This window comes from Megalops cyprinoides, chromosome 11 (assembly GCF_013368585.1).
Source record: "Megalops cyprinoides isolate fMegCyp1 chromosome 11, fMegCyp1.pri, whole genome shotgun sequence".
Classification (NCBI taxonomy): domain Eukaryota; kingdom Metazoa; phylum Chordata; class Actinopteri; order Elopiformes; family Megalopidae; genus Megalops; species Megalops cyprinoides.
The window spans coordinates 24,878,208-25,142,418 of NC_050593.1; the positions used below are offsets into that span (position 1 = coordinate 24,878,208).

Below are 264,211 nucleotides of genomic sequence, written 5' to 3' on the forward strand. Positions count from 1 at the left end.
AGGGGTCCCTTGTGTTATGCTGGCAGCATTCACTGAATGTTTTTAGCCACTTGTGTTAGGCAGGGTCTACCACACAGACTCACTGTCTTGTTTCTAGGTAATAAAGTTATTTACTCAGCATACTAACAAGGCTCACTGCGCTTCAGCTCAATACAGTTGCCAAGTACAATTCAGCCGAGAAATACAATTCCTATGAAAGGTAAAGCTGCCACTGTGCCTCTCTTCTTCAATAGTGGAAGATTACAGGCCCATGAAAAAGCTATGAAACTAAGTAATAAGTTAATGTTATAGTAATTACGGTGTCCATTTTTAGAAAAGGGCGGTGATAGGGAATCCTGGCCCTGTCGAGGCCTGCATGGAGAGGAGGCCTGCATGGAGAAGTCACTGTGGCAGAGAGGTCAGCCTAGATGTCAGGATGACACAGACTCTCAGGGAGCTTGTCCACACTCTCCTACCTCATGTAAATGTATCATTTGCTTATCCTGTAGGCCTGATAAGGTACAGATGCAATTGGATGCAGAAGGTTGTTTAGCAGTCGTTCTTGAGTCCACCTTGCTTTCCCCATCTTTGAGAGCTGCAGTCGAAGCGGTGTATGTTTGCTACATTAGTGGAGTCCTCTCTGAACACACGGCTGATGTAGTTCACGTCCTCCTCTTTATCACACTCGCGGTGCCATTCTGCTCGGCCCTGATTTCACATTCGTGCTAATGATGCATATCTTGGTGTTTAATGAGACCTGAGAGTAGAGCAATATTGGGTGCAGAGTCCTGAAAGCATGCAGGGCCTTGCAGATGTGCAGATCCACATGTTTGTTTCCCCCTCTGTCTGTGCTGATAAAAATGCCTCGGTTGCTGCATTCCTTTACTTTGATAATTACTCCTCCACCTCACAGGAGTGGTTCGATGGATCATTACTTCACTACCCAGTTGTCCAGAATTAGTCGTAGTCTTTCTTTTCTCTATTCCTGCCTGTGCTCATCTTTCTGGGACTAGAGCTAGGTCATTGACAAACTGCAGATATTTTAGGAGAGAAGTAGTTTCCACTGAATGATAGTTCTCTTCATTTTCCAGTCTACAGCCCTCGGAAAGAGCAGCGAAGTGTAGAAAGCTCTGGTGTACTCCTGCTAAAATGTGGAAGTCTTACCAATGTTTGTCATTGGTAATGTGGAACTCCCCCCCCCCCCCCCCCCCCCCCCCCCCCCAAAAAAAAAAAAAAAAATCTTGCAAGTTCTTTATCAGGTTAATAATCCATACAGTAAGACCATGATGCTTCAGAAGTTTAGGTGTCCCCACCTAAACTTTCAGATGTTTATCTGTTTTAACTGCACAAAGTTAATCTATTGGGAACTCTGCCATCATACTCACCGTTCAATAATTATCCTGCGGGTAGCAATATGATCTCTAGAGGACATTTTCTTACCGCACCCAGCCAGTATCTTTCACAGTGTCTCCTTTAATCCTCACAGCATCTTACCTTGTCCTGTCCTCCAATCTCTGGTTGGTCTGGTTGGTTATTGAATTGGGAATTGACAGGAGCTTAATTCCTCCCTTTTTCTAACGCAGCATAGAGCACACAGTTTTTACAGTCTGTCTTTCACTTAGCTGGGGCTTTATTTGTCCTCCATCCTGGCTTTTTTTAGTCGGCAGGTTGTTCGAGGACATAAGCAGAAGCATTAACTCATTGCTTCCAAAATCAGGTAGTAGTTCATCTGCTCCTCCTCAGGTAGCTGTTTATCTGTTTTACCAGGCTTCCTTATAATAATTCCCTCTTTGCATGTTCTACTACATGATGTAATAAAAATTTGGCACCATCAGTATAGCTGTGAATTTGGACAGAAAAATCTGCTTCCTGGAAGTTCTCTCTCAGGCACTCTATTTGCTGAGATTCTTGTAGTGGGGTGGGACCCTGTTTGTCTATATCTGGCCAGTTAGAGCTCTTGTTCCATCCCTGTCCTGTGATTTCGTACAGGCTCGCTAGGGTAGCCTTTACTGAACTATTTTTTGACTACCTGGTTCATCAGCTGGTATTCCCACCAGTGTCTCTCTTTCTTTGAGCTGTCTGTTTCCCTGTTAAACCTGTGTTTAATATCGTGTTTCAGTCTCCTTCCATGTATTATTTTTTCAAAAGGGTTTTCCTTCCTCGCTTCCCTGTGCATTTATGTGCGTGCAATCTTACATACTTCCCTCCTTGCATTCCTCACTTCGCAGTGTTTGTAATCTACTGCTGTGCGGACCAAAGTATCCTGTTCTCAGACCTCCTCTGTGGCCTGCCACCTGCCCTGTTCACAGTTACCGACTTCATCCAGAATTCCCCCCAATAAATGGTTTTGACTGGAATCGATACCAGCACCTCTTTTTTTGCTGTGACATCCAAAAGCACTCCTCTCCATTTCTTGGTGACAGCTATTTGATCAATTTGTTTCTCCACTCCAGGATCTTGAGTCTTCTAAGTAGCTTTGTGCGTGTGCTTCGGTTACCTTTCTGTTAGAATAGCTCCGGGGGATTCCGAGACATGCAATCCTGCTTGCCATGACAGGGTACCAGTACATAGGGAGGCATTGTACTAGGTAAGGAGCTGCAGATCAGGAACATACAGTAGTCCCTTGTCAAAATATGGGAATTACATTCCTGAGTGTAATTCAGCCTGTGGTTGACATATCCGCACTTTTCTCAGTCTCGAGTCGATGGGAAATTGGAGGTTAGGGGGAACGTTGCTTGTGAGTCAAGTCTGCAATTCTGTAGTGTATACACTAGTGTTTAAAATATCCAACTTATACCTCAAAACAACACATTTACTTGCATTATACATTGGTTAAAAGACTTGGTGTCAACAAGAACAACCCAGTATCAAACAGTACAGAGGACAATAACAGTGTTGGCATCAACACAGCTGTGTTGGCTGGCATAGATAATAACAAGCCTCAGATGCTAATGAAACTACATTTATATTTACATTTACATTTATTCATTTGGCAGATCATTTAATCCAAAGTGACTTACAAGTGAGGCAGAGTACAACACAAGCAAGAAGCCATATAAGGAGTCAACAATATTAGAAGTGCTACAAGACCAAGTTTCAATACTTAGTCAGACAAGGTTCAAGCTAGTTGTTAGAGACACACATGCATGAGCTGTGTCTTCAGTTAGCTGACAACAACAGACCCAATGAAACAGACCAGCATAGTTTAACCTGATGAATACAAAGACAAATATTTAACAACAGGGGAAGTATCCCTCCAAAGGCTAATCAGACTGATGATACATTCTTACGGTCTCCCCTTAACAGCACATCTCCCTGTGTCCAAAATCGCTGACCACACTGTACAGACTGAATACATTGTGATTAAAAACAGAACTTTTTTTATACATTTCAAGGATAAATTCACAGTCATTTTCTTGAACTCTTTCTCATGACAGTTCTGCTTCCACACACAGTAATAGCAACAGACAGTAGACATGAAATAGATAATAATGCCAGTGATGGAAAAAATTGCATACTGTCAGATGTGGACCAGTGGAAGACTGCTGTTGGTGAAACTGTATACTATTAATAAATTCTGTGAAATCATAACTGCAACGGAGTAAACTGTGATTAGTGAGGGACTGGCATATTCTTCTGGTATATGTGAGAACCTAACTAAACTACAACAAATCAAAGCAATACATGTCAAACAACTCTTAAAGCACAGATCTACAGCTGAGCAGGGGTCAAAGCACAGATCTGTGAGCAATCAGTGCTACACTTATGTGTCTGAATGTTGCAGCTATGTAACTATGACATCTTGACTAGTCATTTTTCTGTTGTTGATGGGTGACCAAGTGTAATTTAATCGTACATTTCATTTATCCGTTTACTCTATTTATCTGGTCACCTAATTCATCAAATATCAGTCAGTGTTTAGAATTCAGTGGTTACATACTGGTTCAGAAATAGCTAGTTTGGAGACAGGAACATGAAAAAATTATGTAAGCCATATATTACTTGAACACATGAGGCTGACCAAAGAAATTTGTTGTGGTATTCGTTGAACTCCTGAACATGCACAATATCTATCTTTTTCTATTTAAAAATCTGCCTCAGTCCACTGTACATTTAAGACACGCACGTCTGATCTCAAAATGTCTCTTATAAAACTCACCGTTGAAATGTCAGCTAGGAGTGACTGGACGTGAGTGGAGACATGGTATTATTTAATAAGTGCATTTGGTGAAAAGCACCCTGCTGTAGAGTAGGCATTTGAGTTAAAATTATTCATTAAAGTGGCGGAAACTACAATGGAAAATGGCTGATTATACAGTGCGGCAAATTCAACTTTTTTTGTTTGTCTTATGCCCTTGGGTTGTTGTGATCTAATTTCAGAAGAATTTATGCATTGCTATTTTTGTTCAGTAACAGAAGCGTGTCCACATTCTTTTAGACAAGACCTTGCTTCGCTGACAAACTGCCCCTGCCTTGCTGAGCACCCTTTTGCTTTGGGATTGATGTCGCCAGAATGCTTAAAACAGTCATGCCAAACGAGCAAGCTTCAGGAACCCTTTGCATTGCCATTCCACCACATGAGCAGATCCTCTTGCATGCTGAGAGGTACTGTAGCTCTGTGTAATAAATGTTAGTTTCACATCCAGTGCCATCAGCCTGGGAACCGGCTGGTTTCTCCAGCACGGGAGTGGGGATTTGCCAAATGCACGATAATTCAAAAGTTTCCTCTGTTTTCATATTTCTCCACTTGGCCCCAGTGTCCCATTCAGCAGAAGCAGCTACATTTCTTGGAAGCTGACAAGCTCTCACACTGACACTAGGAAGTATTTTTTTTCAAGCAGGGAATAATTAATGCATGGAATAGCTTGTAGAGGAAGCAGAGATCCTTAGAGCTTTCAGATCCAGTCATGACACAGTGCTGGGCTATAGGAAAAATGAGGAGCCGAAGTGGGCTGAGTGTCGTTTTCTCATCAACGTACTTCTTGAGTTACGTTCGTTACGGTCTGGAATGTCAGAAATACAAGGTTGTAGAACTGCAGATCAATGATAATATGAGAGGGCTACCACTATTAGCAGTTAAAAATGTGCTATGTCCATTATGCAGTAGACACAGAATTTTCAAGATACTGTTTTTGCATTTGCATGGAAAAAGAGTTACTCTCTTATATATGTGTCATATAGCAGTTGTTCAAATGGATAATGTATATAGTATCAAACCATTTAGATGGACTGATCAATTGTTTTAGCTTTTAGGGCAAAGGCTAAACTCTTTGTGTTGCATAGGTACAGTATGAGGTGTGTAACTGTAAGTACGTGGATGGCGTGCTTGTCCTAGGTTTTACTGCCTGCATAGTATAGCTGAATCCAAATCAACATGCCCAGTTTTATCTTGCTAAAGCAACTGTGCAGTGTTCACTGTTTAATTCGTTTTATGCTAGTAGCCATGCAATAAATTAACTGGCTGTGGATACTTATCAGTTTCATTTTTTAAATGCTCAAATTCATTAATTTATTCATTCATCTCCAAAAGATCAATGCTGCCATTTTTATCACTGAGTTAATGATAATGGAAAAATTTTGGCCTTTCTGAAAGAATAAAGTTATATGTCATTCTTTGTGGGTTTACTACAGAACTGTGCACAATAATTACAATTAAATAGCTGTCATCCTGGAAAACAACTACTACACTAATAATAATAATAATAATGATAATAATAATAATAATAATAATATAGAAATGAAGTTTTGCTTCGGTAGGCCAAAATGGCTGATTTTAAAAGGGGGCCATTTGTTCAGTTTAGAAACAATCTGTGGACAACTTTTAAACAGGAGTCTCCAAAGAACAAATTAGTGAAAGTGGCATTTCAATATGTTAAACAGTCAAAGAGATGTTGTCATTTAAGCGCTGTGGGTATCATTGATAATAATCAGCAAAATTGCTTAAAAATTCAAAGGCTTAATTGTAACAAGGCGATGTTCCTTAATGCATCAATATGTTCTCCGGAAACGTGTTAGTGTATGTATAATAGACTTCATACTTATAGGTACAATGGTTATCACTTTAGACCCCATTCACATTTACACTGTAAATTGATTGGGATTCTGTGGTTGTTTTCTTCCAGACAGAGACTATCTGGGAATAACTTTTGAGAGACAGAACGAAAGAAGAAATTAGTGGTAGTCCCATGTTGATATATCAGATAGTCAAGGTGTTTTAGTGTTTTTGACACACTAAAATGGTGGCAAATACAAAACAAATACAAAAACAAGACCAAAACATATTTTGAGGCATATTTGAAACCTGCATACACAGAGAATTAAACACATTATGGCAGTCGTACTTTGTGACCTATAGGTACAATTTGTTCATCCCATAGCTCACTATAATCCTGCCAGGTCTAATGAATTTTCAGTGAACTGTGTGGATTTCATAATCCTTTTTCAAAAGCGTTCCTGTACCTTCTGTGCTTGGCCCCACAAAAATATGGTCAGGATAAAAACAGTACGATTCCAGAACCTTCAGTGCTTGGCCCCCTGATAAAGACTTTAGCTGTTAGTTTAGTTTAGAACAAATATCACAAGGAATTAACATAACAGGTGGGGATCATCATTATCATGGTGCGGCTTATTGAATCGCACAGTATGTGAAATGCAGCTAGTCACTGACAGGCATGTTTGTATCTTTTTGTGAATGGTGACTAATTGGCTTTGACAACCCCCTTTGTTACTTCCAGACAAGGTCAGTCTTTTTATCACTTATACATCTATGCAAATTGAAAACAAAAGATGTGGATTATTATTTCATCTTTGCCTGAAGTGCCTCTTTGGTATTAAAATAAAGATAAATTTAAAATAAACATTTTTGATTTCATTTAAATGTAAAATTAGCTTAGAGTTGTTTTTTTTTTCTTCTACAGGGAAGATGAAAGTAATTGAGGGACAGTGGGGTGAAATCATGAACCAATGTTAGGACAGGACTGCTTAAGGATAGATTTTTAAACACACAACTCACTGAAGCTAAAAAAAACAGCTCCATCAGATCTAATTAATTGAGAGCTCAGCCGGAACAGAATTCAGAATGCACGCTAGCTCCCGAGGCCCACGGCTGAAAAGCCCTGCCTTAAAATGTCAGAATAGTAAACAAAACGGTGAGACTACAGCCAAGCGGCACACGAAAGTTTCATGTATTGTAGAAAACTTTCCCAACCGGCCCTCTCCCTGTATCAGTGCAAAACGGTTTGGCTTCCAGACTCCGTGCGACAGTTTGACAAACTGTGGGGAAGTGTGCCAGGAAGGGGGGATTTTGGCTCACAAACGGTGAGGTTTTGTTTTGCGCGTTTGGCAAGCCTGTTGAAGCCTGCGTTGTACAGAAAAGTTTGGTAGTTGCTTTCTGTAACTGAGAAATGGAGGTACAGCTGACATGCTTTCGTTATTCAACTAGCTGGCTTGGCCTACAGCTTTAAGCTACAGTACGCATTGACATGGTACTGTAGAAGTTTGCATCACTAGTTCCACCATGTTGATATATGTTATGTATAATATAATATGTTGTATTATAATTATGTTACACATTGATTTATGCTATATCCTGGTTTGAGTCAGACTTTCATAATTCACAACATTTGTTTAGGTCATTGGAAGGAAAAAACGCAGTGGGGTGGATACATTGATGACACTCATGTGCGTTTAAGTTTGTAATATTGTACAAATAAGTACAAAATAAACACATCAATTGTAGCATGTTTTTAAGAATAATGTAGTACTTTTGTCTATTGATTCGGAAATGTAGTGACTTACGTGGCTGTCATTTCTAGTGGTACTAAACAACAAGCAATGGTCGATTAGTTATGAAGAAATATAGTTATAATAATATAAGTTCTCTCTCTGTCTGTCTGGCTTTTTCCCATGAGCATATTTTCTTACGAAAAGGTCATCATTGTCTCCGTTAGCAGAGTTTTCCTGTGAGAACGTGTATGCTTCCTTTCAGGATAAGTATGTGTGCTTTCGCCCTTGTTTCTCGACATTCGCTCTTAATGTGATTGCGTCTGGCTTGACTAGGTCAGAGTGACTGTATTGGGCAGCAGTGGGTCAGTGTGTCTTACCTCAGTGGGTCAGTGTGATTGTATTGAACTGCAGCGAGCGACCATACAACCACATTCTCCTCAGCGAGTGTGCTTCCCCCTTTAGTCACCATGCTCTGTCCCCAGCGACTATTCCCTCTCCCCAAGTGACCATTCCCTCTCTTCCAGCGACTGTTACCTCTCCCCTTGTGACCGTCCCTCTCCCCCAGTGACCGTTCCCTCTCCCTTAGCGACCGTCCTCTCTCCCCCAGTGACTGTGCCATGCTTTCTCGCTCTATGACTGTGCCTTCTTCCCCTACAACTGTGCTTTCTTTCTCCGTGACGGTGCTCTTGTCCCCAGAGACTGTTGTTTCCCTGCTAGCGACTGTGCTTTTTTCCCCCATGACTATGCTGTCTTCCTCTTTGACCGTGCTCTCACCCTCACCGATTGCACTCCTGTCTCCAACGACTGTTCTCCTGTCTCCTGCGACTGTTCTGTCTTCCAGTATGACCACGCTTTCTTCCCTTGTGACTTGGCTGTCTTCTGTCTTCCCCTGTGACCGTGCTGTCTTCCCCTGGGACCGTGCTGTCTTCCCCTGGGACCGTGCTGTCTTCCCTTGTGACTTGGCTGTCTTCCCCTGTGACCGTGCTGTCTTCCCCTGGGACCGTGCTTGTCTTCCTCTATGACCGTGCTCTTTTCCTCAGCGACTGTGCTCCTGTCTCCAGCAACTGTTCTTTCTTCCTCAGCGACCGTGCTCTCTCCCCCAGTGACCATGCCCTCCCACTCAGCGACTGTGAGGAGGTGGAGAGAGTGCTGCTGAAACAGATGAAATATGAATGAGACTCGGTGAAAACACTCTGAAGAGCAGAGCTGTACAGTCTGTCTTCACATCATATTAGAGTCAACAGCACACAGAGAGGGGAAATTAGACCAGAGAATAGACTAGTCTCTAACCCCTGCATGAGTCCAAACATCCTCTCTAATCACTAATCCCCCCCGTGATCCGTAACCCATCCGCGGTTCACCAGCCCCCCTCCCCCTCCTCTAACCCCCAACCTGTCCACAAAATCCCTCCCCTTCCCAGTCCAGCTGATTGGGAGTCAGCTCTATGGCTTTATTCATGACTAATTACTCTTATTAGAACAGCTGTGCCCTTGAAAGATCACAGTCAAGCTGTCCCTGTGTGAGTTTCAGGGTCTCTACTCCGTAGGTGAGGGGGTGCTCTAAAGCTGAGTGTTCCACAGCTGATTATTCTCAAAGGCCGAGTCGTTTGATTAGCCCTTGGCTTCTGAAAGATAGAATGCCCTTGAGGTGCCAATCAGACAGCTGTCACAGTAGCGGAGGCTCAGCCGAGGATGGGCGCCACGCAGGGGATGAAAGCTGTTGTGAAAAGCACCTGAAGCAGTGGGCAATTCGTCTGCTCGAGAGCCGCGTATCTCAGTCCGCCACGTCCCTCTGTGGGAAGTGTGTACGTGACTGCGCATGGCTGGGTCTCGGAGGAGGCAGAGTGAGAATTCACGCCGTCAGGAATCTGGAGACTGTGGCAGAACGGTGCGAGGAAGACTCACTGTCCTGCCTACCACTGGCTCAGTCCCAGATGGAGAGGAGCATCAGCCAATCAATAATAGCCTCATGGGCAGCAGAGAGTATGGGGAAGGTTCTGCGCTATGTCTTGTCTTGCTGTGTCAGAAGACATGGACATTACGCCGTGTTTGCCTTGGCAAAACATGTTCTTATTTCAGGAGAATGGTAAATATTAAAAAATACGTAATAATGCTGTGAAACGTCTAGTCTTGGGAGCAACTGCTGTCTCAATGGCTAGGCATTCTATTACTTTCTTGTCATTCGCTGTGGTCAGGTGGATTGCTGTACTGTGGTGTATTTACAGAGCCAAATAGCACTCAATTGCATGTACCTAAGTGTTCCCCTACCCCCTTCCTCTCTCTCTCTCTCCCTCTCTCTCCTCTCTCTCTCTCTCTCTCTCTCTCTGCAGACTGGCAGATTGCCACGCTGGCCTTGTTGCTGGGCGGAGCCACCCTCATTCTCATCTCCTTCCTAGTGGGCCTGGTGTCTGTGTGCGTTGGGTCCAGGAGACGCTTCTACAGACCTGTCGCTGTGATGCTGTTTGCTGCTGGTAACATACATACACACACTTCCACGTCCACACGCACACACACAGTTACAGGAAAGAGGTCAGGGATCTGTACCCCCCAAAGTGAAGTTATTTATACATTTTTACCTGCAGCAGTCTCTGTCTCTTTCCCTCTCTCTCAAAGTCTCTCAAGATCTCTTTTGGAGTGGAATTCAGAATTAGCTTTACTGACATGACAATAAGCAGCGTTTGGTTGCCAAAACACTTCACAACAAAATAGTCTAAAAGAATTACTTTCATCCACTGTACAACCCTCTCTTAGAGGATTGACTATAGAGACCACCTCTTAATTTTGGAGCCATCCCCTTGATTATATCTGCTGAGCAGATGGTGTGGGCCATAGTCTGAAGCCTGCAGGAGGCGGCTGTTTCAACAGAAGAATCAAAACAACACAATACTCATATTGTTAATTACATAAATCTGTTATTGAGAGGAAAGGTATACCGTTAATATAATAATATATATATATACAGTATATATATATATATATATATATATGAATATGAAGAAAATACAACACACGTTGGGAGTTACTGAAATTAAGAATAGATGTGTTTTCCACAGCTAGTGACAGACAGGCTGGGCTGTTCTGGCGTTGTGATTATCACATTCAGTCTTTTTTGTGCAATGGGGAATGATTCCTGAAAATGTCTAGAAATATTTTGCCTTAGATTTGGTACATTTCTCAGTGTAAGAGAAGACGCATCTCTGTCTCTCATGTCACGATGTTCCCACTGCGTACTGTGATGTCTGATGTCCTCTTCATTGACAGGGTCACTGCATATGTACTGTTATACACTGGGGCCTGTCTCACCAGACTGTCTTTCTCATTGTGGCAATGACAGTTATTTCTCTCTCTCATTGTCTCGCCCTCTCTTTCTGTCTCCTCCTTCTCTCTCACTCTCGCACTCTTTCACTCTTTTAGTGGTGCTCCAGGTGTGCAGTCTGGTTCTCTACCCCATCAAGTTCATTGAGACCATCAGTCTGAGAATTTACCATGAGTTTAACTGGGGTTATGGCCTGGCCTGGGGAGCCACCATCTTCTCCTTTGGGGCGGCCCTCCTGTACTGCCTGAATCCCAAGAACTACGAAGACTACTACTGACCCCGTGAGAGGGCCCAGACGAGCAGTGTACCCACAACGCACCCCCATTTCCTTTACACGCAGCTGTCTGTGATAGCAGCCCACACCCTGAGCTTTTCTCTGCAGAACTGACCATCCTAACAAAGACACGGCACCTGCAGAATGGGAGCACCCTTAAGAACGTCAGAGTCCCTTCAGAAATGACCATCCTAGTTTCTAAAGAACTGACCAGCTGAACAACAACATGGTTTCTGCAGAACTGACTATCCTAATAAAGACACTGTCTCTGCATCACTCCCCCTGCTAAGACACATATGTTGTCTGCTGAGCTCATCAACCTAACACATACAAATGCACGCGCATGCACACATGCATGCACACAAGCACACACATATGATCATTTGGGCTCTGTTTCACTGACCATCCTAACACACAGTGAGTGCAGAACTGACCATCCCAACACACAAAAGCACACTGGCTCTCCAAAACCGACCATCAGAACAATAACAGCACTGTCCCCGGTAGAACTGACCATCCTAACACACAATCTCTGCAGAACTGACCATTTTAAAAATACATGGTCTTTGCAGAACAGACCATCCTAACAACAACATGGTCTCTGCTGAACTGATAAACTGACCAGCACACGCTCACTCACAGACTGTGCTGGACTGACCATCCCGGTAAAGACAGAGCCTCTGCAGTACTCCCCATCCTTACAGAGACATGACACACATACACACCTGACCACCAGACACTCACACACACAGTGTCTGCAGAACTGACCATGGTTTTAAAAGCACGGAGGAAGGGAAGGGAATAAAATAGACCTTGTCAAACATGTTTCCCTTACCGATTTCACAGTTTTTCTACAGCTCAACCAGTTGTCATTACTGAAAGGACTGACACTATACTATAGTATGTAAAAACAGGAGCTCAGAGTGGGGCCTTGATATGCTCTTTGTAGATTCTTGGACTAGACTAGAGAGACTGTTTTCCTCTCACACTGTAGATCATTCTAAAAAAAAACCATAAGAGATGTTTGTGGCAAAGGCTCGTGGGATACTACTACTGTTTGTGTGAGTATGCTGTGACCATGGAAACCTCTTGTGATGAGATTGTCATGCAGCAGGGCAGCAGGCTGAATGAAGATCCTGTAACCAATCAAAGAAGACTGTGGAGCTCTGTAACCAATCAGACATGACTGCAGAGCCTGGGAACCAATGAATCATGTATATGGAGCTCTGGAATGTGACAGTGGCAGTGGCACTGGATTATTATGAAGGCTGTGTAAGATGGACATTTGAAGTTGTCATTGAATAGGAGGAATTATGAGGGTGTATTCTTTCAAGTGCAGCGCTGTGCACTGTTAAAGTTTATTACAAATGTTTTGATTATATCACCGTAAAAAATAGTGTTTTTAGTGGTTTGCATCGAAGAAGTAAAGAATCTTGCTGAATCCTTACAAGGGCACAATCTGGTTTTTATCCTGAAGAGAATTTAACAGGCACACAAAACCATCTGAGTGGAATGTTTTGCTTAGACTTGGACAGTCTGACAGATACTGTAGATGGACAGATGGACACAGGCCGTAGCTGCTGGGCCTTTTGGCCCGATCAGATGCTGTCACATGCTGTCTGGAATGTTAAAGAGAATGTGACAGCGCTGAAATCATTTAAAAGCTTGTTTAAAATATTTAGAAGTTTCTTTCAGTTACTAGACATGACGAATAACTGATGAGTTTCCTTCCCATATGTATGTGTGTGTGTGGGTATGTGTGTATGTGTGCGTATATGTGGGGGGAAGGGGGGTGTTGGCACCAACACATAGAGTAGGAGTTTCAGTGTGCATTGATTTATTTAGAGCACCCTCCCCCCCCCCTGTGAGACGTCCACAGTACCTTTCAGTAAGCCACGGCTTGCTTTACCAGGGACTGTGACATGTAAGTATTAAGCACATTAATTAGTATGCCATATGTCAGTATCAACCCGACGTTATAGATTCTCACGTCTCATGTCTTTTTTAAGTGTTAACTGACCAATGAGCAGATCTGGTGGGTGAGGTCTAATGTATAGAGAGCGATGTATTCTACTCTCACTTCATCTTTTATCTCTGCACAAAAAAACGGGCCGCTCTTACTTGTGCCCATTTCTTTCGTGATGTCTCCTGTGTGTGGCTCATGCTGTGCTCACACTGAGCGTGTCTCTGAGGAGACCGCTGTGTCTGTATGTCCGTCTGCTGGCCTGTTTCAGTGTCCTTCAGTTCTGTGCGCTTTTTAAGACGTCAGCTTTTTCGGAATATTTTTAACTGTAGGACATGTGTCTCGGTTTTGTTGTTCCGATCTAGGGCAAACCCTTTCTGTTCATTAACAAAAGAGAGATTATAATACATTTTTTTTTATTTTTTCTTTAATGTCAGTACTAATGTGTGAGAATGGGGAATGAAAATTATGTGTGTGTGTGTGAGAGAGAGAGAGACTGAGAGAGAGTATGTGAGAGTGTGTGTGTAAGAGAGACATTGCTGTGATGTTGAGTGTGAGAGAGCTTTAGGAAAGTTTGTGTGTGTGTGTGTGTGTGTGTGTGTGTGTGTCTTGATCTGTTTGTGTGTGGTGGAGCGGGGGGTGGCTATAGAACTGACATAAATGTAGAGGCAGAGAACTCTGTTTCTAGTCTGATCACATAGCCATTCCTAAGGGAGAGATGGAGGTACAGGAGGCTCGGGGGGGGAGTAAGAAGGCAGTGTGAATTGTAATATTGTAATATGATCTGTCATGGGCTGTGTGTCTCTGATACTCATATGTTTGTATACTAACATAATAAACTGCAAAGAAGAACAAGTGTTTTTGCTGCTCCTTTTAAAATGTGCGCAGAGCGTCAGCAGATCAATAAGAAGTCAGATATCCCCCCGCTGTGATAAACAGAGCAATGCACAAAGACAACATGGAGCACTTTCTCTGAGGTGATCGACGGTTTGCCTACAGAAAGGCCTGAGAAGGCAGGAGAATTCAGAAATGTGAGTCTGCGGTGTTTATGACAGGTTTGTTGTGAACTCCATGTGTGAGCTGAAAGTGATCCCCTGGCATTTTTGATTTCACCTGCAGAACCCTGAACAGGGGCAAAGTATTGGTGCTATGAATAGAAAAATCTCAGTGAGCCACATGAGAAAAAATATGAAAGGAAATGTTGTTTCCTCAACATACACAGGATAATAACAAGGAGAGCAGTCAATTTAGACCATCTTAGCTTGCATTAAAGCTGGAATAAGTATTGTTGAATTTGGTCTTGAAGGATCATTGAATCTCTGAATCCATTACAAGCCCTATCCACATCCCCATCCCACAGGTACTCAGTGTATTCATACATTTCAGTGTGAAGAAGTACTGCCTGTTGTCTCAGGTGGGCTTTTGCTGGTGTCCACCTGAGTCCTCTGAGGTCATTCACAGAACCTTAGGTAAGTAACGCACCGTGTGCACTTCATATATTAGATTAGGCAGAGGAAGTAACTAAAACTTAGTAACAATGTGTATCACCTTCATAACATACACCTACAGAGAAACCATGTCCCTCCCTGGCAAACATATCAACTATACCTCCCATTGTCTATGGTTGGGCAGCTCCAGTGTTGAGATGTCACAGTGTACTTGATTGAATAGAAACTGTAAATTCTACATTCTCATTCAGATTTGAAGATGGATTAATTACCAGTTGCTCTATATAAAAATACAGAGGAAATTAATTTATATTCCATTGCTTAATATCCCAGCCTCTTCAATGTCACTCATTTAAATGATAAATTTAAAAAAGATAAGATGTTATAGTGACCTTTTTTCATTTCACTTTGGAACTCACACAATATCACTTTGATAACTGTCTATGTTGGTGAAAAGGAACTGTTTGAAATTCAGGATCTAACCAAGAGCAGTGATTGTAAAGTAATTAGCATTGTGAATGAATATACTGATGATGTGACCATGTGGAAATATATCATCTAAGCACTAGGTCGATGTGGCACTCCAAATGAAGAGTGCATGCTTCACAGAGCACAAAGCAAGCTTCTCTTCCAGCAACTGGTTTCATGCCTCAGTAATCAGCTATGGTTCCTCCCCTATTTCAATGAATTCTGAAGTAACTGTCAGGCTAAAATTCTTGACCCTCTCGAGTTAGCAGCTGGATTCAGCAGATGAAGTATTGCTTTGCAGAGATTTTCCCGGACTTGGAATCATAATGCATTCATGCAGCGGAAATCCTGCATTTCCATTTCAGTCATCTAGCTTCTTAACCAGCCAATTGACATAAAGCTTAATGTACGTATCACTTAACGTACAATATGTGAAGTTATTAAAGTAATATGTTGTGCCAATATTCATGCATATTATACATATAGTCTTTCATTTCAATATGTTAGAAATAAGCTATAGTGTAATAACATAACTTAATAAAGAGCACGTGCAAATGTTAATGCAAGAGAGTAAACACTGAATTACTGTTATTCTGTCCTGAGAAGAGAAGACAGATCAGGAACGAAATTAAACTAATCATTTGCAATAACTGCTTCCAGCGCACTAATGTTTTGGTTTTGCCTCAATAACTTAAAATTAAAAAAAAAAAAAAAAATTCAAGGAACAATTTCTCTGGCTCTACAAGTAGGCTCCTGCATCTAATAGCTGGAGTTATGTTTCATTTTTGCGCAGAAGTGGGTAGCTAAAAATCCAACAACGTACTTGTATCATTCACAGATTCCTTCTACATATCCGCATCTTTGTTTACTTTCTGCAGCTCTGCGGGGACAGTGGGAGGGGAAGAGCAGCTAGTTTCCTCCACGGGGTTTTCCTCTTGATGTCATTACCCTGAAATGTGGGATGGAAATGCAGTGAGTGAATCTCCCGGATCAGCTGCAAGTCACACAGTCATGGGGCTAAGCGTTCAGCAATCAGCCCGGCCATGTGACCGACACAGGAGAGTTTTGAAAAAGCAGGAGGAGCCTTTGGATTGTACACATCAGTAGCAACCGACGGACCGACGAAATGAGAACTTGAGAGAAATGAGGAGCTAGAGCAGTAGTGCATGTATTACCCTAGCTGCAGACAGCTGTTCACCCACAGGGGGGCAGCAGAGATCAGCGACTGCTTTGGAATCTGTGTTTCCACAGGATGACATCACATTTCCCACAGGACACTCACTCTCTGCATCATGCAGAACTCTCCCAGAAAAAGAATAAACCATGTTTCTACTCGCGTGAGACTGAAGCTTGGCTAGGAAGAGAGAAATAAAAAGACAAAGGGGGGAAAAAAGGAAAGTGTGGGACAGGGTGGGGGGAGAGAGAGGGAGTGAGAGAGAGAAAGGGAGAGAGAGGGCAGGGAGAGCAAGAGAGAGAGGGGGAGAGAGGGAGAGAGAGAGGGGGGGGGGAGCAAGAGAATGAGCTGTTAAAACAGGTTAGGGTCTCCAGCTGCTGCTCTCTGCTCTGGAGGGACAAAGCTGACCCAGATTCAGCATGACATTCTGTGTGTGGAGAGGATGGTTTAATGATGCCCATTTTACACACCTTCTCCAACTACAGACTGAACCATGGAGCTCCATATAGAACCATAGCCAGAACAGAACCAGGTCCTATGTCACACAGGTGGTGCGGAGGGATTCTATGGGCTTGGAATCACCGAACAACCCTACCCCCACCCCCACCGTGTCCACACTCAACCTAACCACTTTCCCGCACACATACACACCTCCCACCCATGACCCTTTCTTCTCCTGACACCATCACCAGCCCCCAACCCAATGCCCACCTCTCCCCCTCCCTTGCCACACTCCTCCCAGCCCCACTACTCCTTGAGAGCTTCTGGTAGTTTGTGCCATTTTTCTGATCACAGAGGATACCGGCACTGTTTCTCTGATCGCAGTAGATGCTACAACTGCACTGTTTCTCTGCCCACAGTAGATAACTCTGCATCCCTTCTGATGCCGAAATAAAACTGCTCCGTCTCTCTGATCACAGTAGACAACTGCCCTGCCTCTCAGATCACAGTTAGATAACGGCACCATCTCTTACATCACAGCAGATAACTGCACTGTTTGTTGACATGTGATTGGCACAGGCAGCTGTTCACCAGGAGCAGAGAGAATCTCGTATGAGGTAAATTATCGCTCAGGTCAATGGGATGCAAAAGCAGAAGTAAGTAGGCCATATATTTATTTTAGGCAATATTTGCTATGAGTGTGAGGAGGAAAATTTAGCCAGTTTATATATTGCGCTGAGAAAAGAAAATGTTGAACTGACTTGTTGCTCCTTTGCTAAACAGTAAGCAAGATTGATAATGTTTCTGATGTTTCTCTTCTACTGGCAGCAATACACATGGTTATGTTTTCTTGTCTAGAATACACTGGTTTGCAGTACTTATTATGCTCATTGAAAGTTACACTCCCCACAACCTCCTCACAATTGTATATATACCGTAAGTAAACTAACTTAATGGCCAACAAAAAGCAAACTACCTTGAAAGTGATATGAATTTCAATAGCTGTGAAATTAAACCTCAAGGAGGTTTCATTTCTTTGGGCAACTTGAAATTCAGTGTGATTGGATGATGCAAATGTAGATGGAACACTGACAATTTGATTAGCAAGGATATATCTGTTGCTATGGGGACGGGGAGGTTAGAGGGGGCACGGGCTGTCAGGACTTTCTATTTTTTTCAGATCATTGTATTTCATGCACCAGTAAAATACAAGCTGTGAGTCAGGGGAGACAATGATAAGCTGCAGGTGACAAAAGCACCTGGTGGGATCTAAGATAAGGCAAGGATAATGCAGACACAAGTCACTCCTTGTCTGAATGTGGGGTGAGTATCGTCCTGGAAAGACAGATATCCACGTCAACCCTGCAATAAGGGCAAGAGGCTAGTACTTTTTTCTTTTCACTTGTAGAGGATGCACATCTGATGTCTGGGATCACCTGGATGTATTGGTCTTGCGTCATCATTCATCATTCTTTTGCTCAGCTGAGAGCTTCACGGCCTCTCTGGTGAAAAAAAAAAATGTTGAAAAGTAAAGCCCACTGCCATATTGCTGTGATGACATGTCATGTGACGTGAGATAAACCTGTAACAGTACTGTAGATAGCTATGGAGGGTATAAGTGGTAAATACTACAGACATCCAATACTGTGCAGCAACAAGGCTGCACGTGCCTTGAACTGAAAGTAGTTTCTGTGGTTCCTCCCCCCACTTGACCAGGTACTTTTACTCCCTACTTATGTACCTCAGGACTCCAGAGGGGTGATGTGTTTGGCTGCTGACCTCCTGAATGCCACACATTGAAGTGCTACACTCAAAGGACTACAGGTTCTGAAGGAACCCCCCCCGGACTGAATGAGTGATTGACAGATATACAGCATGAATGAGTCAAAGTGATAAATGGCATGAATGAGTGAAGGTGAGGGAATGAACCACATGAATAGGTGAGTGAAGGAGTGGGAATGAATGAATGAGTGAAAGTGAAGTATAAACGGATATTACTCATCATTCTCCTGATGTCATCATGAGAAAATAAACCATTATATTGCCAGGGCTGTGAATTAGTGGGTACCTTGTACCAATAGTTAACAGGCCAACCCTGAAAGAAAAACAATTCTTGCACCCCAAACAGAAGCAGGAGAATCAAAACAAAACCAATACATTAGTATGCACAATACATTAGTATAATAACATATTATTGATTTCTACCAGTAACAGTAGTCTTATTCTGCACAAATGATATCAAGGCAAGTGGCTATGATTCCCTGTTTTTTCTAAGCAGCTTATTGGCCAGTTTGGTTTTATGTCTATCTCTGTGTGAAAATATGGTGAGTGACCACATAATTACATGGATGTTCCCATTGTGGAGGGATGCAGTTTATTTTTTATTTTTTTCCACTGAGGAACTGAATGCATTTTCCAATACTCAGTGCCATCAAAGATTAGCAACACATGCATGCACATCATAGAACTTTGCAACAACATGACAGTCTCTGACAGTTCCAGCAGCCACTTTTAATTTCATTCCATAAACAACCTGAACTACCTGATGGCCAGATGAAGTTGATAAAATTCCTCACACTGACCATAGCAAATAAAAAAAACATAGCACTATCAACATTAACTACTCACATTCCCTGTATTTCCCCATACCAATACAAAGCCATGGAGGCACTGGTTACATTTTCTAAATGATGAAAATGGCTCTACTTTACAAAAGCTAATAACTCTGAGATGCCTCGGAACATGACACGCCAGTATTAAAAAGGAAAGAAAAAATAATATACTTTTTTTTTTACTCTATTTACTTTGCGAATGATACTCATTATGTGGGAGGAATAGAGAGCCATTTTCTTGTGTCAAAAACCTATGTCTCTGTCCCAGAAAGAATAACAAACAAACTAAAGAAGTCCCTAGCATGTGGCCTACTTTGCTGCAGACACTACAGACAGCCAAAGGCTCCACCTGGCTGGGAGCGCAACCTCCCAAAAACCCCTGAACAACATGGGCAGTTCCCTTGGTGAATGCAGGAGCAGCATGTGTTTCAGTGTTTCAGGGCTGCTTTCAGCTTGAAGAGGCTGTAACAGATGGAAGTAAATGAATTGAATTGAATCTGAAACAAGTACAAAGAATGTTGAGGTAAATCAAATGCTCATAGTTACAAAAATCACTGTGGTACAGCTAGCCTCATCTGTCAAAGCATAGGTTTTCCAGAGGGATGCAGAAACGTAGGCAATTCTGGCAAAAACTGGTGCATTTAAATATGGACAAATGTCTTCACATTTTGTTTCCCTTCCACTCCTGCGCTGAATATAAAACTTGTAAATTTAAAATGACATTAGCATCAAATTTATACCAAGTGTTTTGCCAGTTTAGCTACAGATGCACTGTGCTGGTACAACATCAGGTGCTCCACGGCAGCAGCAATTGGGCAGCAGTGTGGGGTAGTGGTAAGGAGCAGGGCTCATAACCACAAGGTTGCCAGCTTGCTTCCCTGCTAGGGTACTGCTGCTGTATCCTTGGGCAAGGTACTTAACCCACAATTGCCTCATATTGCTGTGTAAATGGATAGAATTGTAAGTTGCTCTGGATGAAAGCGTCTGCTAAATGACATGAATGACAGAAGGGTGCACTGTGAGAGAACCATGTGAGGCCAGAAGGCAGTCAGACTATGAGCTTAAGGGAGTGAGGGGCTGGAGGAGTGAGGGAATTATATTACAGCATCACTTTCCAAGAACCTTCTTGGGTCATAACTCTTGCAATTTACAAACAGTTTCTCAAAGAGTAAAATACAAGTTCAATAAAAATTGAATGTTAACGAAAACTGATGTTAATATCTGAAATCCTACATAAAGTACAATACTCACTGATAGACATAGGTAGCTAACAACAGTAATTTTGCATGAACTACTCACAGAAGTAGCAGAAATCTGGCATACAGAAACCGGAACTTGATCATTTATCCCAGGTGATTACATGTATTTGAATGCGTTATGTTTGAAAATGAAAAAGTAAGAAAAGTAAGAGTGAATACATCACGTTTAGAAGTTACATAAATGGTGAATGTGGTTTTTAAAGGGAAATGCCATTAGGAGTGAATATATCATTTCTAATGGGTAAATTAAAGGTGACTATGTAATGACAAATTGGAGTTGCAATTAGAGCTGAATACCTGATTCTTGATGGTTGTTGCTCCGGCAATTTAGAGTAAGGGGTAAAAATGAATACAGGTGTTTAATGAGAACTGCCTTGGTAAATTAGGAGAGAATAGGTTACGTTCAATGAGCACTACCGTCAGTATGTATTTACCTCTCATTTACCCATGCCCTTATCATCGTATAAAGGATTTACTGAAACAAATACCTTGTTGTGAGAAGAAATTTTGACTGATTCCACGTTATGACGTTATGGGCTATGCACTCTCTGTTTGACGTTGTCTGAAAAGCCATCTGTCCAATAAAAACTGATTTCCTTCATTGTTTAATTTATCCTCTCCTTTATTGCATTATAGTTTACACGGTGTACCGTTATTGTGTTTCACCTTGTTATATTTGTCTTTCCTATTGAAACTATAATTTGTCATGCGAAATGACGCTAACCGCTATTTAAAGGAAGGGTATTTACATAAACGCATTATGGGCTTCTTACCTCTCCTGCACTGTCCTTTCTGAGTATTTATGCAGTACTTTTAATAATTTCTGGTATAAATAATCACAATCAAAATCAACTTAAAATGAATTGACGTAGAAGCGCTAAAGTACGTAACATCGCACCAAACATAGATCTGAGATGGATTCATTCGGTAAAACATTGCGTAATTGCTAGATCTCCGCTTTATGAACGTCCCATTGTGACCTTCGCAAATCACTGCTCAACGTTTGCCTATTGGTCTCGGTTCAGTGCGCGCTCAACAAAAGAAATACATCATTCCCAATTTGTACTTCATTTGCTCCGAGTGCTATTTCATTAGTTTTGCAACACGTGGTATTTACCCACGCCTTGATTTGCACAGGCTGATGTATTAGCGGTCAACGTCGAGATTTCGTTTTAGCCTAATAAAGAGCTTTTCTACGACTTTAACAGCTTGAGGAAATTGACCGCTTGCGGAGAAACAATTTGCAACAGGTGATGCTGCAGCGTGGGGTCGTGACACAGACAGGTGGAACATTGCAGACGTCATTCAGAGCAAAAGTAAAAGTTTTATAGCGGGTTGATTTTCTGCTTGGTCTGTATGATATGCGTAGGGCTTACGTGTTTTTATATATAAAAAACAAAAACAACAGATAATGCTCTGAATATATGTATTGATAATAATTGTGCAATATCGACAGGGCATAAACACACAGACAACTACAAATTAATGAGTTGCCAGGCAGTTTTTCTAATATACAGTTCCCGTTCCAATATTTGCCCATGCTTTCACCGGAGCCTCGGAACCAGCTGCAAGAGATGACCCAGGGGATGACAGTGAGCCGCCGTCTCCCCGACTCGTCACCGCTTCATCGCCTGGAATTGGAGCCCGGCAGAATGCGACAAGAGATGTGAGTGGAAGCATTGCTTCCGAGGCTGGAATTCGACTTGTATTTGCAGGGTCGACCACAAGATGCCTTTTTAAGGACGACGCGCGTTAATTCGTCTCAAACTAGTTCATCCTGTACCTTCACAGAAACCGACACTTCATCAGCTGCAGTATTTCAACTGACAACACGCTTGCTCTTCGTTCAGGAAACAAATAGCGCAGGGAGCCTTGTTCACTATAATATTTTTAGTAGTCAGAGTACGGAAATGGCTGTTGTGCCGGGTGTCGGGTTTTACGAAGGCGTCCACTGCTGCTGCGTTCTTCCCGAGACTAGAGCTCTATTTTGAGGCGAGTATGGCTCGCCACCTGTTGCTACTCTTCTGGACGCTCTGACAGTGTATTTCCCCGTCAGACCCCGGCCTCTGGCAGTCCTTTCTGGGCGCCTGTCACTCACGCATTGAGCCGAGCTCAAGAGTCTTTCAATCTACTATCTCTGCACTTCTTTTCCCTGGTAACTGCCCGGATATTGTGACTTTTTCCCCCCTCTTAGGATACGTTTTCCATTAACTTAAGTGAGAAGTTATGGCTGAGGCCGGACACACAGAAGATCAGCGAGATGAGGCTGTGGAGGACGAATTTGGGGAAATCATCAAGACCCGATCTGGTAAGCTGACTCCTTCTTCTCTTGCATTACTGGGTTTGAAGGGGGATGCGTCGCGATACACGCATACGCACGCATTGGATCCGGTTTGTGTACGCTTCCTGTTTCAACGTGCAATGTCTGTTGATCCAAGTTTTTACCCAAGACTGAAGCAGTTAAAGGTCTTAATTATATTTAGTACATATTATGTCAAGGGACCCATACGGTATGATCTGTCATTTTGTAAATGGGAAAAGTTGAAGAGACTTTGTTGACGTTGACAAAATTCGTTGGATCATTTTTAAAGGGGCGTCTGCGCTGATGACATGATTTATTTCCGACAATCTGGTCGAATGCTCCACCGATTGGGGACCGTCGGTCAATAAAGCGTGCCACCGCCGCCCGTGGCTGTGCCGCTCGGCGTTCCATCTCGCGACTGGTCAATAATTAATGGACTACATTAAAAGTGGAAGTTGAGTCTATTTGCGCTCGGTTTGAAATAGGACGGGTCATCCACAGCTGTAAATAGCGACAGCTCGAGCTGCCGTGCGGTGTGAGATTTCAAAGGTCCAAGTTTGGGATGTGGCCATGCAATAACTTGTAGCCTTCAGTAATACTTAAACTGTCTGGAACTCTTTAAATTGTGACACACATGTACTGTACTTCAGAATTCTGTATTCCACTATTATACTTAGACGGCATTCAACGATGTTATGCAGAGCTAAGTGTTTTTAACGAGACGTGTGTGCTGTCTTTGGTTTGACGTCTGTGAAACTTTATGTAAAATAAAAATAAAAAAACTGGGTAGAAGCTTATTGCAGTAAACATCAACGTGTCGCTGAGATTGTCGGAGTAGATACACGTCATTACCCTATTTCTTTTTTTTTTTTTTTTTGTTTTTCATTTTTGCACTGATCTTTTTCAGTTTTAATTTGTTTACACCCAGAAAGTGAATTAACACCCAGTCACGAAATTGGCATTATACTCAGCCTCTCAACTGTACTGTGCCTTCAGTCAACCCATCGGCATCCAGTCAGCCTCACACTGTACATTCAGACAGCCAATCGGGGTTCAGTCAGCATCACTTTGTGCCTCCGGTGAGCCTATCTGCATCCAGTTATCCTCACACTGTACATCAGATAGACCAATCCCTTTTGGTCGGTCACGGACTGGAAACTGAGAGGAGGGGTGGGTGGGGGGGTGGCTGACAGGCAACAGTGAGTCATCTGGGCACCAGAGTGCAAAGAGGAAACATGGATAATGAGCATAATGGGGAGCAGGGCAGGCGGGGGTGGAAGTGGGGTGGGGTTTTTTTTGGGGGGCAGGGGGGTGTCTCTGATCTGCAATGAGTTTGGGAAAAACAGAGGCTGCAGTAAGTATAGTAGATTGTGTTAAAGACTGCATTCCTGCTCAGTGTGTCAGGGTGATGGGCTGAACTCCATATACTGTAATAGTATTATAAGTTCTGATTTTTTTTTTAACATTTTAAACAACTTAACATTTTAAGTCCCCCTGTGAGTAATCTGACTATAAGGTTATTGAGAGTAATCAGACTGTAGCCGATATGCCGGAGATCATCCACTTATTCTCTCAGACCAAAGCAGAAATGCTGGTACATGTAGTGAGGGAGCTGAGTCCAGCTATAATATGTTTAAACATGGAGAAGAAGACATCCATTTTGTTCAGAAAAGGCAGCAAATCCCTCCCATTGTCAGCTTGGTGGTTGAGCTGGATGTGCTCAAGTTTAAACCCATTCAGACTTTATTAGCTGTACAAATGTCTGTGTGAGGGTGCAGCTTTGAATGAGCATGCTGCACCACTCAGCAGTAATTACAGAGCTCTGAATGTGAGTGGCTCTTCACTGTTAGTTTTTTTTGGCTGACAGTGGATAATAACAAATTCAAATACCATCGGGATGATTCTCCTACCAGTGATATTTGCTTTAATATTCATGTGCATTAAAGTTTGTTTCATTAACTTAAGTCTTTGGGGTTTTTTTCATGTTTATGCTGTGCTCACACTTCTATACTGCATATGGAATGTACTGTGCACTGTATATTTCATATGCTGTATACTGTGTCTTTCATACATTCAGTATTGCGTTTCTTATCCACTTCTTTCGTTCTTTGTTTCTCTTCCACAATAAGAAAACAACATTAACTTTCTACTAGTGTCTGTTTGACCATCTCTTTACAGTAGAAGGGTTATGTGTAATTGTTGGTTCGCAGTTGTGTGTACAGGTAATGATTGGGTTCATGTGTAGTGATTAGTCCTCTCAGTGATTTGTGTAGCAGGCAGTCTTATCCAGAATGACTTGCATAGCAACATATCATTTTGTGCAGCTGGGTATTTTACTGAAGAAATCTGGATTAAGTAACTTTGCTACACCAAGTCTACACCAGCAGTGCGTAACTGGCAACCTTTGGGTTACCAACCTTGCTCCTTACCATTTCAGCACAATGCTGATTATAGATTGGTTCACAGAGTTGGGTGAGTGATTTTTTTTCCCTCAGAGGTGGGTTTGTGTTTTGTGATTGGTTCACAGCTGTGAGTTGTGTGTGTGGTCAGGGCCTTTAATAACTTGTAGAGGCTGCGATACTGGCTGCAGCACCCTTGACCCGAATCCCTTGACCACAAATGCGTGCGCACACACACACACACACACACACACACACACACACACACACACACACACACACACACACACACAAAGACTGCAACAAGCTTGGCAAATAAGAGCAAAGTCACAGCAGCAGCTGTTTTTATCTCACAATTTAAATGCACACAGTTAACCTAAAATCGTAATTCAATTATTATTAACTCAATGAATCATAGAAACACAGACATGCAAATTATTTTAAGTGGGCTTTATGGCTTGCACAGCGTTCAATACAAAATATGAGCCTAAACTCGTCTAGGTTGATTTTTTTTTTTTTTATTATTCTGAATGTATCTATCACATGTGGAAATAAAATACAGATTTTCTCATCTGGATTAGGGGCCAAAGCCCAAAGGTGCATTACAGCTGGAAAACAGTTCAATGATGATAGCTGGCTATGTGACATAGCCTGCCAATGGGGACAGTTAACCACTTGGCTTGCTAGTTCAATACTAATGTGTTTCATAGTCATGGCTCTTTGTTTACAGATAGTGATTGTAAGCAATGCCAAAATGGAGCAATGTGTTCCACTCTGTTTAATCATTTAAGTCAACCCCTTTTAAAATGTAAAATCTGTGTGTTATTACCAAGTTTGGAAACCAGGTCAGCATGATCAAAAATAAATACTCTCACCATTAGGCTATAATTCCAACTGATATTTGGTAATGCAGTTGAAATTTATTTGACTCTCTTTATGGGATGACTGCGATAATCTTATAGTATTTAATTAAAACATCTGAATTCCCCAGATGTAAATGTGACTGGAATGTTTTAATGCAAATACAGTCAACATGTTCGGGGCCAACACCCTAGTACAGCAACCATTCAAAACCCCTCAATCCCCCAACACACAACCCTGGGCCTAGTAGTAATTGTTTCACTAATGTAGGTATGTGTAGTTTTATTGGTTTAGGGCAGTTGGTTAATGTGTTGTGATTGGTTCATAGAAGCAGTGTTCTGTGATTCTGTCACAGCTGTGGGGTCATGTTTTTCACTGTACTGAGATGTGAGGGCTGCGTGCAATGTGGCCATGGGTGGTGGTTGGCTCAGTGCAGCTGGGCTGTGTGTTTACAGTAGGTTCAGTGTAGCTGGCCAGCATGTAGTCAGGGATCTTTATTTGCTTGCACCTGCTACAGGGAATAATCATTTCATCACTCAGCTCTTCATGTAGTTCGGCCTATTATTCTGGATGGACTGGGTGGAGTTTAGCAAGGGGGATATGTGTGTGTGTGTGTATGTGTGTGTGTATACGTACTTGCCTGCCTGCCTGCTTGCCATGCATGTGCGTGTGATTGGTGTATCTGATTGTGCAGCGTGTGTGTGTTTGTGTTTGGGTATGTGCGTGTCTGTGGGTGTGCGGGTGTGTGTGTGTGTCTGATTGGTCTGATTGCTTGTGCAGCGAGTAAAGCACATGTGTATGCATGTGTCAGGGTGTCTGCAGTGAGAGAGTGCTCATGGCGTTGCAGTGACAATGTGTAGGGAGTGTTCGTGTCTTCCGCTGAACGTGCGGACTGTGACTGCTGCGTCGGCTCAAAGTCACTCTGTGACAGGGCCATTACCGCATTCGATCACCCAGCATGTTTTGTATGCAGGGGCTATTTGGACCCTCGTGGTAACCCAGTCACAATTCACTGGGACAGATTTAAACTAGAGAAAACTCGCAACGTTGATGGCCACCAGCTGTTGTCAGTGCCACCATTTTCAACCCTCAGTTGTCACTTGGTAGGAAATTGGAGATGCCTGCCATTGAACATGTACAGCTTTTTTTCTGAAGACATTACATTATTCCCAGGTTTCTGACTTATGAGGTCACTCAATTTACATGAATTACATTGTGATTTCTTAAAAGTGGAATTACAAATGAGAGAATAAATTTAACTTTTATTTTTGAAATAAATGGCAGTGAATTTTAAATACATGGTTCACTCTCCTGGTAACTTACAACACACTCTGAGTGGCAGTATGTTTGTTTCGACTTAATAAACAGGGACTTTTAAAGGTCAGTTCTATTTCTCTCTCTTTCTTTCTCTCTGTCTCTCTCTCTCTCACTCACACACACACACACACACACACGCATGCATGCATGCTCACTAACTCTCTCTCTCTGTTAAAACATAAACATGCCTGAATAACAATTTAGGAGTTTTTACATTTTAGCAATGTGTGACAATGAGGAAGGCCTCTGGTGTGACACTAGTGTTAAATTTGGTTATGTTTTTTGTTGTTTCAGCTTTTCAGTTGTTCTTTAGTTTTTTTTTCTCTTGTTTTGATTTGTCCTTATCTCTCCTTTTTCAGTTGTATTTATGCACGTTTTTGACAGCTATTAAATGAGGAGCTTTTAAAAGTCAGAAACCCATCTCTCTCTCTCTCTGCTTTGTTTACCTTTGGCTTCCTGGACAGGCCCTGGGGATGCCAGCGGAAACATTTCCTCAGAGGTCGGGCATCTGAAGGCCCTGCAGAATAATCTCCCTTTCTATCTGTCCAGCAACAGCCACACTTCTCTCTGTCTGCCTGTACAACCATGTCCACACTTTCCTCAGCTCAGTATGTCTGCCCAACCACATCCACACAACACACACACACACGCACTTTTCTCTTCCCAGGCTCCACCAAATCCATCCAGAATAATGGGATGAAATGAAATTACGGCATGAAGAGCAGAGTGATGAAATGATTAGCCTATTCCCCGCAGCAGCTGCAAATGAACCAAGATCCTGACAACGTGTTTCTCCTCCGCTTTGCTGAACCACTCCCAGCACACAACCCCAACACACCGGGCCAATCGTAGTGCTTAACCCCACTGCACTGAGCCAATGAAAACCCACAGCCCCACTGCACTGAACCAATTCCATCACACTGCCCCACTGCACTTAAACAACACATGGCTCCATTTCGCTGAGCCAATTACAAGACACATCCCCACTGGATTCCACTTTATTTTTAGGGCTTATGTAGGCTATTAGAGACCGGTGTATACATGCACTGTTTATTAAGTGTGACTTATTTCTCATAGTTAGCAAGTAGTTCATATGCAGGTATCAAATGGATAATACAGTTTCTATTTTGCAATATTTCAGATCATGAAAAGATAGGAAAAATATGTATTTGAAAAGAAACTTCTTGTGTATTCACTTTTTTGCTTTTGAATTAATGGCATGTTGTTTTATTGATATTTATGACTAAATGAAATCTAGTCACTTCCTGACAAAAGAGGTACACCAGCAACCAAAGTATCAAATTACCTGTTTACCACCTGCTGACTATTTGTCTGATTTGCAAGTCATTAATAGGTTGTAAACTATTTATATAATGTTTTCCAACAGTATAAACAGGCCCTTTAAAAAATATGACACCCCATCCCTGCACTGAACCAGTCACCCCAAACAAACCTGCGGGGCTGATCGAATCACAGGAGAGAGGATATGGGCTTATTTAAAGCAGAGAGGATACGTTCTCGTTAGCAGAGAAGGGCATGTGGACTCATTTGGTGCGTTAAACACTCTGGCCCGGATTCAACTGCACCTCACCCTGGCTGGGCTTTCTTGGTGTTTACATTACCTTGAGGTTTGGGTTTATATTACGTTGATGTATACGCTGGGACAGCCTGGGCCAGAACCTGTCCCTTTCTGTTCACTTTCCAGCACGGTACTGTGTGGTCAAAGGCTGGCTGTGCAGGAGCTGGGTTATCTTATGCAATATTGTGGAAAGCGGGATTGGCACGTTCTGTTTGTTCATCCAATCAGTGACACGTGCTTCTCACAAAGGAACTGTGTGCCAGAGAAATATCTTTCCACTTTTTATATTGCATTGCTATGGTAAACACTACAAATGGGTGGAAAGATATGGAAATTCCATTTGATCATTTCTATTTTTATCACTGCGAAGTATTGTAATGAGTCATGTTTCTCCAAATATATGACACAGAGCTCTTTAATAACTGTAGCTGCATGGTGTTGGCGGAGGTGCTGATTAAATTCCGATGAGTGTGCAGCTCTGGGGTCTGCAGACCTACAGTTATAGGTACGTGGTGCAGTGTTGAACACCGAGCCAGGGCAGTGTGCATTTTTGTGTGGTTGGAGAAACTTTATTAAAATATCGATGTAGTTAATTGTCTGGCATGAAACCCTTAATTCCATTTAACGTGAAGAAGGAGTCACACGTCAGATGGACTTATTATTGTCAAACTAGACTTGAATGCTAATTATATGTAATTTCATTTCTCGCAACTTAAATAGAGTGAACTAGGACTTGAGTATGACAAGTCCTAATCAGTAAGGATGAGACCTGTCAGGAGTGAATGAGGCGTATGAGCAGTAGCGGTTAGCTCAGTTCGTTTTCAAGCTAGTTTCTTGCGCACAGAAACTAAAAGTAAATCTGTGGATTACATACGCTCACGCACAAAAAAAAAAAGTGACAGTTCTCCATAGATAGGATATGATATGTCTCATTCATAGGAAGAGAAAGATGTGGGGGTGTTTCTTTCAGGATTGAGAACATAGGAAAATAAAAACAGAATTATGATAAGAGCAGGCCATTAAATCCGTCAGAGCTGGCTATAATCTGTCATTGTGCTGAGTTTAGTTTTGAAGAATAATAAAGTCTCAGGGTCTGGTACAAACCCTGGCAAGTTATTCTGTGTTTTTATAATTATATGCGGAAGAAGCACTTTGTGCTCAGTGACTTTGCTTTTAACTCTTTTTAACTCCATTGCCACAGTGTTCTACTGCTTACTTGTTCTCTTCACAGAAATTAAGAAGTAACCTCCACTGTCCATCTTATTAATTACCTTAAAATTTAAAATGCCCCCAAAAACCTCCTTTTATATCCTTTTTTGACCAAAGAAAATAAGCTACATAATGTCCCCCATAAAATATGTGTATCCTGCAGTCTTGTTTTGTATGTAATGTGCCACTTGTCTGCCCAGTGTGTTCACTGAAAACATTTCAGAGAGGTGTTGGTTTCACAGGGTCTGATGCTGACCATTGTAATAAAATGGAAGTTGTTGAGTATGACAGTACATTACTGTCATTTGGCAGACACTCTTATCCATAGAAACTTACACAGGTTGCAATTTTTACATGTTATCCATTTATATAGCTAGATATTTTAATGGGACAACTATGGGTTAAATACCTTTCCCAAGGGTACAGTAGCAGTGCCCCAGTGGGGAATCAAACCGGCAACCTCACAGTTACGAGCCCTGCTCCTTACCATTATACTACACTGCCACCCTTAACATTTTCCCAGGCATGTGTGCTTCAAAGCAGGGGAACTTCCAAAAAATGAATACTAAATACTGCCAGCAGGGGCACCAAGTAGTGATGATACAATGACAATAGTGATGATGATACATTATCACCAATAAGGCCAAAAACAATTGGTGGCAAAACACTACCAGCAGGTGGCAGCAAATAATAATATTTGAAACTTTCATGTACACGTGACCCTTTTTATTTATCTTTTACTCAAGGAAGTAGCCCTGCTAAGATCTCTTCCTTTAAATAGACTAGAAATGTGTGGATGTACAGCAGAGAATAGCCAAGTTGGGTGAAGAGTTTACAGGGGCATTGTGGGTCAAGGAGGGTATATTCAGGTGGATGATTTTTTTTTATTTCGGAGGGGGTATAGTGGGGTAGGAGGGAACAGTGAGTTGGACAGTTTTGAAGGGACACAGTGTGGTGGAGGGGTTGGGAGTGGAGTTGGGAGTATAGCCAGTATAGTGAGTAGAGTGGCAGTGGAGGGAGAGTGGAACAGGGAACATTGGAAGGAACATGTACTGTATTACATACAGTCTGTCAGTACTCAGTTACTCTCTGATGAGGTTCTGTGGACTGACCCACATGAATCTTAACTGGGTCAGTTCAGACCTACTGAGAGAGGGGAATAGAGAGAAGATATCTGTATGCGAGTGTGTGTGTGTGTGTGTGTGTGTGTGTGTGTGTGTGGGTATGTGTGTGAGAGGGAAAGAGAAGGCTTTAAAATTAACAAAAACAATAGCCTGGTGCCTATTTAGACCACCAGCAGATGTCTCAGCAGTCAAGGGAGATGCCCTCCTGTTGACCCTGCTTTATTCTCATCCAGATGTGACTGTGGAAGGACCTGACCTTAAGGTAAATGTGATTCTGGCCACCTTGCGGCCATGATGTACTGATTTGCTAATGTATATAATTAGAATTTCAGAAAACTATTAGTATAAAAGGGGATAAAAAGGGCATGTTTAATAAAGAGGATCAAGAATGGAAAGTTAATTGAAGCCCAGAGTCATGGCAGTGATACCTTTCTTTTGACCTTGCTCTTCAGTTGCTTCCCATAGCCGGAGAAATGCTCTGGTGTGTCTGTGTTACCCTGCAATAAAGTCCATTTTCCTTGTGATCTGAAATTTTGGTCACTGGGCTGAAAGATTCAACCTAATCCATAAACCACCATGAAGGAATGCTTTTCTGCCCCTCTAATCAGAAACCACAATGAAGCATTCATGCATTTTCAAATGATAGTTTTTACACTTGAACACATCCGGAATGAGAAGTGCAGAATATACAGATGGATTGGATTGCTTTAGCACAGTGCAGTGGCTGAGGAATTGGACATTCAAGAAAAGTGATAAGTGGGGCGTTGCTGTTGTACCCATGAGCAACAAACCTAAGCTGAATCGTTTCAGTAAAATATCTTACAATGTTTATATAAGTCACCCTGGATAAGGGCATCTGCTAAGCAAATAATTAGTTTGTGTGTGGACTGAATTTTACAGTAATGAGATTATGGCGTTGTGAATGAGAAATGGGTGTTAGGCAGCCTACTTCAGCAGATAGTGTAGATATTTTCCAGACACAGCACTCAGGACTCCCTGTATCAGCTAACACATGCACGCATGCATGCGCACACACACACACACAGAGCACAGCACTCTGTTTTATATGGATCAGGGCAAGTGAGGTTTGTGGTTTCACGTTTCATATCACAATATAATATGCTGAGAATGCACATTACTGGACTGAAACAATTTTATGTCAGGGATTTTTTGGCCTGCTTTTGTCAAGTGTTTTCCTTAATTGCTTTATGTCAGAAAAAATGAGACTAGAAGTGCTCTAGTCATAACCATTGAATACTCTTTAGCTTCAGTGTGTATGTGACAGTGTCCACCATGCCATCATCAGGTAAAGTAAGTTAATAGCTATTTAAAATGAAGTTGTTTTCTCAAGTTATATGTGTGCTCGTCCTACATCATTGATCCTGATGTGCAAGAAGTATGGGAGAACCTTGATTTGGTGTTCAGAAGAGGGGCAATACCACTGTATTCTTTCAGTGGTCTAAATGAGACAGTACCAGTGTTTGCACTTAACGCTGGATATTAGACAGTAGTGGTGTTTACTGTCAGTGCTGGGTATGTGACTACTAGCATTGTCTCTCATTGTTGGGTGTAGGACAGTACTATATATATATTAGTTTTATTATGTACAGTATATGTAAATAGACAAGTATCTCTAACAAGTGTGCATTACATATCAATAATCATGTAACAGACCAGATTATGACACATACTGCTCAAAACATAGACTGGTCAATACCACAGATCAATTGATTACACAGATTAGCCAAGAATACACATAAAAGTCAAAAATGGATAAGAGAGAAGAGCAGAGGGTGGGGAGTGGAAAGAAGAAGAGGAGAAATAAAAAGAAATTTGAGGGAGGAAAATTAAAAGCAGAGAATAACGGAGAGATGATGAAAGAGGGAGGAGAAGACCAAAGAAAAGAAGGGGAGAGCATAGCTGGATGGGAAAAGAGAGGGAGTAGAGAGGAGAGCAGAAGTGAGCCATGCAGTTAGACAGTTACGCTGTCCTTTAGAGGAACCCGTAATGTGGGTGACTGAGGGGAGTTACTGTAATGTAAGCTGAGCGTAGCAGGGTACAGACACTAATACAGCTCCGAGCTGTGAGAGACACTGAACACGGCCCATTACAGAGCACTACCAAGAAGGACTAATCACTGCCCGTCTCAGAGTTACGTTGGGAGAGACACTAATCACAGTTAATTGCAGATGCATGTTCGGAGATACACAATCTCAGCTCATTACAGCACAGTGCTTGGAGGGACACTGATCATATCACCTCCAAGAGGTGCTGTGATCACTGCTAAGGAAGACTAATCACAGGTCATTACAGAACACTGCTGTGAAAGATTAATCACAGCTCATTACAGGACACTGCTAAGAGAGACTGATCACAGCTCATTACAGAGCCAGAGACATGCTGGGAAAGACACTGATCAGAATGCATTACAGGGCACTGCTCGGAGAGATACTGATCACACTTTATCACAGAGTTATACTGGGACAGACACTGTTCACGGGTCATTGCAGAGTCATGCTAGGAGAGACGCTGCTCGGAATGCATTACAGAGTCATTCTGAGAGAGACACTGATCGCAGCTCATTACAGTTATACTGGGAGAGGCACTGATCGCAGCTCATTACAGACCACTGGTTAGAGAGACACTGATCATACTTCATTACAGTTACAATGGGAGAGACACTGATCACAGCCCATTACAGAGCACTGATTAGAGACACTGATCATACTTCATTACAGTTATACTAAGAGAGACACTGATCACTGCTCATTACAGAGCACTGATTAAACAGACACTGATCACACTTCATTACAGAGTCATGCTTGGAGAGCCACTGATTAGAGCTCATTACACTGTAGGGACAGCTGGATCTAGGGCTCTGATGGTGTGTGTGTGTGTGTGTGTGTGTGTGTGTGTGTGTTTGTGTGTGTGGGCTGGTGGGGTTCTGCAAGTGCTTTCTAGAGCTCCTATTGATTTGGCATTACCACTGAAAAGCTGCTGAACTTACAATTAGCCCTCCATCTTAGCATTATCTTATCTTCTACTGAACAATGATTACATTTCTGAGCAGCTCTTCAATGTCAAAATGTTACTCTAAATATTATAATATGTGTAACATTTTTTAAAACTCTCCACTCTCCTGTGTGTTTGAATGGGCTTGGACCATTATCGTCTCCAGGGATCTAATACTTAGTAACAGAAGTATGAAATAGCGTTGAAATATTAAATAATTTATTTTTTGATAGATCCTTTATTCTGGGTAATACAGACCCCATTTATAAAGCTTTTGCAGTAGGTGAAAACCACTGCTGAGTGCATTTTTTATCCAATAGTATTAACCACATGTTAGACGGTTTAGATGAGAACTGCACTACCCTCTCTGCTTGAGTGCGGACTGCATGTGGGACTTCATGCATATGCAATCATAGGATAATAACTTCATATTTTTTCAGCTTCGTTGCGTTGTCACAAAAAATGGGAGGAGTTAATGCATCGTAAAGCGTAATCATATTCATGAGAGGAGGCTATTGCTGAATGTGGATCTTTCTCTCACGCTTTTCAGAACCAGGTGTAAATGTGTCCCAGCATCAGAAATGCTCTTTGGTAGTGATGCTAGCTTTGGTAAATGGAATTACCATTTTTTGTTCAGGAACAGAGGAGTGGCCATGCTTTTACTTTTAAATGTGCCCTTTGTTTATTCAAGACTGATTGCCAGAATTCTGAAACACATTCATATTAAGTAAGTGAACTCTGCAAAATAGACAATTTCATGTCCACTCTCATCAGTGTGCATGGGGGCTAACAGGTTTCTCCTCTTCTGTGCTGGGACTTTCAGACAAAACAATAATTACAAAAATATTTTTTTGTATCTGTCCAATTACAGCTATATTCTCAGGATGTTCAAATGTTGCCTTGGCTACTGCTGAATTTGTTTGTCCTGGCCTGGTCTCTGAGAAAGTCATGTTTTGGAATTGCAGATCATTTCAATTCTTCATGTTGTGACAAGAAGAAGGATAGCAAGTTGTTACTTTAAAAAGGAGTTATGAGATGGAAAAATTGATTTATCACAGAAGACAATAAATAACTTGATATGTTGTCCTAGTCTTACCTATTAAAAGCATTTTTTAAACCCCAGCCTAAATATTCACTTTGAAAATGGGAAAAAAGCGTATAAATATAATTCCCCCTGGCTATGAATTTCACTGAAATGAACAGCTCAACAATCCATATTAACTACTGACAAAACATACAAGCAATTTAGCAACATATACAGAGAAATAGAAAAGCTATTTTTTTCCATCTTTGTTACTGTTCTGTTTTGCTTGTCACGTTGACTTTATAGCAGTTGTTTGACATATGTTTAGCAGGAGATTTCACCACTGTAACAATACTAAAACATGTCTGTTTGGTTCCTCTATTACTTTTTACAGCTCATTGAGTGGGAATTTACCCCTCCTTTCTCTTGTGTTTCCTCATCATTAGCCATATTTGTTGGAAATTCAAAGACTTCATGTGTATGTGGTATGTGTCAAACTGAAGTGTAGTGAGAGGTGTTGTTTGTGCGTACTGTAGCTGCTTTGACGTTGTCACCCGCAAATGTGAAATCATTAGCACCTGCACAGACTCGGGCACAATTAACAGTTCCTAAATGACCCCCATAAAGTTCTTAGCTGGTATTTTAAATATTATCTATTCATATGGGATAAGTCTTCATAGGAAAAATTGAGATGAAGTGTCTTGCTCAAGGGTAGAAGAGGGGGACCCTGCCTTACCTTCCAGTAACAAGTCCATTTCCCCAGCCACATTTGCCCAATAATTGCCACATATTACCTAGGCTGCCCATTACTGCTGTATCATTAAGAGCAGAAATCATAAATACGTCACAGAGGACAATCACAGATTGTAGTTCACCTGTTTCACAGCAGAAATGTTATCTGCATCTGAAACATGTTGTAGAGCACAATATTTCTCTGGCTAGTGACAAGCCCATTGTTGCCATGATTCCACAGACGTGATAGTAGAAATGCAGCGGGACTGCAAGTAATTACTTGCTACAACAACTTGAACCAAAGTGTGAAATCCCGCCTCATTCATTTTCCCTGGCAAAATAGTATCCAATATGCACCAGACTGTAATGAAGTACATTACACAAGATAATTCATTAACGAATCAACAGCATTAGCAGTTACGTCTGACATATGGCCATTCAAGTTTACAGCAATGTTGTACAGTCGTGCATCTGTGCAACTTAACATTGGATTGATAAAGATTACAACTGCAAAAGCATTTTACAATCTCTGTTGATAGACACACAGCAGTACACATTGCAGATTCATCATTGGGAATAATGAATACTATTCAGGTAAAAATAAAAATGATCAATGGTAAAGTCTACACTTCATGTTTGCATGTATAAAATGTGAAGGATTTACTACTCAGTTAGGTATTCACAGCTGGAGTTGGCGTTTGTTGTATAATAAAAATATGGTAGCCAGGTAGCATGCGCAAACACACACACACACGTAGTGTGAGATATAGGGCAAGCGCATGTAACAGACACATTTCAGACTGTATACTGCCAAACATTCTCTGTCCCAGGGAGACGCTCAGGCAGCTAGAATGGCAAAATAGCTCACATCAGTATGCAACAGTATTTTAATTTGACCCACATGTTTTTTTCATAGAGCTTGCTAGCTGGGCCAGAGATCTATCCAAAAGGCACAAAAAGGGTCCACATATCAAGCATATTCTGTTTACTATTTATTTTCATGAATGTACAATTATGTCAGCTATTGGAAGTGTTGCTTCCAGACATGAGAAAATGAAGTTGCTTTTGTGATAAGTCAAAGCTACTGCCACAGTTAATCTGTCACAGTTTGGCAAAGTGTTGGTTTCAACTAAACAGTGCACAGTGTATACAAGCTGAAGACAAATCTGTGCTTATCATGCAGACAGGTTATATGCAATGGTTGGGCATGCAGGTGAGATGTCTGAAAGGGACACAGGTTAAAGGGGTGGTGGGAACATAGCTGTTCCACTCTCACAGTGCATCATCTCACTCTTTAACTGAGAGCTCCATTTTTATGATACTTACGTATAGCCTCAAGTACAGTCGAATACAGTCCTCATGTAAAACCAAATACAGTCTCCATGTAAATCCATACATATAGACATCCCTCATGTAGAGTCAGTCTGTGTATACTTTGTCCTAAGTAATCCTCAGGTGAATTGAAATGACTATTTATATTATTCCACAAGTTTGTGTTTGTAATGTTCTATTTAACACTGTATTTTGGACAGCTATTTGTATTAGCTCAAGAAAAATGGCAATATATGTCAATGTGTACAGTCTTCTGTAATGCATGAACGTCCATCCCTTATCCACAACTGTATAAGTGAAGATATAGCTTTACATATGTACAGCTATAGAAGGGTTTTTGAAAATGACATCATATTATCCTATGTGTTGGGCAGGAGTGTGGTGTAGGGGCAAGGAGCAGGGCTTGTAACCCAAAGGCTGCCGGTTCAGTTCCCTGCAGGAGCACTGCTGTTGTACCCTTGAGAAAGGCACTTAACCCAGAATTGCTTCAGTACATATCCAGCAGTATGACTGGTTAACATATAAAACTGTAACCCATGCAAGTCGCTCTGGATGAGGGCGTCTGCAAAGCAACTCAATATAAATGCACAGCTGCAATTGTACAACAGCCTTCCAATTTTAGTAACAATTGGAATTTGAAATCATACTTTCTGTCCGTTGCGAGTGTTTGAAATGTATTTTGGTTCACGCTCTTTCAAAACACATTTGGCAGAGGCTATATGCGGGATTGCAGTAGCTTAACGTGGTGGGTGCGTAGGATAGAGAGGGGGAGCCACTGTAGACCCGCGTTCTCTCACTGCACAACACACCGAGGCGAGGATCACCGCGACGTGCTCAGCTCACCCGCTCGCTGTCGGAGACACTCTGGACTCTCAGCACTCGGCGGGAATAGAATGCTCCCTGGAAGATGACAGATGCAAAGGAGCGACGCTGTCTCCCACTGCACGAATCTTTTTCAACCGCCAATTTACTGGCGTGACGGAGCGCAGGGGAAAGCGCCGGGGATGGAAGGTACGGCTCCAAGCGTTTTGGAATAAATGTGATACGAAACAGACTGATACGCGGGATGCCAGAGATGGCTGAAATGTGCCTCAGTGCACCGAGAGGATGTGTAGGCTTGGCCAAAGCACTGAGAGTATCTTTCATATGTTTCTTCCCTATTCATTTTGTTGCCAGTTGATCGGATTAGCCTTTTGTAACTATGTAGTATCATCTTAATCCCCACTGCTTCTTTTAAGTCTTGTTTCAGTGTTTCGTGCATCAAAACAAATCGTTGTTTGAAAGTCTGCTTAGAAAGAATACTCGTAGATAAGGAAAGTGACAAATTGGGTGTTTTCAGGGAAGAATAAAATGGAAGGAAGGAAACAGAAGGGAGCGCGGTCTCTTTGAAAAGTATCTACCCCAGCTCCGGTAACAAACCACTTGAAGTGTTAAGTGTGACGTTATATATCTTTAGCTCGCCGACAGGCCAGTGTCACGTCTGCTCGCGGCCATTCTATCTGAATCTTGGAGCTGGTGTAAGCACGTAACGTTAGTGGCTTCACGGATTTCCGAGAGAGCTCGGAGACAACGCAGAAATGTGTGACAGCCAGCCTACTGATTGTTTCTGATCCGAATTGCTCTTCACTACTGCCCACCTGCTCCCTCCACAGCCTGTCGCGCGATTAGTTCATTTTTCCCCCACAAAAAAAAGGTTAGGGGCATGAAGCTGTGAAGTTTGATGATAACTGGACATGACGACTCATGTGACACTGTTTAAAATAACTAAAAAATGCATGCAGTAAAGAAAATTGGCAAGATGGTATCAGAGCACGAGACAATGGGTACACCAAAAGCATCTTTTATGGCACGTGCGGAGCTGTGATGTTGCCGTGGGCACGCGGCAACGCCGCACAGCTGTTGCACCTCTCACCCGCACTGACAATTTCGAACAGAATACGGGCAAAAACGAAGTTCCTTTTTATAGTCGGATAAAGGTAATTGTGTGAAGCAGAACTGTGTCGGCTTACGCTAAATCCCAGCTATGTGGTTTAAGTGTGAGCGCCCAGTGTCGTTTTCTGCGTGCGGGTTATTGCTATGTGTAATACACGGCCATCATTAGTGGCGCCTGAGGGATAAATCAGAGTGGAAATCTGACTGCCGAACGGCGGGAGCAGATGCATCTGAGTTGGGGGGTCCAGCCCGTTTTCGTGCCTTGAGCCGTGCAAGTGACATTTTGGAAATTTGCCAAAGTGGGAAACCAAACATCAAACTTTTTGAATGCATTTAGGTGTTTTATAAGTAACTGATAACAGCATCTGCCAATGTAAGCGTTGTAACACATGCTTGTTTGATTTCGTGGAACGAGGCCTCCGTTCCTGTCATTTTCCAAGGAATGATTAGCCAGCTTTCCGTGCGCAGCGTCTCACGAACGCATGCACGACGCCGCCTTGCTGCATGTTTCTCAGACGCAGTCTTTTGGATTTTGTTCTCCGGGGTCGGCTCAGCCTCCTCACCTCGTTATCCGCTTTGCACAAGGGCGGACGTAATCCTGGAGAGAAGCACAGATAAGGGCACGAGCTGCCACCTGTCACCGGCCTCCGGACCCACCTCCGCGAGCCTTTTTTCTTTTAACCCTTTATGTCAGGATTTCGGTTACCTTTCCCCTATCGAATATGGATCTGTTACAAGGCAGGCACTGTTGCTGGTTAGTTTTGTTTTATTATTATTACTTTTATTTAACCTAGTGGCTGTGCGAGGTTTAAAGTCTTTCTGTTGAGGCACAGAAGAGAAACAACTGAGGGTGTTGCAAAATACCTGGGAATTTACTGTTTGTGCCATTTAAAAAGAAGAATGCTTTTGTACTTATGTTTATAAATTGCTGAGAAATCACAGAGGCATTACAGGAGTATAAAAGTTGACTGTGATGGAGTGGGGGTGTTTTTTTTTTTTTCCGAGGGCCCTGTTATAGGGCCGCTGTGTAATGTGAGTGATAAAGAAGCGCTGTGGTTTTGTTGGACTCGTCTCGTAGACTGTCCAACACCATGGAGATGTGCGTGGAGTGAGAGCTGCAGGTGTCTGGTGGGAGGCTGTATGGTCAGTTATGGTTTATCAGGGCTGTCTCGTCCTTGAGACGGATTGAGCCATGAATTCTACCCCGATGAGGTGCAGTGTCTGGAAGGCGCTGATTGTATTGACAGTGTGCTCATTGTTCATCTACTTCAGCATCCGATAAACCTCGCTTCACTGGTTTTAAATCTCTGCAGGCTGTTTATAATTTGACACCGGGTCTGTGTTCTTCCCAGCCTGTCTCACAGTGTGTACACACAGGAGTGGTGTAATGAGAAGGAGGGACCCCCCCCCCCCCCGCCCCCCGCACTCACCTCACATTGTTGGGGTCTTTGAAGCAATAAGAAACCCATTGTGTCTGTCAGTCTGCTGCCACTGAGGGCTTCATTAGTGACATGAAAAGGTGCTAGTCAGTGAGCTTCCTTGTCCTTTATTTCGTATTGGTATGCAGTGTACAGGTAGTAAGTAGCTTATGTTTGTTGTTGTGGTTGGCGTAGTTGCTGTGGGTAATTTCTGTGTAATGTCAGCACATGTCCTCTGTGTGATGGCTGTGGTCATGGTTAGTATAGTTGCTGTGTGTCTAGTGGTGTGGTCCTGGTTCTTCCTTGTTTGTCAGTGTTTGTCAGTGGGGGAGCCAATATTGATTAAATAAGGATTAGAGCCCTACACAGCCAGCCTGCTTGTAGGCACTGTGGGTGTGTCCCTTCCTGAGGCAGTGAACTTGGGTTTGGGTTGTCTGCTTCTGGAGCAGTAGTAGGCTGTTGGGGTTTTTAACTGGAGGGAGCTGTGGCAGAACTTTGTGTTCTATAATGCATGTGATTATGAGTGTTTGTATTTATGTGCATGTATATACAAGGGATTAGCATTTTAAATAATTTCAGTTTACCCAATTTCATTCTTTTTACAGTAATCAAGTAATTTTATATATATATATAAAATATAATGTATATTTGGAGCTTGCAAAAACTCACTGAAGGTACAGTTCACCATTCAGAAGTCGTAAACATGACTAGCTACTTAGGCCTGATGTAAAACAACAAAAATATAGTCATGCTGCCTCTGTGTCTAGCTAACTTTTAACTGCCTAGCTATCAAGTTGTCCAGGTTAACCTGTCAGTTTTGTCTGGCAACCTCGCAGATGTGAATTCAGAAAAGCAGACAGTTGTTTCTCCTGGAGAGCACAAGCCATCCTGAGTCTAATGAGGTGCTACACAGTATACTAGACTTAAAAATTAACACAGTTTGATTTTTCTAACAAGGGCTAGTATTTAACTGTTTGTTTTTTACCAGGTTACAACTGAAAGGAAAAATTAGAAAGACCATGTCTTTACACCTCAGCAAGTATAGGAAATTGTAACAGTGTTAGTTTTTACAATAATCATAATTATGCACAATATATTATTTGCTTAATATTATTACTTTGGTTGCATCCATCTTGATTGGCTGGTGCATTATGACAGAAAACATAAATTTTTTTCTAAAAAATTAAACGCTGCCAGTAAGCCCTGAAATGCAGAAACCTCAGAAAAATGCACTCTTTCCCCTTAAACCGTGACTCCCTCTGATCCCCCGATGAAAGTAGTGATTAGGATACAGAGCAGGATGCGAAATTCACTGGAGACTGATGTTAATTCCCTTCTTGTCTGATGTTTCTCGGTTTGAATATCTGATTCTCAAGCATGCTTTCCACAGGCTTTCCCCTGCTGGGTTAGGTGGGCTGCAGTACTCTGCGGCTACAAACGAGAGAAGTACAGTACCCACCTGTTTGTCCTCTTCATCTCTTCAGCTGGAAAACTATTACACACTCCATACAGGCCATCACGCTATCGGGGTGATTGGGAGTAGAAACTTGCCGGCCGCTTGCTGTTGATGAGTCACGCTTAACTCACGGGAAGAATCCTCACCTGGCCTAAATCCCCTCTGACTGTGTCCTTCAGGCCACGAAGCTCCTCCTGCTCTGGCCTTAAGATCACGGGGCTCTCCGAGGTGGTGTGCCCAGTTCCCCCGGCAAACATTCTGTCGCTTTAATGTGGCAGACTGACTGTCTGAGAACGTAAGAGCTTGACAGATGAGTAAATCTTTCCTTCCACTCAAATCCCCCCTTGCAAAAAAAATCTCCCTGTCTTTCACATTTCCCATTCACTTGAGTTTACCTTTATATAAAACTCTCTTTTACCTACTCCTCCCTTTCAGCTAAATCTCTCTTTCCCTGAAATATCTCACTTGAATGTTAATTTCATTTAAATTTCCCCGCACTCAAATTTCTCCCCTCAATGGCTGCTATTTAATGCTCCTTTTTACCTTCACATATGGCTGCAATGTTCTCAGAGTGTGTATTTTATTTGAAGTGGTGTGTGTTAGTGTGAGGAGTGGTATGTGTATGTGTGGGCAACATTTATGTGTTTGTAGGCAGTATTAGTTATTAATGGAGGAAAAGTACAGCACCTCTGTGCGCAGATCAGAATAGAGCTAGGCTTAGGTCTCATTGTTTCAAAGTCTTCCGTATTCTGTTTGAAGAGGGCAGTGTGTCCAGGCCAGCGGGACACTTGTGAAGCAAGCAAGCGCATGTTTGGAGCTGTTTGGAGCTCTTTTCTGCTCTGGCTGAGTGTTCTGTGCACTTTTGGCTCTGAGGTCCAGCCGTGTAGAGGTTGATGTTTCATGGTTGCGGTGTAACTCCATAGATTGGCTAACGGTTATGGAAGTGAAGGAGGCTGAACTCCAAAAGATTACGGTTCCTACTGGCTACTGTTTCTCTAAGCCGTGAATGTGAGCTGTGTAGGAGCTATGCTCATCAGGGGTTGGCCAGTAAGTCTCAACCCTCTGCAGCATTTTTGTAAAGACAAGACGCCTGCAAGAGGAGAGGACTTTTAAGTGCACAGGCAATCCTCAGATGGCTTTTGTGTGAAATGTTTAACAGAGACCTGAGCGTGACTGTGCCACTCTCATGGAGACTGGACATGTTGTTGCCCTGTGGATGGAATGCTGTGTAGAGCTGTTATGCTCTCTCTGCTTGCTCCATAGAGACCCTGTTTAGCTGATAGACATCAGTACTTCCTGATCTCTTAGCCTGGAACCGTTTCCTGCCATGCCTCCCATTTCCCCTGAGTCTCCCACCACTGAAGCCCCCTACTCTCCCTGCGCATTTCCCTTATTCTGCTCTGTGTGTGTGTGTGTGTGTGTGTGTGTGTGTGTGTGTGCGTCTTTGCAGTATTTGCCTCATTAATACTATGAGTAGTGACAGTTTATCACCATTGTAAACATGTTAATGGGACATTTTTCTCTTTTGAGGTGAATAAACAAAATTAACAGCAGGAATAAAGTGGTAAAATGTATCATTTTTACAATTCAGGAAAAAAATCTTCCACACTTCCATGTGTGAAATTGAATTTTTTACCTGCATGGGAAAAAAAGAGTGACACCTTTTTAAAACACAACACAAAATGCTTCTAAACTTAAACTGTAACATTTTTATGTAGAAATTGCTTAACAGTATCCACACAACTATTATTTTTTTATTGGAAAACAGATTATTCAATGCAAACAATGAACATATTAGCTTTCAGGGACCAGGACCAAAATATCTGGTTGCCCAACTGACAACCTTTAGTTTGGTTGCTCATTACCAATTCAGGTTATACAAAAGAATGGAGAAAATCTGAAAATCAGAGTTCTGAAAAATCATTTCAGAACTGCTTTTTCTTGGTTGTCTACCTTTCGTGATTTGCTTTTTGTTTTTTGAATAGCCATTATTTCTTGCCCCACAGCCAGCCTAATCCAGAACCTCAAAGAATACACTGTCTACAGTTTATTAAGGAATATTGTCCATGACATAATAATACATTGCACGAGAGAACAAGATGTGAATTATTCATGCCTATATTTCTGGAAGACAAAGCTGTCAAAATTAAATGAATAAAAGTGGTGTTAACTGTTGAATCCAGTAATTACATAGTGAAATGAGTAAGTATAGAAATAATGTAATCATGAAAAATAAATGCAAAGGTAATATTAAATGGATTTCAGCATTTATTTATTTTATAGATATAGATTTAATTATTTAGTGTTTACAACAGTACTCTGCCAATCAAAGCTGGTTGGCAGTCAAACTGTGGCTTGTTTCCTCTCAAAACATGCTTTTCAATACAGCGTTTCACTTACCTATCTAGCCAGGCTCAGTGATTATGAATTATTTCTGGCTAGGTACATGGCAATGTAACCAATTTGAGCACTGGTTCCTTGTTTTGTTATGCTTTTAGGTAATCTTGTAGCACTTCTCAAAATTTAAGAATGTTCCAGTGTTATGCAGTTCAGTCTGTTCTAACTAGAAGTTATAGGGACATTCAAAGTTACTTTTTGTCCTCCTGCAAGAAATTTGTGTCCTTTGTGGGCCTTAGGTACATTAAATATTAAGAGGAATGCTTTTTGTACAAAGTGAGATCCTTGCTAGCAGCAGCAGCAGCTACTGATGCGACTGGCTACTGTAGATAGTTGTCCATAGTCTGAGAGGTGAAACCAGTAGCTAAACAGAAAGCTGGCTACTAGGGTATTCCCGCTTTGTCCTAATAGACTGCACTAATAGAAGCTATGGATAAGGCTGATGTCATCTTATCATTATATTTATGATTTTAACCACGCTCACAAGCCCACCCCAGGAGTGTGGTTGACAGATGTATCCTCATTTAAAAGCAGTGCACTCAGAGAAAAGCATTACGCTGACAGAGTAAAGCTAATCACCTAGAAAAAGAAAAAAAATGACCAACAGTGAAAAGCCAATAATTTTTCCATTGTTTCTCTGCATGTGCACATTGTATTTCATATTTGTTTATTGTATTTGACTTGCTAGGAATAACTTGCTTTGGTGCTCATGTTGGTGTTGTATTTAATTATGGTACAGATAAAAATCCATAGTATCAGTGGGGTTCAGAATTGTACAATACAGGGGCAAAGACTAATTTTAGGGGAGAGGGTTTAGTCCATTGTGTGAATTATCTTGTTATTAAGACATGGTACTGATCACACTCAGAACCAGTGTTCTTCAAATTACTTTGTAGTTATCACTTGGTTTACCATATGCTTTTCTTCCCTGTTAAACATTTCAGTACTCTCACTTGATGAATGGAAAAGGGAGCTAAGATAGTTAATGTATTTAGTTGTCTAGTGTGTGGTGAGTTTCATGCTGAGAGACATGGCAGATCTGTACGCTGTTTGTCAAAATCTTAACTTTCAGCATATTCCTTGGTTATTCTTTGATCAGTGGACTGTTGCTAACATACACAGTATTGCTAGGAAAATTGTAACATGTCAGATATTATATGATGTTGGGATATTTCTATTTATCTCAGCTATAATGTTCAACTTTGCTGAGACACAGAATGAACCTTAACTGGACTTTTATTTTAGCTGTATGAGCAGGCATTTCCTTAACGAGCAAACCATCACTAAGCCGGTTATACAAGTTGCAAAATGTTGTATTACGGCTTGGATAGACAGAAAAGGAAGGGAGAGCTCTGTTTATTGATAGGGTATATGACCAATGTGTTTGAGAGGCAAATCAGTGGAGTGCCAGAAACTCAGAGTTCTCTCCTTGGTGGGAGATTTTTTTCAGGTAAAGGAGTAAATTAAATTGAAAATGCTCCATGCAGTTCAATTTCTATGTAATGTCTCCAGATTTGGTTCCCTTTTCTGAGACTAAAAATATTAATGGCAAGACTTTGTGTCAGAGGGGCAGCTACCCCAGTAGCCATACACCTGAATAGTCCTTATGCCTATAATTTGATGTATAATAGTGAAAGCTTCAAAATGTCTCCCACTTATGATAAGGACAGGTTTGGTGGTGTTATCTCACATACAGCAGGTACTGCAGGGCCTTTCGGAGAATAAATAGTGTAATTCAACAGCTGTGTAGAACAGCATCATTCAGTTCTAACTTTGATTAATGATTTAATTTGTTTTTGGACACAACTTACTGGCCGTACTGTTAAGACCATACTGGGCTGTCCTCACCTTAGGTGATTAATGTGTGTTCCTTTCAACCATAGTCAAAAATGAGGCCTGTTGTTGAGGACCGTATTCTGACAGAAGTCTTTTGTTTGAGTGGCTTGCTTAATCATCCATTTGCTCCTCATTATTAACAACATCACTGTCCACCTGACCAGTTTCTCTGGTGCTCAGCCACCGGGCTTGGTTATGCTTTGCCTCTGCATCACGGCAGGATATTTGAAGCCGCTTTCTTTGTAGTTCGCAGCCGGCAGTTTCCAAACTTGGAACTTTGCTCTGTTAGGCGCCAGGAAATGGTCTGCTGGACTGGAGCACACCGTTCCAGCTATATATGGACTGTACTGAGTCATCTTTCCTCATCAGAACTGAAGACAAGCAGCATGTTTAGTTTGGGCAGATTTCACCTCATCACTGCTGTGTTTTATGTTTTAGGGGAGTTGTGACATAACAGCAGCTGTGACATAACAGCTGGGAGAAAGTGCATGTCTGCATGACTGCATGTCAGTAGTGTGCATGTGTGTGTATGTGTTTGCGTGTGTGTGTGTGTGTGTGTGTGTGTAGGGGGAAGGGTGGGACAATTTGGGTTTGTGTGTGTGTGTGTGTGTGTGTGTGTGTCTGTAGGGTGAGTGTAGGGGGAGGGTGGGGACAATTTGGGTTTGTGTGTGTATGTGTGTGTAAATGTTTGTAAATGATGCAGAAATATCATGAAGTGCTCATGGCACAGTGAAAAGACAAACACACAGAGATCAGGAAAGCCGAGTCACTGTTTGAGCCATAGAGGACGGTGCACTGAGTGCGCTAGAATGAGTGAGAAGGCAGACAGAATGGAGTATTAAAGAGACCGCGCGGTGGCTCGTTTGTTCTGGCTGCTCTCGCGATGCCTGCAGCGCGCGGGGCTGAAAAAGAGTCACAATTCGTACTGTTCTTCAGCTCATATTCACCCAAATCACATTTTGGCATAAATTGTTGCTGAAATTGGAATCTATTTTTAGAGCTAACCTCGTACTGCTCTCGTGTGGCAGAGTGACAGGCCTGCAGATGTGCTCTCTGGGTCACGTGACCAGGGCTGGGGGGGTGGGGGGGGGGGGAAGCACAACATTCCGCCTTCTCTCTGACACTGCATATAAATCTTACTGTCAAATCACAACTCTCTGTGAGTTTTAATTCCAGTCAGAACACTTGGAACATTTATGAGGAGACATAACAAAACTTTCAGATTTTATATTTGAACGTTTTAGGTAGCCAGTTAGCTCAGTGGTTGACTCTGCAGGATAATGATTGCTTGTAGCACCTGCTTTCTTGTTATCAGATATGCACTTTGTTCTGATGTGTGTAGATCCCTATTCCTGCTTGGTCCCTTGCTGAAAACGTCATACTACTATTTGTCCTGTGCCCTAGATACATCATTATAACCACGGTATACCTCTGCTCCCCTTAATCTATTGTGATCCAGAGCCCCTTACGTTTCCCTGTTTATGTCCCCAAAATGGATGTATCGGGTATCGGGGGGGCAAAGTTGGTAAATACTAGATATTTTTGTTAAGTATGCTTGGTGCATTAAGGTTATTACATGATCAGTAAAAACCACCACATTTTCTGTATATTACTCAGTCTCGAACCTCTGTGGTGATACGAGCAGATAGTAATACAGCAGGAAGAGCAGCAATAGCTACTTATTTGACAAAAAGACATTCGCTCAACAGTAATCACACCTCTCCATACACACTATTATGAAGCATTTCTGTTTTACTTTTTGTTTTGACATAAAATTGGCTACCTAACTTGGTTTTAAAACAGCTAAGATTGGTGTGATTGCGGTCAGTTTGGGTGCTAAGTCGTATGTACACTGCACATTTGGGAATTGAAATGTCTAAGAAAAGTCAGATAGAGCAGCAGGCTGGTTGTGCTCTGTCTCTTAGCAACGTCCCAGGGCAACCCGAATGGCATGGTTTCCCATATCTGAGAAAAATGTGTTCAGCCTGGTTAAAAAGTGTGTAAAAGCCTGGCAAAAATAGTGTTTCCATATTTAAAAACTCCTGTTTTGTTTCTTATTAAGTATACCCGCTGTATTATTGTCACCAGTTATAGCTCAGCACTGTTTTATGTGATAATTGTGCTAATTTCTCTTGGGTTTTGATTAATGAAATATATTAATGATTTGCTGTATTGCTGAGAATATTTGAGAAGGAGTGGACGCTTTATTAAATAATTTTTCAATTTTCATGTTTACCTTACCTAATGGTTTGACGTATTCTCTGTAACACTGCTAATACAAATGCACTCTCTTGACTGTGCTGATTTAGCTGCAATAGACAGAGGTCTGCTGCTTTCTGCCAGTGAGAGATACAATCAGTTAATTGAGCTAAAGACCCAGGACCTCAGCTAAGGGAACAAATTGTACCTGCTCTGACTCTACAGAGTGATGTCACCTTCTGTAGTGGACTCTCGTGCGTTCTTTCATGTTACTCAGCTTCGTTACACACATGCGGATGCACACACACACACACACACACACGCTCCATCTGTACTAAAACATGCTGTCCAGGTTCGCGATTCAGGAGTATTCATTTTAATGCTTTTTACCCTTTATGCAACCCTATTTTTGGAATCGGCAGTTGTATACTGTAGTGGGCTCATCTCACCGTGAGAACCTCTGCAGTGGTGCAGGAGCACTGAGGCGAGACGAATAGGATCCCCTGATGTCTTTGTCACACTTGCATACAGAGAGTGCATCAGAAGTCTGCGAGTTACACAGTGCACTGCAGGAGAGTGGGTGCTCATTGGAGGATAGGCACCACTTTGCTGATGGCATCTAAGCAACTGGCAGGTGCCAGCTGAATCACAGGGTGCCTGGAGCAATGAGCAGGTAAACCCCTGCCAACATACGCACGCCTATGACCAGCAGAATGAAGCCAGTCATTTTGAGTTGATGAAATGGCTAGGGTTGAACCAGAGCCACAGAGTGCAGCTCAGAGTTACACTCAAGGTGAGCACCTTAACCACTGGTCTACTCCGGAGTCCCACAGTATTATATTTTTAAAATATTTTACCATGAGATCACAGATTTACTTGGGTCAGTATTCATATTCGTTGCTAACAAAAAATAAAGAAAAACAGTTTTATTCTGTGTCATCAATTTTCATGGACTAGAGCCAAAGAACTGATATGAAATATATAATTCATATTCATTGACCACTGCAGAAATATGAATGAGCTTCTTTGGTTGATCAGTGAACTCAGGATTTTCAGGGCTAATGGAGGGTAGCTGTGGATATAATGCAGAATGGAAAACACAGATAATCTGCAAAATGTTACTTTAATTGTTTATTTACATTTTTAATGAGCAAATAACATTCAACATCAAGACGCCTGTCTGGAGAGAAAACAACCCGTTTAAATGCTGCATAAAAACCCAGTTTGTTCCCAGGGAAGGTGCATGTAGCAGGGTATGGTGCAAGGTAAGATAAGTAGAAGCATCTAACTAAAGTTACCATGGCTGATTCCTTGATTACTGATAGGTAGCGATTTAGCTGTGATGAACATTGCTGAAATGTTTGGCAACAATATCTGGCTGTATTTTAGCCTGCTATCTTAATGGTAGTACAATTTCCTCTGAGGATAATGGGGAGATGACTATTTGAATAAAATTTCTGTTTTGGCAGCCGCAGAAAATTTGAATATCAAATTAATCAAAATTCACGCATCTAGCACTGATAGGAAACATTTTGTCTGTGCTGATGCGTGCATGCTCTCTCTCTCTCATGCCTATCAGCACAGTCTACCAATAGGCACCTATACTGTGCTGTATTGATGCACACCAGGGTTTCCATTAATTGATAGCTATCAGTCTCTGACTGATTTGGACTAGCAGTCACTGATGGAAACAAACGCTGACAGACATTGACTTAAAGAATATGCTGCTTGCTTCCCTACATATTTTATGCTTCAAAGGCTTCACTAACTACTCTGCAAAGCAGCCTTAATAGCTTATCTGCTCCATTATAAGTGCTGCTGTAGCTTTTTGTCTGTAGACACACAATGTAGGAGCGTGTGCAACAAGCACAGCGTATCTATGGCAGCCAGTTTGCATTCCATTAAAGGGTGGATTCAAATTGCAGCTCACAAGAGTATTGTGTGCAGAATTAGTCAGCATGCATGGTCTTTGAATATGACTTCAGATCCACATTATTCAAGACTCATAAAATCTTCCAGTTTCATTCCAGAATGGCGTTCTTGACACAGTGATGTGAATCTAGAATGACTGCTCGCCATAGGGTGGCGACACCTAGCTCTTTGTAGGTGGGGGAGAGGAGGTATCAAGCAGGAGAAAATTTGGCAAAGATACCACAGCAAGGGCTTTTATTTTGACAGCCCAAATGGACATTAAGGCAGAAGAAAATATGCTCCAAGAGAACAAACAAATGCAAACCTAAAATAATGAGCCACAGAAAAAAACACTAAACACTAATCAAAACATGGAAAAGGCCAGGCCATCGTCAGCCAGGCCAGCCATTGGAACGTTTGCCACGTTGCGCTCTTCCCCGCTGAAAGAAGGGGAAGCTGAGCCTTTAAACAGCCCCGCTGATGAGCCAGCGAGCGGCAGCTGCGGTGATCGGTGACGAGCCGCAGCTTCCGCTGTGCCTGTGAGTAGGGCTGGCGCTGACGGTGGCTCAGCTGATCCACCTGGGGTGCTGAACGGACAGCGGCTGGGGTGTCCCAGGCACAGGAACAGCCCTCTCAAAACCCGCACTGACACACGCGGTTTACATCTGCACTGACGCAAACATACACGCATATACACACACAAATATGCACACGCTCACACAATGCTGACACACATTGACTTTCGGGGTCTGCCCAGAAAAATGTGTAGTGGTACTCTTACACAAACTCACACTGATGCAAACACGCACAAGCTCTGCCTGTACTGATACACAAATACAGTGTTGGTATCCTGGACTAATTCATATACATTTATAATGACTTCAGAAAGCACAAAAAATGATGAGTTTTGAGTGCTTGTCAAACATGTAACAGTGAATTTTCGTTTTACCAACTAAATCTAGAATAATTCAGTAACCAGCAGATGGAAATAAGGTGTTTGAGGCTTGAGTGCAGTGATTTGTTGAGCAATGCATTAAGACGTCGATGTGGTGATGGAAGGGAGTAGCAGGCAAAGTACTCTCCAGCAAAACTTAAGTGGTTTCATCAGAGAGAAGCTACTGCAGGCGAATGGAGGATCCTACCATTACCTGAGAGGACATCTGTACCGTGAATGCAAGACAGTCCTCTTTACACACACACACACACTCACTCACACACACACACACACACACACACACACACACACACACACTCACACACACACACACACACACACACACACACACACACACACACACACACACACACACAGAGTCAGGTCACCCAGCATCCATTACTGTGTTTTCATGCATGTGTTTGTTTCAGTGGTAGGTCTAATGGGTAATTCTCCATACAGCAGGCAGCTGTAGTGTGTGATTTAGATCTGATGAGTAATCTTGCCCATGCGATCGGATGCCCTCCCTCCTTATAATCTGGTTTTACATGTGTGACAGAACTGAGACAGGTGCAGACTTGTCTCCTCTGTGTATAAGCAGAGGTTTCTCCTCCTCCGCTGTGTGTAAACTGAGAACTCTCCACCCACACTGTGTGTAAACTGAGGACTCTCCTCCTTCACTGAGTGCTAGGTGAGAGCTCTGCTAGGATTGGGTTGATACTATCAGGAAGCCTGATATTTGAATCTAGTTGCTGGTTTGATTATCATATATACAAGGCCTCCCATATCTATTCATAACTGTCATTAGATAGGGATAAAAACATGATATAGAAGCAAAAAAAGCTGTTTTTGTTTTTCTGTTTTTATGTCCTACTGCACTCTTATGTTTTTGTGGTATGCTGAAATCTTAACAGCTTTGTGCATTAAAATTCCATATTGTTTGCAGAGAATGTATTTTATTCCAGAAAACACAAGGGTCGTGTTTGTGTAGTCAATATTTTGTAAATCCTGCTCTGGCACAGATCACACTGACAAGATGTTTCCTGGAGTGTTTTCTGAGATGCTGGCACTGCTAAGAGATTTTTTTTCCTCCATTCCTACCAGCAGAATCCTGCTAGGTTCTTCACATAATTTGGGTTTGATTTGTGAGCTGCTTTCTGTGTTGAGTCTGAACCACAATTGTTCAATTTGATTGAAGTCTGGAGATTGAGATGGCCAGTTGAGAGGAGTCATTTTGTGTGCAGTCACCTATATCTTTGTTGGTTTGGATGAGTGCTTTTGATCATTGTAATGCTCGTGAGTTCATGACTCCCTCTATCTTGACAAGGGTTCCAGGACATGTAGATTCAGCACGTCCCCAGAATAATAATCAACCCTGTTACACAGTGAGAATTGTTTCAATATAAGCGTATGCAAGGTGCCTCTTTTTTGTAATATGCTTTCAGAAGATGCTTCTTCCTTCCAACAAACCAATGAATGTCACTTTCATGGAAATGACATTGAATGGTGCTTTTCGACACTTTGTACTCAGAAGGATCTATCTTTTTTTGGAGATCTCCAGCTGTTGCCTTTGGATTTTTAGTTGACTTCCTAACCAATTGTCTCACAGTATGTAGTGGCAAGGCAGACTTGCATCATCTTCCTGGCAGGGTTGCCACTTTACCAGTAACCTTACTTTTCTTAAAACAGATACTGTAGCAGACAATGGTAGATTCAGATTTTTGTGAATTTTTTTTTAGATTCTACTTTAAAAGATTATTTAGATTCTGAATAAATGTGACACTTTATAGAACAAAACCAGTTATTTGAAAACAAAATGAATTTGCTCTACAGTGCAATTAAGATATGTAATGTGATATGTAATATTTAAAACTTCCGCATAAATATTCTGCGTTGTCATGCATACTGCATAACGATACGGGAATGGCAGGACACGGGGAACAGCAAGATGCAAATCATTGTTTTGGACAAGTGCACAGTATATAACAAGCCAAGTGAGACAGGAAACATGCTCGGTGAATAAAATGCATAAATCTTTCAGCTCACGAGTTACTTGAATGAAAAGGAATTGAAGTAAGAAAGACAACCCAACAAACTAAGACAAAGAGCGCAATGGGGGAAAAAAAAAAATTCTTCATCGGCTTTTCAGACTTTTTTTTAAAACTCTGCCATTCTTGCTGGCTGTCATTCTCACTTTCCTTCCCCCCTCTAATCATTAATTAGAATTTTCTGTCATAAAACAATTAGTGGCAGCATTTTATAGATATTGTAATTGGGGATCTTGGGGAGCTGGATCATTGTGAAGCCTGGACTGTCTGTACACTGTTATAGAGAAGTGTACTGCTGAAAACTATAGAGGCATATACTGTTTTAGAGAAACAGAAGAGATATATATTCGGTTTTAGAGATATGTGTTGTATTAAATGGCAGAGATGTATATCGGCCTTGAAGAAAGAAGCCCAGTTCAGGTCTGAAATAGACAGCGTTTGAAGTTATTTTTGGCGAGGGTTTAATATTACTTGGCTGAAATAAATCCCAGAGACCCTCTTTCAGAGTTTTCTTCTGGGTTGAAAGATAAAATTCTGTGCATGCTGTTGCGGATATGCAGTGTGATCTGATACGACAAGATCACCCAATTGCTGTCGGACTGGCACACACCTAATCACTGTCACCTGTACAAACTTGATTACTTTCTCACCTGTACACGCACCTAATCACTGTCTCACCCGAGGAAAGCTGTACACAGCTCACACCTACACGCACCTGATCACAGAGACCCAGCTTCTGGTGGCAAATCCATACTCTGAAGCAGTAGACCTGAGTTTGATAGTAGAGATTCAGGTTTTGAAAGTGGTGAAGATACATATTGACCACATACTGCTGATATTCAGCCTGATTAGAGTTCGTATAATTCTGTCCCAATCTTCAAGCTATTGTTAGCATAGATGCAGTCCAGCACCAGTCTCCTCTGTGGCAATGCACAAAGTGAATTTCCTGAAACAAATAATTTATGATTGTTTCCAGGAATATTTTCTTTGTCACAATGTTTTGTCAGTAGTCAGTAGTGTACTGTGTGTGTGTCTGTGTGTGCAAGGCACTCCCTCTCAAGGTTGGAGCTGAAGGTCCAGTTCAGAGAGACTTATGTGTATATTTATTGGCAGAGTGTGACAGAGAGGAGAGGATGGAGGTGGGCGGAGGAGGCCAGAAAGGAGAGGGTGTTGTTGGGTGGAGATGGAAAAAGAGGATAGAACTGGATGAAGGAGGACAGAGAGGAGAGGAGAGGATGGAGCTGGATGGAGGAGGACAGAGAGGAGAGGGTGGAGCTGGATGGAGGAGGACAGAGAGGAGAGGATGGAGCTGGATGGAGGAGAACAGAGAGGAGAGGGTGGAGCTGGATGGAGGAGGACAGAGAGGAGAGGGTGGAGCTGGATGGATCAGACAGAGAGGAGAGGATGGAGCTGGATGGAGGAGAACAGAGAGGAGAGGGTGGAGCTGGGTGGAGGAGGACAGAGAGGAGAGGAGAGGGTGGAGCTGGATGGAGGAGGGCAGAGAGGAGAGGAGAGGGTGGAGCTGGATGGAGGAGGACGGAGAGGAGAGGGTGGAGCTGGGTGGAGGAGGACGGAGAGGAGAGGAGAGGGTGGAGCTGGGTGGAGGAGGACAGAGAGGAGAGGAGAGGATGGAGCTGGATGGAGGAGGACGGAGAGGAGAGGAGAGGGTGGAGCTGGATGGAGGAGGACGGAGAGGAGAGGAGAGGGTGGAGCTGGATGGAGGAGGACAGAGAGGAGAGGGTGGAGCTGGATGGAGGAGGACAGAGAGGAGAGGAGAGGGTGGAGCTGGATGGAGGAGGACAGAGAGGAGAGGGTGGAGCTGGATGGAGGAGGACGGAGAGGAGAGGAGAGGGTGGAGCTGGATGGAGGAGGACAGAGAGGAGAGGAGAGGGTGGAGCTGGGTGGAGGAGGACGGAGAGGAGAGGAGAGGGTGGAGCTGGGTGGAGGAGGACAGAGAGGAGAGGAGAGGGTGGAGCTGGATGGAGGAGGACAGAGAGGAGAGGAGAGGGTGGAGCTGGATGGAGGAGGACAGAGAGGAGAGGAGAGGGTGGAGCTGGGTGGAGGAGGACAGAGAGGAGAGGGTGGAGCTGGATGGAGGAGGACAGAGAGGAGAGGGTGGAGCTGGATGGAGGAGGACGGAGAGGAGAGGAGAGGGTGGAGCTGGATGGAGGAGGACGGAGAGGAGAGGAGAGGGTGGAGCTGGATGGAGGAGGACAGAGAGGAGAGGGTGGAGCTGGATGGAGGAGGACAGAGAGGAGAGGGTGGAGCTGGATGGAGGAGGACGGAGAGGAGAGGAGAGGGTGGAGCTGGATTGAGGAGGACAGAGAGGAGAGGAGAGGGTGGAGCTGGGTGGAGGAGGACGGAGAGGAGAGGAGAGGGTGGAGCTGGGTGGAGGAGGACGGAGAGGAGAGGAGAGGGTGGAGCTGGGTGGAGGAGGACAGAGAGGAGAGGAGAGGGTGGAGCTGGATGGAGGAGGACAGAGAGGAGAGGAGAGGGTGGAGCTGGATGGAGGAGGACAGAGAGGAGAGGAGAGGGTGGAGCTGGGTGGAGGAGGACAGAGAGGAGAGGGTGGAGCTGGATGGAGGAGGACAGAGAGGAGAGGGTGGAGCTGGATGGAGGAGGACGGAGAGGAGAGGAGAGGGTGGAGCTGGATGGAGGAGGACGGAGAGGAGAGGAGAGGGTGGAGCTGGATGGAGGAGGACAGAGAGGAGAGGAGAGGGTGGAGCTGGGTGGAGGAGGACAGAGAGGAGAGGGTGGAGCTGGATGGAGGAGGACAGAGAGGAGAGGGTGGAGCTGGATGGAGGAGAACAGAGTGGATGGAGCTGGGTAGAGTTAGACAGGCTAAGCTGAATGGATGGGGTGGGGAGGAGGATGTAGACTGACGGATCTGTTGTGCTGCTGATTAGAATCAACATTAATTAGTTTGCTATAAATAATTATTCCTGGACAGCTGCAGTTACCGTGACAGTGTTCTGATATATTTCTGCCCAGACGGAGGGAAGGAGACAGAAAGAAGTGGACCTGCAAATCTTTACAACACAATCCCAGAGAGAAAGAGAAAGAGCGAGAGAGAGAGAGGGGGGACGATAGAGGGAGGGGGGAATCTCTACCACACAATAACAGAGAGTCTGAATGTGGAGATGGTTATTTTGAGCATACCTCCAGACAGGGATTAATGGAGGGTTGTCTGTAGGGAGCTCTTTCCAGTCAGAGCCTCCTTACAGTACTCAGATAAGAGAGCCTCCCCTAGAAATGTACACAGGCTGATGAATATTTCAGGCTCCTCTGAACAGTATTGCTGCGAAGGAACGAGTCACAGCAAACCGCAAAAATATACAGCATTTAGAAAAAAAACTGTTCCAGGATAAGGCTCTCGACAGTGAATTGACAAATGCTAAATTAAGCCACCCTGTCAGTCAGTGGAGTGGTGGTCTGTGTTATACAGTAGACATATCTCTCCAGCATGGTCTGTGTAATAGAAGGATCTCTGTTGTAATGGTCTGCATCATATATGGTCCTCTGTAGTGACGGTCTGTAAGGATCTCTCTTGTGACAGTGCTGTTATCAGTGGGATACAGTGTTTCTCTCTGTCTGCTGTCTGATAGCAGCCATGCTCTAGTGCTGGGACACAGATTGGCTGATGGACACAGAGAATCCTCCCCATTCTTATACCTTATACCTCTACGGTCTCCACTTAGCTGCTGTTTTTGACTACCTGAGATAGTCATCAGGCTATCTGTGATAGGCTGTGTCTTTGCAATCAGCACTTTATGGTCAGCTCTCAACAGCCAGATCCCTTGAGCCTGTTGCAGCGGGGATGCTGGTATCGCTCATCTTAATGGATGAATATAAATACTCCCGAGTAATAGCTGGGCATTAGTGATTATTCTGGTGTAATGGGTAAATATTGCTGTAATGGGTGCGTGTGGCTGTTTGTGTGACAGGATAATATGACTTTGTGAACACCGATATTCTTTAGTAATAGGTGGATGTGAACTACTGTTATACCCTGTTTAATGGGTGAATAGGACAATCCCTGTGTAATAGACAAATCTGACAGCCCCCGTGCCTTGGGTAAATATGACTGTCCTGACTCTGCTCATTAATTTTTCTCTTTTTGGTGTGTCAGATGTATCTCCAATTAAACAGGATTTATTACAGGATACTCTACAGGAGTCACAATGCTATCTCCCAGCGACCCATACAGGCGAGACGTTCTGCCTCAGGGCTGTACAACAGATGAAATGTGTCAGTCAGATGCCGGAGAGATATGGTGGCAGAGAGAAATGTTCACATTCCATGCTCTATTCACCAGTTTCCAGGCCCCTAAAAAAACTGCAGCCTTACAGCTGTTATCAGATGAATGCACAAGCATACACACACAGGAATAGTGTATTCGCAGTTAAAGTAGGAATTCATTAGTTTGCAGCCTAAAGTACAGTGAGATAGACAGTTCCTGGTATCATGCAAAGTGTATATATGTATCACAGAATTTTCCTTGAGAAAGAATTTGAGTGATTTTCCACCACCTTAATTAGAGGAAATTTAAAATAAAACATGACAAAAAACCAGTAAACAAATTCAAAGAGGATAAATGAAAATCCTCTGTTCATCAACTGTTGTGGGATAAAAAGCACTTTTACTCTGCAGAATAAATATGACTACACTAAATGTAACCTCCTTTAAAACAGCCCTCAGGTTGTCTTATCTTTTCCCGTGTTTTTAGCTTCTCATTCCGTTTGGAAAAGATTAGTGTCGGAGGAGATTTAATGACCACAAGCACAACATCTTTTTACATCTGGAGCCTGCCTGGCTTCAGCAGCTTGCAGTGAAAAAGACTTTTAAATGGAGTATTGATTGCCTGAGTTCCCCCCTCTGCTGTATTCCCGTCAGAGCAGTAAGCCTTGCTCCTCTCTGTGGGATCAGCGTTCCTTTCAGCGGCCCCCTCTCTGCCGGCACTGCTGCCTCTTCTCCCACAATGCATGCTGGGACGGTGGCGTGGGCTCTGTAGTCACATGTGAATGGTGACTTGGTCTTTATATTTAGATTTGAATGGTAGTGTGGTCTCCGTAGTTACATATGATTGATGGCATAGATTCTGCAGTTACATCTGAATGGCGGTGTAGTTTCTGTGGTTATATGTTAATGGTAGTGTGGTCTCTGTAGTTACATGTGAATGGTGACTTTGTATCTATATTAAGAATTGAATGGTAGTTTGGTCTCTGTAGCTACATATGATTGATGGCATAGTTTCTGCAGTTATATTTGAATGGCAGTGTAGTTTCTGTGGTTACATGTTAATGGTAGTGTGGTCTCTGGAGTTAGTGTAAATGGTGGTGTAGTTTCTGTAGTTAAAAGTAAATGATGGTGGAGTTTTTGTAGTTACATGCGAATCGTGTAATATTTTCTGTAGTTATACATGAATGGTGGCGTGGTTTCTGTGGTTACATGTAAATCGTGGCATAGTCTCTGCAGTTACACATGAATGGTGGCATGGTTTCTGTAGTTACTAATGAATGGTGGCATAGTGTAAATGGTGGTGTAGTCTCTGTAGGTGGTTGTGCAATTTAATATGTGATGTTGGATGTAAAATTAAAAGCAGATCACAAATGGTTTTATCTTCAACAGGCTTAATTAGAGTGTGATCTACCCAGCACTACAAACACAAGATTTGTATTCATGTCTTTTTTCTGTGAGCGAGTTAGAATTAGGTAAAGGCATGTGAAAATGTTTTAGTACAGAGTAACTGAAGGAAAGAAAGAGACCATCATTAGTAGCCTGCAGCAATGAGCATTCATTTGAAATAATTACCAAATGAGATACTGTTGTTAAATTGCCTGAGACACATAGAAATCCTCCCAATCAATTGGCAAATTAGAAGCAGTAAGTTGTTATACATAGTCAACTTCGTTCATATTCATGCAAACCACACATCAACCAGTCATATTATCTTACTGGTTGCAGAATAAGCAAAGACATCAGAGGCAATTTATGTATTAGATGAAATATTCCTCCCATTAAATGCATTTATTTCACATACTGCAGTCTGTACATTGAGATCCCTCCTTAATTAACTATGCACCTCAGTTAATTAGTTGCAGATCATTTGAAAATCCTTGAAGTTCTTGAAATGTTGTGCTAAAATAATGCATCGTTGATGAACGTATAATTGTAATGGAACAAATAGTTTTTATTTTGAAATTTAAAAAATATATATGTTTTTTAATTTCAAAATAAAAACTGTGTATTTGTTTTATTTCACTCATATGACATATATGTTGATGGGATTAGCACAATTCCCTCACTTACATTAGAAATACACTGCCTTCTTTCCAGTCTTTGGGATGTCTTCCAGTTTTAATGGACTGAAAAAGATTCTAGGTAATGGTTTGTAAATTACCTCACTAACTCCTTTAAAATCCTTTGGATGTGTTCCACGAGGGCCCCCTGACCCCACTGTGGTGTGTGCTGGTAACTCCCTACAAATACATTAGGTGGCCATAAAGAATTGTTACCCTTTTACAACACACCAGCGTGTCTGTAAAGTATATAACCTTGATAAAATATATCAGGCTTCTGTAAAGTTTCCTCAACTCTAAAAAAGCATTCAAATGCAGCAGTGGTGCTACAACTAAAAGCCAATCTTTACCACTGCTCCTAGTCTATATAATGTATTGTCACAATTTTAAAACAGCAGGTCTCTATACGTTATTTTCACAGTTTGACTAACATTGGTGTCTCTACAAAGTGTTATTCCCATTTAAAAACAGCAGGTCTCTATAAAGTATACTGAACCCTTTAAAAACACAACCTTTCTATAACGCATTCTCACTAATTAATTTTGTCTTCTCTCTGCAGATGAAAGAGAAGATGTCCAAAAGAAAACATTCTCTAAATGGATAAATTGTCAGCTGGCGAAGGTAAGGCCAGTTTCTGCGCAACCATTTTTGTGGAAGTTTTTGTCCCTGGTTTCTTAGGAATGATTTCCAATCTGTTGTTCCAGAGATATTTCATAGATGTTGTTCTCATGGTTATGGCATTATATGACTGTGGTTGTGAAGGACATACCTCCTCACTGTCACAGCAACTCAGAAGACCAGGAAATGGATGGCTGTTTTAGGAGTAGAAGGGGAAGAGAGAATGAGAGGAAGGCAGAAAAAAGGAAGAGAGGGGACTGAGGCAGGGAAGATAGAGGAGGCAGGGATTGAGGAGTGGAGCTCCCCTGTTCAGCTTTTTTAACTCAATTCAGGCCTTAATGAGAAGAAAGGAGAGCAGCACATTTTAAAAGCAGCAAAAGACCTCCGGTGTGGCTGCAGAATTTATTTAACAAGGACTGCCATTACAGTAGAAGGGTTTCACACAAACATGGTGCTGTGAATATTAATGAGCAGTTTGGCCTCTCTCATCAAATTACTGAGCTCTCAAACACCCATTTTAAACCGGAGGGCCATTTTGCTAATCACAGCATGGTCTGATAGCCAGCGACTGGCAACTCTGCTTGAAGATCCTACAGAGTGAGTGCTGTCTGTAGAGCCAGCTTTCAGTGGGAACAGACTGAGTGCTGTCTTCAATGTGGTGTTTCAGTGCTGACAGTCTGAGTGCTGTCTGTAGAGCGGAGTTTCAGTGCTGACAGTCTGAGTGCTGTCTGTAGAGCGGAGTTTCAGTGCTGACAGTCTGAGTGCTGTCTGTAGAGCGGTGTTTCAGTGCTGACAGTCTGAGTGCTGTCTGTAGAGCGGAGTGTCAGTGCTGACAGTCTGAGTGCTGTCTGTAGAGCGGAGTTTCAGTGCTGACAGACTGAGAGCTGTCTTCAGTGTGGAGTTTCAGTGCTGACAGACTGAGAGCTGTCTTCATTGTGGAGTTTCAGTGCTGACAGACTGAGTGCTATCTGTAGAGCAGAGTTTCAGTGCTGACAGACTGAGAGCTGTCTTCAGTGTGGAGTTTCAGTGCTGACAGACTGAGGAAGATAAGATGCTATTCTAGGAAAGGTCTCGCAACTGGAAATTATTGAAAAATTGAAGTTAACTTTGCTTTCCATTGTCACTCACTCTGAATTCAATTCTGGACTAAGCAGTGAGCTGATGGATATCTTCATTTTCTAGCCTTCATGGGTATCCCTACTATTTGTTTCCTTTTCCACTGTTTTACACAAATCTCTGAACCACTTTTTCCTGGGATCAGGAAATGATTTCCCAGCTTTTCCCAACTCCCCCTCAATGGCTTTACTGTTTTTATTTAGTTGTAAAAGTTCTACATAATGAATAATTTTGATTGATTTGATTATGGATATGGAAAGTGGTTCCTTTACCATCTGTGCACTCAGTGGTGATGGTGAGTCCATGTATTAGTGTACTCTATGTTTCAATCCAGTGATGACAGTGAACTCTGCACTGGATTTGATTGCGGTAGTGCATTCAGTGGTGAGTTTGACTCTAATGCCGTCTGTGATCTTTATGTTGAGTTGCACTGAGGTGGTGTAAACCCATGTTCGTAAGTGGTTTCAGTAGTGTTGCAAGTACTTCTTGCTCCTAATGCAGTTCATGTATTCACCATAAATTTGTTATAAAGTGCATGAACAACTACATGAATTAATCTTGCTTGCCTCAAGTATCAATTGTGGTTATTAATTTAGTTGTGTTTGTTAATGCATTATGAGTGTGCGTGTTGCAACTGCACTGAAACAGTTTCATTAGATGCTCAGTGCATTTAGGCACAAGCAATGATACTAACAAACTTCTGTCATGGGTACAGACTGCAGGCATACTTGGATTGAGGAAGAACTTACAACTTAAGCAAATATTTAGTCCGAAGCGATTCAGGATAAATAGGATGCCATTAAATGAAATCACGTTGTATTTGACACTTTTATCAGATGTCTTGGTGCAAACCTCAAATAAAGCTGGATAGTTACAGCCTAGTTTAGACATCAGACAAGCTGTGATTGATAATACAAGCTATCATTAAAGACCAACAAAACTTAAAATATTTCAAGAAGCTTGATTCTGTCTTTGGATGTGTGCATTACCAGAAATGCTGTTTGAATCGTGTGTTGTCATGACTGCAGCACACTCTGGTAATAACGAAGTGTGTGAGCACAACAGACAATAATGAGTGATGCTTGTAGATACAGTTGTCAAGCTGACTGCAGTGCATGTGAACAGAGCCATAGTGAATGTCTTTCTCTCATTCTCTCTCTCAACTCTCATTGCTAACTTGTGATGTATTCCTTTTTATTTTTTGCTCACTATTAGTGGATAATCTGTTTGGAGGACACACAGCTGGTCTCAATTAGAGCTATAAATAAGGGGTGATAGTGAGACAGGGAGTGTCAGTGACTCAACAGACATGCGCGCACACACACACCCACACACACACCCACACACACACCCACACACACGCGTACACACACACGCGCACACACACACACACACACACACACACACACACGTACACAGACACACCATAGTGTAAGCAGAGTGTGAGGTAGAAATCTGCCAGACAGCAGGGCCAATGCAACTGCCAGATGAACAGAATACCCTCCCCTTTATTCTTACAAAGGATTACTGGAGGTTCAAGGTGTGCCGTTGTCATGGTTACCGTGGCTCAGGTCATTGTATTGAGGATTCTATTGAATCTGTTTCATCGCCCAGTGAGTCGAGACAAAAGCAAACTAATGACAACAGCGGACACCACTGCTGTGTTCCCTCTTTGACAGGGAGAGCGAAACAGACACAAGTTTCAATTAGCGTACCGGTGAGAATGGACTGAAAGCAGTGATATCTGATTGGTTTGCTCTCATGTGGATTGTCTCTTATTGGTTAGATGCCTGTGGAATGTATCTGATGGGTTAGATTGGCTGAGGGGGGAGAGTGATGACTGTAATCTGTTAGGAAACAGGAGTTGTACTTCAGGGACTTCACCAGCACTATTGAAAAATAATTCTTTTTTTTTTTTAATCATATAGTGTTCTAAAGAGTCACCAACTGTTTTATAACTCTGCTTGTGTGTACTCGTGTTAAACATAGAAACCATCCTCAGTTAGCTGTGCATAGCTATGTATGCTTTTAATAGCCGGGGAGATAAATGAGACCCTAGAAGTTGAGTGAGTGAAGGGTACCTAAGGAGTTAGGTATGCAAGTTATGGGACTGAATCAGGTGCTGTTGAGTCATATGCAAGTGTGAGTGGTTTAGCTGTGAGGTGTAAAAAAGGTGTGACTGTATAATTGGATCTGTACATGGATACTGGATTGATCAGTAGTTTTGTTAAAAAATGTTACACACAGAAGAGAGAAATTCAGTTCAAAAGAAGTTTGTCCTGCTACATAAAAAAATCCCCAAAATACATTTTCCTCCTGGGGAGTATTGAGAAAAAAAAACAAAAAATCAAAAGAGAGTTCTTTTTACTAGATTTTTTTTTCTCAACAGTATTGAACTGAACAAACAAATTAAATAAACATGGCAAAAAAGAGACAGCGATTTCAGGGGATTCAGGAGATTTCAGGGCTTTCAGGGTGACTAAGTCAGTATAGAGTTAAGAACTGAACTCTTTAGCCTCATCTGTTCCAGGTCAGAAACTAAAACCTTCACTTGTCCCCAGGGACTTTCCAAACAACTACACATCCCCCACCGTTCCGAGGCACCGTGCACCAAACAAAGAATGTGTCCTTTTAAGTGCAGCCCGAGACACTAAGTCAGTGTGGCAATAACCTGTCTGCTAACTGCTGATGAGATTCACCTGGCTGCTTCAGACAAGCAGCTAAGACTGGGCCCGTTCCAAGGTTCTCCTTTAAGCCCCTCCAACTCTCAGTGAGCCATCACTTCGTGTGACGTGGTGCGGTGTCACCGAATAGTCACGAGCACTGTATAAGCCCCTGGAGAGCCTGGGCCGAAGGATCCAGAAAAAAGCACTCAGTCTAGAACACATCTTGAATTTCTGAAATCATCATCAGTTGGTACTGTTACCGTCAGCTGTACCAAAGGTGAAGCACTCTGTCCTCGTTAATCCTGTAGTGCTTGCCCTTCGGCCTAGGAAAGTTCTAACAGCTGTCCTTATCTGCCAGTGACTGGCAGTCGACTGGCGTCCTCAGGTTTTACGCATTACATTTCTTGTGATATATTCAGATACTGTTATTTTGACTGTGGTGGTAGTATTTTAGTTATTATTAAATTCTTGTGATTTAAAAACAGTAATTGAAGATTATTCAAGTAGCTCGATGTGATGCCTGGTCATCATTGTATGAACTACTCGCTAATAGGTGTTTTCAGCTGCTGTGTGTGTGGTTGTGCATTTTAAGTCATTAATCTCAAGACTATTGTTTAATTCTGTTTGTGTGGCAGATTTACATGAAACATAGGTACATGGTTGCCACTTCCCGTGGTGGAGGTCAATTTGAAACAAGTCCACAGTGGCTTGTGAGATGTGGTTTCAGTGATCCCTTTAACCTTCATTTTCCCTTTGTTTTGGGGTTATTTGAGGGTTATATCTGAACCCCCTCACCTTGCTAGCTAATGACTGGAACATTCCGTATTGTGGAGCTGTGTCAGTACAGACTCCCAAATGAGAGCTTGGGAGCCTAAGGCAGGAATTCTTAAACCAGAGCCTGGGGTCCCACCATGTATGCTGGTTTTGTTCTAGTAATTAATAAGGCCTAATTGGGCTGTTAATTAAATGCTGATCTATATTTGACTTCAATAAACAAGTAGCAACTCTTAGTACTTTAGTCACAGAGAGGGGTTCCAGGTGTTTCTTCTAACAGGAGGATATACATTAAGGTGTCTGTAATTATTTCTTCTCAGTTAAAATAAATAGACAAGTATTTGACTTTGCTGATTTAGAGTAATTATTTGTTCAATAGGGCCAAGAACAATGAACAGATTAATTAATTAGCAATTAAGATCAGTATTCAGTTAGCAGCTCACTCAAATCTAATCCAGCCTAACATGTGCATGGAAGACGGTCAGGGCCGTGTCTCAGGAATACTGTCCCAGGGAATAACACCGCTCCAAGGAAGTGCTCCTCTGTTGTCCTGTCTGATATCTTACCCCAAACTGGAGTTCCTGTTGTAAAAAGGCTGCCATCTTTGAAAGGGGCACATCTCCTCTCAGGTGTAGCACCCCAGAGTGTCGCTGCATATCAAACTGATGCCTACCCAGTGCCAGTTAGCAATGTGTGGTGAGTTTAGGCCACTGAAGTCATTCCTTTACAGGACAGTGCCACTGTGACAGACTATGGAAAATCTGAGAAAGAATAAATATTCTCTCAGAGGTATACTAAAAGAGTCTTTTGTTTCTGGTTCTGCTAATAGCAGTGAGAAAAGTAAAATAAAATACAGAAAGTAAAGGTAAGGCAAAATACTTTCAGCTATGTAAATCCGTTCCTTCTTTGACTTCATTAAAGTGCTGGTCACTCTCAGAAACGGGAGAGGAACGGTTTGATGTGAGAAGTAATCGATTACACGAAGAGCGTAACTGAAATTTTAGAGGATTGTTGTGTTGCTGACCTCCATCCTTGGCACCAGGGGTATAATCAGGGAAATTGTGCTGTCAATCACTACATCACAGTGTGACAATGACATGTCACTGTGCCTCCAGCACTCAGTGCCTTTAATGACTCTTATTCCACAATTAGCAACAGCCTGATGGATTTTTCATCTCCTACCACACTTGACTGCAAAGCATTTGCTGCAAATTTTCTAACATCATTAAATATTTTTCAGTCATTTTTGTTTGTGGTTCTGGGCTGGGTATCAATAATAATCGTGCCAAAATATGTTTGCAATTAATTTTCTGATGCTGTTTTTAGCCAATGGTGCAGCTGGGCACTCCTCATATTTGTCAACCATTGTTGACACCAAGAGCGCATATATTTCTAAAGGAGGTGTTGTTATATACACGGGATAAAACCTGACTGGCTTGTGTGTGTATTCTGTTATTATTAAAATATATGCACATAAGGATAATGTGTATATATATATATCTGTCAACATACATCCTCAGATTACATGAGAAATGTAGATTACTGCTGAAATGCAATGTAAAGGTTTTGCCAAATGGTCAGACAGCACAGGGATGTTATTTATTCATGTGACTATCAAAAAGCAATGGGCTTATGCATTTGCCCATCAGAATCATTATTATAACCACAATGAAATATTGGAATGCATGTTCTACAATATGCATAAATTTACATGTTTCAACACAACTTTCTGTGTTGATAAATCACACACTTTGAAATAAAATTTGCTAATGGAATAATCAGAAATTATTGAAATTTATGCATACACTTGGTCGATAAATGAGGTCCCAGCTGTCATTGTTTTTGAAGTGTAAAAAGTAGGAAACTTACAAAATGTCTAAGTGGGCCCCCACACTTTCACCACCCCCACAAGATGAACCCATCAGTCTACTGCTAATCCCCCCCCCCCCCCAAACACACACACACACACGCTTGCCCCTACACTGTCACTCACTCACCATAAAACTGAAGGTGATGGAATTCCTGTCAGTGTCAGTTACAAGAGTCAGAGTCACTGTCATTGATAGGGTCAGAGTCAGGATCAGTTATCAGCTCTTAGTCAGAGTTCTGTAGGGTTACAGTTAGGGTGACATACAGGACTCTTATTTCTTAATGACAGGGAGAAAAGCAGACAGGAAGTGACTGAAATATTCTGTCATTGTCGTCTTCAACCCTGCATGTGGAATCCTCTATAAACATATTTTATCTCATGTCGCAAGATAAGCTTACGAGAGCGATCACACAGGCAGAGAGGAACGCAGGATTACAGAGGATGGAGGAGAGAAATGCAGATCTATAGAGGGATGACACTGGAGACAGATGGATTCCTGCTCGAATGATAGATATAGAGAAGTCATTTTCAAGCTCCCTGCTTTTTTTTCTCCCAGACTGAGTTTGATTTTCTATTTTCATCAAAGGCAGAAAAGCGAGCGGGTGAAAAGAAAAGGTTTCCTTACTGTATTGAGCTCCAGATCTTCTCACCTAGGTGTCAGAAAGTAATAATAACCACAAAAAAGGAGATATGAGATTTCTCTTGCGGTCTATGTGTGTGTATGTGTGCATGTGTATGCACAGAGGTATGTGTGCAAGTGCATATTCATGTTTGCATGTGTATGCCCATGTGGTCTTGGGGAAAAAGGATGGAGCAGTTTAAATAGAAAACACCTCTTTATCAGGGGCAGTTATAGCGGCTTTAGCTGGGTTTTATTCAGATGCAATGGCATTATGAGCTGTTGGGAAGACAGAGACTGAACTGTTTAAGTGGGCTCATTGTCATGGGGAAATAAAAAATGGTCATTCTGGGGGAAGAGTCAACCCTGTGGACCTAGGCAAGAGCCAGTCCTTTGGACTGGAGGAACAGTCAATTCTGTGGACATGGGAGAAGACCTAGTCCTTTTTACAGGGGGAATAGTTAGTCCTATGGACCTGGGGAAGAGCTAACCCTTTGGGTTGGGGAGAGACAATCAATTCTGTTGACCTGGGGAAGACACAGCTGTGTGGATTGGAAGACAAAGTCAATATGAAACCTTTATTATCTAAATAAATGAAGGTAGAATTCCCCTGAGTGCTTTAAGATGCTGTGCAAGCGGCAAAGCCAGGAGGAAATATACTTTGAAGTTTCTGTAAACAGCTTCAATCAGATTTATCAAGAACAGGGCCTTCTTCTCTCAATGCCTATCTCCGTCAAACAGAAGAGGAGAGAGGACAGATAATCAACGCCTCTCCTTTTCAGTTGTGTATGAGTTTGTTTGTTTCCAGGCTTAGTGAGGGTTGAGAAGACATTAGGGACAAGTCGAGGAAAGGTTGTGCACGGTTTGTTGTGAGTGTTGGTCCTCTCTATTCCCTCTCTGTCTTTTTTATTTCTGTTATTTTTCTGCCGATGTTGGTTCATATCTTGTAGGATATGTGATTCCTGTGTTACTGCACAATATATGAGCTCTGTGTAGGTAGCGGAAAAGCAGCTGTCAGGTGCAGAAATAGTCAGCTAGCACTGATCCAAAGAGGTGTGTCCCGGTCGATTCAGCTATCTGAATTGTGCTAGCATACACAGGGGTAATAGTAAGTGGGCCCGCCTGGGAATAAGTGTTCAATGAGTCAAAGGTGTTACGCAGATGTGGCTGTGCACCGGCTAATCGGGACACTTGCCACTAAGACACTTCATCGTGTCTTCACTGGTGCCGGCGAAACTATGACTGTACATATTTTCTTATTTATGAATGAGTCATGTTTGACTGTAACCACCACAATTCTGCTGTCAGCTTCTTCAAAAGGCTTCCCTCAGGCTGTAAAAGGCATTCTGATCTTTATCATTGCTTTCTTGGATGAGAATGGCAATAACCCCCCCCATTTTATAGATCCTCCCTTATGACAACCTATCCGTTGTGCAAACTCATTGTTTTACTTTCCCCTGTCATGTCGGTGAGTACATCTTTACATCAAAGAATGGAGTCCACTTGCAAGAAAATTGCATCCAAATGTCACGGTGGTTAGACAAGTAATTTGTCTCATTTTTCAAAAAGTTCTCACTCGATGTTCATAACTCTGTCCATTTCTGTCCAGGTTTGTTGTATGCATCCTTCTTGCGAGGTATCCTCATTACAAAACATCTTTCTGTGCTAACAGTGTGATTTGGGTGTTATTGGTCATGGCAAACAAATTTCAGTGTTTTTTTTTCAGTGTTTTCTTCCTGAGAAAATGGGTTTTTAGGTCATCCAATCCTCCCTTTGGCTAAACCCTGTTAGTTTTGTTTTCTAGGCAGTGATAACATTGTTTTGTATGCAATAAGTGGGATTCTAAGGTTTAAAACAAGCCCTCACTGGTTAAAATACAACATGACCTTCATGCATTCTGGGTAGTGTATTGTAGCTGGCAAGCCTGACACAGAAGCCATACATTGCTGACTGTGTCAGAATGTCACTGTAGTCTGCTTCACAGAAAGATACAAACCATGTCTTTAAAGTGTGTTCTTTTGGTGCTAATAGACTTTATTTAAAGCTCGTAAAATGGCACGTTGCTAATTAAACAGATTGATTTACACATTCAGAGCCAGAATATTAAGTTTGGACCTGAGTCAGTCCATGGTGATAGCTGAAATCACATCTGTAAGGGTGCTGTACAGATGTTAACCTGCTCCCTGTCACAAGGGGGAGCTAGAGAAGCTGCCCTGAGAAGATCCCCTAGCACAAATTTTATACAAATAACCACCAACCATTATAATACTGGGAAAGTCGTTCATTTTTGGCTGGATTAAATCAATTTTGATTGGTAACGAAACATGAACAATATTCTAATATGCCAACTTGTTTGAACACTGAAAAAGCACTGTATTTTGGTAGTGTTCTAGTTAAACTGTCTACTTGCAAGCTTGTATTTTAAATGTGCCTTGGAGACTGATTAAAATTTAGACAAGTGGAAAGCCTGGGAAAAATATTGTATTTTTTTCTTGAAATGCTGTCTCAATCAGAAAACAGCCGTCTCCATAGACTGTCTCTATATGAAACAGCGCCGTCTCATCACACTGTCTCTGTCTAAGCCATTTCATCATGCTGTCTCAGCCCGAAACAGAGCTGTTTCCTCATACTGTCTATCTGAAGCAGAGGTGTTTCCTCACACTGTCTCTATCTGAGAGAGAGAGCTGTTTCTTCATACTTTCTATCTAAAACAGCCATTTCCTTAAACTGTCTAAATCAGAAATTGAGCTGTTTGCTTGTATGGAGCTGTCTTCTCATGCTGTCTCCAGTGGAAACAAAGCCATCTCAAGTTGTTTTCCAATCTCATGTTTACACACTGTGGCCATCTTTGTGTCCGTTTAATTTGTTTTAGGCTGAGATGTCTCAGTGTGACTGCAACCCCTTTTTGGATTGAAAGATTCCCATTTCAATCCCGGACACATACATACATTTAAAGTCTGAGTATTTCATAATGTGTCCGTAACTAGAATCTAATCGCAATGACAGTGTGACCAAGATGAAAACGTGACCATGATAAGAATGTGACCATGAGCATTCTGCTGAAAAAAAGTACACAGTGAGAAGCACCCCTGCAGTCGCTAGGCGACAGGAAATTCTGACATTCTGAGTTTTAGAAAGCAGGAGGTAAGTGAAGGTCATTCACCACATAAACACTAAGAGTTCCGCGCATACCTGCCGATGAAAGGAGGCTTGTAACGCTGAGTCCCCCTGTTCCCAGCATGAAAATGAATAAAAGAAAGATCAGGATGATAGAGACATTTACATCAAAGCTTCATTACAGCTTCATTGCTGGAGCTACATCTCAGCTTGCCTTTTTTTTTTTTTTTTTTTTTACCTGTTTTTCAAAATGACTTTCTATTTCTCAGCAGTTCTGCCTCTGGCTACCTGTGTGAGGTGTCTGTGTGGGGGTGATATAGGGTAAATTTATTGTCTGACCGTCTCTGGCTGTATGGAGGTAATTTAAGGTGAAGATAGGTATCCGACCCTTTCTGTCTCTGTGGGGGTAATTTAGGCTGAAGTTTACTGTCTGATCCTCTCTGTCTCTAGGTGATAATATAGAGTTAAGTACAGTGCCACTCCTCTCTGTCTCTGCGGGGGTGATATAGGGTGAAGTGTAGTGGCTGAACTTCTATGTCTGCAGGGGGTGAATTGTGATGCCTTACACTTTTTGTGTCCCTGCAGGCTGGGAAGCCCCCGATTGAGGACCTCTTCACTGACCTGTGTGATGGGCGGCGTCTGCTGGAGTTGCTTGAGGGCTTGACAGGGCAAGAACTAGTGAGTGACATCACCCATGTAATTTGAACCTCAGTCCCAGACTCCTCCTCCTCCTCCTCTCTCATTCCTCTCCTTCTGTCCCTCCTCTGGTCCCCCCCCCCCCCCCCCCCCCCCCCCCCCTTCCCCGATGTCTCTCGGCAAAGCAATTCTCCAATCTGTACACTAAACTCCCCCACTGAAGTCTTCCTTTGAACTGTGTTGTTTTTCTGCAGGCAAAAGAAAAGGGCTTTACGCGCGTTCATTCACTCAACAATGTGAACAGAGCACTGCAGTTCCTTCAGAAAAGCAATGTGAGTGAGCGGGCTCCTGTGGAAAACACTGGCTGCTGTTGGCCGAATGTTTTGTGCATTTTACTACTGTTGGCTTTCTGCTGATTGCCATCTGGTTGGCGTGGACAAGACTTTGTTTTTGTATAAAGCAGTCGTTTCTGGGCAGAGAAAAACTTTGATTTTATAGACATACGCACAATGTAAATGTAAATGTATGTACATTACAATAACATTGGAATTGTGAACATGCTGCTGTGGTTAAGTTGCCTGGTTCAGTTATGTTTTGCTGTGAAGCATACACTGGCACACAAAGTGGAGAGGGTTTCTCAAATGTTTAACACAATGATAAGTCTGACACACAACTCACAAGCACATGGTAACACCTAACACACGTACACATCAATAAAAATAACAGCACGTAGTATAAGAGTTCTGATAATTTACCCAGTTCTTGCAGATTCAGGCACAACTTGCAGTTTTGGGTCACGCTAAAATGATTACTAAGCAGGCTGGCTTGCTACGTACAGTGAAATGCTTCAATGCATTTATACCAAAGGGGCAAATGAGTAGAATGTTGCTAGAAACACCTCCTTCTGCGTTTCTATTAAAGCTTAAACGAACGCGGGGGCAAGTGTCATTGCTTGCTAACAAAATGATGGCTGACGAAATCACACTGAAATTTGTGAAAAGCCAGAAAAGCACTTTCAACAATTTTTCTAAAGAGCCTTAAGAGAAGTGGGACGCCACTGCTGCTTCCCCCGAAATTTTTCACAGCAACTGACAATCCTTGATTTTGCGATGGCGCTGTATGATCTTCATTTTACAGAGACACTTGTTTCTCACTGCTGTCAGTGTATTACAGGTCATTCGGTGCCAACAAAACAATTGTTCCCTCTCTCCCCTGCCTCTCTCTCTCTCTCACTTGCTCTTTCTCTCTCTCTCTCTCTCTCTCTCTCACTTTTTCTTCCTTTCTCCTCCTCTCCTTTTTCTATCTCCCTTTCTAGGTTGAACTGGTTAATATAGGTGGGCTCGACATTGTTGATGGAAATCACAAGCTTATCTTGGGCCTCATCTGGAGCATCATCCTGCACTGGCAGGTGAGTGACCTCACCCACCATTACATTACATTACATGTTATCCATTTATACAGCTGGATGTTTACTGAGGCAATTCTGGGTTAAGTGTCTTGCAACCAGCAGAATCCAACCAGCAACCTTTCGGTTATGAGCCCTGCTTCTTGTGACTGTGCTACACTGCCTCCCAGTGTATCCAGTGTAAGGGAGATTGTGCCTGTGTGTAACAGATGTGTGAGTGCCTGAAGCGTGCAACTGACGTGGGAGCGACTATCCTTTTAAGTTAGAGGTGTGCAGTTAATATGTTACTGTGCGTGTGCATTAGAGGTGTGCGAAAGACGTGTGAATGCTTGTGTCTGTGTATTACAGGTTTATGACTGACAAAAGCTTTTTCATTAAACTGAATACAGCTTTTCATTCTCCGTTACTCCATAACGCAAGTGTTGTACTTAAGCTTCTTCTGCTCAGAGGAAGGATTGAATGTGGCTGTTAGTGTGGCTTAGTTTTTTAACCCATCTTAGCTGTGAGGGTTTACGGGTGCACGGATAGCCAGCACAGCTTAAGATGAACATAGGAGAGCTGTGGGAGAATGTGATGAGCATGATGAATGACACATGAATGAAAAAATGATGATGAAGCGAACGCTGAACCATGAATGAGTGCGGTTTTAGTGACCACCAGAGTGGTTACTGAAATACTGACATTGGTATGAGGTTAGCAACTGTAGTTAACTAGCGGGAGCTTTGTAGCAGGATGTTTCAGCTTCTGAAAAAGGCCTGGCCTTGGGGCTCCTGAGTGACTCATTGAGCAGGATGCTTATCCTGAATGCAGGCTGAGCGCTATGGCTTGGATTCAAAAGTGGCAGAGCCCACAGCAGCCTTAGCAGCTCTGATTCACCAGGTATTGGGATGGATAGATCGGCCAGGGTCCCTTCATCGCTATCCTGCATTTAGTGCCCACTTCATTGTAGGTGACTGTAGTGCAGTGTGGCTGGTGTGCAGTGTTGGGGAATAGTGAACTACATGTAATTAAACTAGTAGTTTAACTACATTTTGCAGTAGCTTGCTGGTAGTTCAACTACATTCATATTAGCATAGTGATTCAAGTAGTTAAATTTTTTTTCCATTTTTTTTGTAGTTAACTACTGAAACTACAAACAATTTTCAGACAATTGCGGTCACCTTACCCTGTGCTCCTGTTTGAGTGGTGAGACAAACCTGTAGTAAAATTGGCTATCTGGAGACTACGGGTGGGAAGGAAGGAGAACCACCACACTGACCACCAGCAGAAAACTGTTTCTCTCAACATATTGCTATCAAATAGCTAGCACTCTATAATATATATACTGCAGATCATCTACACAATAACATCATACATACATACAAGTGAACACACACACACATACACATGGTCACATGCACACAGAGCTGAAGCCAGATGAAGTTAGTGAGAGTGTGTGTGTGTGTGTGTGTGTGTGTGTGTGTGTGCGCACACAATTAGCCTTTGTACAACTACATGTGGGCAGATCCATTACGGTTTGAATACTGTTGAATGGTCAAAAATTGTTGAGGCCACATGGCAAACAACAGAAATGTGCTAATGTTATGTAATTATATTTGTGTGGATGTGTTTTGTGTGTGTGCGTGCGTGCCTGCCTGCGTGTGTGTGTGTATGATTCCAGAACCTTGTATTGTTATTGGACCCATTTAAAGTTTTCAGATGTTCACAGATGTCCACAATAATAACACAAAACCTGCCAAAAGCTTTTAAAATCCTGTTTTAGAAGTCCTACACTCTATTCAATATTCTTTCTTCAACTAAAGTAGAGTCTACATCTGGCCAACAAAAGCAGACATCTGAATCATTTGATTGCTATTCACGGCTGCTCAAGACATCTTTTGAAACCCACAAAAATGAGTTCATAAAATTTTAACATCATATCTCAATTCCTATTCAACATGTGTATATATTTTGATTAGACTTAAAAAAAAGGTTTATAAGCTAAACTTTCTGCATCAATCAAGAAGAAAGCCAATAAGGTTCATGCTGCCGATTGCCAAAAAGCATTCAATGCATGTGTCCAAACCTCATTAAACTATGATTATTGTTATTTCACGCATTGTTCAGGTCACATAGCAAACAAGGCAGACTATTCATGTTTCAGCTATTCAGTTATTTGTTGCTGTCAACACCCCTTGCTGTAAAGGGGGGCAGAGTGGCATTATCCTGCACAGTTTCACTGCGCGCTGCAGCAGTGCAGCACTGTAATTAAGCGTCTCTGAAGAGGAACCGCGTCGTCAATGTTTGGTCCTGCTGCACAAAGATGACAGGATAGCGGGGAGGATGGAGACTGGGGATACCGTATTGGCTATCATCGGGCACGTGGGTGAATGGGTGATTTTATTGGCTGGTAACGCTGAGGGGGAAAGACACCTGCAGGCTTGGTATCCAGGAGTAGATAAGTCTGAAGAAGAGTGGAGCATTATGGGAAGTGTGAGGGATGTGTGATGGATGTTGAAGGTAAAGGCCTGTTTAAATACCGGAGACATTTTTGCTTCCTGCCAGCGATGTCAATCAAACTTTTCTGATGCTTCCTTTTTTCCCCAGAGCTGGTCTCCAGGCTGCTCTAGAACTGTCACATGCTGACACTGAGCCTAGGGATGTGTGTGTGTGTGTGTGTGTGTGTGTGTGCGTGTGTGTGCGTGCGTGTACATGTGCATGTGTATGTGTGTGTGGGTGTCTGCCTCTCTCCTTTCTCTCACTGTCTCTCGCTCTGTCACCCTCACTCTCCTCATTCCCACTGTCTCAAATATGTTAGTTTCATTCCTGCTGTGTCTCCATATGCTACATCTTAAAAGATGAGCTTTAATAGTGTAGGCGTAAGTGTACGTTTCTGTTCCTGCAGTATTTGTGTATAACTACTTTTAGGCTATCACTCTTTTTGTCTGGTAAAGGATGTGTTTGAGAAAGTGTGTGTGTGTGTGTGTGTGTGTGTGTGTGTGTGTTTGTATGAAAATGGTACACACTCTCACAGGTGCCAATGAGATGTTGGTTCAGGCTTCAATCCCAGATGGTAGGGTAATATCCTTGTGTGAGGCCTGAATTGCTCAGAGATAAAAATACCCATGGTAATATGATCTAAAGTCAGCATATAAATAATGAAATTAAATAATGTAATCTCTCTCTCTCTCTCAGGTGAAGGATGTGATGAAAGATTTGATGGAGGGGCTACAGCAGACCAGCAGCGAGAAGATTCTGCTGAGCTGGGTGCGGCAGTCCACCCGAGATTACAAGCAGGTCAATGTGGTCAACTTCTCCAGCAGCTGGTCTGATGGGCTAGCCTTCAACGCCCTCATCCATAGCCACAGGTCAGAGGTCACAGGTCATTGACACAGACCTCTTGCACTAATACTGTCTCCTCTTTTAATAGACAGCTTAAGTGCTTTTCTCTTCTGTTTCATTTACTCCTCTCCTAGTGTACTACAACATAACTTAATGTACCACTGTGCTTCTTAGAATTAGATAGCAGGAGACAAAACACTCCAGTATTCTCAATCATGATCTAATGCGTGTAAATTACTGTAACCGGGTACTTATTTTCAAAAGCTGGAGAAAACAATTACTTACTGAACATCCTGGAAATACATATTATCTTACTCCATACATAGGAAAGAAGGAAAAAATGAAGGAAAATTACCCTTGAATTTACACATATTTAATTCATATGTGGAATGTGAACAATATTTGCGTGTAACTCTAACTTTAAGAGGCTGCTGTTCCACATGTCAGTTGGCCACGGGTAAATAGATATTGCAGGTAGTGTGTTAAATGAAGTGTTTATTCCTTTGTGTCATGCCTACTGTTTCAAACTGCTTAATGCATGTGACGGCAGCTCCAAAATTCAGAGTAGAGTGACAGATGAAAAGGCATTGAGGGGTTTTAACAGTGCATGAAATCGTGGTATGATATTAAGTTGTGATGGTAGCAAATATCATGGGAAATCCCTCAAACTCACATTTCATCAATTTGGATGAGAAACCATGCATGTCTTTGCCTATATATTGTCCCTAGTCATTCAAATGCTTGCCATGAATGTGGGAGATGGAAAAGGCCCTATCGTACAGTGCCCATGTTAGATAGTCATTACTATTCCACCGGTGTAATCTTTTAATATCCCTATACCTGCCGGGTCTTTGCATGAAAATCTAACAAAATATATAGATTTGCTAAGCACATCCATAGACATCTCCTTAACCTCCTTGCACCTAACAAACTGGGTCAGTGTTCCTAAAAGCCTCCTCCACACCTGTGCATCTGTAAGTACAGAAAAAATGTCATACAGCAAAGGAGGAGAGCCCTTAACCTTGTGATGGATGCAGGTATAATGTTCCTCCTCTGCACTGGCTTTGATGCACTGTAGCTAGGGGGACAAAAAAATCTCACAGGAGCTACACTGAAAAGCAACCTACATCTAATGAATTTGACTGCAAGTTAGGCAGCAGGCCTACAGATGTTACAGCCTTACATGGATCTTAAAACTATGTCACCCGATTGACAACACACATTGTGTACACACTTTGTGTATGTATGCTTATATGTAATATTGAGATCCAAGTCCCTTTGAAGTAAATTTCTTTCTTCTAAATGGAAGCATCTAAGACCATGTGTCTATTGATGTCTTTGTGGAGGCTTACAATTATAGTCAAGGGGGCTGTTGGTGTTCTTCTGGCCAGAGAGCAAGAGTGTAATGGCCTGAGTTTTTTGTTAAGGGCCCAAAGTATCTAGGATTATGTTTGTTTTACTGTTGGTGCTTCTCAAAACATCCTCTGTTTTCATGGTCATCCAGGCAATCTATCATGGTGGCTCATTGTTTTTCCATATTGGCTTAACATGCGACTGCTGTATGAGAAACATTTTTCAGTCGCTGTACTGTAATTCTCTCTCCGGTTCAGTTAGTTGCACTCAGTAATCCCTTTCAAAGTGTGATCAATCTGAGTGTGAAATGCCCTATATATTCTGCGTGGAATCAACTCCAGCTTGGAGTCAAGTACACTCATAATGGTTGCAGCTGTAATGTCGATATATTTAGACATCGCAGGGCCAGGTTTCTCAGGCGGTGCTGTTGCCACCTTCAGATTCCATTTCATCTTTGTTTCGGGGCCAGCGTGTCGTCATGCCTTTCACCTTCTGGTGGCATTCTATTGAGTGACAGTGGGGAAAATTGTTCTGCAGACGTGAAACGGGGTTGGTGTTCCATTTTATTCGAAAGAGAGGTTGTTTTTGTGGGATGCGAGCTGTATTTTTAGATAACGGCATCGGAGCTATCACAGAAGATTGCTGCTCGGTTGCCTGTGTCACGTGACCTCGAGATTAGAACATGTTTTATTGGGCAGTGTTGTGAAATTAATGTCCCTTTTGTCCCTGGGCTGTTTGAGTTGAGTAGCATGGTTAGATTAGAGTTATAGGTCAGGACTGTTTCTCACTGGAGAGGTGTGGTGAGATTGTAGTGTGTTTGTAGGATAATTTAGTGAAGTTAATGATCCCTTTACCCACTCAGCCCAGAGCTGTTCGAGTGGACAATGGTGGAGCAGCAGACAGATATCGAGAGACTGGACCACGCCTTCAGCATTGCCAAGCGGCACCTGGGGATCGAAAGACTGCTGGACCCTGAGGGTGAGTGCTGAGACTTGGGGCTGGAGGGGAGGCCCAGAGGGCGTTAAGCTATTTGTGTAGGGGGATTTTCTGTGCTGACATGACTCTATTTGTAGGTGGTATGGGAGTCAGCCAGCACTGGCTCTGTGTGTGAGCACTGCTGGGATGAGTCTGTGTGTGTGAGCAGTGCTGGGATGAGTCTGTGTGTGTGAGCAGCAATGAGTTGAGTCTGTGTGTGTGAGCAGTGCTGGGATGAGTCTGTGTGTGTGAGGAGTGATGGGATGAGTCTGTGTGTGTGAGCAGTGCTGGGATGAGTCTGTGTGTGTGAGCAGTGCTGGGATGAGTCTGTTTGTATGAGCAGTGCTGGGATGAGTCTGTGTGTAAGCAGTGCTGGGATGAGTCTGTGTGTGTGAGCAGTGCTGGGATGAGTCTGTGTGTGTGAGGAGTGATGGGATGAGTCTGTGTGTGTGAGCAGCAATGAGTTGAGTCTGTGTGTGAGCAGTGCTGGGATGAGTCTGTGTGTGTGAGGAGTGATGGGATGGGTCTGTGTGTGAGCAGCAATGGGATGAGTCTGTGTGTGTGAGGAGTGCTGGGATGAGTCTGTGTGTGTGAGCAGTGCTGGGATGAGTCTGTGTGTGTGAGCAGTGCTGGGATGAGTCTGTTTGTATGAGCAGCAATGGGATGAGTCTGTGTGTGTGAGCAGTGCTGGGATGAGTCTGTGTGTGTGAGGAGTGCTGGGATGAGTCTGTGTGTGTGAGCAGTGCTGGGATGAGTCTGTGTCTGTGAGGAGTGATGGGATGGGTCTGTGTGTGAGCAGCAATGGGATGGGTCTGTATGTGAGCAGCACTGGAATGAGGCCACTTGCAGGGAAGTGGTAGAGAAAGTGCAATACACCTGCCTTGTCTGAAAGCTGTTGAAGTATGAAAATACTTTTTTGTTCAGTGTTAGAGGTTCTTGTGATTACAGAGGGCTATGACATAATTAGTATTGTAGAGACATAGAGAAACAGAGGGGATGAGGAGAAGTACTGTATCATAGAATGTAAACTTTTCATAAAGGGCACAGCTAACAAAAGAGAAGGTAGGCTAGGCCTGCACATAAAAGTAAAGCCTAAATTAGTACAACATTACAGGAACAGATCCTCTAAATCCTTGCAAGGATATTTGGCTTCAATTACTGAGGGAAAATGAGAAGGGCTTAAATGTAGGAATATGCTACAGCCACAGCCATCAGATCAGTAATGTTAACACTGTGCTCTTTGACATCAAAAAAAAAGTGTGAGGAAGAAGAGACATTTGTAAGAAGTTATCATTCCTCCATTAAATGTGAAAACTTGTCAGGCCATGGAATCTTTGAGCGTGAGCTCTTGGATGGAATAAATGATTATTTTAATGCAGTTTGTTACCTCCCCTGCTAGAGGTAACTCATCTAGCCTATGATTTTTTTATAATAATCCTGACATAATTTTAGGTGCTGATGTAGTTGCACCGCTGAGGTCAGGTTGGTACAGCACAGTCACATTTGATGTACTGTGTACTGCCAAGTCAAAACTACTTCCTCCAGCTCCAGGGTTTTTTAATTTTAGACGAGACAATTTGAATAAAATGAAAGAGAATCTGAGGAATAGAGACCGGGTACAACCTCTAGACTGTGGGGCCGGGAATGAGTGGAGGAAATTCAAAGAAATTATTCTTGTCATGGAGTGTAAATTTATTCCAATATTAAGGAAAAATAAGTTGAGTAAGTGGTCTCCACAGTAGATTAATAAATCTTTATGGAAGAGTTTATGACAGAAGATACTTTGCAAAAATATAAAAAAGACAGTTTAGTTCATAGAGTAATAACTTAGCATATTGTGAAACACAAGTTAGACTTAAAAAAACAAATAAGGGTGGCCAAAAGTCTCTTTGAAAAACAAATCAGCTAACATATAAAAAGTAACCTTAAGCTCTTTTTTCAATATTGCAGGGGGTGAGATTATTTCAAAGTAAATTTCATACTGACACTAGGAAGTATTTCTCACACAGAGAGTTATTAATGCATGGAAGAGCTTTCTAGGATTCTTAGGGGAAGCAGAGGCCAATTGAGTGTTCAAGACCAAGCTTGACACAGTACTATATACAGTAGATTATAGGAAAAATGACAGGCTTACATGGGCTTGATGGTTTATTCTCATCATTCACATGTTTGATCTTTGCTGGGACAAGGCTACATGTGTGATCTATACTGGGGTAGGTCTGATCTGTGCTGGAATGAGTCTGTGTGTGATCTGTGCTGCAGTGAGTCTGTGTGTATGATCTGTGCTCCAGTGAGTGTGTGTGTGAGATCTGTGCTGGAATGAGTCTATGTGAATGATCTGTACTTGAATAACCCTGTGTGCATGATCTGTGCTGGAATGAGTCTGTGTGTATGATCTGTACTGGAATGAGTCTGTGTGTGTGATCTGTGCTGGATTGAGTCTTGCTGGGATGAGTCTGTGAGAATGATCTGTCCTGGGATGAGTATCTATGGTTACAAAGTTCAGAGGGCTCCCGCTGATCACAGCCATTTCTGATCCATCACCATGGGAGTGCTGCGTTGCTTATCTCAGAGTGCCGCTCTGTGTGAGCATCAGGTTTCTAAATAATGCATCAGTTGTGAGAATGGCGACAATTCCATTTGTGTAGGTAGAGATTTAGTGGCTATCTCATGTTCCATCGCTTGCTGAGGTGTAATTATTCCATCGGCCATGGCCCTCTGCGGGACTGTCACTCCTTGCATATGGCCTTCAGGCTGCAGACTGACTGTGCCTCTGTGGCAGGGCTGTGGTGGAAAGGCAGACTGTCAAACGAGTGCACGGCATTTTAGCTGTTTGAGTGGCTGAAAATGTTGCCATTACCCAAGATTTTCATATTCAGATAGCCAAAAAAATGATACTTGAAACCACCTCAAGCTGTAATTGTTAAATCTGTCTAAATGCAGTATAATTTAAAAATCCCCATTCTTAAATTGGGAAGGCATATTATGCACTTACTGGACCAGACCCCGTGTGATGGGGGCGCTTAGGGGTGCATTGCACCCTCCGACAGACCTCAGTGCATCCCCAGTTGTCTCCTTATATCCCAATATCTACATAGTATTTATAACTTTTTGTGCACCCCTGTGGATTGCAGTTGCACCCCTTTGTATTTTCTCCTAGCGCTGAGCCTGTACTGGACTGATATTTAGACAGTTGTTGGATACACTGTACATATAGTGCAGCCCTGGAAACAGAACTAATATGTGAATTGTAGTTTTAGTCTCAGGGCTAATTTATTATTTCACTGCAGGGTCAATATAAATAGCACGGTTCAGCCCTCTGGGTTAATCAGAAGTTTTAATCCCTGGACTGGTATATACTGTATATATTGTATACAATGTGGTTTTAGTCCCTGGGCTAATGTGTATAGTGTGGTTTTACTGACAGGACTAATATAAATTGCTTGTTTAATCTCTGGAAAACTATGTATAGTGTTGTATTAGTTTCCATAGTAGTATATTTAGTGTTATATTAGTCCCTGACTAAAATTTATAGCTTTTTTGTCATTGGCCTGATATGTATACTGTAGTTTTAGTCCATGGGCTGATATATTGAGTATGGTGACGGTCTCTGCTCCTCCCACAGTGCTTTGCAGCATGTCATTCACCTGGCCCTTCCTGTCATTAATAACGGTGACATTACTGCGCCAACAGGCCATCCATCAGGGCCCCTCGTCATGCGACCCGGTCTGATCGCCAAGTGAAATATCTCTGTTCCCACCGTCACGGGTGAAGGGCCAAATCCTCGTTTCCTTCAGTGTCAGGGCACAATTCTCCGCCTCGGCCTCAGTCACGGCGAATTTACTGCCACATTTTCCCCGCCCCTGTCAAGAAGAATAAATCAGCGTTTTAAAGGGCTCATGTGAGCATTCAATATGTATTAATTATTTTGCTATTTCGATGGAAAGAACATGAATTACAGGTGGAGGAGAGCATGAATCTGTCCACCTGTCTGTGTGACTCTAAATGATTCATGCTTTGTGGAGGAAGGGCAAGTGTGTGCTTCCATCAGTAAGATACAGCACAGTCTCAGAGGCATGACATAGTCTTTGAGACATGCTGTTGCACAGTCTGTATGACACAGGTAAGTGTCAGATATAGCAAGGTCTGAGAGATGCTGTCAGTAATATATAGCCCATTAGATAGAACACATTATACAAGGTACAGTGCATTCATTAAAATACAGCACAAAACCAACCTGAAATGTCACTGGTGCCCAATGCAGAAAAAAACAAGTAGAATACATACACTTTCAAAACTTGCCTTGCCTAATGTGTTAAGCACAATAACTATAAATGCTAACCTGAGACACTGGATTTGAATAAATCATTTTTCTTTTGTAGCATCAGAATAAGTGTATGAGTTGTACTTTCATTAGCCAGCGCTGGAAAGCCAGGATAATAATATAATCCCTTTTTCTGATTTTGGTGAGTATCTGAGAACTACTCAGCACATACTGTAGCTGTTGAATAGATCTGCCAGGAAGACCAGCAACAAATGAACTGCAGTTGTCAAGCCTACAGGAGATAAAAGGATGGACAAGTTTCTCTGCATGAGGCAGCCTTAAGGAAGTTTCTCCTCTGGCTGTATATTTAAGTTTAAAAATCACATTTGACAGATACTCTGTATATGAGCAGCAGAGAAGGCCAGGTCCAATTTGACACTTTCTGTAGGGTTGTGACCATGGTGGAAATGCATTCTATAGAGGATGTGACAGGATATGGGGTTTCTGTAGCAGTAATTGAAAGTGTAACAAACACTGTTGATTGAGAGAGTGTGTATATGTGTGTGTGTATATATGTGTGTGTGTGTGTGTGTGTGTGTGTGTGTGTGTGTGTGTGTAAGAAAGAGAATGAAGGAGAGATAGACAGCAGTGTTGATTGAGGGAGTGAGTGTGTGTGTATGTGTGTGTGTGTGTAAGAAAGAGAGATATACAGCAGTGTTGATTGAGGGAGTGAGTCTGTGTGTGTGTGTGTGTGTGTGTGTAAGAAAGAGAGATATACAGCAGTGTTGATTGAGGGAGTGAGTGTGTGTATGTGTGTGTGTGTGTGTGTAAGAAAGAGAATGAAAGAGAGATATACAGCAGTGTTGATTGAGGGAGTGAGTGTGTGTGAGGGAGAACGAGAGAGCAAGAACCAGCAGTGTTGATTGCATCTCATCATGACTAATGATGAATAAAATGCTTCCTGTCTTTCAGGGTTATTATGAATCTGGATGAGACTGAATGGGGCAATAAGCAGAGTCAAAAATAGAACAGTGCAGAGCATAACCACCTTCTTTTCTCACTCCCTTTCTCAATCTCTTTCTCCATTCCTCTCTTCCTATCCCTCTCAGATGTGGCCACGGCACACCCCGATAAGAAGTCCATCATCATGTACGTCACCTCTTTGTTCCAAGTGCTGCCTCAAGGGGTCAGTATAGAGGCCATCAAGGAGGTGGAGACACTGCCTGTGACCAGTGCCACACAGGAGGTGGAGGCACTTCCGCTAACTGGAGTTACACGCGAGGAGCACTTCCAAATACAGACCCAACAACGCTTCTCCCAGCAGGTCAGTCCCTGAACACCCTGCTTCAGCTTACACTCCTCCCAACCCCCCGCCTTCCCCCACTCACAACCCCCCAGGTACAATAAACTCACAAACATAATAGCATATATGAGGAATTCTGCTCTTTCCCTGGACTGGGTTATAAGCTAGAATTCTGTCCAGTCTGAGAGATCTGCCTTTCTCTTTCTCTTGTTCTCTCTCTCTTAATTGTCATCTCAATACGGCCTCACTGCTGTCTTCCTCCAGACTCCCTCTAATGAGGATGATGTTTCATTCTCTTGACTGTAGACTGTTGGCTGATTGGATTATACAGTGTTGGTAGACAATAAACAGCATGATGTGACAGTTTGGGTGGTCAGTAGGCTTGAATTGTTGCATTGTTACATTGTGGGAAGTCTTGGGAAGCTGATTAATGTTACAGTGCTGGTCAGTGTAGACAGCAGACTGAATTATGTTATAGTTCATAATGATGAACATCTTTGCCATGAAAAAAATAAATAAGTAAAACCTCACTCGCAATCTCACAAATGTCTGTGAGGTACTGGCTAAAATGTTTAGTTCTCAGAAACTGAATGGGTTGAAGTTAAATGACAAGGTATTCGGAGATCAGCTTAAGAGTCCTCAATTTGTCTGAATCACTAGCCTGGAAAATATTTTTGGCATGAAAGAGGGGTCAGCAGACTCCAAAGGTTTGAGAAGCTCTCTGCTAATGTGTGGTTAATATGTTTTCTGGTTCTACTGTCCCTCTCCCTCTTTCTCTCTCCCCTTTTCCTTGCCTGCCTGTCCTTTGTCTTCTGCTAATCTCTCAGATCACAGTGAGCGTGGCTCAGGGGCGGGTGCGCAGCCCCTCCCCCTCTCTTAAACCCCGCTACAAAAGCTACACCTACACGCAAGCAGCTTACGTCAAGTCACCTGAGCAAAAGAGAAGGCGCTTCACTCAGGTCTGTCTCCTCACTTCCTGCTTCTGATCACATGACCTTGTCTGTCACTTCCTGTATCAGACCTCTGTCACCAGTGCACTGCTGAAGCAAGCCAGTGTTCATGTCCATTAACATGCCCCTCAGCCCGCTGAGCTCTGGTTCTCCATGCTGCTGAGAGAAAGGATAGAGGGAGAGTAGTGAGTGGCATATGATAGACCTGTCTAGCCAGTTTTGCACACCTGCTGCAAAGAACTCAGGGATCATCTGAGTAGAGCTCATAATTTTTTGCTGATGTTATGCTTACGTTCTTTTAATAAATATTTATTTATTGATTATTTATTAATGGTTTCCATTAATCATGTAAATTTCATATTAAAAAAGCTTTAAGTTAATGAGGTATATGCAGACACAATTGTTTAGTGATGGGTAACACCACATATCGGGAGGTTTCTGGTCGTTTCGGCATCTGCCGTGGAGGATGGGAACACCAACAAAACCCCCCTATTTATGATGGGTAGATGGTGCATAAAAGGACATTTTTATTGTATTTCTGTTGAAATCTGGCCATGATTGGTCTTAAGCCAGTGGAGAGTAGAGCATGATTGTTTTTTCTGGTGCAAATAAGAATGACTGCCGTTATTGATTGTAGATTTTCAGGATAATGGGTCAGAAATAACACTACATGAAAACGATTACAAATCAAGTAAACAATGATCGTATTACCCCACACTCACAAAATAATAGCAGGCATTGCCACGGTAACAGGGTATGGCAGACAGAGAAATTCATGTCTGTAAATGTTATATTTAATCCTAATGGTAATGTGATGTACCCTGCAAATAACGTCAAGCTAAGTGTCCTGTTGGGGGTCACAGGCAATGTCACCACTGAGCCGATAAAGATTCCTTGATCTCAAAATGAAGGTGTTGATGGAAAGGGATGAAAAGGAAAGACTTGCTCTTGGGTTTATCAGCTTGTGTGGCTGGAATGAGACTCTTATTTGTGACATTGATTTTATGTGACATTAGGAAGTCTGGGAAGGTTACATTTAGAGCTACTGCAGGGACAATGTAATGCCACACTCTCTCTCTCTATCGCTCACTCTCTCTCTCTTACACACACACACACACACACACACCACACACACACACACTCACACACACTCACTAATTAACTTCATCTGGCTTCTGATCTGATCCCGTGTATGTGTGCATGTGTTCACTTGTATGTACGCACAATGTTATTGTGCGGATTATGTGCAGTACATGTGTTGGCTCTTTGATATCAATGCGTTGAACGCAGTACAGTTTTCTGCTGGTGGTCAGTGTGGTGGTTCTCTTTCCTTTCCACCCGTAGTCCCCAGATAACCAAGCAGAGGAGGATTCTGCGGGTAGCCCACTCCCCCGAGGGGACCCCCAGCTGGAGGGCTACCAGAGTGCCCTGGAGGAGGTGCTGACCTGGTTGCTCTCTGCGGAGGATGGCCTGCAGGCCCAGCCTCCAATATCCACCCAAGTCGACGAGGTCAAGGAGCAGTTCCACACCCACGAGGTGAGTAAACCGGTTGCAGCCAGCAAGCAGTAGGGGGAAAAGTATACGTGGCTAGAAGTATAGGTCAGGTAGAAGGGGGAGGATAGCAAGGAGTGAGTGGCCAATGACAAGACGAAGGGGAAGTGGAAGGAGGGCAGAGACAAGGGCAAGGGGAGAGGAATCTTTCTTTGCTCCTTTATCAATTGGTAAATCAATTACGTTATTCTATATTTACTCTTTATTGCAATGGATTGCTACAGGTTAACAGGATGCAGCGGGCTATACATAATTAAATTGCATTAGTATGGTATGGATGTAACCGTACAATTTCTATTCGTTTAATTTAATTAAAAGAACACCCTCATGTTTATAAAACAGCACAATCCACTGAGCACTGGCCCGTTTCCTCCGCATTAAAACCTCATTTGAGTCAGGCAACCCCCAGGGAACAGGTGGGATGTTGTGAGCAGAACTTTCATGTGAAGGAAAAAGGGTTGCAGATAATAACAACCTGAAACTACCTGAGAGGGGAGTTGTGGGTAATAATGTGGGTAGAGTGGGACAGAGTGGACTGTGGTTCCTAACCACCAGTGATAGTGAGGAGAACACACAGGAACAAGAATGACAAATAATGACAAACAATAAAACAAATGACTCTTTATGTATGTAACCTTGGTTTTATGAACTTGGTGACTATTGTCAACACACTGTGAAACTGGGCCTTGACCCTGACACCCAATTGGACGGGAGCATTCAGACTACCGCAGGAAAGGAGTGAGGTCACATAAAGTATACGGTATGTTATGCTGCACCCCCACTTGGCAGGCCACGGTGTTTTACTGACCCATGCCCAACATGCATCTACCAAGGGATTGCGTCGTGTGGTGTGCCAACTGTTGTTCACAGAACACATATCAGTCAACACTCCAGGGGAGTGGGGCAAATGTCTGGCTGTCTGGCAAGTTAGCCATGAGGGAAGCAGCAGGTGTGTAAACTCCAACATGGAGTTTCCTGTTACAAAGTACTGAAATAACTGCAGGCAGAAGGAACATACTTTCACATGCAGGATTAACAGCAGGAGCATCTGCAGCTCTTGTTTGTAAGGGAGATTCTAACAGGTGTACCTGTGCTGAAGTGCTAAACACCAGAATAGCAGGGGACCACTATAACCCCAAATCAGACTTCTTTGGAGAAGGAAAACATGCCCTTACCTTGCAGAGGTCTCTCATCAGAAGAGTGAATTTAGCTGAGGGCTGCAAGGAAGCTATACAGGGAGTAATATTCAAGATCAAGGCAGTCCCAGCTGTCTCTGAAGCAGGGGAGGCTACTGTTATAGCTGTCACCGCATTCAGGTGATAGAACGTAAGTTAAAAAGTAAGAGTGGAGGTGCAATACAACCCACACAAATGTCTTCCAACGGGGCACTCCCGGGCGGTGGCCACCCCTCACAGAGTGGAGAAACCGCTCCTGAGGGAGGAGGCCTACCACTGATGTAAGCTAATGAAATGGTGTTCACAGTCCAAATGGCTAAAAGCATCAATTACAGATGATGACTACAAGTCCTATCCATATGACACACAAAGAAGTGATCTGCAACTCCAGTGAGGAGGCAGACAGAGGGCCTCCAGTTCTAAGAGGCTCAGTACAAATAAATGAGATTATATTACATTACATTACATTATATTAATTTAGCAGATGCTCTTATCCAGAGTGACTTCCGGCACAAAAGTGTATCCATTCAAGTTGAATGAGCAACAGTGTCAGACCAGGCTAACAGCACTCCCAGACCAGTGATTGTGAGCATAACACAATTCAAGCTCTACCCCGAGTTAACTTGTGCAAGCTGACTAGACAAGGGAAGCCAAGAATACTACCATGCATCAATCACAGAGATAGAACCTCCTCTAAGGAGGAATGCAAGGTTTGGGAGGAAAGAGCTGTTTCCTGGCTCCATCTCCAAACAACATTAATTATGTGAGGAGAGCTGTCAGCTGCTTTTCATATTCCACATAGAGAATCACTGTGAGCATGTACCCACTGCAGAAGCCAATGGGTTGATTTCACCCTACCCTGGAACTTAGGTGTTACTCTGGATCAACACATTCTGCTGCTCCAGTACCAGGAGAAAACACTTTAGAGTAAGGAGGACCGTTTTTCATTTCCAGAAGATTTATGTGCAAACCCCCCTATGGGAGGGGCCTCAATGACCTTGGCGCGACCTGCCTTTTCAGCCGTATCAGGGAGGCCTCTGTAGTTATAATCCCGTAAAAAGCACCGGTCCCAGAAGACCCCGCTCCCAAGAGCCAGGTCTCAAAAGCTTTCAATCCATCGTCCTGTGGCAGTGGTGAGTCATAGCGGTTTTTGTTTGTCCTTAAGAGGGCATACTCTCTGGGCTGTGAATCATTGCTGTATGGGGCGAGTGTGTGGCGGGCCTGGCGATATCGCTCGGCCACAGCAGCTGGGCCATGAGGCCCAGCAGCCTCTGGCATAGCGCCACCGATACCTGAGCTTGAAAGGTGGAGTGGGAGAGGTTCTCTGGGCGAAAGCGTTTTTTCCTTTTCCTGCGTCAAGTGGGACGCACATGGCTCTCAAGTTTTTAGGAGATGGCTTAAGATGGTAATCTGTCCTGAAGGGGGACAGACGGCTCTTCTGGGCGTTTGGGTTTAGGCTGAGGTCTGGCAGGTGCAGCAGTGCTACTGCTGTGTCATCCCCGACATGCCTTGCTAATGGAGAGCGAAGCAGCCAATTGCAAAGTAATTCACCACTCAACTGCTGAGTGGCTCCAGGGCAGCGTCTATGTGCTTGGTAAAGGTATGAAGAGCTAAAGCTAACCTTTTTTCGGGGGTGGGGGGAGGGAGAGCGCGATTGCACATTTATATGCTTTGCCTAGAAAGGCGAAAATGACGGAACTTCCAGAGTTTGATGCTTGTGGGAATGTGGACATGTTGAGAAAATATTCGGTAATGAACTGTTTTCTCCGATTGATGGAAAGAGATGTTTGAGCTTGAATATACAAAATACCAGATTCCAAATCCCTGTTCCGAATTCAGGGTGGGTCAGAAGTTTTCCTCCTGCCACAGTTGGGAGCACGGGTGTTAACATCCCTTTTTCATGTGATATTTCTGCAGAGAGACATAGCGCTAGTCTCAACACCTGGACTTTATCTCGCAGAAGCAGGGAGCCTTGGACCTACATAGTGCTGAGCACACACAGGAAATGGGTACACTGGAGCTGAAGAGCAGAGAAGTGTGACATCAGGCTGCAGGCCATCAGGGATGGGCCCTTCTTCAGTGGCTAAGCTGAGAGGACACAGAAGTGTGGGTGCCTGAAGTTTGGCATTCAGCTCTTGGACTCCCTGATAGAAGTAGGGCATGGTGCTGAGGGGTGCTGGCCGAATCCAGGTGTATTTGGCTCCACGAGCCTGTGGTACACTGTGGGATTTCGGTTCTCCCTTGAATGCAAGATGGACACAGGGCCACCTCCACTGGTGGCCAGAACATTACCAGTGCTAACTGGGGCTTTCGAAGGCAGTCACACAGCCTGACTAACACAGAGTGAATCCATTGCCAAATGTGAGCTAACACCAGTAAGGCCTGGGCCTGGATAGTCCACTAAATGGATCATGTCTGTCATTGCGTCAGTGGGGGCAGAGGTCGTGCACTAGAGTGTCTTCACAGACTAAAAGGAGAGGATTGGGGCAGGACAACATGGACACCAGGGCCATGGCTTAGAAGGCCTTGCACACCTGGCTAACTGTGGTGTAGTGAGGGTGGAGCCTACTAGTGGTGTCTCACCAAACCCATGGGCTAGGTGCACTAACCGGGGTCAAGCAAGGGGTGTAGCATCTGGTTGTGTCCAGGATAAGGTCTCCTTCCAAAGTGCATTAGTGTTGGCAGAGCTTCTGGCTAGGGCCTTGGGGAGCTGTGGTTAAAACAGAGACCAGAGGCGGAGGAATGAGGGGATTGAAGGTTCTTGTGTGCCACTGTATGAGAGATAATTCCCCTTTTTGAGGCAACTAGTGCTGTCTCAGTAGAGTCCTGATTACCAGCCTCTGACATGGAATCTTCTCCATGGCAGTATGAAAGGAAGGGTTCGCCCAGTCAGTCCAGGAACAGGACGAGGTCAAACCAGATAGCATGTTTTGATGCTGTTGGGCAAAGTGAATGCTTGCTTATGGGTACTGAAACCATTTGAAAAGGGAACAGTTTTCATCAGTTGCTGCTACACAGCAGCCAATGCCTATTGCATTGTTTTTAATTGAGAACAGAGACTTGATAGAAGCACCAGAATGTTATGCACTCTCACTATACACCCAGGACTCACAGCTGTAACCCAGGAGAGATGGGGAAAATGCTGCATACTCAAAGTTCATACTAAAAAACATGTTTTAGGAAGCTTGAAAGTGAAGGGCCAAGGGTAACATTCATCACCTCGGGACAAGAAGTTCTTTTAATGAAAATACATAAATGAGAAACATGGTAATAATAAGAGTAGCTAAACAGATAAATTTGTGTCCATGTGCATAGTATCCAAACTGTGTCCCTGTGTATTGGGAGTAATAATTGCCTAAAATGGAAAGGATTGTGGGTAATTACTAATTGCAATGTCGACGGGGATTGTGGGTAATTATAGCCTTAGATAAAGATGGGGACTTTGAAGATAAGAATCAAGTATGGGGGTGGGAAGAGCGCTGCTTGATCTAAGAGAACAAAACAATACTGCGTAGCTGAACAGTGACAGGGGTGCCACTTTGCTGTTTTCAGTCATGGTGGAGATCTGTTGTGGAGTCCTCTCTGTTTCTGCCTGTCTTTCTTTCCCTCTGCTATCTTCTGAGGAGGGATTTATTGTATCAGAGATCGCCGTGATGTACTGTAGTTAGTGAAAGCTCTGTGTGTGTTTGTGCCAGGTGCACACAGCTTGTTTGACTGCATGTTTGTGTATGACCTGTCCTGCCTTGTGTCCAGGGCTACATGGTGGAGTTGACGTCACAGCAGGGCAGTGTGGGAAAGGTCCTCCAGATGGGGAGCACGTTGCTGGCGGAGGGGCGTCTGACGGAGGACGAGGAGAATGAGGTTCGAGAGCAGATGAACCTGCTCAACACCCGCTGGGAGCACTTGCGCGTGGCCAGCATGGAGCGACAGAGCAGGTATGTGCCAAGCGCTGATCATCACACTAGAGCACAGCGCCATGTTCACATGTAGCACCACGTGCACATTGATCACCATGCCAGCATTAATCACCATGGCTACACACCCCATCATGCCCACATTAATCACCATGCCTACACACGCCACTGTGCCCATGTTAATAACCATGCCTGCACACACCACTGTACCCATGCTAATCACCAGGCCTGCACGCATCACTATACCCATGTTAATCGCCATGCCTACACACATCACTATACCCATGTTAATCGCCATGCCTACACACATCACTGTACCCATGCTAATCATCATGCCTACACACATCACTGTACCCATGTTAATTGCCATGCCTACACACACCCCTGTACCCATGTTAATAACCAGGCCTACACACACCACTGTACCCATGTTAATAACCATGCCTACACACCACCGTACCCATGTTAATAACCATGCCTACACACCACCGTACCCATGTTGATGACCAGGCCTACACACCACCATACCCATGTTGATGACCAGGCCTACACACATGACCTTGCCCATGTTAATCACCATACTCACCTTAATCACCCTGCCTACACACAAAACTAAGCCCACACAGATGGAAACTGAAAACCTTTGTAAAACAGCACTTGCTATGCAGCACCATCCCCAGTGTCTCCTTTCTCCCCTTTCATCTCCAAGCTTCACAAGCTTCAGATCAATCTGTTAGCGTGCGGAGGGGTTTTTGAAGCAGCTGACTATTGGTTGAGCTTTTTCCTCAGGTTACATGAGGCTCTGATGGACTTGCAACACCAGCAGCTAAAGCAGCTCACAGACTGGCTGGAGCTGACAGAATCCAGAATCAGGCGAATGGAGGCAGAGCCTTTGGGTCCCGACCTGGAGGATGTGAAGCACCAAGTCGAGGAGCACAAAGTATGCTGTTGGCCTCTCTTCTTTGTGCTGCCTGGATGGCTCATGTTCAGCTTATCTTGTACTGCTGTCTGACTGTGTCTCTCTTCCTGTTCACACAGCTTCTCCAGGAAGATCTGGAGACAGAGCAGGTGCGTGTGAACTCCCTCACCCACATGGTGGTGGTGGTGGATGAGAACAGTGGAGACAGCGCCACCGCAGCCTTGGAGGAGAAACTGCAGGTGAGGAGTGGGGCCGTAGCGGGTACAGCAGGTCCATATGATAAGACATAAGCAGGGTATGCTCCGAAGATTTGCACTATTTCTTTGCTACTTTCTGTGCATTGTCTTATGAATGTTTCTGGCCCAGATTTCAATGTATATTACGTAGTTAGCAGCTGATGCCATTGAATTGCATAGAGTGTTCCAAATAAATTATTTCAATTTGTGGTTTGTAATAAATAGTTAATCCCAGTGTATCGTGTGTAAGAACATAGTTTTAAGGAGCAGCTAATTTCAGTATGTACTAAAATGTCAAACATCCCATCCACACAGCTACACACATGCACATGTACATATGCATACGTACAAACACATATAAACATGCACACAAACATCTGCCTGAGACTGCCTCCAGATCTTTCCCCTGTAATAATGGGTCTCGGATGCTGTCAAGCGGAAAATTGTATACGTCTTTGAAGCAGACTTAATTGGAAAGAAATGCCATCTTATTTGTTTATTGTTTTAGTTAGCTGTTCTGCCCAGCTTAGCAACACGATTAATCTCCCGTTACCTCAGAATGCCTCTGTTGCATATATCTGAGAGTGAGTTAATATGATTGTTTGGGGTTTTTGTTGTCTGCAGAACTTAAGAGGCAGCATCTGCTTCAGATGGAGTGTGAGAAAGTGTTCTGCAGTTGTAAATGGAGTGTAATCAGAGTTATTACACTGACCAGCCATTTTCCTGGGCTTTATGTGATAACCAGTGTGCAGTCTTTGATGCACATAGGCTGGACGTTCGGCAGTTTTCATGACAGAAACGAAAAGTGCAGACCTCTGACACCAACCCTAAAGGGCTTGGACATTGTTTAATGAGTTAAATGATTGACTGGTCACACATGAAATTTAGCAGCGTGAGCCGTGTTCCTTTTTCTGCTCACACACAATTTGCACATTTGCTCCAACTGTGTCCTCGTTTGACACTTTTGTGCCAATCTGCAGTACTGCAGGGTGAAAATGGAGCCCTGAGTAGTCAGTGTTAGTATATTGCAGTTATATCCACTGTGTAGCCAACGTCAGTGTTAACGACAGTACATTGCTGTTATTACACTGTGTAGTCAGTATAAATATATCGCAGTCATTGTGCTGTGTAGTTAGGATCAGTATATTGCAGTCGTTACATTGTGTAGTCAGTGTCAATATATTGCATTCACTGCACTGTGTAGTCAGTGCTGGTGCATATTAAATGTTATTACACTGTGTAGTCTGTATCAGTATAATTCAAGAGTGATTAGACTGTGTCGTCAGTGTCAGTATAATTAGTTCTTACCCTGAGTAGTCATTGTCAGTATAATTTAAGAGTTTTCACGCAGAGACTGTGGTTTGCTTGATGGGAAGCTGTTGAAAAGACAGTGGTGCCATCTGGTCCTGTGATTTGATTTTTATTCTTCAAGTTTGAGAAAGCTGTAATGATGAGGTTTTCTCATATGAGATTTTTTTTAATAATGTGAAGTGGTATGAAAGTTTCAAGTGAGCTAGTATTCTGTTTAGAGTTGTGTGTATTAGAGTAGAGAAGAATTTTGTGTACCAGAAAAGTGTGTTGTGTAGTTCATGTTGTGTAGCAGAGATGCGTTGTACAGTACCTATCTGTTGTATGTAAGAGGGATGTGCTTTCTGTAGAGAGATGTGATAGAGTGTTTTACATTACAGAGGTATTTTACAGCAGAGAGGTGTTAACACTTTGGAGAGGTGTGTGTAAAAACAGATGTGTGCTTTTTCTGACAGCACCTGGGGGACAGGTGGGCAGCAATATGCAAATGGACAGAAGAGCGCTGGGTCCTGCTGCAGGAGATTCTACTCAAGTGGCAGCATTTCACTGAGGAGCAGGTAGGTGGCGCTTTGGTTACTTTTCATGTGTTCCGGTTGCTGTAGATCTCCCAGGAGCCAGTAGGTGGTGCTGTGTTGCCTTTGCATGTGTTTGATGGTTTCACTTCCCTACGTAAGGACCAAGAAAGTGTATGTTGTGGAAAAGGAAAGATTCAGAAGAATTTATCTTCTTCTTTGTGGCTCCTCCTCTCACTTTATCTCTCTCTTTCTGCAGTTTCTGTTTGATTCCTGGTTGGTTGAGAAGGAGGAGCTTGTCAACACAATCCAGAGCAGTGGCTTCAAGGAGCACAGTGAGATGGTTGCCAGCCTGAAGAAGCTTGCTGTGAGTGACAGTGGGGAGGGGTGGGATTTTGTGTGATTGACAGGGCTTAAGGCGAAGTTTATCCAGCCTGAGAACACTTGCCGTGAGTGACGGCTGGTTGAATGGGGGGGGGCTGCTTGTGAGTAAGATACTGACTGGTGCCTCCTATCTCTCAGGCTGTGAAGGCGGATCTAGAGATGAAGAGGGAGACGATGGACAAGCTGTGCTCCCTCAGCCAGGACCTGCTTTCCAGCGTCAGGAACAAGGAGGTGGCCCACAAACTAGAGGCGCGGCTTGAGAACCTGGCCCAACGCTGGGACAAACTGGTGCACACACTGGAGAAGAACAGCTCCCAGGTGATGCCCCCTCTCCCCTTACCTCTCCCAAATTCAAATTCCAAATAAGCTTTGTTGCCATGGCAATACATGCCACCGCACTGCCAAAGCATTTCGAAGTTCAAAATAAAACACACAATGATCTGAAATGAAAGCAATGAAACACTCCCTCTTAATCATATAGCCCTCCCCTTGTTACTCACTGAAGCAGTGCCCTAGCAAGAGCATGCTCATTTTATTAAAATAATAACAAAAACAATAAATACAAAAAAACTTAATGTAAAGAATATATGATCGTTCAGAATTTGTTAATTAACTGATTCATACCCCATGTTGGTTAGATTGTGATGTACTAGGCAGCTCAAGAGACTGGCTACGTTTACACAAGTAACATTTTTTAAGTCTTTTTGTGGACTTGAGGTATGATTTATCTGAATTTCTTAAAATACTTTGAGTTTTTGACTGGTTAATGACTTGTATTAGGAGTTAGCAGTGCTGGCCTGAACCTAGTATAAATATTAAAGAATTCTTTTTAAATTATGCTGTCTTATCTATATTGTATTATCTCATATATAACTAATTATCAAAGATATAACTAATAATTAGTTACAGGTGGAATAAATGAAAGCAGTAGGTGAGGAATTTTTTGCAAGTACTCTAAAATTGATTTTTGGAAACAAAAATAAAGGGGTGTCTGGGACAGAATTTTTAAGAATTTTTGGGGGAAAAAAGGGAGATGTCAATATTTATCATGTAAATATTTAAAAGATGGACATGACATGGACATGCAGTTCTTGTCTGAGACAGGTTTATGTTGTAGTGGGCTGTTCTGACTCTTGTTTATGTTAGATTCTATCTTGTGTAAATGATATGTATAGTAAGTCTCAGTAATTTATATGTACAGTAAGTGCCAGCTCTCATAGGGGGCTCTTTTTAGGGGTTTTCAGTACTTAAATTTTACTGCCTTCTGAGGATATTGTATTTTAAGTGCATTCAGAATTTGTGCACGCTTTGTGGATATTTATTATTTAAGAATACCACCCTGGTCCAGAGCATTAAAGGGAGGCTTCAGTTATTATCTAAGATTCTTAAAAGTGAGGCATCCAAGCTGTCAGTAGCAGGAACATTTTGTACCTGGCCAGATTTTTATTATACTTCCAAGCCAAAGGTGGAAGGTGTCTGTTGTTTTTGCTGTGATTTATTTGTTTGTTTATTTAGTGATTGGTTTCGAAACTGAATGTGACAAAGCTTATTTTTCGTAGTTATTTTTCCTTTTCTTTCTTTATCAATATGCTAGAAGTATATGTCAATCATAATTAAAATGTGCATAAATATGGGGCATGGTCTTACCATACTCATATTACTTTTTGAGAGCCAGTGCTCAAAGGCAGTGCCCTAGAGCATTATTTAAAATATGCCTACAGAGATTGTGTGGTAGTCATTAAATATGGCTAATATATGTAAATGCCCTTGAAAGCCATTTCTCCTGATCTATGAATTGCATAACCCTCAGCTGTTGCAGGTAGTTTTACAATGGGATCAGCCCTAGACTGTACACGTGAATAACAATTGGCTGGATTACATGCTTTGCTGGCTTTAATGCATGTGGTGAATTTGTATGGTGTTTTTTTTGTCGTTACCTGGAAGCCATTTCTTTTTATCTGCACCCCGCATAACCTTCAAATCTTGTGAATAGATTCCTAATAGAACATCCCTTTTATAGTATACATGAGTTAGAATTTCTTTGGTGTCACGGCATTAGAGTCATATTGTGCGCAGAGAATTAATGCCTATGTACTTGCTTGGAATTCATTTGCTGCCGTGCTGTAGCTCCCCGACACTCACTGATTGACACAACAACCACAGCTGTAATTTGGGATGTCTCATACAGTGGAGTTATCTAATGTAAATTGGTGCCTGCTCTGAGGTATTGGCTTTTTCATCACGGCCGTTACATTGGTCTTTTTGAAGTGTGCTGTCACGGCCAAGTTCTGACTGTATTGCTTCTGTTGACTTCCTCGTAACCCAAGCACATAAATGCTGTCATTTGAAATCCAACATTGCCTTTGGATAAAAGGGGGTTTATCATCATTTATGTCCACAACCAATCGGGCTGCTCTGTTTAAAGGCTGTTACTATGGCAGTGAGACGATTGACGCACAGTCGTGGTAGGTAAACTGTCTCCCTGTCTGTCCATCAAAAGGTCTCTCTCTCTCTGTCAAGCTATCTTAGTCACACACAGGTACAACACAGGTATCAACACCAATCAGACACACATGCCCGCAAATATGTGGCACCCAGACACGTGTACACACATACATACATAAACGCAGATGCATACACACACATGTGTATGCATACATAGCCTGGTAGCAGAGTAAGAGTGTGTCATGTCTCATGCTTATGTCTCCCAGTCACTGTTTGTCTTGTGCAACCTTGAACACTTGCTCACACACGTGTCTTGTTTTCTTCAGATTTCGCTAGCTGTCACCACGGCGCAGACCGAATTGACACAGACCTCCGTCATGACGACTGTAACCAAGGTGACTAGGCGGGAGCAGGTTGCAGTGAAGCATACGAAGGGGGAGATGCCTCCTCCCCCCCAGAAGAAGAGACAAATTGTAGTGGACTCTGAGCTTCGGAAAAGGTGAGTCTACTTAAGTTGGCACTCAACAATATCAACTTTTCTCTCACTGAAGGGGTGTGGCTACAGCACCAAGTGCACTGTCTCACTGTAGGGGTGTGGCCACAGCACTAATTCTGCTCTGTCATCCATTCTTTTTGCCTGTAAGGTCATAACCACAAGTGTGGTGACTAGGCATTGGAGTGACCCGCAGCTGTGACCAGCGGACGAGAGGGTTTAGTGTTAGGGCTAGAAGCAATGCTTAGCAATAAAAATATGGACAGGCTTAGGGAGTAGGAGCTAAGGCAGTATTCTAAAAACACCCCTGAAACAGAAAAAGAGGTTTTAGGGTTAGGACTAGCAGGGTTTGAGGGAACAGAATGAGTTACTCTGTGCCTGCTGTCCGCTGCAGGTTTGACGCGGACTTCACTGAGCTGCACAGTTTCATGACCCGGTCTGAGGCCACCTTGCAGAGCCCCGAGTTCTCCGGCGCTGGCAAAGAGGGCAGTGTGGCAGATCTGCACGAGAGAGTGCTGGTAATCCTCCACTCACTTCCATGCATTCATATTACCAGACCACAGACACATTGTTGCATTTCAGACTGCACTCAGCTGTCACCTGTATACATTGTAAAAGCGCGTATGCACTTACCCATTCATATTTTCACACACTGCATATATATTCTGCATTTAACATTGTCATGCTGCCAGAATGTTCATCCATTGATATTATAAAACTGTTTCAGACACCGCCTTCATTTACTATTATACTGCTCACATGTTCATCCATTCATATTGTCATACTGCATTCATTTTCATCCACCCCCCCTCCCTTTCTCCAAATTTTTCCCCTCCTTCTCTCCACCCCCTCTCTGTCTCCCTCTCTCCTGTCTGTCTCCTCTTCCTCTCTCTCAGGCGATAGACAGGGAGAAGCCAGAGAAGTTGAGGAAACTGCAAGAGGCCACTCGCTCTGCGCAGGCTCTGGTGGATCAGCTGGCCAGTGGTAAAAAAAAAAAAAAAAAAACACCTCCTCGTTGTCTCTATGGCAACCACTGTGCCTGTCCCCTCACTATTTCCATAGTAACTCTTTTCTCTGTCCCCGTTATTGTCCCCATGGCAACCCCCGTGTCTGTCTATGTCCTTGTGCTGTACGCTGAGAGATCCCCAAATCTCTGAATGTGCTGGAATGTTCCGACATTGTTCCACATGACCTGTTTGCGTGGACCATTCACATATAGCACTGCACGTGACCTGGTCATCTGTACTGTTCACACACTGTGTTCCATATGATGTGTGTAACACAGCTTGCACTGACCTAGTCATCTAGGCAGAGACATTGTGATCTACATGATCAGGCCACCTGTACTTACACATTGTTCTCCATGTTTCTTGGTTGACCAGACCTGATATATCTAATATATTTAATTCCTTGCTTGCTTGCTTGCTTGCTTGAGCCTTATGTGAAAACTCTTCTGCTTCCTCTTTGATGTCCTGCTCAGAGTATGGTATGATAACACAATATTTTCTGTAGATATAACCTCATATAATTATTCTCTTACTTTCCACTGAATCCCTGATATACAGTTGTCATTCCATTAGTTTGCCATATGTAGTTTCATTGGTTTGTGCTCAGGACTTGATAGTTACTGCGTTGCACTCCACAGAGATCCTGATAGTTAGTGTCACTTTACAGAGATCCTGATAGTTACTGTGTCACTCTACAGAGATCCTGATAGTTACTGTGTCACTCTCCACAGAGATCCTGATAGTTACTGTATCAGAAACCACAGAGGTCCTGATAGTTACTGTGTCACTCTCCACAGAGATCCTGATAGTTACTGTATCAGTCGCCACAGAGATCCTGTTAGTTATTGTGTCACTCTCCACAGAGATCCTGATAGTTACTGTATCAGTCGCCACAGAGATCCTGATAGTTACTGTGTCACTCTCCACAGAGATCTTGATAGTTACTGTATCAGTCGCCACAGAGATCCTTATAGTTACTGTGTCACTCTCCACAGAGATCCTGATAGTTACTGTATCAGTCGCCACAGAGATCCTGTTAGTTATTGTGTCACTCTCCACAGAGATCCTGATAGTTACTGTATCAGTCGCCACAGAGATCCTGATAGTTACTGTGTCACTCTCCACAGAGATCCTGATAGTTACTGTATCAGTCGCCGCAGAGATCCTGATAGTTACTGTGTCACTCTCCACAGAGATCCTGATAGTTACTGTATCAGTCACCACAGAGGTCCTGATAGTTACTGTGTCACTCTCCACAGAGATCCTGATAGTTACTGTATCAGTCACCAGAGATCCTGATAGTTACTGTGTCACTCTCCACAGATATCCTGATAGTTACTGTATCAGTCACCAGAGATCCTGATAGTTACTGTGTCACTCTCCACAGAGATCCTGATAGTTACTGTGTCACTCTCCACAGAGATCCTGATAGTTACTGTGTTACTTTCCACAGAATGCCTGATAGTTACTCTGTTACACTGCACGGAGGGCCTGAAACAGTCAACCTTTTGCTTTCCACAGAGGGCCTGGGTGCCGATGATATAGAGCAGGCTGCGAAGCAGTTGAACAGCCGCTGGGTAGAGTTCTGTGCTCTGCTGGAGGAGAGACTGTCGTGGCTGGCCTACCAGACAAAGGTGCTGGCATTTTACAACCAGTTCCAGCAGCTAGAGCAGGCTGTGGTGACTGCTGAGAACTGGCTGAAGGTCCAGCAGCCACCTGCGTCCGACCCAGCGCTACTGAGGGTCCAGCTGGAGCGCTGCAGGGTGAGAGGCTTGATCCCATCCTCGCTGGTCCGGCCCGGTCCGGATCTGACTGTCTGTCTTGCTGTTTGTATGTTGTCTGTCTCTCTGACTGTCTAATTGTCTTTGACCATTAGGCTGTGAGTGAGCAGTGATTCTGTGAATGTTATGAGTGTGTGCACAGGTAGAAATGTGTGTATGTCAGTATGTGTGGGAGTAAGTGTGTGGCTGTTGTGACTGTGTGGTTTGAGTGTGGATACGAGTGCTTGTATGTTGTGAGTGTGTGGATGCTGTATGTGGATGTTGTGAGTGTGTCTGGGTGTTAAGGTGTGTCTTTTGTGAGTGTATGTGGATGCCCTGAGTGTCCATAGATCTCTTGAGTATGTGGATGTTGTGAGTAGAAGCATAGAAATAATTAAACCAAAATTGTCTTTGTTCTAAATGCAATCACACTGCTAACTAAGGAAAACAAACACTGATGAGTGATGAGGGGATGGAATGAGGTTTGTCTCTTATACCTTGGTAGTGTACTATAGCCTGTTTTATCAGATTTAGTCAACCCACAGTTCCCCAGAGGTGCCTGCTTGTACTTTTAACTCAAGTAGTTTGTAGAGACTTAAGTGTAGTTTTTAGACCTTCCCGGTTTCTCATGTTTGCGTTGTTTTTTGTCTTTCCAATTCTGTCTGCAAACTAAATCATCCACCGGGACACGTAAAACTATTGATGGATTGATGGATTCGTGAATCTGTAGATGCCGAGAGCGTGCGTGGGTGTTGTGAGTCAGTGTGAACACTGTGAGAGTGTGGTGCTGAAACAGGTGCTCTTTCTCTCTCTCTCTCTCCCTCCTCTTTTAGGATGAGCTGGCACGTCTCTCCTCCCTGCAGCCACAGGTGGACCAGCTGAAGGACCAGGTGAAGGAGCTCCGGGAGAAGGGAGAAGCACACGTCCTGTTCGATGCCGACATCGTGTCTTTCACAGAACACTACAGGCAGGTTCTGTCAGACCTGCAGGCCCGGGAGAAGCAGCTGATGCTGGGTGAGGAGCTCCTAAATGTCACATGGGGTTGGTCAACGGTGTAGCATAGTGGTTAAGGAACAGGACCCACACCTGCTTTAGTAAATTTTCAGTAGTATAAGTGGATAACATTGTAAAAAAAAAAAAAAACTAACCAATTTAAGTCACCTTGGATAAAAGTGTCTACTAAATGCCAATAATGTAATATAATTTAATATAGGGGGTGGTGGAGGAAAGGTAGCATATAATGAAAGTACAGCGTGATACCTTACGCTGGGGGACCTATGTTACCATTTTGTAGATGAAGACAATGGAGGGGGTAGTGAAAGGTAAATCATGGTGCACAGTTGGCATGATACTGTTGTAGAGGAGGGGATGGAGAGAGCTAGATAAACCAGAGAGAGAGAAGATATGAAAAGGTAGACACTGTAACTGTCCACCCCTGGAGCTAAGCCATAAAATATGAACGATAAAACTGAAGTCGTGAGTTAATGACCCAGCTTGTGAACAAGCACACATACACATATAATGTAGCACTTTTTGAACAGTTCAATCTTCTTACATTTTTCAAATTTAATGTGCACTACAGCTGAGCTAAGCAATTCTGTTATTAGCCTGGAATTGGCTTCCCTCCTAAAAACACAATTTTTAAAGTAAGCAACAAAGCACTGAAGATAAAATCAGACTTTTAATGAAAGAATTTTATTGAAATGCTAAGAGTTCGTATTAAAATGAAAATATGATTAATGTTAGAAAAGCAGACCCTAGCAAGGTTAACTCCCGATAGAGTGTATAACTATATAATATTTATATATGGTGTGTGTGTGTGTGTGTGTGTGTAGATGTGAGTCTGTAAGTGAGTGTATGTGTGCTTATGTTTGTGCATATGCATGTCTGAGTATGTGTATAATTATATCTGCTTTCAGTCCTACGTCATGATGCAAAGCTGGAGGGTTAACAGTCTGATGGTAATGAAGATAGAAGTGTGAGGTCTTTATTTATCCATAACTCTCGGGTTTGGGGGTTGGAGGAGAAGTCAGTGTGTTTCCTAGGTTTTGCCTGCTTGGAGAGTGCAGAGGAAGGAGTCTGTGAATAATATACATCAGTGTAGGAAATGAACCACACACGGTTCCCTGAAAAGTGGACCACGCGATTTCTCCGGTAAAGGAACCACATGGTTCACCACAGAAGAGATCACACACAGTTCAGTGCATGGATCACACAGTTCACTGCAGAATAGGCTAGATAAGATTCGGCACAGCATAGACCACACACTGAAGAATGGATCGCACATGGTTCAGCACAGTATGGATCCTGTTAAAACGTATCCTGGATTTTCTTTAAACCACCATCACTTTCCCTTTCCCTCTCCCCCTCTGCCTTTCTTTCTCTCTCTGTTCTTCTCTGCACCCCTCTCGCTGTCTCCAGTCCAGGAAAGCCTGCCACCCCCGCGATATAAGGAGACCATCACCTCGTTGCTGGCCTGGCTCCAGCAGTGTGAGACCCAGCTGTCTGTCCCATCCTCAGCTGTCACCCACTACCCCGTCATGGAGCAAAGACTGAAGGACATCCAGGTATCTGTCGGATTGTGTGTCAGTGCCGTCCATTGGTCTGGCTGTCTGTCTGTCTGTCTGTCTGTTTTTGCTTTATCTTTGTCCGGCTCTTGTCTTTCTATCATTGAGGGCCAATTGCTAGGTCTGTCTGTCTGACCCACTCTGTCATACTGTCTGTGAGGGCCAGCTGTGAGGTCTCTTTGCTTGTCTGTCTCACTCTCTGTCTGTCTGTCCCTAAGGGCCAACTGCAGCACATGTTCATCTTACGTCTGCCCGTGAGACCTGAATGCAAGATCTGTCTGTTGCTTTGTGTATCTGACAGTTTCGCGCGATGACAAGTTTCTGTTCTCATTTACCTTCGCTGCTGCTTCTTTTTTTATTCTTCCAGCTGTTCTCCTTCACACTCTCTGTAGGTCCTTTTAATTTGTTGGTGCTTCTCTACGCTTCCTCACCCTTAGCCCTGTGTCTTTGTTGCACTGAAGCTTCTGTTCATCACCGGGTTTTTTTTTAGCCGTTTCTTTTCTTCCTCGATCCTCTGCGTGTCATCTGAGATTCATTCTTTCTCGTTCTGCATAACTAAGAACTTTAACGCACATTTCTGTGCGAACATTTCTGAGTTGCTGCACATATTCCACAGTGGTTTCTTCCGCAAAAACTCCAGCAAGTAGCCGGAACTTGTCATTTCAGACTGAATTCTCTCGATCAGTGGGTCTCTTCAGTTCTAGTTTAGTACTTTTGGATATCTTTGAGAAGCAGTTTACCCACCATGGGTCAACTCCTATGTGTTCACCTCTAAATATTCAAGAAGCGATGTTCTGCATTTGGTCTTAATTGCAATGTTGGACTTGATCCGGGGAAACTCACTTGTACTCTCGATTTACCCTGTGAGGGAAGATGATGCTGCCACTTACATCCAATTAATTTAGTCTCCAGAAGTCTACAAAAAATTAATTTGTCTCTCCTTTTTTCATATTTACACATATGATACTCTCCCTGGTAATGTCGCTTTCTGTTTTAACATTCATTCCTCCGATCACAAGGAGGATGTCATGTCTGGCAACTGTCTACAGTGAATAGCATTAAAAGATGTGCCCTGTAATAATGAATAATATAAAATATAATCAACTTGATAAGACCAGGTGAGTTATCTGAACATCAAGACAAAACACAGATATCCATATAATGCCTTTTTATTAACAGTAATAGATTTCAAGACAGATCTCTAAGGAGGACGCATTGATACTACGCCAGATTTCCCCAGATTAAAATTTAGCGCTGTACTTACTGGTCTCCATTTTTAAAGTGTCTTAGTTACTGACTTGCGTAGTATAAGAACAATGGCAGTGTGGTGTTGGCCATCCATTCTGCCAATGACACTGTTGTTCCATTAGGTTGTACCACTTCCTATCCGTCTGCTCTTGCTTAATCTTAGAATGTCTGCGGTAACAGTTCTCTGGCCACCTGCCCTGCTCTTCCTGTCGTTGATATTGTTATTAATGACGACCAGCCCTGGTGATGGATTTAGTTCCTGAAGGGGCCTCTTTGTCTTGCAAACTGCTGTATATGTTTTGACCTTTAAGCCCAATGTCAGCTGCATTAGAGCAGTGCTCTTCCTGGTCCCCTGTGATATTCCATTGCGGTTGTGCTGTATTCCACCACAGGGACAGGCCATCCAAGCACTTGTTTTAATGATGAAGGGTGTTTCGTAAAACTTAAGCAAATTTACATGTGCTGACAAAATCTTGATTTAGATTTTTTTTTTAAATGCTCATTTGTGCTCAGCTACCCTATGAAATTGGGATCTCTGTAATCGGTGGGGTTTTTCCCATGAGTCTGTCTGTCCGTCAGTGCCCCGTGTCCGTGTGTCTGTCCGCAGGCTCTCCAGGGGACGCTGCAGGAGCGCCAGAGCGATCTGGACTATCTGACGGCCACCATGGAGCAGGTGTGCCAGAAAGCCCCGCCCGAGGTCGGCCACAGGTACCGCGTGGAGCTGGAGCCCATCGCTCTGCGCTGGCGGAAGCTGTCCGAGCTGCTGTCGGAGCGGGCGCAGACGCTGCAGAACCTGATGGAGAAACTGCAGCAGTTCCAGGTACCAATCTGTCTGAAATTAAAGCAAGCTGAAGTGATCCGGATTGAATTTAATAGCGAGAGAGAGGGACAGGCACTCGGTATTAATACGCTTCCCCTTGCTGCTCCACTCAGAATGACACAAAGACCCTGAAGAAGTGGATGGCGGAAGTGGATGTGTTCTTGAATGAAGAATGGCCAGCGCTCGGCGACTCAGAGGCTCTGGAGAAACAGCTGGAGCAGTGCACGGTGGGGGGGGGGGGGGGGCATCTGAAAAAGGGGATGGGGGTGGGTTGGGGGGGAGGTCAACAGAAACAAGGCACCGTGAAGGTGAATTTTTAGCTGTGAAATATGTTTTACAGGTAGAACTGGTTGTTTCCTGTTCTTATTAGACCATTTGTGTGTTAGATCACCTGCTTGTGTGTTGCTTACCTGTGAGTCCCTTTCATCCGCGTTTCCCTCACCTGTGTGGCTCAGGCTCTTGTAAATGACATCAACACCATCCAGCCCAGCCTGAATGGCATCAATGAGGTGGGCCACGCCCTAAAGAGGGAGGCAGAGCCAGCCTTCGCCAGCAAGCTGCAGAAAGAGATCGCAGAGCTCAATGCCCAGTGGGAGAACATCTGTAAACAGGTAAGCAATGCCGACAAACAAATTAACGTCGGCTCCAAATTGGTTATCAATAGCTGTAAACGGGTTAATTGTGTGTTTAAAAAAGCCACACATATCCTGAAAACAGGTAAACTGTGTCCGCAGGTGGGTAAAGATCTAGAAACAGGTATTTGGTCCACATCCTTTCTTACGATGTCCTTATGGCTGTATGTGTGATTCCTCCTCGTGGTGTTTTCCCTCAGGCTTATGCAAAGAAGTCAGCTCTGAAAGGCGGCTTGGACCGCACCGTGAGCCTTCGGAAAGACCTCTCAGAGATGCAGGAGTGGATCAACCAGGCAGAGGAGGAGTTCCTGGAGCGGGACTTCCAGTACAAAACCCCGGAGGAGCTGCGCAAGGGCGTGGAGGAACTGAAGGTGTGAGCAAATGCGTGCCCCGCCCCCAGGACTGAGTGGATGCAGGCAGAATGCACGTGACCATGCAGCTGGGAAGAGACGTAGCAATGCTAGCCATACCAATCACTGGTGGTCACCAGAGCTATGTCCTCAGTATGTCCTCAGTGGGTAATCATCGTGCTGTAGGTCATGTATAAGGTGCCATTGAAATTTATCATCTGGTATGCATGGTAATATTAGAGGCAGGAATTATGTTTCTAGTGGTAATCATTATAATGCTGCTGGATTTCAGACCTGGTTGCTTTTGCACCCCAGTTTAACAGAAACAAAGTAGATCAAAGTTTCTTACAAAATGGTCGCTGACAATGTGAAAAATCTGTATGGTTTGTGCATCGGTGTCTGTCTCTGTCTCTCAGAGGGCTCAGGAGGAGGTGGCTCAGAAGGAGGTGAAGGTGAACCTGCTGACAGAGTCAGTGAACAGCTTCCTCTCCAAGGCCCCACCGGCTGCTCATGAAGCCCTCACCGCCGAACTGCAAGTCCTGACCAACAACTACCAGCGCCTCTGCAGCCGTCTCAACGGGAAGGTCAAGACCCTGGAGGTAACCTCTGACCTCTAACCCTCATACTTACACTTTTGAACTACAGTACCAGTCAAAAGTTTGGACGCACCTACTCATAGAAGGGTTTTCTTTATTATATACTGTTTTCCACAATTTAGCATAATAGTAAAGACATCAAATCTATGCAATAACACAAATGGAATTATGCAGTGAACAAAAAAAATGTTAAACAAATCAAAACTATGATATAGTTCAGATTTTTGAAAGAAGCCAAAATATTTTTAAAAATTCATTTTTTTGGAAAGAAATTCATACATAGGCATCAACTTCACTATTTATATTTGTCTAAGAAATAAATTTCATTCAAAAGTCTTTAGATCAAAATGTAATTGAATGGATGTTTCCCATTGTCTTCCCAGATGTGCCCAGACTTTTGACTGGTACTGTATTCTTATCTGTTAGTCACCCTTTCTCCAATTCTTGGTTCTACTTTACTATTGACCTGGTCTCTGTCATGATCACCACTGTTTCTTTTCCCTGTTCACTACTGGTATGTCCTTCCCATACTGAAATCTGCTGCATGAGCAGTTTGGATGTATGTTTGAACATTCATTGCAGTGAAAGAGAAAGAACGAGTTTAAAAGAGAGGGGAATGTGTTTTGTCTGTGTGGTTAAGTAACAGGTCAGAGGTATCCTACTCACCAGGAATGCATCAATCAGCATAATCAAGCATCTTTCTGATCATAATTCTCATGAAACAGCTGAACATACACTATGCAAAAGCATATCAAAATATAAAAGTGAGTCCGTTTATTTTTTCAATTTGCTGGCTAGCTGCAAAAGTCCGTCTGCACCAAAGCATTAGCTTGTGGTGGAGCCCTGTGTTAAAGTACAATCAAAAGCGTAAGGATGTAAAAAGTAACTTAACTTGGCGTGATCCGCTGCGCTAATCTTCACCAAGGCATCTTCACCATATGTCTTCTGTTAGAATAGAGACATGATGAGGAGAGCTCCCTCCCATGTTTAGATGATTCACTGAGTGCTGTTTTGCTTTTGTAAGATTTAATGAAGTTAAGGCTTGGATTAAACATACACTATTCATATAGCATGCACTGTTATCTTAGTTTGTGTTCCTGAAGTCTCCTGCACTGATTTCAGGTCTGTGTCTCAGTGCTTTGGTCTCCTGCACTAGCGAGGCCGTAGCGTCTGCTTCTCAGCAGTGTTACAGGAGAATTGCTTCTTGGGGTGGCAAAGATTACAAAACCTAGTCTGAGAGTAAGTGATGCAGTTGGAGAAAAAGTGGATAAGAAATAAGAGAATGTATATACAATTAACAGTATGTACTGTAGGTCCGTGTATATGTGTTTGCATTTACATTCACGTTTAGTCATCTTGCTGATGCTCCTATCCGGTGGAACTCATGAAAAACAGATACAAACTGCATCTAATACAGTTTCATGAAAGACGGGACACAGCTGGTCACGCCCGAGCATGCCCCAGCCCCTTACACTGTGCTGTTTTATTACGGGTGCGAAATGACGCTGATAATAAACAGATGAACGCGTGAGATGATTCCATCGCTCGGATTTTTTAGCTTTTTCAGAGATGTGAAATGAAACGGCCTTAGCTCTGCGTGAGAGGCGGAGCCCATGCAGATGCGAACTGCAGCAGCTGCCTTTTCAAATTTGAGATCACTGTCCATCCATTGCGCAGTTAAGCCGAACATGGAAAAAGAACCACATCTGAGCTTCCAATGCCTTGAACTGTATAAAGCTCATTACTGAAGTATTTAGCAGTGAAGGTGAATTGAGATATTGCGCTGATTGTGAAGTGCACTCCTTAAGGCACGGTCAGAGCTGTTTGCAGTGCAGTACTTAAATGCATTTTATATGATGGCAGAAACTTGTAAAAAATGTGCTGTTTGGATCATTATATCATTAAATAATTTAAAGTATTTTTACATGATTTTTTTTTTTTTCCATGGATATTTATGATCTTGTTTCTGGGACTGCTGCAGTTATTGCTTCATAGACAGATGAGTTGCAGTTAGCCTTTTCTGTGTACAGTGGAGAAAACTGAACTTTTTTCTTTGGTTAATTTTTTTCACTTGTTTAATCAAATGTGTTGTATTACATTTGCTTGAATTCTTTTGTCTTTGTGAGACCAGAGCAGACATTGGACTCTGTAGTTGTTTCTTTCTGTCACTTCCATATCGCTTATATGCTAGCATTAGGTAGCTAACCAGCTCTACGGTTGTTAGCAGGAGCTGTGCAATTGCTATGTTTGTGTCATGGTTTGAGCACGATAAGTGCTCATGAACTTGAGTTGTAACAGTGTTTGAGTCACACTTCATACATCACAACATTGATCTGTAATATCGTAAATAAATAATGCCATCATCCGATGGCCAGCAGAGCCTTTGAGCCCTTAATCACGTGGTCCGGTGTCTGACTGGTACATCGGGCACCTTGAGTGATTACTCTCTGTCCCTTAGTCTGTGACAGGAAGATTGTCCAGAGCTCTGCATTGCGAGTGGTGGTGGTGCGTGTGCGCGTGCATGCGTGCGTGCGTGCGTGTGTGCATGCGTGTGTGTGTGTGTGTGTGTGTGTGTGTGTGTGTGTGTGTTAAGGGGGTGTGTGATTACATAGTGCTCTGCACTATTTGGGTTATTTAAGCCCTGCAGGTGCTCTTTTCTGTCCTCCTGTGAGCACGCAGGATAATCTTGCAGAATTCCAAATTGAATTGTTCTGGTGGGCCTTGGTCACATTTCTTATCATTTTTGGCCCCACACATCAATGTCATAGATAAAACCTGGCTTAATCCCATTGTGAAAAATGTTAAGTCCTTTCCTAATTGGTCGTCTGATGTTGTATTTTTTTTTATTATTATGAATAAAGCTCTGAGCTTTTTTCTCAGTTCTTGGATGGCTAGAGTAAGATGACCAGATGCACTTGTACTCTCTCTCTCTGAATCCAGGAAGTTTGGGCTTGCTGGGGGGAACTGCTTTCCTATCTGGAGCAGGAGAACAACTGGCTGGATGAGCTAGAGAAGAAGCTGCAAGAGACAGAGAACATCCAAGGAGGAGCGGAAGAGATCTCTGAAGCTCTGGATGTGAGTTTCCCTCAAACACCTCATCCCAAAGCCGCTAGCCTGACATGAGACCTGATGAATTCCACACCTGTACAGAACCTCTCCATGAATTTCTCTCTCAGAAAGACCAGACTCCCATTCCCTCTTGCCCGTTTTCGCTCACCCCCGTCTCTCTTGCCCTTTCCCTCTCGCCTCCTCTCTCTCCTTTAGGCTTTGGAGACCTTGCTTCGTCACCCAGAGGACAATCGGACCCAGATCGGAGAGCTGGCCCAGACGTTGATGGACGGTGGGGTCCTGGATGAGATCATTAAACAGAAGCTGGATGCATTTAACACACGCTGGGAGGAGCTCATGAGGCTGGTGAGCGAGGGAAAACATGTTATGGATGAGGCCTCTGCTGCTTATGATGGTGGAGTAATGTGTAATGGATAAGCATTATGGCTAGCTGGCTCTTGTACGCTATCAGTAGCCAGCATGTTGCTTACAGTCTTAAGTACTTCATATGAAATGATTACAGTAAATGATACGCAATTGGGATCACTCTCCTCCTAATTTATTTTTATGCAGATTATGTCATTCAGACTCTTGGCTGATGTGCTTTGTTTAACAACATTCATTTTATTAAGTAGTAGACATTTAAAGTAGGTTTTCAGTACTTCATTGTGATAGCTAGCTGTACATGCAAATTATTATAATTCTTAAAATTAAAATAATTAATATTAAATAATCGTATTAGTTTGCTTTTTTATGAACTGCAGTTCATATTTGTTTTTCAGTTTAGGAAACCTGTTGAAAGCCATTTTATGTCCTTGGTGGTTTGTATATTTGTCAAAATGCAGCCGTAATTAATAATTCACCAACTTTGAATACAAAAAACAGTCTTCAGAAACCCATTGAACACCAGCATCTTTCCACAGTTCATATTGGATGCAAAGTTGAAGCCCTCACAGATCTACCAGGTGCAAGTGGTTAACAAAAAGTATCCGGTGCACAAATAGATATGCCAGTCCACCAGGTGTGTGTCAACTCCTGTGTGCTGGAGCAAAGTATTAATGCATCATACAGTACAGACGTCATGAACAAAAGGACAGACAGATTAGTATCCAGCCTTTAAATCTGTTTAGTCCCTCTGTCTGCGAAGCGGGCGTCAAAGGGAGATGCGTTCTGTGAAGTGTCAGTCTGTGGCCAGGCAACAGAACATGGAGCAGGGAATCTCCTCACCATGTGTGTTCATCATCTATAAAGGAGAGGAGCTGGTCAAGCTTTCAGATGGCACACGTGTGTTTGTGAGTATGATAGACAGACATCGAAGGGACAGACAGACAGACAGACAGACAGGTAAACAAGCAGGTAGACGGACACGTGATATCAGGACAGACAGACAGATGACGAGACAAATGGCCAGACAGATAAGGAGACAGACAACAGGACGGGAACTGACGAAGGGAGAAGACAGATGGCCAGAGATGGGGAGACAGTAATGTTTACCTAGATGCAGAAAGATAGAGACGGACACAGAGATGGATTGATTGAATTTGGGTGCACCGATGTACCAATTTTTAATAGTCTCTGCCTTCGGCATTTGTAAAAATCCTGCAGGTGATTGTTTTACCAAAGAAGATCTAGATTTTACAAGGATAGAGTGCCTGAAGTGAGAACAGCAGATACCAAACAAATACGTAGCGATTGTCCAAATAAATAATATTTATGTGCACTTTATGTAGGCCTACTATATTTAAATATTGAAGTATTTATAATTATCAGTATTATTGATGTTACAGAATTTATTTCATGTTTATCTAGCCTGTTTTGTAAAAAAACTATTCGATTAACCTACAGGAATTAATCCTGCTCATAACATGAGAACTTCTTACAACAATGGGAAAATGGGATTCAATTCCCGATGATTTGGTTAACAATCCGTGCTTCATTGAACAGACAATAGAGTTCAAATAAGCTCCATCAGTCAATGGTGTTCTTCATTTCAGATACTATAGACCAGTGTGTTGATGTATGAAATATGATTTAAACATAATTACAACATATTAGTGAACACTGAGTGTGGTGAAGCTGTGACACAAAATGCAGCAGCTGAATAAATTGCTCCGTGCAACTTCAGGCACAGCCTGCTAGCCTGCTAATGTAAGCATATCAGCCAAGTTTTTCAAAGAGACAAAAACAGACAATCGCCCTGGAGATTCCAGCGTCTGATCTGCGAAACGATTACATGGAGGAAAGAGCTCAAGGAAATTTGGTACGGCAAATCTGATTAACCATCTGAAAGTACGTCATCCCTCAGAGCATCTCGCGTTCATGGTATGACTGAAGCAATAAACTCAGTTACCAGCAAACGGGGGGGGGGGAAAAAGCAAATGGCAACACAGCTGTCTTGGAGCAATCTTTGCAGCTTTCGCAGAAATTGCTGCGACAATCCAAGGGGCAAGAAAATGACAGGAAAATTAGGAGAATTTATTGCAGCGTATAAGCTATTTTACATTGTAAATGATTTGGGTTTCTGCCACATTATTCAATATGTTCAGTCTCAGTACATTGCAGGTGCTTTCTCTTATGATTCTTTGCATGAACAGCACATCCATATACTCATAAGATAACATTTCAGTGGCAAGCCTTAAAAATGTTTCCTCTCTCCAGGTGGGCTTCAAATGATTAAAAGTAGTTTCGTGCTCAGCACAGACATGCAAGATAATTTCCATTGCATTTCACAAAATATCTTAAAGGAGAAAACCTAATGCTTGTTTGTATTTTTTCTTTTTTACTTAAATGCATTCAGAGTACAGGGATAGGGTTAGTTTGGCGTTTACGGACTCCAGAAAAGCAGGCACACATGTATCAAATACACAGCCAATCACTTTTGTAAGGTTAGCTAATTAATAAGCGCATTATGCACAAATGCATCTTTACTCAATATAAATATGCATTGCTCTATGATAGTGTCATAAAATGTCTTGGAGTGTAGTTCTGGAATGTACTGTGGTATAAGACCTTGGGCTGTAATTCCTGCACAGGTCTATAAATAGTTAATCATGCCTTGGATTAGTTTGTGACTTGCACCCTTGCCATTAGCGCTGAGATTATGATGTAATCAAAGCCTTTGGTGTACCTACGGAATCAGTCAGTCACTGTAAATCTCTAGAGGTCCAAGATGCGGAGCCCACCCTACAGAAGTGTAAATGGCCTTGTCTGCCATATCATCCCTTTGCCTGTAAGTCATTGCATTTTTTTTAAATGGTGGTTGTGATGGGGTGCAGGCCAGGAGGGAGAGAAGGGGCAATTGTTAAGAGGTTTTTGTTTTCCGTTGAGGGGTTTTTAAGCGATCGTGCAGTGAGGTTGTGAGTGTGACTCTGCTTCCTCAGGCAGTACAGCGGCAGCAGCAGCTGGAGAGGAGCATCCAGTGGGCCCAGGAGAACGACAAGGCTCTGCGTCTCATCCAGGAGTCCCTGCTGGCCACCGACCGGCACCTCTCCGCCTACATTGCTGACCACATCGATGCCAGCCAGATACCACAAGAGGCTCAGGTGAGCTCGGGATGAAGGAAAGAGAGCGAGAGGAGGATGAAGGAGTGAGGGGGGGAAGGGGGGAGGAGTTTGAAGGATGACTGAAGCTGTGCGGAAAACCAGACGTGTGAAAAATCAAGGAGAGCTCTAGTATAGTACCCTGACCCACACGCACCATGCGTGTGCATTTGCGGGTATCGGGAGGCTCGGTATGTATCTGTGCCTGCTTCCCTTTGACATACACAGAGCTCAGGTGTGCTGAAAGTCGAGTGGCGTCTGGATTGAAGCGCGGGGCGAACAGCTCTGTAACTAAAAATGGGTTGCACAGAGGAGGGAGAGTGGTGTTCCCGTCAGAAGGAGCCATTACTCACTGTCAGCCCATAGTGCTGAAATGAGCTTATTTACCAAAGCCAGCTTTCTCCTTGCAGCGCAGCACGCAATTAAGGACAGAGAGAGATTTGTATTAGCAGGGCCCTGGGGGTCGGTTCATCACTCTCACATTACAAAGCAGCCATGAATTCATTAGAATACATGACACATACCCTCTCGGCCTCCTGGCATTCCCACCATGCCTCTGTCTCCAGTTATCTTCTGCTATCTTACAGTCAGAAGAGGGAAAGTATTAGGACATGTGCGATTACAAGCGAGAGGAGCCTCAGTTGCTGTAATGACGCTGAAGCGTTGAGGCAATGAAGAATGATGGGATGTTCACGCTGGCCGCTCACTTCAGAGGAACTGCCTGAAATGCTCCCTCTGAACATCGCGCCACCTGGTGGAGGAGCAGAAGAGCTGCAAGGCCTCCCACTGTAGCCACTTCAAAGAGCGCGTCGTAATGTGTTTTACAGAAAATCCAGGCAGAGCTGACCAGCCATGAGCAGAGTCTGGAGGAGATGAAGAAGAAGAACGAGGCAAGGGATCCATCGGAGAGGATTCGCTCCCAGATTGACATGACACAGGTGAGATATAAAGGCCGGAAAGTGAGCTGAGATACTGAGGGCTAATATACAGGTGAGACACGAAGGTCAGAAAGAGAGGTGAGATAGGAAGGTCCAATACACAGGCGAAATATAAAGTACTGAAAGAGAGCTGAGATAGGGAAGCGCAATGCACAGTTGGGATTTAAAGGCCTGAAAGAGAGCTGAGATAGGGAGGTCCAATACACATGTGAAATATAAAGTCCGGAAAGAGAGCTAAGATAGGGAAGTCCAATACACAGGTGAGATATAAAGCCCTGAAAGAGAGCTGAGATGGGGAGGTCGAATACACACGTGAGCTGTGCAGGTCAGACATAAAGGTGAGATACACAAGGTCCGTTGCACAGGTGGGATATGCACGTCCAGCACATAGGTGTGATGCATAGATCTGTATCACACAGGGGAGATGCATAGGTCCAACACACAAGTGAGATACAGATGTCCAGCTCAGGTGAGATACGCATGTCCAGCATACAGGTCTTCATCTCATTAAAACAATATGTCAGTTATTTTACAAATTCTCACGTTCCCTCAGTTTCCATCTCAAGGTGATGCTGAATTAAGGGGCTGCTAATTATTACTTCATGCATGTGTGACTTGTGACGGTAACATCAGAGCTCTGCAGTGTGTGTCTGTGGGACTGCCCTGAAAAAGCTCTGCCTCTTTCTGTGTGCAGAAAAAGCTCCAGGAGGTGTCCACCAAGTTCCGGATCTTCCAGAAACCGGCGAACTTCGAGAAGCGTCTGCAGGATTGCCAGCGGGTCCTGGACGAGGTGAAGGCACAGCTCAGCGTGCTGGGGATCCGCAGCGTGGAGCAGGACGTGGTGCAGTCCCAGCTGGACCAGTGCATGGTGGGTAGGAGGCGCACGGGTGGCTCCCCCGGCAGTGTAGTTTCGCACTGTGCCGTTTCGTTTCTCCCTACAGAAGTTTTATAAGAGAGGTTTCTCCTCTCCTCTGTTTCTCCCTGCAGAAGTTTTACAAGAGTCTGAGTGAAGTGAAGGCGGAGGTGGAGACGGTGATAAAGACGGGGCGCCAGATCGTGCAGAGGCAGCAGACGGAGAACCCCAAAGAGCTGGACGACCGTCTGACCGCTCTCAAGCTGCTGTACAACGAGCTGGGAGCCCAGGTCAGTCGGTCGGGGTCCTACGTGACCCCCCACCCCCGCAGTGTCACAGCAACATCCTCTCCCTCTCCTATTTATAGTTTGCAGCTGCAGCAGAATCCTCTCATGATGGCGATGCTCTCATGTGATCAGGAGGTGGCGGGGCCTTTCCCGGACACCTTACGTCATTAGTCAGGCTTATTTTGGCAAGGCTAAATAGCACACATGCTTTTAATTTCTGTGAATTGAGGGGTGTTTCTTAAATTGCATCAACCTATTAGTGTAACATTGGTGTTGCCATCCTATGAAAATACTGTCTCTATGTTCCCTCTAGATTTGCCTTACAACAGTGCGCAGCTACCATCTCATTCATTTTACTGTCAGACTAAACCTCTCATCTTTTTCCCTCCTATTGGCAATGCACTTAGATTTGTACCTTCCCTCCTTACTTACTGTGCTTCAAACTTGGTGTTACTGACCTGAATTCTGTGACTCAGTCAGTGCTCATGTTCAAGGTCCTAATAATCAGTTGTTTGTCTGATTTAGTGGGTCTCTCACATGGCAGATCAATCAGTCTGATTTTCTGGAAAGCTAGCATCCACAACAGTGAGACAGTCTGTTCCTCCTGGGTCTGCCCATTGCACTCCCTTCTTACCCCACCAGGGGGCAGCACTATCTGAGTGTGTCCCATACAGGAGTAATACACATAAAACGGAATGCAGTGGTCTGTAAAAGTGAACTCCCTGTTGTTGTTGAGCGCTTATGAAACAGACATTAAAACGTCATGTTTTTAGGTCCACTCGTATTTCCTCGCATAGTGGAACAGATCTAATAAAGCGATAATTAAAGAATAAAATGAGCTGTTGAGTTTAGAGGGCCTTGTGAAGAGAGACCTGTGTGGAGGGTGATGAGAAGCCATCTGAAAGCAAAGCTGTCTGTGAGCAGGTGACGGAGGGGAAGCAGGAGCTGGAGAAGATTCTCAAGTTGTCGCGGAAACTGCGGAAGGAGGTGAACAGTCTGACGGAATGGCTGGCTGCGACGGATGCGGAGCTGACCCGGAGGTCAGCGGTTGAGGGCATGCCCAGTGACTTGGATGCTGAGGTGGCCTGGGCTAAGGTAGGAGAACAGTCATACCAACCATTACACATCTCTCACACAGCTCTTTACATCACGTTTCATGTAAATTTCTCATTCTCAGATAACACACACACACACACACACACACACACACACACTCACACACACATGCACACACACCTGGCCCCTCTCACGTACCTGTTTCACATACCTGACAAATCCATTCCCTTTCACAGACATAGGAATCATCTACCTGGCCTCACGCACTTGTTTTACACACCTCTCTCTCAGCACCTTGACCTCTGCTACCTGTCATGGCTCACACACCTGTGTCACACACCTGGCTCGTCCCTCAGGCCACACAGAAAGAGACGGAGCGGCACCAGCCCCAGCTGCAGGGCGTGACCGAGCTGGCCAACGCCCTGAAGGCCATGCTCCAGGGGCAGGAGAGTCTGGTGGACGACAAGGTCAGTCTGCTCAACTGCAACTGGATCGCGGTGACGTCCCGCAGTGAGGAGTGGCTCAACCTGCTGCTAGTAAGTCATCACACTGCCGTTTGTCTGTATGACTGCCTTCATTGTGCTCTCTCAGTGAGACTGCGCTCTGCTCTCTCTCAGTGAGACTGCACTCTGCTCTCTCTCAGTGAGACTGCGCTCTGCTCTCTCTCAGTGAGACTGTGCTGTGCTTTCTCAGTGAGACTGGATTCTGTTCTCACAGTGAGCCACTCTCTAAAGGCCCTGACTCTTCTGTGGTATTTCGGTCAGAGGGCAGAATGTGATATGTTTATCATAGTGGATGTGTAAACATTTGAGGGATATTGGGGGCTGGTGGGATAACGCCTGCAGTGAAGGTCACTGGCACAAACGCTGGAGGCCGTTGTTCTAGATGGAGCGAGCGGATAATCTGTGTAACTGTCTCCCTCACAGGACTACCAGCGTCAGATGGAATCACTGGATCAGAACATTGCCCAGATCACCGCCTGGATGTACCGAGCCGAGATCCTGCTGGATGAGGCCGACACCCAGGCCGCCACTGACCAGGTGCTAAAGGTGAGGGAGAGAGAGGTTTTACCACCACACCATGTGTGCCTTCAGCCGTGCTCTGTCTTGGTGAGTGCTGGGCTGCAATCACTTGGATATAATTGTATTTACCCAGCATTTGTGCTTGAAGTTTCACATTAAATTGATGATTTGGAGTAAAAGTCCTGCCCTGGGATGGTGCCCATTCGAGGAGGTTGGGGCATATTTGGACCTTAAACTGTTTTATGCCTCAGACTTTGGCACAGCTTCCGCCCACATCAGTGCTCTTTGCCTGTGTTTAGCCTGTGCTACCTGAGTTACATGCCTGTCCTGGCTGCGCAGGGTTTGCGGGCGGAGCTGGAGGACATGCGTGTGAAGGTGGAGGGGGTTCAGGCGCAGGCTGCGGACCTGGTAAAGAACAGAGGGGAGCATTGTCGGGCCCTGGTCGAGCCCAAAGTGGAGCAGCTCAGCCAGCGCTTTGAGGAGGTCTCCCGGAGGATCAAAACAGGACAGGTACTGTGCTTAGGGGGTGTACCAGACAGGTCTGCCAAAGCAGACCTAATCCACTCTAAATACTCTGATGAAATCAGTCACTGGCAAAGCACACCTTTACTCAAATCACTGTGAATTCAGTGTGTAATGTCAGTGTGTAAAGTGTGTGTGTGTCTCTCTGTAACATTAGTGTGTGTTGTTCATATGAATTAAGAGTGTGCATAACACCGTATGTATATACTAGTGTATGTTATGTGAGAGTATAGTATGTGCACGCGCATTTGATTTGAATTTGTAAGATACATGAAAGTGCAGTGACTGCGTTGCATGTGTTTGTGTCTGTGTATAGACTGCGGCCTCAGCCAAGGAGGTGGAGCAGTACCACAGTGAGGCTCGAATCTGGCTAGACCTGCTGGAGGAGGAGGTGCAGCAGGGGGAGAACTTGAAGGAGGAGGATTTCCAGCAAGATGGAGTGAGTTACACAGCTGCTACACCCCCCACCTCCAAACCAATGCTGATCAGTCTGGAATTGAGCAACAATTTAAAGCAATGATTTGTCTTCATGTCATTAATGAGCTTTACCAGCGGGGCAGATTGCCCCCCCTGATTGGAGGGCCTTTCAACAGTGTTTTGCGATAGCCACAGTCGCTCACAATTGATTGGTTTTGGTCAGCAGCCAATCAGCACTCCCTCACTAAATCTGGACAAAATTCAGACATAAACGCTCAAGGCTTGGTTCCAGTGAGATCCATGTTAGCCAGCCTGGCATGCAAACTGTGAGAGTTTGGCCTGTGACCAGAGGGCTAGACAGCTGGATGGTACTGTTGTGTATTTGAAACTGAATTGTTTCAGCAAATAGGATTGTAGGTAGCCAGAAAAGACTTGCTGTAAATATACAAGATGCAAACAGTATGTTGATAGATGTATTATACTTATGATAGCTAGACGTTGTGCTTCGGTGTTTCTGACCTGAGTACAGTAGGAGGTGTGTTACAGCAGTGAGGCTGCCCTGCTCGGGTGTGTTTCGGTGAGTTTCAGCTTGGCTCTCTCTCCCGCAGGACTGTGAAGAAGGAGCAGTGAAGGAACTTCTGGAGAAGGGAGAGAACCTGCAGAAGAGAGTCCCTGACGGGGAGAAGAGAGAGGAGATCCGCATCAAACACCACCAGCTGCACAGCAAGTACAACACTGTGAAGGTACATACAAACACAGCAAGTACAGCACTGTGAAGGTGAAGGCAAACACAGAAAGTACAGCACTGTGAAGGTGAAGGCAAACACAGAAAGTACAGCACTGTGAAGGTGAAGGCAAACACAGAAAGTACAGCACTGTGAAGGTGAAGGCAAACACAGAAAGTACAGCACTGTGAAGGTGAAGGCAAACACAGCAAGTACAGCACTGTGAAGGTACACACAAACACAGCGGGTATAGTACTGTGAGGGTACTCACAAAGACGGCAAGTGCAATACTGTGAAGGTTAATACAAACGCAATGAGACCAACCCTAGGAGACTATAAGCATGCACAAAAAATAGATTAATGTGGGTTTCTGCTTCAGTATAACTATAAATGATGCATGTGGTAAAACTACATAACTATACTTGCCAAAATGTACTTATGATCTATTGCTGGATTGAAAGGCTGATCCGTAACAATCGCGTGTGCTTTCAGGAAGATGCAAGTCACAATGCATTTTCAGGCTTTTCCCCCTAATTCCTGCAACACAACATTCAGAGCCACACCTCTGCAGTTTCGATCCAGGCTAAAATGAGACGGGCACTGCTTCTTACCTGGTGTTTTGATTTGGTCCAATTAGCCTATCTGCGGTTTAGACTTGACCCTTGTCCTGTGACCCTTGTTGATGCGCTGTTTCCAGGACCTGAGGGCGTTGCGGAAGAGGAAGGCTCTCGCGATCGCCCCTCAGTGGTACCAGTACCGCAGGAAGTCAGACGACCTGCTGCAGTGGCTGGATGACATCGAGCGGAGTGTAGCTGAGCTGCCTGACCCTCCACAGGAGCAGAGGGTAAAGGTAGGACTGGGTGATAGTCTATCCGGAGAATTAGCCTTGAGACAGAGAGAGACAGACATACAGATGCGCATGTAGTCACTGACACACATGTCCATACTCACAGGCACACACACACACACACACATACACACATACATGTATTCACACACATACTGTTGAGAGTAACAGTATTACATATATGCACACCCACTCACAGGCACTTGCAAACATGCACATACTCACAGGCACACAAATACATATACATACACATACTCGCAAACATACTGTTTAAAGTAACAGCGTTACATATATACACACACACTCAGGGACATTTACAAACATGCACATACTCACATTCACACACCCATGTATATATAGATATATATGTACATGTTTGAATATATGCAAATACATGCTTGTATTCTCTCTCACACACCAGTGAATCCACACAAAAATGCAAACACGTGCACAGTTGTGTACGTACACGTCCCACAATGATACACATTTACTCTCACGCATACTGACAAGCACACAAACACGTATAAACATAGAAAATTAGTATGCAGACTGAAAAAGACAACTGGAAGGTTTGTGAACAGCTGTAATCAGTGACAGTTTGGAGACTTAAGTGGGTATAATTTGACTATGTGTGTCTTTGTTACAGATGATCACAATGACATTTCGCTAAGCGGAAGGCCTGTCGTGCATGTTGAGACCCTCCTTTTGAGTGTCACCTGTCAGTCACACCTCTTCCCTCTTCTGCAGATAACCTTGTCCACAGTACATTCCCTCTGTGCATAAACACACAGCTGTCCGCACGCGGCGGCTTCTCCCTCCGTGTCTCCACTCATTTCCACCGCTTCTTTTGTGTGCTGAGTGACCTGAGAGGAGGGATGGCGCGCAGGGCCACTGCCCGCCCCTCTGCTGTTTGTACACAGTTCCTTTCCCTTTCCCCTCCTGCTCCCGAATAATAAAAAAAAAGAGTCTCTCGTCCCTGTCACAGAGCAGCCTCTCTCAGCCTGTAACAGGGTTCGGCACACTAGCTATGAGTGTAAACACACACACGCATACGCACACACAACACACACACACACCGAGACACTCTCACACACACTGATGCACACATGCATACTCAAAAGAGGCGCACACACACACAATGTCCACACACCCATGCGTCAGCATGGAGTGCGAAAACACTGTAAACACACAAGTGATGACAATAAAGTGGGCAGCTTGTGCCCCCTGATGGCAACTTTCTCTCTGTTCATTTCCTCTGTGTGAGTGTGCTCTGCCTGTTTGACTCTGGATGTTTTCTCCCTGTGTGACTGTGGATTGTGGATACCGCTCTGACTGTATGCATGTTATGTTGTGGTGGATGCTGCCTTCGTTTTGTTTGGATGGTTTCTCTCTGTGTGGCTGTGGATCTCTGTGTGACTTTCCCCCCTCTCTGACCGTGGTTGGTTTCCCCCTTGTCTGACTGAGGATGAATTCTTCCTGTGTGACTGCAGACCGTTCCCCCCCTGTGTGACTGGATGGTTTCTCCCTGTGTGACTGTGGATAGTTTCTCCCTGTGTGACTGTGGATAGTTTCTCTATGTGTGACTGTGGATGGTTTCTCCCTGTGTGACTGTGGATAGTTTCTCCCTGTGTGACTGTGGATAGTTTCTCTATGTGTGACTGTGGATAGTTTCTCTATGTGTGACTGTGGATGGTTTCTCCATGTGTGACTGTGGATGGTTTGGTCACTAGGAGATTGGCTCGGAGCTGGAGCAGAAGAGTGTGGAGCTGAGCGAGTTGCGGGTGCAGGCCCAGGTGTTGACTGATGGGGGCGCTGGAAAGCTCGTGGAGCCTCGCCTCACCCAGCTCAACAAACGCTGGGAGGAGGTTGAGGTCAAATTCGCCCCTTTCCGGCGTTCCATACAACGTGTGAGTCCCCACCCCCCCCCCCAAAAAAACCCTGCCTTGAAGGAGCTGCTACTAATTCAGTGCCACTAACCACTGGCATGAGCTAATGTCTCAAGAGATCAGTCAATCAAAACTACTCAATCAATCAAATGGGAGATCTACCAAATTTTATGAAAACTGAGGAGCAGGAGGAGTTGTTGGTTTCTGTTGCCTCATTGATTTGCCACTGCCATTGTTGTGTGTGAAGCATGCCACTCACCTGATGTTTGAGGGACGAACTATAAGGACAATTGGAGTGATGGGTCCTTGGCATGATTGGCTGCAATAGGGACAACTACTACTGAAATACCAGCACGCTTAACATTGAAAATTAAATAGGAAAATAGATGTCAATCATAAAATTAATTATTAGATAGGATGGAAATCTACTAGCTTCCACACATCCATTGTGTTGTTAACTCACAATGTGAAACTGGGAAATTCTAGTTATTTCCACCTAATTTAATACGTGTCAGCTGAACCCTTTGTGTTCTGACATAGCCATACATTAAAATGAAGGATGCTTGTTCAGTGCTGTATCACGAGTTAAGCTGTCAATGGAACCAATTATATTCACACATATTGTTTTATTAATTTTCTCAAAAGCAAGATGCATGCACAACATTAAATAATGAAGGAAGGTGGAATTAAACAAACGTGTTTCATCCACTAATCCTCATGTTTTCTGACAGCTTTCAATGCAAGGATGCACTTTTAATCAACATTATGAATGAACAAGACAACTCACCACATATCCCAAGAAGGTGACTAGGCACCAGTATCGGCATATTAAACAATAGAATTGGCAAGATTTGGTTTCTTTGACATAATGGCTCATAATTACAATTATCAAGGATCCTCCTATTGAAAAGAGTCAGAAAGCATTAAAAATGTATTAATGTTTTATTGTTGTTGTTGTTCTTACTTCTCCTCCTCACCCTCTTCTGCTTCCCCTTCTTCACTAGACTAATTTACATATCCTGGGGGATTCACAAAGTTTACATTATAAATATCCACTTGTGTAGCTAGATATGTTCTGAAGCAATTTCAATTAGGCACCCTGCTGAAGAATACAACAACAATGCATTATTATTATGTATTGGACACCTTAGCTCAGAATATAATACCGAACAAGCATCTTCTCATTGAAAAAAACCCACAATATATTCAAATAAGAGTGGGCATATTAGCTATTTCTCTAATTCTGTTTTGCATAAAGATTTCCCAACTCAGGTAGTTTTAAACCTCACATATGGATGGATAAACTGAGTTTATTTGACGTCTCACCCCTAATTTTTGTGCCTGTGCTGACATCTACCTTTTGGAGGAACAATTACAGCCAGTTGTTCCAACCCTCCCAATCTTCCTTTTAGAAGGCCCAGTCATTTGATCCGTTTCTTTGATTTCTGTGTGATTTAATTTGAACCTCTGCCTACAGCATGTGGTGTCAGTCATCTTACCTGCAGATTATACATGTGGACCCATCCCTGAAGGGTCTGTGCTATTTTCCCACAGGTCCTTGTAAACCTTGAACATTCTTGATTATTAATATGAAAATTTAAGGGGTGAAAACACTTGGATTTTGCACAGACTGCTTGATGGTGCTCCATTTTCTGCTGGTTCACACATTTTGATGAAAATTTTTATGTTTAATTGACCAATGTTCTAAGAAACAAAAGTTGAAAAAAATATTGAGAATTCATGCTATCACCATGGCACATGATCTCCCTTGAATGTGACACTGACAACTACTAGCTACGAGCAAGATGGCAATAAATAAAGGTACTTCACTGGCTGTCTTTATTAACATTTTACCATTTAACAATTAACACCTTTCTTCACACTGCTGGGAAGTCTCTTCAAGGACAGGTGGCTGGAGATGGATCAAAGTTCAGATCAAATAATCAAGGAATCTGAAACCCATGGACTCATGGGCAGAAAGTACATCCAGTAAACAGAAATAACTAATGGAAATTTTAATTTTGGTTTGCTATCTATGTGCATATACTATTCATACATAATGTTAATAAGGTCTGTATTAAAGTATTGAACAGCAGTGTGGCAGGGAGCTAAACTTAATAATCATAAGATTACAGGTTCTACTCCTTGTTGTGGAGCTGCTGTTGTACCTTTGAGCAAAGAACTTGAATTACTTTAGTCCGTGTCCAGCTTTATAAGAAAAAAATATGTAAATGGCTGCTTAGTAAATTTCTTTGGAGAATGACATCTGATGAGCAAATAAATTATGCATTGTAAATCTATCAGTTAGTTAGCAAAGTTCCCAGCTGAACTCCCAGTGAATGTAGAATGGGTGGGCAGAGCTATGCCAAAGCATTAATACATTTGAAACCAAGTCAGAGTGGAAACTGTGGATATTAATGGCAAGGTATTTTTTCCTTCCTGATTATTTTCACAGAACATAAACAGTAAAAGATGAATAACTGCATACTTACTACTGACCCTTAAGCTAATTAATTAACTGATTTTGAAAGAACATTAGTTATTTTAATCATGGTTCATGTGGCAGAGTACTTCTACAATAAAACTTGAGCTCCAGTTGTTACAGTTCGTAGTACTTAGTGCTATAGTAATCTCGATCCTGTTTAGGAATTTCATACATTAATACAAACAAAATCAGTTACAGAACTTTGATATCTTTGATAGCCATGTTTTTGCATATTTTTTGAAAGAGCTTTGTTTGCAGTATAAATATCGTACTTCATACTTAAATTCCTTGCTGGTTCAGTTGCTTATAAGATGTCTGTGTTTTCAGTCATGCAGGACATGGCTAGATTCCTAGAAATCGGATTGTTTACAGTGAAATGGGTCCACGGGATGTTTTCACTGGATCATGTGATGAGTAGCCCACAGGAAAAATATGTTTGGGTCTGAGGAGACCCAGTACACATCACTAAGCAGATCTCATGCAACTGCCAATAGTGCACGAGTGCTGATATTTAGGAGCCATAAAACAAATAAAAGAAGTTAACCATTTAGATATCCATATTTGTACAGTTTTAAATGCCTTTGATAGAAAAAAATGTATTTTGGTAACACTGATTTAAGAATGATTGTTCTGGGCTCACACGTAAATAAAATAGCATAATGACCTAAAATGTAAATTTTGTTTGTTTAGTCTGTATTTTTTACGTGTGGTGTCTCTCTATTTTGCTATCTGCTGGTAATTTTGACTTTATCCAGCAAAACTCTGCAAACAAGCCTATGTGAAATGCCATATTTACTTTATTCCAGACAGCCCCTGAATTTGAGTCATAGATTTCAAAAAACGAACTTGTAAAGGATTGTAAGGCAATGTATGAAATTCTGAAGCACAGTAACAAATGATGCATATATGATTAGGCTTCTAGTGAAATCTATATTAGATATTTCCCTTTAAATAGAGAAGTGCAAACAGAATGCATGGTGTGTTCCTGCCTACACTTTCAGAAATGCCTATATAACGTAAAGTACTTGCAAATAAATTTTAGCATTTTATTTAATTGCAGTGAATTAAAAACAATTATATCTTTAGTGATTTAAATGTTTGAAGGTCTTCAGGGGAGTGAAAAGGGGGAAAAAACAAACTGCAAGTTAATGAAGGCGACAAAACGGACAAAACTCTGCCACTTCAAGCATAAAATCTAGATAAAATCTAAACCAGAAATAGGACAAAGTTATTTAACCCCCCCCCCACCCCTCTTATAAAAACTGTTTTTAAAAAATTACAACTGATATAGAGCTTGTTCTGTTTATCTGGGCTTTTACAGCTCTGCATCCAGAAATCAGTATGAGAATTAGAATATGAGAATTCAGCCACACCTGTATGTTCCACTAAAATTAATGTTTGGTATCAGATATATGTAGGCCTACTGCAGTGTAAAGGTATGGAATTGTATCATTGGCATATAACTGGGGATGCCTCTGTGAGATTGTTAAACATCTCAGTCTTGCTTTGGCTGTGTTTAAAACTGCACTGTGCATGAGCACTGGTTCTCACTGGCTGAACACTACTTTTGAAGCTGGGGCTTTGGTTAGCATTGGGTTTGTCATTAGTGGTGGATTATGTGTTGAGATTTGGGCTTGAGGTCAAGATTATGGTCAAATTCCTAGTTGACATTATGGTGAGCTGTAGTTGTAATTCATAGTTATTTGTTTTGCGGACAGGGTTGTAGTTACTGCTGGGACTTTGGGGTGGAGTTAGGGTTGGGGTTTACAGTAGACATGACTTACAGTAGATTACAGTAGGGAAATGAGTATTATTTCTTGGCTAAACGTTGTTATTGTTGTGTGTCAAGGAGGCATACTTGTCTGAACTGCGAGACCTGCTGCACTCCATTGCTGAGACAGAGTTCCTGCTCAACTCCCCTGAGTACTGGGCGGCGGTGTACCATGATCTGCCCAAGCAGGAGCAGTGCCTTCAGGTGTGTGTGTGTGTGTGTGTGTGTGTGTGTATGTGTATGTTTGAAAGAGGGAGTATCACATTCTCATTGTCATTGTTAGTAGTAGTAATAGTAACTATCACAACTGTTGAATTGTTTTATTTCAAGATATGACTAGTTCTATTCTTTTTCTTTGTTAGTTATGGTTTATGCTTTGGAAATATGCACTTTGTATGTCATGACAGTAAAGTGTGGGAATATTTGAATTAAATTATGGTGACATTAATTCAATTCAATTGAATGAAACTGAGCTGAGAAAAGCAAAGAAAGACAGAATTATAGAGTCTTTTTTATTATTTAAGTAACCCCTCAGTAGTGTATCAGTGGGGTGAGTGAAGGGTCATGCTTTGAGTCACTAGGGTGAGTGAAAGCTCTGGTTCAGTCGGGTGGGCGAGGTCTTAAGGTCAGTAGGGTAAGTGAAGGGGCTGAGGAGTTTTTGGGTTGGCAGAGTGAGTGGCAGGTTTGACCCCCGAGTCTCTGTGCTGCAGGAAGTAAAGCAGAGACTGGAGAAGCTGAAGCCCCAGGTGGAGAGTGCCCAGGGCAGGAAGGAGGAGATTCTCCGCTCTGCCTCTCCTCTAGAGACCCAGCACGTTCAGGAGACGCTGCAGCTGCTCGGCACCAACTGGGAGAAGGTTAACAAGCTGCACCGCGACCGCCTAGCGTACGTACCGCATCAGTACTGTGACCCTGTGGCTCACAGTTTCATTGAATACGAGGACTTGGAAAGGTGCATAACATACCAACTTTACAAATTGCTAAAACAGACAGGTCAGAACAAACAGAAAAATCCCAAGAGTACTTCACAGCCCATCGAAACACACAAGGGTTTCATTTAAAAGTATTTTATTGGTCCCTTACGGCCTCAAAATGTGATTGTTTTGCACGGCATCACAGTGATCGCTTGGTTTGCCAGGAAGTCGGAGCACTGATCAGTGACTCAGTCGGTCAAGGCTGGAAAGGCCTTTTGATGGCATCCCTAGCATTTCAGCGTACAGCAAGGAGTTAGAGAGCCAAAGCATCATTGTAGGAGAAGTGAGAAAAAATGAACTTGGGGAGCGATGATATGTGGTAATGGCCAAAGCTTTGATAAGACGGACGGAGGTCTACCTCAGCCGTGCACTGAGGAAGAAGAGCACACTGGTCCGTCTCAGCACAGCTAAGTTATGTAAATAACAGTGAGGTAGATTTTTGAGGTAGACACATGCATGTAAAACAGTAATGTATGTAAACGGACTGGAGCACTGAGATGTGGAAAGACAATCTGGAGCACCGAGATGTGGAAAGACAATCTGTGGATAGGAACAGGGAGATATTTAAGTATGGTGGGTGGACTTGGTAGAGAGGAAGTTTGTGAGTACAATGTGTGGGCTGCGCATCAGCGTGACTCATAGACTCAGACTTAGTTACAGGTGAGGTGAAACTCATCCACACAAAAGGCTCTTGTCTGCATCTTCACAGACACCCTGTCTTCATTCTTTTCACTCTTGTTTCCACCTTGGTTTCATCCCTGGTTTCACCTCGTTCCTTTTCAGACGCTTCGAGTCATCCCAGGAGAAGTGGAACAGTTTCAGCACAGACATGAAGGCCCTGAGTCAGTGGCTCACCGATGCGGAGCAGACACTGGAGCAGGCGGAGCGTGACCCTGTCCACAGCAGAGAGCGTCTGAAGGTACCTGGCTTTGCACCTACACCCCAAACACAGCCCGATTTCTGCACCACTGAAGGAAACCCAAATTGCTCTTGACTTAAAGTCCATATGTCCCTCGTTCAGCTTCTTCTAATGACATTTCTTTCAAATCATAGAAGTTGCCTGCTGCTTTGAAATTAAGCAAGGAGTTCTGCTTTATGAGATATACGAGATATGAGATACACTCTGCAATTACTTTATTATGGAAAAAGTCTACAAGGTGTTTTAATAGCTTCAGCTCTGTCAGGAAGTAGACATTGTGCTGAAGCAGGGAAAGTTCAAACAGGACTCAGGGGTATAAAACAGCATACTTTATACTGTAAGGCGAAGGAGGTGATAATGAAATAATACAATTATTTAATGAGACCACATTTCAAATACTGTGACTGATTTGGTAATAATAATCTAAAAAAAGATGTAGGTACAAGCTGTATGTACAGAGAATACAATGAACAGAGATATGTAAGAGAGTATAATTTGCTTTTGTGTGAATCCAGCTGTACTGGTAGGGCTGTGCTAAAATGTACCAACAGAAAGATTCATCTAACTGTCTGTATACCCGGTCATTTTTCACTCCTAGCTGAGGATGATAGTGTCTCAGTGTTGAAAGGGTCTTTTCTGTCTGAGATGTAGCCCATATCCAGCAGATGGAGCAATTTGGCAGCTAGACAGCAGCATCCAAAAACTATATAAGATAGATATCTGTGGCTTCCTTTAGTACTGCTTGTAACACCATCCCCCATGCTGCCCCCCACCACACACACACACACACACACACACATACACAATGATTGATGGCCCATATGCCAGCTGTTTTCTCTTCTCTCTATCCATCCCTCCCTCTTTCTCCTTCCCTCCCCCTCCTCTCTCTCTCCTTTCCCGGTGTGGCTGCGCCGAGCTTATCTGCTCCAGGATTTTCATATCAGAATATTTACATTAAAGCATTATTTACAGTAAGCTGCTGTCAGCCGAAACTCTGGCGGCTGTGACCCTGGCGCGCGCTCGCACCTCATCGGTTTCTGATGGTCTGGCGCGGCTCCAGTGTCTTCATCCTGCCACGGACGCAGTCAGACAGGGGCCTCGAGATGTACAGAACTTGCACTTATGACTTATTTATGCACAGCTGGTGCAAGTGTTCCGTTGACTCTTTGAAAGATGGGGGAAAAAAAACTGTACACCGTTGGTGTGGTGCTGCAAGGCGTATTTTAGAAAGATGTAGAAAGATTTAAATACCTTACCTTGGAGGTGTAACGCTGTAAGGTGTTTGGCAGAGAAGGGCGTTTTTACTCGTTCACATTATGCATGCCGGCATACTGCTCCTTACTATAGTTCCTCCATCACAGTCCTACAGGCCTCTGACAGGCAGAAAACAAACTGACAGACAGACTGAATGGCTGACAGACTTGGCACAGACATACAGACCATCAGGAAAATGAGAGAAGCTTACCAGATGGAAGGACAGTGAGGGCATGGACCCAACAGACAGTTGATGAATAGACAGAACGGACATATCAACAGGGGACTGAACAATAGACAGGTATGGGACAGACGGACAAACTAGAAGCAGGAGGACAGTGATATAGGATAGACAGACAGACACACACACACAGATAGTGATATGAGCCAGCAGGCATTGCCAACACACTCTGGGCAGGAAGTAGCTAGTAGTCAACACTTCTTACATTAGTTGGCAATGTGAGAGGATAGTCTGTCCCTCTGTAATAAATCCACTGAAGATGAATTTGCAGCTGCTCGATGGCCAAACTTCCATAATTCCTGTGCCTCATACTGTCTCGATTTTTTTGTCCATTTTCCCAGTTTTTTTTTTCTAGTATTTTATAATTCTGAAAAAACTATCAAGTTTTGTGCTAGGGAAAATGCTTTAAAAAGCTATATCATGTAGGAATTACTGAATTCTGACCAGCGTGAAATTTGCATCATAGGAATGTTGGGCATGTTGGGTAGTCCGGTGTAGAAACTACATCACATAGTTCTAGAGTAGCAAGTGGATAGTTTTCAATCAATGTGAAACCAAAGGACTGTTTCAATCCTCATTTTGAACTCATCGCAAGGTGATTGGCTAGAGACTTAAAAGCAAACGTGACCTTTGATTGAATGTGAATCTTTTTCCGTCTTTCTTGGAGGTGTGATGTGTACAAGAACGTGGGAGATGTATTTTTTTCCCCTCTCCTCTCTGTCCATCCATGCTGGTCATGTTAAATTTCACACATTGCTGACTGTAGTTTTCTCACAAGCAGGACGCATGGTGAGAGAGAATACCTCCTGAGGGAGGGCTCTTTCTGTCTCCATAGCAACACTGTTCCAGCATTCCTCTGTGTCAGAACAGCAGCAGTCTCTCCTCAGTTTGTTGAAGGGCATTGTGGGAGATGGAATTACAGTTAATGTGCTTTTTATTCAGTGATTGCATGCCCCCCTCCAGTTAGGGCAGTACTGGGGAGGGAGTGACATTATCACGCCTTAAAATTATGTCATTGCTCAGGACAGGCTGTTCAAGATCGGTATTATTTATCAATAATGCAATCAAGACTGTCCAAGCTGGAAATGCAGGAAAACGGGACTAGAAGTTCATTTTATTGGCTTCTGCTACAACTACAACATTTACATAAGAAGGATTCAGGCAAGATTCAGCTTTATTATCATTATGGTCTGGGTCTAGTGGCGTCCTCTCTCTGGTCTGTAGCCATGCAGCTCTCTCTGCTCTGCAGACTTTCTGCTCCACGGCTCTGCAGTTGTGCTCTCAGTAGCTACTCCTCTCCGTGTCCTTGATCTGTCCTCCCTCTCTGCCACATTAAAGCTGTTTCTCCCTGATCTAATAACAGCACAGCGACTGACTGTCAAAATCCCCAACTGCAGTGTTAGCAAATAAGGACATCAAAGACTTCCACCCTGACTGCCTCCAATCCTTATTTACCCATCCCCCCCCCCCCCCCCCCCCCCTAAAAAAAGGAAAACACACATACACACACTCACACACACACGCAAACCTATATGCGATCCACCCTGGCTTTCCAACGCTTATTTATTTTTCTTTTTACACACTCTCAGTAACAGCATTCAGTATTGCCCCACCCCCACCCCTACCCCCATCCCTATCCCCAAAAACATGGTCAGCTGGCACCTGTCCCTTCCACTTACACGGGCTGTGGTCCTGCTGCTGCTCACACCTGTGCAGGAGAGGACAGGTGTCACACAGATGGCAGTTATGGGTTGGTTGGGAGAGGGCCCTGGTCAGAAAGTGTCAAGTACGGTGCAGCAAGGTTTTGATGGACAGACAGATGAAAGAGCTCCCTGGGGTTCTGAGCAGCTTGTCTTTGAAGAGAACATCTGTCCTCTCCCACGCCCATAAATGCCACCTCCTTGGAAGGCTCATGAGTGATGCGACACCCCTCACACACACACACACACACACACACACACACCCCCCCGGGGACACGGTCACCTCTCTGTTATCTGAGCACTTGTCTCAAGACCAAGGCCGCTTACTTGTGTTGCAACACGCAGCCGAACTGCACTTGATAAGACTGCATCGGGTTTTGTGTTTTGATAAGACTGTAATTGTTATTATGAGTTTGATGCCGGCCTCGGGGAGACTAAACTCCTACTTTGATATTATTGTCTCAGTGGAATAGAAGGACTCTCCTCTACTTTGTAGATAGCAGGGGACTGAATGAAACAGTCAAGCTGAAATGTTTACCGCAAGTGACAAAGTTGGTCCTCAAAGGGTAACTTCAGAGAAAATGTTCCGTTTAACAAGTGCTATCTGATGTTACATTGCAGTATAAATGCATATTAACAAGCAGCTTAGGGGTAATGGTTCCTTTCAGTTCATCACTCTCTGATAGTAGCACATGACATCCCTTCACTAACATACCTATAAAAGACACTTGATTGACACATCTTGATTTAATCTTAAAAAGTGTGTTTGTTTCCAGTATCTGTACAAGCCTTCCAAACATGTACAGGTAGAAATCCTGAAACATTTAAACCACATATCTTTAAAAATTAGTTTAAACCAAGTGCTCTAGTATTTAACTCATCCCTGTCTGCTTCCAGTGAAGCTGCACTGTGAAGCTGTTGGAACCCTTTCTGCCTGTTAGCGTGGTGCTTGTACACTGCTAAAATGGATATGTAATTCAGATTCCACACAGCAAGACACAACCAAGCTTAGTGTACAAACAGTAAACCATACACATCTTAGCAGAGGATTTGAAGTGTGTTTCATGCGTTTAAGTGATCAAGAAAGGATTTTAAAATGTAATGACTTAACAGTTTCTGTGAATGTGATTTTCTATAATCCACAGTGAGTGAAGAGAGCTGGAGAAATGCGTTGTGTAAGCGTTTGATATAGAAGATTGTTCAAGGGTGTGATGGCATGAAATAGGTTAGGAAGCAAAAAAAAACATTTCAGAGTAGCTTGTGTTCACATTTAATAAAACAGACAAAAAGAGGTTTTCAGTCTTGTGTACCAACTATAGTAACATTGAAGAACTACAAATTACATTCCAAAATTTAGGGCAAATATCTGGCGAAGGTACCGTGTGGTGGTAAAACGCACCCTTACCCCTGCCCCGCAGGAGCTGCAGAGCGCCGTGATCACTCAGGAGGGCGTGGTGGCCCGTCTGAGGAGGGCAGGTGAGGAGATCGTCCCGCAGAGCAGGCAGGAGGATGGCGTCCTGCTCAGGGAGCGGCTCGGCGCGCTCTACACACGCTGGGAGGAGGTGTGTCGTCAGATCGCCGAGAGGAAGAGGAGGTGCGTATGCCTTTGTGTCAGTAGCACTGTGCTGAGGCTGATCTGGTTGTCTGGTGCATTAATACTTGTCTTGAATTACTGTGTAGAGGCTGTCTGTGTGTATCTGTACTCTCTACGAAGTACTGATGTGTGTAGTACTGTGCTGAGGTTGTTAGGTTATGTGTGTACTTTGTGTCAGTAGTACTGTACTGAGGCTATCAGATTGAGTGTGTACTATGTGTCAGTAGTACTGTACTGAGGCTATCAGATTGAGTGTGTACTTTGTGTCAGTAGTACTGAGGATGGTCACACATGAGTGCCCTGTGAGTGTATAGACCTGAAATGAAGCTGTCTTCTTATAGTGTGTGTCTGTAGTTGTGCAGTAAGTATGTCCAGGTGTCTGTACTAAGTGTCTGCAGTACTATATTGAGGCTGTGCGTGTGTCCGTCAGGTCGTCAGAGCTGCGTCACGCTGTGTCTGAGCTGCAGGAGGACCTGAGCGAGTTCCAGTCCTGGCTGGAGGAGGCAGAGAGCATCAGCTCCATCGTCCTGCAGCCAGGAGACCAGGACCAGCTGAAGGCATCGCTGGAGAAAGTGCAGGTAAACACAGCCCATTCTAACCCTAACCCAGTATGTCTGGAACACCTCTGTCCTACTTCTGCTGCACAGAACCTTATTGTAACACTGCTACACAAACCTACACATCTACTGTAAAAGTGCATCTTGTGAAACAATTTTTAGAACACAAACTTATCTGACTGTTCTATCTGTAAAGGTCCTTTAAAGGCAGTATTGCAGATGTTCCTGTCTTATCTTTGAATATTTCATTCAATTGTTGATCTTGTCACTAAGGGATCAGCAGCTAGACAGCTAGGTACAGCATAACATTAGCTAGACAATAGTGTTGATTCTTGATAACAATAAACTTTCAATGATGTATAAATTATCATGGTTTAATAGGTATGTATGTATGTGTGTGTGCATGTTCTTACCATTTATATTATGTACAAATTTGGTAAAAATGGAGGTAATTAGTATTATTAATTACACAAATATTTTACAGTCAGTAATCCATGAACTTTTTTCTTTAAGCTCCTTTTTGCATTTTCTTGAAAACCAATAAGTAAAGTGCATGACACCCTGGAGAGATGCATGAGCGTCTCATTGTAAAATGAGCATGTCTCTGGCTCATGCAATAAATCCCTTAAACAAAGATGAGTTATCGAGATTAATGTTTGTCACTGAAAATATCATAAATCATCTGCAGGCTGCTCCTGTCTACACATGAAACCTTTGTTATGGAAATAGTTGTGTTACATTTTACTCACAGTTTGGGTGTGAAGTGCTTAGTCTTCAAATTCTCACTGTTTCTCTAAAAACAGGCCAGTCTTGTCTCTCCTGGTCTCACTGTTTGGTCTAAATTGGCCCTGAGAGCTACACAACACTAGAAAGACAAAAAGAGTTCTGCACAGCACAGTCAAAAGCAGAGCCCTTTTTCTGGCAGAACGGAGCACACTGTTCTCTCTCATGCAGCCTCCGCTCTGCTGCTTGCATCACCATCACTGTATTTCCTTAAATCTCAGGTGTGGCTCTCACACCTGAGACACACACATTCTCAGGCTCTCAGCTTGGTCTTGCTTGGTCGTAGGTAATTTTGTTGTTGTTTAGGTCTAAGCTCTTTGTACAATTTTCTGTCCCCCTTTGCTGCTTTTCGATCTTCCTGGTTTTCCTATCATTCTTGCATGTACCTCGTGATACCCTGCTTTGTACCTGCTGACACCCTCTGTGTGCCCCACCGCTCTTCCTGATTGGCAGACACGGGTACAGGAACTGCCTCACAGGAAGGAGACGCTTAAGGAGCTCAATGAGAGAAAGGTCTTCACATCACTTCCTGCCCAGAAAGAGACACTAAAGACCGACCTGCAGCTCATCAATACACGCTGGACTAAGGTGACGACTCTAATCCTTGACACCAAACGCTGTCCACACACTGTAGGCTTACTTACTGTGTTTACCTGTGTAGGCGTGGGGTGCACAATTTATATATCTGTGTGTGCATATGTGTGTTTGTTTGCGGTGGGGATGTGGTTGGGCATATCTTATTATAAATTTGTGTGGGCGATGTTGTGTCTTGTGGTGCTGGCAGAGTCATGCTCACCTTGTGTGTGGTATTGTTATTCATTACATTACATTACATGCATTTAGCAGACGCTCTTATCCAGAGCGACTTCCAACAGAACCTAAGATCATCCATTCGAGTTAAATGAGCAACAGTGTCAGACCAGGCTAACAACACTCACAGACCAGTGAGTGTGAGCATAACACCATTCAAGCCCTACCACAAGTTAACTGTTGATTACAGGATTTTTCTTCACCAATCCTCTCATTCCCCTGCAGGTGTCCAGAGAGCTTCCAGCGAAAGAGCAGGAGATCTTGAATCTGCTGAAGGACATTTCGCAGTTCCAGGATCAGCTCTCGCAGCTTTCACTCTGGGCCTCCAGCACCAAAGAGCAGCTGCAGGTCTGCAGGCAAACAGGCGACACAAAGGTAGCTGTCTTACCTTTGTCCAACCCCCATGGTCTCACCTGAGTCCCGCCCCTGCTCTGTCATCCAGTCAGCAGCATGACTTAACTCCATCAGTGTCATGATAGTGGTTGTTGTTATTGTTTTTGTGGTAATTTACAGGAATAGTGTGATTCAGGGCCAGCAGTGTGGTATAGTGGTAAGGAGCAGGGCTTACAACCAAAAGGTTTTATTCCCCCCTTGGGCACTGCTGTTGTACCCTTGGGCAAGGTACTTAACCCACAATTGCCTCCGTTAATACCTAGCTGTATAAATGAATAAAATTGTAAGTCATTATGGATAAATGACAGCGCAATTTAATTATTCATTAAAATTAGCTGCGTGACACATTGACGACGATGGCTTTGTAGTTCATTGGTAGTGCAGTTGTATGGTCGCTCAAGGTGGTTGCATTGGTGGTTGCAGGAGGTCGAGGATGCTGTCCAGGCCAAACAGCCAGAAGTGGAGGGAGTCTTGGCCAAGGCTCAGCTCCTGTACAAGGAGAGGCCCCCCACCCAGCCTGTGAAGGTGAGCAAAGCCACCCCCCACCCTTCAATTTTCACCCTGCCCCATCCCCCATCAGTCATACAGCCTTTTAATCCTTTAGTCAGTCTGCCTAATATCAGAATGTGGAGAAGTTGTTTTAAGCCATGTGATTGACTTGCTGCATAATTGTCTCACTGCAGGGGAAATTTGAAGACCTCAGTGTGGATTGGAGAGCCATCTTAGAGCTACTGAAAGAAGTGAAAGAAAAACAAAGGGCTGCGGCTGCCACCCCTGATACTGTTCGTGAGTACCCCACCTCACTATACTCCCTGATACTGCCTGTGAGTACCCCACCTCACTATACTCCCTGATGCTGCCTGTGAGTACCCCACCTCACTATACTCCCTGATACTGCCTGTGAGTACCCCACCTCACTATACTCCCCTACATTACTAATGAGCACTTAACCCCATTCTGTCCCCTCATACTAACAGTGAGTATCTTACACCACTGGAGCTGCTGTTTTCTAAATCTATACAGAATGCCTTATTGTGAAAGGCATCCAGGATGTAAAAGGTGTGCTGTGTGTATGGTGTGTTGCTAGTGCAAGATGTGTCGTGAGTGGACAGCGTGTTGCGTGTGGAGGTTGTGTAGCGTGTGGACAGTGTGCCGCATGTGGTGGGTGTTGACCTGCTATAAATGGAGGTGGTGAGCCCTGTCTCTGCGTGTCCTCCTGCAGGGGAGAGGGTGACAGAGACTCTGACTGGCAGTGCCACAATGGCTGAAATGTCATCCTCTGTGCTCCTGGAGATGCCTGCCCTGGCACACTTCAACAAATCCTGGGTCGAGCTCACCGATTGGCTGTCCCTGCTTGACCAGGCGGTCAAGACCCAGAGGGTCACAGTGGGAGACTTGGAAGAGATCAATGACATGATCGTGAAGCAGAGGGTATGAATAATGTTTGAAACTTTGAAGCTGGGAGCCTTAAAAGCTTAAAAAGGTGAACTAGTTGTTAGTTGGAGTAACTGGTTCTTCCTTCCATACAGTTCTGTTGTAGAAATGTTTAATTCATCATGAGTGAGTGACTTTTTTTCTCCTTCACTAGCATACCATCACAGAGGTAATTAATCTTCTCTTTCATCCCAGGAGACAGCAGCATTTAGATTCACTCTGGCAATCCACCCCCCCCCCCCTTTGCTCTTCCTCTTACTCCCTCTGTCTCTGGCTCTCTATCTGTTCAGTGGAATTCATAATGCTTTGCTGGCAGCCATTATGGAAATATTTGTGTTTAAGAAATTGCACTACAGTTATGTATTAGCAACTTGTATAATTATGGTGGTGTTAAAATAAACTTAATCATGTAATTCTAACAAAATATGGGTTTTTAGCAGTATTCTGTCTATTGCTTGTGTTCTGAATAACGTTTTTACAGCTAAGCTGTTAGTAGTATGTTTGAGTGGCAGAGTAATTACTTCCCTCTTTAGCATTAGTGAACAGTTATTGCTCTCTACAGCACGAGGGAATAGGTACCACTCTTTACTGTGTGTACACAGTACATCCCTGTTAAACAGTGTTCTGCTGTTAATTCTGCAGGTCTGTGACCTAGTATCTGTGTTCCGCTATGTCTGTGTCACGGTCTGTGTCTTTGCTCATGTTCTGTTGTACTGGGGACTCTTACTTAAATATTAAATAATTATACGGATAGAGGAGTGAAGGATTGAGTATCTCCGGTGTGATGATGGATGGTGTAAGTGAGTAGGCTGGGTATGAGACGCAGCATGGGGTAGTGGAGCAGGTTGAGATGTGATGCTGGATTGTGAGATAAAGCAAGAACAGTCAAAGATGTGATGTTGGATGGTCAGTCTGGTGGAGCAGGTTGGATGTGGTGTTGGATGGATAGTCTTTTGAAGGAGCTAGGATAGGATGCTGGATGGTTAATTGGGTAGTGGTGTTGAATGGGGTATTAGAGCAGGTCAGGATGATGGTGGATGGTGTAAAGGAGCAGGCGATGTCGAACGGCGCAGTGGGCAGCACTGGGTTTGGAAGTGATGATGGATGATGTGATGGAGCAGGATGGATGTGATGATGAATGGTGTAGTGTGTCTTAGTCTGGGATATGATGATGAATGGTTTAGTGGAACAGGTAGTATGTAAAGCTGGATGGTGTAGTGAGGAAGTATTGGTTTAGGATGTGATAAAGAATCGTGCGGAGGAATGTGTATGCTTCAGTGTATGTTCAGAGTTGGGTATATTATTGGGGAACTTAGTCCTGTGACTTCTGGAGAAATGTCTAAGCAGTGATCCTATTGTATTTTTAAACAAACATTTGTGACTATGTGCTCTTCCCCATCGCTCAGGCTACACTGCAGGACCTGGAGCAGAAGCGCCCCCAGCTGGACAGTCAGATCACTGCAGCTCAGAACCTGAAGAACAAAACCAGCAATCAGGAGGCACGTGCCTTCATCACCGACCGCAGTAAGTGACGTGACCCATATGACGAGAATGGGATGTGACACTGAATGGTGTTGTGGGGCAGGAGCAGGTTGAGATGTGGTTTTGGCCAGTGTATAGGAGGAGAGGTTTGTAATAATTCTGTGTAGTGGTGCAAGAGTGCATTTGGAAGTGGTTTTGGTGTGGTGAGGTGGAGAGGGTTTGAATGTGACTCTGGTATAGTGTAGTGGAGCAGGTTGGGGTGTGATTTTAGTGGGATGTAGTGGTGTGGGTGAGGGTCTGATTATGGATGGTGTTGTTCAGCAGGTTAGGGTGTGATTTTGGATAGTTTAGTGGTACAGGTTGGGGTGTGATTTGGGTGTGATGTAGTGGTGCAGGTGTGGTGTGGGTTTGGTGTGGTGTAGTAGCACAGGGGCAAATGGAAATGTAATTTTAGATGATAGTCTGAAGCCTTTAAAAAGGTTTGAACCTACAAAATTAATAGTTTTGTGATATGGTGTAGTTTACCAAAATCACTTTCCAATGACAACCTGCACCATAATTCTTGCCTGCAAATATCTGTGAAAAATGAAATCCATTACAATCAGAGAGAGTGAGATGAGCTGGTGATTAAATAAGGCTAAATGTCCCCTTTATCTGTGGTGTGTCTGACTGTGGGTTTGTTTGTGTGTTTCTGCATCTGTTTGTCTGTCACTTTGTGTCTGTCAATGTGACTCTGTGTCTGTCTCTGTGTGGCTGTGCATCTTCTCCGTCTGTTGCTGTCCTTCTTTCTCTGTGTACGGCGGTGCCTCTGTCTGTCTGTGCCTGTGCAGTTGATAAATTACAGACACAGTGGGAAGAGGTACAAGTCCGGCTGACAGACAGGTGCTCACAGCTCCAGCACATGCTGAAGGATTCAAAACATTGGCTGGATGCAAAGCAGGAGGTGGACCCTCTGCTGAAGAGAGCCAATGACAAGCTGGAGTCCTGGAGGGAGATCTCCTATACAGTGGATGCATTGAAGAAGCAGAATGCAGACCTAAAGGTAGGACTCCCTCGACCAAGACACATGCACACAGGGGAGAGGAAGAGTTCAGATCTGCAAGTCAGAGACAGACAGTAATGTTGCTCCGCAATTCAACTGTTCTATAGTTTTGTTTATTAAGTGTTAAAGCGTTAAACATTACCATTGATTGGAAATGTCTCTTGATCTTAATGGAGGAGGTGAACAAGGCCGAATGAATGATCAGGGTTATTTTATATGGCTGTGCCTGTGCGCATGTGCGTGCATCTGCAAGTAAGATGGAACCTGATAGCTGCCCATATGGTTACTCCCTGGTGCCTGTAGCACTTTGTGAAAGAGCTGCAGCAGTGGCAAGTGTCTGTGGACGTGGCTAATGACCTGGCGCGCGAGCTTCTGAAACGTTACGCCTCTGACGACACCAGCAAGGTCAACATGCTGACGGACAACATGAACGTCACCTGGGCCAACATCAACAAGAGGTGAGTCCACCTGTGGCTGCCAACATGAACCAGATGCCGTCAACCAGGCCATGTCAGCATGCTCACACCAAATACATCACAACAACTAACAGATGTCTACAATCCATATCAACCGAACTGTGTCATTCAACCCACATCAACCAATTACCACAACCAACGCATACAAATCAACCAACATGAACCACCCCTTCTCTAGCTCTTATGCTGGTGGTTGCTCATTAGTGTGGAGGAAACTACTTCACTTCCCCATACTGTATTGGAGCATTACTATTTTTGATGGATTTCATTATTAAGGTGTTCAGGTGTTAAAGGTGTCAAAGTGGTCATCTCGTCTCAGGTGACCACTCGTCTCAGGTTTGCCATCTTGACTTGTTTTGCCTTGTCCTTAGGTGTTTTTAACCCCCTGTTCCTGACTTATGACCCATTACTCATGATGCATATGACCCCTGACCCCCATTGGTGTATATAACCCCTGACCGCTCTCACTGGTGCGTATGACCCCTGAGCCCTCCGTCTGGTGTGCATGACCCTGATCTCTCTTGGGGCTCTTCAGGGTGGGGGACAGAGAGGCGGCACTGGAAGCCGCTCTCCGCCTCCTGCAGCAGTTCTATCTGGATCTGGAGAAGTTCCTGAACTGGCTGACAGAGGCGGAGACCACGGCCAACGTGCTGCAGGACGCCACCCACAAGGAGGGGCTGCTGGACGACCCGGCCATCGGACACCAGCTGCTGGCGCAGTGGCAGGTAAGGCTGAGAAGGACAGGAGTGCAGCAGGAAACAGTGGGGTCTGTGTCAATGGTGAATGCACACCAATGTGCACACAGCAACATGCACGGGGCTACTGATTCCCCTTTTAATGCATCCGGCTGAAACCTTCCATCCCAGAAAACCGAAGCCCCCAGCTGATTTCTCCCTCCTAAGAGTAATTATCCCCACTCATTTCTTTCTCCTGCCAGAGAGTAACTAGCCCATCACATCTGTATATCCAAATCGAACTTAATCATACAGCCATTGAGGATGAGTAAATGGGGAAGTGTGGAGTCTCGTTGGAGACCCAGGGGACAGTTGCCTGCTCCCTTGTCCCCAGCATTATAGAGGACTTGACTTGGGCTGGCCCGCCTGGTATGGAAGGAATGTATGCTTGGCAGCAGCACAGAACAGGGGCTTGATCTTGAAGAGTGAAGAAGAGAGGAGCCCCCACAGCATTGTGCTGGAGAGAAGAGAGGGGCCTGTTCTCAGAGAGGCCAGTGCTGCCCCTCTGCGTCTCTCTCAAGCAGCGCCCACACTCCTGGAAAACAACACAGACTCTGTGTGTTTCCACCAGCAGGCCGTGTGTGCTTCATTATAACTGACACACACGGTCATGCACGCACACACATAGAGGCGCAGACGCTTATTGGAGGCTTGGAGGAAACGGGCTTCCTTTCCAAAATTGTAGCTGTGATCTACACTGGGGATTGAACATGTTACGCAGGAAAACATACCATGTGAAGGTCAGAGTTCACCCACCTGTGTGTGTTTGTGCGTGTCTGTATTTGTGTGTGTTGCTCTGAGGGATTTGTGAAGAGATTTGAAAATAGCTTCCGGTAGTTTTTCTGTAAGAATGTGAAAACTGAATGTACTGTAAATGTAAATGAGGCTGGAAAGTATTTGTGGAATAGAGCATGTTATAATTTTGTGAAGCGTTTTGTATGTAAATTAATTAGAAAGTACAGAACAAACAAGAGAACAAATAGCCCACTAAATTAAATATCGAATATTATATAGAATATTATATCGATATAATTATATAATAATTATATCGAAATACAGTAAAGTACAATACAGCAGTTGCTCTTTTAAAATATTTGCATAGCATTAGCAGGAGTAGATACGAACTAGATCATGACATAGGCCGCTGAGGTCAGATGGTAACAGATATCAACACAATAAGTCTGTGCAGAGCTTGCTGTGTTGCTATCTGTCGTTACATTTGAGTTATAAATAAAAGCCACGTCACTGATCACTAAAGTTTCCCATTTTTGAAAGGCTGATTTTAACAAGGAGAGACAGAATCTGAGTTGTGTAGACCGTAACAACTTTTAGATAATGGAACCGAGTGAGAAGGGATGTAAATTGAAAAGAAATATTCCCAAAATGCAGCAAAGTCTCATCTTAAAAGCTGAGGGAAAAGATGAGTGAAAGATTTCCAGAATGGATACAGACAATGCAGTCCCAGGTCAAAAATAAAGCAAATTGCCCAGGATTGAAAAACAATCCTAAATGGGTTGTTGATTAATATTTGATTAATCTGTTTTTTACATTCTTTACATTTGTATATTTTGACATTCAGAAAGATACAATCCCCCCCATCCCCAATTGTTATACATGTTTTAGAAGGTTTTATAGTTGTGACTTGGAGGTAGCTCAACTAATATTACTCCTATTGCAATATCAGTACTTTTGCATTGATTGTTTATTGTTTCCATTTCTCTTTTGTTCTGTATTTTGAGCAAACTAGCCAGCTGGCTGGTGCTATTCATTTGCAAGTACATCAGATGAAGTCACTACCCCAGATCCACTCTTGTTTTGATCTATGGAATTGCTGCAGTGCAGAAAAGCTAGAAAGATGCCTTACAAAGTATCTAGCTTGGTAACCAGCTAAGTTACAATAGCTAGATATGTGGGAACAATGGCTTTATTCAATTTATGTCAAACCTGAGTAGCTAGCCAAGTAGCTAGCTGTGTTTTCAGCATGGTTTTAGTATACTGTTCCAGGGCGGCGATGTTCTGGAGCGGTCCTCTGGGAAGCTGAGCCTGTTTGATCTCTGAGCACAGCAGTAGAGCTCTTAACTGTGTTCAAGACAGCACTGAGGACTGAGGCAGCTGCACGGTTGTGTTGGCAGGAGCTCCAGACAGAGATCCAGGCTCACACCGAGGCCTTCCACACCCTGGACGAAAACGGCAAGCGCATCCTGACCTCACTGGAGGGGTCAGAGGACGCGACGCTGCTGCAGAGACGGCTGGACAACATGGGCCAGCGCTGGAACGAGCTGCGCAGCAAGTCCCTGAGCATCAGGTGAGCTTGTATCTCTCACGCTGTGCCCTGCACCCTGTTTCCAATAACCCGCAGGCATTTCACCATTCAACTTACACCTTTCACTTCTCCATATTGACCTTTTCCTGTGCTAAGCATGTTAGATTCCACACCTAGGGTGAGTGCACATTGCGCCCATTAGATACACTCATGTCCTCACTTCAAAGAGCTTCACACCTTCACCCGCCCAGAATAAAGCGTGAGTCGCAGGAGCACCGGTGCTTCTTCAAAGTGAATATGATTTATCTCCGCAGTCGTGTTCTTGGTTGCGTGTGCAGAGCTTGGAGGCCTCTTTGCGGGCTCTGGTCTGACAAAGTGAATGTAGGATGATGCCCTTTGTGGGAGCACAGAGGGAAATCCGCACTGACAGACTCCACAATGCAGGAAGCAGTCCACACTGAGAGGCTCTACCCAGAGCAGGAAGAGAGTAACTCTGCGAGACTTTCCACAGAAACTGGAGGTCATTAATTATTACGGCAGCACAGAGGAACAGAGGCCCTCTCACATTCTTGCATCACTTACACCCTGTCATAATAACGACAATAATTTACATAAGGCACTACACAGCCGTATTTAGAATCATGAGAGAAGTAAAGGTGAGAGGAGTGTCCAGGTGAGAAGAGTACAGGTGTGACAGGCATGGTGGTAGGCGTGATGACCACGTCACCCTTTGCAGGTCTCATCTGGATGCCAGCACACAGCAGTGGAAGCGTGTGCACCTGTCTCTGCAAGAGCTGATCACCTGGCTGCACCTGAAGAGTGAGGAGCTGGAGCAGCAGGCACCTGTAGGGGGCGATGTCCCTACTGTGCAGCGGCAACTCGACACACATAGGGTGAGAGGGGGAGCTGAGGGATCTTGGGAAGTGTAGTTAATGCCATATTGTTTTCTCCCCCAGCGCTGGAAGAGGGAAATGAGAGGTGATGTTATCGAGTGCTCGTTAGGAGTGGGACGATGGGAGTGGAGGAGCAGCATGGTGGGAGTAGATTAGTTATTTTCTCTGAAGTCAGTTGGAGTGTCATTCTGGCTCAGAACATAGTTTTGAGAGCTTTATGCTTTCTCTTTACAAGTTACAGAATGTTCTTGATTCATAACTCATATGATTGTAAGTTCTGTAATGTTGCTGGTTAGCTTGTTGACGGTTCGACCTTTCCCTGATGGTATGTTGTAGGCCTTTAGGAGGGACGTTAGGGCCAAAGAGCCAGCAGTGACCAGTGCGCTGGATGCTGTGAGGGTCTTTCTGTCCGAGCAGCCCGCTGAGGTAGCAGGGAGATCACCGACAGACCAAGGAGGTAGGTGAACAGCTTCCAGAAACACCTATTACATTCCGACACAACAGTCTACATACACACATTGAAACACAGCACACCACACGCAAGCAAGATTACATAGCATGCCACAAACACATACATTCAGTCAACACATCGCGCACACACCCACACACACCCACACACACACACACGCACATACGCGCACACACACACAAGGGGGATTAGACCTCACACTATGCATACATATACAGGATTACAAAACAATCTGCATATACATACATTCAGACACACACAACATGCAGGTAGGATTACAAATAACATAAAAATCAATTTCTCCCTCTATCACAAAAACGCACATACACATGTGCAAACACTCAGGGGGAGCTTAGCGTATCTGACGCAGAATAAATGTACTTTAAGGTAGCCAAATCAGAGGATTGAGATTTTCCTCTCTAATGAACAGTCAATAACATGATTACCTCTGATAGCAAGAACACTTAATGAGCTGTGACCATGTCATGTGAACTTGTTTGTCCATCTTGGCGAAACAGAGAGGCGTTTCAGTGGTACGAGATGGAGTCTCGCAGGGAGACAGCTGATTGAGGCTGCCTGAGCCACGTGCCTTTGGGAAATTAAAGAGAGGATAGCAGTATCCATGTAGAAGTGAAACACAAAACGGACTAAGCACTTCCACCCATGTCTGTTAATGTTCGGCCTGTCAGTATTGGTCAGTGTTGGGAACAGGCTGGTCTATTGTCTGGAGGAGGACAGCTGAATGCATGGAAAGTCTTGCTGTCTGTGTCAGTGAGTGCATGTGCAGCGTTGCATGCTGGGAAGGGTTTTCCATGGTCTGCTCCGTGGGTAGGTACTATGCTAAACGTTAGTGGCATCATGTGATGGCACAAGCTGTGGCTAGATGTAAAGCTAGCAGTAGTGTTAGTCATATGATAATGTCTGACTGTTCTACCTACAGAGTTTACCTTGTGTGTGTGTGTGTGTGTGTGTGTGTGTGTGTGTGTGTGTGTAAGCAGTGTGTGTTCTGTGTAGGTGCAGGTTGATTAAGTGTGTGTGTAGAGGGATATAGCTATGTGTTATTGCTTCAAAATGTGGGTATCGTAGCCCTATGTTCCTCACTCATGCATTGGGAGTTTACACTGTTTCCTGGCTGAAGAGAATGTGTAACCTGTTTACGATATGTGTTCTTCCCGAGTGCTGGGATATTTATGTTCCTCCTGCAGTGTGTGTATCAGGGTATTTACGCTGTGTATTCTTCCTGTGTGTTTGTGTGTGTTTGCGTATTTATATTGTGTGTGTTTTTGCATCTTTACACAGTGTCTTCTTCCCGCGCGTGTGTGTGTTGAGGTATTCACGCTGTGTGTTCCTGTCCCAGAGGTCAGCCCGGAGGAGCGTGCTCAGAATATGGGGCGTGTCCTGCGGAAGGAGGCGGAGGACGTGCGCACAGGCTGGGATGGGCTTCGGGAGCGAACGGCGGACTGGCAGCAGCGGCTGGACCAGGCGCTGGAGAGGCTGCTGGAGCTGCAGGAGGCTGAGGACCAGCTGGAGCTGAAGCTGCAGCAGGCTGAGATGGTCAAAGAGTCCTGGGAGCCAGTAGGGGATCTGCTCATCGACTCCCTACAGGATCACATTGATAGGATAAAAGTGAGCGGCTTGCTGGCCACACCCATTGTCATACTGGGTGAGAGTGGGGCTCATTGCCACTCCACCACATAGGCTAGATCAGAAGCTGTTTCCTTTAGTAAATTTATTGGTAGAAGTAACAAAATATTCTGAGAATTCTGCATAATCTTCTCTTGTTGTGCTTTTGTGTACACCAACATTTCAGCATCAAACATGCCTTTGTTAGGGTATAGCTTTATTATATATCAGCTGTTCATATACATAATTTGGCACTTTAGACAAATGTCTAGAAATAATTAGACAGCGAAGGCACTTGCTTCAAGCATAGGCTGACAAGTACATCCCAAGACATCGCACATTTGAGTCTTGGCTGTGTCATTAGCTGATGATGACAGGGATTCCACCGCAGCAGGGAATGATGACTTCATTCTGTTGTAGTTGCGTGGGCTCACATTGGCAGCTTACACATTCAGACTGTTGATTAGCTCTCTCTGAAGACACGTCAGGCGCCTTGAAGTTGTCATCAGTGAGAGATGCGGCCATCCTCCAGTCAATGTCTGCTCTCCTGTAATGCGTATGCGTATATTACAGTGTCAAAATAGACTTTGGCTGCAGGAACATGTATTGTAGGATTGCAGGCTCATACCATTTTGAACGATTGGAATCATTTATTAAATAATCACATTTTAATTGATCAACGTGTCTTAACTGAAAAAACTCTGCTCATCTCTACTGTAGCAATACGTACAGAACCCAGCCTGCCATACATTTCCTCTATTATATAATGTAAACCTTATTCTGGACGTTACTGTGTAATACCGTAAGCCTAACAACAGAGACCTTTATTTGTTGCAGTTATGTATGTTCAGTATGAACGGTGGCTTCTCATGCAAATTGTCACCTGAAACTTAATGTAAATTTAATTTGTATTGATTTTCCAATGTGATTAAATTCCACCCACTAATGGGAAAATAAAGCAATGCTCTCACTTACTGTACATCACTGCCAGACCAGTTACTTTGATTACAGTTGGATAATTTAGAGCGATTTTCCATACTTACCACACGCCTTAGTATAATGACCTTTAAACGTGTTCACATACAAAATATAAATCCCAAATCCCTTATAATCATGTATTACCGTGAAACTGAATGGTACTTAAAGAGTGTTTTCTCACTCACATACTTCACAATTCCTCACCACACCCACACACTGATAGCAGCCATGACTCTGGTTGGTGATTTGGGAGTTGACATTCCCTAATTAGTGGATATTGGGGAGCAGTAATTCCCTCCTTGCATTGTGGAGATTCAGTAATCAGAGGTTTGTGGTTTGGGGATATAGCGGAGTTAAGCCTCTGGCTCTCTTGTGTTTTTGCAGGCTTTTCGAGTAGAGATAGCCCCCATTAAGGAGAACGTAACTCAGGTGAATGATCTTGCCTCCACCTTTGGCCCCATGGGAATCCAGCTCTCACAGTACAACATCAACAGGCTGGATGACCTCAATACACGATGGAAGCTTCTACAGGTACAGCTCTTACCTGAGCAGCCAGATACTTGTTGACAATGACTAATACACACTGATTCAAGGGCATGCTTAGACTAACTGAAACACACTGAAACTGACAATCATTCATACAGGCAGATGGACAAGTAAAATGACACACACATATTGATATTGACAAAACTGTGAGACAGACGATGATACTGATAGATGTATTGTGTTACAGTAATATGCACTGTGTCATAATGGTGCAGAAATGTGCTTTGGTGGTTACTTTAGGAAAGTATACAAGAGGACTTGTAAAGCTGATGATGGTGTGTTCACAGAAAAAGTAATATGTGTCTAAATATTCTGTGTTATTGGGAAAAAAGCTGATAATATCAGTGAGAAAAGAAAATGTACTTTTAATAACCATAATTTTGCTGTATATTTGAAGTGTTCATGTGTAAATGTGCGGGGGAAAATCCTTAGTATACAGACATAATTTTAGTACATAATTGGACATTTTGTACATTGCAAAAACAATTCATTTTTAGCACAAACAGTTAAAGTAAATATTGTGTGACAAAGATTGGAGAAGACGCTCTAGAACAGAAGTCCTTCAGCTGTGGGTAAAGGCAGCATGCCCAAATTCATGGGCGCTGAATAGTCACGCAATGCAAGTGAATGGGCCAGACTTCACATATTTTTAAGTGATGCTAAATTAGTAGGTCTTATTTAAAGGCTATTGAAAAATGTGTCACAACTCTAACTAGTTAAATGTACCAAAATATATTATACATAAATGACTGTGTTCAACGTATAGATTTATGACTATGCTTGTATAACAAATATTATGGGTTAAATGGGGAGGGGTACAGGTGCTTGACCAGGCTGCGGGTGGCTGTAGTCCAGTAATTAGAAATGCAGTGCATGCAAGCACAAGACTCAGTGCATGTTCCTGTGGAGCATGTTGGAGAGATCACTACAGGCACGCTAGCTTCACAGTGTTGTGTTCCAACATCGGACATTTAATCTAGTTTTTGCTCTCAGTTTGATTTACCTAGGTATTATTTTTCGTATTGATCAGTTTACACGTTTTTCAATCCCTTTGCATGCTCTATTTACCGATTTCTCCCCTTCTAAAATGCCTTTCACCAGGCTGGCACCATATTTTATGAGCAACTTAATTTTTTTTTTTTTCCTCACCACAACTTAAGATTTGGCTGATTTTTCTTTTGCTCTACCATTTACTTTGGCTAGCGTCCCTTGATATACATCACTTGCTTTGCTGATATCATCCAAGCAACCAGCAGGTGCCTGATGAGGCACGGGGTGCCTGAGAATGTTGAGACAAATAACCCCTGCTGCTGAGCTTACTTACAAAGCCGAATTGTTCTGCTGTTGCGGGCTCTCGGTCGTCATCTGCTGGCGGCTCGTAGGGGATCGAACACAGGCCATTGAGCTCAGCATGTGCAAAAAGCGAACGCCTTAACTACTGAGCTACTCAGGCCCGTTGTTGTGTTTTTAATTTGTTACTGTCAGCAGGACTAAACCTGCCACGATCAGAGTCACCTCTGCTGAGAACACTGTACTAAAGAGAACTTGTAGTGCAATGCTGCCTGGTGTAAAAGCTCTTCCTTCACTTGATATTTTTCCTATTGATGAGTGTCAGCTCCCACCACTGGTGTTCAAAGTATTACACCCTAAAACGGGAAGATTAAATTCAGTGGATGAAAAATATCTATTGACTCCAACTGAAACTGTATGAATTGGGTCTGATGACAATGTGATTGCATTTATACATCCTGGTGGGGCAGGTGAAGTGTGTTGTCATTATAAAGGGATGTAATAGGCAAGTGATGTGTGATGTGATTATAAAGCACGTGGCAAGCAGGTGTTACATGATGGAACAGCCCCTTGTTGTCCCTGTTGCATTAGGTTTGTGGATGTCTTATTTAAAGCAAACCTGTGTAGATTTTGCTGTATTTCGGTTGTTGATAACCACATGAAAATTATTCCACTAGGCACAGCCTCCGTACAGCCTGATGTGTTTGATGTGACCTGTGTAGCATTTGTGCAGTCTGACCTGTGTGATGTGTGTGTAATCTGAGTCAGCTGCTGGCTTGAGAATGAAATAAGTTAGGGATCAAGGGAGCCACGTGACCCGTACAGTCATGTGATCTGGAGAGTCAGGTGGGCAGCTTTGGTCGAGATCCCCCAGCGGGAGAGGAGTCAAAGGCCTGTTAGTGAATGTGGCGTGCACACAGCATGCCCAGACTCGCTGTCCTCTACAGTCAAAGACTGGGGCTGCACTTCAGACAGGTGTGCGTATGTCAGCTGTAGGTGCAGTTTGAGGGCTCTGCTCCCTTTAGTCAGTGTGTATGAATGCTCTGCTCTTCTCGGTGTGCCTTGGGGCTTTAGTCTCCTTCATCAGTGTGTGTGAATGCTCTGCTTTCTTCAGTCTGTGTGTGTCAGGACTCTCGGGTCCAGAGTCATTGTGTGTGAGAGCTCTAGTCTCCTCAGTTAGCGTGTGCTCGCCCTGAACTGTGTTCGGGTAGAAATGTGTGGGATCGGACTTGTGGTTTATGTGTTTTTTGCAACATAATTCTGGCAAGACGATCACATGCAGCGAGGGGTGAGCTTGTGGGTGTCAGTGTGTGGCTCTATGTGTGTGAGTATTTATGTGTGAAAGCTATGTGTTAGATAGAAGTGTTAGTGTGTGTTTATCATAAAATTACATAAAATTGACCAACGGACAGTTCTACACACAGAAATATGATGTGAGGCAGGGCTGTAACAGTTCTTAATATTTTCAGTAATGAGTAGGCAGTGCAATACCTGGCCACATGACATAGAAGTCAAGTTTTTACTCTGTGCGTATGGTCTGGTTCTGCTTTTACATACCAGGCTAAGAGCAGAACCTTAAATGTTAAAAAGAAAAAAATACAATATTCCAAAAAAAGGCCATTTTTGAGGAAAACAGATTTTGTTTTGTTTTTTTTTCAAGGCTACTCCATGGGAAATCACCTGAAATGATTTTTATTTTGGTATGAGAGTCACAATACCAGGAAGCTGTAGAATGCCGGTGAATGCTTTAAAGGAAGACATCTGCAGAGAACTCTATCCTCTAAAAATTTTAGAAAACGTGTGTACCTGATCTGTAAATATTTAAATATTTTTTAGAAAATATTTTTGCAATTGCCAAAGGATTAAGAATATTCAATACAACACAAGCAACATTTAGCTTTAAGCAGTATGCCTCTGTCGTTTTGTCATTTGAAATGCTTTGGCAATGCAGTCCTTTTATTGTCATGCCAGTAAGGCTCATTTGAATTTAACTGAATTGACTGTGTGTGTGTCAGAGAGAAATGGCTCACGTCCACCGCCCTGTGTCCAGATGCACTTGACTGTGGCCAAGCTATTACGGCCATGTCCACATATGGGCTGAATAGCGTGCCACATATGGCAAGGGTGTGGTTACACCAGTTATAGGTGTTGATAGGCATTTTTATGGAACCGTTGCCATCTGATGAAGGAGGAAGTAACCTGGCGCAGTGCCATGTAAATGCTGCTATCTCCTACACATAGAATTCACTTCTGTCACCAAGATCTGCAGAGAACATCAAAGTAAACTGTGATCATGCTCAGCCAGACAGAGACATCGATCGCTGTGTGGGAGAAGGAGCAGGCCACTGTGCTTGTGACCATAAGACCTCCTTCCAAAGCAAACTACACCTCAAGATAATATAATGGAGATGCAGTGTATGTTTTAGAGGGGCCTGTGTCTGCTTCGGCAGTCAAGCTGTAACTGAATATGGCTGATGGAAACAAGCCATTAGAGGGAGCCTGGGAGAAGTGGACTGGCTGCTATACCTGGAGGGGACTGGGACCATTGTACCATAAAGAAGCACCTTGCTCTTAATTTCTTATTTTCTCCTCTAGTAGTGTCTATTTAAATGTTATGAAAATATAAGCGTAAAATGTAAGCATAAAATATAAAGTGTAAAATAAATAAAAGTAAGTTGGGTGGTGTTGTATGAATATTCGGTAATTATGGCATCCAGCTTTTGCACCACGCTTAAAATGAGCTCTTGTCTCCATAATCTTAATCAGGTTTCCATGGAAACCTGCAGAATCTCAGGGAGAATGAAGGAGGTGGGAGATATATCCAAGGTAATGTTTACATTGAACATAATCCAACAAGCTCCACCCAGCTAGCAGGCCCTACCCATTCAACAATCGCCATCCAACCAGAACGCTCTAGAACGCCATAACCAAGCAAGCCCCGCCCATCCAGTAAAGGCCATGCACCCAGAAATGTCCTGCTCTTTTTTTTTCTTTTTCTCCCATGCTTCTCCCACCATCTCTCCCCCATTGCGGCATTCATTTATGCATCAGTTGTAGAGGTGCTCTGCTGGTTATTTGGCTCTTAGTTCTGTCTTCACAGGTTACATGTTTGACTGGATTGCAGAGAACACATACCTCCTGCTGTATGAATGTGCTGCACATGTACTGGACCTTTACATGGTCCCCCATTTCTCTCTAGCATTATCTCATTTTTTTCCCATTCTCTCAACAGAAGTCATGCTCTGCGGCTAGTTTTTAGAAAGTGATTGAATGGCATCTCTCGCTCTCTCTCTCGTTCCCCAGGTTTCCATTGAAGAACATTTCAGACAGCTGAATGAAGCCCACAGGGACTTTGGCCCCCAATCCCAGCACTTCCTGCACCGTAAGCCTGTTTATGAACCCCCATGCCAGCATCTTCCGTACTGAAAATCTGTCTCTGAAATTCTCCCCTTTACTTATATATCCTCTGTCACCAGCCACTCTGCTTCTCCCTTTACACTGTCTACCCCCTCGCCCCCTGTTATCCCCTGTACTCCACAACCCCTCTCAACCACTCTTTCACTCTTTACCTCCCCTTATTTTCTGTGACCCCCTACCTGCCTGGGTACAGCAGGATTGGGTTGCAGGATAGTATGTACCTTCAGCAAAAATAATGGCTTCAGATTTTGCCAACATTATCGTATGTATACATGGTATATGTGTATTAGTATATAGAATGTACTAATATGCATCTGCTGTTGGTCTGTAGTGTGAGTAAAGATCCCCTTTTTGTATCAGACTAAAAGCTGTGATGTCACACTTTCACAGAACATGAGAAATAAAAGCTATGAATCTGAAACATTTCGAACTTCGAAAAAAATAGAAACAGAACAAATTTTAAAACTAAAACATGCCAACTTTTCGAGCTAGATTCCTGGCAAGAAATATTAAAATTTCCACTCTTACAGATTGTAGTAGAGCTTACTCAGGTGTAAATAACATTTTGCAGAAGTTCTGTAAACTAACACAGATACGCAGTGCTTCCACAGATACTTTGTCATGAGTTTAAAGCCAGTTTTCCCCAGCACACAAGGGATAAAATTCATTCACTTACTATGGCCAGTATGGCTGCTTACCATGGGCAGTATACATATTTAACTGTAAATTTATATCAAAGCTGTTAATAATAAAAAAAATAATAATAATTTTCAGTATGCAGTGTCCAATAGTATCGTCCACCTGTGCAAGTCCAGTAAGGTACCCTTTAATGCCATACCCCCCACCCCCGCTGCACACACACACACACACACACACACACACACACACACGCCTTACTCTCTGTGCCACCTACACACACCTCAGCCCTCCTTACTCACTGTACCTCCCCTACACTCTGTAACTCCCCCCACACATGCACACTCTCTGGACCCCTCCAACTACTCCTTTTCCTTTTGTGTGTGAGTGTGCATGAAGAAAGACAATGTACGTTTGTGTCAGGTAAAAGACTGTATTTGTCATGAGAAGCGAGAGACAGTGTGAGTGTGTGTGAGTGTGTATGTGTGTGCGTGCGTGTGTGTGTGAGTGTGTATGCGCACGTGTGTGTGTGTGTGTGCGTGCGCATGTGTATGTGTGTGAGGTTAAAGACCGTACATGTGTGTCATTAGAAGCAAGAAACTGTGTGTGTGTGTTCAGTGGGACCGGAGGTGCAGTGTGAGAGATGTGTTTATCTCTGTGCTTGAATGCATTTCATTTCCTCAATCAAGCTCCTGCCCTGATCCACTGGGTTCTCCTGACTGGAAACATAATCCCATCACAGGGTGGGAGGGAAGGCGGGAGGGAGGGAGGGAGTGAAGGAAAGAGAGTGGATAGAAAGAGGGACAGAGAGAAATGAGAAGAGGGATAGAGAGGAAAGGGGGGGAGGAAAAGAAAGAGGTGAAGAAAACATTGCTTCATTTTCTCCTACATAGCTATAAACACTCACAAAGAAACGTCTTTTTTATTCTTTAAAAGGATAATTAATTTCACAAACAGGACAGGAAAGCTGTCAGTCACACAAGGGGAGGGTTCCACAGCCCCACCAGCAGCCCAGTATTAGTGCTTAGTGACAGCACAATTATAACAATGTGCTATATCAAATACATTTGGATTGACCGTTACATAGTCACCTGACACCACCTAGGAGAAACACAGTGAGCAGTCTGCATGGTGGGAGGAACAGAATATGCAGTGGCATATGAGAATGTGTGTAATCCATACATACTTAGTTATTGCATGTAACTGCTTTGGCAATAGTGCTGTTTCTCCTGCCAATAAAGAATTATTGAATTGTTTATTGATGTGGGAGAGGGAGGGAGACGGGAGAGAGATGGAGGGTTGGAGAGAAAGTGAGGCAGTGCTGGATGTTTTAATGATTGTTTAGGACTTCATTAATTGAGGTGCCAAATGCATATTCGGGAGGAGAATTTTCAGGCAATCCCTTTGCAATTAACCAAAGCTGGACAACCCGGGCCCATCCATGACTATTAAAATCCCACTTAACATGTTCTTTCCACATCGGCTGCACATCGTTCACAGCGTCCCTCCTCCACACCCCCCCCCTTTTTTTTCCCTGTATATGAAGTTTGAATTGAGGGATCAGCATCCTTGGCCTGCGGCCAGGTGTGATCCAATCACTGAGCTCCAAGCCAAATAAAAGTACAACTACAACCACATCAGTAGCACCCTTTACATTTTTATTGTATGGATCATATCTAACACCATATCTACTGAATATTGCAGTGTTATATTCTGTTACTGTCATTTCTACTTTTCTTTCCCTTCTCTGTGTTAACAATGCTTTTTATTATTTAATACCTTGGCATGCCAGTATGAAAGATAGATGGGGGCATAGGAAAGAGAAGGGGATTTAGTGAGAGAGAGAGAGAGAGAGAGAGAGAGAGAGAGAGGGCAGAGAACAAGAGAGAAGGGTAATATAGTATTTTCTGTCTTTGATTTTGATGACCTCCCTGTCTTTATTCCCTGTTTGCAGCTTCCGTGCAGCCTCCATTTGAACGCTCGGTCTCACCCAACAATGTGCCCTACTACATTAAGTGAGTGTCCTGCTCTTACATTAAGAATAATGCTAACACTGTAACTGGTTTTGAGTAAATGATCTCACCCACCCTAAGTCAAAAACTAACCTTGACACTACACCATATTTACCTAACTAACCCTAATCCTGTTGGTACACCAAGTGTATACCTGACATTATTACTGCCACAACATAAAAGTAACCCTAACACTGCGATTTCTCCCCATTTAACTAACCCTTAACAATACAACTGCATCATGGATGTACCTAAACTTAACCATGCTATTATACCAAATGTGTGCAAGCAGCCCAAGATGATTCATCAGAGTAAAATACCTGTCTCCTTGGTGACTGGAACAGCCAAAGCTTGTGTAATGTAATGAGGATATTAGGGACATCATACCTCTGTGATACATCCACATGTTCATGTCAGCTTTGGTTTAGAGTATTGGAATTAATTTCCAATGTCAAAGAAAGGGTATTGACTATATTACAGGAAGTAATCCACACATTGTGTTCTACACTTATAGTTGAGTATAACTTTAATGATTGGCCTGGGTTGTGTTGGTGTGAGGTGAAATCCACCAAAACCTACTGGGGGAATCAGTAACTGCTGTAGTTTTGATAGCTCTCTGTAGCTTTGATAAAGGTTCTGTAGTTCTGTTGAGGGTTCTGTAGCTCAAATGCAGGTTCTATAGTTCTGCTGAGGGTTCTTTACACCTGCTGAAGGTTCTGTATGTCTGCTGAGAATTCTGTATCCCTGATGGAGGTACTGTGAGTCTGGTGAAGGTTCTTTACACCTGCTGAAGGTTCTGCAGTTCTGCTGAGGGTTCTGTAGTGTGAATGCAGGTTCTGTAGTTCTGCTGAGGGTTCTTTACACCTGCTGAAGGTTGTGTAGGTCTGATGAGGGTTCTTTTGTCCTGCTGGAGGTTCTGTCGGTCTGTCGAAGGTTATGTAGCTTTGCTCTAGCACTTACATTGCCATGCAGTGTTTGGCTTGGCTTGAGTGTCACTCCAGGTCTTTGAGAGTTTCTCTTCATATCATGTTTAAGGAGGAAATGAGTTTGCTGTTAATGATTGCCATTAACTTGTGTTGCTCTAGATTAACCAAAAGAATTGGGAGTGTGCTGTGTGTTTCAGACCAGTTTCATAAGTGAATGTGGAGTGTTACAGTTGAGTGCGTCATAGTTGATAATGCATGTGAGTGTGGGTCTGTGGTGTGTGTGTGTGGCATGTGTGTCTGTGTCTACGTGTGTGTGCGTGTGTGATGAGTGACAGATCTCCCTCTTTATGTGCAGAAAAGAGATCACAGGACCTGAGGAGATGACCCGGATCCAGACAGAGTGAGTGAGAGCGCAGGGCACGCTGATCAAACTTTCAAATAGGGGGCGCACTGTGACTCTTACACTCTAACCAGCTTCAGACAGGACTAAACTTACTGAATTGATAGACAGACCTTAGTATACATAAAGCTTGTATGCATGGAATATAATAAACAGAAGAAACAGCCTATGTCATTTTACAGTCCACCGCATAATTACCGAATTATAGATGTCTACATCTGTAATTCTGCGAATAGAGAAAAATCGGCGAATTTATTTTAAAACGTAAGGAGATCTCAGCAGCGACTTAAGTGGACGATTCCAGATAATCCGCAAACTGCAGTACTGCTCGCGGCCGACCGAATGGCGATGTCGCATCTCATCTTCGATTCAAGTCAAGTCTGTCTCTCACTCTCTCCGTCCCCTCCTCCTTCTCTCTCCAACTCTCTCCGTCTTTATCTCCCTCACTGTCCCTCTCTCAATCACATCTTTCACCACCGAACACCCAGGATGTTGCAACCGAGCATTACGTCACTCGTTCGAAACGGAAAATGCAGGCACCATTCCCAAGCGTCACTTTACCCTGAAATTCCTAATTTATTTCACCTCAATAAAAACTGCGCAGCGTGGCAGAGTCATTTAATTCACCAAGAGTCAATTACTGAGATTTGTTTTGCTAGCCTTCAAAGTGTTCACAAGAAATGCTGAGATAGGCTAGAAAAAACACGTATGCTGGATAGCATCACCAATATGGCCCTGTTATTAATAATAGGGTAATAATATGACAACATCAGAGGTTACTGAGCAGTAGTGTAAAATCATTGATTTTGCCTCATTACAGTATATTTAGCACTCGAAACAGAAATGCACTTGCTTCTTGGAGAAAGTCGAATACGATTTTAAACATAGAGGGTATACACAGGCCAAATTGGCTACTAATAAACATATCTGGCTGTTACATTTGAATAAATACAGCCTGGCTGTTTTTTTTAATATCTGCTCTTTAGATTTAACAATGAAGATGAATTCTGAATTGAAACCGCGCCACCTTAAATCCCGGTGCAGAACTCTTCCCCCGAGTCTTCTCTCTTTTTCAGCTGAACTGAAGTTCTCTGGGTGAATAGATTGGGGGAAGGGAGCAGGCGCGATAGCTCCGCCTTGTCTGACTAGCTTGCGCGCTGCTCGAAAGTACACGGCTTGGCCGGACGGCGTTTTCTTTATAGGTTTGCTACGGCAGTGGTGTGGGATTGCCGTTCGACTCGGAATCGATCGCTAAAAGCAAACATTCGGATTTACTGCAACGCCGCAACAATGCGCGAGCAGCTCAGAAAGTAAGTCGACGTTTTTTTCCCCCATGCATTGGTGCAGTAAACCCGCTAAAATGTCGTGGCGAGCCCGATAAACGGGGGGACAGGGGGACGGTGTGAATGAGCTGTTGCAGCGGCATAGAGGCAGCGCCAGCGGTAGCAGATGTTCCAGTGTTGGCTAACCACAGCAGGTGTCCGGGCTCAACCGCCACGATTCACCCCGGAGGACTGGCACACTGTCATTTACGGCTTCCATTGTGATATTTAACAATGACCGATCGAAAACATGTCCCTGCGACGGTATGCAGAGAGGTATTTGTCGTGCAGCTTAGCTGGCTAGCAAGATTTATTTATTTATTAATTTGTCTATTTATTTAATTATTTATTTATCACTGTTTTGAATTGATAAGAGGAACGTTTCTTCGTAAAACAGAATAGGTCATCGTATTCACAGTTTGTGTTTTGCGTTATTTGTGGCATCATACATGGCTCTCTGAATTGTGATTTATTTGGTAGCTAACAACCGTACTGTATTCTCTCACAAAGCATCAGAGATGTACCGTATTGATTCAGATATTTAGGTTATTTCATTGCGTGACCCTGAGTAGCTAGCTAGCGAACTACCCATGGTAAAACAAAATCACGAATTACAATGGATCGCTAGCTGTGTAGTGCCATTTGGCCAGCTATCTAGAGTCATCGATCATGGTTACTCAAAATCTGTAAAAATAGGCTATATATATATATCTATTACTTTCTGATGCATTTCATGTCGGTTGCATATATATTTGGTTTGCTCTTTAATGTCCAAAAATACTGCCAAAACTCGGGGTAGCTAGCTTCGTAGCTACTATTGTTGCTTTCAGCACAGATACGGCTAGAAGCAGGTAGCTAAGACATCAAGGAACGGAATGCGTTCAAGGCGGGCCGCAGTTGTTGTAATGCAGAAGACTGCACCTCCACCAGTATAGCCCGACTGAGCGTCTCATTCCACCAGCATTTGCCAGAGACTAAATGTGTCTGAACACGTTTGATATTGCGCCCTGAGTGCCATTGTGTGTCTTTAAGCGTTATAGTGCAGCGCGGTAATTACGTTTTGCAGCTAGGAATTCTACATACCTAGATAGGGAGCTAATGACAAAGCTAGATGAGCACTGATACGGACTAAAGAAGACCCTGATTTGTGGGGTTGTCTTTGGTGGAAACTGGCTTACCATATATTGATGAGATCTGAGCCATCGTTTTTTGCATTTTGTTGGTTAAATTGCACCTTGCCCTCGGTGTAAGTGGGTTGAATCTGGTTCAGCACGGGTGCACCAGAGATATTCCCATGTATGTGTTTACTAGTCTGTGGAAAGATGTGATGGGCGAGTCAGTTTCCCGGGATGCTGAGTACAGTTGTCCCGAACCAAGAGTAGAAATGTCATCAACAGAAAAAGACGAATGTTTTGTCATCTGAACTCTTGAAAACGGAAAACCAGCTGTGTTTTATCATACCGTATTATCGCATTACATTCTGTTGTGTTATTATATACATATGGTATTATTACAGTATTTTATGCTATAGTATAATGTATTGTTTTAATGGTGAGATGTTGCTTGGGTGTGGTGATATCAGGGTTCAACACCAGATTTCTGGGTGCAGTTAAATGTGTATGCAAGTGTGTATGAGGAAATGCTTTGTGTGTGTCTGTGTGTTTGCATGTGAGAATGTTTGAGAGTGATTGTGTGTATGTATATATAATCCATTGCATACATAAAGACTTATTTGATATGACAATATAAGTGAGCAGTCCAGTTAGATGTTGCACTCTGAATTAAATGAAGCCTTAATTTGTCATACATTTCTGATGATGTTCATGTGGAAATTTGTGTTTTATATTTGATAGATGTTTATTAATGTTATGTATTTATATCATTCTAAACACCCTGGTATTTAACCAAGGGCATTAATAGTCTCTGAGTGTTTCTAACCTCCCGTCTTCAGTAATAGTAAATGGTTAGCTACTCTTTGTATCCACACAGCAGTTGAGGTAGTAAGAGCATTTTGTTCTGATATGCTAAAGGCTTTCAGTGTTTACTCAAGTGCCAGAAGTGGTATTGCCTCTTGTGGAAGCCTTCCTTTCATTTTCTGCATTGTGCTGCTAGCCATAGGATACTTTGCGCGTCTGTTACACTGCAGACCAGTTACATTACTCCTGTTTGAATCACTCTGCCATGTTAACGGTTGCCTGAACTTTGGTCATATCTTTCACATTAACCTCCCTGTCCAAATCAAAGTAAAAAAAAACTGGAATGCAGATTTCCATGCAGAAAGCCAGCGAGCCAGTTGTCACACAACACGTCTAACTTCAAGGATGTTGACACAGAGTACCTACCACTGTGGCACAAATGTAAACCTTTTTCTCTTTCATTTAAAATTAGGTCATTCCTTGCTGTGTGCAAGGGTGGTAACCTGTTGGTCACTGATGTCACTAAAAAGAGTTCACCAGGGGCCTTTTGGATATGCCAATTTCAAGAGTCACAGTCATTTACTATTATTATTATTATTATTATTATTATTATTATTATTATTATTGCCCCCTTTGTGTTGTAACCTGGCATAAATCAACCAGAAGTTAAATACTGACTTTGACTAGAAAAATGACCCTAGTCACAGTTTCAGTTCAGCTGTCATGTGTAACACATCATTTCATGTGCGATGGTTTGTGTTTCACAGAAATAATATCCAAATTTCCCTACTTTGGATATGAGAGGTTGCAAGGACAATGATTGAAAGGATAGGTTGTATTCCAAATTCAGCCCTCACCACCTTAAGTTGAAAGTATTCTTTAAAATATATTAAAGACCAATCTCCTACTGAAAATGTGGAACCCTCTTAAAAATTCAAATAAGTATCTTTTATTTCAAAAGCTGTACATAAAACAACAAAGATATTTGTTATCCAGTGATTCAAAATTTTTAATAAAGGGGTTAAAGTTGGAGCTGTATTCCTTTACTGCACTGCAGATAATAGGCAGTTTAGCTGTGTATCAAGACCAGATCGTAAGCTACTACAGGCGATAGTCAGCCAACTCAAAATTTTTGTCTACCAAAGATTTTGTAGGCAAATGGGCCATATAATTGTCTAAGTTCTGCAGCCTGTATAATTAATATTAATTCTTCATTAATAATAGTATTTCTTCAAATATCGATAGTTGGTCTGTCTCTAAGTGATATCGAACATGGTACTTTTGGAGCTCCCAGGCTGCTCATTGGGTGAGAGCACAACCTGAAGCCCAGGTTTGACCTCAGCTATGTCATCAGCCAGAAGAACAGATTGGCTTAGAGGTGCTGGGGATAGGGGTGGGGAGGTCGGCCAGGTCGGCCCCTCGTCTCACCGCTCTCAGGCACCCTGCAATTCGTCAGGTGCCTGCGACTTGCTTGAATGACATCATCAGAAAAGTGCCTATCCTCCAATGAGCGCCCACTCTGCGCTGTAGTCTTCTGTGCTGATAAACATATCAAAATCTGTTACGTTAGCTTTAGGTACGGGCTGGCTTGTTCTGTCATCCTCTCTTCCTCCAATCTGTGTGCAGTCTTAACAGGGTTACACTTGGCATCCAACAGTTACACTTTTCACACTCCCTCCCTTTGTTATGACAGAACAACCAGTGATTAGTGTGGTGATAAAGCAGTGGTAATTCTGTGTGCATCCCTCAGCCATTGAATGCTTTGTCAGAGAATGCATGCTGCTTTCAGCCTAGTTTGTGCCGGTGATTACAACAAAAGATAAAAAGAATGTTATTCTTACCACTAGCTTAGCATTGTCTCGCAACTAGAACATAATGCTGTTATGCTACACTATTTACTATGCTAAATACGCATACTTAAATTCATTAAAGCATTTTTTACTTCACGATTATGAAACTCATACCAGCAATATCTTCAAATAACACAGCGTCCGATATGATCCAAAATCAGCCCAACTGGATCTTGAACCCACGGATCTTGAAATGGGATTCAGAGGGTGTTGACTGAGCCTTCAGTTTGCTTACCTAAAATGTTGCTCTTCCGTGCATTCAGTAATTTCTCCAGAACCCAGTTACAACAGCAGCAGGCAAAGAGGATTATAGTGGCTAACTAATTGATTTATTTAGCAGTCATGTTTAGCCTGCCAGCAGTTGCAATTTCACCATGAGTCTCTTTAAAAAAAAAAAACAACAACCTTGAATGGTCTCTTATATAATCTGATATATGAACTGGTAATGAGATTTTGAATTTATGAATAATTCATTTAAAAAAAAAAATGAGAACGTTTCTACAATCAGCATTTTATACTGACATGATTTCTAGCCTATGCCATGCAGGAAAGAACTTGATGGAACATAACTTGCAATCACTGTCTAAGGCTGTTGTCAAGATGCGGCTGACCTGATGGCAGTGGAAGTTAATGAAAAATAAGCCGGAGACTACTCTGTGTGTGTGTGTGTGTGTGTGTGTGTGTGTGAGAGTGAGTGTATGTGTGTTATCTGTGTTACTGTGGGTTTTAATGCATGTCATTGTGCGTGTGTGTGTGTGTGTGTGTGTGTGTGTGTGTGCACCCTGGTGCTCTCTTTTCATTGGTAGGCTTTATAGAGAAGGTGTGGAACTCCACACCTGGGTGTGAAAGCCATCACCCTACGCACACAAAGGCACACAGACACACATGCACACACACACAGCCAGGCTATTCCTCCAGCACTAATCCGCTGTTTCCACCAACAGAAATCTTTGCAAGCCTTGCTGAAGCTGGACCTGGCTGACAAGGCTCACTTGGATTCCCATTGCAGTAGCCAAGCAGTAATACATGGCATGACATGAATTTGAATCGGTGTGCTCTATGCCATTGTTGACTCATAAGAAGGAGGAGAAGCGAGTTAACAGAGTTCTCAAGGTTTCATTTCATGAAGCAAAAAAGCAGACATTAGCTATATTTTATACAAATCTTTGTGAGAGTGCTGTGATGTGTAAATATGCAGCTACCCTATTAGATATTCTATTTGTATTGCCATTATATACTGAAATTGGTTTAGGATACAAACAAGTGAATGTTACACTGTGACTGGAGTGTGCAGGATTTTAGAAGAGCTAGCTGTGCCTTTTGAAACCACCCGTAACGTACCCGTCTTCCTGATAGCTTGGGGGTTGACTGCCAAACCATCTATGCACAGATCAGTAACCCCGCCCTTGGCCTGATTTTAACACGGCCATTGCCAGACAGGTTGTGGGGCCAAAGTTTGTTTTCACTTTGGGTAACAAAAAAAAAAAATGTGGCTGAAATTTGTATTGAAACCTACCTCGGCCAGTGAGCCTGGTTACAGCACAACATTGGGGGGGAAAAAAAGATGTTAGGTTCCTGTGTGGCTATCGGGTTCTGCTGAGCTTTTCACTCCCCTCCCAGGGCTTTGTGGTGGATCCATTGTCAGGTGAAAAGGCTGTTGTAAATGCAGCTGTAGGAGACGAACTCAGACTGGTGTGTGTGTGGCTCAGACATGCCTGCAGGTATTGTGTTGTGGCTCAGGCTTAGCAGAAAGTGGATGTGGATATGGCAGTATCTTTCCGCAGTAAGTGAAGTGACACATGCAGTACTCTGCGTTCCGGTGAACTTATGTAGTGTAAAAGTCTCCCGTTTCTTTTCCCGTGGGTCCTGATGGGTTTAACGAAATCTATTGATAAATAAATAAATAAAGTCGATAGATAGAGAGATGGATAGAGAGATATCAGATCATCCCAGACAAAATCAATCAATGTACTCTCAACAGACATAGTCTCCAATATTCAGCATGTTCTGTATTCGTGAAAATAATTGTTGCTTAATCACTTGTCCCGTAGCATGATTTCTGTGGTAACATCCTACTGCACACACCAAACCAGACTCATGCGCATGATGATCACCTTGGTAATTAGAGCTTTAACCACAGGCAGTTAAATCCGGAGGATGTGACAGCCTACCAGAGAACAGTGCCGTTGTCGTGCCCTGGTATCTTCGGTGACATCTGTATGAGGCTTTTTTTCAGGTTTCACGGAAACGGCGGGTGTGAGTTATGTGGCTTAATGGTTACAGCAAATTGGGAGATGGTGTGTGTCAGTCACACCCCTCTATTTGTGCCCCGTACCTCTGCAGAGGCTCAGCGGCATATGATAAAAATCAGTGTAAATCGCTGATGTTGTGTCTTGCTGAGCGAACTCGGGCCTGCAGTGTGCGCTGATTTCTGATAAGTTCAGTGCAGATGCTGCACAGTGCTCCTTCCCATCGAACAATCCATTAGAATCCTCTCCTGTCTTCTACAACTGCCCGTGGTTGTTTCAGAGAGCTTTCACGTGTGGCATTTAAATTCTAACCCCATGGCCCTCCGACGCATCACTTAAGTGAGGGGGAATAAAAGGTGTGAGATCCTGTCTTGCCTTCTGCAGTGCTGTCCCTTTGCCGCCCTCGAAAGAACGTGACACAGTTTCAATGTTTGATGACAATTTGCAGCTGCAAGTACGCCGCTCGAAAACCACGCGGCTCCTCCCGATCTGTCAGCTCGCTTGTTTTGTTGAAAAAAAATGAGAACGGCAAAAAACCCCAAAAAAATAAAAGGAATGCTTTGTGTGTGCACCTTTTGTGGGGGCCAGTGTGATTCTGCTAAGTCACGCTACAGTGTACGGTCCACGCCAAATGTTGCACACTGGAAAGTAGTGCATCATTATGAAGTTAGAAATATCTGCCTATCTTTTATTCATCCTTGAATAAATAATCCACATCACGCGAGTTTTTTTATGTATAGCGCTTTGTATCTTAACAGTAAGGCGCTGATATCTGAGAGTGCTCTACAGCTCTTTCTTTTTTTTTTTTTTTTTGCTTTTTTTGCTGATTGATTTTCGGCAGGATCTCAAATCTAGCCTAACTCACCACCTACCATGAGGATTGTGGACTACAGGATTTCCTGTCGAGAAGAGCGTCGGCTCCAGGATTTGTTTGCCAATCCACCTCTCCGGATGAGGGCTAGAATTCGAATGCCTCTGATTCAGTCCCCTTTCACATGTAGAGAGGTATTCCAGAGGGCCCAGTATTTGCATTCTTCCTGCGCATAGGAGGGCCATTCGAATTCAGATGGCATATGTGAAAGCACTCTTATTCATTAATTTGATACAGCACTGCTCAACAGGGGGGGCTGCATTATGATTCAGCACGTCCCAGTTGGGAAAGTGCAACTTACTGACTTACAACAGAGTGTAGTAAGTTAGAGAATTTACAACTATTTCAAAAAATAAAAGTTCTGCAAAGTGGAAGTATGTTATGAGCGTGCACTGTATGGCTTTTTTCAATCATGACCTTCCGAATAGTTTTACACATTAGATTTATATCTGGACATTGCAGCCCCAAATTTGGGCATTTTTGGATTGATCATTGTGTGAGGATGGACAACCTCCCAGTAACTGACTTTGTGATGTTCCAGCAAGTTTATGACGTGTCAGATATGTTCTGTCCTGAAGACTGCATAATCATTAAGTGTGGGCAGTGTGAGGCAGAGTCAGCAATCATGAGGAAGAGCCAAAAATATAACCTGCAAATCCAAGTAGGTTGCTGTTATGAGTATCTTGCTAGCGTATAAGCATAATGGCCAAACTATAAATACAAGGTGGCTTTGTACCTCATAAATGAAAATGATAAGTACTTACAGTCAGCTTTGTTTTTGCATGTTTACTAGCCATTTGTGATGAAGAGCTGACCATCATCTCACATCAATAACAGGAGAGGGCCAGAAATAATTTATGATTTAATACTTGTGTTGATCCTTAGTGACTGTTCAGTGAATCTCTGTGAGTTGAACTCTCTTTTCTCTGACTTAACTAGCTACAGTTCACACCTTGCGTTGCTTACAGCTGAAATTAGTGGGCTAGTGATGTTGTAGCAGGCTCAGAAAACATTGTAGCAGAATGTGGACACCAGTTACAGAAAGTCAAGTTCTGTTCCAGAGAGGACTGATAGAGCTGGTTTTGTTTTTCCTAAGTCTTGGCAGATGTGGCTAGCCAACCAGGTATTTGGGGGATTTTGATTGGTCTGGTTTGAGCCTTGAAATCCTGCCACAGTGTTATCAGTCATAATTTCTTTTCACTTCCAAATAAATAGCACACTGGAATCCATCTCTCTGATTTAAACACAGTATCTGTGATTGTCTAATATGGTCAGTCATGTGAAGAAATATGATTTAGGATCATATGATTTAGGGGCATTCTATGACAAGTGAACCAAGACCTCATGCACTTTGGTCTCAGATTTACTTCAGATTGTTAACAAATATATATTGTCATTCAGATGAACAAAGCTTCTGTATATTTTGCATTTCATCACAGATGTTTGAACATGACTCTCATTGTAAATGTTAGTATTCTTTTGCCAACAATGACCAGGAGCCCGCATTGGCGGAACTTGGCTGCATCAGGGATATGGGTAGGTAGGTCTGCCAGGGTCTCCTCATCACTCCACCCTCGACACTCGTGGGCACCTCCAAGATACTCAGATAGCATCAAGAGGATGTGCTTGTCCTCAAACAGCATTTGCCTGTACACAGTGAGACTGCAAGACTGTGAAAAAATAGTCATGGAAGGTGTGTTTCTACAATCAGCATTTTATACTGACATGATTTCTAGCCTATGCCATGTAGGAAAGAACTTGATGGAACATAACTATACTTGCAATCACTGTCTAAGGCTGTTGTCAAGATGCGGCTGACCTGATGGCAGTGGAAGTTAATGAAAAATAAGCCGGAGACTACTCTGTGTGTGTGTGTGTGTGTGTGTGTGTGTGTGTTTGTGTGTGTGTGTGTGAGAGAGAGTGCGGGAGCATTGCACACACCAGAGTGATTGTTCTTGCACTGGTCACTACCGACTACCAACGTTGGGTGCAAAGAGGGGGAAATGCAAAAAATAGACAAAAATAAACAAATTTATGAATAATTATATTTTAGGAGTCTGATTTTGCTAGGTGATTCCATGGAAGTTTTTAATGTTGGTTTAGTTTTAACTATTTAATGGGAGCATTTCAGATTGATTTAAATGTGCATTTGTAATAACCTCTGTCCAGTGGAAATAAGAATTGTTTTTCGTTTAAAACACTGATTTTGAAATAATTGCTCTTGGTTGTAGAGGTAAAAGGAGTGTGAATCAAAAGGAGAACATCAAAGGTGTGTGATTATGTGGCTGGATAATATCTTTTCAGCTCTTCCAGGTACATTTATTTAATTGTGAGAATACTTTTGAGGAACTACAATTTTGCATATTGCATCCTGTAATTAGGATGCTTGAACGGATTATTGAATTATACTTCGCTTTTAGTTTAGTTTGTAGAGATTAGATTTTTATCAACTGTTTGGAACCAAACATTTTATAGCTATCATTTTAAAATGATAAAAAACAATCACCAAGATAACCACCATTTTCATTTTTTTCATGCAAGTCAGGTGAAAGATGACCTATGTCCTAAAAACATTCTCCACATTGAACTTAATGAACCGGCACACTCCTAAAATAGTGAAAAGGGAAAAAAAAGCATATTTTGCTCCCTGTTGCCGTGGCCTTTCAGACTTGGCAGGAGCTACGGCATTAATCGTGCCGAGTGAGAGTCCAAATCACACAGTGTATGTACCTGCCTACAGCGAGCCCTGGTTTTATCAGTAAGTGTGAGGAACGCCTAGTGTGGAAAAATGCTGTACAATGTAAACTTGCCATTAGAGTGGCTACTTTCCAGCTCTGATTACTCAGTTGTTTCAAAAGTTACAGTTTAAAACTGCATATAAGAATTTTAAGGTAGGGCTATCATTGTTTAGGTAGCTAGCTTTTGTGGAGGTGAAGAATAATTTTATCATGGTGTGGTATATTTAAAAAAAAATTTAAACCATGGACGCATAATCTTAATCCTGATGTTGATTAAAATGATCATACTAAAAATGGTTTTATACTATATAAATGTACTTTGTGTTTAGCCTAGCTGTTGTGTGCATTGGCACAAGCTTCATTCAACATTTACATCCTAATTTACTGTACACTGGTTGTGTACCTAGGAAACTACCATCTACCTAAGAAGTACCATTAGTTTCTAATTACTGTTCAATTTCGGCACAAATTAATGTCAGAATTAGAAAGAAATTAAGTAATGGGGATTGCTGCAAATAGGTTTTGATTGCATCAACCCAGCTCGCTAACTGTCTGAATGAAAACAACCACAGATGTCTAGCTATGTGTCAAGGATAGTAACCCTTTATAACCACAAATTTTGATTCGTTACATACGTTTAGGGATGTGCTGAGATCAATACCAAAATCCAGCGCAACCAAAGTGGCCAATAGCAATACCTGAGAATGTTACTGGCTTATACAAGTACTGGCAGAATTTAAATTCCTTGGTCATTGTCCATATATTCTTCCCTTGTAGCACAGTCACCTACAATAAAGTGGTATACAGAATTAATGCAATAGAGATATTAGAAACCAGCCCCCAAAACTGAGTAACGGTCAGAGGAAAACGTTAATATAATATATACTTTCATTTCATGACCACTTAATTAAAAGTGGATGAGCTAGTACAGTATGTAGAAGAAGATAGGAAACATAAGCTACCCAAACTAACCAAATTTAATCCAAACCTAATCAAATAAAATATTGAAGTGTAATGTTGCCCAAATTAACTCTTATTACTTTAAGGATCCATTTCATAGTATTATGTTGATTTGTTTGAACACATTTTTTTTTTTAGTACGTATGTGTTAAGATGGTTGCAGCACTTGGCTTGTACACATCTCAGGGCTGTGAAATATGACTGATTTGGCTTTGGATGTGTATGAGCCGCTAGACTTGTACAGCAACTCCTTTTTGCAGTTTGAATTCTGCATCACTCTCTCGTGTGGTTAAAATTGAACAGATGAGGCACATCTGGGCTCCGAATATCTCTTAGAAAGTTTGACCACCAAAATATCATCACAAGAAGTGAACAACTGCACAGATACTCAATTGTTGGAAAAAATCTGCTGTACGGTATAGCATTTTAAATCTATTCTGTAAGATGACAAAGTCAGATTTTCTTTCAAGTAAAATGGCTGCTCACACAGTGAATTGCACATTTTTCATGTTATTTAAACTTCTATTTATCATGATCTGCATTCTGTAAACATTGCAATGATCGCTCCATAGATAATTGTTACAGTTTGCTGCGTACAGCACTGGTAAATGATCTGTCATCACAAAAAAATACAGGAAGCTCAGTAGGTGACATTCAGTTGCAGGCTACAGTGCACATGATAGTTGCTAAATTTAGGCTGCAGATTCACCACATTCATAATGTTAATTAACTTACACTGTAGCTATGTTTGGGTCACACTTTCACACATTATGCGTTTCAACATCAGTCCGTGACATTGCGCATAAGAAATAGCAGCAGCCAGAAGTACAGAACGCTTGATCGGGCCTGATTCAGTATCTGACTGATACATAGATGCACCTCTGCAAGGTTATTCAGGTTGCCAAACGATATTAGATTTCCCTGCCTTTAAAAAAACATATGTCCAACAATGATTTGGCACATTGAAATGGAAGATGCACATACTGACATACCCAAAAAATTGCTGACAAGCAAGGCGCTACAACAACTCCAGAAAGTCAAGGTCACTGTGTGAGCACCTGGAAGATATGTCACTAGCCAGCAGGATGCAGTATGACTGAGCTGGGACCAGGTAGTAATGACGCTATAGCCCAGCAGGGGGTGTGTAGTGGCATACGGCACAGTTCAGCAAGGAGGGTGTAGTAACAGAAGACATGGCCGTTGGGAAGAAGGCTGTTAGTCAGTGAGGGAGCTGCCATGTCTTAAACCGACATGCGCAGTAAGACAGGTTACAGGGGCTGCATTGGAATCAGTCACAAAGGAGAGCCCTAAAAACAGCCCTGCAGAGTATGGAGGCGTTCTTCTCAGCTTCTCAGCTCTGTGGTGATAGTCACAGTGCTGGGTTTGGGGACACATCCCTGTGGTTAGTGTTATAGAGAGCTGTGTGCGGTGTGCTTATAAGTGTGTTGACTCTTCCTCTTGCCTTCTCAGCCACCAGACACAGACCACCTGCTGGGACCATCCCAAGATGGCGGAGCTGTACCAGTCTCTGGGTAAGAAGCCCTTGCAATCCTGCCCACCTGCAAATATCAGCATCCTCCCAGTCCCATGTCCCACTCTCTCCCACTGTCCCTGTCTGTGTGCGTGTGCGTGTGTAGGTTGCGGTTGCTATAGTTACCCTTCTCTCTCTGTCTCTCTCTCTCTCTCTCTCTCTCTCTCTCTCTGTCTCCCTGCAGCTGACCTGAACAACGTGCGGTTTTCCGCCTACAGGACAGCCATGAAGCTCCGCAGGCTGCAGAAAGCCCTGTGCTGTGAGTACCGCTGCCCTCTGTCCCCTCCTCCTGTCCTCCAGGGACAACCTGGATTACATCACATGACTAGAGGAAAAAGTCAAAATCGAAGGAATGAGCAACATCACAAGCAGATATAAGCTAGAGATATTTTTAAAATCATCTTAAATCATTTTCAAAAGGCAATATATGTGTTGCTGAAGTGTGTTGAAATAAAGACATCAGGGTGGTAAAAGACAAATGACCCAAGCATTACTGTTGTTTATTTACTTTAAGACAATGTATGTTCCCTGAGAATTGAGATTTACACATCTGAATTTGAATTTGAGTCAAAGTCTACCAGAGAAATCAGGGCATGAGAAACCACACTTTAATGATATAAATGCATTGCTAAATGTCAGCAGAGGTTATAACCATTCACATAATTTGGAAGGATACTTTGAGCTTGTGTTTTTGTAGAAAAAGCAGCAAGCACATCTTGCCTAAGATTGCTGTGGTATTGGCTATGTGCACTTAACTCTGTGGCTTGAAAAATGTAAAAATATAGCAAATGACGTGATGGTCTCGGTCTGGCTCAGGTTCGTTCGGTACAGGTGTGTTAGTTTCGTTACGTCCAGCAATCTGATCATCTCTCTGCATGCAGTGGACCTCCTGGGTATGTCGGCTGCCCACGAAGCTTTCGACCAGCACAACCTGAAGCAGAACGAGCAGGTGATGGACATCATGCAGGTCATTAACTGCCTGACCAGCATGTATGATCGCCTGGAACAGCAGCACAGCAGCCTGGTCAACGTGCCCCTGTGTGTGGACATGTGTCTCAACTGGCTGCTCAACGTCTACGACACGTAAGTCACCCCAACACACACACACACACACACACACACACACACACACAGTCTCACATACGCACACACATAAACACCCACACAGACACACGCTCTATGCATACGCATGTAACCACTTCACCTGGTGCTTGGTGCTTACGTCTGAGCATGTGTGTGCAGTCTGTGTGAACAAATAACTTTTCTGTATGAAGAGGCTGCCTTTGTGTGTAAAAATGTCATTTTTGTGTGAATTTGTCGTGTCAGAACACCTGTTGTGTTTCCACAGAGGCCGGACAGGAAAGATCCGCACCCTGTCCTTCAAAACTGGTATTATTTCACTCTGTAAAGCACATCTGGAGGACAAATATAGATGTAAGTACAGATAAAATTCTGTGTAAATCAGGTCCTTTGTGTTTGTGTGTGTGTGATTGTGTGCGTGTGTGTGTGAGAGAGAGAGAGAGAGAGATATAGTGTGCAGACTTAATTGTATGTGTGTATTACAAATGCCATGTACACCCTGTGGGTATTTAGGTGATGCACATTGTTGCACAGTGTGTGTACTATATATGTAGTGTGTACACTGAGTGTATACATGATATACATGTGTTTGTGTGTGTGTCTCTCTCTCAGTTCTGTTCAGGCAAGTGGCTGGCCCGACGGGTATGTGTGACCAGCGTCGACTGGGCCTTCTGCTGCACGAGTCTATTCAGATCCCCCGCCAGCTGGGCGAGGTGGCGTCCTTCGGAGGGAGCAATATCGAGCCCAGTGTGCGCAGCTGCTTCCAGTTCGTAAGTCCCCACACCCACACACACACCAACACGGACACCCCCATTACACGCCACATTCCTCTCTTCCCACAGACCCACAGACACATACTTCCCACACATACCCCCTGCTGCCTCTTCCTGTGCACACACTTCACACTGACTCACACATCCCACGCACATCACACCGCACACATATGCCTCACACACAGCACGCTCCATGAACACCCCTCACGCACCGCACATGCTACACATAAACCCTCACACCACATTCGGGCTTTGCACGCTACATGAACACCTTCAAAAGCAGAAAAGTTAAAGATGTACAGGTCATCGCTGGTGCCTCGGAAAGGAATTTCTGGTTAATCCATTAATCTCATTTTTTGGCAAAGGGCATTCTGGGAAGTTGTAGCATCGCACTCCCACAGAACTGTGTCTGTGCACATGCGTGCGCGTGTTTTCCGCATGCTTGTTGTTTCTCGCTCTGTGGAGAGCAGTGATCAGCTCAGCCTCTTCATCATTGGATAGAAAACAGTGAACAATCAGAGCAGCCTACATGCAAACCCCCCCAGCATGTGACATGCAGAGGAGATCATATCATCCATGCCATACTCAGGGATAGAAATAGCAGCTCACTGCAGTCTCGGTCTCTTCACAGTGCATGAGTCAAGCATGGCACAAGTGATGGAAATAATGGAAATGAAAAAACGCCCTGACTTTCCGCTCTGTACATTTCCACAAAACCAGTTGTTCCGATGCAACAGAACTGCTTATAAACAAAACGCAGGCTCTCGCTGCAGCAGCTGAAAGGTGCTGCGCTACTCCATGCATCAGCCTCCTGGCCTTGGTTCCTCCTTGAAGCAGAGGAAGCAATAATTACAGTAATTTTACCACAGAGCTGTGTGTGAAAAGTGAAGCCCTAGCTAGATGGCTATAAGCATTTCCCACAGTTTGATTTAAATAAATAGTCACCATAACTGGTAGATTTTTCTGGGTGTGTATAAATATGGCACTCTCATGTGGAAAATAACATACTGTTCCTACATGGGTGAAAAAACACGTTGACTCCTTGCTACTTGAACTGTGTTCTGAATACAAGGTTAAACTGCCAGGCTGGAAGACATAAAGATCTTTTTATCAAGGGTATGCAGTGTACTGTGTTAGCTAAAAAATGAAATGAAGCAGAAATAAAGAAAAGTGTCATGTCACGGCTCTGAGTTTAAAAGTCTGGCAAAAAACAAGGTGGATTCAAGACCTGCTGCAAGAGCAATGAAAGATGGTTCTTGAATGAGTCGGAAGGAAATCTTACCTGTGATGAGCAGATAATACAAAGAAATACTCAGAAGTCAAGAAAAGGACTACAGGGCTCGAATTAAACGTGTCTACAAATGTTAAGGGGCATTGCTAAATTGGAAAATGAGGTCTTATTTTCAGTCAAAATAACCAATGCAAAAAGAGGGCAAATGCAAAAGTGGTCCTTTTATCAAAACAGATTGTGCTGTGTGGTAATTGCATTTGCAGCCTTTCAGTTCTAGGATGTCGTGGGTAATGACTTGTAACCAAAAAGGTTGCAGGTTGAAATCAGAGGTGAGCTGCTGCTCTTGTACCTCTGAGCAAGGTAGTTAATCAGAATTGCTTCAGTAAATATCTAGTGTTAAATGGGTTATATGGAAAAAGTCGGCTGCATAGGCTGTCCTGGATATGGACATCTGCTAAGCAAATCAGTAATAAGCTCACATTGGGTAGTGGTATTGATGTACCTCACAGCATGGGTGCCCACACTGAAAATTGCTCATAAACACATCCATCAGAAAACACTGTTGCACATTTATAGTTATTGATTGCTGAAAATAGATAGAAAGTTGTGTCCTGCTATGCCTCTGGGAATCCCTAACGAGCCGGGAGTTACATTTAAATGCTTAATATCCGTGAAATGTGCTGGAAATAATCAAGTGCCGCTGCAAATGGAATTCAGTTTATTGTTCTTTCGATAAGGTATGCGTTTTTATTAACCAGCAGGGGAAAAAATGATATCTTATGGTTTACCGCCTTAAAGATCACCAAAGACATACATATGCAGTGAACCGCTTCCAGATCAAAATGGTTCTTTATTTTTGGTTGATTTTTACATTCAAAAAATAGGTTTTTGATACTGTCGTGATCACTGTCTTTGGAGACATTTTGCGTGTGACAGTCTTTTGCTTAAAAATGTACGACCAACTATATTTAAACCCTTACACAACATAATGGAAATGCCCTCTAGTAAATCATTAACTATTAAAGTAGTCGTCAGAGATGTGCTATGCCAGGAGTAGATGTTTGGCTAGACTTTACCTATGAACTATAATAATAACCTATAATCCCACAGAAAAATACAACTGAGTAAACAGTAAAATAAGAACATTTCTAAACATTGATAAAATTCTTCACATGCCATTAATACTGTAGATCCCCCACAACACATGCTTGATTGCAACCCCAGTGGCTCTGAATCGCTATAATTTCTGCCAAACTGACAGCAGTCTTAGTAATGTGTACATGCTTTTAGCTTCAGAGGAACAGTGGAACTGAGGTGGGAGTTTTGCATAAGAAAGTTTCAAGACCTTGTGTTATTTTAATAAAGACGTGCACATGGTATGTTAACACTTGAAATGCTGGTAAGCCACGTAAAACCCACAGTGCAAGCTAATTGTAAAACAAAGGATTAAACTCACATTTTGTATCATACATAACATGACATTGCATAAACATTTCCAAATGCAGGTTTCTGATGACAGTGGTTCATCATTACAAAATTTAAAAGCATATATTGAATGTTGGGCTTATTGTTATTTGCTGGTTTGACACGTGCTGTTGCTTTCTGCTGGGACAAAAAGTAAGGAGTGACACTGAATCTTCAAAAAATGTGCTTGTTTCAGATAATGCTAAATGGTTGTGTAATAACTAAATAAGCAGTAGAATGATTTCCTGTGTTGATTTTACTAGGGAAACGAGAATGAATTCAGTTGGGAAATTCCACGTCCAGGTCTTAATCCCTACACCAGATCAATTTTTCTGCTCTGTAGGAAAATGTTTACATAACCAGGACTTGAAATGTTGAGGTATTTTATCACAGCATTGTAACAGTACTGAGAAAAAGGTCATAGTATATGCTTCTGTTTTGTTTTCTCAGTGAAATATAATTTTATTAAGCAGTGCAGAAGAAAATATAAATTAGTTATTAGCTTGAACGAAACAGACTACTATTTTTTTAAAACTTCGGGACACTCTTGTTGTACATAGGTAATGCCATACAATATGTTGGCTTTTGTAGGTTTCATGACCTCAGTGCATTGGTTTCATAATATGAGTGAGACCGCAGTATGGTTTTGTTTGCAGGGAGATGAGACAGTGAAGCAGAGGGGCCTGGGGTGTTGATACCTCTGTTGTGACTGTTCTTTTCTCTCGTTTGTTACGTGGTAGTCTCTGATTGGCTGTCTGTTTCTCCTTGGTCTGACAGGCCAATAACAAGCCAGAGCTGGAGGCTTCCGTGTTCCTGGACTGGATGCGCCTGGAGCCCCAGTCCATGGTGTGGCTCCCGGTGCTGCACCGCGTGGCGGCTGCTGAGACTGCCAAACACCAGGCCAAGTGCAACATCTGCAAGGAGTGCCCCATCATTGGCTTCAGGTACGTGCCTAAACCCACACAAGGGTTCCTCACTGTAACTTCAAACCCCTTCTCCTCTGAATGTAAAGAACCTTACCCGCATTCCAAAATCAGCACTGGCTTCACTTAGGCAGACAACCCCAACTCTCACCCGCTACCGTCGACCGGTGTGTTGCTGACAGGCACAGTCCAATGTTGGCTCTCTTTGTCTCTCCTCCACAGATACAGAAGCTTAAAGCACTTTAACTATGACATCTGCCAAAGCTGTTTCTTCTCTGGACGCGTTGCCAAGGGACACAAAATGCAGTACCCGATGGTGGAGTACTGCACTCCGGTAGGGCTCAATTCTCCATGTTAATAGGTGTTAGCTCTTTAACTTTACTGTAGGCTGTACTATTTTGTGTGTATGCATATGGATGTGTGACAGAGAGATATATAGAGGAGCACTGGTCATGTGTGTATCTGAGAGGGATATTGTGCGTGTGAGGTAGAAAGCAAGAGACTGTGTGTGTGTGTGTGTGTGTGTGTGTGTGTGTTGACCTCGTTTGGGACAAATGCCTCATTGTTGGGACTGTCTTTTAGACGACTTCAGGGGAGGACGTGCGGGACTTTGCCAAGGTGCTGAAAAACAAATTCAGGACAAAGCGCTACTTTGCCAAGCACCCGCGGATGGGCTACCTCCCTGTGCAAAGCGTCCTGGAGGGAGACAACATGGAGACGTGAGCCAGTGCTTCTCATCCTCTCTCCATTGCCAGCCTCTCCTCCTCCTCCTCACACAGCTTTTCATCTGTTCTCCTGGAGACACAAGCCAACACTCAGTTGCCATCTTACTTATTATCACTAAATCTATGATTTGCGTCATGTCTCATCCAGACATCTGAGATGTAGCTGGTCTGGAGCATCAGGGAGTCTCCTGTGTGTGTGTGTGCGTGTACGTGTGTGTGTGCGTGTATGTGTGTGTGTGTGTTTTCAAGTGGATGTGACAGTGTGTCAGTGGGAAGAGATGCTGGGAAAGTGCTCTCCAACAGTCCCTGCTGTATGTGTAATTCCCATCATGCTTTGTGGTTTTGCTCCTTTTAAAGAGTGTCTCCCTGCTGCCCCTGTCTTCATCTCACATTTTTTGTCTTGCAGTCCTGTTACACTGATCAACTTCTGGCCTGTAGATTATGCGTGAGTACTCCGAGCAGCTGACCAAGGCACCACATCTCCTACTAACACGCACATAAACACACACAAAGACACACACACACACGCACACATACACACACACTTCTTTGTTGCTCAGTCTAATTCACCTGCTTCGTGCTCCTCCACCTCTCACTGCACTGTTTTTCCTTTTTGTCTCAGTTTACATGTCCCAGCAGTGGTTTTCAGCAGTTTTTAGGTGACGCATGATGAGCATTGGGATGAAATTGTATTAATATTAAAATCAGTCTCTGTGTAAAGGAAAGGAATGAGATGCAGATGTGTTTGTGTATTTCACCTTATACCCTAAATCAGAATGAAGAGTATGATTTCGGAATTTAGTTTATGTTTTTCCAAGAATCGGAAACGGGCAGGTCAGCGACTGGGAACTGGGTTCACAAACAGGCGAAATATTCGGCACTTTCAGAGCAGAATCCCACATGGAACCACCATGTGACTTACCATGTGATCTGTCAGTTCTGTCCGACATGCCAAGACACCGCGGGAGCCATCACCTGCCAGTATTCAGGGGTTACGCTGCCCCCAAGTGGCATGTTATTAGAGATGTCTGCTCCTTCCCCCTTAGTGCTGAAGGAAACTTGTATAGAATTGTGAAGCTCCCACCCCACCCCAGCCACCCTGCCTCTCTCTCTTTCTCTCACTCACTCATTAACTGTTATTTATACACCAGTATGGAGAAGCTGTGTGTTGCGTGTGATTGTGTGTGCACTGTGTATGAGTGATACGGACACCGTTATCGGGGTTTGACATTAACGCTTGTTTGATTGCCTGGGACAAGTGAAAGCTTTATATGGACAATTTAGACATTCTCTTTACTTTTCTGATCAGAGAAGTGGAAAATTTCAGTCAGCATCTTTTTTTTTTGGTTCTATCCTTCACATTTAGGCACCATAAAATGTGCATCTGACATTTTGGGTTTTGAAATCTGGCCTTCCTTGTCTCGTCTGCCAAGACGTCTCTCTTCAGATTTCACGGACGGCTCATCGTTGCCACCCACTGCGGCAGACATTGCCGTTTCACTGCAGCCGAGTAACCGAGTTAGCTTTCTTTTATGAAGAGCCACGCAGCAGTGCAAACCTTTTGAAACAAGGTGCTTTGAGAGATTATGGAAAGTGATAGCGACTGCTAGCTCAGCCAGTGCTAAGGCAGCCGCTGTCCTATCTGACAGCTAGTGGCAAACAGTACGATGCGCTGCAAAAAAGAGCAGCCAGCTGTTTAAGAAGCACAGCAGTAATTATTTACTCTCATGAAAGAAAAAAAAGAAATGCTCTTGTGCCTTTTTATTTTACATAAAATTAGCTAGTTAGCCACAGAAGCTTATTGGTTGTCCACTAAGTATACAGCTCTGTTTACATTTAGTCTTACCTTATGTATTATGAGCAAATGAAGAGTTTTACTTTTTGGTAAATGTGATACTTTAGTACATGTTTAAACGGACTATGAGTGGGAGTGATTTTGTCTCAGAATATGGCACAACACCACCAGCTATTTTTTTTTCCCATTTTAGTAAAACAACAGCAACGTTTTGCTATTTATATTTATCATTCTTTTGTGGGCACTGGACATGTGCATTTATAAAATGTCAGAAGCACAGATTTTCTTGCAGCTCATTGAAAATGTCTTTAAGATTGAATAAGTTGCCATGAAACTAACTTTGAGAGCTGACTTGTTGGCGTGGAAGAGCCCGTTGCTGTGAACTAAGTTTCAAAGAAACATATGGCGCAAATAACCAAAAGCTTGCAAAGACAGTTATTGAATCTGTATGTTACATTTGTGCTGCAGGTCTGTGAGGTGTCATACAGTTGTGCTGTTTGTGCTTGTCAGTTGCACCTCTGAACATGCCAGAAATGCTTTTTGTTTCTCCATCAAGAGCTTCAGAAAGCTTAATGTGGAGGCTTGATTATGAAGGCGAAACGGTGAGGCAGTTGTGTGTATGGAGGAAGCAGGGTCTCAGCTTGTCCCCTTTTCTTTTGTCTCCGTGTCTGTAGGCCCGCTTCCTCACCCCAGCTGTCCCATGATGACACTCACTCCCGAATCGAGCATTACGCCAGCAGGTGAGCAATATCCACACTGGTGCTGAGCATTATGTAAGTAGATGAACCACATACACACCTGTGTCCAGCATTTTGTGAAGAGGTGAGCCACATACAGATCTGTATTGAATATTATATAAATAGAAGAGCCACATCCACTTCCAGCTCAAGCATTATCCTAGCAGGTGAACCCCAGAAACCTCAGTGGGAAACACTCACTCACTGCTGTGAAGGAAATGCATTTCTTGTATGTTTGTAAGGGAGGGAAGCCATCTTGTTGCATTCAGACCAAAATAGTGAGCAGACCTTAGTATAATTTTGTACAGACGAAGGAAAATAGGAGTAAGGGAAAATTATATTGGCTTAGCCTATATAGTCTAAGATGGATAGATTAACGTAGATCTTGGTTTGGCTGTGATTGAACAAAACCCTACAGAGCCCGTAATTCCAAGGTTTGCTCTGTTTAAAACTACTGTCACTAATCCCGCCATTGATGGTGAACAGAGCAAAAACATTACTAGACCCTCTTTGCCGAATACAATGAAAATAGCGTTACTAAACCCCCATGGTGAATATGCTTTAAATATCACCAACTCCACCGCTGATGGTAAATGCAATGAAATTACTGCCACCAATCCCCCTACCGGTGGTGAATGTAGTACCAAATATCATTGCTAATCCCCCACCGATGGTGAATACAGCTGAAATACCACTGCAGATCCCCTACTGATGGTGAATATAGTGCAAGTAATGTTGGTTCGCAGAGGGAGGTGTCTTTCCTGTATTGGCCGTCAGAACAGCACAGTTTCAACACTCTCCCGTCTTGTCACCCCTCAGACTAGCTGAAATGGAGAACCGGAACGGGTCGTATCTGAACGACAGCATCTCGCCAAACGAGAGCATGTGAGTTGCACCACTCTTAAGCCCCCCCCCCCCCTACTCTCCGTATTCTCACCGCGTGTCTGTGTGTCAGCGCATGGCCGGAGCTGGTGACTGGGATCAGTGCTCAACACTCAGCCACACGAGTGCAGCTGCGCCGCACGATGACGGTTATTATGAAGAACACTTCAAGCGTCCCTATTGAGAATTTTTCTATCTTTGGAATATACACAAACATAGACGGCTCAGTGTTGCCCTTCAGATTTCTGTTTGTCGTACTGAGTCTCCCGTTACCAGCAAATTATAATTAAGGGTTAGCTGAAGGTTAAGTGTTCTTTGTAAAAGATTTATTCAAAAAAAGGACTTGCTATTGTATGGTCCAATTTAAAGGATCCAGGCGCAATACCAAGTCATTCTGCAAATTATTACAGTACATACTACATACTCACTCGGTGCACTATTCCTCCAAAACTGGGCTTTTTAGTCTGGTGAATGCTTAAGCAATTGCTTGTATGTAAAATGTAAACTAGTGGTGGTACCAGACAGCCTTGGGGGGGAAGCCTGTGCTGGTTTTCCAGGTTTCCAGATTTAACCTACCGTGTTCTCTCTGATAAGTATGCTGTGGGTTTAGTATCATTGTACACTTGATGGTCCAGCTAGACGTCTGTGAGTACTAGTCTCTTAGTGCTCAGACTGGCCTTCTCTGTCCGTAAGGCACAGGGCATTTATATAGCTGCTGGTAAGGGGAGTTCAGTCTTTTAAATGATCACTGATCCTACTGCATTTACTACACTTGCAACTATATTGTGTTGTGTAGTCCTTTATCCTGATTAAGCTGGTAAGTGACCCTTCCAGCAGAGGGATCTCTGCTGTGCCAAATTCCCCTGCCAGAAATACCCCTTGTGAGCCATGCACATTTAGAAATGGAATACTCAAAATCAATCAAATGAGTCCAAAAACCCCAAAATTGTTTTGTCACATCCAACTGCCATCTGGATTTCTCAATGGGAAAAGTAAACAAGAGTAAGATGTCCACAGACAAAGACACTATGCACCACAGGTCACCATGAAGCAGTGCGCTCACAGTCGCCGTGTCGACTGGTTGGCTGGCTGAGTGTGAGCGTGTAGATTCGCTGGCGAGCTGAGTGTTGCTTTGCTGATACAGTAGTTTGGCTGTCTGAGTGTGGTTGTGTCGTATGGTCGCCTGGCTGAGTGTGCTTGTGTTGATCGGTTGGCTCTCTGAGCGTTGCTTTGTTGGTACAGTAGGTCGGCTGGCTGAGTGTGGCTGTTTTGATTGGTTGCTCTCTCTCCTGTGCTGCAGCGATGATGAACACCTGCTGATCCAACATTACTGCCAGAGTCTGAACCAGGAGTCTCCCCTTAGCCAGCCCCGCAGCCCTGCCCAGATCCTCATCTCCTTGGAGACCGAGGAAAGAGGAGAGCTAGAAAGGGTCCTGAACGATCTGGAAGAGGAGAATAGGTTAACACGCATGCACACATACTGCAGTACCGGTCAGCTAGTGTGAGACGGGGGGGGAGAATGACAGCCGTGGTTTTGTATCCTCAGGAATTTGCAGGCAGAGTATGACCGTCTGAAGCAGGCTCACGACCGCAAGGGCCTGTCCCCCCTGCCGTCGCCCCCGGAGATGCTGCCCGTGTCGCCCCAGAGCCCCCGGGACGCCGAGCTGATCGCGGAGGCCAAGCTGCTGCGCCAGCACAAGGGCCGGCTGGAGGCGCGCATGCAGATCCTGGAGGACCACAACAAGCAGCTGGAGTCACAGCTGCACCGCCTCAGACAGCTCCTGGAACAGGTCAGCGACACAGACAGGACAGACAGAGACACAGGCTGACAGGAAGAGAGAGACACAGACAGGGAGAGAGAGACACACAGGGAGAGAGAGACACACAAGAAGAGAGAGACAGACAGGAAGAGAGAGACAGACAGGAAGAGAGAGACAGACATGAAGAGAGACAGACGGGAAGAAAGAGACACGCTGACAGGAAGACGGTGACACAGACAGGGAGATAGAGAAATACAGACAGACAGGAAGAGAAGGACATACACAGGAAGACAAAGATGCACACAGACAAGAAGAGAGAGCCACAGACAGATAGGAAGAAAGAGACACACTCTAACAGGAAGAGAGTGACACAGACAGGGAGAGGCAAATGCACACAGACAGGGTGAGACAGACGTAGATGGACAGGAAGAGAGACACGCAGACAGACAGGGAGAGAGTGACACAGACAGATAGAGGCCGACATACAGCTGGAGGAGAGATAGACAGACAAGGCAGAGCAGACTTCCTTTGGGGTTTATTGGGATTTTTAGAAAGCTCAGACGCTGTTTGAATGAGTGATTGGGTGAGTGAAGCATGCTCAGGTGAGGTAACGCCTTTCTCTGTTCCAGCCGCAGACAGACCCCAAGTTGAATGGCACAGCTCTGTCGTCCCCCTCTACCTCCTCCCAGCGCTCCGACACCAGCCTCCCCCTCCTGCGCGTAGCAGCCAGCCAGACCACTGAGACCATGGGTGAGCGCATCACCCGCACTAACGCTTTATTATCACATACATTTACGCTTCCGATTTTAGAGTGCAACTGAATTTTATTTATTTATTATGATGAAATTTAATTCCTAATCCAGAAACACAGTTTAAAGAGGGATCTTTGGAAACAGACCTGTTCAATGACTATGACAGTGTTTGGTTAAAATGCCTTGCCTAAAAGATGCATTGTACGTGTAGCACTTTCGACGGGAGAAAGGTTTGCACCGACTTTCAGAAAGATCTAAGACAGTCATGACAGAGGACGTGTTGATCTGATGCTGAATAGCACAGATGAATTTATGGGTCCCAATTTACAGGGTGGTTACAAACTGTAAATGAGCAGCTCATTCAAAATTAAACTATGAAGCGAAAAAATTCAACTGTGAGCTCACTTCTCATGAACTCCTCCAGTTCCTCCTTGTGTCTCTGCATGTACCTTTCTGACTCTTCCTCTTCCTGTCAGGTGAGGATGAGCTGGCCAGCCCAGCCCAGGACTCGAGCACCGGTCTGGAGGAGGTTATGGAGCAGCTGAACAACTCCTTCCCCCACAGCCAGGGTGAGACACAGTAACACACCTCCCCTGAACACAAACACAAACACAAACCGTGTGTTTTTGGGATTATGGAGGTTCATTTGCCCTCCTACTGAATCAGTCCTCTATATTTCTTTCTTTCCACTCCCCCCTCTCCACCCTTCTCTGGTCCCCACACCCTTCTCTTGGGTCTCCGTGAGGAAGGAGGACGACGGGGCAACCAGTGAGAGGTTAGTGGGACTGCTCACTGCAACATTCCGCAAGCATCCCTCTCTTTCTCTCTCTCTCTCTCTCCTTTACCATCCTCTCTGCCATCCTCCTTCTTAAGGTTAGAGGGCTGTATGAAGGGCTGAGTGACTGATTAGCTTCCAAGGTTGCATGTTTGAGTTTAAGGCGCACGTGTTTGCTGCCGTACATTACATGACATTATTACATTATTGGCATTTAGCAGACCCTCCTTTCCAGAACGACTTACAATGTTGTCCATTTATACAGCTGGGTATTTACCGAGGCAATTCTGGGTTAAGTACCTTGCTCAGGGGTCCAGCAGCAGTGCCCTAGTGGGGAATCGAACCAGCAACCTTTCAGTTACGAGTCCTGCTCCTTAACCACTATGCTACACTGCCGCCAGCATGTTTGTGTGTGTGCGTCCGAGTGACCGGCCGCGCTCCTCTCCCTCAGGCCTCTGTGTGGGAAGCCTCTTCCACATGGCGGACGACCTGGGCCGGGCCGTGGAGTCTCTGGTCAGTGTGATGACGGACGAGCACGGGCCAGAGTGACGGGGCTCCCCCTGCTCCCACAGCATGCTTTTATAGTGAGAACAACTGGAATGGACACCTTTACAAAGAGAAAAAAAAATACATCTATTTTTGTCAAAGATCATGGTTACAAACTTGTAGAATTCAGTAGTTTCTTAAGTCTAAAAAAAATGTTTTATTAACAAAGGCAGGTTTTTACACTTCTATGCAATTGTACAAAAACACTTCGGAACTATGTGTGAAATGATTTGCCGTTTCTTTGTATGGAGCGCATTTCGGATCGTTCAAAAAAAAAAGTTTGTAACAATTAAAAAAAGATTGTAAACTAAAGGATGCTTTATATGACATACATTTATTTATGGAAAAACACAAAAAAAACTTTTAAAGGCAATGCATTTGTTGTGCAACTTTATAGCTCTGTGTGTATGTGTGTGTGTGTGAGAAATGTTCACCTTAACAGTGTTGATGTTCTTGCATTAGAAGAAAAACACAAGTATCGTTACCAAATTACCCACCCAAGTCATTGATTTTTCTTTAGTTTCATCATGTCTCCCGATTTCCTAGCATAAGTTCCTCCTCTTTGGTCAGCAGTATTGTCACTGACCATGACTCAGATCCTACTGTTTTCACGTAAATGATCAGGTAGGCTGATCTTGGGTCAGTAAGGGGCAGGATGTACCCAGAGCATTTTTTTTCCATTGAGTTTAGTTGACCAGATTATTTTCCCTGTTGCGTTTTGATACTTTACAAAGTAGCGTCTTCGGAAAACGTTTTGGAAGAGTTTTATAATGAAGCAATGATCGTGTATTGTAATGTTTTTACAGGATGAGAAAGGGAGACTTGTTTCTAATGTGTATGAAATCTGCTGAAAGTGAGATTGAAGGTAATAACTTGTAATGAATAACGTGCTTGAAAGCAGTGGTTTTTTCCAGTCACAGAGGAGATTATATTAATGGAAACGAGTCTTTTCCAAGCACACTGAGTGATGGATGTGTGGAAGAGGAGTGTGTTCCTGTACACGGATCCCCGGCCATTCTTCCAATCATGCAAGTTCTACCTCAGTTATTTTTTTCGGTACACTGTCCAACGGCGTTCTCCATTTTACCTGAGCGAGATTGCGGTGAAATTTCCAACTATAGCATCTCTGCGGTATTTTGAGTAGTGAATGTCTAGAGTCAAACTTACTGTATCACCCCATATATTTGTGTTTTAATTCAAACATTGTACTCCTAATTGCATTTTTATTTAATCACGTTTGTTTTCACAGATAAGGGATTTGGAGTTCACCCACTGCTCTCTTTAATACACTACATTTTTTTCTTTGAAATGCATTTGTTCTTTTGAAGTTAATGCTTTGTTGATGCTTCAAATGGGGGAAAATGTATTTAACCACAAAGTACTAAATGTAACCCTTAATTTTACCGTATACTCAGAAGAAAATATTAAGAATAAATCAAACTGACACCTCTCACAGTGACAGCATGTTCCAGGACATTAAATTCACCATCTCATGTATTCATTTCTAACTCCAATGTTATCACTGTCATTTGTCTTCATTCTTTTAAACGCTCATGTCACGTTACATATTTTCCTTCAAAACATATCAAATGCCACCAAATATATGCCTTACTACTGTATTATAAATAGCTTTACTGTGTATATCAATAAAGCACGCAGTTATGTTAATGTGTCCGCGTTGCATTGTTCCTGTTTTTGATCCAGTGATGAAAGGTTCGTCAGAGTGGCTTCAGCATGTCTCGTTTCCAAGAATGATGTGGCATATTCACAAAGTCCATAATGTAGCACTCCACACCCCCCCCCCCCCCCATGGAGATACGTAGCCTTTCGATTACTGCCGTCAGTCAGAGCAGGTTGAGAGACGTGACTGTTGGGATCAGGATCAGATTACACATACGGTTTTTCGGTGCTAATGAATCGCAGTCCTGACACCACTGTTTTGCTGTCAGTTGTTCCAAGCCGTGTGCTACAGATGAACTGGCATTACAGCCTGCCTCTCCCACAGCCATGCCAACGCTGTGTTTATCTGGCTCAGCCTTCAGAGAAACATTTCACAGTCTTTAAATAAACGGCACCGGGAGACATCTGGTAGGTTTTATTTAGATGTATATATTACATTATGTACATGCTAAACCAGGCTGCAAACCACAGCATCTCACAGGATTTTTTTGAAAGGGGGAATGGGGGGGGGGGGGTATGAGGTACAGGCCCCTTGATGAACCCGACTCCCTTAGCAGGACCGTCCTGCACAACTGGGTTAATGCGAAACGGTTCTGCTGTGTTTTGCTTCCGGTCAGACTGAATTAGAAGCACAGGGAGCCTGGAGCGGCCCACAGGAACCTGCACTAGTCAACACTGAGAAGGACAAACCCCACCACAGGGAGGAGCACTCCCACTCAACATCAGTCTTCTGTGCTCTGAGGAACGCTGACCAAAAAAAAAAAAAATCAATCAAAACAAGTGATAAAAAATATCCAGGATTAATACAATAAAACAACAAAAAAAAAATCACACCTTGCTTGTACAACAACATCAATTACAACCTCAGTATAGATCAGCCTTCATTGTTTCATACAAGCTGACCTCATGACCTGAATATGAACACTTCACATACGTGTGAACCTGTGGGCTAAGTGGGGTCTTACAGAGGGTCTGGCAGGTAATATAGTGTTAGCGCTACATTACCCCACCCATGGAAACCCTGTAATACCTCATCCAAACTATTGATTTATCTTCCCTAACACTACAGTAGTCTATCCTGTCTAATCCTTCAGCACCCCAGCCTTTGGTGGGGTTCTACAGGGTTTTGTGTAAGATGAGGTGCTACAGGGTTGAATGGGGCACAGCAGGATTTGAAGTGGGCCCTGTCTCTCTTTGGGCACACCGCCAACAGTAAGGATACATCAGACATAAGTTTGTCCAACTACAGTAGATATTAAGACATTCCTGAATTCACAATAGATGCAGTGCTTTTGAATTGTTCATAGGCATGTCTGGACCGTGGACACGAGTATATACGTTCTTACAGATATATTTATACACATATTCACACACTGAGGCCCTCGCAGCCCAGCAATTTCACACAGCGAGTGCTTTTGTACAAGAAAACAACACCTTCTGAGTACAGCAGAGCGTAATGCAAAGAAGTACCAGGAATATATTTATATGCAAGTCTCTTAGTGTTCTTCATCCAATGAGAGGACCTCTTACAGAGCAGATACAGTGTACAGTGAAGAAAGAATCAGATCAGGCTCCTCCTCTTTATGAATAAAGTCAACCATCTGTCCATTGTCCAGCTTGTGGGTGTAAACACAAACAGTCTCCAGCTGAATCGAAGGACCACAGGATCTCCTCTATGCCCCCTTCTCCCCCCTTCTCCCATCAGGCCTCTGTCCAAACTCTGTAAGCCACACCCACTACCCATGAGGCCTCTGTCCATTCGCTGTCATTCATGCCCACATCCAATCAGGTCGCGGCCCATTCTCTGTGAGCCACACGCCTCGTCCCCGTCAGCCCTCTGCCTTTCCTGTCTCTTTTACAGCCCTTTTCTCTTGTATACTTACTCAGGTAGCTCCTCTCTGGAGGGAGAGAGGGGTTGGGAGTATGCGTTCAGGAAAGAGAGATTTTTCAGTGTATATGTACGTGCAAAATGGGAAGACGAGTTCCGGGGTACATGTCAAGGGTGGACAAAATTCAGGACAGGTGTGCGGGGTGGGAGAGATGCGTTTGACGTTCGTGTGCTGGAAGGATGGAGGAGAGGTTTGGTGCGCGTGTGCAGGACGGAGGAGGGTAATAAATCTGCGAGAGCAGGAGTCGCCGAGTGACGAAGCGAAACCAAGCTGGGAAGTCGTGCAGCAGGGGAGACGGTCACGAGGCAGCAGCAGGAGCAGTGTGGGAAAACAGCACTGACTATAATGGAATGACACTCAAAGAAACAAAAAAACAGCTGAAAACTGCCTGCTGGCGTGGAAGCTTTCTGACGATGTGGGAGTAGGACTTGTGCATTTGTGAAGGGGGAAAGGGGAGGGTTTGGGCTATATGTGAAGGACAGACAGGGTCAGGGTCTCTGGTGGGAGATGGTGGGAGCAGTCACACTGCCCATCACACCGAGTCTTCCTCGCGTCGGGTGCGGTTCAGGTGTGGCGGGGCGTGGCTCAGGTGTAGCGGGGCATCTCGCACTGCTCGCAGCGGTTCAGGGCGGGATGGTTGAGGAAGGTGCAGCTCTCGCAGTTCCACTGCACCCCTTCGAAATCCTCGTCCTGGGGCACGGGCCTCGCTCTGGGTTTAGCGTCTGTGGGACAGTGCCAGAGTCAGCGTCAGCACAAACACAGCCTGCAGTCCGACTGCAACACGAGACCAGGCACCACCACAACAGCCACATAGCACATGCACTTCTAATCATAAGACTAGGTTATCAATCAAATTGCGCTAAGAGTATCATACATTGCAATGGGATTTTTGCATGAAAAAAAACTGTTGTTTTCACCGTTGGTATCTGTTTTCCTGTAGTATTCTTCCATATTTTTGTTCTTTTTTCCATTTTTATTTTTCAATGCACACCTTGTACAGCAAAAGAGAAAGCGCTTTAAATATATTAAACAGTTCTATTTATACAGATTTAGAGTAATTGCAACAATGTCTTCCTGCAACAATTCTTTCAAAAAGAAAGAATAACTTTCAGAAAATAAATCTGTTCCTTGTTTTCCTCTCTTTTCACAGAGATGGCAATTTCAATGCAGATAAAGGTTTCTGTCTTTCTTTGTTATCTGTATCTGCCTATAGAAACATCCCCTTTACAACTAAAGAGACTTACATCATCTTGATGCAGTTCACATCAAAACTGCACTGTTAAAAATAGAAGTACCTATGTAATTACACATGCACTGGCTGAGACAGCATTTATCCTAGATCCATACTGCCCCCTGGTGGTCATTATTTGGTTTATCATAAAACCCTAATTTTACATCATGACAGCAGACCACCTAAAGCACATCTATACTAAACATACCAAAAAAATGAAATAGTCTGAACCCAACTTACAGGACAAAAAAACACTTGAAATTGTTTTGTGTTGTAATCTGTGTTCAACACAGTTCATTTCATCTGAATCCAGGGCATGTTCAACTGTCAACTGTGCAAGCTACATATTTAAAATGACATACATTTTCACTGCTATTTCATATTAGTGGAGCTATCTTGGTCAAAAACATGCTCTTCACCTACCTAGCTAGATCAAACACCTACGTGTAGCAAGCTAAATTTTACACTTTTATTGGAGTTCACCTGAAATACTCTGGTATGACGACCTACTCACATCAAAGACTAAACTGTGGAGGCTACAGGCAGAGCAAAGTAGTTTGATCCTCTGTAAAGACAACATCAGAGCAGCTATAATAGCAGCCAGGCTAATCACACAGCGGTGCTGGCAGCCTGGTTGTTGCTTGTATTAACCCAGAAGAGAGGTCAGCTGACTCACCTTTTTTCACAGGCTTGGGTGGGACCACAGGCCCTGGCTGGATGTTGTCATAAAAGTTGCTCATAGCTTTTGGGTCAAACTTCCCTGGAAAAACCCAATATTCATCTTAACAACATTGAAGGGGTGAAAAAAAGCACAGGGAAGGGGTGAATGTGGTGCATTAAGGGGTGAATGTAGGGCAGTAAAAGGGTCAATGTGGCACAGGGAACATGTAATACCTCTGGACTGGAGCAGGTCAGTCTCTTTCAAGGTGCAGTCAATATCGATTTGGAGCTGTCTGTTCAGGCTGCGCAATCGAGTCATTTCCTCAGGCTGTGACATAGACACACACTCATCAGACCTGAGGTACACGTGCATGCACACGTGCACGCACGCACACACACACACACACACATACATACACACACACCCATGCATACGTTCCATAACTAAGGTACATACACATACACACACACATCAAATCTGAGGTATGTACACACACACATACACACACCAGAACTGAGGAATGTGTGTACACACACACACACACACACACACACACACACACACACACACATACCACTCACCCTGAAATTTAGCCATTAATTTAAACATCACAGCTCCAAAAGTCCTACTGCACAATAAGCTACAGGAACAGCTACTGCTGTTGAAGGTGAGGCGTGTTGGGTGTGTGTACACACACACACACAAGTTCTGATGTTGCTGTTACATGTACCTATGTATGCACGTACTAGCTGTATTTGTGAATATATAACATGTACTGTTTTTGTTACTAATATATTGCTGCATATTGCTGTGTGACTGTGAGGAGTCTGACCCGGGGGATGAGGCTGGAGCTGTTGACCCTGTGGAAGCGTCTCTGCAGAAGGTCATACTCCATGTCGTTGACATCACTCTTCAGCTGCTCCAGCTTCTGTCTCTCCAAGAGCAGCTCCTTCACGAGACGCTCCATCCTGGCCCGCTGGTGAAGCAGGAGCGCTACAGTCACACACAGACAGACAGAGTCAGAAAGACACAGCCTGAGAGTGAGGCATGTTCTCCTCCCCCCGCAGAGTGACACGCAAACACACAGTCAGGCACAGAAAGACACAGCCTGAGAGTGAGGCATGTTCTCCTCCCCCCAGGGAGTGACACGCGCACACACAGTCAGGCACAGAAAGACACAGCCTGAGAGTGAGGCATGTTCTCCTCCCCCCAGGGAGTGACACGCGCACACACAGTCAGGCACAGAAAGACACAGCCTGAGAGTGAGGCATGTTCTCCTCCTCCCACAGAGTGACCAGCACACACACACGCGCGCACACACGCACGCACAGAGAGTCAGGCTCAGAAAGACACAGTTTGAGAGTGAGGCATGTTCTCCTTCCCCAAAGAGTGGCACAGATACACACACACACACGCTCAGAAAGACACAGCCTGAGTGTGAGGCAGTCAGACGGACACACAGACACTCTCCCTCTTACCCTGTGTGTACGCGTAGTCATCGGAGCCGGAGCTGGACCGGCGCGGCATGTGGTTGATCTGGCTGGCGATGTTGCCGGGCAGCACAGAGATGGGCAAGATGGGGGCGGGAGCGGCGGGGTGGTCCCCCTGATCCACCATGTTGAGGATGGACTCCGTTTCCACCGTGGGGGACTCCGTGGGGCGCTGCGCCCTGCCGGGGGACACTTTGATCTTAAAGGTGTAGGCGGAGTTCCCCGGCTGAGGCGAGGAGGCCGGGTGGGGCCGGGCGGGGCCCTGGTGGATGTACATCCCCGGGTGGAAGGACGTCCCCTGGGGCCCGGTGAGGGTGATCCCCCGGGACGGGGAGCTGGGGGAGGGGCTGGTGGAGATGTAGAGGGAGCTCTGCCCCCGCTGCGCCCCCTGCTGGCCAGGTGCGGGGGAGCTGCTGCGTGGGCGGGGGGCTGGGGGTCTCTGGGGCCCCTCCAGCGGGATCTCCATCTGGTTCTTCAGGTAGGGCAGGTAGGACACGGCCTGCTGCTGCTGCTGGTAGGTAGGGGGGCTGATGGGTAGGAGGACGTGCGAGGTCTGCTGGATCTGGTGCTGGGGCGAGCTGTAGGGGGAGGGGAACTGCGCGGGAGGGGGGGAGTGGTAGACCGTTTGGGGGGCCATCTGTTTGGAGGGATAGGGAGAGGAGTACGGGGAGGGCTGGTACACCGGCACCACCGGCGAGGACCAGGGGGAGGGCTGCGGGCTTTGGGGAGGGGCGGGCCGGATGTAGAGGGTGTTTCCGCTGTTGCCGTAGGGACAGCCCGGGATCTGCAGGGCTTGGGGGGCGGGCGGAATGTTCTGGGACAGGGTGACCGTGATGGGGTTCATGGTGTAGCGCGGGACGGGGGAGTACGTGGGGGCGGGGTGCGGGGGAGGGGTGCCGGCGGACCGGCCTTGCTCGTTCATGAAGAAGGGGTTGTACCCGGGGGAGGGGGCCATGGCTGCAGGGGCGGAGTGGGGCTCGGGGAACACCATCTGGGGCTGCTTGGCGCCCGCCCCGCTCCTCTGAGGCTCAATGTGTCCATCACTGGAGCTGTGCACCAGGGTGCGCCCCACCCCGTTGGCGTTGCCTCCCTCTGAAGGTGGGTAGCCCAGGTTTATATGCAGCATGTGGTTCCGGCTCAGTCGCCCCTCCTCCGAGCTGTGGTACTCCCCATACAGATACCTGTTACTCTCCTGAGCCAGCAGGTGGCAGCATACATCCAGGTTGTTGTTATTCTGGAGAGGGGGGGGAGAGGCAGTAACAGTTACGAATCTCTTAGGAGCATGAATTCATCAGCTCAGCTGACACTGGAACCTGTCAATGTGATCCAATGGGGGTAGAAAAAAAAACACTTTACATGAGGAAACTAACTGATCAGCAGGGCTGGCTGATCTGACCAGACTCATCTCTCATGGGGAAAACAGTGTGTGCTGACAAGCATCATTACCACACAAAGGCCAGTTGAGAACACATTACATTACATTACATTAGAGGCATTTAGCAGAAGCTCTCATCCAGAGCGACTTATATCAGTTAGCTCCCCCCCCGTTATCCATTTATACAGCTGGATATTTACTGAGACACCTGTGGGTTAAGTACCTTGCCCAAGGGTACAGTAGCAGTGTCCCAGCGTGGAATTGGACTGGCAACCTCTCGGTTACAAGTCTTGCTCCTTAACCACTATGCTACACTGCCGCCCCACTAAGACACTGTTGTGTCTTAACTTAAATTTTCCTACTTTCTGGACTACATCCATTTAGCACCCAGAGTGGTTCTTTGCATGTACCTGCAGCAGGCACTGAGACACCACACCCTCCGGGATCTCAGGGAAGCGCTGCTTCAGGTCCTGCAGGATCTGGTAGTCCAGCTGAGGGCCCCCCTGCGCCATCCCCGCGGTGAGAGAGTCACTGAGCCCACCGCCACAAACTCTCCTCCTGCCTTCCGCTCATCTTCCACTGGGCACAGACGCGGAGACGAGGCGGGACAGAAAGGGACAAGAGACAGCATATTACACGTTTTTACACATGTTAAGGGAGTCAAGCGTAAGACAGAATTCGATCGAAGTGCTTGAAATGTAGCAGCGTTTACCCTTTGGTTTGATTTTTGGGTTGGCATGGTGGTGGAGCTGGGTTGGTATGGCAACTATGTTTCTTAATCAAGTCTTTATTTACATTTCACATCAAATTAACAAAATAACAGAGCAATAACTCTTTAACAAACATTTGCATATATAAATAAGTTTCTAGATTCCCCATATTCTAAATGCATTCATCTTGAATGATTTACATGTTTACTTATTTACTGTTTACAACTGTCAACTTTAATATGTCTGACTTTGAACTTAAATTATTAAAAGTTTTTGGTGTAATATAACTATTTTGCTTATACATTACTTATTAATATATGCCCATGTATAAGATTTTACATTAATTACATGTTACATGTCTGCAGAAAGCTGTTCTTAGATTTCAAAAGAAGGCCTCTGATATAGGCCAAAATCACCAAAACAACCGGTGCCTTTACTATACTGATATACATCATAAGAGCTCAATTTCTGTTCCTTCCCAGCTATACCTAAAAACATTATCTAAAGCTAAAAACAAATGCGGAGGGGTAGGAATCATCATGTGAAAACTACTACCCTACAGCCTGTCAGCTATTGGAATAAAATGCATCCCACACCAAACATTTCACAGCCAAACGCACTGTGGTTGAACTTCACTCGGTAGGCACAGATGGCCCACAGGAGCAGGGAAAGGAGTGTTACCATATGTGCTTTTTGGCACGTTCAGAAACAGGATTACAAAGAGGAAAGTCCAAAGGCCGCCAGTTAGCTGAATTCCATGGACACAGCAATCACCATTTTACCTAGGTGGCCTGCCAGCCCTGAACAGCACTGAACAGTAGAAGTGTGAGCACTGAATAGTAGAATAACAGCAAGCGGTTACGAGCAACTCATTTAGGCAAATTTCAGAAATTATGCAAACACTACACGTCACAAAAATATATTTCATAACCTTCACTGAACCCTGTCACTTTGCACACACAGGTCTACACCTCAGCTGTTAGCCTGTGGTAGCCACCTCACAAAAAACAATACAGCTTGCATGAGCCAGCTCAGCCATCAGACAGGTTTTAATCTTTTTAAATTCTGCATTAAATACTGCATTTCCTGATTCAATAATAATCATTTCTGATCACCTTAACTTGATCATGTGATGTTTCTGGTGCTAAGATTTCTTTCCATACTGACTGACACAGAAAATCATACTGTCAGAAACCATTAAAACTGTATCAAACGGAGCATTTGTGATGCTGTCTTACTACAGCTCACAAACTAGTTTGTGATGACAGTGCGGCAATCCTGGGTTGAGCTTAACCGCAAACCTATAATAGCTGACCCTAATAATATCAAAAATGTAGCTGAGGTTGAGACAGTTGCAACTTCAAATAAGGCAGTCATGATGACCAATGCCATGTTACGGTAACAGGTTACACTTCCTCACAGTGTCTGGACACATTACATTACATTATGTCACTTAGCAAACACTCTTACCCAGAGCGACTTCCAAATAAGTGCATCACAATGCTAAGAGTAGTTATCAAAAAGTACTGCAAGAGGTTAGTAAGATACTGAGTGCTAAACTAATGTAAAGTGCTTTTTTTTATAGAAAATAGGGCTAGATAGGATAGATAGAGAGGGCGGTAGACTAGAGATAAAGTTTGAAGAGATCAGTTTTCAGCTTTCTCTTGAAGGCACCCAGGGAGTCTGTTGTATGAATTGCAGGAATCTCATTCCACCAGTGTGGAGCCAGTACTGAGAAGAAGCGGGTCCGAGAGATGCTGCCCTTGTATTTTGGGACACAGAGGCGACCCGAGGTAGCAGAGCGCAGCGCTCTTACTGACTTGTAGGCCTTGATCATGTACACACTACTCTCAATGGAACCGCTGACACCAACAGAGCAACAGATACCCTGTTTAATTCTGAAATGCATTACATAACTACTAAGCAGTACATAAGTAATGGCTGGGATGCTTTTTATAGAAACTTTCCATTAATTAAATGTATTAACACTATATACAGTACAGTACTTCAGTAAAGTGCTGCTTTTACAAAAATGATGCACAATATGTGCTGGCCAAAACACAACACACACTTCTGTTGCTGTAGAAATATATTTCTTCGGGCTAATTAGATAGACTACGTTGGCAAAACATTCCTTGTTTTACAAATGTGGAGTAAAGACTGGGAAGTTGGTTTAAATCAGGGCTGCGATCAGAGCCCTCTGCACAGTCCTCTTAGCATTAATGAATGAAACAGTGATGCTATCTGGACTGCCTGCAGCCCTGGACACACCTGTCAAAACGGCTCTGAGCAGAAGATGTGGTTGTGCTGTTGACAGCAAAAATATGACGGCAGCAGATCCTGGCAGTGACGGAGCAGTGCTGTCAGAACCCGTCTCTGGCGGAGCACCACTGTCATAACCTGGTTATATTAGAGCATCTGGTTGAGAATCTTGTTCTGCTGCAGTGGTACAGGCAGTCCCTGAGTTACATATGACTCGACATAAGTAAATATCACTTTATATAAACCCCCTTAAAATACAAAAAACATTTATTTCTATATATATATATAACTATTCTGGTACGTTTCCGTGTGGCCAGTGTTTTTTTTTTTCTTTTCATTTACCTAACCTCCAGGTACAACTTGGCCAAGACTGTACCATCTCTTTTAGTTCGTTTTATGATGTCATGCATAATGTTGTCAAATGCAAACCCAAAAGAAGTAGATGGGTTAACTGTGATGCTGTGGAATAAAAAAATAGGGCTATTTATTTTATTACATTGAATCACACTGCTATGATACATATCCACTGTGTGAGAATGCACAAGGTTTGTTGTGCTAACCAAACGGGTATTGTGCAGATTATGCAGCCAATGGCGTAAGTTTGCAGTGCAAGCCTCTTTGGTGACCGACATACTGCTTACGAAATAGGCACTTCTTTCATTTTTGCATGAAATGAAAAGGTTGAAGGTTCTGCATACTGCGGAATTAATTTGACAGTTAGGGCTCCAGACAATGGATATACTGTATTTACAGTGGAACGTGGGATTGATTTATGTCATGTCACATTGGAAATTCAAACCATCACAGTCGACTCTCGATTACCTGTGAGCAGATTAACTGGTTTGTGGGTTAGCCGCAGCGGAGTCAGTATTCCTATGCAGTTTTCTGATCATAGAGTGTGGGTGGTGGCACTGTAAGCAAGAAGCCAGCATTCCATGGAAATGGCGATTCCGGTCCAACAATGCCTCCCCCTGCACACTCCACTGGCTTACTTCCAAGTGTGCCTCCCCTGCCGTCTTATGTTGCTGTTGGCATGAAACAATTAGCTGGCCACCTATTGTCTATGCCTATGCCACAACACTTATCAAAGGAACATCGGATATATTTGTAATGCCAGAGACAATGGTCTACAATATTTGCCTTCTTAGAAAATCTGACTCATGTTAGCTAGCTACTTAACTCACAAACATCGCTCAATCCCTGACAACAAAAAAAAGGCAGATAGGCGATTTAATATTTAACACATGTAGGTTCCCTTCTAAAATAAAGTAAAAGTGTAACATCATTTAAAATAATAACAGTAGCACCTGCTAACATGAATGTCGGAGAGCGGAGGCCCATTCTTATGGAGGGACAAACTATGCAAAAATTTGTCCGTGTATCAGCTCATTGTATCAAAGCATGCAATGCTACCTATTAGGGTGCTATTTTGAAAGACGCCGAAATACTTTTCAAAAATTCTAGCCCTTTCAAATTTGAAATTTGGGCAAAACTATTAGATAAAAAAGGTCATGCATGAATTTTCTGAAATTGCAAAATTCAATTTGATTTATAATTTTGCCAAAGGTATAGACATTTACTTCAGCTCCCCTCCAGAACTGAAACTCTACCACCTTTAAGCTCATTTCTGACTATGATATATATCTTCATGTGGGAAATTCCTCAACTTAAACCTTAATTTGTTTGATCATGCCGTGTTATGCCATGAAGGGATCCAATTGCTTACCGATACTCTGTCATATGTCTAATGACCTCTGCCTTCTGTAACATGATTTCTCAGTTGTGTAAACTTTGACACTGTCAACACAAATATAATTTATGACAACAAGGTTATCTGAACGTGCCTGAAAGAACAATAACGAGAACTGAATTGAGAGAGACAAAGAGACAGACGGGAGGAGAGTGAGAGGATTGCTTTCTTAGAGGCAGACAGAGCCCTTTGGTTTTATTTCTGCCTCTGAATCCCCCACATTGTCAACAATAAATGACTTTATAAAGCACTGAACAAGTGCTTGAACAAGCCTCCTTCTGTCAGAATATAGGTTTGCTTTATTCTGTGAAACAATGGAATCAATCTACAGAGAGCAGTACATATACAAATACATGTACATGGGCACATGCATTCTCTAAGGGGAGAGTGTGACCCAAAAAATGAAAACTTGAGGTATGCTGATATCACCTTACAATATCAGCCATTTCTCCCACTCTGGGTGGGCCTGCGTGCATCTTACTAATCATTAGTGAGGGCATCATTGTGTAAGTCCCTCTGGAAAAGAGCATGTGCCAAATAAATGAACGTAAACATAAAATGTAAGTTGTGGGAGTCCGTGCACACCACGTCTCCCACTCCGAATCATGCGCATACATGGAAAGGGTACCACTTGCATTCCCCCACCCTTATGATGAGCTCATGATAGAGCTTCAGTCACTCTCAACTCCAGCTAGGTCCCTGCATGGGCCACAGCTTTACGTCATCCAGTGGCACACAATGAAGCACAATGACATGACGGTGTCAACAACACAGTAATTCCCTGTAATTACATTCTGCCATGTTAAAGGAGATGGAGAGCTTCAAGACGGCTGAAAAAACTTGGACCTCCAAACCAAAGCCATTCTGGATCAATAACCCCAATGCCCAATATAGTCTGCCTCTAGACTATTCACAAGGAACTGGCATTTCTGCCTTCTGTCCAGCTGCAAATATAACATCTGGGGGAAAAGCGTCTCTGGGACAAATGATGCAACCTGGCTGATGCTAAATCTTAAGACCTTATGTTATTCTGATAGAATGGATTTCTCTAACATTTACACCCTTTCTTTATCAATCTGCTTTCCTGTTCAGTCTTTCATTTGTACTGTCATGGAACTCCGGTTGTAGTGTTTAAAACAGCACACTATACTTCCCGCAGCCATACTGGAATGAATTTTATGTCTGGTGATCAGTGGTCTTCACTTTGCCCAAGTGGCCTCACAAATCAGATTTACTAGTGTTATTACACATAAAGCCAGAAAGCTGTCTAATCATCATACAACAAAATAAAACTCAAATGGCAATAAGACATGTAAGGCAGTCTCATCAATTCTGCATTAAGGTTATCATACCAAGGCAAAACAACTTTGTAGTGCAGCTTTGTAACGCATAAGACAGATGCAAATAACAGAATTCTGAGCAAGTTACCCATTTAACTGCCTTTGTTATTTCTATATTACATGTACAGGTGTCTGTGTACATAGAATAGGATCACATTAATTAAGTCATTCATATTTTCTGTTGAATTGCTCCTAATTTTCTGAAATACCTTGGAAAGATTTGGGTACCAACCAGCCAACTGCACCACCAGCTTTGTTGTACCACCTGTATGTCTTAAAGCATCCAATGCATACTGGCTTTCCTTCACTGATAGGTTCACCATCTTTATATTCACATCCCAAAAGTGAAGTTTACAGCTTCATGGTAAAGGCAGGATATTTCATTACTGTACATGATTCGAATATCTGATTATTTCACAGACACTTCAGCACAGCTACCTAGTGCACCTGACACAACCCACATAAATTCAATGCATATCTCGCATGCTTCTGTACTAATGTTACACGTCACAGTGGCGCTGTCATTCCTACACAAGCAGCATCCTCTTACATGGACAATAAACATCCCCTACAAAATTTATGTCAAAAATTAATTCCCCTCATTTTCATACCATGATTGACAGTGGTGAAAAGACTTTTCTGGATCAAAATAGAAGACGGCGCTCACAGCACATAAAGCATGTATGCATAGTGGTAAGGAGCAGGGCTTGTAAATCAAAGGTTGCTGGTTTGATTCGCCGCCGGGGCACTGCTGTTGCACCCTTGGGCAAGGTACTCGCAACTGCCTGAGTAAATATCCAGCAATAGTTGTGTAGCTGTTTACAGCGATTCGACTATATCCAACAATAATGTGATGCAACGTAATGTGGAGCTGTTGCAGTGTGGGGTAGGGATTCAGAGCGGCGGTGTGGGATAGGCAATGTGGGTTATGGGTTATGGCACCTATGTGAAGCAGGTTGACTGCAGCAATGTAGGGCAGCACTAAGGCTGGACGTACCGAATAGAAATACAGCAGTATTAATCGACAGCAGATTTATTCATTTTACACTGATTTTACAATGGGTGATCTGTAAGGAGTTATCGACAGTCAACGCAGATATCCACAAGCAGGAACTGGGTCTTGCTTATATCTCTGAATCATGTCTCACTGTACTGATTTGTAAAGGAGGGGACCACACAACTCTCCTGGCTGTGCCTCTGACACGAACATCACCAGGACGTACTAGTCGCGACACCAAAGAGACTAATACACCTCGTTTTTAAACGAGCAAACATTAACCGTCCGAGAACTCCTCGATAAATAGGAGTCTCGGATGATGGCCCGTCCCTGTGTTCTCTGGCAGTTTAAGGCAGGCTGCATCAGCTGCAAGCAAGGAGACAAAGGAGCCTTCCTAGCTAGGCCAGGTTGACACCGAGAAAGCACCAGCAGTTAGGAAAATCTAAATACGCCAGATGCTAAAACATCTAGCAAGCTGGAAGGGAAAGGTGCTACCAGCAGTGCTTATAATCTCTTTGCAAGACGGACAAATTAACGATGAAAATCAGGCTTCTGCGAGTCTAAACATTTAGAAAGAAAAACACTCCAGCTAGCCAGATACCCAGCTAGTTATCCAGCCATTTCATGGCGCTTAGTTCCGTCAAAAAAACGATTACAACACGGGTTTGTTTGTTTACGTGACCAACACACCGCACTAAGCAACGACGCGACATCCAAACCTTGCTTGGTAGCTAACATTAAGTATTTGACTAGCTCTTTACGCTGTAAATTTTGGTAGGTCCTCTCGTCTAATGTTAGTTAAGTTAAATTACATTGGACTGGCTAGCCACCTCCCTGGCTTAAAATGTACTGACTTATTAATGCATCTGGTCCAACGTTACCTATAGGGCTATAAAAATATACCTGGCCACCTAAGAGTAACGAAAACGTGTTTCAGTTGCTGTCGGAAACTAGCCTAACGTAAACGTTTGCTAGCTTGTTGATATCAGAAAACTGAAAGCCCAGTTAGTTGACGTTTGGCCGATCTTCGAAAGCTGGCAATCCGTCCTGCCATCGCCGGCTGATAACCAGACAAAGCACAGGCACAAGCCCCTAGCTTGAAAGCTAGCAAACGTTAAGTGTCAACACTGCGGGTAACGTTACAGCACCAGACACGGCGAGCGAGTGAGTTGTTCTGTGGAGATACGCATACCAAAATGTACTCAGTACTCTCAGCATAAACATTTACTCCTGGAGACAAATAAACTAGACTGGCAAGAAAGATAACAAAATTAACAAGCTAAATGAGGCCAACGTTTGTCAACCAGGCTAACTAGCTAATTGGCTTGCTATCGACATAGCTAGATATCTAGAATATATAATGCAATTTGGAGACAAGTCCAATCGCTAGCTAGCTAGCTAGCTAGCTAACTGTCCCTTCCCGGACATGACAGATCTGCTAGATAAAATGCATTGTGATGACGACGCTACAGTAATGTAGCCCAAGAATTGCGCTTTAAGATAGCTAGCCAGCTAGCTACAGTAACTTAGGTCCTTAACCGCTTACCATCCATTCACTCTCTACCACCACCAGTCATTGCTCGGGCTCAGCAGCAGCCTTTGGGCGAGGGAATTTCCGTGGCCCCGTAGCCCAGGGGTGATTAACGTTGACCAGTTTTAATCCAGCTTCTTTCCAGAACTCTGGTCCTGCTGCAGTAGGCCGAGTGCCAAGCTAAATTTACAATATGGCGTTTGAGAGCTGTAAGCGTATCGCGAGAAAAACGGGAAGAGAGGTGGAAGGACTCTGGTCTAAACCATGTGACTGTCGTAAATAGCCGAAGGGGTCCGATTTTTCAAATTATCTCCCCATCACAGGTTTTAGCGCTTTGACCACTCAATGACCGCGGTCAGTATTGTGGTTAACAGGGAAAACCGTAAAAACAGAATTCAACGAATTAGGTAGGCAAAATGGCAGATTTCTGTGATGAACGATAATCTCCTTGTTGTTTACCTTGTTGTACTTTGAACTTAATAGCACTGCACTGAGTCATATTGTTCACAATCGATTTTATTGCATGAAACACATCATCTGTATTCACATCATTGTCTATGGTATTGTGTAAATACTATTCTGTTTAAGACACACATTTGGAATGAGTTCTGGAGATTGAGATGATTTGTTGAGAAAAAAATCCTATTTACTAATATATTGTTTCACAGTATCCCCAACCAAAACTCTCAGCATATAAACATTTCTTGTTACTTCGGTACAAATTCATATGTAAAGTACATGCATGTTAGAAAATATAGCTCAGTTCAAAATCAGTATGACACCAACACATAACTAGGAAAACTTCCCACATAACCTTTAACACCCAAGAAGTTTGGAACCAGCAAAACGACACCTCCCACACCCCCTTTCCTCCCACCATCCGTTTACCTTTTTTGAAACGCTGGCATATTGCCAAGGTATGGTATCTTGAGACTAGTAGAGGGTGACTTGTCGCTTTGCAATGGGCCACGGTACATCTCACATCGCACATATGATTCCCCCCCCCCCCCCAAAAAAAAAAAAAAAAAAAGTTTGCCAAAGTCAATTTGACTAACTACAGAATCCGTAAAGGTGGCTCATTGCTTGCTAAACTCCTTCGAAAGCAAAAGGCTATACGATTGCCAAGCCAGCCACCTTGCCAACTATTTCAACACACTACCACGCGAGTAACCTCATCATTTTATTTCCCGTGACGGATTTCTACACCGGAGCAGTGTTTCCACCATTCCACATTCCTACTCTTCTCAGTGTTGCAAAGGAAAAGGGCAGTTAGCTGTAGAACTAGCTGTCATTTCACCGCACTGGGCGTAAATTCACTTCGTAGCCGCGTCTTCTTGCCCGTGAACTGTCATCTTATTAGCCAGTCACATGACAACATGGACCACTGTTTCTTAGAGAAAGAACCGCTAGCAAATCACCACACAAGTAAATCTACTGCTATAACGTGCATATTAGTGTTATGTTGACAAGGTTAAATGACACATATTTCTCAGCTGTTATGTGAGTAGGAGTGAGCTTTATAAACCACCAAAGTGCTCGTAACATGGTCCATTATACTTTATGGGATGTGATCTGGTAGCAAATTTTCCACATGCACACCAATATCACATGAAAACGTGTATATTCACTGCTCTGTATAATGGGTGATACAGCTCTGATCCACTGATTTCTTGAGGAGAGTGAGGGGAAATTTTGTGATTTTGGTTATTAATCACTGGGAGCGTGTTAAAGGCATATTTTTTTTTATAAAAGAAGGAATGGGCAATGTGTACCTCGCCACTCATGTCATTTAAGAAAAAAATCACACAACCGCACAACTATTTAACCCCTTAAACACATTTATTTTTGCACATTTTAATATTACATTAGCATATGTGGTAAATTCAATCTTGGAGTACACCTCAAAAGCATATTGGGCCAGTCTAAAACCAGCCATAGTCTGACCCAAAGTGTGTCCTTGCAAACATACCAGTTGAGATATAAGTAACCTAAAAACATTTAACTCCATAGAATTAACATCACATACATATTTCTGACATGTTTGATAATGGATTACACCTAAAAGGGGATGTTGCTCAACACCTTTGTGGTAAATGTGTGCTAGGATTGCACCCTAAAAACAATTTAGGCCAGGCTAAAAGTATGTCTGTTTTGGGGCATACGCCTACATGTAAGTGGCAAGTGGCCCAAAAACATTTAAGTCTTTGAGCACGGCACTACATACGCACATTTTAGTCCGAAAATGCATTTTGGAGCAGTATGCTGTCAGTTTTGATTGCCCAAAACATGTTGCACGAGGCTGAATTAATGAATGTCTATTTTAAGATGTACACCCCTATTCCCACATCACTTCAGAAAATAGTAGTCCAAGATGTTCAGTACCATATTTGCAAAATTCAGTGTACATTTATAAACGGATTGCTCATGTTTATTTATGAACATAAGTAAACATGGGCTTAAGTCTTTAAATCCTTATACATTGCTTGGAATGTGCACATTTTTGCACAAATGTGCATTTTGCCTAATTTTTGTGCTTAAAAAACACAAATGAAAGTGTTTAAATTCAGTTTATCTGATCTAAATTAATGAATAAGTCGCATCTGAGCAAACAAGTCATGTAGATAGATAAGTCATGCTGAGATAAGCAGTAAACAGCGAATAAGGAGACAAGCCCAGTATAGATGACAGATTTCGCAAAGGAAAACAGCTCGGGAAAAAGAAGACCGCTGAGGCAGAAGACAACCTCGTCAGAAACACGGCATGCTGGGATAGATCCCCTTGTGCACGGCAAGCCCTGTAGAAACCAAGATGGCAGAGGCTATTTTATGGAGAGCACTGACTGGAACAGGCCTGAAATGATACATCAGCAATCGCTCCTAGCCAGCTAGCGACCTGTATTCGGAGCGCACCTGCAGCAGTAGCCGCGGTTGACGAAGTCGTCGTGTTCAGAGGGACTTGCACACCCCGCAGCCGTACACGCGCTCACGCACAACTGAGGGAGAAAGTCTCGTATGAATCCCGACGAGAAGCAGGACTGTGAGTGTGCGCCACCACAGGCCGAACCCACCCTGGCAGGAGGATTCGACAGGTCGGTGAGGGGTACGGGAGAGCAGCGGGGATTTCTGGGAAACGGACGAGTCAGGGAAACCAGGGGAGTCGAATCGCTGTAAACAGCTACACAGCTAGCACGTCAGCTATTAGAAGCTGAAAGACAATCCGAAAATATCCAGTGCTGTGTTGGTTTTAAGCACTCTCTTAAAAAGTTGTGCCTCGGGTTTTACATCAATGCCAGATTCGTGTGCTAGCTAGCCAGCTATCGTCTGTGTATTTGTCAGGTCCTGTTTTGACAGTTGTACAGTTAGCTAGCTAGCTGGATAGCAAGGTAGCCTCAGGCCAGAAAGTGTAATTTGTGAGGGAAATATAATGTCTGGTTAACTATCTACTTTACAAGTTAGCTTACAAGCTATTTTAATCAGCAGTTAGTCTTAGTCTTAGTCAGCAAACTAGTACGAATGTATTGCCATAAAGGCGAAACTAAGTGTAGGGGGACATTGCCATTCACTGGTCTAGATAGCTGTCTAAAAGTGAACTGCAGTAGTTAACATGCAGTGTCATTACGCTATAGATACGGCGTATCTGTAAGTAAACAACACGTATTTAGCCAGCTAGCTAACGTTAGCTAAGTGGTGTTTTACCATATCCCCCAGCCAGATAGATAGCTGGAAAGCTAATGTGCTAGTTACCCGTTTGCTGTATTAGCTGCGAGAGTGACGTAGTTAGTTGAATCTGTTTACTTTCATTTAAAGTGCATTTTCCCGCCTGTGACCACTGATAGCGTTGATACGGAGCTTGATGAAAACAAGTTTAGCTGATTGCGTGGGGCCTCACTTAACCTTACCCCGCATATCCCTAGCTGTCAGCCTGCAACGTGAAAATACTGTTAAGTATATTAATGGCTAGCTAGCTACCTAGCAAGCAAATGCACTGACAGGTGATGTTGCTAGCTAATAGGATCGATCTACCTTTTATTTCCAAATTATCGTGTTGTTCATTTGCGATATTCTGCAGGACCTGTTTGTTTAGCGATAACATTGGCAGCGAGCCATCTAAATCTTGTCAGCATTTCATTATTTATTGGAACAGTGGTTATTTTCAGGAAGGGATACTTTATTTAGATTAAAGTGGTTTGAAAAATGTTTCAGTTTTGGTTTGTAGGTTGTGAATATTAAAATTTTATACGTTTTAATATTTATTATTATATAGGATGCTGATGAGGGAGTAGATCAGAGTTAATTATGATGAATAATGATGAGGATGATAATACATTTCAGTATTTCATTTGGTAATAGTAATTAAATAGTTTGTAAAACCTATTGACATACATAATTTGCAAGGTTTCATTTTTCCTGATGACAACTCATTCAATGCCCTGTGTCTTTGTGTGTAGTCCTCATTAAAGAGGAATAACAAGTGTGATGCCAAAAAATGTATATTAAATTGTATATCATTGCAGTAGCATTGCCCAGTACAAAGTTTCATTGTTCACAAAATAATTTTGTTTTTCAGAAGACTTGAGGGTTACACATGTCTAGTAAATTATAATTATTAGTACTTTCAGTTTATATATGTAATACATGTTGAAGATTAACCACAGTATATGTATGTTTTACATTTATATGTATTACCCTCAACAATTTCTGTTCCTTTTTCTGCTTCTACTATCAGTAGGTAACTAATTAATTCACTACCAGCTGTTGAGGAACATAAAACTATGACAAAAAAATGAGAAAAGTAATGCTCTTCTGCAAATGTAGGCACAGCACATTACTAGAATGATTGGGCCATCACAGGAAAAGCTTTGTACCTTTCAGGAAAGTGAAAAACTTCCACCCACAGTGCTCTGTTCCGGCTTTCTCTGCAACACGGGTTGCTTACAGCCCTTGGTTTCTGGCAGCTTTGAGTCTCCTGCGACCTTGTGAACTTTCATTGTTATATACCAAATCTAGTTAAGCAACTTTTTTTACATATCTATGTTTTTTTCTTCCCGCAGACATTGGTCCTCACTGCCAGAATCTGTTCTTGCTTATTTTACAGATCGCTAGAGGAGTCTGACACAGAAAACCCTGAAGCAAGCCGAATGTAAGTGCCAGTCTTTGGGCTTATTCATCACATGCTCCCAGTTTCAGCAACTTAACATCTGCATAATTTGTTACTTACTTTCTCTGGTTTTCATTCCAGCAACATATTGATAGACTGATTGTCATGTGTGCGCTCTGCCAAAAGCATGCCTTTTTTTTTAAATTTGATGCATTTTGTAAATCATCACCTTGGTCATCTTATGGTGGGAGATGCTAAGTATGTGGAATCATTATGGAGGCATGATTTGGCCTGTTGCTTGCAGTTGAAATACTTGAGCGCAGAGCTGTGTTTCAGTTGGAGGAGAGTTAATCCCTTTTTCCATTAGTGTGCTGTTCTCTGAAACGCAGAATAAGTCTTGGTTCACGTTTGTCTTTAGTAATGGGATACAAGCACAAACTACACGTGACATTTATGGCCCTGTAACCTTAACTAATAATATATGCTACTTTTTAATGCTTTCCCCCTTATTCCTCTTATTCAATTGCAGCCAACAGCTGTTTTCCATAGCACAGGTCCCACAGTGCACCTACAAGTGGGTAAATGGTGAATGGAAGATAGGCGCATAACCACTGACATCATTAGAGCAGCTCATAGGTGTCTGATGGGTACTGGGCCTACTGTTGACTGGTACAGTAAGGGGACCCTGGCTGACATAACCTACTTTGCACCAGGGGCCAGGAGCCAGGAGCCAGTTATGCTGAGCCGTTGTGACCTCCTGGTCATTGTCAGCTAATGACACAGCCCAGCCTCAAACTAGGGTCTGAGCTGGGTGGGCTCACCTTGCGCTCAGAATGAGTGCCTGTGAGAGGAGATGAAAAAGGACATACACCGCAGTGGTACTGACTTTATGGCATCCCATACAAATGTCCCCCCACTGTTACAAGCTTTTTATACACAAGAGAACAAAGTCTGGATTCACACTGCAGCCACTTCCTCACCTTGATGTGTAAATTGCCTGTTGTAAGAGGGATGCAAGGAAACATTTCTAAGTCCTCCATGTCTGTCATTTTTTGGAGTGGTGCTCTGATGATGCATGGAAATTAAGCATCTCTGTGGAGTAATTCCCAGCTCCCCACTCCTAGGTCCAATGATGGAGATGCAAGCAATGCTAAATAGGGAGACTTTTGCAGATCTTGCTCTCCTTGAAATAGCCTGGGTACGTCATGGCACACTACTGGAAAAGGGATATTAATCCACCTCCTTTAATTAACACTTCCATTGAATTGTCAACTAATGTTTCTTGGTGTCTGTATCAGCAAGGTGGAATAGTTTGAAACTATGCACAAAGCTCAACTGCTGAAAATAACACCCTCAAAATCGCGTGATCTCATTGAAATTAACCAAAGACGTCATGTAATGATTCTAATCTTGATACATTTCACTTCTAACTTAGAAGCTACAACCTGTTCTGTGTCATCTGATTTTGATCCTAGCCAACTGGCTCAACCATCAGGCAACTGAAAACCTATTCTAACTAAAGTAAACATCTCTCATGAATGTTTATGTCCATGTCTCGAAAATATGCTGTAGTCATATCGAAGGGCAGGGTTCCTGGTATCTGAAATTTCCTGCAATTTCTTGTCCATTTCGCACTCTCTTTGAAACTGAGAGAAGTCAAAGCTGGAATAGCATTCAAACAGCTGGGCTGTAGGGCTCGGCCTGCACTTGGAACAGGTCCTGTGAGAGCCACTCGGGAGCCCCCTAAATATAACATTGAAAAACAGACTTACGCAAAGCTTTGTTAAGTTGCAGCAGTGCACGTTCATTCGGTCTTACAACTCCGTCAAAATATTTAATATGAAAATGACTTTTGTTTTTGTAATTAATTTTACAGACCTAAAGATTTTTCATAATCTTTTCAGGAATATAGGTAGATGTCTTTCCATGCTGCACTGCATCTCATTTTTGCTATTTGTAATTTTTTATTTGTGCTTTTTACATGTTTTGCATTCATACCTACATATTTTGTGAGATCTGTCAGCAGCTGAAGACCAAATAATGTTGTGCTATGTTGAATTAAATTGATTTTTCCACACAGACGGCTTATTCTACAAACCTGACGTGGGAAATTCGTATTCAGATGTACATTTGTGCACCTTTTCTAACCACGGACCTATTGAACCACTGTAATATCGCTGCCGTTGCAGTGTTTCACAACTCAGCGGACGTGCAGTCTTCATTGTATACATTCAAAGAATTTATCCTCTGTGGAAATAACATTCTGTGGCATAATATCAAAAATTTGATTGAACAGATTGGTGTAAACATTTTGCTGTGGCACGTCATATAGTTTACACATAGAGTGCGGTTGTACCCTTGGCCAAGTTATTTGACTTTGGCCAATGTATTTACTCTGAATTGTAAATATTCAGCTCTGTAAATTGATAACATGAAAATTGTAAGCTATGCGAGTGAATAAGAGAGTCTGCTAAGCAAAAGTAATTTATCGTGATATATTTTTAGATGTAGACATAAACTTAATGTATTTGCTCCAAATATGATGTGAAAATAATATTTAAGAATAGGAAAAGAAGTCCAGAATGGTCTTCGGAGCAAAGAAATTAAAAGTGTAGATCTAATGATCAAACTTAAGCTGATGATTGTGGATTTTAGCTCCTTCAGTTTGTGTGTCTGTATATATTTCCTGATAGTTTTGTAGAGGGGACTGTGATAATAAAGGGCTTCCATACGAATGCCTGGGTTTTTGGATGAGCAATTTTTTCCACTGGAAATCCGCCAGTCATTCGGCAGTTTTTTTCTATTCTATAGTGAAGGATTGGGAAATCAAAAAAAAAAAAATCAACTGAGATTTTCATTGTAACGTCGCAGCTGACGAGAATGCTTTGAGAACCATATTGAAACTGTTTGCTGAGTGATCCTGCACAGAGCTCTCCAGGGTAAGCTTCACAGGCAAGGGCCATCCAGTCTTTCTCTGTCAGACAGAGTAAGCATCCTTTGTCAGGCACTCAGAGTTTCATCACTGAATGTAAAGCATTATGCAGTGTGTTTTTGATGTAATGCCAGGAGGAGTAGAGAGTTCCCATGTGCACACTTTAAAACTATGTTTTAAGCCACTGTCCGCGTTCACTGTAATGCTGTCACCACAGGATCTTACTTCAGCTGTTTCCTCACGGTTTAATCAATAGCAGGGTTATTGATTCCCCCACAGAGTCAAAGGGACCTGGTTCAGTCTCACCCTATGAGTGGTTCCGTCTGGAAGTATTTTCATTTGGAGGCTTTGGGCATCAGAAGGTTTTGCTGCAGGTCGTATCAAATGTGGACACTGAGCAAATCCTCTGAGTCTGGTGGCGTCTTCTTCAGATCTCTCTGTGCACCCCAAACTGAGGCCTCTGCAGTCGAATAGCAGGGTGGTTTGCCCTTAACTTTGACAACATGAAATTACTTACAGCCTGGGAATTTCTCATGTTTCCTGTGGCATGTGGGGATTCATAGCCACACAGACACAAAATGCTTGTTTGCTGCTTCGGTAATGATAGGAGGGAGACTATGTATTATGTCTGAAATAAATTGTTATATCCATGCGATTCTTCCAGGGCAAATGAGAATTTATAGAGTGGGGTTAACTGTATAGAAAGTAGTTCTCGGACTAGAGCCTATAAAATAGTTTAATTTGTGATAAGCTACTGTAATTTGTTACACTTGTTTCTTCAACAAGCTATAGCCACCATAGCATTGCCTGGGTACCATGAATTACTGTAGTTTGGAAGCCTGGAATTCAGTATTTACAACCGTTTTTAAAATGTGTGTGTGGTTGATATTCAGAATGAAGTAAACAATGTAATGAATACAACACTGCTGTATTGTAATGTAAAACAGTGGCTTTCACCTCTTTGGAAATACAGGAAGCATAGATTATAGTCATTTGACACTGTTTATAATCACTTCATGGTTTTAAAACGCAGAACAGAAAGGCGTCAATTGGCTTTTAGCCAATAACTGTTTATTGATGTATTGGTTAGTATTGGTCTTGATTCACTTTGATGTCTGAATGTAACCTATGTAAAAAATTTTCTGCAATGTGTGTTCAAAAGTGATGATGGAGTGAATTTATATGTTGTGGTTTTAACTGTGGTCCATTGTATTACTGAGATTTTGTACAATATGCGAGGTGGAAGATGGTGGTTGACCATCAAGTTGAAGTGAATTGTACCAAATGTGGTCAACGATGCCCCCCCCCCCCTCCTTACTTAAACCTAAAGCAGTGAAGTGATGCAGTGATGTCTGTCATGTGTAAATGCAGTTCTTGCTGTGGGTTTTGTGATTGGGCTGCCTACCTGAAGGGCTGCACTAATCCTTATGCTTCCGTTTTGAATGTCTGGTGCAGGAAGCGAGCCGCCGCAAAGCATCTAATAGAGCGCTACTACCACCAGTTAACTGAGGGCTGTGGAAATGAAGCCTGCACGAATGAGTTCTGTGCATCCTGTCCCGGTTTCCATCGTATGGATAACAATGCGGCCGCCGTCAAGGCCCTTGAGCTGTATAAGATTAACGCCAAACTCTGTGATCCTCACCCTTCCAAGAAAGGAGCCAGCTCTGCGTATCTAGAGAACAGTGCCAAAGGACCCCATCACAACTCCGCCTGCAGTGACAGGAAGATGAACCGCAAAGACCTGCACCCCACGAGGGACGACTTCAAAGGTGAGCCCTCACAACCATGCTTCTACCGCCGTTGTAGGGTCAAACTGTGGGTATATGTGCCCTGTATGGATCTATGGTTATAGGACCAAATTAAGATAAAAAAAAGTCAATTGCAAAATGTTGCCGTTCTCACCTCTTTGTCAGAAAGACAGTCTGAGTGAAATGTAGCACAGTCCAGGAATGTACAGATTGACAAATACTTGTAGTTTATATAGTTGACCCAAGTAATGTACCACTTAAAACACCTCCATGATGGAAAAAAACTTCTGTGGCATCTAGCTGCTAACAAGAGGCGCAGATCTAGCTGTGTCCTATATGCTATGTTGAAACATTGAGGAGTCGTAGCCGATTTGACAGAAGCAGCCCTCTTTTGGCATCTGTTTTCCGTATCAGATACATAGCATTATGCCTCTGGCTGATCCCAGAGCAGCGGGACTGTATCCTGCTGCACTGGAAGCCTTCCATCATCTGAGTGCAGCTCACCCCTGCTCTGTTCTTCTCAGAGCATTTGAACTATTTTTGAACCTGTGAGTTAACAGCTCTACATTAAAAAAAAACCCTCAATCCACTGTTCTTTGCACTCTGCCTCCAGCAGGGGAGATCCATATTTTGCCAGCTGAGGTGCTAAGTGTTAGTCATGCTCACTGTTTTAATGCCGCAAACCAAATGTGATACATTCCTGTCCTCAGAAGTGATGTACAGCAAAAGGCTTGCTGTGAAGGTGTAGGGGGCCGATTTGGAACGGTTTACGTGATGAAAGAGATATTGTGTGCCACTGCATAGATCAAAGTGTTTTTGCGTTTTTTGAGGCTGTGTTTGGAGTGCAGCTGTCTTTTTCAGGTTTTGAAATGTATATATACATATGAGTGAATTTTTGGTAGCGTTGATGGGGTGGTTCACTGGTAGTGTTTGCTTGAAGCCTTCAGGGAAATGAGACAAACCTGTCAGACAAATGGGTCTCTAAGAATACTACATGATCCCTAACAGAGCTGCACCAAATCCACTGTTAATACTTTTTAATGAAAATGTTTATCTCTTGAGACCCTAACTGACATGATTGGGAACTCTTCCATCTAACGCATGTTTCATTATTTTGTTTGCTGCTTTCACAGATTTGAATTACCTGACGGAGGAGAAGGTGTATGAAATTCTGGACATGTGTGGGGAGAAGGAGGACTACTCCCCTCTGATCCGCGTCATTGGCCGGGTCTTCTCCAGCGCCGAGGGCCTGGTGCAGAGCTTCCGAAAGGCCAAGCAGCACACGAAGGAGGAGCTTAAGTCCCTCCAGGCCAAGGACGAGGACAAGGACGAGGATGAGAAGGAGAAGGCCGCCTGCTCCGCCGCTGCCATGGAGGAGGATTCTGAGGCCTCCTCTTCCAGGACAGAAGAGGGAGCCGCACAAGGGGACAATAACGTTCAAAAGCTGGGGCCTGACGAGGTGTCAGTGGACGTGGAGGCGGTGCGGAGGGTCTATAACAAACTGCTGGCCAACGAGAAGGTCGAGGCGGCGTTTCTCAACGCGCTGGTGTACCTGTCGCCTAACGTGGAGTGCGACCTGACGTACCACAACGTGTACTCCCGGGACCCCAACTATCTGAACCTGTTCGTCATAGTGATGGAGAACAGCAACCTCCACAGCCCCGAGTACCTGGAGATCGCCCTGCCCTTGTTCTGCAAGGCCATGAGCAAGCTGCCCCTGCCGGCGCTGGCCAAGCTGGCGCGGCTCTGGTCCCAGTACAGCGCCGAGCAGATCCGCCGCATGACCGAGACCTTCCAGCAGCTCATCACCTACAAGGTCATCAGCAACGAGTTCAGCGGCCGCAACCTGGTGAACGACGACGACGCCGTGGTGGCGGCCACCAAGTGCTTGAAAATCATCTACTATGCAAACCTCCTGGGCGGGGACCTGGACACGGAGAACAACGAGGAGGAGGACGAGGAGCCCGTCCCGGAGTCCAGCGAGCTTACGCTGCAGGAGCTGCTCGGGGAGGAGCGTCGGAACAAGAAGGGGCCCCGTGTCGACCCCCTGGAGACGGAGCTGGGCGTCAAGACCACTGACTGCCGGCGGCCGCTCATCCCCTTCGAGGAGTTCGTCAACGAGCCACTCAACGACGTGCTGGAGATGGACAAGGACTACACCTTCTTCAAGGTGGAGACGGAGAACAAGTTCTCCTTCATGACCTGCCCCTTCATCCTCAACGCCGTCACCAAGAACCTGGGCCTCTACTACGACAACCGGATCCGAATGTACAGCGAGAGGCGCATCACTGTGCTCTACAGCCTGGTCCAGGGCCAGCAGCTCAACCCCTACCTGCGGCTCAAGGTGCGCAGAGACCACATCATCGATGACGCCCTCGTCAGGGTAAGTGAGGGGAGGCATCTCGGCCGTTTTTTTGTGTGTGATAGAATTCTGTGGTAACAGTGTCATTTCAAGGTTTTCTTTCCTGGCTTGACTTCGCAGTGGGTTACTTAAGAGTTTGGGTATGAGGCTTGTTGATACTTGCAATGTGTAGAGCATGAATATAGCAACGTGACTTATTGTTTCTCATTCTGTGAGGCACATGAAAGGATAATACACTATTCTGATATTTAAAAAAATTTCATGATTTTTGTGTTGAAGGCTTAGGTAGTGTTCAAGTGAGGTCATTGCGATCACAAAATTGTTACCATCTGAATTTTAAGACAAGAAATGTCATGGATGTTAGTGGGCTGATTGCTGATTGTTTTACCCCGTTCAAGTTATAAAGTGTCTTGGCCTGCAGTTCAGCACACTTCAGACACCTTGCATATAACCTGTAATTTCTTCACATTTGCATCTCAGTTCATGTTTTGGATGGAAGATGAGCAGAGCTTGTAACCGAAATGTTGCTGGTTCAGTTCCCTGCTGGAGCACTGCTGTTATAGCCTTGGGCAAGACGCTTAACCTGCAATTGCCTCAGTAAATATCCAGCTGTATAAATTGATAAAACTGTAACCTATGTAAGTCGCTCTGGATAAGAGCATCTGCTAAATGACAGTAATGTAATATAATGTAAAGACACCAGTTCCCAACACTGCAGTTTTCTGAGTTTAGCATTTAGGCTACCACAGTGGGGGAATTTCATTTTAAATTTCTGTTTAATGCCTCTGATTTGGACACTTCTATAACTTGTGCTGCCAGAAAGTTAGATTCCCAAAAGGAAGATTTCGGTCCCAGCTGCTGAACACATTCTGGATCAAACATGAATGTGCACATGGTTTCTGCTTCTGTGCTGCTGAGTGGCGCTGCGCTTGCCATGTAGGCCAGCATCTTACTGCGCTGTTCTGCTGTCGGCTGTGCTGACTGTAAGAGCTGTGGGGGAAAAAATCCTAATTACAGCACAGCAGAATAATCAGTTCTAATATAGCCAAATCTAACCAATGACAAAACCTTGAATAAGTCATTCTGTGGGAACGGATGCCATCAGTACAGCCATTTCAGATTTTTTTTTGTGTTTGTGTGTGTGTGTGTGTGTGTGTGTGTGTGTGACACAGCCAAGCATTTGTCTTGGCCGAGTCTGCTTAAACCTGGTCCAGGACATATGAAAGGTCTGTAGAGTCCTGCATGATTCCCTTCTCTGAGAGTGGATTAAAGCGAGCTTGTAGCTGTCCAGAATTGTTTAGCTCTCACCAAGACTGCAACAAATATAGCTGATATGGAAAGCAATTCAGCGGGCCAGGTTTGGTTTGGTGGAGCATACAGTGCCCATTGATTTCATGTTCTTTCTCTGTAGCTTGAGATGATCGCCATGGAAAATCCTGCAGACTTGAAGAAACAGCTCTATGTGGAGTTTGAGGGAGAGCAGGGAGTAGATGAAGGAGGAGTTTCCAAAGAGTTCTTTCAGCTTGTAGTGGAAGAGATCTTCAACCCAGACATTGGTAAGAAGCATTGTAACTTGTGTAATTATTTTACTTGTTAGATTTTCAGATTTGTTTTTATCCTGATGCAAATGAAAACGCTGTTGTTTTTATTCTGGGAACTATTCTGTAGAAGAGTATTCACTTCTTTGGATCTGCCAAATGAGAAAATTAATATCAGTATTATATGTATATTTTAACCAGGTAGATGATGTAATTGGCAGACTGAATAATGAAGAGAACTTCATACTGCCCATGTTGCTGTACATTTATTGTTTGGCCCTTGGATATTTATATTTAATGGCAAAAATATATAAGTATTCTAAATCCTACAGATTTTGGAAAAAATCTTTCGCTGTCTGGTAAATCACTTTTTTGAAGTGCTTGGTCTTGCTTGTGAGCTTTGGTGTCTTAAGTTGTCCATTGTCTGTACATGTTCTTGCCTTTATGATTTCCCTGGGTGCTGCAGGAATGTTCACACACGATGAAACCACGAGGCTGTTCTGGTTTAACCCATCCTCATTTGAGACGGAAGGCCAGTTCACGCTCATCGGCATCGTCCTGGGCCTCGCCATTTACAACAACTGCATCCTGGATGTGCACTTCCCCATGGTGGTCTACAGGAAGCTGATGGGCAAGAAAGGAACTTTCCGTGACCTTGCAGATTCTCACCCGGTAAATATCCAATGTCTCTAATGTCCCAAACATGTAAAAAAGGAGAATTTATGGGGTGAATTATCACCTTTTTTTTCAATGTTTGAAATTATTGCCAGTATACTTATGAGAATGATATTTAAGAAACCAGGTTTAACAAATACCATTTGAGTTTGGCAGTTGCAGGTATTAAAGAAAAATATTAATTACAGAATGAAAAAAGTTCATTGTAATACTGTCTCTAGTGGGTGATTGTAGGGGTAAGCACACTAGTTTCAGTAGAGGTCTGCATATTGGAAAGAAACTCTTGTAACACTATGCCTTGCAATACACACAGGAGAAGTTTTTTAAATTCTGATATTTCATCTCTGCTCAACTGTTTACTGAAGGTCAACATTAAATTAAATGTGTTTAGGATATGTAGGATTTGTATACTGTAGTTTTGTTGGTTTAAAAAAGTCCTTTAAATAGCAGTTATTAGGCCAGCCCCTGTCAATGGACCACATATTTGCTCGTGTAAGGGAAATATAGCGAGTTTCTGTGTCTCTTGCAGGTCCTTTACCAGAGTCTGAAGGACCTGCTGGAATATGAGGGTAGTGTTGAGGAGGACATGATGATCACCTTTCAGATATCCCAGACCGACCTGTTTGGGAACCCTCTTATGCATAACTTACGGGAGAATGGAGACAAAATACCTGTCACCAATGAAAACAGAAAGGTGAATGACCACCCGTCTCTCTCCAAGCTGCCTGGAAAACAGGACATTTAGTGCATGTGGTTGATTTTATTGGTGCAGTGGTGCCATTTCTTTCAAATGTATGTATTGCGGTGTACAATTTTATGTATATGTCAGTATACATCACTATAAGGCATGTCAGTATTTTACGTTTCCACAAAAATTATGAAACTTTAACGGGTTTTATTTCTGTTCAGTTAATGGAGACACATTCCACAGTCACTGCAAATGACATGCTAAAATGGGTGTTCAGAGAAGAAAGTGAACAGAACATCAGGTGCAGTGGAGTAAAAGCATTTACAGTCAGTGATATTGTTAAACCTGTTCTTTGCTCTCTTGACCAAATGTAATCATGACCATAAACTGAAGCAAAGCGATATTTTAAATAAAAGGTTGACATACACTATGTGGATAAAAGTATTTGGCCACACCTGTTTTTCAGGGTTTGGGCTAGGCCCCTTATCTCCAGTGAAGGGAAATCTTAATGCTTCAGCATACCAAGACATTTTGGACAATGCTATGCTTGCAACTTTGTGGCAACAGTTTGGGGAAGGCCCTTTTCTATTCCAACATGACTGTGCCCCAGTGCACAAAGCAAGGACTATAAAGACATGGCTTGATGAGTTCGGTGTGGAAGAACTTGACTGGCCCGCACAGAGCCCTGACCTCAACCTCATCGAGCACCTTTGGGATGAACTGGAACGGAGATTGTGAGCCAGGCCTTCTTGTCCAACATCAGTGCCTGACCTCATAAATGCTCTACAGAATGAATGGGCACAAATTCCCACAGAAACACTCCAAAATTTTGTGGAAAGCCTTCCAAGAAGAGTGGAAGCTGTTATAGCTGCAAAAGGGGGACAACTCCATATTAAAGCATATGTATTTGAATCCAGTGTTATTACAATGTAATGGTCAGGCATCCAAATACTTTTGTCCATATAGTGTATTTGCAGACCCTTTTATTTGGATGAAGTTTATGCGTATGAATTGTACCAATGTTATGCAAGGCAAAAAAAGGGCTAAACAACTCATTTCAGGATTGTTTCTTGAAACGACAAAGGCTAATTGTTTTGTTTCTCCAATGCAGGAGTTTGTTGCTCAGTATGCTGATTACATGCTCAACAAAAGCGTAGAAAAGCAGTTTAAGGCCTTCAGAAGAGGTTTTCACATGGTCACAAACGAGTCGCCTTTAAAGTATTTATTTCGGCCAGAAGAAATTGAGCTACTCATCTGTGGAAGCAGGGTAAGAGCCCCACAGTTCTGGGAAATTTGGAGACTGAAGCATTTTTCATGTGTGGTCCTCCAGTCGCCCTTCATTCAAACACTTGCCTGTGTCCTTCTGTGTACCCAGAACCTAGATTTTCAAGCACTTGAAGAAACGACGGAGTATGATGGCGGCTACAGCAGGGATTCGCCTATCATTAAGTAAGGAGATATTTTGGATAGTTTGAGTGAATGGAGCGTTTAATGCGGCCAAGATGGTCCTGTTATTGAAAAGTGGGTCGCATGATGAATTAAGATTATTTCCATTTAAATTTCTTCTTCCAATATGTTAGTCTGTAAGCAAAATTTGAAGGCAGGAGGTGCTGCTTATGGTTTACTGTGTGTGTGTGTGTGTGTGTGTGTGTGTGTGTGTGTGTGTGTGTGTGTGTGTGTGTGGACTGTTTTGTTTAACAGTATTCAGCTAAATTTCTCTGTGGTTGTGCTTTGTGCCCACCACATTCATGCTGAGAGGATATGAAAGTGAAGCTGGAGACAGTGTTATTCTCATTAATGTAGAACACCGAGGGAAGGAAACATGAATCAAAATGAGCACAAACACTTGCCAGATTATTTAGAAAATGGCTTTGACATCAAAGGCATCTTTTTAGCATGCTTGCCAAGCACTGGTGCTAATTTTCCTAATTTTGTTTATTGGACTGAGTCATTGAATGTCCCATAGCTTCCTAAGCACTAAATTTCAGTGTTGAATTTGTTATTTAATTTGTACTAATTTCTCATGTTGAATTGATTATTTCAAACACAGGCCGACACAATGACACCACCTACCTGTCAGAAGTCAGCCATAATAGTATTGTTGTGACAGATGTCAGTATGTTAATATCTAGCGGATTCTGCGTGTTCAAAGTTTATTCAGTAAGGGAGAAGAACTCTTGTTCATCAAAAAGCAACTTTTTCAGAGTAAGCATTTTCACCAAAGCAGCAGAACAATGTTGTTTTTTTTTTCCTGCAACTGACTGAAATGTAGCACCCAAAAGCAAGGATATATGGACTGACTAATTTGAATAGTTATTATGGGACAGACGTTATTAGTGACGCTTGACTGATTCTTACGGAAGTTCTCTGCAGTTTTCAAAGGGTGTAAATAAAGTGCAAATAGTGGTAACATCCGTTAACAAGTGTACACCTGCTGTTTTCAACTGGTAAAGTGCAATTAGCATGTACATCCTAAAAGCTGTGGTTATCCATGTTTTGTGATGAGAGTAAGATAATAATATGGTTGTATAATAATTTGGTTTGAGAAAAATAATAACAAGAAGACAAAACTGACAAATGACAATAGTTTGCTAATATAGATGTAAACTAGCAGTGTAAATGCAATGTAGAGTATGATGTTTTAATAAATAAATTTGATAGAAGTGGGAGTAATTGAAATTAAAATTTTCTTTATAATTTGCCTTTAAGAAGTATGGAAGCCCTCAATGGCTGTGAGCAGAGAAAAGGATGATGATGATGATGATGATGATGATGATGATAACATTACATTTGCATGCATTGTCAGGGACTTCTGGGAAACGGTGCACTCTTTTGGGGAGGAGCAGAAGAGGCTCTTTCTGCAGTTCACCACAGGCACGGATCGAGCCCCTGTGGGAGGGTTGGGCAAACTGAAGATGATCATTGCTAAAAACGGCCCAGACACAGACAGGTGAGGCACTGCACAGGGCCGGGGGGGCACCTGAGAGAGAGGCTTAGGATGGCTGCTGTGTGCTGAACAGCACCATGGTTATGAATGTGATGTAGTGCTTAGAGCACTGGATTCTGAACCAGAGCGTTGTTGGTTCTGATTATTGATGGTACGCTTCTGTTATGTTCTAGAGCAAAGCGCTCCACATTGCATAAAGAAAACCAGCTGCATAAATGCATTCTATTAATTGTTTGGTGTAAATATAAGCACTGTATAGCAAATAAAAGCTTTGCAAGTCGTCCTGGAAAAGGGCTTAAATAATGTAATGTGTCATGCTGGGGCAATATAAAATGACAGACTTAACACTCAGCAAGACTGCTAAATGGAAAAAAAATAATCTAGACCTTTAAGAACTACACAAATTGCATTTTTAAAATTTACATGCAATTTTCTGTCTTCTGGAATGGGAAAAGGATTGGGACTATAAATAAACCTCTGGAATATCGTAGCTTCTAGTGAAACTACATTTTCAAGAAATGTACCCATCACACTTTGTAACACACAGATGGGACATACCATCTATCATGTGCTAGCTGGTGTGGTCTGTTGCAGAGACCTGAGACAAACAGCAAAAGTAAATACATTGAGTCATTAATGTGCCAGTGTGACTGCTTTGATTTTCCTGAGTTCTTTCTTTGATGTTGCATTCAAATCAGTGCAGTTGCAATAATGGATAGATTATCAGCAAAATCTCAGCCATAAAAAAATAGTATTTAATTTTCTAACAAACCTGGAATGCCTACATAGCCAGCAGGACCACATATCCATGAAAGTAGTTATCTACACCTTCAGTAACACTGTATAAATTGTGGCTGTCCTGCCTTTGAATTTCATGTTTTTCAGTTGTATCTTTTCAATTGATCGAATTGCTGCAGCCAGAATTAAGCCCTTCTGATTTACAATTTAGTTTAATATCACTGATACATGATGTGCAGTTTGAAGACTGATGAGTCATCATGTAGTTAAAGGTGATGGGTATATTCAGGGATGGGGGCTGATGATGGTCGGTGATGTTTTTTTTTTTTTTTTTTTTCCTCGACCAAGCCAGGTTTGTGAGGTTTACTGTGTACATTTTATAGCAAGCAGTCTGAGACTCGCTGTAACATGGTGTCGTCCCCGCTCTCCCCTCCGCTGTCCCCAGGTTGCCCACGTCCCACACCTGCTTCAACGTCCTGCTGCTGCCCGAGTACAGCACCAAGGAGAAGCTGCGAGAGAGGCTGCTGAAGGCCATCACCTACGCCAAAGGGTTCGGTATGCTGTGAGGCGAGAGCCCAGGAGCAGGGACACGGCACGGCCCGCCCGCGCAGAACTAATCCACTTTTGGGAAGCGATGAAAACAACAATAATAGAGAAACAAGCAAAAAAAAAAAAAAAAAAAAAAGGAAAAAAGAAAGGAAAAATGAAAAGGGTTATTGAGCTCCGATTGTCCTGTGCCTGTGTCTGCCATCCAGCTGAAACCGGGATTAGTGGGAACAGCAGAGAAACCACATATGATCAAACCTTTTTTTTTTTTTTTTCTTTTTTGGTCCCCTCTCATGTGACTGTGTTACATATTTCCCTGTCTGTACAGAAAAGATTTTTTCCTTACTATTTATTTTAAGGGTTAAATCAGTTCTTTTGATGTCTGCCTGGAGTGTACTGTAACTTTTTTTTTTTCCTTTTCTTTTTTTGTGGGGGAGGGATGGTTGGGTATGCTTAAGATCAAAGCGTTCAAAAATGAACATGTAATATTGGGAAAAAAAATCCATTTGTACGAAAAAGAAATAGAGAAAAAAAAAACCTTTAATCTTGTAGTCTCCAGCTCTGTTACTTTCACCCCCTAATGCCCCCCCCCCCCCCCCCCCCCCCCCCCATTCCCCAAAGTTTCTGTGTCTGGGCAGCTCCTGTTCCCTTAATACAGACCCACCATGACAAAAACCCTTGCTCTTGAAGTTCTCCCAAAGAACTCCCAAAGAGCTACCATCCATACACAATAATGGAGGTGAGTTCTGGGAATATTTAGAAACCTCCAAATCGTCACCCCAAACACGTGTCTCGTCACGCCCCTTGCCCGAGTTTTCACTGCACCATACCCCACTCAGCAGACTACGACCTTAGCCTCGAAATTGTTTGTTTTCTCATTGCTCCATTATGCTTCACATTTTCTAAAAGGCTAGAAAGTTGTTTTTTGAGAGTTTACACCATCCTCTTCCCCAAAAAGGATGTATTTTCAAGCAAACCATACACAGCGCTTAAGAGTAAAGAGATTGATGTTTAATATTTTTGCGTGTGAAAGTGCACTTACAAATTTTTCAGAATGTTAGTGAATTGTATGTACAGCCTGTTACCGTGAGATTTTAATTTTTTGCAAGCATCAATCGAAAGTCTTCCCAGTTAGCCTTTTTTTTTTTTACCAGCTGTGAATATTTAAAAGGCAGCTAGGGTTATTCTATGAGAAAACAAAACACAGAGAAAGTGCAAAGTGGTTGGGCACACAGCACATTTGCCAGTCTGCCTTTGAAGGGCTGTTTACCTGGTGTGTGCTTGGTGCAGCCATCCCAACACGTTTCCTGTGTTTTTCGTTTTCCAATACTGACTTTTTTTTCTGAAAACAATTCATCCAGCACTTATTTTTTTGCAGAGAACAGCTCTACGTGCCAATTTAAATTCAGGAAAGATGCTGTCGGAATGCATACTCGCTGTGTTTCGAAGAGGCCCGCCTTTATCACATGAGCATAACTGCCACCATGTCATCACATGCCACTTTGGCAACTTGTGCTGCTGCTTTTGGCCAGTCTCAGGCACCTTTACATCCAAGGTATACTGTGCTTGGAGAATCAGAATTTGCCAGCTGACCTTTAAAAACCTCCAACTGTGTTTACTTTGGATTAACAAGAGGAGATGACATCTGTCGTCCTCCTCTTCCCCACAGTTCAAAGACAAAACATCCACTCATCCATTTTCATTCTTTCTGGGGAGCTTTCATAAGGAATGTTTTTTTTTGTTTGTTTAGTTTTTTCTTTTAGGTAGGACTCCAGACATTGAACGTTTGAAAGCCAATTTGTGAAATGCCATCTACAGTGCTATGTTGAACAGTATTGTTTGTTTTAATATTTTAGTGGCTAGTTTATTCACTTCACAGTCGCTCAACCTGGACGTGTGTGTCTGGGAGGAAGACTGTCGAATAGCTCGGATCATACCACTATACAGGTGTGCCAAAGTGCACGCAATCCGACCTCCACCCCACCTCCGTGCCCCTGATCCACCTGTTTTTTTTTTTTTGGTTTTGGTGTGTTTGGATTGTGCTGTTTTAATTTCATGTACCTGTGGTTGTATTGCTGCTGCTGCTGCTGCTGCTGCACAACCTGAAGGCATCACAACTCCAGAGAGGAGCCCAGCAAAGCGGAAATGTGACGTTTAAACAGATCTCCTAAGGGAAGCAGTTCATTGTTTGTAGGTTTATCTGAACAAAGTTATTCTCAGAAAAAAAAAGATTAATCAAAAAAGGCAACAATAACGTGTGGTGTGTAATCATGATGCTAAATAAAAGTGGCTGTATTTTTCATCCTGTCCCTCGGGAAGAGTAAATGGTGATTTTAATTGAGGTCTGCTGTGGCAGGTAATCTTGGGAAAAGCCACGGGCCGTGGTGTGGATGTGGAATGAGGAGACCTTGCAGAAGCTGTGACATGTACACCAAGGTAAACCTTGGGAAACGGCCTTTCTCAAGTGACGGAGTGTGCAAGACGGCTGTACTCCTGTGACCGTTGCCAGGTGACCTGGGCCTTATTGATTGTTAACAGTTGAGGGAGGCATACATACAAAACATTTGTCTTTGTCTGTATGTGATTACTGGATGGATTTTGTTGAGTGAGTAAAAGGAACTTGCATGCTGTAAAAATAATAAGGAAAAGTACTTCACAGATGCATCAAAAATATATTTTGTTATTTATCTGTTGCTTATGTTTAAAGTGAAAAACTGCTTATTTTTGTAGTGTGCGATTTCCCTTTGCTTATTGGTAGCTCTTGCTGTGGTATGTCCCTCAACTAATTACTAATTGAGTGATTACGGACTGAGTTGGGGTACAGCAATGGTTTCTACATTTTGATGCATGTCACAATGGCTGTAAATCAACTCCTCTTTTGTCTTTATGAGTGTTACTCCTGATCTGGTCATAAAGACTCTGGGGGACTTTCTTGCAGACTTACTTGTAAAAAAGGATGTTTGCAAACAAACTTACAAAAGTCTTCATTCTCACATGTTGTAGCCATGATCACAGTTAACATAAGTCAACATCTTAGAGACAGCATTCAGTATAACTGATGCTCTTAGGCTTGGTTTGTTTGCCTGACCCTCAGTAGATTATGTTAAAATAAGAGAACACTCAATATTACAGCTATGACCATTTCAGGTAAAGGCCTTATGCAGTTGTTGCACTTAAGGTGTAAGACGGTCAACAGTTTGCACACATACACACGGGTTACCTGCTGAGCCATTTATAGGATCAATAAAAAGTGTTGATGAATTTTTTGATTATCCATCTCCCTTTCCCATTACTTTTTTTCCCGCTCTGTTGTCTCTAGCTCCCTGGCCTGATCTGGGCCACCAAATGAAAGATTCTTTTCTTTTTTCCATGCCCATTTCCTTAAGGTGTGGAGTGGATCTCAAAGACCATCAACTGTAGCTGTCTAGTAAAGTTCTAACATGCACAATATTTATAGCTATGAAACAGGAACACACAGCTAGGTAAGAATCAGATTTTCAGTTGATACAGAAAAAAATTGTGTTTTACAGTTAAGTTTGCTGTAATTGTAAAAGTGATACATTTCATTGTCATAATTACATTTTTATTAGAAAAAAAAACATTCGGTCACAGTTAAAAGATAAGTTTTTGGTCTTTCACGTTGATTCTTATAAATACTGGTGCAACTGTAGTGGACACTGTGTGAAGCAATAGCTGACTGATATTTACGTGATCACTGGGGCATGAATTTGAAGGTCACACTTTTCCTGCAATTCATGCCTTTCTTTTACAAAAAGCATGTGGGAGGCATTTAGACACATGCTTCAGTGGCTTGTTTCAACTATGTCTGCAATCAGTTTGTCTTCAGCTTATGGTATCTTTTAACATAAGCTAGTAATATCTTTAACCATACCAACAAAGGGAACATTTTAGATATTGTTCTTTTATGAAAAAAAAACATTTAGACAGAATAAGATTTTCCTTGCAGACAGTAGTCCGTGCAAATGTGGAACATCACTTTTGAGGTGATGGTGAGGGATCCTTGCAGCAGTACGGATTGTTGTCTATCCAGTTCCTCTCCACCCTATTCTCTTTGGTGATCAGAGCGCCGTAGCTCTCCAGGAGCAGGAGGTCAGGGGATACGCCCTCCTGAGAGAGCTCCGTGTCCAGGCTTGGCATGGTGATGCTCCTGCTGGCCAGCTCCCCGCCCACCAGGTGCCACCTGTCCTCGTCCTCCCCCGTGGCCCAGGCGGGGCGGGGAGTTCCCCTCTGCCTGCCGCTCAGGCTCTCCCGCAGTCTCTGGGAGTAGTAGTCACTCAGCACCGTGCCCTGCTGCTGTTTCATGTCCCTCACCTTCTCCACAAAGCGACTTACCTTTGTACCCAGCTCGTGTCTTCTGGTTCTGATGGCGGGGGGCTTCTCCTCTGCCTCTTCTCCCTCCTCCCCCTCCTCTCCCTCCACCTCTGTCCCCTTGTAGTCATCTACAAGAGTGTTGTCTTGCACCCTGCCTTGTGTGTTGTCTTGCCGGTGTCTGTCGGTAGTCGCAGCACAGCTTTCCTCTGCTGGTGCTGGCAGGTCGTCTTTGCCTACCCCCTCCACAGGCTCTTCACTTGCTGTCTGGGTATCGTCTGGGAGCTGTTTGATGGTCTGGAAGCTCACTGTTGCAGTGATAGGGCGTGTTTTCAGTCGTCTCTGCAGGGGCGGCAGGACGCAGGTGACAGGCCGTGACGGGAGGAAAGAAACACTCCTTCCTGGGCGGCTGGATTCTGATCTCATTTCTCCCTGTCGGGCAGCTCCCCCTGTGTACAGTGATCCATGCCATGTACTTCTGCTGAACGTTGACCTTGGGGGTCCACAGGCTGACCTTGAGCAGCCTCTCCCCAGTCCCGCAGGTGTGCGTTGGCTAGAACGCCTCCACCAATCAGTATCTGTCACCCCCACTATCTGCCTGACAGCCCTCTCCACGCCATCTGCGAGCGTGGTGTTGAAGGAGAAGTCTTTAGCGCTCAATACCTGGATTAGCTCTTTATCGCCCTCTCGTCGCGCCCGGGCGAGCTCCGACTGCCGCAGCTTGGTCTGGAAGCGGGTGAACAGGATCCTTTGATCCAGGCTGAAGGATGCCTCCTGTTGCTTCTTCATGGATTCCAGAGAGCTGAGCTGTCTCTTCAACATGGCCTCCTCCCTCCAGTGGAAAGAAATGATTCTTTGGGATTTTTCTGAGTCCCTAGTCCTCTCCATCTTCACACTGTGTCTGGCCACTTGTGTGGCTCAAGTAGCCCGTCAAACGTGAGATAAATCGGGACTGAGCACAACCAGGGCACCTTGGCAAGTTCTGTTGAAGTGTTTGTTCCACATTGCTTTGGAGAGCGGCTGGTTGCTGTTGACAGACTGGTGCAACCTGCCCAGGCTTATTGTTCGTTGTTAAGGAGGCGAGTGGATTGCTTGGTGACAAGAAGGCCTGTCACTTTTGACTGCCCCGCCCATGAGAATGCCTTACTGTTTCTGTCCACAGTTCAATTCAGGGTTATCAGAACAGCTGACAACTTTTGCAGGTCTTTACTATAACAAGTTGTCTTAATGAAACAGAAGAATGTATAGAAACATGCTACAAGGAGTCATGGGAAAGTAGAGGTCCTAATGAGTTTAAGGCTGGACATTATTATACTAAGGCTTTGCACATGTTTTCATTTAGCCACAAATGAAAAAGTTTTATAGGCCAGACTTTTTTTAGTTATTTGCAGAGATGTAAATACTAATCCAGCACAGAGCCTGTGGTTTGTGGCTTTTCAGCTCAGAACAGTACTGCAAGATATGCCATATGTAGTGGGATAGTGGTAATTGAAAACTGGCCAGTGAGCCCGCTAAGGGCGAATAAGGGGATCTGGTAATCTAAGAAGTCGTAATCACAGAATTTACAGAAACACACACACACAATTTTCTGTGGTTGTATTTATTTATCAGAAAGCTTTAACATGCTAAAAAGGTGCATAAATCAAATTATGTTGCACACATTTAAATAAATGTATATAAAGTTCCAGTGAAACCAGTCCTCAAGTATACTTGCTGAGCATCAGTATATAGATTTCAAACTGCTTAGTCCGCTACCATCCAATGCTCCAGGGAGGTTTCTTTTATATTCAAAAATTACTGACACAAAGTCACCTTATTTTGTGCCCAATCTAATGAGTGAATTCATCCACAGCTCTTTAACATGACTCAGCATCCATGATGCAGAGCCTCTCTACCTGGAATGCTTTGAAAGAAAAATAGAAAAAAAAAAGGAATTCTTGTGCTGCTTTTGCTTTCACATCAAAGATCTCTAATGAAGACCCACTGCGGGTAGAGTGAAGGGTTGTGTGGTGTTGCATAAAGTACAAAGGCAGCATCCACCCACATCAGCCCTTTACTTATGATTGTTCTCACTGTTAAATCTTTGGACCACATCCTTTCCTAATAAGCTCCCTATCTCTTCATTCCTCAAATATTTGTAAAATATTAAATGAATTAATAAGTAGGAAAGTAACTGCATACTGCACACATTTACACTTTCATGTTAACAGACAAATTTTAAGTCGACCTAATCTCAGCCAAATGCTTTATTCTGAACACAATACTGATGGAAAATAAATTAATGACACTTACTGGAGTGATTTTTGTCAGATGGAGGCTTCATATAGACTGGGTAAGAAGAGTGAGTCTTACTGGTCACTGAAGTACAAGTATCTCCAAACCTTAGTTGCTTGAATATTGAGACTGTCAGTTGATAGCATAACCCTTCAATGGGCTTTACACCAAATGATGACTGCATACTTAGACATGAACGATTTGACACTGTTGAATAATGTATGATTAAAATGCCTGCATATAAACAATTTTAAAAAGTATCTGACAAAAATTCTGTTGCACATGTCACAAGAACAAAAAAAAAGTTTCTTTTACATTTCAGTCTCTGTATAAAATGAAAAATGGTGACACTGTGGACGTGAGCTACTTGTCCTTTTTGTCTTCAACGACCTCAGAGATATCTTCCGTCCTGAGGGTCTTGACCCTGGCCTCCATGTTTGAGATCCTCTGCTTGATCTTACCCTGGCTCGCAGTGTACTCCGCCATTAGCTTAGCGAACTTGGTCTGCATGACGTCCAGGTTGGACTCCAGCCGTGTGACCTTCTCCTCCATGTCTTTGGGGTCAGCACCGGCGTTGGCCACGGCCTCATCGATGAGGTTGTCCTTCATCAGGATGGCCTTCCCTTTCTCCTCCAGGGCCTTCTTGGCGTCGGGGTACTCGGTGAGGGCCTCCATCAAGTCATCCTTGGAGAGGGCAAAGAGGTCGGAGTAGCCCACGCTGCGGATGTTCGCTGTTCTTCTGTTTCCGGCTTTACTTCCCTTGATGCCCAGGATACTGATTTCCCCGAAATAGGCACCGTCGCTAAGCACCACAAACTGTGTGACCCCATCGTCCGCCACCACCGCCAGCTTGCCTTCCTTGATGATGTACATCTCTCGCCCGATGTCGCCTTTCTTGCAGATGTAGTCCCCAGGGCTGAAGACCTGGGGTTGCAGCTTGAGCACCAGCTCAATCAGCAAGCCGGCTTCGCAGTCCTGGAAGATGCGCACCTTCTTCAGCGTGTCCAGGTGGACATTGATGGCGATCTCGGCCTTCAGCTTGTCCGGCAGGTACTTCAGCACTTCTTTCTCGTCGCAGGTCTTCTTGTTGGTCCACAGGTAGTCGAACCACTTGATGACCCTGGCCTCCAGGTCCTTGGTGACCTTACGGAACTGCATGTACTGCTTGATGGAGTCGATCTTGGCCTGGAACTCGGCGCGGGAGGCGTTCATGTTGGAGATCATGGCGCCGACGTTACCGACGATGGTAGCAAAGATCAGCACGCCGATGAGGAAGTCGCAGACGACAAACAGGTACTCAATGTCCCTGACGGGAGGGGGCGTTTCACCAATGGTGGTGAGGGTGAGTGTGGACCAGTACAGGCAGTAGATGTACTTACGGGCCAGGCGGCCATACTCAGGGTGGCTAATGTTTGGGTACACCCAGGTGTCTGAGCCAAAGCCGATGGTCTTGGAGATGGCAAAGAAGATGCAGGCATTCCAATGGATGATGATCAGGATATAGAGAACAAGGTTGCTGATTCGGAAAATATTGGGGTAGTTAGTTCTGGTCTCTGTGCGGTCAAAGAACTCAAAGAGGCGCGAGATTTTGAAGAGGCGGTTGAACCTTAGCTCAGGGCTGTTGAAGCCCATTTTTAACATAAATATATCAGTTGGCAACATTGAGAAAATGTCAAATTTGAACTGTTGCGTTTTCCTGTAGTTCTCTCTTAACTTCTTTGGGTCTTTTACAAGCAGCCCTTGTTCCAAGAATCCTGTTGAAAAAGCATTAATTTTAGTACTTGGGGCACATTTAGCATCAGAATTTTAGTGCCTGTTTTACATTTTTATAATCTTACATGAACTTACAAAACCTAAATTTGATTTTTAACAAATAAATCTACTATTTATGTATCTGTGAAAATATGTATTAATAACAGAGGGATGTGTTAATTTAAATAAATAAATTTTATTTTATTTTCCACATTATACAGGGCCGTGGCATATCATGATAAGTTGCACGTGTTCTTTAAAAAGTGCACTATTTTGAAACAAGTAATTTTAAACAAAAAAAGTGTGCAGGTATTTATATTGTTTGCGTTGTTCTTTTATTGATTTCCTGGATTAACAAAAGCACAGAAACTTTGTCTGTTAAAACCTTCAGTGCCTCACCTGTTCGTGATCTTACAAATGTGTCCATATAGTAGATGGCATCAGAGGAGTAATCCAGGATGATCCACAGGGTGGTGAAGCTGTTCTGAAGCTCATTGAAACAGGCCCTAAGAGTTGAGCAGAATGACACAAACCACTGGCATTAATATGTGTAGCTTAAAGGACACCTGGGACAGTTTTCTGAAAACAACAGTTAACATCCACTTTTGTATCTGCTGGGAGCCTGGACTCAGTTTTAATGCTTCTGGGAAAAATCAATAGGTGTTTGACAATGCACCCTTGGGGAACTGTTTATTGGACATTAATCCACTTTTCCCAGTCTCGCACAGGTCCACCTTAGGTGCCTTATAATGAACGGATTTATTGTGTCAAACTAGGTGTAAACTCAAGTAAAAACACTATGGTGCATGTATACAGACCTGGTCACAATCATCATCAGGTTGTACATGGCTGGGGCGGCTATTATCGTAAGCCATCTGTAGTATAAGTCCGTTGCTGGGTCCATGATCCAGACCTCTTTCCTGAAAAATAAAGATGATCATTCCAGTTCTAGGCATTGATCAGGTTTTGCTGTTTCCTTCTGTTAGTGCATGGTATTCAGAGTAGAATTGGAGTAACATTTCATTATGTGCCGGAAAGTGATTGAGTGTTTCCCATCATACGTGGTCAACTGTTTCAAAGCTGTTTTAAGAAATTGGCCTACTACAGAGGCCAGCTACCCAGAGCCTATTACACCTACTGTTACCGGTCTACCTCTGACTACCTATGATGTACTCACGGTGGCTCCTCTTTCTTTTTGTCATCTTTTTTATCATCCTTCTTGTCATCTTTCTTTTCATCCTTCTTCTCATCCTTCTTCTCATCCTTTTTCTCATCCTTCTTCTCATCCTTTTTCTCATCTTTCTTCTCATCCTTTTTTTCTTCTTTTTTCTCATCCTTTTTTATTTCCTCCTTCTTGTCCTCTTTTTTACTAAAGACAATTTTGTTGTTTTTACATTGTTCAGCTGGACAGCAATGGCTTATAACTGATTCTATGGGACAGTCTATGGTGATCTTCTACAGATGGGACTACTACTAGGATGGTTTTCAATATATGTCTTCAGGGAAGGAACTATCAGGCAGACTACCATAAATCTCTTTTGGGGAGGCTGAGAAGGATTGTGGGGAAATGGATTTCAGTCTACTGTGCAAAAAACTGTGATTTATTGAACAGTGAACTCTTCATACTAATGATCTAATTTTATTTTATTTATTTTATTTAACAGATGCTGCCCTATGATATGCACACAAATCACATTCCATGTAAGGGTGCAAGTTTACAGATGGCCAACTGGGGGCAGTGTAGTGTGTCAGCCTTCACAGTAGCTGTTCCTCTACATTGCATTCGGTATCCACATGAACTGAGCAGAACAGTAGCTTTTGGGGGTAATTTACAGGCATATGGCTTCAACTTTTAACACACTCTTAATGTGCTGTTGATGATCCTTGACAATATTTTAATACAGTTCGTATATACATTAACTGTTTTTCCATTGCATTAATTAATTGATTTGCATTAATTGGCAATTTTGCACACCTAAATATTTTAGCGGTGTAGTTCTGAGTGTATTGAACAATAAACAAACAGGATTCTGCCAAAGAGTGTTTCAGGAAGGTTATTACTAAATGTGTTCTTGAGGAACTAAAGTCTAATTGTCTAATAAAGATATGGTTTTGATTTTGTGGAAGTCTGAGGGTTGTACTGAAAAAACAACAGCTGGACAGAATGATACAGTAATAAAGTGATGTTCATTTTTTTATTTCAAATTATCTTGGTCATTCTGTTGTCTTCAATGACTTCTTTTATTTCCACTTTTCAAAAAACAACCCTTTTGACATTCCCAAAATGAACACCTGTTTGACCTTTTATATATTTACCAGAACTGGTAATGTATTTATAAGAAGTGGGAGTCTAACATTGAACAGTCTAACAAGGAGACTAGAGTATATACTCAAACTACTGTGTGTTTATAGTGGGCCACTTACTCATCTGTGTTGTTGCAGTTGTTGACATTGAGAGTAGCCAGTGGCCAATGACTGATACGACTTGGGAAAAAAATGTAAATAGACTTGTTAAATTAATTTTTAATGTCTGCCTATCTTAATGATTTCTCCATTTGGCATCATTGACAAGACATTATTTCTAAATAGCTTCTGAGGCCTGACCACAACTCATACTAGATAGAGGAATTCACTCATTTAATACCCAGTAAGCAAACACTGCAATGTAGCTACTTTTGTATTCCCTCAGAGGTGTGGTCAAACAGCGTGACCAGACAGTGATAGACTCATTGAGCGGGAAAGAGAAAGAGAAGGGGCGTGACCTCCCCACATCAGCCGACTCTCTCTACCTCCTCAGGGCTCTGGTTGCTCAGATCACTGTGCACCGGTCCCTTTGCAGTGACTTACTTCCTCCTGCGTGGCCGGTCCGGGTGGCCCAGGGAGGACTGGGCGTTGCTCTCCCGGCTGGAGGCCTCCTTCATGTCCGGGCCCCGGAAACGTTCCAGGAAGGAATCGGGTCTCTCCACCTCATGGTGCAGCCTGCGGGAGGCCCAGTTCCTCAGCATGAAGATGAAGTGGGAGAGCCTGGGAGGAGAGGTGAGCAGGGGTCTTACATGGCTGTCTGAGTCTGTCTCTGGGTGCCTTGTTCATCACACAGGGCAGTGATACAGGGCATGGTATGTGAAAAACGAAAGATTGACAATCGATTGAAAGATTTATAATCTAATTGATAATCATCACAGTACATCAGCTGCAATAGAGCATTATACTTTATGTTCATGATGGCCAAACTGTAGTGCAAAGCAAACCTTCTCACATAAAAAGTGATTGATGTATCGCAGTGTACTTGGTTTGTGTTGCCTTGTTAGGGTGCACATGTTAACTTGTGGTAGGGCTTGAATGGTGTTATGCTCACACCCACTGGTCTGTGAGTGGTGTTAGCCTGGTCTGACACTGTTGTTCATTCAACTTGAATGGATACAATTCTGTTCTATTGCGATGGAATGTAAAAAATGTCATGTAAAAAATAAACACTTATTAGCAGCAAGGAAGCAGAAAGCTGGAAAGTCCAGTCAGCACTCAAAGACTCCAGACAGGACACAGCAAAACAGCTGTAGCTAAGGGAAATCAGTGCTGTGTTCTCTGTAGATAATGGCTGTATGCCCCTTTTGAAAGCTGCAATGAGTTGCATAAATGGTCAGTGTGTGAGCAGGATGGGTGGTGTGAATGAAACAGCTCGGGGGGGGGGGGTCACCTGGCCATGGCTCCAGCACCCGTAAAGGAACTCCTGCGGGATTCGGGCAGTCTGCTGGTGGCCACGGAGACAACGCCCTGGAGCTCTGAGGATGTGTCCTCACAAAGAGAATGGGCCCTGGGAGGAAGAGAGACAGAGGGAGAGGAAGAAGGGTTAACAGTGTGTTCACGACTGATCCGGTGTCTGGATTTGATGTGAGCATGTAATTGACTGACATTTATTCATTTATTTATTGAGGATGTGTCTACTTTTGGGGTGTTTCTGTGCAGTCACTTTTTTTTGTTTCACATGATCATCACTTATTAAAGTGTGACAGTCCTCAGCACAGCAAACTAGCCCTTGGCAATGTTCTCAGCTCTGTCAAGTGAATCTTGACCTGTGAAGGTTACAACATTTCTCTCAAACATTGCTGACAGAGGGAGAGTGCTTACAAGCCTTGGCCTTCTCCTCTTCACCAAAAGGAGTGCAGCTAGTGCTTGACATAAACTCTTTGCACCTCTGAGAAAATGTCTGACATGTATAAGCAAGGAGAATTTTATTCCATTAAAACCTGAGAAAACCTGTCTCTTCAAAACAAGACCATAGCTGAATACAACTCAGAGTTGCAACAATTCAACTATGAAATGTCTGTGACAGACACAGCCTTTTCCCATTGAACAGTGTGAAGGATTAGGGGGCTGTATCAGTTTACTGCAAAGTGTTTAGCTAGAGCAGTACCCTAAGAAGTCACAGCTACATTTCACTTCACTGCTTCCAGGGCATGTGCTTTCCAAACTGGAATAAAACTTTTATATGTGCCAGTCATAGAAGCAATATAATAATACAATAATAATTTATGGTTGAATGCTTTGGGGTAGATTGAACTGTCCCCTTCACCAGAAGAGGAGTTGGGTTACTCATGCTTGTGGACCAGTGATGACCATTTGGATTGCATCACAACAGAGATATGTGAGAGCAGTCTAATTTGGTTTCTTAAAATGTTTTAGTCAAGCCCAGAGATTTAAAATAAAACAGAAAAAGGATCAACTGTGCCATACCACATGACTGAGGGGAATTTCTGTTTAGAATGTCATTGGACTGTAAACTCAAGTGTAAATACTAAAGAAAATAATTAATGCCAAACATATATTGACTGAATTTGTTTATCAGTTGTTAGTTAGATTATTATAATGCAACGTACAATTTTACAGACAGTATGTTCCATCTGCAGTGTTAAAGAGGGCCGACAATGTGCATGTTGTGTTGGTCAGGGGCTGACGAGTGCTGGAGAGAATGGAGTAGCAAGTGTCTATCAGACCTGCTGTTGCCATTTTCAATCCGCTCAATGTCGTCCTCAGAGGGGCGGACCGACAGCCGTGGCTGAGCTGGGAAGGACTGCTCGGTGCAGATTTTTGCCATCCTCGCTAATTCAAGCGCCGCTGGCCGGTCACATCCGGAGACTGACCAACAGCTGCTGAGGGGAGAGGAATGTCAGTGCACCGATGTATAACACAAGGTTGCTCTCAGTGCTAATCAACATTTAGGCCAGGTGTCTGGCCTTTCATGAAATTACAGCCAAACAACATCATACATACATGCATATTCTGTTACAACAAATTTGTTGTTTTGTGAGTTAAAGCACCTCTCAAAAGGGCATACCCAAAGTGTAAGTCTTCACATTGCTTCAACACTGCAAAATATCACAAATAAGGAAATATTTTTCCCCAAGCATTTACAGTAAGAAGGCAAATAATCACTTCAAATCACTCTGAAGTAGACAAATATAATTTAAGTTCTAGAGGACAAAATGTTGGTTATTGGTTCCTCAAGCAGCAAGGTAGAGGACAGGACAGGTGGTGAGGGGGGGGGGGGGGGTTTGTTGTGAGAACGGCTTGCATGTAATGCAATGACAGACAGACACGCTCTCCGATAATGCCCCAGCCTCAGGGTCTGCTGCCGCAATTCCGCTGTTAGAATCAGTCCATCAAATGTGAACCGCAGAAAGTAAGATGAAATGGCCTACACCAAGATTTGAGGAGATTAAGGAGCCTTGTCCTGGTGATGTGGTTTTAGAAAACCAATTTCCAAAAGGACAAAGCAACTGTCTGAGTCCTATGCCTAAAAATACATCCTGGTCTTAAACAGTAAACAGGATCAGTGCCCTCGCTCTCTCAGAAAGATCAGCGCTGTTTTAAAATATCCCAGTCTTGTATTTTTGTCTTTACTCATGTGTCGAGAGATCAGTGTCCAAAAGAGTATATTTAGAAATGAAAACCGTAAGAAATATTTTATAAGATTATCTTACATGACTACTTCTAAAGCAGATCTAATGCTTATTTTTACTTTCTTTTTTTACCGAAATTTATTGGTTTGCAGTGAATATGTAGGGCGATTTTGTTCTTTTACCATATAAAAATCATTATTTGTCTTAAACGGGAATTCATTTCTGCAAGCTTTCGTGTTCCTCTTGAACGTAGTGTTGTGTATTAGTGAGGAATGAAAAGAGATTAGTGTAATGAGATTAATCTGGTACATGTGCAGTTGGTAGCGGGTACAAAATGGCGCAGACTGATTAAATACAGTGACAAACGTTCGCTGAAATTATTGTGTGATGAACAAGTTTTATTCATATTTTACTGTATTGTAACTAATGTAACATAACATTGCCGTTTTAAATGCTGGTCAACTTTTGCTTTTGGACAGTATATATCCTAAATTATATTGCCTTACTATTACGATTAAATCATAAGTGTGTACAAATTCGTGGTCATGGATGTACTAGTATGCTAGTATAGAATCACAAGACAAATCATTATATTAAGTCCCAAGATGCATTCTTCAGAATTCTCCGTCAGTAACACGAGTTACATCAGCAACAAGTGAAATATTGAGAGTGCTTTCTTCTATTCCAGAGAATGAAATACGGGCAGTATTTGGACATTCTGGGACGAGCAGTACCAAAGCCGAAAGAATACCATTGTCACTGCAGTTCGCACAAATACCTTAGATGCAAAGCTTTCTCAGAATAAATATACTTAACAAATGGCAGTCTCAGTGGTTGATGGAAGTAAAAGGCTGTGCTCCAAATTTCTCTTAACACGACAATGTGGCGTAATACTACAAAATAACTCACATCCCCGGCGACCGAAAATAGTTAATATTATAAAAGTACACAGAGAACAGACTTCCAGAAAGAAAAGGGACTGTAACTGTAATAGTCAATACATCTTTCTGTTCAGGGGAAACAGTTCTGCTTTGTCCTAAACCAGTGAGAAGTGGGAAAACGGCACAAAAGCAGGGGCAACTTGGCAAAGCTGACAATGACTGATGGACTCATCTTTCTCTAATATAAGATGAAAGTGTCCTGCTCCTTACGGTGGCCTTTTCATTTGATCCAATTCCATACTTTGTTTAGGGAGAGATAACTTCAAAGAACGCATTCCTTTTCTCTTGCCCGAAATGTCCCGAAAGTAAAGCAAAGGAATATGGAAGGAATGCAAAGAAATATATATACATATATATATATATTTTTTTTACCCTACGTTTCTCCTAACTACTATAATTGCTACTTGTGACTGAATCAGTATCGTCACTAGTTCCATCCCTGCAGTAATTCATATAACTCATATAAAGCCTTACATAGGAAACAAACCAAATGGCTACATTATCTACATCTACATTCTACATCTACACCATTTAACCCACTCGCAGCCAATAACCTTAACCTGAAACACACAATAGCCATAGACCAAACTTTAATTTTGTGGTAACCATGACAATCGGATACAAGGAAGCATGGTGCCATTTAGGGTGAAAACCATGTTTCTTTGTTGACACAAAAATCAGGAAGTTTGCGTGGCACCACCTGCCTCTCAAGTTCATACCATGGTTTTTCAGGAGTAATTATATAAAGTGGTTTCAATGCTTAAAAAGGTAATCAACAGAGTTGGGTCACCGTGTGATACTCCGAGAGATTAACTGGCACGACCTATAGCATCACAACTGTTCATCTGAAAAGCATGTCTAAATAATGAGATTGATTTCTGATTTACAGGACTATAAGTATATTTTCCTTATAATGTGGATAATACCTGCAAAACGAATAGTGAAATGAATGTGAAACCAATGAAAACAACATTGCTCCATTTTCCTGTATATTTTGTACATTACGGTGTGTTTATGTTTCGCTTCCTCTTTTATGCAGTTATAGACGAACAGTGTTTGGTGCTCTTATGTTGGTATGGATTTTATGAAAACTACAAACATTGTAGACATTTACATTTAAACGTAAAATGTCAGCAATGTAACCATCGTGGTATGTAGATAAAACAAAACTAAAATAAATAACCTAACTATCCCTAACTGTTTAACAGCACTGATCATTACTATAGTAGAAATAAGCAAACTTCAACCTGTTTATTGAGGATCTGTGGGTTGTGGGTAAAGCGGCTCTAACACGTGTAGTCTGTGTTTAGATTAGTGTTAATACTGTGGCGTTATCCCTTCTTAATAAAAGCAAGCAGATCGTGTGTTAATACTTTGTAAATAAGTTCACAGTATCAGTGAACTTACTGATCTGTACCTCATGCATTTTAAATATTTGAACTGTAATTATCCAAACTCTTATTTACAAAATCCTGCCATTATAGACATTATAGCAGCAATAGGAGTACCAAAACCTCAGATCGACCCCCCCCCCCCCCCCCCCCAATCACACACTCACAAACACACACAAGTAAGGAATGTCCCAAACAAGTATACCTGAGTATAGAGATGAATGAAGAGGTTTCGAAAAATGTTGTCCTCAGACCGTTCTGCGCAAATTGATAAGGCAAATAATTCCACCTAATCTGATGTTAAATAATCCCATTTTTTGAATATAAATGTAATCCCTCATTTTCTTCGCCCATTGTCCTCATTCTTCAGGTTATTCACACCGTATTCCCAATAGGCCTACTGTTGCCACTGTAGAGAAGACTTTTCCGAGTGAATGTGAAAACACCAATTTGATACTTTCAGCACCTGTAACGATGGACAGCTCCACCTTGACACGAGATGTCACACAGCAGAGGCGTGCGCGCTTTCTCTCTCTCTCTCTCTCTCTCTCTCTCTCTCTCTGTCACTCAGACAGTAAACTCAAACGTCACGCGCCTCCTCCTGTTAATATTCAGCAGTGTGAATGTCACAACCGCAAACCAGGGACGAGGTACGTCTGGAAGAAAAGGTCTCTATTTTCCACACTGATTGAGCGCATGACATTAATTTTGTCATTCCATAACACCAATATTGAATGGAATGAAATGATCATGCAAGGAAATGATGGAAATAGTTTATTTTGTCATGACCTCAATTATTTAAAAAGTATTTGTTAATTTGCAAGTTTGGAAAAAAAATGAAGCATTTTTTTTACTGACGTTAAAATGCCTACCAAGGGCGTCGGCGCTTCATTACAATGTCATGAGTATATGAAATTATTATTGATGAGCCGCTAAATGCTCCGAGTCACTCAGCTCGATGACACATTAGCCTTTTTAATGACAAATAGTAGCTCCACCTGAATATGTATGAGGAGCTTTGCAAGCTGAATAGGCACTTCAGTTACCGAGGGAAAAGAGGGACGCATCTAATAGGACGACATTCAAATTTTCATTAATAAGTGCGCAACCACGCAGGCACTGCAAGCAAAAAAAGATTACAAGAACATGATGTTGATAGGGTGTTGTCGTCATATGAGAAAGCAAAAAATAGTAGAATTAAGCCATTGTCTTTTTCCTGATCCCCATTCAAAACTTACTTTTACAGCGAGCACTAAGGACTAGCTGTTTTCTGAAACATTGTTCAGTTGAACATGAAACATGAATAAAGGCATAAAGGCATGGCTGATTTATATGTTTCATATTTCCAGTCAAATTTCCAGTCCTAGGGTTTATTTTCTCAAAGAACCCCCAATGTACTGTGGGTGCTATGGATTAATTCACTCAGATAGTTTTTTTCTCTCTCTTAGATTCTCGTATGTAATGAATACATCTGATCTTCTACAACTGAATTACAGTGTATAACTATTGAAATACTGTATGTTCTCTTTAATTTCCCCATGGATTTCTAGTGAAGTTGTAGATCATGCCTAACCCACAGTTTGATTCACAACCTAACATACAACCTAACACAAATCTTTGACTTTTTGGCAAGAATTCTCCCAGAATGGGAACAGCTCCACTCCCCTTAGACCCAGTGTCCCAGAGGTAGACCAGGTTCCTCTTCCCATACAGCGGACATAACGATACCCCTCTTGCTTTGCACAGTTTGGGAAAGTGTCATCCCAAACTCACCTGGGATTTTTCACACAGCCGATCTCAGTGTTGTCTACAGATTGTGTTAGACTGAAATACTGTGACCTTTTCCACCTGACAGAAAAGCAGTGCTTCAGTAGTTACAGTGATATTGGAGGCTGGGAAACACAGCCAGACATACATTGCAGATATACAAAGAGGTAACAGGTCCTTTCATTGACAGTACAGTACTATTGCATGTGATTACTGGTTGTCTAAGGATTCCCTGCACAAGTGCATAGGCCATGTCTACCACACTTCTGGAGCAGAAATATCTAGAGACCAGCACTTCACTGTCATGCAAATATCTCACCTTCAACACAGATATGGTGATATACAGTACATTTAGGTAAGTTTCCTAAACAATGGTCAATCTACTTCTGCACATTCAATATTACCATATTGTTGATTGAAAAAATCTGAGGTTCATCATTGATTCCCCATAGCTGTTAGGACTACTCTTGGTCAGTAGAGTTAAATGTACAGAGGTATGTCAACTCTGTCTGGAGAGGAGGCCACTTCAGGTAGAAGAGACCTCTTTACTGAGCGTGACAGGGTTTCTGAGATAGGAGCAAGGAGCTGAATTGTCTTTAATATTCATGAAGACCGTCTGCATGAAGTAACGCCCGCCGTGGATGATTGTCATACCCATCTGCGGCAGGGGTGATACGAGCACTTGAATTTAAATGGGAGATTAAAACAACATGATGCCTCCCACAAGACATATTGTTCTGAATCAGGCACACACCTGAGAGCAGTCAAAATAGACAGAATCCTTTTCAGAAGAGCTTTTAGCAGCACACTCCGCCTCCTCAAACTGGTTTATCATTTTGAAGAATCAGACTTAGATTATGGTCCAAAAAATAGGTCTGAGATAAGGGTTTAAGAACAGCATAACCATGTAATGTTTAAAACAAAAAACAAAGTTGCACGGGGGGGGGCAATAGAAATATGCTGTCTGTTATATCACATATTCATTTTGATATAACTGAGTTTCACCTCTTGATGATGTTGAGCAAAATCCAAACCACAAAGGGACTTGAATCAGTTGCCTCTGGCTCTTGGACCTGTGGCATTTGGTCAGCAGAGAGGAGGAGCAAAGTGGAGCAGGGAGGAACATGTGAGAGAATGCTGGTCTCTCTGTAGCAGTGGCCTCAGTGTCAGCCTACACAGCATGAAAGCCTTTTGTGTAAGCCTGTCTATCAGGGAGAGGGGAGAGGAGGGGAAAAAGCAACAGAGGGAGTGGAGAGAAGTGGAGACAACAGAATGGGAGAGAGAGGAGTGCGGGAAAATTCAGCGTGGTACATTGAGGATGGATATCTCAGGCCTTTGCCTTGACAGACATCTTATCTCCCTGTCTTATGTAGTGTCTGTGTACTGAGGAGCTAGGCCAGCTGTGTGATAGGGAGAGAGACTGCAGCTTGCATTTCAGCACTGGACAGCACCACTCTGTGCTACGAGTGCTGCTCTCTCCTCTTCCTTCCAAACCAGCACTGTGATGGAACATCTCCAGGCCTCCCACCTCAGTGTTATTTTTAATGAGACATCTCAGGTGCATTTCATAAACATGGACAAATCTATAAGAAAATAAAATGAAGCTTAGTGAGAGAATTCTCAAGGACTATTGAATGGCTTGGTATGTTAGATTAAACTTATTTTCAGAATGGTATTTAAGAAACATTCTGTTTTAGAATAAAATCAATTCCAAGCCCCAGTTAGATACGCATGGCAAAAATTAAACTGTGAGGTAAACAAGTATGATTTTTCTTCAAGGAACAGCCATAGGCATACTTCATACTGTGGAGTTTATCAGATCAATGATCATAATAGACCTATCTAATAAAACTGAATGAATATGCAGCTCTTGTACATTATTGCATTATTTCCAGAGGGCACATGTGCTCAATGGGACAGCCACTGTGTTATATTTCGAAGCAGGCACTGCTCTCGTGGAATGGCCTGGAGCACCTCAGCATCCAATCAGAGAAGGAAAGGACAGCAAGGTAAGTAAAGCCAGTCTCCAGCCAGGCTGACACAGTGGCAGAGAGGGACTGATGTGCTTATGATGAACATCCTGAGGCTGAGACCTCTGCCGGCTCGCTCCTAAGCCTCCAGACGAACCCCGCCCGCGGTGGCTGTGTCCTGAAAAGCCACTGCAGAGAGCACCTGACTGACAGGCCCGTGGCGCCTGCTGCTGCAGTGACCCGATTCACACCTCCACCTACATACCACAGAGGGCCGTAGGCTGGCAAGGGCACCTGGGGCTGTTCTGTGAAAAACCTGTCAGCATTTTAACTTACAGTTTCACATTGTTTAAAATATTTACCAGATTGGTGCTTCGCAGTGACATATTAACGTGCTTAAGTGTTTAGCTGGTCTTGCCAAGCACACACCAAGGAAATAGTCCTTATAAGTCTGATGTATTAAGTGATTGGTATTACCGCTTAAGCATATTCCCTGTGTTCTTTTTTGGTGTCTTTTAAGACCTTTGTTTTTTGTTCCTGGTTGTTCCCTGGATAGCGTTCAGAATCACCAACATGATTAGCGTACCTCTATACAAGGCCTGGGATTAGGTCCTCTCTCAAAATAATAGAATCTTTATATAGTCTCACCTGGGATGAGTTTGATGGGATATATTTAGGGATGTTCAGTGGTGTAACAAGGGTGCTTGTCCAATGGGTTGCTTGGGGACACAAGGTGTGTAAGAAAACAAGGACCACTGCATTGGGCACAGGTGTCTGCACAGAAACACAGCAGCTCTGTACATACTGACATGAGGCTGGTCTCCACAGCAGCAGTGGCTGTATTCAGGCTTTGCCATCAGCTGAAGTCCATGGACTGATACACTGCTTAGTTCCATGAGACATTTGTTTTACTCCATTCATCTTTTCTTTTTTTCCCACAGCTTATAAATACTTCACTTATTTCACTTAATATTCACTTATTTGTCTTATATTGTCTGATAATGTCTAATGTCACAAACAGTGCATTGTTGCCTCTTTTGGAAAGGTTTTAGACAACACTGTAAAAACTGAATTTGTGCTTGTGCAAGTGTCTACTTAACATTAGTGCTCACTAAACGGACACGCTTTTGATGCATAGTAGTCATGTTTTCGGCACATAAACAACCACAAAAATAATTGCAGAGCACATCACGTTGTAGCCCTGTTAAGTGATTATCATAATGAACGGGGCTCTTTTTAGCATCCAAAGCCCTGTGAGTAAGCACTCTGAACCCTTTTGACAAGCCTGTGAAAACAGAGCCCCAGAGCCCAATCCACATGGTTTCACCTGAACCTGCTCTATCACAGCAACTTCCACAGCGATGCTAAAGAGACCTGGGAAATCCTTCGAGCAATCTTCAGAGCGGCTTGGCTAATCTCAGATTAAGCCTCAGACCTTATCTGAGCCCCCTTAATGCTTCTTCTTATGCTGGGGGGGGGGGTAAATGTCATGTTCTGGAAGCACAGCCAGTGCAGAGACTCTGTGTCCACAACAGGTGGGAAACTGTGATCAGGCTATAAATAAAATGGGCAGAAATAGTCTCTGGATTATTCTGACAGGAGAGTAGGCTAATTTGATCTAACGGTGCAGAGAAAAGACAGAGAAGCAATTGTTGTCTGAGTGGTGTCATAAATAGAACAGAAAAGAAAAGGGTCTGGGTCCATCATTCTCTGCACACAGAGTGAATTCTCTTCAGAAGCTATTAAAGTACTTTAAGCTCTACCATCTGCTGAGATCAAGAATACCTCTACCTCGAACAAATGATAACACTCCATAAAAAACAATTGCACCTCACTGTCACAATTCAGCCCAGCTTCAATTTGTTTCTCAGTAAATGTGGGTTGTCCTTAATTTTGATTTACTAAGAAGTTAATACTTTTTTGATCTTACATGATAGGCGTAGATGCAATTAGTGGTAATGCTCTGCAAGAACATGGCAATACATTGGTTTGATCTTACATGGGAATGCCAGGATAAAAATACAAATACCAAATTAAATACATAAACAAATAAATCATGAGTATGTGAGACAACCCTTTGAGGTTTTAATGCCTGTCTTGAGAACTGAAAATGTCTGTCGTTGCTGTCTCATCTCTGAGGGTCTCCGTTTTTATTTGTGCTGAAACACTTGTATTCCTGGGGCACCAGTACTTAAGCCCAGAATGCACTGCTTCTTTTATCTGGGGAATAAGCAGCTGCAATGAGATTGCTGTTAATCTTTTGATGTCATTTGGATGCTAAACAAGAGATTCATGGCAGCTGCGGTTTGCGCTGGTGCCAGAGCTGGAGGAACACCTCAGAATGGTCTTTCCCAGAATCCCAGTCTTATTTAAGCACCACTCCTCCTGTACTCACGTAGTGACCCTTGACCTTTACTGACCTCCTGCCATTTTCCTGTCTTTTTTTGACCAGATGAAGCTACTTTTCATTGAATGATTAAACTAAAAACACCTATGATCCAGCATAAGCCAAAATGGTGCGAACTCCAAAATTAGGACACCATGGTTTAACCATGGTATTATCACAAGCCCATCTGAATTACAAAGCCTTCAAATTGTATTGCAGAAAAAACTGGATTAGTACTGAGACTTAGTTCAGTAAAGCACACCAGAGGGATACAGCTGGCACTATAACAGTGATTCAGTATAAGGGGAGATAGGGTGCACTCTACTTCTTTCAGCATGTGGATATGACTGCTCTTTCCACGCTGGCAACTTGTGCCACCCTCTCACATCTTGTTGCCCTGTCCAGGTCCACTGGGATCAATTAAAAGCCTCTTTACACAAGCACCAACAGGCTGTTGGTAATTACCCCACTGTGTACATATAACACAAATGTTAGCCAAGAATGCTTTCTAGAGCTTTCTGCTCTTTATAACTGCAGAAATTCTTTGAGCTCTCTCTCTCTGTGCCTGCGCATCACTCAGTCTCTGTCTTTAGTTCTCTTTCAAGCCCTCTATTATTCTGCCTCTCATTCTCTATCTCCGTTTGGCTCCCTCTCCATCTAGCTATTTATGCCTCTTCCTTTTTCGGGCTCTCACTCTGACCAACTCTCTCTCTCTCTCTGTCTCTCTGTCTCTCTCTCTCTCTGTCTGTCTCACACACACACACACACACACACACACACTCTCTCTCTCTCTCTCTCTCTCTCTGTCTCTCTGTCTCTCTCTCTGTCTCTCTCTCTCTCACACACACACACTCTCTCTCTCTCTCTCTCTCTGTCTCTCTGTCTCTCTGTCCCCCCCCCCCCTCTCTCTCTCTCACACACACACACACACACTCTCACACACACTCTCTCTGCCAGCCTGTTTCTGTCTCTCAGTCCTTCGCTTTCTGTCTGTCTGAGTGAGGCCAGTGAGTTCAATGTGGGGAGACTGAGTTCTAATCAGGTCTTACTCAAAGGGAGACAGTGTTATTGTCGGATGGGATCCTGAGCATGGTCAAGTCTGCTGGTGATGTGTGGGAGCAGAGAGGACCCCAGAGACCGGAACCACTGTGCCTAAGATGTCCACCACACGCAAAAATAATTTCTTATTAAATGGAGATAGGGATGCCACAATGCCATGTCGATTTGCCTCATAAGGAAGAAAGAAAGGTTCCTCTTTATAGAAATAAAACTATAACCCTGTTTCATGGAAAATCTTACAATTACCATGTGCCAAAAATATGTGGAGCATATGCTGTATTTCAATGTGGAGAACAAGTTTGCCCAGTACAAGTACTCTCAGGTGTTTAACTGGATAGAGTGGCAATTGTTATGCAAATGAAAGTGGAACTGCTAAATAGGCTAGAGAAAATGAAATAAATTTGTGAAAACAAGGGAAAAAATACATTAATCAGCTGAAAACAATGTTCTCCTGTATAAATGTCCACGCTACAATACAATGCATTATTCTGCTTTGGGCTTCACACAATTCATCTGTGATTATTTCATTATCCCATGTAATAGGCAAGGCTCTCTTCTAGTTCTCCTATTACCATACAGCGGGTGCCTCTGTGCTCTCTCCCTCCACCAAACATTGCTGGCTTTCAATCACAGCATTTCCAATGGAACAAACACCAGGCCCTCAAAGCATCTAATTATTGTTGTGGTGTTATGTTCCATTCTCATTATGGACAGTTTGCACTGGCCAAATGAACAATGACAAAATCTCTTTCTAATTAATAACAATCTGCATATAATAATGAACACAGTTCTGTTTAGCAGTTCAGCCCAGATATTGGTGCACATATGAAGTTCTGTCTATGTACAGTAATAACAGGCCAGTATGCTAATCTGTCATCAAATGTATTAAAGTTAATGATTCCACTATTGGTAGTGTTTACTGTATGCTCTCTGTGGCATTGGATTTGATCAGAGAAGGTCCAACCCATCCCTGTTGCGTTTCTACAGGGCCATTCTTTGTTGCTATGTCATTCGCCTCGCATCTGCCTCTCCATCACTATGCTTACAAGACCTTGGCGATTTCTCATTTAACGCTGAAAGAAATTTGACGTCGTCAACCAGAGTGCACATTTGAGAAGGCAAAGGCATTCAAAGAGGCTATGATTCATTGTTGATGGACTGTGTGTGCAATTTATTTCCATAGAGGTGTGGATGTTTAGTTTTAAAAGGAATGTACATGATTCTGGACTGGATTTATCAAATAGGCGTATGTTGATGATATTTGCAAGATGCTCTTGAAAGACATAAAATAATTTAAACACCAAAACACTGTATGCTATTTGCTTCAGTAATTAATAATCTAAATTTAGTGAAACATGTTGTAATTTAAAAGCTTTTGTGAGATCTGTGGATCGACTGTAGTTAATATGGAGTGTCAAAAAACTTATTCAGGGCCTAAGAATGTGGTGTACGCTGTATAAATTATACCAGCACTCATCAGCTACAATCTTGACCCATACCTACAATCCACAGAGTTCCAGATTGGTCACTGTGAGGCTAAAGAGGGCATCAGTGGTTTCAGGGCAGCTGGAGATGGCTGGCCTATCAGCACAGCCCTGGCACGACAGTTAAATTGCATATATTCAGATGGGTGACTTGTGTCCCTCCTCTGTGGATACCAGGAATATTGTGAGTTTCTCTGTTGCCGTACAGGAGGCACGTGCAGGTGGAGTTTTGTGAGGGGGACAGATTCCACACACGAAAAGACGTGCATATTGTGTAGGAAGTCAGACAGCAGATGCTGAAAGCTAATTATTGCCAGTTGTACAGCCCAGGAACAGATGGATATGTGCTGCTGGGCAGTGATACGATGCTAATTCTAATGAGACTTCAAAGAAGATGGGAGATAAAGAAAAACGCTTTGACCCGGAGAGTCCCGCAGATGAAAAAAGTGAGATCCAGGTTGCTTCTTCAAATGTGCTTTCTTCCTGTCAGTGGTTGTTTGATGAAAACCTTTTCTCGTTCTGAGCAAATGAAACAGTGACTGAAGGCTGACTGAGGGACATAGTAATGATGTAGACAGGCAGGGAGGCAGGCAGGAAATTAGAGAGGGAGTGGGGCAATTAAACAAGCCCTTGATTAAACATGATTAAAGAGGCTTGTGTTCATCAAACAAGGAGAGGAAGAGTCATCAGGATCCATTAAGCTGCTGTAAATTCACTGAAGACCTGGAGCTTGAACAACACCCCACAGAGGCTTTGAATTTCTGTTGTTTCAACTCCAACATGCTCCTTACCATCTTGAATACTATCCTGAGATTTGTATTTACTGGAGATGGTTCAATAAATAAACACTCCTACAATGGCTGCTGGCAAGATCTTTGTTGGTCCTACAGTGCATTTTATCTCTTATCAGAAGAAAAAAAATGCTGAATGCTTACATGTACTGGTAATTTGTATTTTAGAATACTATAGAAAACGTAATAGCTCTTTATGTCATGGTGGCAATGTTGTGGTGTTCCAGGTTGGGTTACACACAGGTTCCCCTATCATCACAGGTCATCAGCGTTAGTAATATTGTTCTGTGCTCTATACTAGCTTCAGTCACCATGGACAGCCAGTCTTATGAGATATAGTTCTGTACTCTATACCAGCTTTAATCCTTACAGAGAGCTGGCCTGAGCTGCTCCTGCCATTGGCATTGTTGGGCCTCCTCTTGATCTACATGAATAGCACGTCTTTGTGTTGATACATTTCTTTTTCTTTGCGGTGACAGGGTTGTCAGCTCTGTGCTGGGGCATTGAACACCATGCCTTGGCATGGTCAGATAAACTGACATTTTTACAATATCGTGTTTCTATGGAGCTTAAAAAGGTGGTGACATGTATAACCTGTAAAAAATAATGTATTTTCTTTGTGTTAAGATAAATTTTATTCTTTTGTAATGTACATTAACATCATCATCATCATCAGCTAATTTAACTGCTACTTTGGCGTGTTTAGTCTTCCGTCCTTCAGCGTCAGCCTGTGTGCTTCTCCTGACAGTACCTTGTTTTCTTGTGTTGTCTGCACGCTCTCTCTAATTGCCAAAGCGGTGCGGATTGATTGCACAGCCTCTTTGGCTCCACTTCGTTCATGCTGACGGCTCCCTTGGGTTGAGATAGGTCCAATGGCCACAGATGACCCTGCACAGTCCTGCCGCAAAAGAGCGAAAGGGTAGGAGTGGGAATCCACACCCCCGCCCCCACCCCCCAAGGATAATTGACTGCATCTAACACTGATATCCCAGAATCCCTTGAGTCTTGAGTTCCACTGTTCTGTGAAAACCCGACAGTCATTTCCCATTAAGTAACTTGGACTGGAATGTGAAATATCAGGTTCTGTGAGTAATCAACAATATATTCCAAGGAAAATGAGGGACATGGCAAGTACACACCTAGTCAGTGGCCCTAAAACTGATTGATTTGTACTGTAAACATCCAAAAAACTTTTGATTATGTAATTTATGCACCTTTTGTGGTATTTATTATGTGGGTTTTGAAAATTTAGAGCATAGGGTCAGAACAGTTGCAGCTTAATCTAATGAAAACAGGTGATGGGGCTTTATTTAAAAATACTGACACAAAGATCGTGTCCATATTGTCTCAGAGAAAATAACAATTTAATGTGATAATGTTTTGAGAAATTAATACAAACTATATCTACAGTAAATGTTTTGGAGAAGAATAATGCGTTACAGTTTTCATTTTGTCTGTAATATTCCTGCTGCTGTTCAGTATGTTTCATTGATTATAATTTATGGCCATGACAGTCACAAATTAAAATGTCAGAATAAGTCCAAATCAAAGCAGCATGCCCACACAGATAGCTCTTGAAAGCTGTATGAAAAAATAACCTTGCCGTGTCACTCATTTTTATATTGAAGTTACGCTATTGATTGAAGTTTATATTATAAACCTGTTAAAATAAGAAGGCCTGTGCCTTCAATACATTTCAGTTTTTTGAAATATCCACAAAACTTGTGTTCCTTCTCACTCTCCTGTAAATCAGTGATTTTATTAGTGTTTTATTAAAAGAAGATATTTCATTTGAAAAGTGAAGGTGTTATCTACATTGACAGCCTTCTTACTGTATGCAGACAGTTTTGCTTCTGTTCCTGCATTTCGGATTCGGCCCTGTTTATGCACACTGGTTTTCTGACTCTCTGCTCATGTTGCAACCTGATGCATACTCCGTGACTGATCATGTGCTTGCCTATAATAACTCAACACAAATAAATGATCAAGGAGCTAATATGTGAGGAAACTTAAAGAAATCATGTTTTTCAATCAAATACCCTCTCTGTCCTCAGAACAAGAGACTTTCCCTGTATATTTCGCAGGATTATAGAAAAAGTTGAAGTTGTACAGGGTAAATTTGAAAGGTGATTTCCATGCAGCTGGTAGGTCTTGATAGCCCATTATTAGAAGTTGCGAAGTACCTTAAAACTACCTGATTTCATATCACCATTGTTAAGCAGTGTGACCACCTAAAAGTCACAACACATAGTCTGAACTGTGCTGAGGGAGAAACTTGTTCTAAACATCGAGGAACTGTTATGAAAATCATAAACGAAAAGGTTCACACTGTTTCAAGTATCACTTCACAAGCCCATCACAGTGCATACATCACAGCTTCGCTAGCGTGGCATCTCCCCTCTAAATAGACATTCATAATCAGATGTGTTTTATGACAACTGACAGAGAGTAACGTTCCACATGTTTTGCATGCGTTGTTTAATTTTTTATGCAACATTCAATATTTTACCCTACATAAGCCCTCAGGAGGCACTGCAGTTGTTCAGGAATGCTTTATAAAGCCCTATTGCTTCCATTATGTATGCGTAATGAAGGCTGTATAAAGATGCACTTCATACTAAGTGTGACAATGACAAGTTTATGGAGTTGGGACTGAGAAGAGCGTATTTTCAAAACACACTACTGTCATTTTCATCATATCCCATTATGGTGCCAATAGATGATCTGTTCTGCAGCTGCTGGTTTTCACTCACTGTTTCTTCCTGTTATTGTTTTCAAGACTCACGCTCAACAGGTCTGTAACCTCTGGTCGGCGATAAGTTGCTATGACAACCCCTTGGACCAAGCAATCATGCAATCATCTCAACCCTCTAACAAAAAAACGCTAAATTGAAATGCATCCCATTTATAGCGGGAAGAGGGTGGAATATTCCTAACTGATATAGTCTTACATCAAGGAACTAATCTTCCCTGCTAGTACAAAAACATCCACAGTCCACACAACTGTGAAAAAAGACAGAGCTTTTTGGACAACGGTGCACAGAACATGAACAAAACCAACCCGGTCCTGTTTTGTATGCATGTATAAGCAGCTCAGCCACTTCAGTAGTCAATGTAGTTGCTGTCAACCAGTATACAAGCTCTGTTGCTGACATTTTGGAGATATCATAGAGGCACAGTCTACAGACTCATGATCTGCTTTTGAATCTCACTTGAAGTGGGGCTTTTTAGAATCCCTCCCCTGCAACAGTGAGGAGAAAAAGCAAACTCACTGCCCCCATGAGGAAATTGCCCAGTGCTCCCTTTTCTCACAGCCCCTAAAACAGCATTGCATTCTGGGTTAGAGGCAAGGGCCATCCTCTTCAGCACGACACTTAACACCTGCCTTGTCACAGTACAAAGCAGTTAAGTAGTGTATGCCATTTTGAGCAGATTGTTTTCAGGAGACAGCTGGAGACAGGTCTTTGACTGTCCATCACACCAAACTCCTCACAGATTTTCCTGGTCAATTTTGTCCTGGTATACATTTTTCTCCAGTGCTGACTCCTCTACAGATTTTGCATACAATCGGGTGATGTCAGTACATCAGATCAGACTAACAGCAAGTAGCTGTGAAGAACAGTGGGCAGCTGCATCCATGGAAATAAAGCAAAGGGCCAGAGGTACTCACCAGAAAAAAAGTCACCATTGGTCTCTGACCTGGCTTTGACCCAGAGACTTCAGATGTTCCCAGCATCCTCATGTGATGTGTTTCCTCTGTTCTGGATGAAACGGTCCTCCCTCCTGGGGGAGCGGGAATGAATCAGGCAGCTCACTGGAGGATGATGACTTTAATCTATTTCAACCACATCAGCCCTAGAGGAGAATACACTGAGCCTTCTGAGTCATTGCCTATGGCTGTATGATCAGGGCACATCGTATCCTTTTCAGTTTAGTCCTTAATGTTCTTCCCTTTTCAGAAGGGATGTTCACTTTAAACCCTGGTGTTGCACATTGAATAGAGTATCAGGTAATGGTAGCCTGTAGCTTGTTTGAATCTTGGTAAATCTGAAAAACTCACAAGGTTTCGAGATACTACTACTGTCAAATAACCCACTTCTTTTCTTTTTTCTTCTGGTTTTAATGTCAGTTGATTTCTTGATAAATCCTAAACCTTTTAGTCTCTCTGCTTTTCCTGGCCTCAAGTGACTATCTGAAGAAAATCTCCGCAGTTGTGGTCATTTACTGGAGAAGATTCATCCATACAAACATCTGATTGTGTGTAGGTGAGGATGTAGATGTGATTTGAACAAGAGATGTAAACAAAGATGTAAACTGGGAGGTTGGAAAGAATGGGCCTGTCCACCATTTCTTTACAAAAAAATTCATAAATTATAGAGATGGGTAAATCTTATATGAAATAAATTGATACATATCATGTTGATTAGCTCTGCAATGGTCTCTCTCTCTCTCTCTCTCTCTCTCTCTCTCTCTCTCTCTCTCTCTCTCTCTCTTTCTCTTTCTCTCCCTGTCTCTCCTTGCTCTTGCTCACTAGTGCTTCAGCTTTAAAACTGAGGAGAGCAGAACATTTAAGATAGCACCATTCTCTGCCATAGCTCTGTGAACAATGTGCTGCTTGGAGTGCCTTGTTCTTAATCACTGTCTGATTGCCGCCTCTCTTGTGTGTGTGTGTGTGTGTGTGTGTGTGTGTGTGTGTTTGTGAGCTACCTTTCTTCATCCAGCAGCTTTTCTGGCACACATCATTAACCTCTCGCGCAGCATGCTGATTACCCATCTGACGAGTGATTGCTTTTTTAATGACCCCTAAAAGCATGGCAGGCTAAAGCGTAGTTTTCAATGGCAGACAAGGGAGGGAGTTATGACAATACAGCTCAGTCTGCACACAACACACTCGACACACTATTACTGTGATCAACATCAAACACACACACACACACAAGGGAGGGACTTCTTTAAACACAGCTCAGTCTACACACAGCACACTTGACACGCTATTACTCTGATTAACATCACACATGAACACACACACAAAGGAGGGAGTTCTTACAACAAAGCTGTCTGTGCTGTCTGAACAGCAAAGAGTATCTCCAGCTCTCCCTATTACTGTGATCAACATCATATTTACAGTACATTTATTCATTTGGCAGATGCTTTTATCCAAAGCGACTTACAAGTGAGGCAGAATACAACACAAGCAAACAGCCTTATAATGAGTCAACGAAATTAGCGCTGCATGACCAAATTTCAATAGCTGGCCGGACAAGATACAAGCTAGCTGGCAGAGATACAAAGACAAGATACAAAGACACACACACACACACAATATTTCTTACAGTCCCTGACAGAACAGCTGGTTGGCAGTCTCCTGACTGAGGAATAGCCTGTAGGCGGGAGGTACTTCCTAGGCTCTCCCTCAGGCAGTGCCCAATCCAAGCCAACCCAAGTTTCATGTCCTGCAAAAAGGACCCAATGAGTCCCACAGAATGTCAGGGACTCAGTGCTACCGGATGTTCCAGTCAGAACCAACCAGCAATTATTACATGAATCCTGTTTTCTCTCACACGAGCATCTGCCCATTACAGATGAACAAGATGATGTAATACAGAATCTGTGTGCTCTATGAAATCTGAGGGAAGGTCTGAATCAAGAATTTGATCCTACCAGCCCCAATCTGTAATCGTCTTAGCTTAATCTAGCAAGCTGTCATTGCATTATCTACCAAGCTCTTATTCATTGTATATGGCCAATTTTATTGGCATGACATCCCACAGCAAGGGAAGTAGAATACCTGTATGAGCTCAAAGATTGCCTTTTCTTTGTATAAGCATGTGTCAGTACTGACATGGGTCATTCCATGTATACCAGCTGGAGGCCCCCTCTCTGATCAGATAAATCTTCCCCTGAAATGATGACCCCAAATATTTAATTACAAATATGACTCATTCTCTCACAGCAATGACTAAACATCAGGCTAAACATCTTTTCTTTTAATCGTTAATTGTGTACATGCTAACTAAACAAAAAAATGTTTTCCTACAAAGAAGGTTTTTTTCTTAAGGCAAACAGATGAATAGTGTCTGTTCCAGTTGACGTTAGTGAGGCCCAATGCAGCCCCACTCCCACGCATTCATGCTCAGAATGATTAGATACATTAGGCAGCACAGAGACCCCCTTCACTGTGGAACAGGCTTTATCATACACATGACAGGTCAGGGAACATCCTTTCAGTCTGTGACCTTTTTATTGGATTGCAGAGCTGCCCTCTGACCTGGTGCTGTGGTCCTGCCGGGGTCAAGGCCAGGGAGTGAAAACGAATGATTATGCACTGCTGTAGACGTGGATCAGGGGATCGCTTGAGAGATCACACACACACATGCACATACACACACATAAATATACACGTGTGTACAAATACATGTACGCAGACAGGCATGCATGCAAGCACACAAACACACAGACATCCAAACCCTGCAGTGGGGTTGGATTGGTCTGCAATAGGGTAGGTCTGAGTAAACCAGTAACAGTATGCAGAGAGTTTGTCAGTACAGATCCCCTGTTTCACGTTGCATGCTTATGTTGTGTGGACCTATGTAAAGACAAATACTGTAAATCACAATGTAAATTAATCTGATGTAGAACAAGATCCATTTTTGTAACGCACATTCAACCAATGCTTGTCAGATCTGATGGGATTACTTGCCTTTATCTTTATTAATGTAGAAAGGCTTTGGTGACCTTTTCACTACTACCCCAGTGCAATGTGTTATTGCGGCAGGTAGAGACTATTGGGCAGCTGAAAGACAATGCTACAGCCAAAGTGTCACTTGCTGATTTACAGGAATTCTTTGAGAAGAAACTTACTACAAAAATAGTGTCTGGGCTTCTATGAGCTACTTATTTCCCATGTTGGACTAATCCACCCCTTTCATTCTTAGTATGGCCTGAAACACTGGAGCTGTGGAAACGGTTGTAATTAGGCCAGTGCATTCAAATGTCGTTGCATGTGCCCCTCTACTGGTAACATATCGTCATTGCATTCTTCAGAGTTGAGTCAGGGCTGGTGAGCTGAAGTGATCATGGTTTATAATATGAAATAACTGGGTGACTGACAACAACAGTCATATGACATATTTAAGGAATTCCTAAACCGCAGCCTGAAATTTGTTTGTAATAATGTCATTATTTCACTCTGTTTTCACTATTTAACACAGGCAAAGATTCAGATTATTGTAATTATACTACAGTATGACAGTGGTGGGGAAGAACCATTTATTCAGAGGTGCCATTAGTTTGGTCATATAAATGACATGTTTGGTCTGTTGTTCCTAACATGATTAACTAAACTAAGTAAACCATTATAATTATCACTATCAGCTTTCAAGTTGATCAAGTTTTACCAGGAAGTGATATTGATCATACAATTCTCTGGCTAGATTTTTTTCCCTTGTCCTCCTCAGAGACAATGGTGTCTATGTTGGTATCACAGTTTTTTTTTATCACTCCCTCTTTTCAACAGTCACTGCATGCTTGAAGCCTTTAGGAATGTTATAGAATATTTATTTCCTTGTTTATACCAGATTTGCCACAGAAGGAGCATTGCTTTGCAATAAACTTCAGTGGTATGTGCTAAAGAGTGTTTACATACACAAAATAAGAGAGCAATTTGTCATTTATGAACACTGACACCAAAACCTTGCATATGAGAATCATGAGAATGATTGAGGAGTCAGGTGTGCACACATTTTGTGTTTGAGAACAAAATGTAGCAGAAGCTTAAAGGATGATAAATGAGACCCCTGGTGAAGGTGGTAGTGCATGGAGCAGGTAGCCTGCATGACTGGAGGCTCAAAGAGCGTGCAGGCAAAACCATCCTCAGTGAGATAAAGAAATGAGACAAAGAGACAAAGAAAAGGAAAAATAAACTAGGGTCATTTTATTGATTGAGTACTGTTAAGGAATATCTCATATGAAGCCTTTCAACTGAGAAGTTTCTCTAGGATAGGTGTGAATTTGATATTCTGCGACATAGCTCCAAGGGCTCAGCCTATAGTCAGCCTCCTTGCAAAACTAGTTATTTGTTCAGAACAAGCAGACTGAGGATGTTGTTCAATGACCTGGAGTTCAAGCAGGCCAGAGACCAGAGGTTAGATCACAGGTAAATTTGGCAGAATATGACATCATTACATCATTGCATCATTGAGACTGGCTGTATTTACCTTTGTTGTTGTTGTTTGCTGTTGTTTTTGGCTGTCATCTGCAACAGTGAACTAGAGACATAAGTCAAGAACAAAAGGTTACAAGGAGAAAATAGAATTCTGCTTAGATTGTGCCAGCACAAAAATCACAGTCACTCTCAAATTATAGTTCTTCACCTTATTATAGTGCATCAAACATTACAAGCACAAACTGTACATGAATAATTATATAATGAACAGGCTGCCTTGATTAGTACATTCAGGGTCCCAGAATAAACCCTCATTATAGACAAGGCCATTTATAGCACTTAGACAACCACTTCTAATTTGCTGATTTTTCTGGGGTAGTTCTGTCCCTCCCTGTCTCCTGTCTCCTTGGCATATAAACAAACATTGTTTATAATCATTTAAGATGTTTAAACAGGTACTTATTATCCATATAACTCTCCACCTGCTCTCACCTTCTGAAACACACACATATACACATACACACACACAGACAAATAGATAGATAGATAGATAACCTGATCCACACATCATCACATATTTCGTCAAAACTACACTAACCTATACTGTATTATTCTCAATGAATGAGTGGAGGAGACTTCCAGTGAGAACTCTTCCCAGCACCCAGTTGAGTGTGGTGTTTACGCGGAACAGGGTGTCTGGCAGCATTCCGGCCAGGAGGAAGTCTTTGTCCCCAGCACTGATGCCATCGCTCAGGCGGGTCCTTGTGTGGGATGACATCACAATCACATGCCAGCTGCAAGTCTGAGAATGGAAACTTACTGCAGTCCCACAGGTAGGACAACATGCTCTGGGAAGCAGCAGAGCCCAGTCAGAGTCAATAATGACAAAAAAAATCTAGTTGCCAGGCCTCTCAGTTTTAAAGTCAGCATTATCCACTCAGTTTCCCAAAGGAATGGATTGCATTCTTGTTTTAAGTCCATGAAAAACAAATATGTAGCTAAATAATGTTTGGAAACAGAATATAATGCATCACAGGCAGGTAGACTGCCATACCCTACACTGAGCTTTAGTTTATTACGGCCGTACTGTGACTGATATGCAGTATAACTCAAACAGGTATTAAGCAAACATCCACAATTGCTTTTATAGTGTCCCAGTTCACCACAGAGACAATGGCACAAGACAACACACAGAGGAAGGTGTTCACAGAATTCACTCACACTGAAAAGCGGGTACAGTTGCCTTATTTGCTTAGCATATACCTTTATTCAGAGCAAATATCAAAGCATAATCCATTCAACCTGCATATCCATGAAACATATCCATTTAACCTGCTGGTTATTTACAGACGTCATTCAGGTTATGCACTTTGCTGAAGGGTGTAATTGAAACGTCCCACTCAGGACTGGAGCCAGTGACCCTTTAATTATAAAGTCAGTTTCCTTATCTGGCACATTGTAATGGCACACTTGCTCTCTGCGCGTGGATGCTGAGCTGTACTGACATGGGCGACAGATGTGGGGGCCCCCGGGGACTGAAGTGTGAGGCAGGAGTGCATACTTTGCCTGCAAACCTGAGGTCCACCCTGCCACCAGGGGGCACTGTGGAGTGTCTTACGTTTCCCCAGCTGATGCAACCAAGATGTTACTAATATGTTTCATCTTTGACACGGGCTGTAGCAACAAGAGGAAAAAGCTGAAATAGTTCACCTTTTTGCTGTCCCCAGCGGCATGTCAGCATTACTCAAAACCCTCTGTATCTTTCTTCACTCATCCATTTGCTGTTCCTCAATGGGTATCCGCACTTCACTCTAATGATGCATTCAAACATGCATTTTACAAAATTGGACTCTTTGTTTCTGTTGCTAACAATTTACACTCTATTTACACTCTATTTCTTAATCAAAACTGGTACATGAAACAACTAGCATTTTGTGACACATTAAATAAATAACAGGTCATTATTCTCATTAAATATACTCTCTGAAGTATGAAATTGAATTACCTTCATCTAAAAAAATAATAAATATGAAACATTATGTAGAGGGAGAGCTGTACCCAGGATGTGTGATTGTAGAGCAGGCAGGTACAGTTCTCAGCCTGCATAGCATAGCATCCTGATCATGACACGAGGCTGCTTGACATCTCATGGGTCAGAGGTTTTGACTTGGGATTGTTTGATTTGGGATTGTCTCTATTGTTTGGGATATTGACAGCACCTTATTCTGCCAATGGTTAACCCCGCTTAACTCATCACAGTATTCAGAATTTGGCTCACATGCAGCTCTGTATGTTAAAAAAATGACCTCTCGTAAAATTAAGAATTGTACCTTTTAATAATCTCAGCACTACAAGCACCTGGCACACTGGAGAACGGCCTGTTTTCAGGGCAGTTCAGGCAGTGTAGAGATGTGTGGGAAGGCATCTCTGGCGAGGAACTCTTGAGCTCTACTTTCAGATCCCAGAGCTTGTGACACACTGTTTGTGTTGCTAAATGTAGAGGAGCAGAGGGCAGAGAGACTAGCTTGCTGTACTGGAGAGACCACAGTGCGGCTCTGAGGGCTAGCGAGTGTGAACCCGTCTTTTTTTAAAGTCAAGCTCTCATTGAGTCACTCAGTTATCGTCATCTCTTCTACCCTTACCCCGGGGAGGCTGGTACAAAACCACACTCCTAAAATACTCCAATGAAAGCTACAACAGTTTAAGAAGGATTACAGTACAATCTTGTTTTTTATTTCAAATATGATTTTGAGTCTATAAAATGTTATTCGTTAGAACAACATACACGTCACCTCTGTCCTTCACCTGTGTCCGTTTAATCCAAGATGGAGGGTAAACACCAAGAGCGCATCTTTTCTCACCCCGACTCTTCCCCTTTTGAGACGTTGTGCTCCTCTGGGCTAAAACGGGAAGCAAAGATCAGAAATAATACCACGCTGACACACACAAACGCAGTCCATTTAAGCCAACATAAAGGATGACACAGAATGAATACACTATCTTTCACTCCGAGCCTTCCCCATGAGCCATCACAGCAAGATATTATCGCATGAATGATGTTGCGTCGGTTTCAAGGAACAAAGCCGCATTTGCTTACACAAAGTAAGCCGGAGCACTTTGTGTCCATTTTAAAGGGACAATGTAGTGAATCCCATAAACAACTTTGAAAATGGAGTGGGATTCATGCCATTTTGAAAAGGCCCTTACTCTGCCATTAATGTTCCTTAGAAATTAAAGTTAGCCTTTGATAAAGGAGTAAATATGTAGGGATTTGAGTCCGTTCAGCTATGAAACACTTTGTCAGAAAACATGTAGTCCAGCGCTGTAGATTTTGGGTGACACAAGTAGCCGTATGTTATCTGAGGGAAAATGTGTCTTATTCCTATCCAAGCTTAACAGACACACCTTACAGGGAGCCCAGCCTCTGCCCTCTCATGACACATTAAACACCCACAGTCTGCAACAAGTTGGCATTTGCTGCCTTGTTATTGATGACTCATGGCTGAAACCACAGGCTGCAATAGCGGTGTGGAAGTGACATTCAGCCAACTTTGCTTTTACTGGAACTTGTAACACGATGGCTAGGACAGTTAGGACTTCCCCTCTGTGACAACATATTCAACCAATGCCATGCAATGAAATAAAGAGTCAAACACTTTATCATAAAGAACAGACAGGGTTCACAGAGCAGGGTATGGCAACATTTATTATGAAACAACTTTGTCCATGGAGAGACTGTGTTCTTTTGTAACATGGGTCTGAAAAAAATGATGTCCGAAGACATGATATTTCGCATGCTATCTGAAATTTACATACAAAACATTCCACAATTTAAATTTAAAGTCAGATCTGTTGAATGAACCAGATAACCATATATTTTTTATAACTTCTGTGGATAGACTATGCATTTACTAAAGTTGGTTGGAATAACAGCTTGTAGTATCTGTGTAAATGCTGGGAAAATTATGAAAGAGGTTCTCCCTGAAGGAGAGCTTCAGCAACAAAGATATTTGTAAGGGAAGGTATTCATTCGACAGACCAGCGACAGCGTACAGGAAAAGAGCGCTGATGAGAAAATAATGGCAACCCGTTTCTCTTACAGAGAAGCATGTTATGCTATAACAATGTAATGTAAGGAAATGTTGTGGAGACATAAAAGGATAAGAAGCTCAAATATCATACAGAGTGGCCCAGATACTTGAGGAAAGGTCCGGAAGGTATGCTGACTAGTGATTGATTGCACATCATACGACAGAAGCTGAACACAGGCTTGGGGGTGAACCCCCTTGGGGGAACCGGTTAAGTCTTAGGAGAGTGACCAACCCCTTTAATCCCATCTCGGGAGTGCAAAAATGCAGCTTTAATCAGACACTATTTTCTACCATCAACTTGTATTTCATCCTGGAGGCAAGGGTTTCTGGATAGTGAGGACCTCTGCCTGTACCTCTACACCCCACCAAGTGCATCCTTGAGATCCCATATTGAAAATCAGGCAGGTTTCAAAAGATTCTGTAAGGTAAACAAGTTAGTAGATTCACTATTCTTTACATTTAAAGCACAAAGTCTTTGTGTTGGTGAACCAAGGGTTCCATCACTCGAACTTATTAGCACAACAATGTCAAGACTGACTGAAGTTGCTTAGCTGAGGGGAAGCGGAGAGGAAAACACAGTGCAGAGTTTCCCAAATGACAAATGATGCTTGGCTTTGCCTTTGTCGTTCAGAACAAAGTGTTGAAGCTGCATCTCCCAGGAATTGCTGCAGGGGCAGAAAGCAGTGAGGAGAGACACACAGGAAACACTCTGCTTAATGCCTGTGTATCATTTATAATCTCAGCAACAGGAAACTCCTCTATTACTCAGACCCAAGGGTGTACACATTAAGAGGATTAGCATGACTGTGAAAGCTAAGGGCGGGTTGATGCACCTTTGTAACTTTGACTGGTAATGTCTGTTATGAGAGAATATTAAAATCCAATACATGGATTTATTTTTTTTTATAATGCATTAATCTTCATGTGTGGTGAAAATTGTGATTGGCTGGTAAGTTTTGTGTCCTCATAATACGATGAAACTCCCTGGAAGTTCCTTTTGCCTTGTCTGTGTTCTTCAAGGCATCAGTGGGGATACGCTGGGAGAAACTTCATGCTTCATTTCAAAAAGCATGACTCACTTACTGTTTTAATGCTCCCAAGTGATTTATTGCACAAAAAAAACAGTGTTTTGATGTACATGGTCCATTTAGACCACACAGACCGTGCAGTTTGAAACATTGCTCCTTTTTGTTATAAATCACTGGTGAGCATTTAAGAGATGTGCAGATACATTCTTTTGTGTGTTTTATGACTTTTGTCATCCTGCAGCTGTGCCAATGATTTGATAACTCCCTTTTTCTTACGACAAACATCATACTTTTTTATTTTTGAGCCATAATACACTTCAAATCCATATTAGTAAAAGTCATGAAAGAAATGACCCTTTAAATCAGTCAGCAGACCTATACAGTCTACTGACTACAAATTTGGGACACATACAGTATTGCACATACATCATGTATCCCACATCATATCAATGGCTTGGTGGGAAATTATTTCATAGCTACAATGTATTCATGTTTGAGACCCCAGATTTACCTCACTAACTGCAGAGGCATTCCATTTACAAATCCACAAATCCCAGCTGCCACAATTGGCTTGTTCAGGGAATTATTTTTGTCATTAGAGTGGTCCTTCTCTGGAACCACCTCATTAATTCTGCATCAGCTTCAGATTCTCTTCCATATTCTCAAACAGCTAATAGATATTTCTGTGGATGTGAGGCTTTGCAAGGCTCAGTGGCCACTCTAATTGATATCAGTTTTCCACCTGAAGTGTTAGGGTGTGAGGCAGGATTAATTCCTCAAGGCCCTGATTGCTTTCCTCTCTCTTTGTGGGTGAGGCACATATGTCTCACCTGCATCTCAGTAAATACTTTCAACAGCAAATCTGTAGAAGGTTTTGGCCCAAAGTGTCTGTTGTTTGACGCTGGTTTTCTGTATAGACTTTATCTACTATATAGACTATGTGGTCTACTATACATGTCTTTACTGGACACTATACATTGGTCATTATACATAAAATAATGATTAAATAGAACTTGGAGGATACAGTTTTTGTATACTAAGGCTATGGAATGAGATCTGCAGAGCTATGCTTCATAACAAAATTAACCTGACAAAGTCACAAAGCATTGTGGGAGATGTGTCTTTTCTTACTGTCAGAGGGCTGCATGTGTGTGAGTTTCCACAGATGGAGAATTGGGAGGTGGACTGGTCAAATTCTGATCAGTACACATGTCAGGATTCCTGAACAGGTTGTGTAAGGATGCACCTATGTCAGGGCCTATGAAGGAGCATTGTCTCTCACTAGTGACCCCCTTCAGCTGTGTATCAGTAATGTTGATGTCAGAGAAGGAGTCTACATTGAAAGGCACCCTGGGTGGTTTTATGAGAAGATAACCCTGGGAAAGTGCTGTATTGGCCACACCAAGCACTCACATTTCTGCCTTGGAAGAGTTATCAGTTTTGTGAAACACTTGGTATGCACCACTAAACAATATCACTGGGCTTCTTTTCCAAGTATGTAGTGACAGTTTCCTTAATTATATTCAAGCTCTGAGAAGATCTCAGTTTAAAGTGTCAATTGCTGGGTCAACGACTAATGTTTTTTAGAGAGCAATTCTTTTTACCTAATGATACTGACGCTGGTAATCTGTGACACTTGCTCTCTGACCGGATCCCTGGCTTCACTTCTTAAGTCCAGCACCGGGATGGTACATGGGCCTCCACCAAACCAAAGAGCTGTTTGCTGTCAGTGGTCAGCCAGACCAACTTGGAAGAGAACAGTCTTGCCTGCCTGATATCCCAAATCTCTTGCAAAGTGGCCTTAGCTGCCTATGGTTGGTGGCTAGCTTGGGACAAATACACACATGGACATTCACACACACACACACACACTCAGAGATTGAGAGAAAGAGAGACAGAGAGACGAGGCAGAGAGAGAGACATAGACACTGTGGGAATATCTAACAGTTTTATTTACAATACTTTACAATACTGTAATCATCAGAGCCTTACTTACATTGTGTGGTGATCAAGAATTTTGCAGCATTTCTTTTTTGGAAATAATATCCAATCATGCTGATATTTTCTGGTTGTTTGAATATTTTAGACAATGCATAAATACTGCAGCTTTTAACAAAAGTGTTTAATAACTGTTATTTGTTAAAGGAAACTTTACAGTATCTATAATAGCAGAGTTGTTACCGTGTTTTGCTAATTTCCCAAGATGAGGAAATCTGTCACACCTCTGGCACTCTGCACAGAGTGTTCCATACATTTGGTGCTCTCCTGCTCCCTCTGCTATCTGGGGATTTCATTAAACAGTGTAAAGTCGAAACAAAGAAGCAATAGTTGAAAACTAACTGTATGTGAAGAATGCAGGTCTAAATTACGATGGCTGCTGCTGATGGTAGCAGTAATTGATCTATGAACCTTCCCTGTCTGCAGCCATTCTTAGCCACAGTGTCCAAACGTTCTTGCAATGCCCCGCCCCCTAGTCAAATAATAATAATAATTTTATTAGTAAAGCCATTGCATGATTCACAGATTAATAGTTGACACAGTAATAATGATGCAACTAGAGGACTGAGTCTTCAGTATCATATGACCTTGTTTACCAAACTGTTAATGCATTTCAAATTTTCCAAGCCTGTGCAGTTTGTTTATTTGGCAGTTTGTAGTTAGTAGCTCATTTAGTAGTTTGTTTATTTTATCTTCCTCACAGTCCAAAGTTCATTAGCATGTACTATGACATATGATTTATAGCCATGTTTACTATATATTTGTGTTGTGTAATCTTACAGCATGTTTGTGTCCATCCTTTATAAGGTGCTGGAGGGGTTGGCATTGACTGCCAATTCTATAAAACCTAATTGATGAGTGAAAATACCAGTTTAAACAATTATTTTGATTCAATTTAATTTTGCTGTATTTATCAGTTCAAGTATTTGGAATATACTATCCAAAGCTGGAAAAAATCAAGAAAACCCTTCAAGAACACCAGCAGCTAGTAACAGCATCTGGCATTAGGAAAGAAACAATTTATGGTTTCTGGAACAAGCTGTTCTTTTCTGAAATGCTTTTTTTCAAGGACAGCATTACAAGGTTGCATGCGATGTGCTATTCATGAGGTTTTCAATATAATGATTCTGTGTTCACATTTGATATCAGGAGGTGGATACCTGAAACTGTAATCAATCAATCTGTTAATCAATTTAGTTGTAAAGCTAAAGTGTCACAAGGTGCTTAATAATTAGTTTAGTGCATTTTCCAGAGGGAATTGAAAAGCCTGAACACCCATGACCAGTTGGGAAAAAGGGAAAATTATTCCCAAATCCCAGAAAAAGGCATTGAGATACTCATGGAAAACAATGGAAATGTTAACAATGGAAGAGCATGAAAAAGGCATCAGTTCCAGTCTATTTGGTGAACAAGGGATGGTACATTTTAATATATTGGAAGACTGCACATAGATGAATACAAATGAGGACAGGCAGATGGTTGTATAACATTATTTTGCATTGTATACAGAAAAGAAAGCACAATGGAAATGAGTTCAATAGTGATATTTCAATGGGTCATAAGTGTGTTATTGTACACATGAAACAATAGTTTTGAGAGGTACATAGTGCTGGCCACAATCTCACATGGCCTTTCCTTTCACCTGAATTGAAATGTCTCTGAAAGCCATTATGCAGGCAAAACAGCCCAATCCAACAAGAGTTCAAGCACTGGGTTTCAAAAGCACACTGTTTTTGAATCTACAATAATCTACAATAATAATAACATTAAAAAAACTCTTATTTGAACCACAATCTCAAAAACTTGTATGAGCTGTAAATCATTCTAAAGTGTCCAAGTAATTCTCAAACATATCTGTGCAAAGACAGGCTCTGAATGCAGGCTTTTTTTCATAGCTTGTATCTTCACTGAGGGCCTCATTACATCCTCGTCAGTTCCCACTTCCTATCTTTCTCATAAGTGCCTCCCTAAACCTGGTCCTGTAATGGGCCTCTGAACTGCAGTGCCTTTCCCACAAGGGCCGCAACTCTCTCTTTAGTTTCAACTCATACAATCTGCCCTATGTGTAAACTGTATCTACAAGCACTGCATTTTTGCAACTGTCAAGCACACATTAGCTACTCAATCAAATTATAATCACTTAGTTTTCATATGTGGTTTGTTTTATTCATCCAAATGTTAAGATCTAGGAAAAAATAAGTCCTTTTCACCTTGTACAGGCTTGCACACAAAAATGCATGATATCTATTTGGTGTATAGGATAAACATGCATTCTGAAATTATTCTAAATACTTTTGAGCATTTTTTACATTTTTGCCCAGGGGTAAATGCCCTTTACTCTGGTTTTCAAGTTCATCAATATCTTTGCCCAACAGCATACCCGGAGTAACATAACTGAAGTTTATCATGCTGCCAGCAGGGAGATATTTGCTATATTCTTTGTTTAAAATACTTCAAAAGCGTAATCAAAATATAGTGCTCAAAATACAAGCATAAAATGTTTCAACTGAGCTTTTGTGATGTATATATAGATTGGTGATCTTATAGTGAGGTCATATAAATAAACCCAATCCATCAAATTCAGGTAAAATGCATCAAATTCAAGAACAGAGGCAACAGAACATCAGCTAGCTTGTATCCTGTCTGGCCAACTATTGAAACTTGGTCATGTGACGCTTCTAATATGGTTGACTCCTTACATGGCTTTTGCTTGTGTTATACTCAATATACAAATAATATACAAATAAGACTAAATATACACATTAGTACAACTCATGTTACACAACACAATTCATATGTTCACCAGATAGCATATGTTCACAGATAGAAACTGTGTAGTGTCGCAGCAATATGAACAGTCTGTTAATTAAATGATGGAAGTGTATGCAATAACATGCAGTAGATGCCAGCCAGTCTTACCAGAGTACCTGGCAACACAAGTAGAGAAATTGGAAAAGACCGGTTGGATGCACAGGAACTGGGGTGAGGTGGGGGGTTCGAAAACAATAACAGCGCATTGAGGTTCTTCAGTGAAAGAAAGCTTCGTGGAATTATGCACCCTGGAATGTGAAATGGCAGCTAACACATAGAACCTGCAAATCCTCATCCTTTATGGGAGTGCCCTTTGACACACTCAGGGGTGGTTCCCTGTTCTTTTAAGCGTTTACGTGACTTGGCAGTCTGCCATTAAATTATAAGCAACAGAGGTATATTCTATATATCATGATTTATGTGTCATTTTAGCTGTTTTCCATGCACATAGCAATGTATTCTTACACTGTATGCATAGTATGAATGTTATTTATGAGGTCCTACATGTAGTCTTATTATACATGAACTTTGAAAACATGTATAATCACAAAGACACTTTGTATTTCCACTTTCAACCTGTGTAGTGGGACACGGGCTGAAATGAGATCCCCCCCTAAAAATGCACCAGAGGAAATGCTATGAGAAGTCAGGTTATGTAACTGCAAGATATTCTGGGAGTTTATCTAAAGCTGCTTTTCGAAAATGTATACAGTTTCACCTTAAAACTCTTTATAACAAGTGACTCAGTACACAATATTTGACTCATGAGTTATGAACATCTTTGTGATAACCTCTATTTTCCCTGTAATCTACAGACATCAATGTCAATGAAATATGTTATAGACTCACAGTTACAAGTCAGCTGCAAGTTAGTGTTTGGTGGTTTAGG

At 43.0% G+C, this 264,211-nt stretch overlaps 5 protein-coding genes across 15 annotated transcripts in view; 3 read left to right on the forward strand and 2 right to left on the reverse strand.

Annotated features, from left to right (window-relative positions):
* The window catches only part of tmem47 (transmembrane protein 47), a 14,186-nt gene extending 2,148 nt beyond the window's left edge, over positions 1 to 12,038 (forward strand). Inside the window, exons 2-3 of the mRNA XM_036541356.1 lie at positions 10,034 to 10,174; positions 11,118 to 12,038. Of these exons, the coding sequence (XP_036397249.1) occupies positions 10,034 to 10,174; positions 11,118 to 11,296 (320 nt within the window). The 3' untranslated portion in view covers positions 11,297 to 12,038. The remainder of the gene's footprint in view (positions 1 to 10,033; positions 10,175 to 11,117) is intronic.
* A 10,595-nt stretch (positions 12,039 to 22,633) lies between these two features.
* dmd (dystrophin) lies at positions 22,634 to 184,670 on the forward strand. 9 transcript variants are annotated; one of them, XM_036540284.1, is made up of 80 exons: positions 38,353 to 38,560; positions 60,539 to 60,600; positions 71,345 to 71,437; positions 71,650 to 71,727; positions 72,711 to 72,803; positions 75,975 to 76,147; positions 78,337 to 78,452; positions 83,823 to 84,037; positions 84,844 to 84,975; positions 86,311 to 86,502; positions 91,446 to 91,627; positions 92,396 to 92,546; positions 92,645 to 92,764; positions 94,525 to 94,626; positions 94,841 to 94,948; positions 95,104 to 95,283; positions 97,737 to 97,909; positions 98,298 to 98,421; positions 98,800 to 98,887; positions 100,432 to 100,673; positions 101,504 to 101,684; positions 103,092 to 103,237; positions 105,093 to 105,305; positions 105,419 to 105,532; positions 105,761 to 105,916; positions 106,138 to 106,308; positions 106,704 to 106,886; positions 109,824 to 109,958; positions 110,148 to 110,297; positions 113,312 to 113,473; positions 114,298 to 114,408; positions 115,103 to 115,276; positions 115,396 to 115,551; positions 116,473 to 116,643; positions 116,961 to 117,140; positions 117,531 to 117,653; positions 117,966 to 118,136; positions 118,465 to 118,587; positions 119,174 to 119,308; positions 119,988 to 120,140; positions 121,868 to 122,044; positions 126,358 to 126,483; positions 126,990 to 127,162; positions 128,034 to 128,169; positions 132,783 to 132,958; positions 133,389 to 133,536; positions 134,752 to 134,886; positions 135,334 to 135,483; positions 135,925 to 136,026; positions 136,185 to 136,287; positions 136,724 to 136,932; positions 138,342 to 138,459; positions 139,248 to 139,459; positions 139,763 to 139,917; positions 140,471 to 140,660; positions 142,802 to 142,974; positions 143,669 to 143,825; positions 144,162 to 144,282; positions 145,652 to 145,920; positions 147,280 to 147,426; positions 152,035 to 152,113; positions 154,739 to 154,799; positions 156,078 to 156,122; positions 169,499 to 169,560; positions 169,744 to 169,818; positions 170,441 to 170,642; positions 170,908 to 170,993; positions 171,252 to 171,409; positions 174,885 to 175,051; positions 175,253 to 175,364; positions 175,613 to 175,749; positions 176,162 to 176,200; positions 178,225 to 178,290; positions 179,107 to 179,172; positions 180,470 to 180,628; positions 180,716 to 180,959; positions 181,559 to 181,679; positions 182,158 to 182,250; positions 182,431 to 182,456; positions 182,908 to 182,984. In XM_036540284.1, exons 1-79 carry the CDS (start codon positions 38,464 to 38,466, stop codon positions 182,451 to 182,453), a joined length of 11,001 nt encoding a protein of 3,666 aa, XP_036396177.1. In that variant the 5' UTR covers positions 38,353 to 38,463; the 3' UTR covers positions 182,454 to 182,456; positions 182,908 to 182,984. The 9 variants fall into 9 exon arrangements, with proteins under 9 accessions (XP_036396174.1, XP_036396177.1, XP_036396173.1 ...); XM_036540281.1 differs by lacking the exons at positions 38,353 to 38,560; positions 182,431 to 182,456 and adding an exon at positions 22,634 to 22,966 and having other exon boundaries at positions 182,908 to 184,670; XM_036540280.1 differs by lacking the exon at positions 182,431 to 182,456 and having other exon boundaries at positions 182,908 to 184,670.
* A 1,705-nt stretch (positions 184,671 to 186,375) lies between these two features.
* Positions 186,376 to 200,103, reverse strand: tab3 (TGF-beta activated kinase 1 (MAP3K7) binding protein 3). Its single transcript, XM_036541006.1, has 7 exons — positions 199,934 to 200,103; positions 191,739 to 191,907; positions 189,942 to 191,187; positions 189,296 to 189,456; positions 188,697 to 188,790; positions 188,479 to 188,562; positions 186,376 to 187,293 (listed from the first exon to the last, which is right to left on the reverse strand). Exons 2-7 carry the CDS (start codon positions 191,838 to 191,840, stop codon positions 187,157 to 187,159), a joined length of 1,824 nt encoding a protein of 607 aa, XP_036396899.1. The 5' UTR covers positions 191,841 to 191,907; positions 199,934 to 200,103; the 3' UTR covers positions 186,376 to 187,156.
* Positions 200,104 to 202,634: 2,531 nt separating this feature from the next.
* LOC118785722 (ubiquitin-protein ligase E3A) lies at positions 202,635 to 219,327 on the forward strand. 2 transcript variants are annotated; one of them, XM_036540620.1, is made up of 11 exons: positions 202,635 to 203,006; positions 205,013 to 205,057; positions 209,403 to 209,716; positions 210,829 to 212,078; positions 213,469 to 213,613; positions 214,062 to 214,267; positions 214,800 to 214,964; positions 216,070 to 216,225; positions 216,334 to 216,407; positions 217,765 to 217,908; positions 219,089 to 219,327. In XM_036540620.1, the coding sequence occupies exons 1-11, from the start codon at positions 202,930 to 202,932 to the stop codon at positions 219,207 to 219,209; spliced, it is 2,697 nt and encodes an 898-aa protein (XP_036396513.1). In that variant the 5' UTR covers positions 202,635 to 202,929; the 3' UTR covers positions 219,210 to 219,327. The 2 variants fall into 2 exon arrangements, with proteins under 2 accessions (XP_036396513.1, XP_036396514.1); XM_036540621.1 differs by having other exon boundaries at positions 202,997 to 203,006; positions 209,599 to 209,716.
* A 6,828-nt stretch (positions 219,328 to 226,155) lies between these two features.
* On the reverse strand, positions 226,156 to 232,636 carry LOC118786082 (cyclic nucleotide-gated channel cone photoreceptor subunit alpha-like). Of its 2 annotated transcripts, none has more exons than XM_036541121.1 (8): positions 232,536 to 232,636; positions 231,239 to 231,355; positions 230,392 to 230,523; positions 229,969 to 230,028; positions 228,722 to 228,913; positions 228,363 to 228,464; positions 227,944 to 228,050; positions 226,156 to 227,546 (listed from the first exon to the last, which is right to left on the reverse strand). In XM_036541121.1, exons 1-8 carry the CDS (start codon positions 232,634 to 232,636, stop codon positions 226,156 to 226,158), a joined length of 2,202 nt encoding a protein of 733 aa, XP_036397014.1. The 2 variants fall into 2 exon arrangements, with proteins under 2 accessions (XP_036397014.1, XP_036397013.1); XM_036541120.1 differs by having other exon boundaries at positions 230,392 to 230,568.
* Positions 232,637 to 264,211: the final 31,575 nt, after the last annotated feature.

Bases quoted from the DNA above. Each gene is read 5' to 3' on its own strand.
- LOC118786082 (XM_036541120.1), bottom strand. From the start codon at position 232,636: ATGGCAAAAATCTGCACCGAGCAGTCCTTCCCAGCTCAGCCACGGCTG. The intron at 231,356-232,535 runs GTCTGATAGACA...TCTTCCTCCCAG, and splicing joins ATTGAAAATGGCAACAGCAG to GGCCCATTCTCTTTGTGAGG. The intron at 228,465-228,721 runs GTGAGTACATCA...TTTATTTTTCAG, and splicing joins AAAAAGAAAGAGGAGCCACC to GAAAGAGGTCTGGATCATGG.
- dmd (XM_036540280.1), top strand. From the start codon at position 38,464: ATGCAAAGGAGCGACGCTGTCTCCCACTGCACGAATCTTTTTCAACCG. The intron at 94,949-95,103 runs GTGAGTGACAGT...CCTATCTCTCAG, and splicing joins CCAGCCTGAAGAAGCTTGCT to GCTGTGAAGGCGGATCTAGA. The intron at 113,474-114,297 runs GTGAGCTCGGGA...TGTGTTTTACAG, and splicing joins AGATACCACAAGAGGCTCAG to AAAATCCAGGCAGAGCTGAC.
- LOC118785722 (XM_036540620.1), top strand. From the start codon at position 202,930: ATGAATCCCGACGAGAAGCAGGACTGTGAGTGTGCGCCACCACAGGCC. The intron at 212,079-213,468 runs GTAAGTGAGGGG...CTTTCTCTGTAG, and splicing joins TCGATGACGCCCTCGTCAGG to CTTGAGATGATCGCCATGGA. The intron at 214,965-216,069 runs GTGAATGACCAC...TCTCCAATGCAG, and splicing joins TCACCAATGAAAACAGAAAG to GAGTTTGTTGCTCAGTATGC.
- tab3 (XM_036541006.1), bottom strand. From the start codon at position 191,840: ATGGCGCAGGGGGGCCCTCAGCTGGACTACCAGATCCTGCAGGACCTG. The intron at 189,457-189,941 runs GTAAGAGGGAGA...GTGTGACTGTAG, and splicing joins TGACTACGCGTACACACAGG to CGCTCCTGCTTCACCAGCGG. The intron at 188,791-189,295 runs GTCAGACTCCTC...TCTATGTCACAG, and splicing joins GCTCCAGCCTCATCCCCCGG to CCTGAGGAAATGACTCGATT.